At 47.2% G+C, this 258698-nt stretch overlaps 9 protein-coding genes and 1 long non-coding RNA gene across 21 annotated transcripts; 4 read left to right on the forward strand and 6 right to left on the reverse strand.

Moving 5' to 3' along the window:
• Positions 1–35584: 35584 nt before the first annotated feature.
• CYSRT1 (cysteine rich tail 1) lies at positions 35585–151024 on the reverse strand. 7 transcript variants are annotated; one of them, XM_044268873.1, is made up of 2 exons: positions 151002–151024; positions 35585–37810 (listed from the first exon to the last, which is right to left on the reverse strand). In XM_044268873.1, exon 2 carries the CDS (start codon positions 37737–37739, stop codon positions 37311–37313), a length of 429 nt encoding a protein of 142 aa, XP_044124808.1. In that variant the 5' UTR covers positions 37740–37810; positions 151002–151024; the 3' UTR covers positions 35585–37310. The 7 variants fall into 7 exon arrangements, with proteins under 7 accessions (XP_044124808.1, XP_044124803.1, XP_044124807.1 ...); XM_044268868.1 differs by lacking the exon at positions 151002–151024 and adding an exon at positions 63761–63820; XM_044268872.1 differs by lacking the exon at positions 151002–151024 and adding an exon at positions 57023–57126.
• RNF208 (ring finger protein 208) lies at positions 64026–88673 on the forward strand. 4 transcript variants are annotated; one of them, XM_044268865.1, is made up of 2 exons: positions 64026–64053; positions 86262–88673. In XM_044268865.1, the coding sequence occupies exon 2, from the start codon at positions 86957–86959 to the stop codon at positions 87752–87754; it is 798 nt and encodes a 265-aa protein (XP_044124800.1). In that variant the 5' UTR covers positions 64026–64053; positions 86262–86956; the 3' UTR covers positions 87755–88673. The 4 variants fall into 4 exon arrangements, with proteins under 4 accessions (XP_044124800.1, XP_044124797.1, XP_044124798.1 ...); XM_044268862.1 differs by lacking the exon at positions 64026–64053 and adding an exon at positions 79743–79894; XM_044268863.1 differs by lacking the exon at positions 64026–64053 and adding an exon at positions 80030–80240.
• On the reverse strand, positions 91241–96736 carry LOC122919685. Its single transcript, XM_044268859.1, has 2 exons — positions 94884–96736; positions 91241–91788 (listed from the first exon to the last, which is right to left on the reverse strand). The coding sequence occupies exons 1-2, from the start codon at positions 96247–96249 to the stop codon at positions 91784–91786; spliced, it is 1371 nt and encodes a 456-aa protein (XP_044124794.1). The 5' UTR covers positions 96250–96736; the 3' UTR covers positions 91241–91783.
• LOC122919688 (P2Y purinoceptor 4-like) lies at positions 127873–131997 on the forward strand. Its single transcript, XM_044268866.1, has 2 exons — positions 127873–128318; positions 131244–131997. The coding sequence occupies exons 1-2, from the start codon at positions 128281–128283 to the stop codon at positions 131854–131856; spliced, it is 651 nt and encodes a 216-aa protein (XP_044124801.1). The 5' UTR covers positions 127873–128280; the 3' UTR covers positions 131857–131997.
• LOC122919686 (lysophosphatidic acid receptor 6-like) lies at positions 138679–142639 on the forward strand. The gene is made up of 2 exons (XM_044268860.1): positions 138679–138822; positions 140898–142639. Exon 2 carries the CDS (start codon positions 140916–140918, stop codon positions 141978–141980), a length of 1065 nt encoding a protein of 354 aa, XP_044124795.1. The 5' UTR covers positions 138679–138822; positions 140898–140915; the 3' UTR covers positions 141981–142639.
• A 14055-nt stretch (positions 151025–165079) lies between the features above and the next one.
• Positions 165080–167506, reverse strand: LOC122919632. Its single transcript, XM_044268769.1, has 2 exons — positions 167392–167506; positions 165080–166838 (listed from the first exon to the last, which is right to left on the reverse strand). The coding sequence occupies exon 2, from the start codon at positions 166778–166780 to the stop codon at positions 165728–165730; it is 1053 nt and encodes a 350-aa protein (XP_044124704.1). The 5' UTR covers positions 166781–166838; positions 167392–167506; the 3' UTR covers positions 165080–165727.
• A 2729-nt stretch (positions 167507–170235) lies between these two features.
• On the reverse strand, positions 170236–185594 carry NDOR1 (NADPH dependent diflavin oxidoreductase 1). The gene is made up of 15 exons (XM_044306156.1): positions 185535–185594; positions 183331–183465; positions 179344–179421; positions 178001–178098; positions 175946–176044; positions 175680–175781; positions 175112–175312; positions 174839–174960; positions 174426–174646; positions 174100–174207; positions 173897–174011; positions 173652–173795; positions 173452–173570; positions 170921–171015; positions 170236–170831 (listed from the first exon to the last, which is right to left on the reverse strand). The coding sequence occupies exons 1-15, from the start codon at positions 185550–185552 to the stop codon at positions 170687–170689; spliced, it is 1800 nt and encodes a 599-aa protein (XP_044162091.1). The 5' UTR covers positions 185553–185594; the 3' UTR covers positions 170236–170686.
• Positions 185595–185626: 32 nt separating this feature from the next.
• TMEM203 (transmembrane protein 203) lies at positions 185627–198892 on the forward strand. Of its 3 annotated transcripts, none has more exons than XM_044306649.1 (3): positions 185627–185690; positions 195232–195241; positions 198377–198892. In XM_044306649.1, the coding sequence occupies exon 3, from the start codon at positions 198432–198434 to the stop codon at positions 198840–198842; it is 411 nt and encodes a 136-aa protein (XP_044162584.1). In that variant the 5' UTR covers positions 185627–185690; positions 195232–195241; positions 198377–198431; the 3' UTR covers positions 198843–198892. The 3 variants fall into 3 exon arrangements, with proteins under 3 accessions (XP_044162584.1, XP_044162583.1, XP_044162582.1); XM_044306648.1 differs by having other exon boundaries at positions 185640–185690; positions 195232–195276; XM_044306647.1 differs by lacking the exon at positions 185627–185690 and having other exon boundaries at positions 195226–195303.
• LOC122946807 lies at positions 191333–193373 on the reverse strand. Its single transcript, XR_006391265.1, has 3 exons — positions 193311–193373; positions 191584–191724; positions 191333–191392 (listed from the first exon to the last, which is right to left on the reverse strand). It is a non-coding gene; the product is annotated as an uncharacterized LOC122946807 (long non-coding RNA).
• Positions 198893–212442: 13550 nt separating the features above from the next.
• On the reverse strand, positions 212443–242087 carry TPRN (taperin). The gene is made up of 4 exons (XM_044305771.1): positions 239539–242087; positions 221068–221269; positions 215414–215523; positions 212443–214624 (listed from the first exon to the last, which is right to left on the reverse strand). The coding sequence occupies exons 1-4, from the start codon at positions 242005–242007 to the stop codon at positions 214562–214564; spliced, it is 2844 nt and encodes a 947-aa protein (XP_044161706.1). The 5' UTR covers positions 242008–242087; the 3' UTR covers positions 212443–214561.
• Positions 242088–258698: the final 16611 nt, after the last annotated feature.

The following is a 258698-nucleotide window of genomic DNA, read 5'->3' on the forward strand; positions in this document are numbered from 1 at the left end:
TTGTGACACTTGAACATGCATCAGTGTGAGGGTGCTGGCGGGGTGTCATGAAACTGTCCCAGGCCTTGGACAGTGTTGCCCTGCCTCTGTTGGAACTGCTTTGTGTTCGTCCAAGGAACTACGGACTCTGCCGCCAGCGTTGTCACCGTTTTGGAGCAATTTTTCCACAAGGACCTTCTGGTATTGCACTATTTTGCTCGTCCTCGCCACCAAAGGAATGAGAGATGAGAAGTTCTCTTTGTAGTGGGGGTCGAGAAGGGTGAACAACCAGTAATCGGTGTTGGCCAAAATGCGTATAATGCGAGGGTCATGGGAAAGGCAGCCTAACATAAAGTCAGCCATGTGTGCCAGAGTCTCAGCAGACAAGACTTCGCTGTCCTCATCAGGAGGATGACTCTCAATCTCCTCATCCTCTTCGGCCCATCCACGCTGAACAGATGGAATAAACCTGCTGTGGATACTACCCTCTGTAGCGGAGGCAACCGTCTCCTGCTCCTCCTCATCATCATCCAATTCGCGCTGAGAAGACGGTCGGAAGGTGGTCTGGCTATCGCCCTGTGTAATGTCTTCCCCCATTTCCACCTCTTCCACATGCAAAGCGTCCGCCTTCATTGTGAGCAGCGAATGTTTCTGTAGACACAGAAGTGGGATGGTGACGCTGATAATAGCGGCATCGCCGCTCACCATCTGTGTTGATTCCTCAAAGTTGTGTGAAACCTCACAGAGGTCAGACATCCATGCCCACTCCTCGCCTGTGAATAGCGGAAGCTGACTGGAAAGGTGATGACCATGTTGCAGCTGGTATTCCACTACTGCCCTCTGCTGCTCACAAAGCCTGGCCAACATGTGGAACGTGGAGTTCCAGAGCGTGCTCACGTCGCACAACAGTCGGTGAGCTGACAATTTCAAGCGCTGCTGCAGCGTTGACAGACCGGCGGCAGCTGTAGATGACTTTCGGAAATGGGCACACACGTGGCACACCTTCACCAGTAGCTCAGGCAAATTGGGGTAGGTTTTAAGAAACCGCTGAACCACTAAGTTGAAGACGTGGGCTAGGCATAGTATTTGTGTGAGCTTCCCGAGCTCCAAAGCCGCCACCAAGTTACGGCCATTATCAGACACAACCATGTCTGATTGTAGGTTGAGTGTCAAGAGCCACAGCTCAGTCTGGTCCCTTATACCCTGCCACAGCTATGCGGCAGTGTGCTGTTTGTCACTTAAGCAAAAACTGACTGATGGCTGACTGGTGCTGCAAAATGAGAATTTAGATGTGGAAGTGGAGGAGGAGAACGGGGGGGGGCCTGATGGAAGTTGGGGCCTGCGGGCCTGTTTGGTGTGGCCCGCCTTCTCCCTTTTGCCACCCCACTGCCTTTTAGAGCCTGTTGCGGAGCTCTCACCCTGTGTACTGCTGTCCTCGCTTCCCAGGTTGGGTCAGTGATTTCATCCTCCACCACCTCCTCTTCCACTTCTTCACTCTGGTCATCCTCCTGACTTGTTCACCTACCAACAACCTCACTTATTGACAACCGCGTCTCATCCTCATCATCAACCTCTTGAGACACTAATTGCCGATGACTTATTGGCAACTGTGTCTCATCATCCACCTCGTTAAACGCTAATTGCCATTCCCCACCGTCATCTTCTTTTGACTGTGGATGCTCAAGAGTTTGGGCATCAGTGCACACGTTCTCCTCATGTTCCTCTTCAAGCGGGCTTAGCGAGAGGCCCAAATAAAGGAATGGCGATGAAAAGAGCTCCTCGGAATATGCGAGTGTGGGATCACTCGTTTGGCAAGGCTCTCCATGGTGGGAGGAAGGAGGATCAGGGTGAGGATTCTGTTGACCAGACTCTTGGCTACTGAGACTGGACTTGGTGGAAGACAGGGTGGTGCTGGAAGCATTATCTGCTGAAATCCAACCGACCACCTGGTCGCACTGGTCTGACTTCGAGAGTGGTGTCCTGCGCCGCCCTGCAAACTGGGACATGAAGCTAGGTATCGTGGATGAGTGTGTTTCTTGTGCTCTGGCAGCAGGCACAGTTTCACCGCGCCCAGGGCCACGGCCTCTGCGTGCATCATCAGCAGCACGGCCACTTCCCTGTTCCTTACTGCTCTGCTCGCTTTCTGCATATTAAATGATATATATGCTTAAAAAGCAGGGCTTTTTTTTGGGCGGAACGCACCGGAACGGCGTTCCGCCACCTTTTGACATCGCAGCCTGCCATGCTTCAGCATTGCAGCCTGCGATGTATCAGCGGGGAGGGACTGGGAGGAGGAGCTGGGGGCCGGTGTGGATGGCACTGTTATAGGATGGGGGATCTCTGGATGCCATCCACAGATCCCCCATAATAGTGCCATCCACAGATCCTGCACCCCATAACAGTGCCATCCCCAGATCCCCCATTAACAGTACCATCCCCATCTGGGGGGTTTCTTTGCTGGGCTGGACTTTTATAGCCCCCCCCCCAAAATTTTACTTGCATCCCTGTTCTCTAAAGGGGCGGTTTTAGGGGGCGGTCCTAGGGGTGGGTAGGGGTGTGGCCAGGGGAGGGGGGGTGAGTTCCACCACCTTTTCTCTGAGAAAAAAAAGCCCTGTTAAAAAGTATGTCTTACGTACAGTAGTGCAGGTTTTGTAAGTGATATTTAGGATGTGCAAACGTTATACAGGAGATGTAGCGCAGGTAATGTCGCTGCTGTCACCAGTGGCTAGCGTTATACAGGAGATGTAGCGCAGGTAATGTCACTGTCCGCAGCGGACACCGTCTACGGAAAAAGTACACTGGATGTCACTGATATTTTTAGTATGCGCACGCGTTAAACAGGAGATGTAGCACAGATAATGTCGCTGTCCGCAGCGTCTACGGAAAGAGTACACTTGATGTCACAGATATTTTAAGAATGCGCAAACGTTATACAGAAGATGTAGCGCAGGTAATGTAACTGTCCGCAGCGGACACGGTCTACGGAAAAAGTACACTGGATGTCACAGATATTTTTAGGCTGTGCACACGTTACACAGGAGATGTAGCAGAGGTTGTGTCACTGTCTGCAGCGGGCAGCGGCCAAACAATTGCAAGCTATTTAGCGCAGGTTGCGCTAGAAATATATATTGCTTCCAGACACAACAATAGTGACTCTCAGAATACCGATTTGAGTAGATTGTTTGGGGACCATTATGGAGATAGATCAGTGGTGAGCTGGATCTCCTCCTTTAAGTGAGGGCACGCTTACTGTAGTCACCAGTAGAGGGCGGTATTAGCTTGGGAGCTTGGTCATGCCTACCACAGTAAAGGTCCTACTCATAGGAACACAGCAAATTGGGGGGGAGGGTAAAAATAAAGTTAACAAAAGTAAAAGTTTTTGATTAAAAATCTAAAAATTAAACATTCAAATCACCCTCTTTCCCCCATTTTACATATAAAAATAAGCAAAAAATAAAACATTGGTATCGCTGCTTCTGAAAATGGGCAATATAAAATGTCCCATATCTTGAACATTATAAAAATTGCCATTTTTGGATGCTTCTCCCCAAAAAAAATTGAACAGTCATACAATCCTTAAAATGGTACCAGTACCTTCAAAAATAGAGCCCTCATACAGCTCCATAGATGGAAAGACAAAAAGTTATCGGTGTCACAATATGGCAATGAAAATAAATGTATTTAGTTTTTTTAAATATTGAAACATAAAAAACTACTATAAATGTGGCATTGCTGTAATCGCACAATACAGGTAATGTGTCATCTTTACTGCACAGTGAACAACGTAAAAAACAAACCAGTAAAACAATGGCGCCATTGCATTTTTGTTTCCAATTCCACCCGATTTACTAATTTTATTCCATCTTCCCAACACATAGTATGTAAATAGACATCATTGTACCTAGCTACATAATACAGACATAGTTACAAAAGGTTGCAAAATTTAGGCAACCGGGTCTATCTAATTGTACCTCATATCTCTTTACAACTGAGAGTTTTAAATTTCCTTGTTCTTTTTTCAATTTATGTTGTGAGTTTATACCATTGATAATAAAAGTTATATTTTAACTGTTAATAGTGATCCCTAAAGGGATTTTTTTGGTCTCAGTGACCAAGTAAGTATTTGGAATAGTACATGGCGCCGTTAGAAAGTACAACTTGTCTCGCAAAAACCAAGCCCTTCTACAGCTATGTGAACGGAAATGTCAGAAAGTTATGACTCGTGTACGGTGGCGAGGGAAGAAAACGGGAGAATGGGGCTATGCTGAACAACTCCTCACCACTAGAGGGCAGCGGCATGTCATAGATTCACACTGGTGATTCACACCCCTTCTTATATAGAAGTCATTGGAATTGGAAGCTTGACGTTTTTGGGGTTGAATTGAAGAAGTATGGGCAAGTGATATATATCATTTATAGATTTTTTTTCTTTTCTGAAAAGCCTGTATTAATTGGTTTAGTTACCTGTATCACTGGGCATTGGTGACAACCCTATAATGGTGGCCATGTGGAATGCCACCCAGCTGTCCCAGAAACAAATCAACAAATGAAAATAACTGAACTGCATATAGTTACTGCTGATACCGGAGGGGGCACACGCTGCAAAGAATATTTTACATAGGGACTAATTACTGATACATTGACTGTCGCTGTTGTGGGGACACGGGCTGTCGCTGTTGTGAGGACACGGACTGTCGCTGTTGTGGGGACACGGACTGTCGCTGTTGTGAGGACACGGACTGTCGCTGTTGTGAGGACACGGACTGTCGCTGCTGTGGGGACACGGACTGTCGCGAGGACACGGGCTGTCGCTGTTGTGAGGACACGGGCTGTCGCTGTTGTGGGGACACGGGCTGTCGCTGTTGTGGGGACACGGGCTGTCGCTGTTGTGGGGACACGGGCTGTCGCTGTTGTGAGGACACGGACTGTCGCGAGGACACGGACTGTCGCTGTTGTGGGGACACGGGCTGTCGCTGTTGTGAGGACACGGACTGTCGCTGTTGTGGGGACACGGACTGTCGCTGTTGTGAGGACACGGACTGTCGCTGTTGTGAGGACACGGACTGTCGCTGCTGTGGGGACACGGACTGTCGCGAGGACACGGGCTGTCGCTGTTGTGAGGACACGGGCTGTCGCTGTTGTGGGGACACGGGCTGTCGCTGTTGTGGGGACACGGGCTGTCGCTGTTGTGGGGACACGGGCTGTCGCTGTTGTGAGGACACGGGCTGTCGCTGTTGTGAGGACACGGGCTGTCGCTGTTGTGAGGACACGGGCTGTCGCTGTTGTGAGGACACGGACTGTCGCTGTTGTGAGGACACGGGCTGTCGCTGTTGTGGGGACACGGGCTGTCGCTGTTGTGGGGACACGGGCTGTCGCTGTTGTGAGGACACGGGCTGTCGCTGTTGTGAGGACACGGGCTGTCGCTGTTGTGAGGACACGGGCTGTCGCTGTTGTGAGGACACGGACTGTCGCTGTTGTGAGGACACGGACTGTCGCTGTTGTGAGGACACGGACTGTCGCTGTTGTGAGGACACGGACTGTCGCTGTTGTGAGGACACGGACTGTCGCTGTTGTGAGGACACGGACTGTCGCTGTCAATGTGATGTCCATGTTGCATCCGTTTTTTTTGCAGACCCATTGTAACAATACCTATCCTTGTATGCAAAATAGACAATAATAGGACATGTCTGCATTTTTCGGGTCCGCATACTATCCGCAAACAATATGGATCGGATGCAGACCAAAAAAACGGTCGTGTGAATGGGGCCTTAATCTCATGGACTGCAATATATACATAGACTAAGGAAGTTTAAAAAAAAAAATGTCCTCATTTCCCTTGTTCTTCTCTGGCCCTTTTGTTGACATGCAGTTGCAGAGCTGTGGGGGCGTGTAACAACAATCTCTGAGGTTTTCCTCATGAATATTTGTGGGTGTCAACAAAAACTACCTTTCCCCTCCCCCAGATCGGCATTGTAGGGGGCATGACCAGAAGACTGGGCAGTGCAGGGGGTGTGGCCAGCAGACCGACAGTGCAGGGGGCATGGCCAATAGATCAAGCCGTGCAGGGGGCGTGGTCAGCAGAACGCAGGTGTAACGTTACATTATCCTACTTCATGAGATTTCCCTACCTTCTAACTTCCTGTTGCACTGGAAATGACGTGTGGAGGCGTTCCTTAGTTTTGACGATCTGCGCATGCGCAAAAGGACAGTTTAGGGAAAATCTCACTGCTGAGTTCAACAGCACACTGGGACATTGCGCATGTGCCGGAGAGCCGAAGTAGGGAAATATTATGGCCCATTGCACAAGCGCGGTTAACTCCTGAAAATCCATCCGATCTCCGCGCCTGCGCAGTGTGGGGGTAGGGAAAAATTACGTCCCCGTGCGCAAGCGCCGAGGGTAGTATAAATATCCATTTTGCAAGCGCTGCTAACCCTTTGCGGAGATCGAATTGATTTCCAGGAGTTAACCGCGCTTGCGCAATGGGCCATAATATTTCCCTACTTCGGCTCTCCGGCGCATGTGCAGTGTCCCGGTGTGCTGCTGAACTCCGCAGTGAGATTTTCCCCATACTGTCCTTTTGCGCATGCGCAGATCGTCAAAACTAAGGAACGCCTCCACATGTCATTTCCGGTGCGACAGGAAGTTAGGAGGTAGGGAGAACAGGGCCACTGTGGACGAAGTTAGTGAATAACGTGACCTGAACTGAGCTTCCCCTGGCAAACCCAACCGGAGGAAGCTGTGAGGAAGAGCACTATGTGGATTTCCCTTCCCAGGACAATGCAGCATAACGCCAGTAGGGGGCACCATTTATAATATCGCTATGGGGTCTCAATGTATAACTAAGTCGTTAACTTTTTTCGCCCAATTCACTGGCCAACTCCAAATACATAGGGCGGCACATTTGGGGTGATTAAAGTGTGCTGACTAATGGAGTCTAGTCCTAATCCCTGTTAAGGTCAATGAATGTCACACACAGTTCTTTGTTTAACCACTTCAGCCCCGCTAGGTGAAACCCCCTTCATGACCAGAGCACTTTTTACACTTCGGCACTACACTACTTTCACCGTTTATCGCTCGGTCATGCAACTTACCACCCAAATGAATTTTACCTCCTTTTCTTCTCACTAATGGAGCTTTCATTTGGTGGTATTTCATTGCTGCTGGCATTTTTACTTTTTTTGTTATTAATCAAAATGTAACGATTTTTTTGCAAAAAAATGACATTTTTCACTTTCAGCTGTAAAATTTTGCAAAAAAAACGACATCCATATATAAATTTTTCGCCAAATTTATTGTTCTACATGTCTTTGATAAAAAAAAAATGTTTGGGCAAAAAAAAAAATGGTTTGGGTAAAAGTTATAGCATTTACAAACTATGGTACAAAAATGTGAATTTCCGCTTTTTGAAACAGCTCTGACTTTCTGAGCACCTGTCATGTTTCCTGAGGTTCTACAATGCCCAAACAGTAGAAAAACCCCACAAATGACCCCATTTCGGAAAGTAGACACCCTAAGGTATTCGCTGATGGGCATAGTGAGTTCATAGAACTTTTTATTTTTTGTCACAAGTTAGCGGAAAATGATGATGATTTTTTTTTTTTTTTTTTTCTTACAAAGTCTCATATTCCACTAACTTGCGACAAAAAATAAAAAATTCTAGGAACTCACCATGCCCCTCACAGAATACCTTGGGGTGTCTTCTTTCCAAAATGGGGTCACTTGTGGCGTAGTTATACTGCCCTGGCAATTTAGGGGCCCAAATGTGTGAGAAGAACTTTGCAATCAAAATGTGTAAAAAATGCCCTGCAAAATCCGAAAGGTGCACTTTGGAATATGTGCCCCTTTGCCCACCTTGGCAGCAAAAAAGTGTGACACATCTGGTATCGCCGTACTCAGGAGAAGTTGGGCAATGTGTTTTGGGGTGTCATTTTACATATACCCATGCTGGGTGAGAAAAATATCTTGGTCAAATGCCAACTTTGTATAAAAAAATGGGAAAAGTTGTCTTTTGCCAAGATATTTATCTCACCCAGCATGGTTATATGTAAAATGACCCCCCAAAACACATTCCCCAACTTCTCCTGAGTACGGCGATACCAGATGTGTCACACTTTTTTGCTGCCAAGGTGGGCAAAGGGGCACATATTCCAAAGTGCACCTTTCGGATTTTGCAGGCCATTTTTTACACATTTTGATTGCAAGGTACTTCTCACACATTTGGGCCCCTAAATTGCCAGGGCAGTATAACTACCCCACAAGTGACCCCATTTTGGAAAGAAGACACCCCAAGGTATTCGCTGATGGGCATAGTGAGTTCATAGAATTTTTTATTTTTTGTCACAAGTTAGCGGAAAATGATGATTTTTTTTTTTTTCTCTTTTTTCCTTACAAAGTCTCATATTCCACTAACTTGCGACAAAAAATAAAAAATTCTAGGAACTCGCCATGCCCCTCACGGAATACCTTGGGGTGTCTTCTTTCCAAAATGGGGTCACTTGTGGCGTAGTTATACTGCCCTGGCAATTTAGGGGCCCAAATGTGTGAGAAGTACTTTGCAATCAAAATCTGTAAAAAATGACCGGTGAAATCCGAAAGGTGCACTTTGGAATATGTGCCCCTTTGCCCACCTTGGCATCAAAAAAGTGTCACACATCTGGTATCGCCGTACTCAGGAGAAGTTGGGGAATGTGATTTGGGGTGTCATTTTACATATACCCATGCTGGGTGAGAGAAATATCTTGGCAAAAGACAACTTTTCCCATTTTTTTATACAAAGTTGGCATTTGACCAAGATATTTTTCTCACCCAGCATGGGTATATGTAAAATGACACCCCAAAACACATTGCCCAACTTCTCCTGAGTACGGCGATACCAGATGTGTCACACTTTATTGCTGCCAAGGTGGGCAAAGGGGCACATATTCCAAAGTGCACCTTTCGGATTTTGCAGGGCATTTTTTACACATTTTGATTGCAAAGTTCTTCTCACACATTTGGGCCCCTAAATTGCCAGGGCAGTATAACTACCCCACAAGTGACCCCATTTTGGAAAGAAGACACCCCAAGGTATTCCGTGAGGGGCATGGCGAGTTCCTAGAATTTTTTATTTTTTGTCGCAAGTTAGTGGAATATGAGACTTTGTAAGGAAAAAAGAAAAAAAAAGAAAAATCATCATTTTCCGCTAAATTGTGACAAAAAATAAAAAATTCTAGGAACTCGCCGTGCCCCCCACGGAATACCTTGGGGTGTCTTCTTTCCAAAATGGGGTCACTTGTGGCGTAGTTATACTGCCCTGGCAATTTAGGGGCCCAAATGTGTAAGAAGTACCTTGCAATCAAAATGTGTAAAAAATGGCCTGCGAAATCCGAAAGGTGCCCCTTTGCCCACCTTGGCTGCAAAAAAGTGTCACACATCTGGTATCGCCGTACTCAGGAGAAGTTGGGCAATGTGTTTTGGGGGGTCATTTTACATATACCCATGCTGGGTGAGAGAAATATCTTGGCAAAAGACAACTTTTCCCATTTTTTTATACAAAGTTGGCATTTGACCAAGATATTTCTCTCACCCAGCATGGGTATATGTGAAATGACACCCCAAAACACATTCCCCAACTTCTCCTGAGTACGGCGATACCACATGTGTGACACTTTTTTGCAGCCTAGATGCGCAAAGGGGCCCAAATTCCTTTTAGGAGGGCATTTTTAGACATTTGGATCCCAGACTTCTTCTCACACTTTCGGGCCCCTAAAAAGCCAGGGCAGTATAAATACCCCACATGTGACCCCACTTTGGAAAGAAGACACTCCAAGGTATTCAATGAGGGGCCTGGCGAGTTCCTAGAATTTTTTTTTTTTTGCATAAGTTAGCGGATATTGATTTTTTTTTGTTTTTTTCTCACAAAGTCTCACTTTCCGCTAACTTAGGACAAAAATTTCAATCTTTCATGGACTCAATATGCCTCTCACGGAATACCTTGGGGTGTCTTCTTTCCGAAATGGGGTCACATGTGGGGTATTTATACTGCCCTGGCTTTTTAGGGGCCCTAAAGCGTGAGAAGAAGTCTGGAATATAAATGTCTAAAAATGTTTACGCATTTGGATTCCGTGAGGGGTATGGTGCGTCCATGTGAGATTTTATTTTTTGACACAAGTTAGTGGAATATGAGACTTTGTAAGAAAAAACAAAAACAAAAACAAACAAAAAATTTCCGCTAACTTGTGCCAAAAAAAATGTCTGAATGGAGCCTTACCGGGGGGGGGGGGGGGGGGGGGTGATCAATGACAGGGGGGTGATCAATGACAGGGGGGTGATCACCCATATAGACTCCCTGATCACCCCCCTGTCACTGATCACCCCCCCTGTAAGGCTCCATTCAGACATCCGCATGATTTTTTACGGATCCATGGATCGGATCCACAGAACGCATGCGGACGTCTGAATGGAGCCTTACAGGGGGGTTATCAATGACAGGGGTGATCAGGGTAATCAGGGTGATCACCCCCCTGTCACTGATCACCCCCCCTGTAAGGCTCCATTCAGACGTCCGCATGATTTTTTACGGATCCATGGATACATGGATCGGATCCACAGAACGCATGCGGACGTCTGAATGGAGCCTTACAGGGGGGTTATCAATGACAGGGGGTGATCAGGGTAATCAGGGTGATCACCCCCCTGTCACTGATCACCCCCCCTGTAAGGCTCCATTCAGACATCCGCATGATTTTTTACGGATCCATGGATACATGGATCGGATCCACAGAACGCATGCGGACGTCTGAATGGAGCCTTACAGGGGGGTTATCAATGACAGGGGGTGATCAGGGTAATCAGGGTGATCACCCCCCTGTCACTGATCACCCCCCCTGTAAGGCTCCATTCAGACGTCCGCATGATTTTTACGGATCCATGGATACATGGATCGGATCCGTAAAAATCATGCGGACGTCTGAATGGAGCCTTACAGGGGGGTGATCAATGACAGGGGGGTGATCAATGACAGGGGGTGATCAGGGAGTGGATATGGGTGATCACCCGCCTGTCATTGATCACCCCCCTGTAAGGCTCCAGTCAGACGTCCGTATGCTTTTTGGGGATCCGATCCATGTATCCGTGGATCCGTAAAAATCATACGGACGTCTGAACGGAGCCTGACAGGGGGGTGATCAATGACAGGGCGGTGATCAATGACAGGGGGGTGATCAGGGAGTTTATATGGGGTGATCATGGGTGATCAGGGGTTTATAAGGGGTTAATAAGTGACGGGGGGGGGGGGGGTGTAGTGTAGTGTAGTGTTTGGTGGGACTGTACTGACCTACCTGAGTCCTCTGGTGGTCGATCCTAACAAAAGTGACCACCAGAGGACCAGGTAGGAGGTATATTAGACGCTGTTATGAAAACAGCGTCTAATATACCTGTTAGGGGTTAAAAAATTCGGATCTCCAGCCTGCCAGCGAACGATCGCCGCTGGCAGGCTGGAGATCCACTCGCTTACCTTCCGTTCCTGTGAGCGCGCGCGCCTGTGCGCGCGCGTTCACAGGAAATCTCGCGTCTCGCGAGAAGACGCGTATATGCGTCCAGGAGGAATAAAGCAACCACCTCCCGGACGCATATACGCGTACAGCGGTCGGGAGGTGGTTAAAGGGAACAGTCACGGAGCATGACTTCCAGAGCGCAGGGTTTAATTCTGTCACAATGACTCCCCAGCAGCTCCGCACCTACTGGTGGCGCCACAAGCCTCAAAAAGCACTGTTATATAGCATAGAATATAGCTTTATAGTAATTTAGTTATATTCTTGTACATAGGAGCAGTATTATAGTAGTTATATTCTTGTACATAGGAGCAGTATTATAGTAGTTATATTCTTGTATATAGGAGGCAGTATTATAGTAGTTATATTCTTGTACATAGGAGCAGTATTATAGCAGTTATATTCTTGTACATAGGAGGCAGTATTATAGTAGTTATATTCTTGTACATAGGAGCAGTATTATAGTAGTTATATTCTTGTACATAGGAGCAGTATTATAGTAGTTATATGCTTGTACATAGGAGGCAGTATTATAGTAGTTATATTCTTGTACATAGGAGCAGTATTATAGTAGTTATATTCTTGTACATAGGAGGCAGTATTATAGTAGTTATATTCTTGTACATAGGAGCAGTATTATAGTAGTTATATTCTTTGTCAATTGTCTTTTTATTGAAAAGCATCAAGAAAAGCATAACGTACAATGATGTATACATCCAGATTCTTGCAAACGATCATATCCGCAAATGACAAATGCATAGACATTATGCTTAAGACATATGAAAAGCATCAAGAAAAGCACAGCATACAGTGATGTATATGTCAAGATTGTTGCGAACAATCGTATCCGCAATTGACATATGCAAAGACATATAAAAGGTGCATTTTCCATGTCAAGGTCAGGAAATATTGGCAATTGACAATCAAAGTATAACCTGAGGTAGGTAAGGTCAACATAAACTAATAAGGGGGGGGGGGATACAAAATGTCCCTAGAACTGGACAGATACGGTCCAGGCAGTTGAGGTGCATGTGATGGATCCAAAGAGAGGAAGATGGTTGGCTTCTTCCTTTCCCGCTAATGTGTCTGTCACGACTATGAGGCTATCATAAGGTTGTTATCTGCTAAAAAACCCTAAGATGCTGAAGTACCATTCACTCGCCTATACTCAACCCATGGGGCCCATAACTTCTTATGTTTCTCGTGTGTCCTAAGTTCCCACCCTGCCAGTTCTTCCATACGGTGTATATGATCTAGTTTGTTTAACCATTGAGAGACTGTAGGGGGGTCTTCACTCAGCCACTTTTGGGGGATGAGTAAGCGTGCAGCTTGAATCAGGTGTGTAGGAAGCTTGTTCTTTGATGGCAAAAGGTCCTTTGTTGGGAGCCATAAAAGGACCAGTTGAGGGGATAATGTCAGTTTAATGTTTAGAATTTCGTTAATGATCCGGGAGACGTTATCCCAGTATCCTCTTATTTTAGGACAGGACCAGAAAATGTGAAGAAGAGTGCCACCCTCCTCTCCACATCTCCAGCACCTGTCGTGGTCACTCAAGCCACTAAGAAATAGTTGTTTGGGGGTAAGGTACCACTGCGTGAGAACCTTATATGAATGTTCCTGGATCTTCACACAACGGGAGAAGCCATGCGAGTGAGCGTGCATGCGGAGAATATCCGTCTCTGAGAAAGTGGTCTGAAGGTCGTTGGCCCAGGTGTGAACATATTGTGGGGTTATGCGGCGCTGAGGCGTATTCAAGGCCGTATATATGTTAGATATCAATTTGCGTTGAGGGGAGGGGGGGCTCGCTAACTTCTCGAACCATGTCGAGGTCAGTACACATGGTTTCTGGGTGAGTAGCTGTTTCCCAGCAGCTGTTATAGATATGAGGTCTAGGAAGTTAGCTGCCTTCCAAATCAGACTGAGTGGGTGTTGTTCCGGTAGGGTGCCGCGTACTTTCCCTATAAAATCGGCTGCGGAAAAACTTCTGAATCTGTGCCAGATCTGTGAGACCTGAGTACCTGAAGATTGGATAGTGTGTGGTATAAGGTCTGCTGGCATCGCACCGGGAGGGTTCTGTAGGAGCCCGTGAGCCTTATTGAGCTGTTTAATGACCAAACTGGTGCCCTTTAGGAGCACGTAGGAGTGCAGTGATGCATTGGATTGACCCCATAAAGCCGCTTTTTGCTGTTGGGTAAGCTGCACTAGTTCCAATTCCGTGCCCAATGTGTGATAGGCAGGGGAGTGGAGCTGCAACCACCTCTTCAGGTGTATGGCCCTGTAGTATGTTTGGACATCTGGCAGTGCTATACCTCCATGACCACGCCCCAGTACAAGCCTCTGGTGAGGAGCCCTAGCCTTCTTCCCACCCCACAAGTAAGTCGCAAATAGCCTACGGAGCTTTGTAAAGTACGAGTTAGGTAGGAATATTGGCAACATCTGTAGTATATACATAATTTTTGGAAGGACAAACGCTTTTAAGATATTTTTCCTTCCCATCCAAGAGGAATAGGGGAGGCGTAGTGATTGAAGCAGTTTTTGGACCTCTGTTAATAGGGGAGCATAATTGAGCCGAAATAGATCGTCCGTGGACGCGGAGATCTTAACCCCCAGATAGGAAACACATGTGGGTTGCCATTTGAAGGGCGTAGTGGTTTTTAAAATGGCTATAGAGCTCGCCGGGGCAGTAATATTTAAAGCTTCTGACTTGGAATAATTCATTTTGTAGTTCGATAGCCTACCATACTCCTCAAATAGCTTCAGAAGATGCGGGAAGGCCTCGACCGGGTTGGAGACCATGATCAGTAAATCGTCGGCATAAGCCACATTAATATATTCTGCACCGTTATCTCCTGTTTTCACCCCCCGAATATCCACATGCTCCCTAATAGCCTGAAGGAGAGTCTCCATGACCAGTATATACAAGGCGGGAGATAGGGGGCAGCCCTGACGCGTCCCATTACAGATGGGGAAGGACGGAGACAATGTACCGTTGACCCTGATTTTTGCGCTCGGGCCTTTATATAGGGACATGACAGCTTCCTGAAATCTTGTCGGGATTCCAAACCTCGACATTGTCCTTCTCATGAAATCCCAGCTCACCCGGTCGAAGGCCTTCTCCGCATCTACACTAAGAAGCGCTAAAGGGAGATTTTTCTTCTTGGCCCACTGTATTGCAGTGATCAGTCTACAGGAATTGTGGTTCCCTTCCCTCCCAGGAACAAAGCCAGATTGGTCGGGGTGAATGAGTTTGGGGAGCAGGCGACTCAGCCGTGTTGCTAGTAGTTTGGCCCAAATTTTTATATCTACGTTAAGTAGTGAGATTGGCCTATAGCTACCGCAGAGAAGGGGATCTTTCCCAGGCTTAGGGAGTATGGTGACTGTGGCCTCCAGAGATTGCTTATGTAGGGTTTCCCCGTTCAGGAGTGCATTGCACCACGTTACTAGATGTGGGATCAATATATCTGGGAATTTTTTATAATAGCCCACCGGGAATCCATCCGGGCCGGGGCATTTGCCCATGGGCATAGAGGTTAGCAGGGTTTTTACTTCGAGTTCAGTGACCGGCTCTAATAAGGTATCACCTTCTTGTGGAGATATCTGGGGTAAACTAAGGCCTCTCAGAAACAAGTCTGTTGCTTCTTGTAATGAAGGGTCTGGGTGGTCTGGGTCCGATAGGCCATAAAGTTGTTTGTAGAATTCCTGGAATTCCTCTGCAATATCAGCTGTTTTATGCAGCATACTACCATTTCTGGATTTGATGTTGGGAATAAACATGGAATCTCTCTTTTGTTTCTATAGTAGTTATATTCTTGTACATAGGAGCAGTATTATAGTAGTTATATTCTTGTACATAGGAGGCAGTATTATAGTAGTTATATTCTTGTACATAGGAGCAGTATTATAGTAGTTATATTCTTGTACATAGGAGCAGTATTATAGTAGTTATATTCTTGTACATAGGAGGCAGTATTATAGTAGTTATAATCTTGTACATAGGAGGCAGTATTATAGTAGTTATATTCTTGTACATAGGAGCAGTATTATAGTAGTTATATTCTTGTACATAGGAGGCAGTATTATAGTAGTTATATTCTTGTACATAGGAGCAGTATTATAGTAGCTATATTCTTGTACATAGGAGGCAGTATTATAGTAGTTATATTCTTGTACATAGGAGGCAGTATTATAGTAGTTATATTCTTGTACATAGGAGCAGTATTATAGTAGCTATATTCTTGTACATAGGAGGCAGTATTATAGTAGTTATATTCTTGTACATAGGAGGCAGTATTATAGTAGTTATATTCCTGTACATAGGAGCAGTATTATAGTAGTTATATTCTTGTACATAGGAGCAGTATTATAGTAGTTATATTCTTGTACATAGGAGCAGTATTATAGTAGTTATATTCTGGTACATAGGAGCAGTATTATAGTAGTTATATTCTGGTACATAGGAGGCAGTATTATAGTAGTTATATTCCTGTACATAGGAGGCAGTATTATAGTAGTTATATCCTTGTACATAGGAACAGTATTATAGTAGTTATATTCTTGTACACAGGAGCGGTATTATAGTAGTTATATTCTTGTACATAGGAGGCAGTATTATAGTAGTTATATTCTTGTACATAGGAGCAGTATTATAGTAGGTATATTCTTGTACATAGGAGCAGTATTATAGTAGTTATATTCTGGTACATAGGAGCAGTATTATAGTAGTTATATTCTGGTACATAGGAGCAGTATTATAGTAGTTATATCCTTGTACATAGGAGGCAGTATTATAGTAGTTATATTCCTGTACATAGGAGCAGTATTATAGTAGTTATATTCTTGTACATAGGAGCAGTATTATAGTAGTTATATTCTTGTACACAGGAGCAGTATTATAGTAGTTATATTCTTGTACACAGGAGCAGTATTATAGTAGTTATATTCTTGTACATAGGAGCAGTATTATAGTAGTTATATTATTGTACATAGGAGCAGTATTATAGTAGTTATATTCTTGTACATAGGAGCAGTATTATAGTAGTTATATCCCTGTACATAGGAGCAGTATTATAGTAGTTATATTCTTGTACATAGGAGCAGTATTATAGTAGTTATATTCTTGTACATAGGAGCAGTATTATAGTAGTTATATTCTGGTACATAGGAGCAGTATTATAGTAGTTATATTCTGGTACATAGGAGCAGTATTATAGTAGTTATATCCTTGTACATAGGAACAGTATTATAGTAGTTATATTCTTGTACACAGGAGCAGTATTATAGTAGTTATATTCTTGTACATAGGAGCAGTATTATAGTAGTTATATTCTTGTACATAGGAGCAGTATTATAGTAGTTATATTCTTGTACACAGGAGCAGTATTATAGTAGTTATATTCTTGTACATAGGAGCAGTATTATAGTAGTTATATTCTTTGTCAATTGTCTTTTTATTGAAAAGCAGCAAAGAAAGAGCATCACATACATTGATGTATAAGTCAGGATAGTGACATACATTCAAATTTGCAATTGACAGGCACATAGACATTATACATAAGGCATAAGTAAGGTGCATTTTACATAACTAGATCAGCCAATGACAGCAATTGACAATTAAAGTGTAACCTGAGGTAGGTAAGTCAAGAACGAACCGGTAAGGTGGGGGGGGAAAAGGGGTGGGGATTAGGGGGGGGCTTGAGGAGGGAGGAGGGGAAGTGGGAGGGGCGGGGGAGGGGGGGGTGTAGCATGTCCTTAGAACTGGACAAATACGGTCTGAGGCTGTTGAGATATCTCTGATGATTCCAAAGGGAGGAAGACAGTTATCCTCATCCAATCTCGCTAATGTGTCGGTCACCACCCTAAACCTTTCTCAAGGTCGTTGTCAGTCAAAAATCGCTAAGATGCAAAGTACCATTCACCTGCCTATATGTACACCAGGGGCCCCACAACTTCTTGTGCTTCTCGTGAGACCTAAGTTCCCAACCCGCCAGCTCCTCCATACGGTGTATATGGTCCAATTTGCCTAACCACTGAGATACAGTGGGGGGGTCTGAGCTCAGCCACTTTTGGGGGATGAGTAAACGTGCAGCCTGGATCAGGTGTGTACTCAGCTTGTTCCTTGACGGCGATAGGTCCTTCGTTGGGAGCCATAAAAGAACAAGCTGAGGGGTCAGCGTCAGGTTAGTGTTTAGAATTTCGTTAATGATCTGGGAGACTTTATCCCAATATCCTCTTATTTTGGGGCAGGACCAGAAAATGTGAAGAAGAGTGCCGCCTTCCTCCCCACATCTCCAACACTTGTCGTGATCACTCAGGCCACTAAGAAATAGTTGTTTGGGGGTAAGGTACCACTGCGTGAGAACCTTGTATGAATGCTCTTGGATCTTCACACAGCGGGAGAAGCCATGCGAGTGTGCGTGCATGCGGAGAATATCAGTCTCCGAAAAAGTAGTCTTGAGGTCGTTGGCCCAGGTGTGTACATATTGTGGGGTTATGCGGCGCTGAGGTGAGGTCAAGGCCATATATATGTTAGATATCAATTTGCGTTGAGGGGAGGGGGGGTTTGCTAACTTCTCAAACCAAGTCTGAGTCACTACACATGGTTTCTGGGCGAGTAGTTGTTTCCCGGCAGAATTGATAGATATTAGGTCAAGGAAGTTTGTTGCCTTCCAAGCCTGGCTAAGTGGGTGCTGCTCCGGCAGGGTGCCGTTCATTTTCCCAATAAATTCGGCTGTGGAGAAGCTTAATCTGTGCCAGATCTGTGAGACCTGAGCATTTGAAGGTTGGATAGAGTGTGGTATAAGATCTGCTGGCATCGCACCGGGAGGGTTCTGTAGGAGCCCATGAGCCTTGTTGAGCTGTTTAATGACTAAACTGGTGCCCTTTAGGAGTACGTGGGAATGAAGTGACGTATTTGATTGACCCCATAAAGCCGCTTTCTGCTGTTGGGTAAGCTGCACTAGCTCCAATTCCGTGCCCAATGTGTGGTAGGCAGGGGAGTGGAGCTGCAACCACCTCTTCAGGTGTATGGCCCTGTAATACGTCTGGACATCTGGCAGTGCTATACCTCCATGACCACGCCCCAGTACCAGCCTCTGGTGAGGGGCCCTAGCCTTCTTACCACCCCACAGGTAAGTCGCAAAAAGTCTACGGATCTTTGTAAAGTACGAGTTAGGTAAAAATATTGGCAACATCTGTAATATGTACATAATTTTTGGAAGGACAAATGCTTTTAGGATATTTTTCCTTCCCATCCAAGAGGAATAAGGGAGGCGTAACGACTGGAGCTGTTTCTGGACCTCTGCTATAAGGGGAGTATAGTTAAGCCGAAATAGGTCGTCAGTGGACGCGGAGATCTTAACCCCCAGAAAGGAGACACATGAGGATTGCCATTTAAAGGGTGTAGTGGTTTTCAAAATGGCTATGGAGCTCGCCGGAGCACTAACATTTAAGGCTTCTGACTTGGTATAGTTCATTTTGTAGTTTGACAGCCTACCATACTCTTCAAACAATTTCAAAAGATGCGGGAAGGCCTCGATCGGGTTGGAGACCATGATCAGTAGATCATCGGCGTAAGCCACATTGATGTATTCTACCCCGTTAATTCCTGTTTTCACTCCACGTATATCTACGTGTTCTCTAATGGCCTGAAGAAGTGTCTCCATGACCAGTATATATAAGGCAGGAGATAGGGGGCAGCCCTGACGTGTCCCGTTGCAAATAGGGAAGGATGGAGACAATGTGCCATTAACCCTAATTCTTGCACTCGGGCCCTTGTATAATGACATGACTGCCTCCTGGAATCTTGTCGGGATTCCAAACCTCAACAGTGTCCTCCTCATAAAGTCCCAGCTCACCCGATCGAAGGCCTTCTCCGCATCTACGCTGAGAAGCGCTAAGGGGAGGTTTTTCATTTTGGCCCACTGAATTGCAGCAATCAACCTACAGGAATTGTGGTTTCCCTCCCTCCCCGGGACAAAGCCAGATTGGTCAGGGTGGATAAGTTTGGGGAGCAAGCGGCCCAGCCGCGTCGCTAGAAGTTTGGCCCATATTTTAATATCCACGTTAAGTAACGAGATTGGCCTATAGCTTCCGCAGAGAAGGGGATCTTTCCCCGGTTTTGGGAGTATGGTCACCGTGGCCTCCAATGATTGCTTGTGTAGGGTTTCCCCATTCAGTAGCGCATTGCACCACGTTACCAGATGGGGTATCAATACATCTGAGAATTTTTTATAATAGCCCGCCGGAAATCCATCCGGGCCAGGGCTTTTACCCATGGGCATAGAGGTTAGTAGCGATTTCACCTCAAGTTCCGTGACTGGCTCTAATAAGGTGTCGCCTTCTTGGGAGGTTATCCGGGGTAAGTTCAGGCCACTCAGAAACAAGTCTGTTGCCTCTGGTATTGAAAGATCTGGGTGGTCGGGGTCCGATAGGCCATAGAGTTGCTTATAGAATTCCTGGAATTCCTCCGCAATATCAGCTGTTTTGTGCAGTATACTTCCATTGCTGGATTTAATATTGGGTATGAACATGGACTCTCTCTTTTGTTTCGTGAGGGAGGACGTCAACTTAGACCCCTTGTCGCCATGGGAATAATGTTTATATTGGGCGTATTGATAGGCTTTTGCATTTTGAATGTTTAAGTGATCTTTTAATTGTGATCTCAGCTGGTTCAGTTCGGTCTGAACTTCTATTGCTTTAGACCGTTTATGGACCGCTTCTTTGTCTGCTATCTGAACCAAGAGATCATGTAGGATCTTTTGTTTCTCTTTCTTGACTCTACTGCCTAAGGCTATTAACTCTCCCCGGATAACCACCTTGTGCGTCTCCCAGAGTGTCGTCTGGGGCATACCCGGTGTCGCATTGGTCACAAAGAAGTCCCTTAATTTTTGTTCTAGGGTTGAGGTGTCTGCTTGTCTATCCAGCAGCGTCTCGTTTAAACGCCACTGTCTAACTGAGGCTGGTAAGCTGGAGAATATGAGGGCAGCAGAGACTGGGGCGTGGTCAGAAACGGACACAACACCTATGTCGGCCGAGTCCACCATATCCACGGCGTTGCTGGACAGTAAGATGTAGTCCAACCGTTTGTGCGATTTATGCGGTGCTGAGAAGAAGGTAAAGTCCCTAGTATCTGGGTGGGCTAGTCGCCAGACGTCTAACAGGTTCATATCTGAGATATATCTGTTGATACATCCTAGTGCTGACTGGGTCAATTGGGAGGAGCCATCAGAGGCATCAATGATGGGGTTCAAAGTGACATTGAGGTCTCCCCCAATTAACCTAATCCCTTCTGCGAATAACTCTAGTTTATTCAGAGTGATCTTGATCCATCGTTTCTGACCACGGTTAGGGCTGTATAAACTGGCAAGCGTAACCTTTTGTGTGCCAATGAGGCCTTTCACGAATATGAAGCGGCCCTCAGGGTCCGTCAGGTTAGATATCAATGTGAATGGTACTCTCTTAGAAATAGCAATACCCACCCCTCTCTTTGCTTTTTCAAAGGCACTAAAATACCAGTGCTGAAAGTATGGGTTCTGTATTTTTGGTATATGAGCCTCTTTAAAATGCAGCTCCTGAAAGAAGCAGATATCCGTATTATTCTTTTTTAGCAGACGGATGACCTGAGAGCGCTTTTGTGGGGTGTTAAAGCCCCTGACATTGTACGTTGTACATTTAATTGACGACATCATTGCGAGAATAGGGTATCCTTGGAACCGGAGAACTCCAGTCATACATATCGACCGCATCTAGGGAGTGAACTAAGAACATCACAACTAAAAGTTCTGTCAACATGACAAATAGAACAGTACATTGGCTCCTATGCCAGCAACACTGCAGCAGGCCACTTAGCTGCAGTGAAGCGGGCGTGAACAGCCATGCAACCAGGCACATGTACCAGGTTTGTGCCATTGTAACCCTGGTAGGTAGGGGGGATGCAATATGGAACCACATTACTCAATGGTGTCCACAGTGCACCACCTGCTGGACTGGTGCTGAATAGCACCTTACAGATATTGGTCTAAGTGAATGCAGAGAAGTGGCACTGCAGGGTAAAGTATCTACCCTGCGGAGTACAACAAGAACAGGAACTCATCAATACTTTTGACAGACAGGTATACTTGCAGCCTCATGGTATTGCAAAGATCAGCATAAACCTGTCCTTTCCTGGAATCTGTGGGAAGTCACTCTTGTAAATTAGGTAGAACTACTGGACAGTCTCTAGGACTTCAGGTGTCCCTTGATCTGTGCTGCGTCTTCTTCTTATGTGAAGCTTTAAGCCAATCTGCGGCCTCTGGTAGTTCTGGCAGCTGTGTCCCGATGTCGGCAGATGGCAGCCAGGATGGCACATCAAGCGGATCCGTCTGTAACAGCTCCCAGGCAGCCTGGAGGTCTTGAGGCAGGCGAATGGTACAGCGCTTCCCATCTACAGCGAATGTAAGGCCGAAGGGGAATAGCCATTTATACGGCACCTTGTGATGGCGCAGATGCTCTGTGAGGGGCCGCAGCGCCCTCCGTTTATTCAAGGTAGAGGACGCCAGATCCTGGTAGATGGAGATTTTGGCACCTTCATACAGGATTTCTCTCCTGTTTCTAGCGGCCTGCATTAGCACAGCGGTATCCACATACCTCAATAGACCGCACACCACGTCTCTGGGGTTCTCCTTCTCCTTTGGCTTCGGCCTGAGCGCCCTGTGGATGCGCTCAATCTGGATCTCGGCTGTGCTGGAGCTTCCCAGGAGTAGGGAGAAGATGGCGCCTGCAGCTTCTGGTAAGCCCTCGTGTGCGATGCTTTCAGGCAGGCCACGGATGCAGAGGTTCTTCCTCCTATTCCGATTCTCCTGGTCTTCAATAAGGGAGTATGCTGTGTCCAGGGAGGCTGCTAAAGCCATGGTGTTGTCGCTTGCAGCTCTTACATATTTCGTGATGGACGCCTGTTTGTCCTCCAGCGTTTCCACCCTCCCGCAGATATGCTTCAGGTCAGCTTTGATTTCCTGCAGCTCCTGTACAACTGGGGTGAGGGCCGCCGATAACGCCTGCTGCAGGAACTTCTTTGATATCGGAGCAGCACTTTGTGAAGCGGGGCATGCTTCCCGGTCATTTATGGCCTCTTCATCATCCTCCGATTCTCTGCCCCAGTCATCAGTTTCCGGCGGCGCCATCTTAGGGCCGGCCGGCGCTGGAGCTGGAGACTTCTTATTCAGGTATTTCTCCATGTCGGATACCCCGCGCTCTGGTTTGCTGGCTTCAGTTTTCTCTCTGGGTATGTATCTACCCACTTTTCCCATTCTTGAGCGATTTAGACCGCAAAATTTACCAGTTAGCAGAGTGGTGAGGAGGAGAGCTCTCCTACATACGTCCGGCCAGATCTGCAGCCAGGCCCCCTATAGTAGTTATATTCTTATACATAGGAGCAGTATTATAGTAGTTATATTCTTGTACATAGGAGCAGTATTATAGTAGTTATATTATTGTATATAGGAGCAGTATTATAGTAGTTATATTCTTGTACATAGGAGGCAGTATTATAGTAGTTATATTCTTGTACATAGGAGCAGTATAATAGTAGTTATATTCTTATACATAGGAGCAGTATTATAGTAGTTATATTCTTGTATATAGGAGCAGTATTATAGTAGTTATATTCTTGTACATAGGAGCAGTATTATAGTAGTTATATTCTTATACATAGGAGCAGTATTATAGTAGTTATATTCTTGTACATAGGAGCAGTATTATAGTAGTTATATTCTTGTACATAGGAGCAGTATTATAGTAGTTATATTCTTGTACATAGGAGGCAGTATTATAGTAGTTATATTCTTGTACATAGGAGGCAGTATTATAGTAGTTATATTCCTGTACATAGGGGCAGTATTATAGTAGTTATATTCTTGTACATAGGAGCAGTATTATAGTAGTTATATTCTTGTATATAGGAGCAGTATTATAGTAGTTATATTCTTGTACATAGGAGGCAGTATTATAGTAGTTATATTCTTGTACATAGGAGCAGTATTATAGCAATTATATTCTTGTACATAGGAGTCAGTATTATAGTAGTTATATTCTTGTACACAGGAGCAGTATTATAGTTGTTATATTCTTGTATATAGGAGCAGTATTATAGTAGTTATATTCTTGTACATAGGGGCAGTATTATAGTAGTTATATTCTTGTACATAGGAGCAGTATTATAGTAGTTATATTCTTGTACATAGGAGGCAGTATTATAGTAGTTATATTCTTGTACATAGGAGCAGTATTATAGTAGTTATATTCTTGTACATAGGAGGCAGTATTATAGTAGTTATATCCTTGTACATAGGAGGCAGTATTATCGTAGTTATATTCTTGTACATAGGAGCAGTATTATAGTAGTTATATTCTTGTACATAGGAGGCAGTATTATAGTAGTTATATTCTTGTACATAGGAGGCAGTATTATAGTAGTTATATTCTTGTACATAGGAGGCAGTATTATAGTAGTTATATTCTTGTACATAGGAGCAGTATTATAGTAGTTATATTCTTGTACATAGGAGGCAGTATTATAGTAGTTATATCCTTGTACATAGGAGGCAGTATTATCGTAGTTATATTCTTGTACATAGGAGCAGTATTATAGTAGTTATATTCTTGTACATAGGAGGCAGTATTATAGTAGTTATATTCTTGTACATAGGAGGCAGTATTATCGTAGTTATATTCTTGTACATAGGAGCGGTATTATAGTAGTTATACTCTTCTACATAGGAGCAGTATTATAGTAGTTATATTCCTGTACATAGGAGGCAGTATTATATTCTTGTACATAAGAGCAGTATTATAGTAGTTATATCCTTGTACATAGGAGGCAGTATTATCGTAGTTATATTCTTGTACATAGGAGCAGTATTATAGTAGTTATATCCTTGTACATAGGAGGCAGTATTATCGTAGTTATATTCTTGTACATAGGAGCAGTATTATAGTAGTTATATTCTTGTACATAGGAGCAGTATTATAGTAGTTATATTCTTGTACATAGGAGCAGTTTTATAGAGGATATATTCTTGTACATAGAGCAGTATAGTAATAGTAGTGTTGGTTGTAGGAAGTATTACCGTACATTATTGTTCCAGGCAGTAATTATTTCACTTGCTCGGTACCCCGTGAATCTCTGGTACAGCTTTGCCCTGAGGCTGAGTTATTATGGAGTTGCCATCTGTTTCCTCTGTACTAGAACAAAGGTGATGAGCGTCTCGGTTTTTATAGTACACACAGGTTCATACATTTTTTGTGATCCAGGTTATTACATTTGTCTCTCTATATAATATTATGCTTTACACTAGGTTTAAAGTTAGTAGACTGATTAACGCTTAGTGGCGTTTCTTGAAACAAATTACATTCTAGGAGGGAACATTTTTTATGGCTTTTTCGTGGTTACTGTTAAATATGGCTATAGGAAAATGTAACGGGTTAATTTGGAAATGATGCCCAATTAGTTATTTGCATCGACATTTCATACCGGTATTTATAACCAGTTTTTCTCTGATACGGGCAACTGGCTTCACCATGATGCAGTATTTTCCACAATTACTTGGTCGGTCCCTAAACCAGCTGAGCAGTTGTATGTTAAATGTAAACGCCCTGCTCTTATCATACGTACATATTTTTTTTTATTTGGCTATTCCAGGGCCGTCTTTAATATTGATTGGACTCTGGGCAACCCCACAGATCACCCCCCCCAACCACCTTGTACACTACTACAGAGCGGAACAAGTACAAGGGGGGTGGGGAGATGATCTGTGTGGTTGCCCAGGATCCGACTCCAAACAATATTAAAGACAGCCCTGGTGCTATTCCACTCTTTCCCTGACGGTGGTGGGGGTTCCTACTGCTGAGGCACGTTTGTATGGCTGCCTGCCTTCTTACTCAGCCACCCTGCACGGTTGAATAGCTGCCAGCCCTTCCACCCAGCCATATTGTATGGCCGCCCGGCCAGCCGCATGTTTGTATGCCCGCCAAGCTGCAGCTTTGAATTGCCACCCACCACCCACCTCTGAGAACAGCTGCTGCCGGCCTGCAAGCCAAGCAACCCTCCTGCTTCAGACTCCCTGCCAGCTTTGGTGAGTCTGATACCCCTGGACTGTGCCCCCTAAACATACATTGTTGGTGGCACAGTACAAGGGTATGAGGGGATACACCTGTACTGTGCCTCCTAACCTCTACTATGCCCCCTTATACCCTATAATGTGCCTCCTACCCTGTAATATGCCCTCTTATACCCTCCATTGTGCCCCCTTACCATCCCCTGTACTGTGCCCTCTAATACGCTGTACTGTGCCCCCTTATACCCTATATCCAATCACTGTATGGTGTCATCATTCAGTCACTGTATAGAGGCATTATCCAGTAACTGTATGGAGGTGTTATCCAGTAACTGTATGGAGGTGTTATCCAGTCACTGTATGTCAGTGTTATTATTTGGTTGGAGGGCTAATATACTTACAGTGTACACTGTAGATTCCAGTATATTATGCTGTAGTGTGGCCTGTATATTAAGCTGGGTTCACATCACCTTTTTGCCATGCGTTTAACATATACAAAAATGTATACCTTAACAGATGACTGGGATTGATGTCATACAGCGGCATATATAGGATTCTATTGTAAAACAAAGTACACTTTTAATTGCCGGACTCTGCAGGATACAAAAGCTCGGTGTGCTGCGTTTTTGTATACCTTTTTTCCAATGTATACATCAAACAGATGGTATAAAGGGGATGTGAACCCCCTTACACATGCAATGCCAGGATGGTCATGAAGAGGGGGCCCGTGCAAAAATTTGCTGTAGGGCCCAGTCAGTTCTGGCTACGCCTCTGGCTCCAGTGAATGACTGCAATTTGTATCGCACACATTACAATGCATCTGTTATTTACTGTGTCCATTATTTCAGCAGGTTCATTGTGATTTTCAGTCTTGACATTTGATATCCGCTCCTCTGCAGCATCGCAGGAGCCATACTTATAGAACAGACTATTCTTCCGTTTCATCCACTTTTCCTCTTTATTGAACATGAATGCCGCCATACATACCTAGGATAGACTTGCTTCTCAGGACAAAGGCGGCATTCATCTCACAATAGCCAAACAACAAGGTCTGCCATTGTCCTAGACGGGGCTCGCGAAAGACACGCCGGTTCTGCTTTGTGACCGCCAGACAATCCGCAATCTGTCACAGTCTCCTTGGACCTGTCATTGCGCAGTAAATACCTGCAGTCGGAGCCGTCCCTCTCATGACCATGTCTGCAGGTTCAGTAGTAAAACTTGCTGGCCATATGCTTGGTATATAATTTAGTCTCATGGGAGGCATGTGCGGTTACGTGGTCAATCCTCCGTCTTTCTGGTCTAGATCATGGGGGTAATGGAGAATAGTCTGGGTGTACTCTACATGACCAGGCGACCATAGATAGTTCTCCATAATGACTTACAATGGTTGTAGCTTCTTGTCTTTGCTTGTAGAAGAATGACAGCCATGGAGCACAAAATGCTGCTTTACCAAGAGACCTATTATGAAGAGAAATATTAATGTGCCGGTAGATGGAGAGGAGCTAGCAGTTCTGCAATCATCCATGGGCTCGAGTCCGCAGTCACATCCAGAGATATGTTCAAAGATCTGCTGCGTTCCTGTTAGCCCTTAAAGGGGTGCTCTGGGCTTTCTAGAAGATCCTGCTGTCTGCTGACCTGTGGAGGCAGGATAGTCTGCTAAGTACTTACCGTGACCCCCCAGGACTGGATGCACGTTCTTCTGCTCACATTCCCACCCGATGTGCTCCTGTTAAGCTGCATATTCTGTACATGTAGCTGAACAGGAATACATCCATGTAAGTGGAGGAGCCGGCAGCCGGTCTGAGTGCTGCGGAGACAGCGGCATCGGAGGGGTAAGGCCCCTTTCACACAAGCGAGTTTTCTGTGCAGGTGCAATGGGTGACGTGAACGCATTAGCACCCACACTGAATCCGGACCCATTCACTTCAATGGGGCTGTTTAGATGAGCGGTGATTTTCACGCATCACTTGTGCGTTGCGTGAAAATCGCAGCATGTTCTATATTCTGTGTTTTTCACGTAACGCAGGCCCCGTAGAAGTGAATGGGGCTGCGTGAAAATCGCAAGCATCCGCAAGCAAGTGTGGATGCGGTGCGATTTTCACGCACGGTTGCTAGGAGATGATAGGGACGAGCAACCCCGGACCCCATTAAAGTAAATTTACTGTATTATTTTCCCTTATAACATGGTTATAAGGGAAAATAATAGCATTCTTAATACAGAATGCATAGTAAAATGCCAATTGAGGGGTTAAAAAAAAATATATATTAACTCGCCTCATCCACTTGATCGCGTAGCCGGCATCGTCTTCTTTCTTCTTCTTTCAGGACCTGCAAAAGGACCTTTGATGATGTAATCTTCTATCTTCATTCAGCAGGACCTGCGCTGACGTCACCAAGTGGTGAGCGTGATTACGTCATCAAAGGTCCTTTAGCAGGTCCTGAAAGAAGAAGAAAGAAGACAATGCCGGCTGCGCGATCAAGTGGATGAGGGGAGTTAATATATATATTTTTTTTAACCCCTCAATCGGCATTTTATTAGGCATTCTGTATTAAGAGTGATAAAATCTACACAACACCGATCCCAAACCCGAACTTCTGTGAAGAAGTCTGGGTTCGGGTCTGCGTACCACATTCAGTTTTTTATCACGTGCGTGCAAAACGCATTGCACCAGCGCGATAAAAACTGAACAATGCAATTGCAGTCAAAACTGACTGAAATTGTGTGCGCACTCGCGCGGGTTTCCTGCAATGCACACGCGACGCATCCGGATCAAATCCGGGACGCCTGTGTGAAAGAGGCCTTTAAGTTCCAGGACTTCAAGGGGGTTTTCGAAGACTTCTGTGGATAGGTCATCAGTATCTGATTAATGGGGGTCTAACACCTGGGACCCCCGCTGATCAGCTGTTCGAGAAGGCAGCAGCGCTCGCCTTCTCACAGCTTTCCCTAGGCCAGAGATGTGACATTCATCTGTTAGAAGTGAAGTGAATGAAGCTGAGCTGCGATACCACGCACGGCCACTATACAATGTGCGGCGCTGTGCTTGGTGACCACGGAGAAGGCCACGGTGCTACTACGCGTACCAGCTGACCGGCAGAGGTCCCAGGTGTCGAACCCCAACCGATCACTAAAAAGATATCTGAAATTGCTTTTAAATAGAACTGCCATGTCCACTGATTCAGAACCTAAACACATTAACCCACGTTCAGCCGGCAGCTGCCTGAAACAGCTAATGGGTGCGGAGTCTGACCCCCACAGATCTGACATTGATTACCTATCCTGGGGATTGGTCATCAATATCTAAGTCCTAGAAAAACCATATACGGTTACCCCACCTATGGGATATCTGCCCCATCATCCTCTGCTGTGTTGCATTGCATGGCGGTTTGTGACTTCACGGAGGCCGCGGCCTCTTCAGTTTTTCGTTTATGTTAATGAAGTGTTTTCTGGTAATGACCTCCGCTCCGTGTCACTGATGCGTGGCCTTTAGATGGGATCCTGTATTGCTGCCAGGAGATTTTTCCGCCTGGAGTGTAGGTACTCTGCGAGCACTTATGGGTAATAATTAACACTGATTACATTACCGTTCACCCACCTGGAAGACTGTGCCAGTCACGGACAGTCACCAGCAGCTCAATCAGCTGAATCTTCCTAGAGGCACAGGTCATACGGCAAGTCCATGCTACAAAGAAGCTGGGTGACAGGCGCCAACAGGGGTCGTCACCCAGCTTTCCCACACTCCTGAATGGCAGTTCTTCCCGTCATTACCTGACTGGGTAGGTTTGTTGCTCAGGAATCCAGAGAAGCTGGGAACACATACTGGCTGGTAATTTTATAAAACATACCTGTAATAGGCGAGGTCTAGTGGAATACCGCAAAGTGTGCACACAGACACCACTAGGGGGAGCTTGCTGCATACGTTTCTATGTGACGGCCATTGACTTCCATAAGTCTGTATGAGGAGAACCCCCCTAGTGGCAGCTGCAGGCAGACTGGATTTTATTATTACATTCTTTAGCTATTTGGGGGACATTTTATACTGATTCATGCAACTTCATGTCGCCATGTAGTGAACGATCACTGCACCTCCAGTTACCTCTCCTCTGGACTTCGTCACCAATTATCTTCTTTGTGTCCAAGGTGATTTTTATTGTTATTTTTCTGTTTGCACTTCCTCAAAGGGATAAGATTCTGCCCTGGGTTATACCTGCGCACAGGAAGCGTCAGATAGATTCTGCAAATCACTGCATTCCTTCTCTGGGCGTAGAATAAAAAGGTCATGTATGTGTACGGAGTGACAGCGATGGCCGGTCTGTCAGCTGCTTCTCCTAGTGTCTACTATGTGCTAGTGATATCTCGTCAGGAGGTCACGCAATAAACTGGTGACTGGTAGACTATACCCAGGAATCTACTATAGGGAAAACGGCTATTATTTTCCTCAAGAGAAGCGACATCATAAGGGGGTTGGTGGCTGCTTATCCTGCCTATTTCTATACCTACAGTAAGACATAGGCACTTGGGGTACAGGGTAATGACACTCGGGGTACAGGACAATGACACTGACACTCGGGGTGCAGGATAATGACGCTGACACTCGGGGTGCAGGATAATGACGCTGACACTCGGGGTGCAGGATAATGACGCTGACACTCGGGGTACAGGATAATGACGCTGACACTCGGGGTACAGGATAATGACGCTGACACTCGGGGTACAGGATAATGACGCTGACACTCGGGGTACAGGATAATGACACTGACACTCGGGGTACAGGATAATGACGCTGACACTCTGGGTACAGGATAATAACGCTGACACTCGGGGTACAGGATAATGACGCTGACACTGTGGGTACAGGACAATGACAGTGACACTCGGGGTACAGGACAGTGACACTCGGGGTACAGGATAATGACGCTGACACTCGGGGTACAGGATAATGACGCTGACACTGGGGGTACAGGATAATGACGCTGACACTCGGGGTACAGGATACTGATATTGTGGCAGTGTAGGACGCGTGGTTTTCCTCGCTCACTATGTGCTAGTGATATCTCGTCAGGAGGTCACGCAATAAACTGGTGACTGGTAGACTATACCCAGGAATCTACTATAGGGAAAACGGCTATTATTTTCCTCAAGAGAAGCGACATCATAAGGGGGTTGGTGGCTGCTTATCCTGCCTATTTCTATACCTACAGTAAGACATAGGCACTTGGGGTACAGGGTAATGACACTCGGGGTACAGGACAATGACACTGACACTCGGGGTACAGGATAATGATGCTGACACTCGGGGTACAGGATAATGACGCTGACACTCGGGGTACAGGATAATGACACTGACACTCGGGGTACAGGATAATGACACTGACACTCGGGTACAGGATAATGACACTGACACTCGGGGTACAGGATAATGACACTGACACTCGGGGTACAGGATAATGACGCTGATTCTCGGTGTACAGGATAATGACGCTGACACTCGGGGTACAGGATAATGACGCTGACACTCGGGGTGCAGGATAATGACGCTGACACTCGGGGTGCAGGATAATGACGCTGACACTCGGGGTACAGGATAATGACGCTGACACTGGGGGTACAGGATAATGACACTGACACTCGGGGTACAGGATAATGACGCTGACACTGGGGGTACAGGATAATGACACTGACACTCGGGGTACAGGATAATGACGCTGACACTCGGGGTACAGGATAATGACGCTGACACTCGGGGTGCAGGATAATGACGCTGATTCTCGGTGTACAGGATAATGACGCTGACACTGGGGGTACAGGATAATGACGCTGACACTGGGGGTACAGGATAATGACGCTGACACTGGGGGTACAGGATAATGACGCTGATTCTCGGTGTACAGGATACTGATATTGTGGCAGTGTAGGACGCGTGGTTTTCCTCGCTCAGGCTCCGTACGGTCAGGGACTTTCTGCTCAGGATTACTGGAATTTGTTACCAGGACGACATTCTCAATCCTTAGTCATTATCTTTGGGGTTTATAATTCTCGGAGCGATGTGACCTTTGCCCCTGTAGCTTTTTATTGCTTGAGTCGCCCCTGTAAATACGATGTGGAGACCAGTCCTCCTCATACATCTGATCCTTTGCTGCACCCCGATCATAGCGCTACATTTGGGGTCTCACGTTGATTCTCCTCCCTCACTCCTATGTGACCTTTTATATCTGCATCACCTATTATTCATTATAATCATAGCACTTACAAGTGACGAGAAGAAGAGCCACCTCAGTTATTCCCATTGTCGCTATATTTACCTCCTAGAGAATAGAACTGAGGATACTTCACAGCTGCAGGGACAATGGAGATCCCTTCCCTCTGCCGTCAGTTCCCCTCCAGATCCTGTAAATATATGTGGTCTAGCAAAGCACATGGTGGTCCACACACTATAGGATCCCGGCTGTGAACCCTTCCTAAAGCTGGTTGAGGAATATGAGGTTCAGCAGCAGTCTTGATATTGAGCCGGTCATGCACCCCTAATAATTGCTATGGTGTCACACCCAGAGGGGTGTATGAGACAAAGTGACCGGACAATGGGGGTCAGCAGCTTCTATGATGGATATACAACATAAGGAACAGCTCGTTATAGCTTATTCCAATACAAACTAAGCCATGTTGACCCTTTTCCCAAATGTGACACGACACTCTTGTATCTGACAGCAAAATATGCAAATCATTGCTTCATTTGATTTTCAAGACAGCATGACCAGTACAGAGGCTTGAATCCCAGAAAAGGGAACTATGTCCCCCTTAAAGAAGTAGTCTCCCGAGGACAACCCCTCTCCATATACCTATTAATGCCTGTGCCCCACACAGACCTTTTCTGTAGTCAGAACCAGATAGAATCACTTCATCCACCTCATGCTGCATTTCCCCTGATGGGGGCGCCGATCACAACTTCCCCTGGTGTCCACTTGGGTCCGGTTACAGATTTTGCATTGGGCCCAGGAGCCTTAAGTTACGTCTCTGCTCATCCAGGAGTTTTGTATCCTACATGTTGAAGGGTGCTGCAGTCACATATAACACAAGATCACGGTAACTATGGGTGGCATGGCAGTTCATGACCTGATCGGAGATAACTCTTATAGCTTAGTAACGCAGTGCCCTGCGAGATTACACGAAGGAGTGCCCAGCTCCAATAGCAGATATTTGCCGATGGCGGATATTCACGTCCTAGCTGAGTCATCCGGCCTCTATACGATATGAAGCATCTAATCTGTAGTTACATATAGTGTAAGGAGTGTATGCATGGACTGCGTCTAGGAGAGTGCACCTATGAAGAGGGGGGCTAAAAAAAATGGCCATGCACCCCAAGCCTGGGTTAGAAATGTCTAATGCTTGCAGGGAAATAAGGCCAGAATGGCCCCCTATGTTTACTGGCCTATGGAGTATCCACAGGGGTTGTACAAAAAGGAGAGGGAATCCTATAGTAAAAATCTAAATACTGGGAATGAAGGGTCCAATGTGTTCTTGTCCTTTTTATTGTATTGGAGGAGTTTTAGGTTTCTTGGATTTGTCCTCCTCCAATGCCAAAAATGGAGAATGGGCCAAAATGAGAAGAGGCAAATTTGTCAACAGGGGACTGGATCATATCTAGTAGTGGTCATACATGGTTGAGTCCCATTATTCTGACCACCAGCTAATATCCAGAGTAACCGCCATGTGCAGCATCGACAGCAGCTAGATGGGCCAGGAGTGACTCAGTAAGGTTCTGGTAGGTTGTCACAGGTATGTGGAGCCATGTTGACTGCGGTGCATCCTACACAGCTGCTGGAGCGGGTGTGGGAAAGGATCCATAGAGCGAACACGACCATCGAGGTGGTCCCACAGATACTCAATTGGGTTCAAGTCTAGGGAATTAGTTTTCCAGGGTAGTACTTGTAAGCAGTGCTGGTCAGTTCGCAGTGTTCGCCAGCGAACAGATGCGGGCTGCCATCTTTAGTAAGGTAGACTCACCCATCCGGCGATGCACAGGTAAGCCCTTACCTGTGCCGGGAGCCGGTCTGAAATCAGATGCAGTCACCGGAGCAGGCAGTTCCAAGAACAGCCGCCGGGGGGCCTTCATCGGGCTGTTCTCGGAACTGCCTGTCCTCGGTGACTGCATTTGATTTCAGACCAGCTCCCGGCACCGGTAAGGGCCCACCTGTGCATCGCAGGACGGGTGAGCCTACCTTACTAAAGATGGCAGCCCGCATGTGTTCGCTGGCAAACACTGCGAACTGACCATCACTGCTTTTAAGTCTTGGTCATGCATTTCCAACCAATTTCCGACATTTCTAGATGTATGACATGTCGCACTGTCGTGCTGGAAGTAAGATCCCATCCTCTCCAGGGAAGACAATCCGCATGCACGGGTGTATGTGATCTGCAAGAATGGATTCATACCCAGATTGGTGGAGACTCATGAGTGGCGCAGTCAATGCCACAAAAACCTTCCCCAGACCAGAGCGCTGCCCCCGCCAGCTTGTGTTCTTCCAGCAATGGCTGCAGGGTGTTTGTTCTCTGATGTTTCTCGCCTGACACACCAACGTCTATCCGTTCCATGACTCATCGAAGAAGACGACGACCCTTTACCAATTAGCAGAGGTCTAATTCCAATACGGCCATGAAAATTGTAGCCTTTTCTGCAGATGCTGCTTGGTTATCAGATGTGCAGTGACCGTCCATCTGCTTCGGAGCCCCATACACAGTAGGGTTTCTATCCCCCCTTATATACCCACCGAAGGATATGTGTGCAGACAGCCTTTGACAGATTATATATCCACTGAGCCAGCTCAGCACACGTGTCTTCCACCATGAGCCACACGCTGCCGACAGTGAAACTAGGGAGTGGTCGGAATAATAGGACTTGACCGTGTATAACCATCACATAGAGGAGCCACTACCAATGTTGCATGATCCTTCAAGGCCATAACAGAGCTCCTAAGGAAACCTTGAAGGCTCAGCCAACCAGAAGGTGTAGACTTGATGCTTTTCAACCTCAAAACCAGAAGGAGACCTTACAGACATGTAATAGATACTGTATGTACAGTAAATACCGCCCTATAACTCCTCTGTAGATCAGGTTTCCTCCATAAACACCAAGATGTCACCTGTTCACATTCTTCCTTCATCGTTTAGTAAAATCCTTCTATAGCAGTGACTAGATATTTGCATATTGTATAATCCTCTCCCACAAGCCCAGGGCATCGTCAGTGTCGTTAGCCAGGCCGCAAACACCAGTGACCTCATCGCCAGCTGGGAGCGTTTATGAGTGGTAAAATACCTCCTACCTGGGTGTACATCTAGACCGGAAGGTTTAGATCGTTAGCTCTTTGGCTTTTGCCCACAAGTAGCTGCCTTAATGGAATGTATTAAAAAATACATATATGCATGTATTATATAAAAAAAAAAATATGTTATCTGTAAAGAGTGGCGTACTACCTGAGAAACCATGAAACGGTGAGAAGTTTGTGTTTGACTGCATGACTGTGCAAACAAAGGGAAAAGTCAACAGGGCGAGAGATGAGAAACCTTCCCGTCAGCCCCACCTCAGAGTGGCGCGGCCATGCACATTAGATGCAGATCATCTGATCCTGCAGATTTCCCTCAGCTAATCTGTATGGGGGTCTCCTGACGGCAGGTGTCAGCTGTGATAAGGATTGGGCTGGTGGAGTTCAACATGCCCATTGTGTCTGTTCTCTGGGAAATAAGCCGCTACCAGAGGTATCTGGCAATGGATCTCTCATGTTCAGGAATAAATGGGCTATCTGGCCGGCTGTCAATTATTATTTTTTTCGTTAAGCCCCTAGAAATAGTTTCTTCTGAGCTAATGGGGCCCAAGGAACTCCAATCAGACACCGGATACACAAGCCCACCCCTCGTCAAGAAACAACGACCTGTTGTCTTTTCAGTGAAGACCCTTTGTAATAAAGAGAAGGCATCTACTAGGAAACCCCACATCGTTATTTTACCGTATCATTTTAATTACAATTATATATAAAAGGTAATGGCATTGCACACTTGAGAGCTGGCTTCTTTACATCGGCCATATATGAACGCCTCGTAGTCCTGAGAAGCTCTGAGGAACCATTGACATTTCCGCAAAGAGTCCTTTCGATTGATCAAGAACCAAAGTCTTTGACATACTTCACTAGGTCAGGACACTTGACGTCCACTGTCTTGGTACGTTATGCAGCATTCTAGACCAGCCATGTTGTCCTCCCACCCATCAAACCCTAGTCTCGAGAGATTCTGGGAAGGAGATGTGGCTTCAGACTGGTTCTTTCATTATACCAAATATCAAAGTTCAAAAACTCCTCGCCGAGTACCTGACTCCCTTACAATATAACAGAAAAGTCTGGATATACATAATCACTTTCTGTATCTACATAAAACGAGGCATCAAAATCCAATATTTCTTTCAACTTAGAGAATAAACTTTCATCTTTTCAATGAAGGTTTTAATTGTGTTAAAAATATTGTTCCTTCAACTTGCAGATTTAAGCCAGATATTTCCATCTGATCTGCTACCGGAGTGCTGCATTCTTAATGTGAACAAAATACTGTGAGCATAAACTAACTTTAAGGGGATGTTCACTTTTAGCCTTGTTTACCAAACTCAAGCCGTATGGGCTCCTCTATTAGATATGTTCATAAAGCCTCGTTCACACTTCAGTGTTTAGTCAGTGATTTCCATCAGTGATTTGTGAGCCAAAACCAGGTGCGGCTCTAAACACAGAACAGGAGCAGATCTTTCCCTTCTACCTCATGTCTGTGGAGGCTCCACTTCTGGTTTTGGCTCACAAATCACTGACCAAACACTGAAGTGTGAACGAGGCCTTAAAGGGATCGGCCCATCTGGGACACTGATGGCATATTGCTAATGACAGGTAGTCGATGTCTGGGACCCGCTCATATCTAGAAAACAGGGCACCAGAAGCAAAGGCATGAACAACACACCTGCGCAGCACACTCTCTAATTTTAGCTATGGGTTCCGAAAAAGCCAAATGAGCGTGCTCAGCTGTTTTCAGAAGTCTATAGTGATGAATGGAGAGTCTCTGTTCACTGCCTCAGAAATGGTCGAGCCAGAGTTTTTGGAACTCCCATAGTAGTGAACAGAGGGAGGTTGCACTTGTGCGGCTGCAATCTGTGCACTTTGGAGAAAGGAGCGGGGCCCACACATATCTGACATTGATGGCATATCCTAGTGTCCCAGATGGGAATACCCCTTTAACTGTATCAGGGACTACCTGCATATAATAAAACAGTAGAAAGGATTCTAGATGGATCTAAAGGACATATTTTGGGCAGGATTGGCTAAATGTGAGCATCCCCTTTAATTAAACAACTAGGACAAAGAGTGTCCTCAATACAGGTAACGTCTTCATAGGACTGGATGGCTGGAGTCCATATTTCTCAAAATTTCTTGACACATGTTGGCATTATGAATACTATATCATTACAATGAACGATCCACTGGACGACTTGTTTTCGGAAGTCACCACCAGCTTAATTTGGCCACTGAATCTACACCTTAGCATTAGACCAGTTCCTCGTCATTGCTTTGACTCTTTGGTAGACGAGTAAAAGGTCCAAAGTTCGTACCCAACGTGACCAGACGGAACAGTTTCCCCCTGGATTTGCTCAGTCGTTTTGGTTTTGTGGCTCGGGTAAGTGTCAGCGTGTATTAGGAGACAACGCAGCAGGACTTCCGACAGCACGGACAACATTTACAATACGGATAGCAGCAGCAGGCGTTCTGATCGGCGCCCGTATCTTTGTAGCGTTTGTCCAGGTCGATGGTGTACATGTTATCGCTGTGGCCTCCATTTTGAGGTCTATTGCTGGCGTACGGGTTGTAAGGTCCTCTCCACGACTCCTGCGTGCGGATTCTGTTGCCGTTGGGCGAGTTAGGGTTTGGGTTGTTGCTGCTGCTGCTGCTGCTGATGTCATCCGGCTTGATGTACGGAGGGTAAGTTGGCACAGTGGAGGGGTTGGTAATCACTACCCCATCAAGATCGCTGCCGAGAGTGTCACGGGTGAAGCTGCTCTTCAGCTGTGCTCGAGGGATGGCAACGCTGGCGTAAGGATTCTGGACGCTGACCCCTTTATCCATCTTGGATCTCGAAGCCTCGAGGTTGTGTTTTCAGTTAAACAGCCGATGGCTCTTTATGGACAGCAATACCTCTGCAAGAGTAAAACAGCGCATGAATGGAAGATCATCCCACAATCAGAGACTACTGACTATCCTACAAGAAGGAATCCTTCAGCAGGCTTCCTATGGTGGATCATGAAGATCACAAAGGGACAGTTTTATCTGTCATACCTCACCCCCCTGCTCCATTCTGACTCCTTCACTGGTCTTCCAGACTCCATCCTGTAAATCTTCGGATAGACGGGGTCAAGTTCAGTGCTGCAGCCAAAGACGGGCCTCAGTGGAGATGCGTCTCTAAGAACCTCATCACTGCCAAGACCGATGACTGGCTGCAGCGGCATATGTGACCCCACCTGTCTGAAAGGTTACAGGACAGGGACCAGCGGAGTATGCCCACAGGTAAAAATGTCCCAGAGCTGGACAACCCCTTTAAGCATTTTTTTTTAACCGATTTCTGCTTTTGTTTTGTTTTCCTTTTAGCTAAATATAGACAAGTGGTAAGACAGGAGCCATTTTCTATATTTAAACCAGAATTACTTGACAGCCTCTCATGTCCCGTCGCACATTCCAGCCGAGTGACGAAGGAGAAGAAAGTGCTTCACTCGGTTCATTGTTCCATATACGTAAGCGAGAAGCACTCAACCCCTGGCTGACTGGTAGACCTGGCCTGCTCAAGTGCGCTGTGTTTGAAGATGGAAGCTTGTTTTTAAAGGGCTTGGCCCATCTCACACACTGGTGGTATACCGCTAGCACCCGCAGCGCTCTCTAAAACGGGACCCCCAAAGCGAAGGAGAGCGCAGCATGCATATGTGGCGTCCTCTCCATTCACTTCTATGGGAGTTCCGAAAAGAGCCGAGGGAGCGAGCTCAGCTATTGCCAAAACCCCCATAGAAGTAAATGGAGAGCACACTGCGCAAGCGCAACCTTCTCTCCATTCACCTCTATGGGAGTAATGGAAATAGCCAAGCAGTTACTTGGCTATTTTCAGCACTCCCATAGAAGTGAATAGAGGGTGGCTGCCCTTGCGCACAAATAGGTTGGGGTTCCACCACAGGGATCCTCTCCTCTCTTTAATGACAGAAGGAGTGTGCAGTGAAAGAGGAAACAATCACTTATGATTCTGCAGATTAACCATAAACGCTGGCAACACTATCCAGGCCAATTAACTACAACAATGCACATGTCGTCACTCACATTCCCCGAAATACATGACGAGGACGTCCGCCGCACGGCGTAGAGGATTGTTACTGGCACAAAAATAATACTAACGTTTCATGAGTTTACCTTCTCGCCCCTGACGAAGCTTCAGACCCGATGCAAATATAGCATAAGAGCCTTCCCATAATGCACCCGTCACAAGGCTAGCCTGCGTCCGATTTATACTGAAAGTACGCCTGCACAATCTTCCTCTTGCCCCCCCCCCCCCCACCCGTCTCGTGTCTCCTCAGGCAGGGATGAGATTAGGATGCACATGTTGTGTATATTCCTCATCCTCAGCCACTCCTATGAAACTCGCCACCTACTCCCCTCAAGATAACATGAGAATATTCCGTGTCTCCTTGAGTCAGAGGGGTGTGCCAGGCAGGGAATAAGGTCATCAAGTGAATTATTGGCACGTGCATTCTTCCCTCCACTGCCCAGTGGTGCCAGCTTTACCAGATCACTACCAGCTTATGGATTGCCCATATCTTGCCTCTGACCGTGTGCCCTGACACAGAGGGGGACGTCTCTTCGCCCGGCATGTTCTTCCCTATGTGCTCGGCTTGGTCTGTTTACTAGGTTTTACGCGAACCAATGAACCTGAATACGAAGCCGGAGCCTGCAAACTGTGCAAGCGCTCAGTGCAAAGCCAGCACGTGAGGCCAGGCTCCCAGAGCTCCAGAGTTTCCCTTTAACATTGTGCTTTTCAATCTATAGTGTCTACTGAGCTGGTGTATCTAAGCCCGTCATGTGTGATACTGTTTGCTGAGCTCTTGTATCCAAGCCTATCAAGTGTGATACTGTTTGCTTAGCCGTTGTATCTAATCCTATTGTGTCACACTGTCTGCTGAGCCACTGTATCTAAGCCTATAATATATGATACAGACGAGCCTGTATATCTTACCTATAATGTGTGACACTGTTGAGCTGGTGTATCTAAGCCTATAACACGGGATACTGTCTGCTGAGCTGGTGTATCTAATCCCATCGTGTAATATCATGCTGCTGATCCAGTGTATCTGATCCCATCATGTGTAATAGGTTTCCACGATCAGATATCGGTTCTCCATGGCAGACTCCTCTGTAAGACCTGCCATCAGAAGAAACCAGCATTTCACAGAATCTGTCCAGTCTGATCCCGTCTCCTCTAAGGATAAGCGGCGCCAGAGTGACCAAGACCAGTCGGCATCTACAGGTGGGAATCAGTGCCAGTATCATCCCACAAGCGCCCAGTCCAGCCATAAATACATACATCTGATTTCAACAGGGGGATGGGACAAGCAGCTTCAGAACCCCTGTGCAAACGCCCCACCTGACAGACCCCCCCGGGTAACGGCGAGATGGTTGGTGGCAGTACCTCACTTGATGTCGGTGTAGTTTTAGTCCCCAATAACGATCCATTATACAGCCGACCCCCCGAGACGTGTATGTCAGGAGACGCAGCATCTGTCCTCCGGGCCTCCCCCTGCTGAATGACACTGTATGCAGATTACTACTGTAACCCAGAAGATGGGGCAGTGCCAAGACAATCAGGACAAACAGGCCGGGCAGGATTGCAGGGACCAACAATCACAACCGGATACCTGCTGACACTCAGCTGCCCAAACTGGTTGTAAATACCAGTCCTGAGGGCGACGTATACAGGACCTGTCCACCGACCACACTGCACCCCGGGCAACCAATCACATTTCTGCGTTTATTATGTTTCTGAGCGACTGGTCGCTCAGAAACATAATAACGAGCAGAAAAACATCTCCTCAGATCAGCCGGACACATGGATGGTACGAATGACAGCAACCATATGTCCTATTAATAACCTCACATAATGGTGCCATACAGTGGCCCACATACAACCATGCCTGCCCCATCCATGTTCCTGATGAGTGTCTTCCCTATGTATACCCCTCATCCGCCCCATCCATCACCACCTGCTTCATCTATGCCAAACCACCCGCCCCATCAATCACCACCTGCTTCATCCATGCCAAAGCACCCGCCCCATCCATCACCACCTGCTTCATCCATGCCAAAGCACCCGCCCCATCCATCACCACCTGCTTCATCCATGCCAAAGCACCCGCCCCATCCATCACCACCTGCTTCATCCATGCCAAAGCACCCGCCCCATCCATCACCACCTGCTTCATCCATGCCAAAGCACCCGCCCCATCCATCACCACCTGCTTCATCCATGCCAAAGCACCTGCCCCATCCATCACCACCTGCTTCATCCATGCCAAAGCACCCGCCCCATCCATCACCACCTGCTCCATCCATGCCAAAGCACCCGCCCCATCCATCACCACCTGCTTCATCCATGCCAAAGCACCTTCCCCATCCATCACCACCTGCTCCACCCATGCCAATACACCTGCTTCTGTGCCTGCATGATATCACCTGCTCCCACCTATCATAGCATTTGCTTCTTCCATGCCCCCATTACTGCACCTGCCCCTTCTATAATGCCTGCCACTTATCAGTGATGAACTTCTGAGTTACACATCAGACACGGCGGCCATCTTGGCTATGACCCCCGAGTCACTGCCTACATTGACGGCTGAGCTGCCAGCAGTACGTAGTGTGACCTCATAATCATAAATCTGTGGAATCATTAGCAGCTATTCCAGCGCAGCACAAGATGCTCCGAGTTATGTAATGGATCCGGGCAGCGAGGGACACTCATCCTAAAACACAACTCGAAGACATGACACAGTGGGAGAAGAGAGGCGTTATACTGGGGTGTGTGCGGCCGACAGGGGGGCAAATGATCTACAGGCATGTGCCCATCACCCCACAACAGTGCCAGCTATGCTGCTGCCACCCAGTGCCACTTACCCTTCCGCACTGCAGTGGATGAAAGTGGGATCACTGTGCTATTGTCCCCTGTTATCAGCCATTTCAGGCAGGAACCTCCAGGGACCTTTACACCCGCAGACCTGGATTATATTCGCAGCTCCTGCACTTTACAATATAATTCACGGAGAGCGACCCATCCGCCACCCCCGACAATCCGATTACCTCATTACACGGTAACTAGATCGCCCTCCAGATAAATAATGCACCGGGACTGGTCTCGTCTTCCCTTTCCCCTCCAGTAAGACACTGGGCAGCGCAACTGCACTGGTCAGGCCTGGTTCTCGGAGGATCTGCCCTGCACCACTACCCTTCCTTGTGTGAACCCTTCGAGGGGTTTTCCATTTTGCATATGACATTTTGCGTAAAATGTAACTGTCAATCTTTTTTTTTTATTTGTGTAATGTGTAGGGGCAGGGATACTGACCATTTTTGTAATATACTTTAATTACTGAAATCATACATTTCTGTTAGAAAAATGGCTCTAAAGTGGCCCAATTTGAGCCTTAGCAACGCTCCTCTGTCTTCTGTTTACATAACACAGTCAATGTTGAGCAAGTCTCCATAGTTATGTAAACAGAAGACAGAGGAGCGTTGCCAAGGCTCAAATTGGGCCACTTTCGAGCCATTTTTCTAACAGAAATGTATGATTTCAGTAATTAAAGTATATTACAAAAATGGTCAGTATCACTGCCCCTACACATTACACAAATAAAAAAAAGAATGACCATTACACTTTAAAAGGGTCCTCTAACCACATTAGTCACCCACCTCCAGTAACCTCCCTTCCAACCTTCATATTGCTTCCAGCTGGGGCTACATGTGATGGCAAGTTTCGCTAAAGATGTGCGACCAAAATATTTCCTTGTGGCCTGTGATGGCAAAATCACGGGGGATCCACAACCAGATATCACTTCTGATAATGGAAGTGCTATTCATGCGATTTCCCATTGTGCAGCTGAAAAAGTCGAAAGAGGAGCACATCCGGTCCCGACATTGGGCGGTCACATGATCCTAGCTGGCATCACAGAATGAAATTGGGGGCCATTTACAAAGACCAGTGTTTTCCCCTGTCCTGGCTGCGAAAGCGTCATAAGTTAGGTGCACCTCCGGCGGTCTGTGCACCTGGAGTGAAAGCTACCCCCAATTCTGACTGCAGTAGTTTTTACTCTTCTTTTACGCCTGGAAGATCGAAAAATTTGTCAGGGCCGATGTCCTGGCCGGCACAAAAAAAATGGGTGCAGGCTTTAAAGCTGCAAAAAAGGGTAAATGACCCCCCTTTTTCTCCACAGGTTAGCTGGAACAGCCATTGTAGGCACAGGCCCGGTAGCCAGGAACAGGTTAAACAATCACAGGCATTGCGTCACTAGTACATACTGGTGGCTGGACCTCACAGGGCACAGAAGCAGCAGCACCCCCCTCCCCTCCCGAGCTCACAGAGGGGCCTTCCCCTTTAAATATCCATCCAGATTAAATGTCTAAATATTCAATCAAATCTGCCCTAATTTGCATTTAACTCTTTCCTACCCAGAGCGGATGATCTTAGTGTAGTTGTCAAACTGTATACAAAAAAAATAAAAAAACAACAGCCAGTGGTTTCCAATCTGCGGCTTTCCAGCTGTTGCAAAACTACAACTCTCAGCATGGGAGTTGTAGTTGTGCAGTAGCTGGAGAGCGGCAGGCTCCAGACCACTGGTATTATATACAGTACACCCCTAGCGATAGGAAGGTAAACCCAGCTGTATACAGGAGGGGAGGAACATCTCGTGTACCCGATCAAAACGTCGGCCATTGCAAGCCCAGCCTGGAAGGATTAATTCCCTCCGAGCCAAGAATCGGCGCAGATCATAGTGCACAGAGATAAAAGCAGCGTCAGGGTAAAGGTCATATAATCTCTGTACATATATAATGGCATATCCTGTGGGGGGCAGACACCCCCCTCCCCTAGGTTGTCACCCCTCGTCAATTGGGTCGCGTTACGTAAAGTCTGAACTTCAAATCTAAAACTTTAGCAAACTTTACAGCAAAAGAAGTCAGTTCGTTAACCCTCTAACCGCCAGGGGAGGAGTAGAGGGGGTCAGTGAGGTCTCACCTGTGCTGCTGTCATTCCACGGCCAGCGTGATATTCGGGGTAGGGGGCTTCTGTCCCCCAGGAGGCAGCAGGACCATAGGGAGCGGAGTGTTCCCGGGGAAGACCAGCTCAGCATTGAAACTGTTCCACCTGCTGCTGACTTTTCCCTGGGAGGGGGAGGGGAGGAGGTGAGTTTCTGCAGCAGGAGGGTGTGCCCAGGTTTCATGTCACTCTGTATAGGGAGCCATAGGAGCTGACTGACTGCAGGGCGGGGGCTCCGTATAGGCGGCCGTACACCGGAGGGGGATACACAATCGCTTTTCCCCCATTGTGGCCGATAATATTACAGACAAACATGGCCGTTTGCTGACCGCTGCCAAAATGGACAATCGTCAAATAAATGTGAATTAAATCCAACATGGCCGACCAGTCTTCCGACAGATTATTTGACAGCCGAAAAATGTAACTTATTAAAAGGGAATGTTTGTAATCGGGAAGCCCGTCCACATGTCCTATTACCGTGTATAGATGCCTTTTAGTGGAGAATTCAGGGGGCACCATGCTCTGGGTCACCCCCGGCTGATGGCTGGGATTGGCCGGCTTTTGGGGTACATGGCGAATCCTAGAGGCGAAAGAGCTATTCATGTGGCTTTGGGGTGACGCGGTTGTACCGGTCTCTTAGGGTACGTTCACATGTAATGGGTGAGGTTTGGCTAAACTGGCATCAAAACCTCATTGGAAATACTGCTACGTGTTTTTTTGACGCGTCCCCCACGATCTGCAAGATACGGGGAAGGATAGGACATGTTCTATCGTTTGTGGCACGTAAGGACTGCCGCGTGCTTCTGAGTCCATGTGACCACAAAAGGTAGGACTTGTCCTATCTTTGCCCAGATCCTGCAGATCGTGGACCATTGTGGGTCTGCACAGCGATGCTGGGTGCGCGCGGCTGGTGTTCGTGTTTTGCGCTCTGTAAACCAGACGCGGCCGTGTGAATACACCAGCAATGGTTTCACAAGTAAAAAAACTCAAATTTATCTAAAACCACAGTGTTTTTTTCTGATACAGCTTTAACTGAACGCCAACCGCTAGGTGTGAACATGTCTGTATTTTTTTTTTTACAAGGATTTTAAAAGGGAACCTGTCACTGGGATTTTGTGTATAGAGCTGAGGACATGGGTTGCTAGATGGCCGCTAGCACATCCGCAATACCCAGTCCCCATAGCTCTGTGTGCTTTTATTGTGTAAAAAAACGATTTGATACATATGCAAATTAACCTGAGATGAGTCCTGAAAGTGAGATGAGTCAGGGACAGGATTCATCTCAGGGTAATTTGCATATGTATCAAATCGTTTTTTTTACACAATAAAAGCACACAGAGCTATGGGGACTGGGAATTGCGGATGTGCTAGCGGCCATCTAGCAACCCATGTCCTCAGCTCTATACACAAAATCCCGGTGACAGGTTCCCTTTAATGTCACTGCACAACTCTGACCAACGGCAACCAATCACAGCGCAGCGTTCATTATTAAGTAATGAAAGATGAGTTCTGATTGGCTGATTCGCTCATATCTGTCGGTCTCTCACTTCTGTAGCTTTATGTGAATAGGACACAGCTGGAGAGATTTTCTTAGTACATTCAGGTCGCTGTATTGTATAGAGCAGGAATTTTAATCCTATTCACATTGCTCACACACCTAGACCCGGGCCGCGCGGTGGTAAGTCTGGTCTTTATTCTGTTACTGCTTTGTTATTTTGTTACTTTTGTTCCATGAACTTGTGTTTCCTTCTGTTCTCCTCAGTGCACCGCACCAAGCAATCCTTCTAGAAAATAAAGGCGCAGCCAGCACATTGCAGGGGCGCAGCCAGCACATTGCAGAGGCGCAGCCAGCACATTGCAGTGGCGCAGCCAGCACATTGCAGGGGCGCAGCCAGCGCATTGCAGGGGCGCAGCCAGCACATTGCAGGGGCGCAGCCAGCGCATTGCAGGGGCGCAGCCAGCGCATTGCAGGGGCGCAGCCAGCGCATTGCAGGGGCGCAGCCAGCGCATTGCAGGGGCGCAGCCAGCGCATTGCAGGGGCGCAGTCAGCGCATTGCAGGGGCGCAGCCAGCGCATTGCAGGGGCGCAGCCAGCGCATTGCAGGGGCGCAGCCAGCACATTGCAGGGGCGCAATGAGTGCCTTCCGTCCGGGTTACAGTTTTTGAATAATCGCAGGCGATGCCTTTGAAGGGTTAGAAAAGTTTCTTGAATCTGCGCAGTAATGGTGAACGCCAGTACCCCCTGAAGCCCATTCCCTGCCGCAGCAGGACCTCCAGGATATTAATGTGTAATATCCTCGGACAATGAGGTGATGGGTAATTCGTTTCCTTCATCCTACTCATTGTTGGCTCACAAATCGTCATTATAAGTTAGAGGAACGGAGAGGCAAAGCCTCGTTATACAGGCGATCAGGAGTCACGTTCATCAAAAATAGCCAAAAAATACCCTTAGGCCTGAAAATTGGTGCAAACCCCATTCAGTGTTGCTCTGCCTGTTCAGATATACAAACAAACTGAAAATAATGTTGCAGTGTTACACAGGCAGGAAGTGCTCAACCCCATATGCAGTTGTGCATGTGTATACAGGGGACCAAATCCTGCACTTGTGGCCCGTTGCTAATGGCGAAAATGCATACAGTGGAGGATGGCCGCAGCGGACCACAAGTACCACAATAGACAATCTACACAAGATAGCGATTATGTGGATGTGATAACCAATATAACAATATAATAATAGCAAAGACGGGTGCACTCTGCGGTCTTACTAAACCCACAAACTGATGTTAAAATTGAGAGATTAGCCAACATGTCCTACTATGGAGGACATGTCTCAGCCCGGGCACCGCGCCAAGGTTTCTCAAGTAGCTTGGGACCTAACGCTCACCTACCTGGGCAAATTATAGGAGCGTGAGGTCCGACTCCCAGACAACTCACCAGTTACCTCCAGCATGAAGCCATGCTAGCAATGGGAGGAGGGAGGAGTCTGCGAGTCCCCCTGAAGACTGGCTGATATAGCCCGGGCCTCGCAGGTGCACCTAAATGTAGCCTGTGGATGGAAAACAGGCACATTTAAATTGGAGTTTATACACCTCCAGGCATCTCTATATACAAACAAACTGAAAAAAAATTGCGTGGTGTTAGGCTACTTTCACATTAGCGTTCGGGGCTCCGCTTGTGAGTTCCGTTTGAAGGCTCTCACAAGCGGCCCCGAACGGATCCGTACGGCCCCAATGCATTCTGAGTGGATGCGGATCCGCTCAGAATGCATCAGTCTGGCAGCATTTGGCCTCCGCTCCGCTCAGCAGGCGGACACCCGAACGCAGCTTGCAGCGTTTTCGTGTCCGCCTGGCCGTGCGGAGCCAAACGGATCCGTCCAGACTTACAATGCAAGTCAATGGGGACGGATCCATTTGACGTTGACACAATATGGTGCAATTTCAAACGGATCCGTCCCCCATTGACTTTCAATGTGAAGTCAGGAGTCCCTATTAATATACCATCAGATCGGAGTTTTCTCCGATCCGATGGTATATTTTAACTTGAAGCGTCCCCATCACCATGGGAACGCCTCTATGTTAGAATATACCATCGGATTTGAGCTACATCGTAAAACTCAGATCCGACTATATATTCTAACACAGGCGTTCCCATGGTGATGGGGACGCTTCATGTTAGAATATACTGAGAACTGTGTACATGACTGCCCCATGCTGCCAGACCCCCCCCCCCCCCCCTCCTGTATTTAACTTATTGGTGGCCAGTGCGGCCCCCCCCCCCCTCCCTCCCCAGTATTAATTGTAACCAGTGCGGCCCCCCTCCCTCTATATTCATCGGTGGCCGGCCAGTGCGGATTCCCAGTATTAAATATGACCAGTGCGGCCTCCCCCTCCCTCCCTCCCCAGTAGTATTAAATATGACCAGTGCGGCGCCCCCCCCCCCCCATCATTGGTGGCAGCGGAGAGTACCGATCGGAGTCCCCGTTTAAATCGATGGGGCTCCGATCGGTTACCATGGCAGCCAAGACGCTATTGCAGTCTTGGCTGCCATGGTTACTTAGCAATAAATACAAGCATTATACTTACCTGAAGAGCTGCGATGTCTGACCGGCCAGGCGCTCCTCCTACTGGTAAGTGACAGGTCTGTGCTATAGGCAATGCGCCGCACAGACCTTTCACTTACCAGTAGGAGGAGCGCCCGGCCGGTCAGACATCGCAGCTCTTCAGGTAAGTATAATGCTTGTATTTATTGCCAAGTAACCATGGCAGCCAAGACTGCAATAGCGTCTTGGCTACCATGGTAACCGATCGGAGCCCCAGCGATTTAAACTGGGACTCCGATCGGTACTCTCCGCTGCCACCAATGATGGGGGGGGGGGGGGGGTGATTTTAATTAGGTGGGGGAGAGGGGAGGCCGCACTGGTCATAATACTTGGAATCCGCACTGGCCACCAATAAATATATAGGAAGGCGGAGGCCGCACTGGTCATATTTAATACTGGGAATCCGCACTGGCCGGCCACCGATGAATATAGAGGGAGGGAGGCCGCACTGGTTACAATTAATACTGGGGAGGGAGGGGGGGCCGCACTGGCCACCAATAAGTTAAATACAGGAGGGGGGGGGTCTGCCCCCTGCTGCCTGGCAGCATCTGCCAGGCAGCAGGGGGCATTCATGTACACAGTTCTCAGTATATTCTAACTTGAAGCGTCCCCATCACCATGGGAACGCTTCTGTGTTTAGAATATACTGTCGGATCTGAGTTTTCCGAAGTGAACAATCAGATCTGAAATAAACAGTTATGCAAACGGATCCGTTCTGAACTGATGCAAGCGTTTGCATTATAGGAGCGGATCCGTCTGTGCAGACACCAGACGGATCCGCTCCTAACGCAAGTGTGAAAGTAGCCTTAAACAGGCAGGAAGTTCTCAAACCCATATGCAGTTGTGCATGTGTATACAAGGGAGCAAATCCTGCACTTGTGCCCGTTGCTAATGGCGATCCCCAGCAAAAATGAATACAGTGGACCTCCCATTGCAAGCATGGCTACATGCTGGAGGTAACCGGTGAGTTGGCTATAAGTCGGACCTTACACGCCTGTAATTTGCCCACTGGTGCCTGGTATTGCCCATACGGCACAGGTAGGTGAGTGTTAGGTCCCGAGCTACTAGAGAAACCTTGGCGCGGTGCTCGGGCTGAGACATGTCCTCCATAGTTGGACATGTTGGCTAATCTCTAAATTTTAACATCAGTTTGAGGGTTTAGTACGACCGCAGAGTGCTCCCGTCTTTGCTATTATTATATCTGCCTGTGCTGACCATCTCTGCAGAAGCTATATCACCCAGCTTTCCCAGAAACATCATTTTTCAGTCTAAAGGACTTCGACTTACTGGAGATTTCTTTACTAAAATACTAAATGTTCCTGGCTTGCCTCCCTCTACACCCTTCTAGGTAGGACCGTCACTCTGCATTCCTTGTGAAGACGTCACTCATGAAGACACCTGTACAGAAATCCGGCAGCATCGCCAACCACAACCCCGTCCTGACGCTGCAGGAATGTGGTCCAACGTCTTCGATCATTCCTTAAATTCCTGTCACCATAAGACTTGGGGATATGAAAAGGTGACCTGCTAATAAAATGGCAGAACGTGGTGACACAGGAGATGTCAGAACCTCGCTCCACCCGCAGTCCACGTGATCCGATGGGATGTTTTTATATTCCAGGTTTGTTATTTTGTGGTGACCTGACGTTCCCAGTGTGCATTCCTTAGGCGCTCCCATTGTCCCAGTGGCACTACTATAAGGGGTGCAGAGGCTGCAGTCATACTGGGGCCTGGTGCCCAGAGGGGCCCAATGACCCTCTTCTACTCAGGGCAGCTATGTATGATGTAATGCCACATTTATCCTCTAGAGGCCGCTCACAGCTGCCTCAGGATCACCAGAGGCACCACACTTAGAAAAAGGGGTTCCCCATTTATATATAAAGGCATACGGGGCAGGGGAGATGCCCTCACCCCTTAGGCCCCTTTCACACGGGCGAGTTTTCCACGCGGGTGCAATGAGTGAGTTGAACGCATTGCACCCGCACTGAATCAGGACCCATTCATTTCTATGGGGCTGTTCACATGAGCGGTGATTTTCACGCAGCAAGCTCTATATTGTGCGTTTTTCACGCAACGCAGGCCCCATAGAAGTGAATGGGGCTGTGTGAAAATCGCAAGCGGATGCGGTGCGATTTTCACGCACGGTTGCTAGAAGACGATTGGGATGGGGACCCGATTTTTATTATTTTCCCTTATAACATGGTTATAAGGGAAAATAATAGCATTCTGGATACAGAATGCATAGTACAACAGGGCTGGAGGGGTTAAAAAATAATAAAAAATAATTTAACTCACCTTAATCCACTTGCTAGCGCAGCCCGGCTTCTCTTCTGTGCTGTGTACAGGAAAAGGACCTGTGGTGAAATCACTCCAGTCATCACATGGTCCATCACATGATCTTTTACCATGGTGATGGATCATGTGATGACCGGAGTGGATCATGTGATGACCGGAGTGACATCACCACAGGTCCTGTTCCTGTACATAGCACAGAAGAGAAGCCGGGCTGCGCAAGCAAGTGGATTAAAGTATAACTGTCATATATTTTTTATTTTTTTTGGAGTATTGGATTGTGGTGATTAATATCTCCTTGGTGGCCCCTTTTCACTGTGTATTCAATTACCCCTTAATTCCACAGTTTTATTCCCTGTACTGCCTACTTTTACCTCTGCTTAAAATCAGGTTGCTAGGCAGGGTCCGTCTATGTGTTGAAGGACGGAGGACGCAGAAGCCGCAGCCTGCAAGGTCAGATTACTGACAGCCAGGGACTGTAAGTAAATGATTAAAGCCAGGTCCTCCTCAGCAGCTGATAACAGTGCCTGGGCTGTGTGCACTTCTCCCTGTCCCTGCACTTGGCAGACGCTCCCTCACTCAGCAGAGCTGGAGAATGCAGAGTTGAAGCAGCGCAGAGAAGGGAGATCTGCCGTCTGCTCAGTGTAGAAATGAAAGCAACATGTGGTAAGAGGTCCCCTTTGTGCTGCAGATTAAACTTTTAGGGGGGAGGGCTCTGGTTACTGACACTTTTGGGGGGCTATTGTTACTGGCTAGTGAGAGCAGGCGGGATAAGCCTCAGGGGGAGGGCAGTGGCGGCCATCTTAACTGAATAGTGAGATTGCAGTTTTATGCAGACTGGTTGCTAAGGGCTGAATCTTATTAAATATGGGGTAAGTCAGTGTAATAGTAACTGATTCTGGAATATCATGTTATTAGTTACTACATATATGAACATTGGAATTATGGTCTAAGTGTGACGGTTATCCTTTAAGGTGAGTTTAAAAAAAAAACTGTTGTACTATGCATTCTGTATTCAGAATGCTATTATTTTCCCTTATAACCATGTTATAGGGGAAAATAATACAACACCTGTTTGGGTACCAAACATGCCGATTTTTCTCACGTGCGTGCAAAACGCATAACAATGTTTTGTACTCGCACGGAAAAATCCCGCAATGCCCGAAAGAGGCCTTAATCACTGGGCCCACCCTGTGCCCAGGTCAGTGGAGCCCCATATATATACACACACACACATACCTACAAACACACACACAGGAGCTCATTTCAGCCAATCATATAGCTAATCTCCGATGGTTACACACACACAATCCTCCGCCTCCATCCGCAGCACATAAAAAATAACCAGATGAGTGGCGGCATAAAAAGTAATCTGCTGATAGACGGGAATTCAGTTCATGTAAATGTCCCTAATGTTATATAAATGGTGTATTACTAACCATCCATGAGACAAAGTCCTCACTGTTATGTAATATATAGCGCACTAAACGTACATCTTTTCTTTATTTATATTCACCTGGACAGTAGGAGCAGCATTATAGTAGTTATATTCTTGTACATAGGAGGCAGTATTATAGTAGTTATATTCTTGTACATAGGAGGCAGTATTATAGTAGTTATATTCTTGTACATAAGAGCAGTATTATAGTAGTTATATTCTTGTACATAGGAGCAGTATTATAGTAGTTATATTCTTGTACATAGGAGGCAGTATTATAGTAGTTATATTCTTGTACATAGGAGCAGTATTATAGTAGTTATATTCTTGTACATAGGAGGCAGTATTATAGTAGTTATATTCTTGTATATAGGAGCAGTATTATAGTAGTTATATTCTTGTACATAGGAGCAGTATTATAGTAGTTATATTCTTGTACATAGGAGGCAGTATTATAGTAGTTATATTCTTGTACATAGGAGCAGTATTATAGTAGTTATATTCTTGTACATAGGAGCAGTATTATAGCAGTTATATTCTTGTACATAGGAGCAGTATTATAGCAGTTATATTCTTGTATATAGGAGCAGTATTATAGTAGTTATATTCTTGTACATAGGAGTCAGTATTATAGTAGTTATATTCTTGTACATAGGAGGCAGTATTATAGTAGTTATATTCTTGTACATAGGAGCAGTATTATAGTAGTTATATTCTTGTACATAGGAGCAGTATTATAGTAGTTATATTCTTGTACATAGGAGCAGTATTATAGCAGTTATATTCTTGTATATAGGAGCAGTATTATAGTAGTTATATTCTTGTACATAGGAGCAGTATTATAGTAGTTATATTCTTGTACATAGGAGCAGTATTATAGTAGTTATAGTCTTGTACATAGGAGCAGTATTATAGTAGTTATATTCTTGTACATAGGGGCAGTATTATAGTAGTTATATTATTGTACATAGGAGCAGTATTATAGTAGTTATATTCTTGTACATAGGAGCAGTATTATAGTAGTTATATTCTTGTACATAAGGGGAAGGATTATGTATTATTTTAGAGGAGTCAGTCGGTTTTCGTAATGGTGCTATCGTTCCGCCTATGGTGGTCTATATCAATGTTGCTGAGTGCAACTAAAGCTTTGCTGTAGAGCATCAAGTATTCAATACAGTGAAGTAGTGCATCATTCTCCAGCCTGTAAGATGTTTGGAGGTACTTTCATTGGATACACTGCCTGTTTAGCAGGATACAGATTTGCTGTAACTCTCGTTATTTTCTATTGTGGCTCCGGGGCTGATATATAACATTATGTTTCCCTCTGTGTACACAGAAAACATTCTTTATTATGAAAATAAGATTTGTTATATCTTATGTCAGATTCATAAATAATAATGAAGATAAACTGTTGTTATCCCTCAAGGTACTAACATTCCTGTCACATGACACAGAACTGGAAGATCTCTTTATTAGAGGCTGAAGAAAGAGGTCACTTCATAACTAACATCAAGGAAACAATCCTGACGTATAAAATATAGTATTAGTCCATATTATCTATATAATGGGAGGAGAACAAGAATATAACTACTATAATACTGCTCCTATGTACAAGAATATAACTACTATAATACTGCCTCCTATGTACAAGAATATAACTACTATAATACTGCCTCCTATGTACAAGAATATAACTACTATAATACTGCCTCCTATGTACAAGAATATAACTACTATAATACTGCTCCTATGTACAAGAATATAACTACTATAATACTGCTCCTATGTACAAGAATATAACTACTATAATACTGCTCCTATGTACAAGAATATAACTACTATAATACTACCTCCTATGTACAAGAATATAACTACTATAATACTGCTCCTATGTACAAGAATATAACTCCTATAATACTGCCTCCTATGTACAAGACTATAACTACTATAATACTGCTCCTATGTACAAGAATATAACTCCTATAATACTGCTCCTATGTACAAGAATATAACTACTATAATACTGCCTCCTATGTACAAGAATATAACTACTATAATACTGCTCCTATGTACAAGAATATAACTACTATAATACTGCTCCTATGTACAAGAATATAACTACTATAATACTGCTCCTATGTACAAGAATATAACTAGTATAATACTGCCTCCTATGTACAAGAATATAACTACTATAATACTGCTCCTATGTACAAGAATATAAATACTATAATACTGCTCCTATGTACAGGAATATAACTACTATAATACTGCCTCCTATGTACAAGAATATAACTACTATAATACTGCTCCTATGTACAAGAATATAACTACTATAATACTGCTCCTATGTACAAGAATATAACTACTATAATACTGCTCCTATGTACAAGAATATAACTACTATAATACTGCCTCCTATGTACAAGAATATAACTACTATAATACTGCCTTCTATTTACAGGAATATAACTACTATAATACTGCCTCTATACACAGGAATACATAGGCAGTATTCTAGTATTCTGCTACCCCTGTCCTTTATTAGTCAGTTTCAAATAATCTGTACTTTATGGTAATGTCACCAGTGAGGTGAGGATGATGGGAGTCTTGCGGTGTATTGCAGGTGAGGTATGTGGTCGGTGCAGATTATCTGGTCGTTATGTGACACTGAGCATCTTCCTGACGCGCCCGCATTGTACAAGGCTCCATTGTTTTTACACTTCTATAGTGTGACAATATCCTTTATCTACATGCAGGACGTATATACAGGGCAGCGGCAGAGCTTGGTGGAAAGAACAATGTACAGCAGCCTCGGAGGGGGGAAAGCAAATACTATACATGCCCTGCGTCAGCGCCAACTACGGTGCCCGACATCAGCGGCAACTACGGTGCCCGACATCAGCGGCAACTACAGTGCCCCACATCAGCGGCAACTACGGTGCCCCACATCAGCGGCAACTACGGTGCCCCACATCAGCGGCAACTACGGTGCCCCACATCAGCGGCAACTACAGTGCCCGACATCAGCGGCAACTACAGTGCCCGACATCAGCGGCAACTACAGTGCCCGACATCAGCGGCAACTACAGTGCCCGACATCAGATTTGTAGAAATCACTGGTTTCAGCTTACTGTCTTGTAGTCACAATTACCACACACTGTAATAAGGATATGGTTGTTATTTGCACCACCTTGTGGTCATACCTGGCAGTGCACCAATCAGAACGCTGCTATTAAGGAACAATGCTGCATCCTGTATATTACCGTCGGGAGACCGATGTGGTGCGGACAGCACCAGGACTAAGCTCTGCTAACTTTCCTGCAGGGATTATTGTGTGATTATATATATATATATATATATATATATATATATAGTGGAGTCTCTGCACCTGGAATCTGTCTAAAAGGAGACAATTATTGATAACTGTGATAAACGTGGTGCAGGTCCAGACCGCCTGCTGCTTCCGCCATCTATAGGATTAGTACATCGACCCCGTTGTCTGAGGCTCTGGAGCTGCAGGTATCAACCATGTCAGAGCAGTCAGCCTGGAGTCTAGGGCACCAGTAGGATTGCTGCTCCTGTTACTTCATTTTGGAATCTTTCCAACACATTGTAACAAACCTTCAGCTGTGAGTAGATACATAGCAGTCTCTTCTGTCCTTGCTTTTATGACAAGCACTTGCAGCTTTATGATATTGCCATTAGATGGCGCTGATTGATAAAGAAAAGGCCTGGGCCCTCACTGAAGATTGCTTGTGATTTACTTTTTTATTATGTTTGTTTTAATATAAACCATATATTTACTTTTCATGCTTTGGTTGGGGCAATTTTATGTTTTTTGACATTTAGGAAAGAATTCTGTGGATTTTTGTTTTGTCTTGGTTAGCCTTTCACCTTGCACTTTCTAAATATCACCACTAGATGGTGCTGCATGTCATAGGATACTGGTGTGGAAATTATCATTGAAATTATCATTTCCAACCCCTTATCCTAAAGCTCGGGGGGGACACCCTGTATATACCAGCTCTGGGGGGGATCAGCTTGTATACGCCAGCTCCATAGAAGACCCTGAAACTGATACAATATGATAATATTTATATCACAGTGGTCACAAATAATCCAGCAATTATTAAAGGGGGACTCCAGCAATGTTCTTGTACCTCTGGATGCTACAAGGTGACCAGTGCTCAGACTGGTTGTCACTCCCCTCTTCCATTACAGCAGTGAAAGGCGAGGTGATGCCCCCTGGACTGCAAAGCATCATGGTCCTGAATGTCTCCTGTGTGAACAGAGAGTGGGCGGAATTGCTCTTTAAGCGTTACATCACCTAACCACACACTTACCCAACCCGTGATGTCATACTCTGCACTTCCTGTACTAGGTGAGAGCGCCATTATCATTTCTGGGTTGTCAGCAGATGGGCAAGAAGAGACGACCAGCAGGTAATGCCACATTAGTGGGGGCACTGCGGTAAAGAACACCGAAAACTGCCCCCACTGCTGCCGCTCTGTTTTCAGCATTTTCATTGGTGTTCCCCTTTAATATATACATCATATTTACTTCTCACAGCTGAGAGTTTGTTACAATTATATCTAGTCTAGGGCTCTAGGCAATCAAACCTGGACTTCCGATTGATACATTTTACCTGCACTAATGCATTGTAGCCAACTGTCAGAACTGTTTGGCAAATTGATGCCTAGTGCAGGTCCTGAGGGGGCGGAGCATGACAGGTTCTCTCTGTTGTTTTTTGGACTCCAGTGTCATGCTCCACCCCCTCAGGATCTGCACTACACAACACACTTGTCAGCTTTGCTTTGCTGGAGTGTTCCTTTAAGCCCTCTTTCACACGAGCGAGTTTTCCGCACGGGTGCAACGCGTGACGTGAACTCATAGCACCCGCACTGAATCCTGACCCATTCATTTCAATGGGTCTGTGTCTGTGTACATGAGCGGTTTTTTTCATGCATCAGTTCTGCGTTCTGCATGTTCTATATTCTGCATTTTTCACGCAGCCCTGGCCCCATAGAAGTGCGGATGCGATGCGTTTTTCACGGATGGTTGCTAAGAGATGTTGTTTGTAAAAGCACGTGAAAAACACATCAAAACGCATTGCACCCGCGTGTAAAAAACTGAACACAATCGCAGACAAAACTGACTGAACTTGCTTGCAAAATGGTGCGAGTTTCCCTGAACGCATCCGAAGCCAATCCGTGACGCTCGTGTGAAAGAGGCCTAAGTGTTACTGACCTCAGACTGGACGAGCCCTTTCTGATCAGTTTTGCTGGAGTGTTCCTTTAAGCCTTCAGACTGGCGGAGCCCTTCGAGGCGTCGGTGCATCGCTCCTGACCCTTCCGTTGTGATCCCGCCATGGACTGTACCTACAATCTGTCGGCAGCTCTTAATTAAGTTCAGGCGTCTGCGGAGCGAATCGAGATCCTTCTCTCCCACGTCTTCCTCCCAATTATTCTTCCTCCTGGCAGACTGTGAGCGCAGCGCCCCCTTCTCCCGTCAGGCTCCCAGTCCAGACTAATTGCTCTCCAAACGCCTAATTAGACCCGTTCCAAAGTGGACAATAAAATTAGACATGGACGGCTCGGAGAAATAATGCGAGGGGAGCGTTATAGCATTCCGTTTACACCAGAGCAGGTTTAATGGGGCCTTGGAAGAGTCCAGGAGGCGCCGTGGACAGCGGCCCAGAGTTCTAAAATGTTCCATGTACTGTGCCGCTAGCTATTGAGGACCTGGAGTAATGCTCATCCTGAGCGGCCTGGTTCATGAATAGAACACCAAAACTACAGTGGACACTGACACACGTGCAGCTGAGTAGATACAAGGTATTGGGGGTTAGAAATCTAATTACCGTAATAATGCAGATTTAGAAGTCATTCAGGGTTTGGGGAAAGCTGGGTTGCGCTTATGTTTGGAGTCTGTCACAACCCGGGGGTTCAAATGGGCAGACAGTGTAGGGTGGCCGGGGTGAGCGGACCTGTGGATGAGCATTGTTTCGGGGCTGGACTCCTGGGGGGCGGCTTCCTGATCACGATGTAGAATAAATAAGCAGTGAAAGGCTTCCTGCTGGATATGAAGAGAATTCTTATGGGATGGTGGGGGTAGTGGTCACGTAAGACAGTATTGTATAAATGAGATCAAAGGAGCTGTATGAGGTTACTGGGGAGGGTCTCGTCCACAGACAGCACCACTCCTGTCTATAGGCCGTGCCTGGTATTGCAGCTCACCCCCTTATTTCTTATCTCACACATCCCCCTTTGAAGGAGTTGGACAGAATAAAAAAAAAAAAACATGGCTTCTTTCTTCCAGAAACAGCACCACACTTGTCTACAGGTTGTGTGCGGTACTGCAGTTCAGCCTTGTTCACATCAGTGGAGTTGAGCTTTAATACCAGATGCATCCCATGGACGGGGGTGGCGCTGTTTGGGAAAGACAGCAGCCATGTTTCTTTAACTGCTAACCCACCCCAGACCCCTGGGGATCCTAGGAATTATTCCCATTAGCCCCTTCCCCTCCAGGGCACCATAGATATCGCTGCTAACTCCCTCACCACCCTAGACCACCAGGGGTATTATAACAGGAATACTCCCAGTAGACGACCACCCTGTACAGAACCGTGTGAGAAGCTGGTGACGCCCATATAATGGGGGGTATGTTGCCATGTGTACCATTAATTTAGGAGCCCCTTATTTTTTTTTGTAATGCAGAGCTCTGCACTGGGAGCACAAGGACATTACTGCAGGTGCAGATTAATAATTTGTGCTTTACCCAGGGATGAAGAGGTTAATGCCAACCTGCGCTGCCAGCTATTTCTACCCCTGCTGCATCTTGTGGTAGGACACAGCTGCCGCGCTCGGTGTCTGCCCAGCAGACGGTCCCTCTCCACACAGGCCGTCTGTGTACGCTGCTCCAGGCCCCGACTCAAAAGAGCTCTTGTTCCCCTGCGCCACGTGCCAGTCGCAGATACAGTGCCCTGACAGCAGCGGGCATTGTGCAGACCCTGCCACAGAGCAGCTGGAAGCCCTGGACCCGAGTGCATGAGCCTTACCTGGTGGCCACAGCTCGCTGCCATGTATGATGATGTCACCGTGTGATTACATCACTGGGCAGTTATCACAGCGCCTCTTACATGCTGTGTAGGGCCCCACGGTCACTCCAGCTTCTCATGCTATACCAATGATTTGTGGCATTGCCCCTACGCTGCTCTTTTTTCTCAAAGGGTTATTCAGGGTACAAGTCATCCCTTATCCACCGGACAGGGGGTAACTGTTAGATCTGTGGGGGTCCAGCCGCTGGGGCCCCCACCAATCACAGGAACCGAGCAGTGGTCGCTCATTTCCATTAAAACTGCTGGAAGATGGCGGAGCGCTGCTTTCTGGCATCTTTGGCGGACGTGCCTGACCATACACTATTCAAATGGGGTGCAGGGGGCCCCTGTTCTTGTGTCCAGTGGGGGTCCCAGCAGTTAGACCCCCACCTGTCTGATAGCAAAGATCTTAAATATCCCTTTAAAGAGATTTCCAAGACTTAGGCCTCTGAGCCGCATCGTTTGCTCTGTTCCATGGCCCCGCAAAAAAAAAACCGGTTTGCGGACCGCAAAAAACGGAATGGCCGTGTGGATGAGGCCTTAAAGGGGATGTAATTTACGATATATTGATAGGATATGCCATAAAAGCCTCCTATCTGAAGAAGGGGGGGGGGGGGGGGCATCGTGCATGGCGTCCTCCCCATTCACTGCTATAGGACTTCGAAAGTAGCTGAGCCAGCGCCCGGCCATTATCAGATGCCCCATAGTGGTGAATGGAGAGTTGCTGTGCATGGTGGGGCCCCTAGTAATCAGACAGGAGCGGGTCCCGCTCAATATACCGTAAATATCCCAGATGGGAATACTACACTTACTGAGGTCCAGCAAGCTGAGATATGGGGGGGGGGGGGGAGACTAAAGACCCCACTGTCCTACATCACAGGTAGGTCCATGTGATAAGCTGGCAAACAGCGCCTCATGTCTCAGCTTCCTGGAGAAATGGGAAGCAGGACGCTGGGGTTAATGCAGTCAGATGTTAAAGCTCTCTGGAGGGGGAGGGGTGTGGCCCTTCACGGTCTGTCTATGGAACTACTATTCCCAATGTGTCCTGAGACAGTCTGAATGACGCAGGTGGAGTCTAATCATCCACAATACCTTCCTGCCCCCTCCCCCGGCAGAAGAAACAAGGAGCTTCTGTCCCGTCAGATGTTCGGGGTCCCTCCCTCTCAGACTATGACATAAGGGCACTGAACGTTCTGCTATTTTGGGATCGCTCCTCTGTCTGTTCCCAGAGTAAATTGTCCCAAAAAAATTGTTCCAGAAATTCCCGCTGACTTCTGCTCCTCACCGCCCGGCGGCCCCTTGTTCCGGGCCCCGCATCAGTGGCTGCAGCCGGAGGTTTGGAGGGGCCTCGTATGAGCAGAAGTCGGGGTTCACATGTGATTCAGACCAGAGGAAACCACGGCACTGTGATTGGCCGGCAGGGGGTTCATAGATACAAGGGAGGGATGCTGATTGGCTGCTGGGCCCATAATGAGCCGGAGGTGGTTGTCATAGCGATAGTAGTGAATAGTAAGCAGAGGCTCCATAGTAACACCTCCGCAGGCCTCCGAAAAAACGAGGACGAGCCTCCACATAGCACCGCTGTGACAGATGCAAAATAGGCATTAACCCTTTATATACAGGGGAGACGCCGTGAATCATGTGCACTGCAGAAACAATAATCCTCATCATCCCCATTGTGGGCGTGATCAGTGAACGGACATTGATACATTCAGTGAATTCTGCTGTGTTCAGTGCCCTCATGTACACTGATCATGTCCTCCATAGTGCTCCTCCTATAGACAGATGGGCCCCATAACCAAAGCAGAAGGGGCCCCCAGTCTAACCACAGTGCCATCCACAGCACCCCCATGACAAGCCCAACCACAACAGTCCATCCTGCACAGCGCCATATTACTGACGGGCTCCATACTGTACTTGGCTGTACTCAGAATCCATAAGACATAGGTGCCCGCTCCGGGGGGCGCTGGTATTCTTCCCAATATGTATGGTTTGTAGGGGAGACTATGGGACCATACAGAGTGCCTCATACTGGCCCCTGGGGCTCCTCAGGTGTGACAATGCATGAGGGCCCCTGTGTGTACAGATACACTGTAGGCGACTGCTGGATTTCATCCTCCTGAGACACTTGTCACATCCTGGACCATCAGACGGACATTTCAGGAGATCACATCTGACAATTCTCTATTTTTATCTTCTTTTACCCGAAGCCACAAACCAAGCAGAAATCCAGCAGCGCCCGTCAGTGTGCTCGCCCGTCCCCGTAGTCACCGCCACTTCTCCTCCGCAGCCATCTGTACGCGAGAGCCAGGCAGGGCCACGCTGTATCTAATCTAGTCATGTGCGATACTTCCTGCTGGTCACTGTATCTAAGCCTATCGTGTGTAATAAGAGTCTGCCGAGCCGATTATTTGTGTAAGGGCTCATGCACACGACCGTTGCCCGGCTATGGCCGTATTGTGGCCTGCAATACATGGGCACCAGCCGTGTAGCCCACGGAAGCCCTACAGAGTGCTTCTGTGGGTTTACTGTACGTGCCTCCCCACTGCAAACTAGTAATGCATGCGGACCCCATTCAAGTAAATGGGTCCGTGATCCACATGCGGCTGCCCCACAGTCGGTGCCCGTGATCGGGCATGGAGCCATTACGTTTGTGGGCATGAGCCCTAAAACTTCTGAGCTGGAGTATCTAAGACATCTGTGATACTGTCTTATAAGGCGCCATAAATGTATAAAACAGGTCTTCTGAGGTGCCGTATCTAAGCCTATCATGTGTGCTGCTGCCTGCTGAGCTGGAGTATCCAAGCCCATCATGTGTGATACTGTCTGCTGAGCTGTGTATCTAATCCTATCCTGTGTGATACTGTCTGCTGAGCTGTGTATCTAATTCTATCCTGTGATACTGTCTGCTGAGCTGTGTATCTAATCCTATCCTGTGTGATACTGTCTGCTGAGCTGTGTATCTAATCCTATCCTGTGTGATACAGTCTGCTGAGCTGTGTATCTAATCCTATCCTGTGTGATACTGTCTGCCGAGCTGTGTATCTAATCCTATCCTGTGTGATACTGTCTGCTGAGCTGTGTATCTAATCCTCTCCTGTGTGATACTGTCTGCTGAGCTGTGTATCTAATCCTATCCTGTGTGATACTGTCTGCTGAGCTGTGTATCTAATCCTATCCTGTGTGATACAGTCTGCTGCGCTGTGTATCTAATCCTATCCTGTGTGATACTGTCTGCTGAGCTGTGTATATAATTCTATCCCGTGATACTGTCTGCTGAGCTGTGTATCTAATCCTATCCTGTGTGATACTGTCTGCTGAGCTGTGTATCTAATCCTGTCATGAGATACTGTCTGCTGAGCTGTGTATCTAATCCTATCCTGTGTGATACTGTCTGCTGAGCTGTGTATCTAATCCTCTCCTGTGTGATACTGTCTGCTGAGCTGTGTATCTAATCCTATCCTGTGTGATACTGTCTGCTGAGCTGTGTATCTAATCCTATCCTGTGTGATACAGTCTGCTGCGCTGTGTATCTAATCCTATCCTGTGTGATACTGTCTGCTGAGCTGTGTATATAATTCTATCCCGTGATACTGTCTGCTGAGCTGTGTATCTAATCCTATCCTGTGTGATACTGTCTGCTGAGCTGTGTATCTAATCCTGTCATGAGATACTGTCTGCTGAGCTGTGTATCTAATCCTATCCTGTGTAATACTGTCTGCTGAGCTGTGTATCTAATCCTATCCTGTGTGATACTGCCTGCTGGGCTGTGTATCTAATCCTATCCTGTGTGATACTGTCTGCTGAGCTATGTATCTAATCCTATGCTGTGTGATACTGCTTGCTGAGCTGTGTATCTAATCCTATCATGTGTGATACTGCTTGTTGAGCTGTGTATCTAATCCTATCCTGTGTGATACTGCTTGCTGAGCTGTGTATCTAATCCTATCATGTGTGATACTGCTTGTTGAGCTGTGTATCTAATCCTCTCCTGTGTGATACTGTCTGCTGAGCTGTGTATCTAGTCCTATCCTGTGTGATACTGTCTGCTGAGCTGTGTATCTAATCCTATCCTGTGTGATACTGTCTGCTGAGCTGTGTATCTAATCCTCTCATGTGTGATACTGTCTGCTGAGCTGTGTATCTAATCATATCCTGTGTGATGCTGTCTGCTGAGCTGTGTATCTAATCCTATCCTGTGTGATACTGTCTGCTGAGCTGTGTATCTAATCCTATCTAGGGTTGTTGCGGGTATCGAAATTTCGATACCCAATCGATACTTTTGTCCCGGTATCGATACGATACCGGGATTTCCGTTTTTTCGATACTGGGCTGCGCTTCTGCGCAGTCTAGTATCTCTGAACATGAGCGCGCTGCTATCGGCGCGCTCATGTTCTCTCTCAGCAGCACGGGGAGAAGGAAGCTGTCCTCCCTCCCCCTGTGCTGCTGCTGCCGCTGCCACCAATGAGAAGCGAGGGGCGGAGGAGGGGCGGCAATGAGAAGCGAGGGGCGGAGGAGGGGCAGCGCCGGCAATGAGAAGCGAGGGGCGGAGGAGGGGCAGCGCCGGCAATGAGAAGCGAGGGGCGGAGGAGGGGCAGCGCCGGCAATGAGAAGCGAGGGGCGGAGGAGGGGCGGCGCCGGCAATGAGAAGAGAGGGGCGGAGGAGGGGCAGCGCCGGCAATGAGAAGCGAGGGGCGGAGGAGGGGCAGCGCCGGCAATGAGAAGCGAGGGGCGGAGGAGGGGCAGCGCCGGCAATGAGAAGCGAGGGGCGGAGGAGGGGCGGCGCCGGCAATGAGAAGAGAGGGGCGGAGGAGGGGCGGGCGCACTGCGCCACCAATGATAGGATTATTTCAACACAGAGCTGCGCCCAGCGATGCCCCAGCACTCACCATTAGTCCTGGGCGCCGCTCCGTTCGCCTGCAGTGCCCCATTACTGTCTCCTCTCCTGCTCCACATGCTGCTGATTACTATCGGAGCGATGGGAGGAGACATCAGCTTCACTAGTAGGCGTTCCTTCTCCCTGCGCTGCGATTGGACAGCGCTACAGCCAGGGAGAAGGAACGCCCACTAGTGAATCTGATGTCTCCTCCCATCGCTCCGATAGTAATCAGCAGCATGTGGAGCAGGACAGGAGACAGTAATGGAGCACTGCAGGCGAACGGAGCGGCGCCCAGGACTAATGGTGAGTGCTGGGACATTGCTGGGCGCCGCTCTGTGTGGCCTGATAGTGAAAGTCTGGACTCATATACAGTAGTCAGTCTTTAACACATACAGGAGGCGGGTGCCGGCAGCAGAATCGCATTGCCGGCACCCTGCCCCTGACAGGGAGCTGCGATCAGCGGCAGTTAACTGCCGCTGATCTGCCAGTACCCGCCTCCTGTATAAAGAGGTAGTTATCATTGCCCCCCCCCCCCCTCAACCCACCCATCCCATTAAAATCATTGGTGGCACAGTGTGCCGGCCCCTCTCAACCCCCCAGTATTAAAATCATTGGTGGCAGTGGCCACAGGGACCTCTTCCCCCCCCCCCCCCTCATTGGTGGTGCAGTGGCAGCTTCTGATCGGAGCCCCAGCTGTGTAAGCCTGGGGCTCCGATCGGTTACCATGGCAGCCAGGACGCTACAGAAGCCCTGGTTGCCATGGTAACATCCCTGATGCTGTGTGCACAGAGCAGCAGGGACAGTGTGGAGTCCTATTCACCCTAATAGAGATCTATCAGGCTGAATAGGAAAAGGGATGAAAGATCCCAGGTTCTAGCCCCTAAGGGGGAAAATAGTCATTAAATAAAAAGTGTAAAAAAACAAACAAAAAACACTAAAATATGAAGTATAAATCACCCCCTTTTCCCAATTTCACATATAAAATATTTAAATAATAAACATATTACATCGCCACGTCAGAAAAGTCCAAACTATTAAAATATATTAAAAAAAATCTAGGTGGTGAATGCCGGAACAGAAAAAATAAAATAAAAACTGCGCGATTCGCCATTTTTAAAAATGAGGAATGCACGTGGCTTTTTTTGTTTATTTTTTTCGCGTGGTATCGAATGGTATCGAGTATCGCAATACTTTTTCATGGTATCGAAACCGAATCAAAAAATTGGTATCGCAACAACTCTAATCCTATCATGTGTGATACTGTCTGCTGAGCTGTGTATCTAATCCTATCCTGTGTGATACAGTCTGCTGAGCTGTGTATCTAATCCTATCCTGTGTGATACTGTCTGCTGAGCTGTGTATCTAATCCTCTCCTGTGTGATACTGACTGCTGAGCTGTGTATCTAATCCTATCCTGTGTGATACTGTCTGCTGAGCTGTGTATCTAATCCTATCCTGTGTGATACTGCCTGCTGAGCTGTGTATCTAATCCTATCCTGTGTTATACTGTCTGCAGAGCTGTGTATCTAATCCTATCCTGTGTGATACTGTCTGCTGAGCTGTGTATCTAATCCTATCCTGTGTGATACTGCCTGCTGAGCTGTGTATCCAAATATATTGTGTGATACTGCCTCAGATTATCGCACAGCCCCCCCTGATGGTGTCACATTCTGGCACTTGTAGTCCTCCGCAGCATCTCCTCCTCTCTGGACGGAGCTTTTACATTTTAGAAATGTTACTAAAAATACCTGAACGTCTTACTTATGTCTTTCAAGGAAGTGGGTGGAGTCTCGAGTGTTATTTTTTCCTCTATATGTTCATCCATGGTGTGGGTGGAGCTAGTGCTGGGGGCGTGGCCTGTTGGGTCTCTTTGCTATTTACATCATCCTCTCCTTCTGGGCGGCAGGCTGGCACCTAACAACTGAGCCGAGCAGCCTGGCATGAAGTGACGTCACCAGCCCAGCTGCCAGCAGTCAGGCTGGTGGACGCCCAGCTTCAGAAGTTCCCTTATTTTTTACTTCCTCTATATTCTCTGCTTGTTGTCAGTGAATGGGAACACTCATTTATAGCTAGAGGCTAAAACGCCATCCTGACCTATTCCTTCTCACAGCTGAGGGCTTGTTACAGTCGCATCCAGTCTGGACAATCCTGTGGGAGCTGAACAGTTTGGACTCCAGGTTCATACATGTTACCTGCACTGATACACTGTAACAAACTGTCAGGGCGGGAGAGATGCGGGCGGCTGCTGTACTCAGATTACAGAGGTGGTCTAGATTGGACACAGTGTAACAAACCCTCAGCTGTGAGAAGTTTTCAGAATCTGAACGGATGATTCCATTCATTGGCAGCAAGCACATATAAAACTGATGAGGAGTGGGAATACAAGTGGGGTCTTCTCCGTGATGTGACGGGCTGTACTGGTCGGGGGGCTGCCCTCGTCAGGCTGTCTGTGCACAGGCCTCCTTTGTTGCTGTAGAGTAACAGACAATACACTGATCCAGCTCTGCTGCTCCGCTGATCCGACTCATTTACACACATGCTGACGCTTCATTTTGTTTCCGAAACAACTCCCCTCATCATCCGTCTGCAGTGTCCGGATAAACAGTCCTGAAGAGCCCACTGCCTGGCGGGTATACTGCCCCAGGGCATTGTGGGTGGACTGTGCATGTCTCTCTGAGGCTGTATCACACATGACAGGCTTAGATACATCATCTCAACACACTATTACAAACAGCAGGATTAGATACACACCTCAGCAGACAGGTTCGCACACGATAGACTTCGATACATATGTTCAGCAGGTCGCATCACCATAACAGACTTTGATACATGCTTCGGGGCAACTGTCAGCAGTTTTGCACCTATGACACTGACCTGTTACATGTGCACTTGGCAGCTGAAGGCGTCTGTGTTGGTCCCATGTTCATATGTGCCCGCATTGCTGAGATAGATGATGTTTTATTATATGCAAATGAGCCTCTAGGAGCAACGGGGGCGTTACCATTACACCTAGAGGCTCTGCTCTCTCTGAAACTGCTGCACCCTCTGCACTTTGATTGACAGATCCAAGCAGTGTTAGGCCTCATGCACACGACAGTATTTTTTCACAGTCCGCAAAACGGGGTTCCGTGATCCGTTTCCGTGTATCTTCCTTGATTTTTGGAGGATCACCAGACATGAAGGAAAGTGAAAAAAAAGTCAAGTTTGCCTTGCAAATGATAGGAAAAAAAACGGACACGGATCACGGACACAGATGAAAATCTTGTGTGCATCCGTGTTTTTTCACGGACCCATTGACTTTAATGGGTCCGCGAACCGTTGTCCGTGAAAAAAATAGGACAGGTCCTATTTTTTTGACGGACAGGAAACACAGATCACGGACGCGGATGAACAACAGTGCATTTTCCGAGTTGTCAATGGGTCCGCAGAAAATCACGGAAAACGTAACAACAGACACTGATGCACACAACGGTCGTGTGCATGAGGCCTAAAAGTGATTACTTTTACACTGCTTGGCCCTGCCAATAAAGTGCAGAGGGCGCAGCAGTTTCAGAGAGAGCAGAGCCTCTAGGTGTAATGGTAACGCCCCCGTTGCTCCTAGAGGCTCATTTGCATACAATAAAACATCCTTTTTCTCAGCAATGCGGGCACATAAGAACATGGGACCAACACAGATGCCTTCAGCTGCCAAGTGCACATGTAACAGGTCAGTGTCATAGGTGCAAAACTGCTGACAGATGCCCTTTAAGAGACCGTATCACAGATGATAGGCTTAGAAGATACATTGGCTCAGCAGATAGCAGCACACGAGAGGATTAGATACATCAGCTCAGCAGACAGTATCACACAGGATAGGATTAGATACACAGCTCAGCAGATAGCAGCACACGAGAGGATTAGATACATCAGCTCAGCAGACAGTATCACACAGGATAGGATTAGATACACAGCTCAGCAGACAGTATCACACAGGATAGGATTAAATACACAGCTCAGCAGACGGTATCACACAGGATAGGATTAGGTACACAGCTCAGCAGTCAGTATCACACAGGATAGGATTAGATACACAGCTCAGCAGACAGTATCACACAGGATAGGATTAGATACACAGCTCAGCAGACAGTATCACACAGGATAGGATTAGATACACAGCTCAGCAGACAGTATCACACAGGATAGGATTAGATACACAGCTCAGCAGACAGTATCACACAGGATAGGATTAGATACACAGCTCAGCAGACAGTATCACACAGGATAGGATTAGATACTCAGCTCAGCAGACGGTATCACACAGGATAGGATTAAATACACAGCTCAGCATACAGTATCACACAGGATAGGATTAGATACACAGCTCAGCAGACAGTATCACACAGGATAGGATTAGATACACAGCTCAGCAGACTGTATCACACAGGATAGGATTAGATACACAGCTCAGCAGACAGTATCACACAGGATAGGATTAGATACACAGCTCAGCAGACAGTATCACACAGGATAGGATTAGATACACAGCTCAGCAGACAGTATCACACAGGATAGGATTAGATACACAGCTCAGCAGACAGTATCGCACAGGATAGGATTAGATACACAGCTCAGCAGACAGTATCGCACAGGATAGGATTAGATACACAGCTCAGCAGACAGTATCACACAGGATAGGATTAGATACACAGCTCAGCAGACAGTATCGCACAGGATAGGTTTAGATACACAGCTCAGCAGACAGTATCACACAGGATAGTATTAGATACACAGCTCAGCAGGCTGTATCACACAGGATAGGATTAGATACACAGCTCAGCAGACAGTATCGCACAGGATAGGTTTAGATACACAGCTCAGCAGACAGTATCACACATCATAGGTTTAGATACAGTAGATTCATGGACATTATCTCAGATGATACACCTGGCTTTTTTCTGGGGGGGGGGTCACTCTCAGTATCAGGATTCATCAATAGCTGATGCCCTCTGCCCCATGATACTGGTTATACTGGTTTCCTAGAGATACCAGTGTTCTTCACACTGACTCTCCTGTATAGAGGAGACTGGGCTGAGGAGCTTACTATCTAATACTATACATCTCTGTATATATCCCTCATCATCTCTACTATAGTTATAGATGTTTCTGGGAAAGCTTGGTGACGATCAGCATGGTCATCACTACAGCGGTCACCCAGCTTTTCCTGGACCCTGAACTGATTTACTAATCTGGATAGGTAAAGGTCCCTGTGGTGGCCATATTGCTTGTCTCCTAGCTTGCCCGGGGACAGACAGAACATTCTTATAAAGCAGCTAGTTATCAGAAGCGCCAGCTAGTGGACAGGTAAGAGAAACGCAATGTGGAAAGTAAAGGAACAGCAGAGACAGATGTTCTGTGGCGGTCCATGGCAGTATACACAAGGGTGAGATGTTCTGCAGAGCTCCTGCTCTGTCTGTACAGTAGTAAGATGCTCAGCAGCACCCTTGCTCAGTACACCCAGTGACAGTGGATGTAGCAGTGCTGTGCGCGGTTATGACACAGGAGTTAGTATATGCTCTGCCTTGTACACCCAGTGACAGTGGATGTAGCAGTGCTGTGCGCGGTTATCACACAGGAGTTAGTATATGCTCTGCCTTGTACACCCAGTGACAGTGGATGTAGCAGTGCTGTGCGCGGTTATCACACAGGAGTTAGTATATGCTCTGCCTTGTACACCCAGTGACAGTGGATGTAGCAGTGTTGTGCGCGGTTATCACACAGGAGTTAGTATATGCTCTGCCTTGTACACCCAGTGACAGTGGATGTAGCAGTGCTGTGCGCGGTTATGACACAGGAGTTAGTATATGCTCTGCCTTGTACACCCAGTGACAGTGGATGTAGCAGTGCTGTGCGCGGTTATCACACAGGAGTTAGTATATGCTCTGCCTTGTACACCCAGTGACAGTGGATGTAGCAGTGCTGTGCGCGGTTATGACACAGGAGTTAGTATATGCTCTGCCTTGTACACCCAGTGACAGTGGATGTAGCAGTGCTGTGCGCGGTTATCACACAGGAGTTAGTATATGCTCTGCCTTGTACACCCAGTGACAGTGGATGTAGCAGTGCTGTGCGCGGTTATCACACAGGAGTTAGTGTAGCGCTCGCACGGTGACTTCATGCTGCGCTATTCCAGGCGTTCCAGCTTCCACTCATTCTTAAATTACCTCCCTTGACCTCACAGCCAGCGGTGGTCCCCGCCCTTAAACAAAACAGCTGTGAAAGACGAGGGGCTCTGACGCCTTACACTTTCTATTTTTAGGCAAAAACAATAATTTCATACAAAAAAAATCTTTTTTTTCTAAAAATTCTCCAGATTTATTTCCATCATGCCTCCAGAAATAAAGGTGAAGCTAAGCTATTAGGGAAAGCTGGAACGGTGAGCGCGTCAAATCTCTGAGCAGTGTCCGAGGAGCGCAGAACATCTCACCCTTGTGTATACTGGCATGGACCGCCACAGAACATCTCACCCCTGTATATACTGAGCAAGAGTGCTGCAGAACATCTCAACACTGTATATTCTGACTAGGAGCTCTGCAGTACATCTCATATTTGTATATACTGAGCAAAAGTGCTCTGCAGAACATCTCACTACTGTACAGACAGTTCAGGAGCACTGCAGAACATCTCACCACTCTATACACTGTTCAGAAGCCCCACAGATCATCGCACCCCTGTATAGACTGACGAGGAGCTCTGCAGAACATCTCAGCACTGTGTAGACTGAACATCTTTCCATCTGAACAGTGTCCGAGGGGCGCGTCAGGTCTCTGAGCAGTGTCCGAGGGGCGCGTCAGGTCTCTGAGCAGTGTCCGAGGGGCGCGTCAGGTCTCTGAGCAGTGTCCGAGGGGCGCGTCAGGTCTCTGAGCAGTGTCCGAGGGGCGCGTCAGGTCTCTGAGCAGTGTCCGAGGGGCGCGTCAGGTCTCTGAGCAGTGTCCGAGGGGCGCGTCAGGTCTCTGAGCAGTGTCCGAGGGGCGCGTCAGGTCTCTGAGCAGTGTCCGAGGGGCGCGTCAGGTCTCTGAGCAGTGTCCGAGGAGCGCGTCAGGTCTCTGAGCAGTGTCCCGAGGGGCGCGTCAGGTCTCTGAGCAGTGTTCGAGGAGCGCGGTCAGGTCTCTGAGCAGTGTCCAAGGAGCGCGTCAGGTCTCTGAGCAGTGTCCAAGGATGCGCGTCAGGTCTCTGAGCAGTGTTCGAGGAGCGCGTCAGGTCTCTGAGCAGTGTCCAAGGAGCGCGTCAGGTCTCTGAGCAGTGTCCGAGGGGCGCGTCAGGTCTCTGAGCAGTGTCCGAGGAGCGCGTCAGGTCTCTGAGCAGTGTCCGAGGAGCGCGTCAGGTCTCTGAGCAGTGTCCGAGGAGCGCGTCAGGTCTCTGAGCAGTGTCCGAGGGGCGAGTCAGGTCCTCTGAGCAGTGTCCGAGGGGCGCGTCAGGTCTCTGAGCAGTGTCCGAGGAGCGCGTCAGGTCTCTGAGCAGTGTCCGAGGAGCGCGTCAGGTCTCTGAGCAGTGTCAGAGGAGCGCGTCAGGTCTCTGAGCAGTGACCGAGGAGCGCGTCAGGTCTCTGAGCAGTGACCGAGGGGCGCGTCAGGTCTCTGAGCAGTGTCCGAGGGGTCTGAGCTCAATATCAATTCCTGCTGATCTTGGACCACCGCAACTGCCGGCATGGTGAGAGTAGAGTGCAGACCCCTTTGACATGGCTTGGAGGTTTCTGTTCCTAGAAATCTGACAGTCGTCCGTTATACCGTGAGCGTCTCTTTACACCAGGCATTAAACAGATGGCGGCTCCTGTGCGGCGCTATATAAATCCTCGGGCTCCGGCGGATCTTCTGCGCAGTAATCAATAAGAGCCCGAGAGGTAACGAGTTATGTGCAATTAATGTAATTGCCTGATGAATTAGTAATCATGGAGCGAAGCCTTCAGCTACCAGCATCACCAAAGCATGGATTGTAAGCTCCACGGACAAGTCCCTATATTGTATGGACGTTGTATACTGATCCCTATAACCATCTTAAAGGGGTTGTTCACTTCCCCAAGTGGCTGGACCTGTGGAGGGAAGGTTACCTGGGTCCAGCTCCTCGGCCCCCCACCACCGCAGCTCTCTGATCTCCCCACATTAGCATTCTAGGGGGGGATGGGGGGGCGCATGTCACCGCTCCACTCAGTGCTGGAGCCCCGCGGCTGGGAGCAGGTAAGTAGGATTCCCTCCACATGGACGGGTCTGTCCGAAAGAACTCTGGTGGTGAACAAATCCTTTAGGACTTCATATTTCCTGATCCAATGCTGCTTAGATACACATCTCAGCAGAGTGCATCACGCAATATAGGATTAGATACAGTATATCACAGAGTGTATCACGCAATATAGGATTAGATACAGTATATCAGCAGAGTATCACGCAATATAGGATTAGATACAGTATATCAGCAGGCGGTATCGCGCAGCATAGGATTAGATACAGTATATCACAGAGTGTATCATGCAATATAGGATTAGATACAGTATATCACAGAGTGTATCACGCAATATAGGATTAGATACAGTATATCACAGAGTGTATCACGCAATATAGGATTAGATACAGTATATCAGTAGAGTGTATCATGCAATATAGGATTAGATACAGTATATCACAGAGTGTATCACGCAATATAGGATTAGATACAGTATATCAGCAGGCGGTATCGCACAGCATAGGATTAGATACAGTGTATCAGCAGGCGGTATCGCACAGCATAGGATTAGATACAGTATATCAGCAGGCGGTATCGCGCAGCATAGGATTAGATACAGCGTATCAGCAGGCGGTATCGCACAGCATAGGATTAGATACAGCGTATCAGCAGGCGGTATCGCACAGCATAGGATTAGATACAGTATATCAGCAGGCGGTATCACACAGCATAGGAGTAGATACAGTGTCAGCAGGCGGTATCGCGCAGCATAGGATTAGATACAGTGTATCAGCAGGCGGTATCGCACAGCATAGGATTAGATACAGTGTATCAGCAGGCGGTATCGCACAGCATAGGATTAGATACAGTGTATCAGCAGGCGGTATCGCGCAGCATAGGATTAGATACAGTGTATCAGCAGGCGGTATCGCGCAGCATAGGATTAGATACAGTATATCACAGAGTGTATCACGCAATATAGGATTAGATACAGTATATCAGCAGAGTGTATCACGCAATATAGGATTAGATACAGTGTATCAGCAGGCGGTATCGCGCAGCATAGGATTAGATACAGTGTATCAGCAGGCGGTATCGCACAGCATAGGATTAGATACAGCGTATCAGCAGGCGGTATCGCACAGCATAGGATTAGATACCGTGTATCAGCAGGCGGTATCGCACAGCATAGGATTAGATACAGTATATCAGCAGGCTGTCTGTTTCATAACCCTTTTCAGGAGTCAGGCAGATTCCGGCGGCGCACTCCTCCTCACGGAGCAGCAGTAAGGTGTCTGTGTCTTGCATGTTTTCTTATTTACAGGCTCAGATATTAATAAGAAGAGGAATGTTTTAAGATGTGGGAGGACGATGAGCGCGGGCCAGGAATGTGCTGATAACAGAGAACATAGCGGGCAGGTAGAGGATATAGCCCCCGCCATTACACCACTGCCTCGTATCCATGATGGGGGGTTTAGTACTGTGCGAGCCTCTAAGACTATAGGTTTAGATACACCAAATCAGGACAAAGCATTGCACAGTATGCTTAGATACAGTGCTTAGACAATATCACACATAACAGGCTTAGATACAGGGGTTCAGCAGAATATATCACACATGATAGGATCAGATACAATGGATAAGCAGACCGTATCATACATGACAGGCTTAGATACAGTGGCTCAGCAGACGGTATCACACAGTGGGCTTGGATACACCTTTTCATTGTGCTCAGTTAGTTATAAAAGCTTCTGTTGGGAGTATCACATGACTGCAGGACGAGACTACACAAGGTGGCTTTGTAGTCTGTAACCATGGAAACACATAGGTCTGCATAGGAGCTGTATAATCAAAACTCTAGGAGAGTTAATCAATTCTTTGCAAATTTGGACACCCCCTTTAATTAGTGGGCGCAGATACAGGTCGGCCTCAGTCTGTTGCTAAGAGGCAGCGCGTTCCATATTACGTACATGCGGAGGTTCCCTTTGCGTGCAGAATGTTTTCTCAGACAATAGTCATCTGCCATAAGGACTGATGACATAGATTACACAGAGGATGAAATATTTATAAGCCAGAACAAAGCCCTGGATTCCTCGAAAAACACTGTCACGTGCGCTACCTTGCGCTACCCCTCTCCAGTGCCAGCGTTATAGCACCACAACCACAGTACCAGCTCCTGCCCCATCTGTAAGAACGCCGGGACATGATGGAGGGGCGAACTGATAACTGGTCACTCACTAAACATTATACTGAATGTCCTCTGATTTTTAAAATGTAGTGTCAGAGAAGAGATCAGGCTGGACAGAGATTTCTATCAAATATCTCACATCTAAATGAGTACCCACTGACACCGGGTTTACCCCAAATATTAGCGTCATTATCCTGTACCCCGAGTGTCAGTGTCATTATCCTGTACCCCAAGTGTCAGCATCATTATCCTGTACCCCGAGTGTCAGTGTCATTATCCTGTACCCCGAGTGTCAGCGTCATTATCCTGCACCCCAAGTGTCAGCGTCATTATCCTGTACCCCAAGTGTCAGCGTCATTATCCTGTACCCCGAGTGTCAGCGTCATTATCCTGTACCCCGAGTGTCAGCGTCATTATCCTGCACCCCGAGTGTCAGCGTCATTATCCTGCACCCCGAGTGTCAGCGTCATTATCCTGCACCCCGAGTGTCAGCGTCATTATCCTGTACCCCGAGTGTCAGCGTCATTATCCTGTACCCCGAGTGTCAGCGTCATTATCCTGTACCCCGAGTGTCAGCGTCATTATCCTGTACCCCGAGTGTCAGCGTCATTATCCTGTACCCCGAGTGTCAGCGTCATTATCCTGTACCCCGAGTGTCAGCGTCATTATCCTGTACCCCGAGTGTCAGCGTCATTATCCTGTACCCCGAGTGTCAGCGTCATTATCCTGTACCCCGAGTGTCAGCGTCATTATCCTGTACCCCGAGTGTCAGCGTCATTATCCTGTACCCCGAGTGTCAGCGTCATTATCCTGTACCCCGAGTGTCAGCGTCATTATCCTGTACCCCGAGTGTCAGCGTCATTATCCTGTACCCCGAGTGTCAGCGTCATTATCCTGTACCCCGAGTGTCAGCGTCATTATCCTGTACCCCGAGTGTCAGCGTCATTATCCTGTACCCCGAGTGTCAGCGTCATTATCCTGTACCCCGAGTGTCAGCGTCATTATCCTGTACCCCGAGTGTCAGCGTCATTATCCTGTACCCCGAGTGTCAGCGTCATTATCCTGTACCCCGAGTGTCAGCGTCATTATCCTGTACCCCGAGTGTCAGCGTCATTATCCTGTACCCCGAGTGTCAGCGTCATTATCCTGTACCCCGAGTGTCAGCGTCATTATCCTGTACCCCGAGTGTCAGCGTCATTATCCTGTACCCCGAGTGTCAGCGTCATTATCCTGTACCCCGAGTGTCAGCGTCATTATCCTGTACCCCGAGTGTCAGCGTCATTATCCTGTACCCCGAGTGTCAGCGTCATTATCCTGTACCCCGAGTGTCAGCGTCATTATCCTGTACCCCGAGTGTCAGCGTCATTATCCTGTACCCCGAGTGTCAGCGTCATTATCCTGTACCCAGAGTGTCAGCGTCATTATCCTGTACCCCAAGTGTCAGCGTCATTATCCTGTACCCCGAGTGTCAGCGTCATTATCCTGTACCCCGAGTGTCAGCGTCATTATCCTGCACCCCAAGTGTCAGCGTCATTATCCTGTACCCCAAGTGTCAGTGTCATTATCCTGTACCCCCAGTGTCAGTGTCATTATCCTGTACCCCCAGTGTCAGCGTCATTATCCTGTACCCGAGTGTCAGCGTCATTATCCTGTACCCCGAGTGTCAGCGTCATTATCCTGTACCCCGAGTGTCAGCGTCATTATCCTGTACCCCAAGTGTCAGTGTCATTATCCTGTACCCCCAGTGTCAGCGTCATTATCCTGCACCCCGAGTGTCAGCGTCATTATCCTGTACCCCGAGTGTCAGCGTCATTATCCTGTACCCCGAGTGTCAGCGTCATTATCCTGTACCCCGAGTGTCAGCGTCATTATCCTGTACCCCGAGTGTCAGCGTCATTATCCTGTACCCCGTGTGTCAGTGTCATTATCCTGTACCCCGAGTGTCAGTGTCATTATCCTGTACCCCGAGTGTCAGTGTCATTGTCCTGTACCCCGAGTGTCAGTGTCATTGTCCTGTACCCCGAGTGTCAGCATCATTATCCTGTACCTCGAGTGTCAGTGTCATTATCCTGTACCCAGAGTGTCAGCGTCATTATCCTGTACCCCGTGTGTCAGTGTCATTATCCTGTACCCCAAGTGTCAGTGTCATTGTCCTGTACCCCGAGTGTCAGCATCATTATCCTGTACCCCGAGTGTCAGTGTCATTATCCTGTACCCCGAGTGTCAGTGTCATTGTGCTGTACCCCGAGTGTCAGCGTCATTATCCTGTACCCCGAGTGTCAGTGTCATTATCCTGTACCCCGTGTGTCGGTGTCATTATCCTGTACCCCAAGTGTTAGCGTCATTACCCTGTACCCCGAGTGTCATTATCATTATCCTGTACCCCTAGTGTCAGCGTCATTATCCGGTACCCCGAGTGTCAGTGTCATTATCCTGTACCCCGTGTGTCGGTGTCATTATCCTGTACCCCGAGTGTCAGCGTGTCATTATCCTGTACCCCTAGTGTCGGTGTCATTATCCTGTACCCCAAGTGTCAATGTCATTATCCTGTACCCCGTGTGTCGGTGTCATTATCCTGTACCCCGTGTGTCGGTGTCATTATCCTGTACCCCGTGTGTCGGCGTCCTTATCCTGTACCCCAAGTGTCGGTGTCATTATCCTGTACCCCAAGTGTCAATGTCATTATCCTGTACCCCGTGTGTCGGTGTCATTATCCTGTACCCCGTGTGTCGGTGTCATTATCCTAACATGATATTGTACTTTCAGTTCCATGTATGGGTAAGACACATTGTAGAATATATTGCAACTTTAATTTCAACTGTTTCCCCTTCCTGTACACATCATGAGCAGTCATTACCTACATGCTTTAAAAATTAACAGGAAATTGTGATGCTCTGAGTCTTGAATCCTCGTCTGTCTTAGGCTACTTTCACACTAGCGTTCGGGCGGATCCGTTCTGAACGGATCCGCTCATAATAATGCAGACGGAGGCTCCGTTCAGAACGGATCCGTCTGCATTATATTAGCAAAAAAAAGCTAAGTGTGAAAATAGCCTGGGACGGATCCGTCCAGACTTTCAATGTAAAGTCAATGGGGGACGGATCCGCTTGAAGATTGAGCCACATTGTGGCATCTTCAAACGGATCCGTCCCCATTGACTTACATTGAAAGTCTGGACGGATCCGCACGGATCCGCACGCCTCCGAACGGCCAGGCGGACACCCGAACGCTGCAAGCAGCGTTCAGCTGTCCGCCGGTCCGTGCGGAGGCGAGCGGAGCGGAGGCTGAACGCCGCCAGACTGATGCAGTCTGAGCGGATCCGCCTCCATTCAGACTGCATCAGGGCTGGACGGCTGCGTTCGGGTCCGCTCGTGAGCTCCTTCAAACGGAGCTCACGAACGGAAACCCGAACGCTAGTGTGAAAGTAGCCTTACTCATTGTCAGATCTGTGGGAATTAGTAGCTTTTCGTCCCCATCCCCTCTCTGTGATAGTTACCAGTCTATCTCGTATCTGCCTGCATCTTTCCCTCAATCTATATCACTGTGTCTCTCCCTCCATCGGTCTCATATCTATACACAACGCATTCGGAAAGTCTTCAGACCCATTCACTTTTTGCACATTTTGTTGTTTCATAGTTCCCATAATAAGAAAGTGAGAACAGAAAATTCAAAGTCTTTGCCAACTCATTGAAAAGGAAAAACTTAAATCTTGCAACCCCTTCAGGACATAAGTCTTCACATCCTTTCCTCAGGACGTCGGTGAAGCCCCTTTGGCAGTGATTCCAGCCTCCGGTCTTCTTGGAGATGATGCCACAAGGTTTTCACACCTGGATTTGGGGATTTTCTGGCGTTCTCCTCTGCAGATCCTCTCACGCTCTGTCAGGTTGGATGGCGCCGTCGGTGGACAGCCATCTTCAGGTTCTATTAGGTTTATTGCTTTGGCTGGGCCACTCAGGGACAATTACAGAGTTGTCCTGGCCGTGGTCTTAGGGTCATTGTCTTGTTGGAAGGTGAACCTTCGGCCCAGTCTGAGGTCCAGAGCTCTGGATCAGGTTCTCATTAAGAATATCTCTATAATTTGCTCCATTCAGCTTTCCCTCCACCCTGACCAGTCTCCCTGTCCCCCCCAGCATGACGCTGCCGCCACCCTGCTTCACTGTAGGGTGGTATTGGGCAGGTGATGAGCAGCGCCCGGTTCCCCCAGACATTTTAATTATTTTTTTTTACAAACTCCAGGCGGCTTTCCTGTGTCTTTTACTGCGGAGAGGCTTCTTTCTGGCCGCTCTGCCATAAAGCCCAGATTGGTGGAGGCTGCAGTGATGGTCCACCTTCCGGAAGTTTCTCCCATCTACACACAGGATCTTTGGAGCTCCTCCAGAATGACCATTGGGTTCTTGGTCACCTCTCTTGACAAGGTCCTTCTCCCTAATTACTCCCCAAACAGTTTAGAGGGGTGACCAGCTCTAGGAAGAGTCCTGGTTGTTCTTAATTTTCCATGTAAGAATTATGGAGGTCCCTGTGGTCCTAGGAACCTTCAGTGCCGCAGACATTTTTTGCCCCCTTCTCCAGATCTGAGCCTCCACACAATCCTGTCTCTGAGCTCCACAGGCAGTTCTCTCCTCCTCATGGCTCGGTTTCTGCTCTGATCTGCATTGTCAGATCTTATATAGGACAGGGCTGTGTTTTTCCAAATCATGTCCAATCCGCTGAATTTACCACAGGTGACTCCAAACAAGGTGTAGAAACATCTCAGAGATGATCCAGAGAAATGGGAGCGAAATGTCAACTGTTATAACACTTTTAATCAATTTGCAAACATTACTAAAATTCAGTTTTTCACTTTCTCATTATGGTGTACTGGGTGCAGATTGATGCAAGATTTTTTTTTTTTTTTTTTTTTTTTTTTAACACAAGGAGCAACATAACAAAAATATGGAAAAACGTGAAAGGGTCGGAAGACTCTGAACGTACTGTATCCATCTCTCTCCCCCTCTCCCTCCATCTATCCGTCAGTCTCATCTCTATCCCGCTCACACATCTATCTATGTATCACATATATCAGCTTTGATTGTTTCTGCGATGTCTTTGTACAGACTGGTATCGGTCAGTGGGGGGATGTTATATGGATGTATTATTAGGCGAGTGCTGTCCCCTGTGCCCGGAGTCTCTTCCAGTCATTGACTTTTATTTGGAACATTATCCAAGTAATATCCAGGCCGCCCTTATAACAATATATCATAGGACACACTGCACCGCTCTGTGTGCTGTTATGCAAATCTAGCAGAGCTGAATTTGTCCGTTCACCATTCTATATGCTTTCACACAGGACTGCACTGTACAGTGGACAAAATAAGCTCTGCTACATCTGTAAATGTATTATACGGCTATGAATCCTGTGCACTGTAATACAGCACTGTGCTTGTTCCTGAAGGGGGTGCATATATAAAGACCCAGTGTCTACGTATCCCCCCCCCCCCCCCTATTAGTCATTAACCAGCAGCTGTAAGCAGTCTAGGCAGAGCGGTATATACGGTAGCATGTTCATATAGGTAGAAGATGAATGAGAAGGGGGTATGGCCTGGGGAGGAGGCTGAGGACTGACAGCTTTGCCTTGCACAGAGGGTGGACCCTGAGCTACTGCAACCCACTGGGCTTGTGCTAAGCGATTGAGAGAAACAGGAGCAGCCTGCATCACTGCAGAGCCCACTGCAGACAGGGAGGGCACCAGGCACACTGCAAGGAGGAGGACGGAGCTGACAGCTGGTAAGTTTATCTTGGCATTTGCTGGGCATACAGGGTGAAGGTACACAGGGGATGTGACGGGCACCGACTCCTCGTTGCATCCGTCTTGCATCAGGGATGAGGTCTTCTTTGTGCAATGACATTCCCAGTTTTCTATATGACCACCCATCTTGGATTTATCGTCTCCCCCCTCCCCCTGAGAGGCTTTCCTTATATGACATCCCTTATAAATACAATGTTCCTCTTTGGAAATCTCCCATTTTTGCAATCGGATTACTACGGGATAAGAGAAGGATCCTGGCTGACATCCTGGACAAGCCGCTAATTCCTTCTCCTCCCCGGCAGCTCCATCCTCATCCAAATGGAGGTGAATGACATCCGCTATTTTATAGCATTTATTTTGGGAAATCTCATTTAAATGCAGGTAGGGTGACCCCTATGGGGGGGTATATGGGATTGTATGCGGAGAGCGAGCAGAAGGTGGGGGGCTGGGGAGCAGTGACAGAGCAATGTGCATCTAATCTGCCTTTCAGATAACCTTTGCAGAATGTGGCCTCCCAAAATGCACTGACAAAGCCTGCACCTAGGGGGGCGAGGAGCCGTCCACCAACTACCCTCATGGTGCACATCCCGGAGGGTGGGGGGGTCCGGGTTACATTGCAGGGAATGGGAAGGAGGTGTGTGCCCCGTATTGTAAGGTGCATGCACGTAGCCGCAGATCCTTCCAATATGGACGTTCCCTTCATGTTTGCTGGTTTGTTGATGGCTCATATTCAATAGATGAGGAGAATTTCAGTGACTCTCATTATTTATGTGGACTGGAGTAAAAGACCCTCCCCCAGTACGGAAAATACACTGGGATTCTAGGCGAACCAGCATACCAAGGGGTCCAGGATATCGGATGTCAGAACCAAAGACCAGGGTGTTGAATGCGGCCGGTGGTGAAATATCGGTAACGGTGCGGCAGGATTTCATGATGTTTTTGTGAATTGTGGCTACTGACGTATCGGTGGATCTGTACTGGTCTGCAGAGCTTACAGTCTAAATTCCCCACAGACACAGACTGAGGCTGGTCAGATCTTGCTGGGATCTGCCAAAAATTAAAGCGGTCTCATGATCTGTCCAAAATCTGTATTCAGCTGTTTGGATTTTGCCTTTCTGGAGATAAGCAGTGCCACAAAGTTAGTAGGCCGCTCATCCCCCATGGAGATAACAGTGCAAGTGTGGCCAAGCTGAGCAGGCATTCCTTGGAGGAGAGGAGGCTGAGAGTTGATGGTTGAGTCGGCCCAGGCTATCCCATCCCTGTGGACAGAGGATAGCCGCTGGACCATAGCAGGTGAGGAAACGTTTTGCCCGGTCCTCTCCTCCATCAGTCTTCTTCAGGGTCTCCTATGAGGACATATTCCTGGAGCCTTGATCCCTTGCAGGCCCATTGTGCTGGTCTTATCCTGTTACTTATATGGCACTGACATATCCCGCAGCGCTGCACTGTAATCACATCAGTCCCCGATCCCGGCGGTCCTCACAATCTAAACTCCCACTGACCTACCATAGTATAGGAAAAATCCAGGATCCCAGTGCAAGAGGGGTGTCCATGCCACAAGGAGACTGGGTCTTCACAGGAGGTGGGCACGCTAACACTAAGGGGTCCGGGGCCGGTAAGACTAATAGGGGTGGAGGGGCCACATACAGTCCTATGTCGTGTACCACGGTTATGCCCAGAGGGATCGTTTTGGCTTGTCTGCTATAGCTGCTGGTGATGGCGGTCGAGCTACAGATCCCGGAAAATATTATTTACTGAAAATTCTCCACCAAATAGTGACAAACAAGGCCATTCACAGATTGTCGCGAAATCCTGGAGCGAGGGAAGGTGCAAAATAATACAATCTGGAGAAGGTGGGAATAGCGGTGCGATACGCAAACTGCCAAGACGTGGGACGATGAAGGCAATCTGACGTTTACAGCTATTTTACCCGTTTCAAAGGAATCTTCGCTTTGTATTTTATAGATAAAGTTGATTGAAATGGGCACAAAAAAAAAACATGTGGCCAATCAGAATTCAGCATTCATTCTACCAGTGCAAGTTAGAAAATGAAAGCTGGACAGTGATTGGCTGCTGGGGCCAACAAGGCCCGGGGCTGAATGCATGAGGACTAATCCAGCGCCGATTTCAATAAACTTTATTTATAATTAAAAAACAAAAAACAAAAAAGAATTCTTATATTTTGGTAATGAAAGCTGGAATGTAAGCGGCTCCTATGATGGAGTGCACTAGGCGATACATCTCTGCACTTTGATAGAAGACAAAAAGGGAGAAGTTGAGGTGAGAAGACGGCGTGAAGCGAGCAGGAAACGTAGTTTCTAAATACAAGGTGGCGACAGCGTCTCTGATGAAATCAAGTAATGGTGGTTAAGATGGCGCTGTCTGTGCTGTAACCCATAGCAACCAACCAGGTATTTGTGTACAGTAAGGGTTGGCACGATTGCTTCGCCCGCCAACCGTCGGGGTGTCAATGATGTCACACCTGCGGTTTCACGTGTGTCGCCATTAACCCCGCATGCGATGAATGTGCATCGCTCGTATGTTCGCCATCTGATTATGTTAGCGCTGACCGCCTTCTATATGTGTTCCTTTCCGCCATGATGTTTGCAGACGCCAATCTTTACCCCCGAAACCCGTGTGAACATATTTCTGTTTCAAATCCGGGAAGAATTAATCATTGGCGTCTAATAGATTGATCTACGGGAAAATGACAAGCTGCGATCCGATTGGCTGATGAGTTTTACCAAATAAGCCCTTAAGCGCGGAGAAAGGAGGTCGATTAGTCACTTTCTTTCCTGTCGTACGCCTTATTGTCCGAGCCGTAATGTGGAGGGCGACACAAGACGTATTTCCAGTAAAAGAAGAACATGTTTGTTGCTGTCGCTGCCCCCCCCCTCCCCCATTACAGCTGTGTAATCCATTGTTTCCTCGTCGCTCTATTGTCTGGGTAAATAAGGGGGGGAGGGGGGGCTGATGTATATACGCTGGCAGAGGTTGTCATAGGAGACCGTGAAACGCACCGCGCAATACTTGGATTTGGCGGATTGTAATACCGTAAATCTGTATTCGCGGCCACGTGCTGGGGCACAAAGAGCGTAAAATCCCAATTCACTGAGTAACTGCGGCTGATCAGGCATGTACAGTCGTCGATCCCGTCCCCTCTGGTAAACGCCGCGCCATTCTACATCCCTTTCTGTGTGGAATTCATATAATTTCCACACATTTACTCCGCTCCGGTGGACGCTACGATCACAATCCCGGGGCATGGATGGTCATAAGCTGTCCTAGCACTACAACTCTCAGCATTACACAAGGTCGCCCAGGATTATTCACCATCTTCAGCTGCCAGCTCTGATATTTATTACTTGTATTCTGATGGAAAGGTAGAATAACATCCCCATAAATTGTAATGGTAGTTCCCAGATTTAAAGGGCCGGTAGCCCTACCATGGTCAGATTAGAACAGTACGGCAGCGTTGCAAGAGGCCGGGTCACATGTATGGATGTGGAGGGTCTCAGCACTGGACATAAAGCAGTGGTCACAGGGGCAGGGACTTATCTGATAACACAGCGCAGTATTAGAGATGCTGCTGACCTAGTCACTATAGATGGCGGCACACGTAAATGATTTCCTCTGGTCGTATACCGTTCACTGGCCATTAGTTTTCCCTTCTGCTGCCCCCAGCGTCGCCCCCTCCGCAGTGTATTCCAGTAACTCGCCACATATCATGGGTGGAAGGCACCGGGCGACTGAGCCATTATTGATTTTTCTTGCAACTTTTTGGATTCTCTGGGTTTTGTTGTCGGAGTAGAAATCCGTAGTGAAGCTGTGAGCCCCCGCCCGGAGGGTCCTGTGCCCCCTGCACTGCCCCTTAGTAAGCTTTAGTGGCAGTGATGTGGATGAGGGGTGATGACTGAACTGCAGGACAGGGAGAGTTGTCATGGGGGTGAGAGCTGAAGGGCTGCAGGCTCCACGGCCCTCTATTGTGGGGGCACCACGGCCCTCTATTGTGGGGGGCGCCACGGCCCTCTATTGTGGGGGCGCCACGGCCCTCTATTGTGGGGGGCGCCACGGCCCTCTATTGTGGGGGCGCCACGGCCCTCTATTGTGGGGGGCGCCACGGCCCTCTATTGTGGGGGCGCCACGGCCCTCTATTGTGGGGGCGCCACGGCCCTCTATTGTGGGGGCACCACGGCCCTCTATTGTGGGGGCGCCACGGCCCTCTATTGTGGGGGCGCCACGGCCCTCTATTGTGGGGGGGCGCCACGGCCCTCTTTGTGGGGGGCGCCACGGCCCTCTATTGTGGGGGGCGCCACGGCCCTCTATTGTGGGGGGCGCCACGGCCCTCTATTGTGGGGGCACCACGGCCCTCTATTGTGGGGGCACCACGGCCCTCTATTGTGGGGGCACCACGGCCCTCTATTGTGGGGGCACCACGGCCCTCTATTGTGGGGGCGCCACGGCCCTCTATTGTGGGGGCGCCACGGCCCTCTATTGTGGGGGCGCCACGGCCCTCTATTGTGGGGGGCCACTGCCCTCTATTGTGGGGGCACCACGGACGTCTATTGTGGGGGCAACACGGCCGTCTATCATGGGGGCCTCTACGGACGTCTATCATGGGGGCCTCTACGGACGTCTATCATGGGGGCCTCTACGGACGTATATTATGGGGACACTATGGCGCTGAGGGCGCAGTGGAAGTGCTGAGAGGTAATGAGACATAAGCAGACATGTTCAGTGTCATGGGGGGACAGCTGCCTATTCTACATTTCAGAATAGTGTGGGGTACGATGTAGCAGAGCTACATGTGTCGTTTCTTTTGTGCACTGCGCTGATATAATGAAGTCTGTTTACCCCTGTCCACTGATAACACAAAGTGATACCAACAGGGGCTGACCAGTGAGAAACTCGGCTCTGCTGCATCTGTCTGTGAAGGTGTAAGAAAAGGCAAAAACGACACCGTCCTAAATGGTAAAAGACTTGAGTTATTGTCCTCAGGACTGGTTCTCCTTACAGATGGTTCCTCCAGCTTCTTATTACTGAGCATGTCCTGCAGCAGGTGGGGTCCCTGTACCGTACGGGGGGGGGCGAGGTTACCATAGCAATGCTTGGAACATGTTTATGGGCGACAACAACCCAACAAATGTGTTTCCTCTATAGTCATGTGACTATTATTCCTGAACTGGGAGCAGGCGGCTATATTTCCGGCAACATTCCAGAAAGATCGGAACGTTCCCATTGTGACACGGTGAATGTACGTTCCGTTCTGTCTGATCCCCCCCCCCCCCCGGTCCAGGTTTCCTCAGCCGCCATCTTTACTGCGAAACAACCGCAAAAGCACAAAAGAAACGGGAACTGAAAGTGTTTATTCATGTAAATGACCCAACCGATCAAACCTTATAATCCAGAGTACCCGAGTAATAAGAATACCGCCACATACTGTATGCTAAGAACAGAATTTATAACCATATTATAGTAGTTATATTCTTGTACATAGGAGCAGTATTATAGTAGTTATATTGTTGTACATAGGAGGCAGTATTATAGTAGTTATATTCTTGTACATAGGAGCAGTATTATAGTAGTTATATTCTTGTACATAGGAGCAGTATTATAGTAGTTATATTCTTATACATAGGAGCAGTATTATAGTAGTTATATTCATGTACATAGGAGCAGTATTATAGCAGTTATATTTCTGAACATAGGAGCAGTATTATAGTAGTTATATTCTTGTACATAGGAGTAGTATTATAGTAGTTATATTCTTGTACATAGGAGTAGTATTATAGTAGTTATATTCTTGTACATAGGAGCAGTATTATAGTAGTTATATTTTTGGACATAGGAGCAGTATTATAGTAGTTATATTCTTGTACATAGGAGCAGTATTATAGTAGTTATATTCTTGTACATAGGAGCAGTATTATAGTAGTTATATTTCTGTACATAGGAGCAGTATTATAGTAGTTATATTCTTGTACATAGGAGCAGTATTATAGTAGTTATATTCTTGTACATAGGAGCAGTATTATAGTGGTTATATTTTTGGACATAGGAGCAGTATTATAGTAGTTATATTTTTGGACAGAGGAGCAGTATTATAGTAGTTATATTTTTGGACATAGGAGCAGTATTATAGTAGTTATATTTGTGGACATAGGAGGCAGTATTATAACAGTGATAGTCTTGTTTTTAGGGACCATTATTATAGCAGTTATCTTTGTGAATCCGGTTTGTGGGTCTTTTCCATCAGCAGAACCATGAACAATGTTGATTTGAACCATTTTACTTTTCTCCTTGAAGTTTCTAACCTTCTCCCCTCCTCCTTTATTTTGTACACAGGTACGCAGGAAACTAGACAGTGTATTACGTGAGGACTCTGCAGTATCAGAGGTAATGATTGATCTACATAAACTCGGCTCCCTCATCTCCTAAAGTCAACCACGTTCCAGCTCCAGGACTCCTCCTCCACCTTCATTAGGAGGCCTCATTAAAGCAGTCTGGATGTAGGTCTGACCTAGGCCAGCCCTGTACAGTGATCATCAGTCTCCTGGAATGCAACTGACCTGTTAGTGGGAGCGAGAGAGAAGTCAGGAGAAAGGAATTTGTGCGCCGTCCTACAACCTCGCTCCAGCCTCCTGCAACAATAACAAGGAACAAGGTGGAACACCTGTTCTCAAGGTACACAATGCCCTTGATGTGGAGTTACTGTAACCCTCAGCCTGTCTGCACGGATTATACTGTGTTCCTGTGAAATTGCGGCATACTCCGCGGCCGCTTCGCTCTACCTCTGAGGGAATCTCGCTGAGGTCTGCATTAGACTGTACAAATTTCAAGGCTTCCGCATCTGGAGATTGCATTTGGGCCCCACTTCTTGGATATTATACACTGGTTTATGTAAAATCTCCTTCTGGATTGTGTCATCCTGCAGGAGATGATGGACATTGGCACTGGAGTCCAGCTTTCACTCCTCCAGAATTAAGTCTCTGCCAAATCAATCTTTTTAATCGTAAGCGTTTGCATCTTCCTCAAGCCACATGCAGGGGGCTCTAGGAGAAAACAAAGTTGCGGACAGTAATGTGAAAAAAATTCTTATGTCGTGTCTGAAAGGGCAGCAGGTCATTATCAAAATGGAGGCCATGAAGATCATCCAGGCTGAGAAGTTCTCGGAATGCCAGAACTCTCAGCCGAGGTACGGTCCTCCGTCAAGGAGGGAGCCTCCTCTAGTTGCCAAACGTGCCTGGCCCTCGGACTCGGAAATTATAGTCAACCAGGCCTGCGGGGAGATGCCCACTCTGGAGAACTCTCCGAGCACCTTGGGTCTTCCAAGAACGCCTCCACCGCCGAGACGGGAGAAAATCTACCCTGGTCAACGGAAAGCGAGCAGCGAAATCTGTTACCATCGTAAGACTCCTTCCGATGAAGTTATCGTAAACCAATACGTGCTGCACCCCTCAACCCCCTGTGAACCCTTAGAATGTCCGACCTGTGGCCACATGTACAATTTTACAAACAAGAGGCCTCGGATCTTATCTTGCCTCCATTCGGTTTGCGAGGAGTGCCTGCAGATTCTCTACGAGTCGTGTCCCAAGTACAAATTCATTTCATGCCCGACCTGCAAGAGGGAAACTGTGCTGTTTACGGACTATGGCTTGGCAGCCCTCGCCGTGAACACCAGCATTCTTAACCGGCTGCCAACCGAGGCCCTGTCGGCCAACCCCGTGCAATGGAACACCGAAGCAGACCGCAGTTGCTACCAGACCTTTCGCCAGTACTGCGGTGCAGCTTGCAACTGTCAAATCCGCAATCCACTGTCTTCCTGTACCATCATGTAGCCTTGGGGCCGGGAGTGCCCCGGAGGACGCTTATTACTTGTGCAGTATTATCTCGAATGTTGGCAGAAGCGGGATTGGGGGAGGGCAGCTTATCTCCGATTCGGCCACTTCTATATCCTGACTGTGTTCAATATCAGTGAAACAGACTTTTGTGAATCGAGCGACCATCGTTTACATCTTCCTTCCATCCGTCTTGGTGACTTCTTGCATCCCTCTGTCGCTTTGTCTGCCCCTAGACTTGACCGTCCTCCTCCTCCTTTGTGTCTCTCTTTTCTTACCGACCTTTTTCTAAGTGGTGATGTAAATATGCATGAACGGACGGGTACAGGAACAGACTGGGGGGCACGGCGGTGGGCCCTTTGCTCCGTTACACAACCAGCTGTGCCACGTAAGGAAGGCACCAAGCACAACTCAACCTCTGACCATAAATGGTGGATGGCAAAGCCACGGGTTGTTGGCGGAAGCTGCTGGTCACTCTGGATCTAACCTACCCCAATAGTCGGGGGGAGCGGGCATCATCTGACGCCCATTGTCTAAATTGTTTTGCCAAAGCTATTATTAATATTTGAGTTGCTGAACAGAAATGATATATTTTAAATTATTGTATGTATTTGAAAAATGTTAAAAAAATAATAATGTGACTCCGTTAACCACTTTGCAGGTCCCTCTTGCATCAGTTTAACCCCTCCTCTGCCGGCGAGGTCTGCAGTGCGTTGCGGTGCGATGTACTGAGGATGTTGTGGGCAGAGGGGCAGGTTATTTAACTACGCGTTGTCCTGATGAGAGAATCATGGTGGGAGACGTCTGTGTATTGATCCGCTATTCAATAGCTTGCTGACCAGGGACGTTGTTGCTGTAGCTAAGCTTCCTCTTCAGCTGAAATAACCATCAACTACATAAATGGCTACAACACACTCGGCTCTGCTGTCCTGTTTCAGTTACTTACAGTTTCATTATTTTATATGATTTTTGTCTAATAGGAGAAGGTTCACCCTTAAAGCTCTGGCATCAGACATGTCCATAGACGGCAGGTTTACGTATCCCCAACTGCCTTAGGTTGCGGCTGGGTGCAGGTTTTTTCCCCCTTCAATCTGAATATAGAAAGTACTGTACGTACTTTCTATATTCAGATTGAAGGGGGGGGAAACCGGCACCCAGCCACACTGTCTGAATATACTCCTATGGGCACCATATAGACCGAACACAATCATATACAGTATGCAAATAGTCACGCCTGATAACTACCACCACACATGCAGAATAGACAGCGGTCTACACAAAGATGGCCATACCGTCTCTCTCCCAGCCCCTCCATACACCTGCAGGCTCGGCTCAGTCAAGTATGCATGTGTCCCGGACAGGGAGGAAGCCGCTGCTTCTGTCCCTGACAACAAGAAAGATTTGGCAGCTGAAATCCAACATGTCCGATCCTAATCTCCCCCAACATCTGCTGTTGAGGATGAGACAGGACGCCACTATACACACGAGGTGGTCGCCTATTCCTGCCGAAATCAGTGAGTTCAAGCCAATAATGTGTATCGCTGGCTTCATACTGTGCAGTCCGCAATCTAGAATCTAGACACTATGGGGGTAATTTATTAATAACCCCATGCGCTGGCAGTGGAGCCGCTAGAGTTATGAAGAGGCACCGGCCGCTGGCGAATGTCTGATAGTAAATGACCCCCTATATGTTTGGAACCAAATAGGATGTGAGATGGAAGCTCTGACACTGCCCACTCCATTGGGGTGGTGCCCTCTTGTTTAATGAGGCTATCCCCGCTTCTAGGGACGAGTGGGGGGGGGGGGGGGGGGGTTGTCAGAGAACCTGACCAATAACATCTTCTGACAGGCTTAAAGGGCATCTGTCAGCAGTTTTGTCCCTATGACACTGGCTGACCGGTTACATGTGCACTTGGCAGTTGAAGGCGTCTGTGTTGGTCCCATGTTCATATGTGCCCGCATCGCTGAGAACAATCATGTTTATTATATGCAAATGAGCCTGTAGGAGCAACTGGGGCGTTACCATTGCACCTAGAGGCTCTGATGGATTTATTATAACTTATGCCTGAAACTAGCATAATTATAGGTGAAATCTGTACATGAAAGGTGCACCAAATTTCTTGAGACCTTTGCCTCTGAATACATTTGTCGCATCTTACTCCACCACACTTTCTACGGACGCTCCACATATGGCAGAATAACGCTCCTTCCCGCTGTCAGTCTCAGGAGCACAAGTGAGTATTTTGCAGGTCTTCTTGCAGTCTATCATTTAAAGTTTTTTTTTTACACTTGACGGCCAATTAAAAATGTCAGACGCATGACTTTGGGGAGGAGGGGAATCACTGCTGAGACCCCGTCCTGTCCCCATTCTCCGCAATGTACCGCACCCATACCAATCACATTTTTATGGCGTTTAGAAAGCCTCAAATAAAAGTCATATAAAATCACTATATGGTGCACAAGTGAAGACACGCGTCTAAGTCCTTGTAAACATGTTTTTCTGCGATGAGGCGTTTACTATACTCAGACGCTCAGTTTCTGGCCGGTTTGAGGGTAATTTTTGCCCCCACTTGTTTTAGGGGGGGAATGACCCAGAATTGTCCTATTTGGTCGATATATGATCATTAGAAGAGACTATAGGCGGCCCGAAATGGCTGATAATAGGGAGCAATAGGTGTAGCCCTGATGTCCTACGACCCCCATCATCACACAGATATTTATTACTACACCTAAGCTGAGCTCACCCTTAGTCACGACTAATAATTGCGGACTTTCTGTAACCAGTGAGAAATATTAACAGACTGGGAATACAAGGTCTCGGAGGTGCTGGTTCTACAACCATTGTGGTCGGCGCGCAGACGTGGGCGAGCATTTCCTGTCTTCATGTGCAGACCTTGTGCGAAACAATATGGTGCAGGAAACCGTATGTGAACAGGCGGCAGGTGCTAAGGTTTACACTATTAGTCAGCTATGTAACTGCGACCCCGGGGGCGGTCTGGAGAAAATGGGTCACAGGGCCAAAAACAAACGTAATACCCACACCCCATCTGAGTGTGATCGATAGAAAATATTTTATTGTAATTTTTTTTATTCATGTAGAAACACACATACATCTGCATATTACCAGTGCCAAATAATTCCGCCACATAGTATCCAAATATTGCCATATAGTGCTCACTATACCATGTTTGATGCTATTACAGGGTTTTTTGTACTGATGATCTACCCTCTGAATGGGTCATCTGTATCTGATTGGGGGGGGTCCGACACCCGGACGGTTTGAGAAGGCACCGGCGCTCACAGGAGCGCTGCGGCCTTCTCTCAGCTTTGCCTTATCCATGTGACATCACGATCATCAGTCACGTGGCCTAGGACCAGCTCAGCCCCATTGAAGTGACTACTAAGAGCGGCCATTATACAACGCATGGCGCTGTGCTCGGTGAGCGGAGAGAAGGCTGCAGTGCTCACAGCTGATCGGCGGGGGTCCCGGGTGTTGGACCCCATCAGTCAGATACTGAAGACAGATCCAAAGCATGGGTGATCAGTATAAAAATAAAAAAATAAATGTAAATTTCAGAAACCTCCATTAAACCCCAGAATGCTCATAGCACAGGCCACCGGTTGTGATGAGGACGGACAATTTCATGATTTTACTATTTCATGACGTAAAGTCATGATTTTATAAAGGACACGGAGGCGAGTATTGCTGTCTCTCTCTTTACTGAGATTCCATAGCAGCAAAGAAAAAACTTTAAACATGCAGTAACCATGGCAACAAGCCCCACCCTGTCACTCCCAGTGTCCATATAACCCCTGGTCACACTGGAGCAGTCCTCTTTCTTTGATGGTCCACCCACTGCAAACCGATGGACGCCTGACGAACAGACTTCAGGTCTCTTGAACTAGAACAGACCAACTGGAACGAAGGCTTGGATCCGACATGCCCACGAAACTGTGCACACTCCGGACAACCCGCCAGGAACCTTGAGCAACGAAGCCGCGAAAATTCCGGACATCTTGGCTGGAACATTAGCCTAGGAAAAAAACCCAAACAAACACATATGGTAGTATACAATTCCGACTCCGGAAAACACATATCAAGCGATTCATATAACTGAACCAAATCAACACATCCTTATGACATATAAAACAACTGATATTCCAGGGAGGGGAAAAACGGGAGGGCAATACTCGCCTCCGTGTCCTTTATAAAATCATGACTTTACGTCATGAAATAGTAAAATCATGAAATTTTATCCCAGGACACGGAGGCTCATATTGCAAGTTTAAAGCTGGGCCACCACAGACGAGAAAGCATGAGATGGTGGCCTAAAATAAAATTCACGAAAGGTAGAAGCCCTAGACCAATCTGCTAACCTCATAACATCCTCTAAACGGGCACCAGAAACCGTCATAGAGGTGGCCGAGGCACTGCGAACCGAATGAGCCGTAAATATGGAGGTGTCGATACCCGCCAGAGATAGGACCCATTTGACCCAACGCGAAAGGGTAACACTGGTCACCGGGTGAAAAGGTCTACGGAAGGAGATAAAAAGATGAGGGAACTCAGGAACACGCAACCGACCGGTACGACGTTCGTATTCCTGCAGACAAGTGCCAGGACAAAGCTGCGGAGACTCCGGAAAATACGGATAGGAAACCGAGCGAATGTTTGTCTTCGTACGCCGGGAGATGTTGAACGTCACGCCCACCGGCGAGAAAGAGCGGGCGTCATGGTCCAATGCCCGGACGTCAGAAACCCTCTTGCAGGAGATCAAGCACAAGAGGGTGACCAGCTTCGCCGAGAGCTGCCTTAACGACAGGACGTCATTAGAGGGCCAATCCTGCAGGAAGGACAAAACGATGGAAACATCCCAAGTAGCGGAAAACCGCGGCCTCGGAGGACGAGAAAGGCGCGAACCGCGCAACAATCTACAGACCAGGGGATGCTGGCCCGCCGGACGACCGTCAAACCCCAAGTGCCTAGACGAGATGGCAGACCTATACAGATTGATAGTCCGATATGCCTTGCCCTCATCGAACAAGGCCGACAAGAAAGATAAGATAGCCGTTACAGGAGCTTCAGTGGGATCCAGATTCCCTGAGAGGCACCAACGAGCCCAGGAATCCCAAGCCGAGCGATAAGCTCGTCTGGTTCCGGGTGCCCAAGCGCTTGCCAGCAAGAAGCGAGCCGTCTCCGAAACTCCTGAGACCTCCCAGGGACCCCCGACACTCGGCACGCGAGGAGGTGTAGAGTGCCGTCGACGAGTAGAGGGTGAAACCGACCCGCCGGATCCTGGAGCAGGTGGGGAAACGCGGGGAGCAAGACTGGCTCGGCGATGAGAAGATCCAGAAGGTGGGGAAACCACGACTGGGACTTCCACAGAGGCAAAACGAGGACCAGCTCCGCCGACTGGCGGCGGATATGGAGAAGAACCCTCGGGATTAGAGCAAAAGGAGGGAATGCGTATAGGACCGGAGTCGACCACTCCTGGAGGAAAGCGTCCACCGCTTCCGCCTCCGGATCCGGCCGCCAGCTGAAGAATCTGGGCAGCTGAGCGTTGAGGCGCGATGCAAAGAGGTCGATGGAGAATGGACCCCATATGGATGACACGGCATCGAAAACCCCTGAATCCAATCTCCAGTCGCTGGCATCCGAAAGATACCGCGAACTCCAATCTGCTCTCACATTGTGGAGCCCCGGAAGGTATTCCGCGACAACCATGATCCCCCTGGAGAAACATTGGTCCCAAAAATCCATGGCCAAATGAGTGAGCACTGAAGAGCGCGTTCCACCCATAAAGTTGATGTACCGGACCGCCGACACGTTGTCCATGCGGAGTCGGACACAAACCTTGACCGTGTTGTTGACAAAGCTGCGGATCGCCAGAGATCCCGCCAGCAGTTCCAAGGAATTGATGTGGAGCCGTGATTCGCTCCGGGACCAAGGACCACCGGTGGAGACGCCGTTGCAATGAGCGCCCCACCCGTGGAGACTGGCGTCCGACTCGATGACAAGGTCCGGCTGAGGGCCAAAAATTGCTCTGCCGTTCCACATTGAGAGGTTGTGGATCCACCAGCTCAACTCGTGCCTGGTCTCCGTATCCAGCACGATGGTATCGGCATAAGATGCACCCTCCCGAAGGTGGGCAATTTTGAGGCGCTGCAGCGCCCTGTAATGGAGGGGCGCAGGAAAGATTGCCTGGATGGAAGAAGCCAGCAGCCCGATTATCCGGGCCAGATGTCTCAGGGATAAATGAGGTAACGCCAGAGCGTGCCTCAACTCCTTCCGAATACTCAGAACCTTGGACTGCGGTAGACTGAGGGATTGTGCTACCGAGTCGATCTGGAAGCCCAGAAACTCCATAGTGGTGGACGGTATCAGACAAGATTTCTCCTGATTGATGACGAACCCCAGTCCGGAGATGAGGGAGGTGGCCAACTGAAGGTGCGACAGAAGCGTGGCCGGACTGGACGCCATGAACAGAATGTCGTCCAGGTAAACTATCAGACGCACCCCCCGACTGCGCAACCAGGCTACCACAGGACGTAATAGCTTGGTGAAGCACCAGGGGGCGGAGGAGAGGCCAAAGGGAAGGCACGTAAAGCGCCACACCTGATCTCTCCAGGCAAAGCGTAACAAATCCCTCGACTCCGGTGCCACCGGCACCGTGAGGTAGGCGTCTTTCAAATCTACCTTCGCCATCCAATCTCCCGGAAGGAGCATGTCCCTCAAAAGATGAATCCCTTCCATCTTGAAATGGCGGTACCTGACAAAACTGTTCAGAGCCTTCAGATTGATGACGGGGCGCAGCTGACCCCCTTTTTTCTGCACTAAAAAGATGCTGCTCAAGACCCCCAAGGTGTCTTCGGGAGCCAACTCTATCGCCCCTTTGTCCCAAAGAGCCGAGAGCTCCGACTCTATGAGGGTGCGGGCGGGCCCGGACGGCATGCGGGTACAAGGGGGGGCAAGCCCCACGGGATTTGACACCAACTCGATCACAAAACCCCTGATCGTGGAAAGAATCCACGGGTCGGAAGTAACTTTTCTCCACGCATGGGAAAAGAGCCGGAGTCTTCCCCCCACAGGACAATTGGACCTCGGAGGGACATTGAACAATTGACTCACCGTATGGTTTCCTGGATCCAGGGTGTCCACGGAATCCTCTGCCGCGGTTATAGCCTCCCCGGGTAGGAAAAAAGGAAGGCTGATGTTGCTGGTCCTGCAACGAGGATCTGTGGCCAAAGGAGCCTCTGCCCGAACCACGGGCATAGGAGGAGGAGCGGCCGGGCAGACGGCCCCTGAAACTGCCGGCCCTGGCTGAAAAACGGTTTGGGAAAACCTTACGCATGGACGCTTGCGCCTTATCAAGGGCAGTAAAAGCCCCAACGTATTTCCCAAGCTCCTTAATAAAAGGCTCTCCAAAGAGGAGCCCCTGGGCATCCTTGCCCGCCTCAGAAATGGCCAAATTAGCCAGTTTCGGCTCAATTTTCATAAGAAGCGCTTTGCGCCGTTCTATTGCTAACGAGGTGTTAGCGTTGCCCGTAAGGCAAACTGCCCTCTGAGCCCATCCAGTTAACTCCTCAGGGTCGACCTGACTACCAGCCGCCCTGGCCGCTTCGGCCATATCCAGAATTTTGGCCAGTGGCCCCATAATGTCCAGCACTTTATCCTGGCATGCCCTAAGGGCGGAATCCAGGCCTTTACGGGGATTAAACCCTGTCTTAGTCAAAAACTGGACCATCTTCGGGTCCACCACCGGCGTCTCGCAAACCTTATGCGGGATCAGGGGTCTAGGGCATTCAGCCCGCAGCTTTGTACGTGCCTCCTTTGTGAGAGGCTTACGGGCCATAGATTCAATGTATTGGGCCACATGCGTGGCAGGGAGCCACTCAGAAGACCGCGGGTGGTGTAAGGCATTGGGATCAAACATAGGATCCCCCAACGGATCCAAAAGAGGATCCGCGGACCCAGACGGGGCGTCCGGGAATGCCGCAGTAGGGGGCGGCGGCAAATCTACATCCACCGGATCAACCGCGACCCCGGTCAAATCCTCCTCTGAGCCATGCAGGGAGTAGCGCTGTGCCTCCTCATCAGACTCTCTATCAGAGTCAGAAACACGTTCGGGCTGTGACCGCGCCGACTTCCAACCTCGCGCACGTTCTGCCTGGCGCGGACAGGCTCTTTTACGCGACCTTAGCGCGTTGTCAGTGGATGGAACATTGCCATCATTCTCCGTTGTTCTGGAGGCATGAGGGGGCTGAACAGCTAGGGCTTGAGTCACAGACTGTGAAATTGCCGTGGACATTGACCCCATGGCAGACATGATAGCGCTTGAAATCGAGCGCTGAATGACCAAGCTCTGGGCATCCACAATAGGGGGTTCCCTGGTAGGGAGACTAGACCTCCTAGCTGAGGGGGAAACGTGGGCCCTGGCCTCCAGGTCCTGAGAGGGACCGACATTGGGGGAGCGGGAGCGGGAATGGCGCGACATAACTAGGGTTAATCACCCTGTGAAGGCAGGAGGAGAAAAGGAAGGAAATAGGCGGACAGAAAAGCAGCAGACCGTAAAACAGCAGGACCGGCGCTGCAGGAGGCTCCGTTGAGGCAGGAGAAACCGCTCCGGACAGCACACCACACGAAATCCCGCGAGACCTCGGCCGCAGCTAGCGCCCGAGATCTCGCGAGACTGAGGAGGAAGGAGAAGAAGAGAAGAAGCGCGCGAAATGGCGCCGCCTCCCCCTGAAGTGCGGACTAGCAGCGCAGGTCTGGAAGATGAGGGGTAAGAGGTAATACCCCCGCACTTGAAAATAGGTAGAACGGAGTGCCCGCTCCTCCCCAGCCGCAGCAGAGAACGCCGCAACGGCGGGGAGCGGCGACGGAGGGGTAAATGGAAATAATAATACCCTACAAATAAGCGAAAAAACGCACTAATACGGGCGAAAAACCCCAGAAACCAAACTGTAGGTCACAGAATATACTAACAATATATATATATATACAATACGATATGATATGATGCCCCAAGGGATGCCAAGTGGGAACCCCTCAGGGCATAACAACTGCTATGGAAGTGTATACTTAACTGGAGCAGCAAAGAAAGAGGACTGCTCCAGTGTGACCAGGGGTTATATGGACACTGGGAGTGACAGGGTGGGGCTTGTTGCCATGGTTACTGCATGTTTAAAGTTTTTTCTTTGCTGCTATGGAATCTCAGTAAAGAGAGAGACAGCAATATGAGCCTCCGTGTCCTGGGATAAAATCCCGCTGAACGTCTCCTTTAAATATACAAGACGCCCTGATCGTTCAAGTATGAAAAACTGGCAGGAAGTTTACTTACAGCAGAGAAATAAACCTGTAGGTGTATGAAATACAAGCCTGAGTTATTTCCTGCGTTTCCTCACTGCGGGTAATCATACGTTACCGCTCTATAGTTATCCCACACCTACAGTGGAGTCCTGTATGTCACAACTTAAAGGGGAACTCCTGTCACATAGTGCTAAAGATAATGTATCTCTGTCTGGAGCATCACTCCCATCATGTCCCAGGACAAAACACAGAAACCATCCCTCTGCGGAGGAAGAAAAGAGACAAGTGGTCTGAGTGCAATATTGTGGCAAAACAGGAGGGAGGGGGGGTCATTTATTATGCAGAAGTACATCTATATTAGGCATATTTCTGGCACAGATTGCGGTGCAAAGCCACGGCCACTTTTTCTTTTAAGACCTGGAGTCAGCGGGGAAGGGGATGAGCCGCCAAGACTGTCTCACTCATCATTTTCTACGCCTGATAGGCATAGAAAATAGTCTGAATGTAAGACAGCAAGGAAGCCATGTTACGTTTAGAATGACGCTGGATGCGCTGAAGTTATTTGGAGGCCGGCGCCACCTCATTACTACAGCGGATCCACCCCCAGATATAGGGGATATTAAGAGCGGTGTCTAAAATGCTGGTCTTAATAAATAACCCCCTGGATGTCACTTTCCTGTTTATACTAATCCCACCTACAAGAATATAACTACTATAATACTGCCTTCTATGTACAAGAATATAACTACTATAATACAGCCCCTATGTACAAGAATATAACTACTATAATACTTCTCCTATGTACAAGAATATAACTACTATAATACTGCTCCTATGTACAAGAATATAACTACTATAATACTGCCTCCTATGTACAGGAATATACCTACTATAATACTGCTCCTAAGTACAAGAATATAACTACTATAATACTGCTCCTATGTACAAGAATATAACTACTATAATACTTCTCCTATGTACAAGAATATAACTACTATAATACTGCTCCTATGTACAAGAATATAACTACTATAATACTGCCTCCTATGTACAGGAATATACCTACTATAATACTGCTCCTATGTACAAGAATATAACTACTATAATACTGCCTCCTATGTACAGGAATATAACTACTATAATACTGCTCCTATGTACAAGAATATAACGACTATAATACTGCTCCTATGTGCAAGAATATAACTACTATAATACTGCCCCCTATGTACAAGAATATAACTACTATAATACTGCTCCTATGTACAAGAATATAACTACTATAATACAGCCCCTATGTACAGGAATATAACTACTATAATACTGCCTCCTATGTACAAGAATATAACTACTATAATACTGCTCCTATGTACAAGACTATAACTACTATTATACTGCTCCTTTATACAAGAATATAACTACTATAATACTGCTATGTACAAGAATATAACTAATACAAAACTGCCTCTTATGTACAAGAATATAACTACTATAATACTGCTCCTATGTACAAGAATATAACTACTATAATACTGCTCCTATGTATAAGAATATAACTACTATAATACTGCCTCCTATGTACAAGAATATAACTACTATAATACTGCTCCTATGTACAAGAATATAACTAGAATAATACTGCCCCTATGTACAAGAATATAACTACTATATAATACTGCTCCTATGTACAAGAATATAACTACTATAATACTGCCTCCTATGTACAAGAATATAACTACTATAATACTGCTATGTACAAGAATATAACTACTATAATACTGCTATGTACAAGAATATAACCAATACAATACTGCCTCTTATGTACAAGAATATAACTACTATAATACTGCCTCCTATGTACAAGAATATAACTACTATAATACTGCTCCTATGTACAAGAATATAACTACTATAATACTGCCCCTATGTACAAGAATATAACTACTACTATAATACTGCTCCTATGTACAAGAATATAACTACTATAATACTGCCTCCTATGTACAAGAATATAACTACTATAATACTGCTATGTACAAGAATATAACTACTATAATACTGCCTCTATGTACAAGAATTAACTACTATAATACTGCCTCCTATGTACAAGAATATAACTACTATAATACTGCTCCTATGTACAAGAATATAACTACTATAATACTGCCCCTATGTACAAGAATATAACTACTATAATACTGCCTCCTATGTACAAGAATATAACTACTATAATACTGCCTCCTATGTACAAGAATATAACTACTATAATACTGCTCCTATGACCAAGAATATAACTACTATAATACTGCCTCCTATGTACAAGAATATAACTACTATAATACTGCCTCCTATGTACAAGAATATAACTACTATAATACTGCCTCCTATGTACAAGAATATAACTACTATAATACTGCCCCCTATGTACAAGAATATAACTACTATAATACTGCCTCCTATGTACAAGAATATAACTACTATAATACTGCCTCCTATGACCAAGAATATAACTACTATAATACTGCCTCCTATGTACAAGAATATAACTACTATAATACTGCCCCCTATGTACAAGAATATAACTACTATAATACTGCTCCTATGTACAAGAATATAACTACTATAATACTGCTCCTATGTACAAGAATATAACTACTATAATACTGCCCCTATGTACAAGACTATAAGTACTATAATACTGCCTCCTATGTACAAGAATATAACTACTATAATACTGCTCCTATGACCAAGAATATAACTACTATAATACTGCTCCTATGACCAAGAATATAACTACTATAATACTGCTCCTATGACCAAGAATATAACTACTATAATACTGCCTCCTATGTACAAGAATATAACTACTATAATACTGCTCCTATGACCAAGAATATAACTACTATAATACTGCCTCCTATGTACAAGAATATAACTACTATAATACTGCCTCCTATGTACAAGAATATAACTACTATAATACTGCTATGTACAAGAATATAACTACTATAATACTGCCTCTTATGTACAAAATTTTAACTACTATAATACTGCCTCCTATGTACAAGAATATAACTACTATAATACTGCTCCTATGTACAAGAATATAACTACTATAATACTGCCCCCTATGTACAAGAATATAACTACTATAATACTGCTCCTATGTACAAGAATATAACTACTATAATACTGCCCTATGTACAAGAATATAACTACTATAATACTGCTCCTATGTACAAGAATATAACTACTATAATATTGCTCCTATGTATAAGAATATAACTACTATAATACTGCTCTATGTACAAGAATATAACTACTATAATACTGCTCCTATAGTACAAGAATATAACTACTATAATACTGCTCCTATGTACAAGAATATAACTGCTATAATACTGCTCCTATGTACAAGAATATAACTACTATAATACTGCTCCTATGTACAAGAATATAACTACTATAATACTGCCTCCTATGTACAAGAATATAACTACTATAATACTGCTCCTATGTACAAGAATATAACTACTATAATACTGCTCCTATGTACAAGAATATAACTACTATAATACTGCTCCTATATACAAGAATATAACTGCTATAATACTGCTCCTATGTACAAGAATATAACTACTATAATACTGCTCTATGTACAAGAATATAACTACTATAATACAGCCTCCTATGTACAAGAATATAACTACTATAATACTGCTCCTATGTACAAGAATATAACTACTATAATACTGCTCCTATGTACAAGAATATAACTCTATAATCTGCTCTATATATACTTACTGCTCCTGTGTACAAGAATATAACTACTATAATACTGCTCCTATGTACAAGAATATAACTACTATAATACTGCTCCTATATACAAGAATATAACTACTATAATACTGCTCCTGTGTACAAGAATATAACTACTATAATACTGCTCCTATGTACAGGAATATAACTACTATAATACTGCTCCTATGTACAAGAATATAACTACTATAATACTGCTCCTATGTACAAGGATATAACTACTATAATACTGCCTCCTATGTACAAGAATATAACTACTATAATACTGCTCCTATGTACACGTATATAAATACAATATTACTGCCCCTGAGGGTATATATGATGGCTTATACTCTCATTCTCTGGCGTGCCTTGCATTGCTTTCCCGTGCTGTCCGTGTAGAGGTGGTAGCGGTCAGTCAGGTATGTGGAGCACTCGCAGTAATCGCCTCCTGTGTTGACCCTCGGTACAGAATGTGTTTGGTGTCGTGTGTACAAGACATTCCCGTCACTGACCCCTTTGTCCCTCTGTAAATCTGGCTGTGTGACCGGCTGAGCTGTGACCATGTCTGGGACCACACAGGCGTTTGTCATGATGTTCTGAAATGTCTCATGTATGTAGCAGGACTCACATGGATGATGAATCTGTTCCTGGAAGTCCTCCCACCCCAGCAGTGGAATATTATCTGACCTATAGGACCTGCCTGCTGTATACTGCACTATATACACCATCTACCGCCGTATCTACGGGCGCACAGGGCAGCGCTCTGATTCTATCCTGTCACTCATACTGTTACTGAGGACTGCCCTGGATTGCCCAACATAGTCACAGCCATATCATAAAATTCTGTCCTTCTGTAGCAACTGCTAGGTGGAGCTTGAGTTCTATGTATAACCTGTATGCAGTGAGCTCCCTCTAGTGGTGACTGCAGGCAGACAGAATTGTATCATGTACATCCATGGCTATGCAGAGGAGATGAAGCTCTGAAGGTTCAGTATATCAAGAAGTTCTACAACACAATTTTTTTTATCTATTTGGATTGCAAAAAATAACATAAAAAATATTATACACTTAACCCTTTACTACTTGTACCATGAGAAAGTTTCATAACCAGCCTATGGTTATGAAACTACAACTCCCAATATGCTGGAGATCCCCAGTGTAGATCATGCTGTACATGGACCTGTCAGGTTTACTTCTCGGAAAGTTGGGTGACAACCAATATGGCCACCATAACAAGCTCCTAAGGGTTGTCTCCTGAAAGGTAATTCTTACCCACCCTTCTACCATTCAGGGGTGTAGGAAAGGTGGGTGACAAACCCTCTGTGGGCGGCCATACTGGTTGTCACCCAGGAATACAGTCTTGGGTTTGGGCATTTTCAGGGGACATTGTCTAGAACTAAGAGGCTGGTACTGTTATTAGGAGCCTGGCGCAGGACGCGGGCAGCCAACGCCTCGGGTCTGGGTACAGCTCCAGTAATTCCTGCCTTATCTGCTTTACAAGCTGCAAGGGAACGGCTTTAAAAATATTTCCTATCAGCACGTGAAATTCATATGAGGAGGACAGACGAGGTCCTTATCTCTCACCTACTGACCTGATCAGGGGGGCACATGAGGCAGAGGGTGTTATGGATTTAACCCCCCTCACCCTGGAGCTGCAATGCATTATGGTCACAAACCCCATAAAAAACTCAGAATATGTAAGCTTGGTCTTTTCAATGCAACATCTTTCAAGTGCAACTCTTTAAGTGCACATACCGAATTATACCAGAATGTAATATTATGGATATGGAACCCACTTTGTCATCACTGCTTACTGACCATCACCCAATTCTCTCCTCTCCAGGTATGTCTACATTGAAGCTAACTGCTGCACCCAGCTTTTCCACAGTCTGATATTGTCCACACCCCTCATCTTTCCTTCTCATTCCCTGGGATGTCTACAGTTTCCCTGCTGGATTTATGGAGTATTTGTTTACATTGACTATTCCACCCTGTATCTGGTCCTCCCTTGATTAGGCCATATGTAGCCCCCTCCCCTCTTGGTCACACCTGATTGAACTCTGAGTGGTATAAATCTAAGTCCTTGGGTCTTTTCAGTGCAACTCTTTAAGTGCACATACCAAATTAAACCAGAATTGAACCAGAAGGGGACCACAGGTGATTACAGAAATAGTTAATGCAAACAATGTTTCACTTTTTCATCTTACTCTTCCCACTTTTCCACAACCTCATGAAATACCCCAACATCCATTCACCCAGCAAGGAACTATTCATCTCTCCCTCCATCTTACCTTCTCATCTGACGCTTGCACAAACCTGTTTGGCAATGTAAAACACTTCCTTCCCAAACACACACAGATACCTCCTGCCCTCTCTTATTCTCATTTATTAACACTTTCTCTGCTTCTCCTTATTGCTGGTGATATCTCTCCAAATCCAGGCCCCCCTCAGCAAATACCCGCTATCACCTCCATGTCCCAGTACAAATCTCCGTCTACAAATTTCTGCAACCCCTTAAACCTAATAACCATCCCTCTGCCCCCTGCTCCTTTGGTTCCTCTTGCAGAAGCATTATGGAATGCACGCTCTGTCTGTAACAAACTGTCCAACATTCATGATCTTTTCATCTCTCAAAAACTTTCCTTTCTGGGTCTCACAGAAACATGGCTGACACCCTCCCACACCTCCTCCCCTACTGCATTCTCCTATAGCAGATTTCATTTCACTCACACCCCCTGCCCCGGCTGCAAATATGGTGGAGGAGTTGGTCTTCTCCTATCAGACACCTGCTCTTACAGCCCAACTCCACTGCCACCCTCCATTACACTCACTTCATTTGAAGTACACTCTGTTTGTATCTACTCTGCCCTCCAACCTTCAAGTAGCCGTCATTTACCGCCCTCCAGGCCCAGCCACCATCTTTCTTGACCACTTTAACACCTGGCTCCTACACTTTCTGCCGACATCCCCACTATCATCATGGGTGACTTCAACATCCCTATTGACACCTGCCACTCAGTCGCCTCTAAACTCCTATCGCTCTCTTCCTCCTTCGGCCTCTCACAGTGGTCCTCCGCTCCCACCCACACTCTGGATCTTATCTTTACCCGCCTCTGCTCTCTATCTAACCTTTCTCATGAACCTCTCCCCCTATCTGACCACAACCTACTCACCTTCTCTTCACTGGTCTCCTCTGCAGCTCCCCCGGTCCACACACTAGCACACCCCCGCAGGAACCTTAAACATCTCGACTTTCGCTTGCTTTCTGACTCTCTTCTGCCACTCTCTACCATCTGTTCCCTCCAAGACCCAGATTCTTCCACCACCCTATATAACACCACAATAAGTACAGCTCTGGACACTGTTGCCCCCCTCACACAACAAAACCCGAAAAATCAACAGACAACCCTGGCACACCAACCTGACCAAAATAACTCAGACAAGCTTCCAGGGCTGCTGAGCGGCGATGGAAGAAATCCCATTTACACGTCCGTGGTGTATTGCGGATCCGCAATACACCTGGCCTGCACCCACATAGAACTGCCTATTCTTGTCCGCAATTGCAGACAAGAATAGGACATGTTCTATTTTTTTCCAGAGCTGCAGACCGGGAGATCGGGCCGCGCTCTGGAAATGCGGATGCGGATAGCACACTGTGTGCTCTCCGCTTCCATTCCTGCACCATTGAGAAAGAATGGGTCCGCACCTGTTCCGGAAATTGCGGAACGGATGCGGACCCATTCCACGGACGTGTGAATAGAGCCTTAGGATCACTTCACCGCATACAAGCAACCCCTCCTCATTTTCAAATCCTCACTCAATAAAGCAAAACAGGCGACTTCTCATCTCTCATATCTTCCCTGTCCCACAGCCCTAAACAACTTCTCCGTCCCCCAGCGCCCCCACCCTCTCCTCTCATCTCAGCTGAGGACTTTGCCACATACTTCAAACAAAAGATGATCAACATCAGAGAAAGCTTCACTACACAGTCCCCACAGACCCTCTACACAACTGCTCGGTCCTCTTCTCCCAAAACCCGCTTCTCCGCCATTACAGAAGAAAAACTCTCCACCCTACTCTCCAGATCACATCTGACCACCTGTGCACTTGACCCAATCCCATCCCACCTCATCCCTAACCTCACCACAGTGTTTATCCCAGCCCTAACTCATCTCTTCAACCTATCACTAACCTCTGGTGTCTTCCTCTCTGGTTTTAAACATGCCTCCATTACACCCATCCTCAAAAAGCCTTCACTTGACCCATCTTCTTTGTCCAGTTATGGCCCCATATCACTTCTTCCATTTGCCTCAAAGCTACTTGAACTTGTCCATTCTGAACTGTCCTCTCACCTCTCCTCATGCTCCCTCTTTGACCGCCTACAATCTGGCTTCTAACCCCGCCATTTGACTGAGACTGCCCTTACCAAAGTCACCAATGACCTACTAACAGCCAAAACCAAGAAACAATACTCTGTCCTCCTCCTCCTTGACCTGTCCTCTGCCTTCGACACTGTCGACTACTCCCTTCTGTTGCAAACTCTCATCTCTTGGCATCACTGTCCTGGCCCTCTCCTGGATCACATCATACCTCACAGACTGGACGTTTAGCGTCTCCCACTCCCTCACCACCTCCTCGTCTCAGTCCCTCTCTGTTGGTGTCCCACAAGGCTCTGTCCTAGGACCTCTGCTCTTCTCTATCTACACTTTCGGCCTGGGACAGCTGATAGAGTCCCATGGCTTTCAGTATCACTCTTATGCTGACGACACACAAATCTACCTCTCTGGTCCAGACATCACCACCTTACTATCCAGAATCCCACAATGTCTATCTTCCATATCATCCTCCTTCCCCTCTCGCTTTCCAAAACTTAACATGGATAAAACAGAATTCATCATCTTTCCCCCATCTTGCTCAACCCCCCTAACAGACCTATTTATCACAATCAATGGCTGCACACTCTCCCCGGTCAACCAAGCCCACTGCCTTGGAGCGACCTTGGATTCTGCCCTCTCCTTCAGACCGCACATCCAAGCCCTTTCCACCACCTGCCGCCTCCAACTTAACCACTTACCGCTACTCTAACGCCGAAAGGCGTCATCTCTGCGGCGCTCCCAGGCTACGCTAACGCCGATTGGCGTCATCTCGCGTGAGCCGAGATTTCCTGTGAACGCGCGCACACAGGCGCGCGCGCTCACAGGAACGGAAGGTAAGCGAGTGGATCTCCAGCCTGCCAGCGGCGATCGCTCGCTGGCAGGCTGGAGATCCGAATTTTTTAACCCCTAACAGGTATATTAGACGCTGTTTTCATAACAGCGTCTAATATACCTCCTACCTGGTCCTCTGGTGGTCCCTTTTGTTAGGATCGACCACCAGAGGACTCAGGTAGGTCAGTACAGTCGCACCAAACACTACACTACACCCCCCCCCCCCGTCACTTATTAACCCCTTATAAACCCCTGATCACCCCATATAAACTCCCTGATCACCCCCCTGTCATTGATCACCGCCCTGTCATTGATCACCCCCCCTGTCAGGCTCCGTTCAGACGTCCGCATGATTTTTACGGATCCACGGATACATGGATCGGATCCGCAAAAAGCATACGGACGTCTGAATGGAGCCTTACAGGGGGGTGATCAATGACAGGCGGGTGATCACCCATATACACTCCCTGATCACCCCCTGTCATTGATCACCGCCCTGTCATTGATCACCCCCCCTGTCAGGCTCCGTTCAGACGTCCGTATGATTTTTACGGATCCACGGATACATGGATCGGATCCGCAAAAAGCATACGGACGTCTGAATGGAGCCTTACAGGGGGGTGATCAATGACAGGCGGGTGATCACCCATATACACTCCCTGATCACCCCCTGTCATTGATCACTTCTCTGTAAGGCTCCATTCAGACGTCCGCATGATTTTTACGGATCCATGGATACATGGATCGGATCCGCAAAACACATGCGGACGTCTGAATGGAGCCTTACAGGGGGTGATCAATGACAGGCGGGTGATCACCCATATACACTCCCTGATCACCCCCCTGTCATTGATAACCCCCCTGTAAGGCTCCATTCAGACGTCCGCATGCGTTTTGTGGATCCGATCCATGGATCCGTAAAAAATCATGCGGATGTCTGAATGGAGCCTTACAGGGGGGGTGATCAGTGACAGGGGGGTGATCACCCTGATTACCCTGATCACCCCCTGTCATTGATAACCCCCCTGTAAGGCTCCATTCAGACGTCAGCATGCGTTTTGTGGATCCGATCCATGTATCCATGGATCCGTAAAAAATCATGCGGATGTCTGAATGGAGCCTTACAGGGGGGGTGATTAGTGACAGGGGGGTGATCACCCTGATTACCCTGATCACCCCCTGTCATTGATAACCCCCCTGTAAGGCTCCATTCAGACGTCAGCATGCGTTTTGTGGATCCGATCCATGGATCCGTAAAAAATCATGCGGATGTCTGAATGGAGCCTTACAGGGGGGTGATCAATGACAGGGGGGTGATCAATGACAGGCGGGTGATCACCCATATACACTCCCTGATCACCCCCTGTCATTGATCACCCCCCCTGTAAGGCTCCATTCAGACATCCGCATGATTTTTTACGGATCCATGGATACATGGATCGGATCCACAAAACACATGCGGATGTCTGAATGGAGCCTTACAGGGGGGGTGATCAGTGACAGGGGGGTGATCACCCTGATTACCCTGATCACCCCCTGTCATTGATAACCCCCCTGTAAGGCTCCATTCAGACGTTCGCATGCGTTCTGTGGATCCGATACATGTATCCATGGATCCGTAAAAAATCATGCGGATGTCTGAATGGAGCCTTACAGGGGGGGTGATCAGTGACAGGGGGGTGATCACCCTGATTACCCTGATCACCCCCTGTCATTGATAACCCCCCTGTAAGGCTCCATTCAGACGTCCGCATGCGTTCTGTGGATCCGATACATGTATCCATGGATCCGTAAAAAATCATGCGGATGTCTGAATGGAGCCTTACAGGGGGGGTGATCAGTGACAGGGGGGTGATCAGGGAGTCTATATGGGTGATCACCCCCCTGTCATTGATCACCCCCCTGTCATTGATCACCCCCCCCCCCCCCTGGTAAGGCTCCATTCAGACATTTTTTTTGGCACAAGTTAGCGGAAATTTTTTTTTTGTTTTTGTTTTTTCTTACAAAGTCTCATATTCCACTAACTTGTGTCAAAAAATAAAATCTCACATGAACTCACCATACCCCTCACGGAATCCAAATGCGTAAACATTTTTAGACATTTATATTCCAGACTTCTTCTCACGCTTTAGGGCCCCTAAAAAGCCAGGGCAGTATAAATACCCCACATGTGACCCCATTTCGGAAAGAAGACACCCCAAGGTATTCCGTGAGGGGCATATTGAGTCCATGAAAGATTGAAATTTTTGTCCTAAGTTAGCGGAAAGTGAGACTTTGTGAGGAAAAAAACAAAAAAAAATCAATATCCGCTAACTTATGCAAAAAAAAAAAAATTCTAGGAACTCGCCATGCCCCTCATTGAATACCTTGGGGTGTCTTCTTTCCAAAGTGGGGTCACATGTGGGGTATTTATACTGCCCTGGCTTTTTAGGGGCCCGAAAGTGTGAGAAGAAGTCTGGGATCCAAATGTCTAAAAATGCCCTCCTAAAAGGAATTTGGGCACCTTTGCGCATCTAGGCTGCAAAAAAGTGTCACACATCTGGTATCGCCGTACTCAGGAGAAGTTGGGGAATGTGTTTTGGGGTGTCATTTTACATATACCCATGCTGGGTGAGAAAAATATCTTGGTCAAATGCCAACTTTGTATAAAAAAATGGGAAAAGTTGTCTTTTGCCAAGATATTTCTCTCACCCAGCATGGGTATATGTAAAATGACACCCCAAAACACATTCCCCAACTTCTCCTGAGTACGGCGATACCACATGTGTGACACTTTTTTGCTGCCAAGGTGGGCAAAGGGGCACATATTGCAAAGTGCACCTTTCGGATTTCACCGGCCATTTTTTACAGATTTTGATTGCAAGGTACTTCTTACACATTTGGGCCCCTAAATTGCCAGGGCAGTATAACTACGCCACAAGTGACCCCATTTTGGAAAGAAGACACCCCAAGGTATTCCGTGAGGGGCACGGCGAGTTCCTAGAATTTTTTATTTTTTGTCACAAGTTAGCGGAAAATGATGATTTTTCTTTTTTTTTCTTTTTTCCTTACAAAGTCTCATATTCCACTAACTTGCGACAAAAAATAAAAAATTCTAGGAACTCGCCATGCCCCTAACGGAATACCTTGGGGTGTCTTCTTTCCAAAATGGGGTCACTTGTGGGGTAGTTATACTGCCCTGGCAATTTAGGGGCCCAAATGTGTGAGAAGAACTTTGCAATCAAAATGTGTAAAAAATGCCCTGCAAAATCCGAAAGGTGCACTTTGGAATATGTGCCCCTTTGCCCACCTTGGCAGCAAAAAAGTGTGACACATCTGGTATCGCCGTACTCAGGAGAAGTTGGGGAATGTGTTTTGGGGTGTCATTTTACATATACCCATGCTGGGTGACAAAAATATCTTGGTCAAATGCCAACTTTGTATAAAAAAATGGGAAAAGTTGTCTTTTGCCAAGATATTTCTCTCACCCAGCATGGGTATATGTAAAATGATACCCCAAAACACATTCCCCAACTTCTCCTGAGTACGGCGATACCAGATGTGTGACACTTTTTTGATGCCAAGGTGGGCAAAGGGGCACATATTCCAAAGTGCACCTTTCGGATTTCACCGGCCATTTTTTACACATTTTGATTGCAAAGTACTTCTCACACATTTGGGCCCCTAAATTGCCAGGGCAGTATAACTACGCCACAAGTGACCCCATTTTGGAAAGAAGACACCCCAAGGTATTCCGTGAGGGGCATGGCGAGTTCCTAGAATTTTTTATTTTTTGTCGCAAGTTAGTGGAATATGAGACTTTGTAAGGAAAAAAGATAAAAAATAAAAAATCATCATTTTCCGCTAACTTGTGACAAAAAATAAAAAATTCTAGGAACTCGCCATGCCCCTCACGGAATACCTTGGGGTGTCTTCTTTCCAAAATGGGGTCACTTGTGGCGTAGTTATACTGCCCTGGCAATTTAGGGGCCCAAATGTGTGAGAAGTACCTTGCAATCAAAATGTGTAAAAAATGGCCTGCAAAATCTGAAAGGTGCACTTTGGAATATGTGCCCCTTTGCCCACCTTGGCAGCAAAAAAGTGTCACACATGTGGTATCGCCGTACTCAGGAGAAGTTGGGGAATGTGTTTTGGGGTGTCATTTTACATATACCCATGCTGGGTGAGAGAAATATCTTGGCAAAAGACAACTTTTCCCATTTTTTTATACAAAGTTGGCATTTGACCAAGATATTTTTCTCACCCAGCATGGGTATATGTAAAATGACACCCCAAAACACATTCCCCAACTTCTCCTGAGTACGGCGATACCAGATGTGTGACACTTTTTTGCAGCCAAGGTGGGCAAAGGGGCACATATTCCAAAGTGCACCTTTTGGATTTCACCGGTCATTTTTTACACATTTTGATTGCAAAGTTCTTCTCACACATTTGGGCCCCTAAATTGCCAGGGCAGTATAACTACCCCACAAGTGACCCCATTTTGGAAAGAAGACACCCCAAGGTATTCCGTGAGGGGCATGGCAAGTTTTTAGAATTTTTTATTTTTTGTCGCAAGTTAGTGGAATATGAGACTTTGTAAGAAAAAAAAATAAAAATAAAATCATCATCATTTTCCGCTAACTTGTGACAAAAAATAAAAAGTTCTATGAACTCACTATGCCCATCAGCGAATACCTTAGGGTGTCTACTTTCCAAAATGGGGTCATTTGTGGGGTTTTTCTACTGTTTGGGCATTGTAGAACCTCAGGAAACATGACAGGTGCTCAGAAAGTCAGAGCTGTTTCAAAAAGCGGAAATTCACATTTTTGTACCATAGTTTGCAAATGCTATAACTTTTACCCAAACCATTTTTTTTTTGCCCAAACATTTTTTTTTTTATCAAAGACATGTAGAACAATAAATTTGGCGAAAAATGTATATATGGATGTCGTTTTTTTTTGCAAAATTTTACAGCTGAAAGTGAAAAATGTCATTTTTTTGCAAAAAAATCGTTAAATTTCGATTAATAACAAAAAAAGTAAAAATGTCAGCGGCAATAAAATACCACCAAATGAAAGCTCCATTAGTGAGAAGAAAAGGAGGTAAAATTCATTTGGGTGGTAAGTTGCATGACCGAGCAATAAACCGCTAAAGTTGTGGAGTGCCGATTTGTAAAAAAGGGCCTGGTCACTAGGGGGGTATAAACCTGTGGTCCTTAAGTGGTTAAAAACATCTCCCACATCCGCGCTTTCCTCAACTTTGAATCTGCGAAAATGCTTGTACATGCCCTCATCATCACCCGCCTAGACTACTGCAACATTCTCCTCTGTGGCCTTCCATCTAGCACTCTCGCACCCCTCCAATCTATCCTCAACTCTGCTGCCCGACTGATCCACCTCTCACCCTGTTACTCCTCTGCCTCTCCCCTCTGCCAATCCCTTCCCTGGCTCCCCATTGCCCAGCGAATTCAGTTAAAAGTACTAACAAATACATACAAGGCCGTCCATAACCTGTCCCCTCCCTACATCTCTGAGCTACTTTCCCGATACATCCCCACACGCACTCTCCGATCCTCACAAGACCTCCTTCTCTCCTCTCCTCTTATCGCCTCTTCCCACAATCGCCTCCAAGATTTCTCACGTGCATCCTCCATACTCTGGAACTCGCTACCCCAACATATCAGACTCTCACCGACAGTGGAATTCTTCAAAAGAAACCTGAAAACCCACCTCTTCAGACAAGCCTCCAACCAGTGACCCTGCTGCCTCTATACCGCCATGACCAGCTTCACCCGCACATACTGTGTCCTTCTCCCATACCATGTAGATGGTAAGCCCTCACGGGCAGGGCCCTCTCTCCTTCTGTACCAGTCTGTAACTCGTCTTGTTTATGATTAGTGCAATTGTCTGGATTATGTATGTGCACCACTTATCATATGTGCAGCGCTATGGAATGAATGGCGCTTTAATAATAAATAATATTATTATTATTATTATTATTAAGTAAATTCCACCTTCACAGGCTCAGTTATGGTCTGTGTATTGAGGGCCTTAGGGCCACACTGACCCAACATTGGGTTGTCCGGGGGCTCGGTATCATTACATGCAGTGGGGTCCTTACTGAAATGGGTTAAATCCCATACAACCTATGAATCATTCTGATTGCCTGCCATCTACTGGCCACAAGGGGTACTGTAGAAGTACCATTTCACAGGGTTCCTGGATAATTAGCAAGTGGAATGCCTGCCCCTCGCTTATAATCTTTACTCTCAGGTTGTCCCATACGCTCTCTCAGGCCCTGTAGACTGTATTCTCCCCCGCATGGTACTGTATGCCCTCACAACGCAGCTTGTTCTCCCTCGTATGGAACTGTATACTATCCTGGTGCAGTGTATTCTCCCTGTAAAGCATTATAATCCCCAAAAGCCGGAATCTTCCAGTTATCTCCACTTGTTATCACCAGGTTCTTCTTAGATCTAATCCAATAATGATAGATCTAAAAGACGTTTCCCTCCATTACAAGCACCCAAAAGAAGTCAATCTCACCCTAAAAGAGGTGGCACCGGGATAATGAAATAACCTTACAGTAATCTGGTTGATGTGAGCTGAGCCGACCCCCGGACACGTGAATTCGACCACGCTTTACCACATTATATTTTAACCAGCCCTGACCACTACACGACGTACGGCGCCAGGAGTGGCGGAAGACAGACTGCTGCCGATCTGATATTGATGACCTGTCCTAGGTAAAACCCAGACAACCACTCTAAATCATACCATTCTGTACACCGGCAGCCGCCACTAGGGGGAGCTCTGGAGCTTACTCTGGACTGCATTACTAAGTATACGGTAAGCTCATTAGCTCCCCCTAGAGGTGACTGTAAATAGACATGCTTTAGGTCTATGCAGGGCATTTGGAGCTGTGTATCAGAAAAGTTGAGCTCCGACCCCTATAAAGATATAACGAGATATTAATATGCAGGACTTAAAGGGGGTTTCCTGGAAAACATAATTATGACTTATCCTAAGGATAGGTTATCATTATCACATCCGCGGGGGTCCAAGTCCCGGAACCCCTGCCGATTAGCTGTTTCAGGGCACCCCTGTGCCCACCGAAGCTCTGGTGAGCGATGCAAGCTCCTGTCAACTTTCCAAGCACAGCGCCGCATATCATATAGTGGCAGTGCTTGGTATTGCAGCTCATTGACTTAAAGTGGCTCTCCAGGAACTAAGAAAATGAAAATACTTAAATATTACGTTATTATAAATATATTCTCAAATACCTTTCATTAGTTATAATGGCTTGTTTTGTCTGGGGAGCAATCATTAGGAGAAATAAAATTATTAGTACACACAAAACCTGTCCTATCATACTTCACAACACTGAGCTAAAGAGCTGCCTCTTCCTCCTCTCTGCTCGTCAGGGATTATGATCCTGATTCTACAGCTGAATCTCTGTAGGAATGGAGTTCATGAGGAGACATGAAGTACAGAGGATGGACAGGACTGTGGTAATGGAGACAGCAGACATGTGCTGCTGCTCATTATCCACATCCCCACCTCCTCTCTGTACTCAATGTCTCCTCATGAACTCCATTCCTACAGAGATTCAACTGAAGATCATATCACCCGTATTCAGGATCATAACCCCTGACAAGCAGAGCAGAGAGGAGGATGAGGCAGCTCTTTAGCTCAGTGCTCTGAAGTAAGTTGTCCTGCTGTGGGACAGGTTCTGTGTGTACGAATAGGGCGGCAGCCATTTTATTTCTCCTAATGATTGCTCCCCCGGCAAAACAAGCCATTATAACTGATTAAAGATATTTGGGAATATATTTATAATAAAGTAACATTTAATTATTTTAATTTTCTTAATTCCCGGAGAACCCTTTAAAATAGGGCTGAGCTGCAAATAGGCCATGTGACCGATGTGCGGTGAGGTCACTGGACAAGGAAGAGGCTGCAGTGCTCAAAGCCTCTTCTAAAGGAGGGGCCCCCGTGTGTCACACCCCCGCAGATCTGATACTGGGGGGGTTTGCAAAAGAGGCAGCTGCCATCTTCTCCCTGCCTGCTCCCTATGGCAGTGACTTCAGGATGACGGCTCCTGCAGCTTCATGCCCTCCTCCCCCCCTCGCACTGGTCTTCAGGCTGACCCCCTAGGCTTGTAACCTTCAGCTGTCCCTGACGTCTTGTGACCTCCAGGCATTAATATCTCGTCTCGCGGCTCGGGATGCCTCTTGGCCCTCTTCCCGCAGATGATACGGCAGCGAGATGACAGGACTCGGCCTTTTCTATCTGTCGGTTTGTTAAAGCGGCTCATTTTGAGGACAAAGATCAAACGCTTACAAGAGACTTTTTCCTCTCTCACCGTTTGCCAAACCACTTAGCGAGCGAGGGCCGTAAGTGACATCATGTATAATTTATCCTGACTGATGAGTGCTGCTGGGAAGGAGAGCTGAACACTTCAGTAAGGGAGGACTGAAATACTCTGTGCTGCTGCCGGCCCTACGCCGTCCACTGGCCTGCCTCCCTCAAAATGAACGCCACTGAAATACTCTGAGCTGCTGTGGTCAATTCCCATACACTTCACATGAGGTTAACAAGCAAAGCTCAAAAGGTTGCAAACTAATTATTGGTAAAAAGTCAAATGTTAAAAAAAATCCTGAAATGCTCTGTGCTGCTCTGGGATCCTGCTCCTTCCAATACCAGTTTTTCAACCCCTCCCTTATCTACATTCCCTCCTCACCTCCTGTCATGTGCAGCCCTGTCCTCATTATCTCCGACAAGCTAAGTATTACTCCTCTCCTGAAATACTCTGCGCTGCTCTGGGACCCTGCTCCTTCCACTACCAGTGTTACAATCCCTCATTTGTCTCTATTTCCTCCTCACCTCCTGTCCCCCCATCCTCACATCAGTAGGCAGATCAGAACCCCCTACAAGCTGGGCACATGCTTTTCCTGAAATACTCTGCGCGGCTCTGGGACCCTGCTCCTTCCACTACCAGTTTTGCAACCCCTCACTCGTTCCCAATTCCATTTCACCTCCTGTCCTGTGCCCCCATCTTTACATCAGTAGGCAGATCAGTACCCCCTACAAGCTGGGCACACACCTTTCCTGAAATACTCTGCGCTGCTGTGGGGCTCTGCTCCTTCTGCTGTCACTCTATGATCTCCCACTTGTCTACATCCCCCTCCTCCCATCACTGTTTGATAGTTATATCTGTTTCTGGGAAAGCTGGGTGACAATCAGCTCCCACCCACTTCCCTATAATAATGAAGAGCGCATACAGGGCGATACTATGACCTGGGAGTTGTAGTAGTCGTCACCCAGCTTTCCCAGAAACAAGCTCACTTTCGGTTTTTCTTCTGCGGCTCGCCCGGACCGACCACCCCATGTCCCGGCACTGCGGCACTTTCCATTTCCCCGGTGAGCCATACTTTCCCTGACGTCTCTGCTCCCCGGCGAATAAAATGGCGCCGCAGTGATAAATGTGCAGTTTCCACCGCGGTGAACGGGACGGCGGTTGCCTAGCGACCGCCCAATCTCCCTCCTGACATGAACCCGAGATCTGTCTTTCTCTGCTGAAATATTTATGCGCTGATGAAATCCGTCGTGGAACGTGCCTGCGATGTCCTCGTCAAATGCCAGACAATTAACAGCACAAAGACGTCACAGCCGGACTAATTAGCGACCTTGGCAGCAAAAAAGTGTGACACATCTGGTATCGCCGTACTCAGGAGAAGTTGGGGAATGTGTTTTGGGGTGTCATTTTACATATACCCATGCTGGGTGACAAAAATATCTTGGTCAAATGCCAACTTTGTATAAAAAAATGGGAAAAGTTGTCTTTTGCCAAGATATTTCTCTCACCCAGCATGGGTATATGTAAAATGATACCCCAAAACACATTCCCCAACTTCTCCTGAGTACGGCGATACCAGATGTGTGACACTTTTTTGATGCCAAGGTGGGCAAAGGGGCACATATTCCAAAGTGCACCTTTCGGATTTCACCGGCCATTTTTTACACATTTTGATTGCAAAGTACTTCTCACACATTTGGGCCCCTAAATTGCCAGGGCAGTATAACTACGCCACAAGTGACCCCATTTTGGAAAGAAGACACCCCAAGGTATTCCGTGAGGGGCATGGCGAGTTCCTAGAATTTTTTATTTTTTGTCGCAAGTTAGTGGAATATGAGACTTTGTAAGGAAAAAAGATAAAAAATAAAAAATCATCATTTTCCGCTAACTTGTGACAAAAAATAAAAAATTCTAGGAACTCGCCATGCCCCTCACGGAATACCTTGGGGTGTCTTCTTTCCAAAATGGGGTCACTTGTGGCGTAGTTATACTGCCCTGGCAATTTAGGGGCCCAAATGTGTGAGAAGTACCTTGCAATCAAAATGTGTAAAAAATGGCCTGCAAAATCTGAAAGGTGCACTTTGGAATATGTGCCCCTTTGCCCACCTTGGCAGCAAAAAAGTGTCACACATGTGGTATCGCCGTACTCAGGAGAAGTTGGGGAATGTGTTTTGGGGTGTCATTTTACATATACCCATGCTGGGTGAGAGAAATATCTTGGCAAAAGACAACTTTTCCCATTTTTTTATACAAAGTTGGCATTTGACCAAGATATTTTTCTCACCCAGCATGGGTATATGTAAAATGACACCCCAAAACACATTCCCCAACTTCTCCTGAGTACGGCGATACCAGATGTGTGACACTTTTTTGCAGCCAAGGTGGGCAAAGGGGCACATATTCCAAAGTGCACCTTTTGGATTTCACCGGTCATTTTTTACACATTTTGATTGCAAAGTTCTTCTCACACATTTGGGCCCCTAAATTGCCAGGGCAGTATAACTACCCCACAAGTGACCCCATTTTGGAAAGAAGACACCCCAAGGTATTCCGTGAGGGGCATGGCAAGTTTTTAGAATTTTTTATTTTTTGTCGCAAGTTAGTGGAATATGAGACTTTGTAAGAAAAAAAAATAAAAATAAAATCATCATCATTTTCCGCTAACTTGTGACAAAAAATAAAAAGTTCTATGAACTCACTATGCCCATCAGCGAATACCTTAGGGTGTCTACTTTCCAAAATGGGGTCATTTGTGGGGTTTTTCTACTGTTTGGGCATTGTAGAACCTCAGGAAACATGACAGGTGCTCAGAAAGTCAGAGCTGTTTCAAAAAGCGGAAATTCACATTTTTGTACCATAGTTTGCAAATGCTATAACTTTTACCCAAACCATTTTTTTTTGCCCAAACATTTTTTTTTTTATCAAAGACATGTAGAACAATAAATTTGGCGAAAAATGTATATATGGATGTCGTTTTTTTTGCAAAATTTTACAGCTGAAAGTGAAAAATGTCATTTTTTTGCAAAAAAAATCGTTAAATTTCGATTAATAACAAAAAAAGTAAAAATGTCAGCGGCAATAAAATACCACCAAATGAAAGCTCCATTAGTGAGAAGAAAAGGAGGTAAAATTCATTTGGGTGGTAAGTTGCATGACCGAGCAATAAACCGCTAAAGTTGTGGAGTGCCGATTTGTAAAAAAGGGCCTGGTCACTAGGGGGGTATAAACCTGTGGTCCTTAAGTGGTTAAAAACATCTCCCACATCCGCGCTTTCCTCAACTTTGAATCTGCGAAAATGCTTGTACATGCCCTCATCATCACCCGCCTAGACTACTGCAACATTCTCCTCTGTGGCCTTCCATCTAGCACTCTCGCACCCCTCCAATCTATCCTCAACTCTGCTGCCCGACTGATCCACCTCTCACCCTGTTACTCCTCTGCCTCTCCCCTCTGCCAATCCCTTCCCTGGCTCCCCATTGCCCAGCGAATTCAGTTAAAAGTACTAACAAATACATACAAGGCCGTCCATAACCTGTCCCCTCCCTACATCTCTGAGCTACTTTCCCGATACATCCCCACACGCACTCTCCGATCCTCACAAGACCTCCTTCTCTCCTCTCCTCTTATCGCCTCTTCCCACAATCGCCTCCAAGATTTCTCACGTGCATCCTCCATACTCTGGAACTCGCTACCCCAACATATCAGACTCTCACCGACAGTGGAATTCTTCAAAAGAAACCTGAAAACCCACCTCTTCAGACAAGCCTCCAACCAGTGACCCTGCTGCCTCTATACCGCCATGACCAGCTTCACCCGCACATACTGTGTCCTTCTCCCATACCATGTAGATGGTAAGCCCTCACGGGCAGGGCCCTCTCTCCTTCTGTACCAGTCTGTAACTCGTCTTGTTTATGATTAGTGCAATTGTCTGGATTATGTATGTGCACCACTTATCATATGTGCAGCGCTATGGAATGAATGGCGCTTTAATAATAAATAATATTATTATTATTATTATTATTAAGTAAATTCCACCTTCACAGGCTCAGTTATGGTCTGTGTATTGAGGGCCTTAGGGCCACACTGACCCAACATTGGGTTGTCCGGGGGCTCGGTATCATTACATGCAGTGGGGTCCTTACTGAAATGGGTTAAATCCCATACAACCTATGAATCATTCTGATTGCCTGCCATCTACTGGCCACAAGGGGTACTGTAGAAGTACCATTTCACAGGGTTCCTGGATAATTAGCAAGTGGAATGCCTGCCCCTCGCTTATAATCTTTACTCTCAGGTTGTCCCATACGCTCTCTCAGGCCCTGTAGACTGTATTCTCCCCCGCATGGTACTGTATGCCCTCACAACGCAGCTTGTTCTCCCTCGTATGGAACTGTATACTATCCTGGTGCAGTGTATTCTCCCTGTAAAGCATTATAATCCCCAAAAGCCGGAATCTTCCAGTTATCTCCACTTGTTATCACCAGGTTCTTCTTAGATCTAATCCAATAATGATAGATCTAAAAGACGTTTCCCTCCATTACAAGCACCCAAAAGAAGTCAATCTCACCCTAAAAGAGGTGGCACCGGGATAATGAAATAACCTTACAGTAATCTGGTTGATGTGAGCTGAGCCGACCCCCGGACACGTGAATTCGACCACGCTTTACCACATTATATTTTAACCAGCCCTGACCACTACACGACGTACGGCGCCAGGAGTGGCGGAAGACAGACTGCTGCCGATCTGATATTGATGACCTGTCCTAGGTAAAACCCAGACAACCACTCTAAATCATACCATTCTGTACACCGGCAGCCGCCACTAGGGGGAGCTCTGGAGCTTACTCTGGACTGCATTACTAAGTATACGGTAAGCTCATTAGCTCCCCCTAGAGGTGACTGTAAATAGACATGCTTTAGGTCTATGCAGGGCATTTGGAGCTGTGTATCAGAAAAGTTGAGCTCCGACCCCTATAAAGATATAACGAGATATTAATATGCAGGACTTAAAGGGGGTTTCCTGGAAAACATAATTATGACTTATCCTAAGGATAGGTTATCATTATCACATCCGCGGGGGTCCAAGTCCCGGAACCCCTGCCGATTAGCTGTTTCAGGGCACCCCTGTGCCCACCGAAGCTCTGGTGAGCGATGCAAGCTCCTGTCAACTTTCCAAGCACAGCGCCGCATATCATATAGTGGCAGTGCTTGGTATTGCAGCTCATTGACTTAAAGTGGCTCTCCAGGAACTAAGAAAATGAAAATACTTAAATATTACGTTATTATAAATATATTCTCAAATACCTTTCATTAGTTATAATGGCTTGTTTTGTCTGGGGAGCAATCATTAGGAGAAATAAAATTATTAGTACACACAAAACCTGTCCTATCATACTTCACAACACTGAGCTAAAGAGCTGCCTCTTCCTCCTCTCTGCTCGTCAGGGATTATGATCCTGATTCTACAGCTGAATCTCTGTAGGAATGGAGTTCATGAGGAGACATGAAGTACAGAGGATGGACAGGACTGTGGTAATGGAGACAGCAGACATGTGCTGCTGCTCATTATCCACATCCCCACCTCCTCTCTGTACTCAATGTCTCCTCATGAACTCCATTCCTACAGAGATTCAACTGAAGATCATATCACCCGTATTCAGGATCATAACCCCTGACAAGCAGAGCAGAGAGGAGGATGAGGCAGCTCTTTAGCTCAGTGCTCTGAAGTAAGTTGTCCTGCTGTGGGACAGGTTCTGTGTGTACGAATAGGGCGGCAGCCATTTTATTTCTCCTAATGATTGCTCCCCCGGCAAAACAAGCCATTATAACTGATTAAAGATATTTGGGAATATATTTATAATAAAGTAACATTTAATTATTTTAATTTTCTTAATTCCCGGAGAACCCTTTAAAATAGGGCTGAGCTGCAAATAGGCCATGTGACCGATGTGCGGTGAGGTCACTGGACAAGGAAGAGGCTGCAGTGCTCAAAGCCTCTTCTAAAGGAGGGGCCCCCGTGTGTCACACCCCCGCAGATCTGATACTGGGGGGGTTTGCAAAAGAGGCAGCTGCCATCTTCTCCCTGCCTGCTCCCTATGGCAGTGACTTCAGGATGACGGCTCCTGCAGCTTCATGCCCTCCTCCCCCCCTCGCACTGGTCTTCAGGCTGACCCCCTAGGCTTGTAACCTTCAGCTGTCCCTGACGTCTTGTGACCTCCAGGCATTAATATCTCGTCTCGCGGCTCGGGATGCCTCTTGGCCCTCTTCCCGCAGATGATACGGCAGCGAGATGACAGGACTCGGCCTTTTCTATCTGTCGGTTTGTTAAAGCGGCTCATTTTGAGGACAAAGATCAAACGCTTACAAGAGACTTTTTCCTCTCTCACCGTTTGCCAAACCACTTAGCGAGCGAGGGCCGTAAGTGACATCATGTATAATTTATCCTGACTGATGAGTGCTGCTGGGAAGGAGAGCTGAACACTTCAGTAAGGGAGGACTGAAATACTCTGTGCTGCTGCCGGCCCTACGCCGTCCACTGGCCTGCCTCCCTCAAAATGAACGCCACTGAAATACTCTGAGCTGCTGTGGTCAATTCCCATACACTTCACATGAGGTTAACAAGCAAAGCTCAAAAGGTTGCAAACTAATTATTGGTAAAAAGTCAAATGTTAAAAAAAATCCTGAAATGCTCTGTGCTGCTCTGGGATCCTGCTCCTTCCAATACCAGTTTTTCAACCCCTCCCTTATCTACATTCCCTCCTCACCTCCTGTCATGTGCAGCCCTGTCCTCATTATCTCCGACAAGCTAAGTATTACTCCTCTCCTGAAATACTCTGCGCTGCTCTGGGACCCTGCTCCTTCCACTACCAGTGTTACAATCCCTCATTTGTCTCTATTTCCTCCTCACCTCCTGTCCCCCCATCCTCACATCAGTAGGCAGATCAGAACCCCCTACAAGCTGGGCACATGCTTTTCCTGAAATACTCTGCGCGGCTCTGGGACCCTGCTCCTTCCACTACCAGTTTTGCAACCCCTCACTCGTTCCCAATTCCATTTCACCTCCTGTCCTGTGCCCCCATCTTTACATCAGTAGGCAGATCAGTACCCCCTACAAGCTGGGCACACACCTTTCCTGAAATACTCTGCGCTGCTGTGGGGCTCTGCTCCTTCTGCTGTCACTCTATGATCTCCCACTTGTCTACATCCCCCTCCTCCCATCACTGTTTGATAGTTATATCTGTTTCTGGGAAAGCTGGGTGACAATCAGCTCCCACCCACTTCCCTATAATAATGAAGAGCGCATACAGGGCGATACTATGACCTGGGAGTTGTAGTAGTCGTCACCCAGCTTTCCCAGAAACAAGCTCACTTTCGGTTTTTCTTCTGCGGCTCGCCCGGACCGACCACCCCATGTCCCGGCACTGCGGCACTTTCCATTTCCCCGGTGAGCCATACTTTCCCTGACGTCTCTGCTCCCCGGCGAATAAAATGGCGCCGCAGTGATAAATGTGCAGTTTCCACCGCGGTGAACGGGACGGCGGTTGCCTAGCGACCGCCCAATCTCCCTCCTGACATGAACCCGAGATCTGTCTTTCTCTGCTGAAATATTTATGCGCTGATGAAATCCGTCGTGGAACGTGCCTGCGATGTCCTCGTCAAATGCCAGACAATTAACAGCACAAAGACGTCACAGCCGGACTAATTAGCGACCTTTGCACGCCCCGGCGTCTTCTGCCGAGCAAAGGATAACGGGGGACACCCCAAAACATTAGTGTAGAGTTGTCATCGAAGCGAAATTGTCACCAAAACGCGTCATTCCTAATCACAACGCGCTGCGTCGGGGATCATTTTCCCACGGTCGTATTCATTTACCGGTTCATTGGTTACTTCATTATTCATTAAATACTAAATTAATTATTTTGTTTTTTGCAAAATGATAAAAAATAATAATAAAGAACATGAATTTTAGCGAAAGTATCTCCAAACTGTTGATACGGTGTATGATTCATGAGATACTGCCCCCTGCTGTCGGGGGAAAGGGAAACCGTGGGGGCTTTCTTCCTTAGAGAGAGATTAGCTCCAAATCCCCTGCTGCCCTTCACACAGCCCATAGAGTTAAATGACAAAATAATGGTTCCCTGCAGCCACCACTAGGGGGCGCTCACTGTATATAGATGTATACATCTCTAATTATAAAGTAGGTGATAACAGTATGCTCACTAGGGGAAGATGGGGGGGGTGTCGGGACCCCCACCCGTCACAAGAGCAGCAGTCCCTGAGTTGCCTGTGTAAATGGAGCGGGGTAGCACGCATGCCCAGCACTGCATTCACTTCTATGGGACTGACGGAGGTATACGAACGCTGCACTCATCATGCGCACCACCGCTCCATTCTCACAGAGCAATCGGGGACCTCTGTTCTAGTGGGGGTCCCGGCGATGGTACATCTGTCACCTATCCTGTAGGGGGAACAGGTGAGTATAAGGTTTTTATGTTTTTTTTTTTTTTTTTTTTACCACATTCTCTGCTTTTAGTAATTTTAAAGTCCCTTTAACGGGAGCCTTATAAAAGTATGTGCAGTGATCGCCCCCTAGTGGTTCAGTCACAACAATGGAGCACTGATCACCTCTCACCGCAGGATCCATAGACGCGGCATGGTCTGTCTCTATTGACTTTGGCGCATATAAATTGTTACTTAGGCCTCCTGCACACGACCGTATCCCTTTTACAGTCCGCAAAACACTGATGTGGTCCATGTCCCACCCGCATCTTTTTTTCAGACCCGTGGTCAGCATTTTACGGACATAGTCAGACACTTATTATGAATTATACGCCACTTTTGCAGTATTAATGTCGCAGATTTTGTCGCAATGGTTATTTGCGATGTTTTGCCACTTTTACGACTCCTGAAAAAAGTCACGGGCGGGGAAGAGGGCGGCCAGTCTCATTTATCATTTTCCATGCCAATTATTGTCGTGGAAAATGACGCAAATCTATCTAACGAACCGGCGTCTAAATCAACGGTCTTAATAAATGTCTTAAGACTCCCTGTCCCCCATGACCACTATTTAAAGGGGTGGTCTCATCTCGACAACCAGTTTTTGAAATCAAGCTAGCAGGTCCTGGGTCTGACGCCGCCGGCTATATCGGCTTGGAGGGGAAATGCAGTATTAAATGGCGTCGAGGGAAACATTGGGCCTCATGATTTTTTACGGAGTAGGGTATATAGACAGGAGACTATCCCTTTAATATCATATCCCCACTAACGTAGCACTGCTCACCTTGATCTTTAGCGTCAAGGAACCGAATTCCATATCTACAGTAAAGACTGACACCCAGGCAGAGCAGTTGGAGGATAATGCTGCACTGCTCTATAGTCTTCCACATACAAGAGGCCACTATCTGCCGCCCAGCCATGATATGGTTAATCATGAGATGGAAGATTTTGGGCTTTTATTCTTGTGGTCAGTGCTGTGGAGTGGGGATTTCCTACAGATGATGTCATCACATCATCGTCCCCATATGTCACCGGCCGCAGCTCGAAGGCGAGTAGATCACAGATTACTCTATTGTTTCCTTAATCGAATTTTCTTTATTTCCTAGAAAAACAAAAACGGAGACGCAAATCTAATTGTGCATCCTCAATGAACGTCACCAGCCCCAATACTCCCCCAAAACATGGATAGTTGCCCTTATACCTCCTGGCAGTGCGTGGGGGTCGTGCTGGACGGAGGGAGTGATGAAAAAAATAAAATTCAGGACTTTTGTGTTGGGGCTCAGGGACGCTGAGGTTCAGCCCTTGGACCCCACTGAAGGGGTGCGATCAGCCTCAACCTGAAGCAGATGATGAAGCAGAGTTTAATAATTCCCTGATGCCCCAACTCCAAATATTAAAGGGGTATTATCTCACATCGATGCCATAAATGTCCGCTTGGTGCACGGTTTGCTGTCCACTCTCTTCATGACCCCATTTCTTGAGATAAGGGCAGGTCCCAGATTTGGAACCCACGCCTATCAGACATTAATGGCATATCCTACCACTATCCCATCAACCCCTTTAATAGAGGGGGTTCCCTGTTCTGTGGAGGGAGGCTACAGAAGCAACGCTCCTGGAGGACCCGGCACGTCCACAGCCGTGTAATGCTCCGGTTTTTCCAGAGGTGACGCTGCAGGGGAACGGACTTGCCATCAGGTCCCCCCCGCAGTTCTCAGCTGATCCAAGAAAAAAAACTCCCTGAAATCAGCTATAATAGGGGCCCCTAATTAAAGATTATTCACATCCCCTTTATCCCCGTACTGAAAGGGAATGTATCTTCACAAAGATGTCACCCAGAACGGGAAAGGAAATCACTTCCCCCATATTCTCCTCATACACAGATCCAACATGTGCAAGTAAAAGAAAGAAAATGTCTTCTTCATGCCCTGAAATTAGGGTCATAATCAATTCCAGGACATCAATTTGCATTAAAAGGGTATTCCGGTAGGTACAAGCTATCAGATCGGTGGGGGGCCCCTTACTGCTCCCCTAAAATGACCGGAGGGACTGATCGCACATTAACGCGGCCGCTCTATTCACTTCTATGGGAGTTCCGGAGACAGACAAGTACACCGCTCACCTATCTACGGAACTCCCATAGAAGTTAAGAGAAATATGCGATCAGCCCCTCCGGTCATTTTAGGGGAGCGATAAGGGGCCTGCAGGGGGTATGGGACCCACTTTCTCATGATCCTACCGCTGAGACCCCCACTGATCTGATTGTTATTCCCTATCCTGTGGAATACCCCTTTAAAGGACTGCACAAGGCTACGGGCTCATGTACACGACCGTATGTATTTTGATCCGAAAAGAATACGGATGACGTCCGTGTGCATTCCGTATTTTGCGGAACGGAACAGCCGGCCCCTAATAGAACCGTCCTATACTAATAATAGGGCATGTTCTATTTTTTTTGCAGAACGGAAATACAGACAGACATACGGAAACTGAATGCACACGGAGTAACTTCCGTTTTTTTTTTTTCTGTGGACCAATTGAAATGAATGGTTCCGCATACGGTCCGTAAAAAAAACAAAAACTGAACGGACACGGAAAGAAAATACGCTCGTGTGCATGAGCCCGTAGTGTAGTGCCGGCCGGAGGCGGTGGAGCACCACGCGAGGATCCTCTTCGGCATCCTACGCCTCCATGTGTTATGCTCGGCCGCACTACACAGACATAACCCCGTATAACGGTTTTACCTTGCGTCCACCCCTTAATGACCCATGACAAAAATGTACGTCCTAGGTCAGTGTTCCTCAGCTCCGATCCTCGGGGCCCCACCTGCCGGTCAGGATTTGAGACTATCCCACAGAATGAATACCTGACGCACTGACACCAATTATATCCTTGCTGATCAGCTGTGTGAAGAGGCTGCGGCGCCGTCTACACTTTAGTGCTGGCGCAGTGTCCCCTTCAGGTGTAATTACCCTGCAGCACCGCTACAGGAACATTGACGAGAACTCCGCTCTAGCGCCACAGCCCCTTCAAAAAAATGCCGAGATTCGGACCCCCGCCAATCTGATATTGATGACCTAACCTGACAGGTCATAAAGATCACAAAACAAGAATGCCCCTTTAAGGGGTTACATCTAACGCCTTTGCCGGTCGTCCACCCCGTCGGTTTCCAGTCACTGACATGTGGAGAGAGGAAGTGACAACCACTGGCAGCACATTTCGAGTACAGTTTGTCACTATTGCAGCTTCCTGGCTGTAACTTGCGGATCCCAGTTTTACGGTTCAAACCTCCATTACAAGGACTGATCCTGATGCGGTAATTTATTTTTTGGGGGGGGGAGAGTGCAGATGAAAATGGGGCTCTGGCCCCTGACTGAGGGCGAGCAGTGAACCGCACTGGGGCCACTTTCCTCCCATATAACACTTACTGTAAATTCACTTTCAGGAAGTAACAAGACTTTCTCGTTTCCCTTTGCAAACTGCGGAGTTTTCTGAGAAGTTGTGGTTCTTCTAAAAAGCATCTCGTGCCCTAATCTAATGTAAGCCCAAACCTAGCCATGGTCCAACGGAAAGTTCTATCATATCCTGGGCTTCAATGCCTAATCATTTTCAAGATCTCTGCTTGCTGTACAGGAAGGTTCTTAGCCACATACGATGTAGACTTCAGACTGATACATTGCAACCAATCAGAACAAGAATGAGATTTAGGATTTTGTAGACTGTAGCAAACCCTCAGCTACGAGCACCGCTAGGTCTGTACAGTTTTTCAACTGCTGGATATAAGCAAATTCATTTACAGCAAGCAGAGATCAAGATAAAAAGTGCAGATTTGAAACAGAAAAAGGGGAAGATCTCCCCAAAAGAAGAAAAGTGGAGGAGCCTTCAGGAATTCTGGGTAAACCCTCCATTTTTAATTCATTCCCGCTATATACAAGGATTGGGCTTTAACTGTATAAAACTGGAAACCCCCTTTAACAGTCAAGCCCCTCCCTAATGTCCCCAAGCCACGCCCCTTGCTGTCCCCTGGGCTCACAGATCCACTGTTGATCTTCAGGAAACCTTGCCTATGACCTGGAGAACCTCACAGAGTCCCCGCTGAGGTCAGCAAAAGTTTTCAAAATGTGGAAATATCTAAACTTCCCGAGCTCTGAGACTCGGTAATTAACCCTACACTGCCGTGCAGTAATTTCTCGTGACCCGATAACTTCACGTTGCAGATATCTGGAGGTTTTGTAGTAAAATTTGGGTCAATGGGATGATTTTGGGTCGTTTTCTTCCCACACCTAGACTAAGTCCAGGTCTCGGACAGAATACATGTAGGGGGCAGCACATTATTCTTTTGAAGTAGGGAAATGGAATAATAACGCCCCAATTGCAGCATCACATACTGCCATATAGTGCCCACAAAACAGTGGCACACAGAGACCACACAATGCTGCGGGTGCTTGGTGAGCAACCATTAGAAACCGCCTGCCCTTTTCCTACCTGGAAGTTTCATCCCAGCTCTTGTCCACAGAGGCGTCATAGTTGCCAGGGCAACGGCGCCAAAAGAGGACGCCGCCTGACCGGTAAACCGCTAGACGGCACACGGTGGATTCGCCAAAGTTATGAAGAGGCGCCGGCCATGGCGGATCCACCGACACTTCTAAAGTAAGATTGCTGTCTTACATTTAGACCATTTTCTATACCTAAACCAGGCATAGAATATGGTAAATCAGACCCCTTTCCTGCCCATGCACCATTTTTAGACCTAGCGTGAGCAGGGAAAAGTAATATAGGCGTATTTATAATACAAGACCCCCATAGTGTCTACATACCGTAATAGTGCCATAACCTGCCCACACAATACTGCCTTAGAAAACCCACATAAGACTGCAATGTAGTTAGCATGTAACTGTCCCATACAATACTAACCTAACACTCAACATAGAGTACCTACATAATACTGCCATATAATAACACACCATCAATACCGCCATACATGTTCTACTAAAGAGTGCCAATCAGTTACCATATGCATTGCCATATAATACTACCGCAGTGTCTACACTCCATCCCTGTATGCTGAGCAGTGCCATACAGCTGTCACTTACTACCGCCATATACTGCCCTGCAATCGCCAGATCCACAGTTTCATACAAGCAGTGACTCATCATTGTACAACGAGACAAATTGGGGGTTTCAGCGAGGAATCCCCAGTTTGTGGCTAGCATTTTATGTTTTTTCACACCTGACCTTTCTCAGTGGAAAAACCCTTTAATCACAACTAAGTTTTCCCCAGTAATCTGTTATATTCAGGGACGACTGCAGGCAGCCGCGCTATAGGACATGTAGAGGATTTTCTGTGAAGACAGCAGAGCACCGAGCGGTCTCAATCTATGATCTTTTCCTCGCCTTTGGATCCAAATGTGAACAGGTACGTGACTGATCTCAGTCGTTCTGCCTTCTGCATCACACGTACTTTCATTTTCATCAGTCTCCTTCCTCACAATATACATGCTGATGGTTAGGCAGGAAGATGGGCAGCAGCAGCAGTCGGCTGCTTGTTCAGTGGAGGTGATCGCTGTATTTACCTGCGGTGATCTCCTTCACAGTATGAGGACGAGCGGTCGCTATTGATACCCCTCGTCCTCATACAGCTGCATTGTTTCGGGGCAGCGGATCGCTGTTTGGACCGCACGATGACTGATGTGTCTGCACGAACGACAGTATCATCCGATGAGTGTTCGCTTGTTCATCAGGTGATCTGCGCCACATGTCGATAGGTAGATTGTTGGGAATAAGCATTCGCAGGAATGTTCGTTCACGATAATCTGCCCAATTATCTAGGCGTCTAAATCAACCTTAAAGGGATTCTGTCACCTCCCCTCAGCCAGAAAACGATTTAAAAGCAGCCATGCAGCACAGCTTACCTGGATTAAGCTGTGCTCTTTTATCTTGAAATCCGTCCAGCAGTTAGTGCAAAAAACGACTTTGATCGATAAGGAAATGTGTCCTGAAGGTGCCCAGAGGGGCGTTTTTTTCTTCTTAGTGAGCCCAGTACCGCCCCTCTTTCAGTGCCCAGCCCGCCTTCCTTGTACTGTCTAACCGCCGCCCCCAGCCTGCCACAGCCTCCCCTCCCTCTCCTCCCCCTCCCTCACGCCGAACGAAGTCTCGCACAGGCGCAGTACCCACTGAGGGCTGCGCCTGTGCGATCATCAGGAGACTGAGGGCGGCAGCTTCATCTTCGTCACTGGGCATGCGCCGAGCCCAGTGACGTCCGATGCTCGCTCTTCCCTCAGTCAGCCTGGTAGGATGCGCAGAGGATTGCCGATCGGCTGCTGCACCCTGCGCTTTCTCCAGTCTGCCTGCCACAGTGAAGACGGCCAGCGATTTCTTTCCCCACCCTCCCTTCAGGAAAGAAATAAGTATTTGTTGGGGTGAATTAGGTATTATTATATTAAGTAAAGGCAGGCAGACTGGAGAAAGCGCAGGGTGCAGCAGCCGATCGGCAATCCTCTGCGCTTCCTACCAGGCTGACTGAGGGAAAGAGCTAACATCGGACGTCACTGGGCTCGGCGCATGCCCAGTGACGAAGATGAAGCTGCCGCCCTCAGTCTCCTGATGATCGCACAGGCGCAGCCCTCAGTGGGTACTGCGCCTGTGCGAGACTTCGTTCGGCGTGAGGGAGGGGGAGGAGAGGCAGGAGAGGCTGTGGCAGGCTGGGGGCGGCGGTTAGAAAGTACAAGGAAGGCGGGCTGGGCACTGAAAGAGGGGCGGTACTGGGCTCACTAGGAAGAAAAAAACGCCCCTCTGGGCACCTTCAGGACACATTTACATATCGATCAAAGTCCTTTTTTGCACTAACTGCTGGACGGATTTCAAGATAAAAGAGCACAGCTTAATCCAGGTAAGCTGTGCTGCATGGCTGCTTTTAAATCGTTTTTTGGCTGAGGGGAGGTGACAGAATCCCTTTAAAGCTGGTGGTCAAGCAATTTTGTAAATCTTAAAGGGGTAAGTACACCTCCAATCACTAGTTTATAAACTTAATCTACATAAGAAGCTGAATCACTGTGTACATACATTACATTACTTATCCTGTACTGATCCTGATTTACATCCTGTATTATACTCCAGAGCTGCACTCACTATTCTGCTGGTGCAGTCACTGTGTACATACATCACTTATCCTGTACTGATCCTGAGTTACATCCTGTATTATACTCCAGAGCTGCACTCACTATTCTGCTGGTGCAGTCACTGTGTACATACATTACTTATCCTGTACTGATCCTGAGTTACATCCTGTATTATACTACAGAGCTGCACTCACTATTCTGCTGGTGCAGTCACTGTGTACATACATTACTTATCCTGTACTGATCCTGAGTTACATCCTGTATTATACTCCAGAGCTGCACTCACTATTCTGCTGGTGCAGTCACTGTGTACATACATTACTTATCCTGTACTGATCCTGAGTTACATCCTGTATTATACTCCAGAGCTGCACTCACTATTCTGCTGGTGCAGTCACTGTGTACATACATCACTTATCCTGTACTGATCCTGAGTTACATCCTGTATTATACTCCAGAGCTGCACTCACTATTCTGCTGGTGCAGTCACTGTGCACATACATCACTTATCCTGTACTGATCCTGAGTTACATCCTGTATTAGACTCCAGAGCTGCACTCACTATTCTGCTGGTGCAGTCACTGTGCACATACATCACTTATCCTGTACTGATCCTGAGTTACATCCTGTATTATACTCCAGTGCTGCACTCACTATTCTGCTGGTGCAGTCACTGTGTACATACATTACATCACTTATCCTGTACTGATCCTGAGTTACATCCTGTATTATACTCCAGTGCTGCACTCACTATTCTGCTGGTGCAGTCACTGTGTACATACATTACATTACTTATCCTGTACTGATCCTGAGTTACATCCTGTATTATACTCCAGAGCTGCACTCACTATTCTGCTGGTGCAGTCACTGTGTACATACATTACTTATCCTGTACTGATCCTGAGTTACATCCTGTATTATACTCCAGAGCTGCACTCACTATTCTGCTGGTGCAGTCACTGTGTACATTACATTACTTATCCTGTACCGATTCTGAGTTACATCCTGTATTATACTCCAGAGCTGCACTCACTATTCTATCAATGTCAGAGCTGGTATCTTCCAGTATTCCCTGCTTGTTCTGTGTCTGCTCAGAGCTTTACCCAGTTCAAACCCATACCTTCTGTTGAGGAGAACGTGGTGGACCTGTTTTTAAAACCATTCTTGAAATGTAATTGATGTCATTTGTACCAAAATCTTCTCTTCTTTTTATCCTCATTTAGAATGGTGAACACATCCGGGAACTTCACCGGGTGTCAGCCTCAACCCATCAGCATCTTCATCCCGATCTTCCTGAGCGTCATCTTCTTCCTCGGGTTTGTGTTGAACTGTATAAGTCTGTGGATATTCTGGTTCCGGATAAAACAATGGAATTCGACGGTCATTCTCCAGTTCAACTTGGCTATCTCCGATGCCATCATCACCCCAGCTGCTCCTCTCATCATCATCTACTCCTTGACCGACCACTGGACCTTCGGTACCTTCTTCTGCCAGTTTAAGGTCTTCCTCCTCAGCACCCACATGTATGGAAGTATATATTTTCTCACTCTAATCAGTATTCACAGATTTTTCACTGTTGCCCACAATGTTAAAAGAATGGCCTTGACCAGAAAGACCTTCACCACGAGACTCTGCCTTATTGTCTGGGGTTTTCTTGGTTTACAAGGCTTTCCTTTCTTTTTTGTGCTGAAGACATCTGAAGTCCACGGAGTCACAAAATGTCTTAGTATCCATCAAGACAATCAAGCAGTTTTATTTTTTATTTGGAACTGGGTCGTCTCTTCTCGGGTCTTCTCATTCCTTTCACCACAACCTTGGTCTGCTACAGTCTCCTGAGTCGATATATTCTCAAGGTGAACCCAATGAACACCCTTACGAATGTCATGGTCTCCAAATCTGTCCAGACCATATTTGTCTCCCTAATCATCTTCATCATCTGCTATATCCCAGTACATATCACCAGAACCATGGGGGTCACCATCATCTTGTTTTTCCCAACCATGTGTTCATTACTGGAAAAAGTTGAGGTGGCCTACTACATCACATGGATGCTATCAGGGACCAACTGCTGTATGGATCCTATAATATACTGTTTTGCCTCAGATAGGTATAGCTTACGGCAAAGTCATAGACAAAATGGCAGAGATAAAACAGACGTTAGCTTCAGAAGATCGTCACCATGGTCATCCCTAGAGAATGACAAAAACAGGTTGTCCCTGGCATAAAAAAAAAAATCCTACTAGAAAAGGTCATCACAAACTTGAACTTGACTAAACCTTTGTATTGGATGAAATCCTGTGATTTTGAGATATTATCCCTCCAGCCGTGGTACAAATGTGGCCTTCAACTGTATGATTTACACATAGTTGAGCCTTTTGGTTGTTCTTGAAAAGATTTGTGTTAAACTTGGAGGAACTGTAGTGGACTACTGAAAGTTTGCAGATCTTTCTGCATATAGTGGGGGCATTATATCATAGAGTTGTCCCAGAAGAGGGCAGGCTAGAACAAATAAAGGGGGGAGGTCTACTTGGTGAAGAAACAAGGGAACAATATAATTTGAAGCAGACTGAGACGGGTTATGGCATGATGTGACGTCCACCTGCTCTAGTCTAGCCTACTCTAGTCTGCTAAGAACGGACTTTAATAAACACAGTTTTGCACTCTAAACAAAATTCTTTGTGGTTTTTAATTGGAAGTTATATATCTGTACAAGCATTCAAGGTCAATCAACACTACTGGTGACCATCACTATATGTATAGACAGTGGGGTCGCCAATACAGGAAAATCATTGACAACTGAAGAAAAAAAGGCAAAAATCATAGAGAAGAGGGATCGTCTGAATGAAGATTATCAGGTATTGTACTAAAAGTGGTTTTGCAATCAGAATAAGATTTACCGATATAATCCAATAAACATATGTCCTTTATAAGGAGCAGTGTAACAGCGGCTGCTGTGCACCGCTGTTCCCCTGCTTACCGCCGCGGTCCCGGGCGCCGTGTTCAGCGGTGATCTGCGGCCGGTGCTTCCCATTCACCGCTGCAGTCCTGGGCTCTGTCTGTGTGGGTGCGGTTGTTCTGGGATCCGCTCCACAGTTTCCTCTCAACCCTGACCACAGCATGCTTGCCGCTTGTTCCTGCAGCACTTTAAGGGGCGGCGCATGTCACTTCCTGGGCTTTATGGGCTTGGTCATATGACCTATCCTAGCCCTCTTGTAGAAGTGGCTCAGCCCCCCTTCCCAGATGCCTCAGTGTCAAGGTCCTTGTGTCCTGCTAAGGTTCCTGTTTTCAGCTTGTGTTCCCAACTCGTATCTGTATTCCTTGACTCTGCTACCTATTATATCCCTACCTGCTTGCCTTGACTCTCCTGCTACCGATCCGGATTGCTTGACCTGTGCCTTTGTCGCCTGCCCTGACCTTTTACCAGTCTGACTACGCCTCTGCCTCATCCTTCGGTCCTGCACCTCTGGTACCTTTCTCAGGTACCTCCTGGTCCGCCTGGACCAGCTGCCTTGTGCTTGGGCAAATCCTATTTGGGAACATGGAGGTCCAGAGACCACCAATGTGCAGTCTTTCCTGGCTACCTTCTGGCTGGTCTTTGAAGAGCTCGGCCGCACGTCCTCCACTGCATCAGCTCTGCTGAGTCTACAACACAGTTCCTCTACTGTGGGTCAGTACGCCATCCAGTTTTGTAACCTGGAACAATGGGGCTCAACTGGCGGTGTTCTGGGAGGGCCTTTCTGACCAGATTAAGGATGAATTAGCTGGTCGTGACCGTCCGTCTACTCTGAATGACCTGATCACCTTAGCCACAAGGATAGATATGCATTTCAGGGAACGTTCTAAGGAGTTCGCATGCACCAGAAGACCAGCTCGTTTGGCTCCATTCTTCCAGAAGCCAGTTCTTCCTCTAGTGTCCACCCCATCTGAAGAGCTCATGCAAATAGAGCGCCTTCGAATGTCTGATCAGGAACGTTTGCGCCACAAAGCAGAGAATATGTGTCTGTATTGTGAAGGCAAGGCCCACTTTGTGCGTAATTGTCCTCAAAAGCCGGTAAACGTCAATGTCTAGGGTCAGTTGGAGAGGCGGTCCTAGACAAGGAGAAGTCCTCTCCAAGACTTTCAGTCCCGGTGACTCTCTCTCCCAAGGTAGTCACATTGTCTGTGCCTGCATTCTTGGACTCTGGGTCAGCCGGTAACTTTATTCAGCAAGCTCTGGTCTATCAGTACTGGCTTCCTAACAACTGTCTAGAAAGGCCTGTCAGTGGCTTCCGTAAATGGACTGCCACTCCCCGAACCTGTACTTTCTGTTACTATGCCCCTTAAGTTAAAAATAGGGGTTCTGCATTCAGAGATGATTTCCTTCTATGTGCTACCAGCGTCCGTGAATCCGGTTATCCTTGTCTTCCCCGGCTGCGTCAGCACACTCTAGTTCTAGACTGGCACTCCGGTCATAAATGGATCCTCTCCGTTCTTTGTCATTTACACCCTCGTACTCCTCTCCCTGTTCCTACATATTCTGGGGTACCAGCTGTGGATTCCTCTTGTAGGAATTTTTTGAAGATATGCCGTGACACCAAGGACCACATCAACAAAGCGGTGACCCGCATGAAAGTGAATGCAGACAAGAGAAGAAAACCGCCTCAGTTCTAGTCTGGAGATAAGGTATGGCCCTCTTCTAAAAACATCCGCTTAAGGGTTTCCAGTTTCGAGTCTGCTCCTAGGTTCCTTGGACCCTTTGAAGTATTGAGGAGGATCAACGAAGTGACATATAAGTTACGTCTGCTTCTCTCTCTGCGTATTCCTAATGCCTTCCACGTGTCCTTGCTAAAACCAGTAGTCCCTAATCGCTTCTCGACGCCTCCTTCTAACCAACTCCGGTATCTGAAGATTCTGACGAGACATTTGAGGTCAAAGACATCCTGGATTCCGGAAGACTACCATCCTCTATTGCCTCAGTGAATACCTTCAGGAGACGGGGAAAAAACAACCTCCCTATATTTACAATAGAATTCATATGGGAATCCATCAGATCGTGGAGAAGAGTTTCCCGCTCAAGCTTTTAAAGCAGCCACTAGCTCTTGCAAAGAGAGGTCCACATCAAGGGATTCTCTTTGAATATCTGTAAGGACTGGAAAAGAGATAGAATTCAAATAGGAATCAATCGCTTCGTCTGAAACACTATCTTCTGATTTATACAGTTCAAGAAAGTACTTCACAAATGCCTATTTAATACATTCCTGATCTTGAATGATTGTGCCTTCAGAGGAACGAATACTATGTATTTTTTTGGATCCTGATTAGAGATCACCCTAGCCAACATTTTCCCTGGACGACCCGATTCGGAAAAATATGTTTGTCCCCTAAAAAAAAGCCTTTGCTGGGCCTTATCCAGAAGAACGTCAGAAAGAGCCTGACTTGTCCTCTGCATAATTTCCCTAGTTTGTTCTGTGTTTTTACTGGAAAACTCATCCATATCGGCAACCGCTGCTTCTTGCAAGTCTCTCTCTTTCTTAGCATAGCTTTTTTTTTTTTTGGAGAGGTTACTAATAAATACCTCAAAAAGGCCTTAAATGTATCCAATACCAAATGGATCCTTGCTGAATTATAATTGGTAACCAAGACCCCGAACATTCCAGGTTAGAATTCTAACCAACATCAATCAGCAAAAAAAAGAAGGGGGGGGGGAACTATTTCCACTTCTTCACCCCACAACCTGAGAGACGCATCGTAACCCACCCCCAAAAAGGTCTGACTATTTAAGATTATCTGCAATTTGGCCGGATAAACAAATTATTTTTGATGTTTTTCTCACAAAGTAGGGACCTCGGAGTAACTACTCCTCTTCCCTTGAATGTCTTTGGAGGAATCAGGGAAAAAAAGACATTCTATTTCCATTATACAGAATAGGGGAGGACTCTCTTGTCCTTCTCAAAACCATGTCCCAAAAGTATCTGTGGGTACCTTCCAGGAGTTGGTTTACCCCCTGGAACTCGATGGTCCCTTTCCACAAGAAATAATGAAGAAAAGTGTTCCCTTCCAAACCTCTCCAGAATTACATTCTGTATCATGTCAGCAGGATTGTCTAATTTTAACGTTACATCGCCAAGACCTGTCTTCCAAATCAACCTTTTTTTTTTTTTTTTTTTAAGATGTTGCCCTCAGATCTCAGGATGGGGATTTCCATTTTAAACACTTTGACTTCTTTCTCCAGGACCTTTACAGTTTTTTATATGGCAGTTACTCTGTCCCATATTTTAGAGACGTCATCTCTTATCAGAACCACATCGGTTTGGATTTCCCCAAGTTGAGTTGAGATATCTTTTATTAAGGCCTCATGCACACGACCGTTGTGTGCATCCATGTCCGTTGTTCCATTTTCCGTGATTTTCTGCGGACCCATTGACTTTCCATGATCCGTGTTTCCTGTCCGTCAAAAAAATATGACCTGTCCTATTTTTTTGACGGACAACGGTTTGCGGACCCATTCAAGTCAATGGGTCCGTGAAAAAACACGGAGGCACACAAGATTGTCATCCGTGTCCGTGATCCGTGTCCGTTTTTTTCCCATCATTTTTAAGGCAAACTTTTTTTTTCACTTTTCTGGTCTGGTGATCCTCCAAAAATCAAGGAAGACACACGGAAGAAAAAACGGACACGGATCACGGAACAACGGAACCCCGTTTTGCAGACCGTGAAAAAATACTGTCGTGCGCATGAGGCCTAACTCTCCATTTTTTCTAACCGCACCCCCTGGATGTAATGATCCAATACTACTTCCATTCTAGATCCGCCTTTTTTTTTGGGCATCCAAATCATGCGACCATTTTTGTCCTGCTCTTGTAGTTACAACCTTTGGGGACTTCAAGAATTGCTAAATTTTAGCCGATTCCGCCAATTTCTTGCCTGTTTTAGCAGACGTATATCCAGCAGAATGCTTATTTTGCTTATCCTTTTTTTCTTTCTTTCTCCCTTCTTTCCTTTTTCTTCCCCTTTTTTCCCCTTCTTTCTCTTCTCTTTCCCTCCTTTCTTATTCTTCTCCTCTCCTCCTCTTCCTTTTTTTATTTTTCCTCTCTTCTCCACCTTCTCCTGTCTCTTCTTTTTTTCCCTCTTCCTTTCTTTCCCTTGTCTTTTTTTCCCTTCCTTCCCTTCCCTTCTCTCTCTCCTTCTTCCTCTTCCTCCCCCTCCCCTCTTTACCCTCTGATAATAAATTACCAAGGGGTGAACTGCCATAAAAAAAGTTAATGAAAAAATGCAAAAATAGAAAGTAAAAAAAAAAAAGCAAAAAAATAAAAAAATAAAAGGGGGGGGGGGTAAAATAAGTTTGTCCAGGTAATTCATGGAGCAATTCTAGTCCGATAGCACAGTCAAAGAAATACCGAATAAGACACCCCTTAGTTGGTCACTTAGTTAGTGATGAAACAAACAGGAGGGTCGGAGAACACACACAAGAAAACAGGAGGGAGGATGGATCGAGACGAACAAGCCAGGGAGGACACAGAACAGCATCTCTTCAAACCTCAATGCTGGGAGCGCCGGAAGGCGGAGGAACAGGGAGCGAAGAGGCAACGGCAAACAGGCAAAGACCGGGGACAGGAGCCCTCCATGGAGCACCGGATGGAAGCGGGCAGTCACTGCACAGAGGTAGGGAAGATCCGAAAGGTCGCAAAGGAGTGTGACTACGTCACCGGGTCATCTGCATTGAGGAGGGTTCAAAGACATCCTGGACATCAAGTAGTGTGGCAAGAAGACCTACTATCTTGTGGACTGGAAGGACTTTGGTCCTGAGGAGAGGTCTTGGGAACCATAGGAGAACATTCTCGTCGTGGACTCAAGAAGAGGGGGTGTAAGGGGAGGGTGAGGTACTGTAACAGCAGATACTGTGCGCCACTGTTCCCCTGCTTACCGCTGCGGTCCCGGGCGTCTTGTTCAGCGGTGATCTGCGGCCGGTGCTTCCCATTCACCGCTGCAGTCCTGGGCTCTGTCTGTGTGGGTGCTGTTGTTCTGGGATCCGCTCTACAGTTTCCGCTCAGCCTTGGCCACAGCATGCTTGCTGTTTGTTTCCTGCAGCACTTCCTCAAGGGTCGGTGCATGTCACTTCCTGGGATTTATGGGTTTAGTCATGTGACCTCGCTGACCTATCCTAGCCCTCCTGTATAAGTGGCTCAGCCCCTTTCCAAGATGCCTCAGTGTTAAGGTCCTGGTGTCCTGCTAAGGTTCCTGGTCTCAGCTTGTGTTCTTGTGTTCCTGACTCGTATCTGTATTCCTGGACTCTGCTACCTGTTATATCCCTACCTACTTGCCTTGACTCTCCTGTTGCTGATCCAGATTGCCTGACCTGTACCTGTGCCCTGACCTTTTGCCTGTCTGACTACACCTCTGCCTCATCCTTCGTTTCTGCACCTCTGGTACCTTTCTCAGGTACCTCCTGGTCCGCCTGGACCAGCTGCCTCGTGTGCCTATCCTCCTCAAGAGGTAGCGACCTGGTGTTCCCCTCGGGTAAGTCTATCCCCACCCTTAGGAATACTGTGAAAATCCAGGGGTTCACTTAGACCACGCCCTCAGAGGAGGTAAGACACGTGGCACAGTGGGTACACACCCGCTGGTTTATGACAAGCAGGACTTCTCACTTCCCCTAAGAGGATAGGGGATGTGCACTATTACTATAAATTCTTGGCCAATATCTTCAATTACCAAAAACAGGAAGATCCAACGGATGCCACTTACTGTACATTAGATATAACTCTATACAGATCACTTTCTACAGTGGTGGTTGTCGGACACTTGTGGCAGAGCTGTGGACAGGTCAGTGTCTTACTTCTTCTATGTATCACTCCAAATTATTTTTTGACCATATTTGATAGACAAATAACATTTGACATATTGGATGACATTATCCTGTATGTGATCAAGATTCCAACTCCTCAGTCACTTTCTTTAAGGTCATGTCACAATTGCACTGGCATCCAGGAGGGAACCCAATGTACCTCCTTATAAGTCAATGGAGTTTGTTGGGCACCGGTGGTATCCATTGTGCAGTAGATTCAGCATTGTGCTGTGGTTTCAGTTATAAGTGGGAACTGCCACCATGCCAAGGCTACAAGGGGACTGTTGTGGGGGTGGTCACCATGACATGTAAAAGGCTACAAGGGAACTGCAATGGGGGCTGCCACCATGCCATGTAAAAGGCTACAAGGGAACTGCAATGGGGGCTGCCACCATGCCATGTAAAAGGCTACAAGGGAACTGCAATGGGGGCTGCCACCATGCCATGTAAAAGGCTACAAGGGGAACTGCTGTGGGGGCTGACACCATGCCTTGTAAAAGGCTACCAAGGGAACTGCTGTGGGGCTTGCCAATATGCTATGCCATGTAAAATGCTACCAAGGGAACTGCTATGGGGGCTGCCACCATGCCATGTAGAAGGCTACAGGGGACTCTAGTGGGAGCTGCCACAATGCCATGTAAAAGGATACAAGGGAACTGCTGTGGGGGCTGCCACCATGCCATGTAAAAGGCTACAGGGGACTGTAGTGGGGGCTGCCACCATGCAATGTAAAAGGCTACAGGGGACTGTAGTGGGGGCTGCCACCATGCAATGTAAAAGGCTACAGAGGACTGTAGTGGGGGCTGCCACCATGCAATGTAAAAGGCTACAGGGGACTGTAGTGGGGGCTGCCACCATGCAATGTAAAAGTATACAAGAGAATTGCTGTGGGGGCTGCCACCATATCATGTAAAAGGCTAAAGGGGGCTGTTATGGGGGCAGATGCCATGTCATTGTTAAGGCTATAAGGGACGTGCAATGAGGGTTTCTCCGTCAGATACCCCATTTCTCTCACTTGCCAAAAACATTACATACGCAGTGACTGAAACCTGCAATATTGTGAGCTTTCTTGCACAACATCCACCTCCTACAAACTAATTACAGTTGCGTCTACAATTTGAACCATTTGCTTTTGTTACGCTGCACTTTTGCAACCAGAAGATTGTCATTCAAAAGAGTTTTTATTGAAGAGCCACAAAGACACTAAACTTTAGCTTGGAAAGGGTCAATAACCTCATAAATAGGGACAATGCGCTAAAAAAAAAAAAAAAATTAAAAACAAAATGGGAGATTTTTAAAAACATTCTAAACTTTGTGACGGGTACATACCATGGGAATATAAGGGCTAGCACCAGGAAAAAAAATAATATGGATGAATAAAAACACAAAAGGGGCAATATTTAACAAAATAAAAGCATTTCAATGACTAAAGCAGGAATGTAGTGAAGAAGCACTAAAAACCACAAGTTATGTAAAAGCAGATAAAGACAGCCAAGCTGGAAACAGAGAGGCTTAAAGAGAGTAAATCTACCCAAAAAAAGGTTCTTTATTTATAGGAACGATAAAAAGGTTTAAAACCAAAAGCGTTGGCCCTTTAAAGAGTGATGAGGGAGAGGTTGTAGAGGTCAATGAGGAAGAAGTGAATTTATTAAATATTTTCTTCTCTCCTGTATTCATATAGGAAGGTGAAGTGTCCAAGTAAATTCCCCATTACATGTGGCCTTTCTGACCCAGGAAGAAGTGCAATACGGTCTTAAAAATATTAATATAGATAAATTACCGCATTTGTATGGATTATACCCCTGTATCCTGAGGGAAATAAGTGCCGTTATAGACAGACCCCTATTTTTCAGCTTTACGATCTATGTTACTTCCTGGCAATTTCATCTTTCTAGAATAGGAAATTGTAAAAGTAAATAAAACTGAACTAAAAATATTAATGCTTGCGTTACTACACGATTTAAAGGGACAGCAACTCCAGCGCTACTTGTGCTTCCTCACAGATTGTTTAACGTGCAGTTGTTTGCATCGTCTAATGCTTTTTATTTTTCAGCTCAGAGAAACATTTGGGATGGTGAACACTTCTACAAACTTCACCGGGTGTCAGCCTCAAAGAATCAATCCCTTCATCCCGATCTTCCTGAGCGTCATCTTCTTCGTCGGGTTTGTGTTGAACTGTATAAGTCTGTGGATATTCTGGTTCCGGGTAAAACAATGGAATTCGACGGTCATTCTCCAGTTCAACTTGGCCATCTCCGATGCCATCATCACCCCAGCTGCTCCTCTCATCATCATCTACTCCTTAACCGACCACTGGACCTTCGGTACCTTCTTCTGCCAGTTTAAGGTCTTCCTCCTCAGCACCCACATGTATGGAAGTATATATTTTCTCACTCTAATCAGTATTCACAGATATTTCACTGTTGCCCGCAATGCTAAAAGAATGGCTTTGACCACGAAGCCGTTCATCACGAAGCTCTGCATCGCTGTCTGGGTTTGTCTCCTCGTACAAGGTATTCCATTTTTCTTTGTTCTTCAAATCTCTGACGTTCACGGAGTCACAAAATGTCTCAGTTTTCATCAAACTGAACAAGCGGTTTTATTTTTCGTTTGGAACTGGATCATCATGTTCTCGGGTCTCCTCATCCCGTTCATCACAACCTTGGTCTGCTACAGTCTCCTGAGTCGATATATTCTCAAGGTGAACCCAATGAACACCCTTACGAATGTCATGGTCTCCAAATCTGTCCAGACCATATTTGTCTCCCTAATCATCTTCATCATCTGCTATATCCCAGTACATATCACCAGAACCATGGGGGTCACCATCACCTTGTTTTTCTCATCCATGTGCTCCTTACTGGAAAATGTTGAGGTGGCCTACTACATCACATGGATGCTATCGGGGACCAACTGCTGTATGGACCCCATACTGTACTGTTATGCCTCGGACAGGTTTAAGCAGACATTCACAAGCTGGTGCACCTGTCTTACCAGGCAAGGAAAAGATGATAAAATCACATTGGAAAATTCCCAAAGTAACCAGATAGAGTCCGCTTCAGAAAAGCATGGACCTCTCCCGACTGCGAGCACCACCGACACGGGTTTCTCATTGTCGACTGGGGGTGAGAAATAATTTACAAAAAACTTGATTCTTTCCCTGTGAGATTTGAAGGTTGGACTTTCGGAAATGTTGGACTACTGGATGCCAGATTACAAAAATTCTATGTTTTAACTCATTGGAGCAGATTTACTAATCCGGTGTAATATTTAGACAGCCTAAATATGTGCAAGATTTATCAAAGTGCTTTATAAATTTGCTGCATCTTCAGATACTTTTGTTTAACTTTACACCATATATCGGTTGGCTTACTTTATGGCAAAAATGTACACCAAAATTTCTGTGCATTTTTTTTTTTCCCTGTTATGCCGAATTATGTACTGTAGGTCAAGTTTCCATTTTCGTTTCTTTTTTCTGGGACATTGGAGAAAAGCTTTGCTTCTGAGGGTGCAGCCACACACGACGGCAGTGCAGCATTTTGGTAGCGGGGAAAAAAAAAAAAACACGTCAACAAACGCACACGGTTTTTGCAACAACATATGAGACACCACAAAACTGAATGACAATGAAATTTTTGCAAAAACTGAATTTTTTGTGTGTTTTTTGCTATATCCAAAACATAGCACGGCCACGGTATGTGGCAGCACCCTAACCATGACCGTCGCTCTGTGGTCTCACTGATAATATACCATATGATGTATGTGCTGTGTATAATAAAAAACCTTTATGACATATATTCTGTGTCCAGATCCATGGTCAGTGAGGTGGGCAGAAAAATAAAGTAACGAACAAACAGCAGGTGGCGCTATACTTACTATGTTGAGGAGACTAAACTACGTGCTAATAACTAAGTACTCTGTGCCTTTAATTAAGAAATGCTGTAGAGCAGTTCACATACATAATAGACGCCACAAGGGAGCACCATGTAGTGGGCACTGACCTAATATAGGGAGTCAGTCACCACAAAAACAGCCTTTCATGCAATAGTCTTAGGCCCCTTTCACACAGGCGAGAATTCCGCGCAGGTGCAATGCGTGAGGTGAACATTGCACCGGCACTGAATCCGGACCCATTCACTTCAATGGGGCTGTGCACATGAGCGGTGATTTTCATACATCACTGGTGCGTTGCGTGAAAATTGCAGCAAGCCCTATATTGTGCGTTTTTCGCGCAACACAGGCCCCATAAAAGTGGGATGCGGTGCAATTTTCATGCATGGTTGCTAGGAGATGATCAGGATGGGGACCCGATCTTTATTATTTTCCCTTATAACATGGTTATAAGGGAAAATAATAGCATTCTTAATACAGAATGCTTAGTAAAATAGTGATGGAGGGGTTAAAAAATAAAAAACTATTAATAAACTCACCTTAATCCACTTAAACGCTCAGCCTGGCATGTCTTCTTTCTTTTTTTATGAAAAGGACCTGTGGTGATGTCACTGCGCTCATCACATGGTCAATCACCATGGTGATGGACCATGTGATGAGTGCAGTGACGTCATCAAAGGTCCTTTAGCCAGGTCCTGAAGAAAGTAGAAAGAAGAGGAGCTCCGCTACGTGATCAAGTGGATGGGGTGAGTTAAATTTGTTTATTATTTTTAACCCCTCAATGAACATTTTGCTAAGCATTCTGTATTATGAATGCTATTATTTTCCCTTTTTACCATGTTATAAGGGAAAATAATAAAATCTACACAACACCTAACCCAAACCCGAACTTCCCTGAAGAAGTCCGGGTTCGGGTCTGGGTACCAAACATGCCGATTTTTCTCACATGCGTGCAAAACGCATTAAAAAAAATCGTGCATTTTCCTGCAACGCACCCGCATCTTGTCCGGCCCTCACACGCGACGACCGTGTGAAAGAGGCCTTAGTATTAAAAATACTGGTGGAAGATACGATCGATTTATTACGAGGCGCACACCTCCTAATAAACCTGTCACAGCTGCCGTCCAGGCTCCAGAATAGAAATGGTTCTGGTGTAACGTGCACCAGTTTTCTAGCGCACATCTTGTGTCTACCGCCCCTACATAAGGGTGCCAGTCCGCACATAACATCGCCATACAATGCCACACAGTGTCCTCATGTCATACAATGAGCAAATAACAGTGCCCACATAATACTGCCACATACTGCCCATCTAATCATGCCCAGCAGTGAGCAGTTTCACAGACATGTGAATGAAGCAGCGACTCGCTGTACCGTGAGGATAAAGGGGCTTTCAGTGAGTAATGTTTGTGACTACCAGTTTATGCTTTCTATCCCAGACCTTTCCCAGTGGAAACCCCCTTTAATCACATGAGAAAATCTGCAGCACTGCAGCTGGAAATCTGAAGCAGAAAAAAATATATATATATTTAAAAAAGTACCAAATGGTGTACTTTTCCCTGCCTAGATTTGATGAATATTTAACTTTTTGCATTGCAAAGTGTGAAATCCAAAATACAAATCTGCAACATAAATCGACAAGCTGCGCATTTAACATCTACACCAAAGGCCAATTTTCGCAGCATGTGGATGAGAAATGACACTTTGCATTGATAAGGGTGAGAGCATGAATTCACATACCATATGTGTCACCCTATAAGATGCATCTAGGTCTTAGAGAAGGAAAATAAGAAAAAAATGTTTTTCATTAGACCTCGGCTCAGAGCCCAATCAGACCCTCATTGTTAACCAGACCTCAGATCAGACCCCCAATGTTATTAAGACCCCCATGTTAATCAGACCTCAGATCAGACCCCTAATGTTATTAAGACCGTCATGTTAACCAGACCTCAGATCAGACCCCTAATTTGATTACGACCCCCATGTTAATCAGACCTCAGATCAGACCCCCAATGTTTATAAGAACCACTATCTGACAAGATTCAATGCTAATCAGACCTCAGATAAGAGGGGGGGGGGAAACTTATTTTTTGTAAATTTTTTTTTTTTTGCACCTATCCCGCTTTGTAAGCAGGAGATACGAATGGAATACGAGTACCTCAGTCAGGTACTTTTTTTTATATAGTTGAACGCCATTATAAGTCAATATCTGTAGTTGTGCATGGATTAGGCGGTACAAATCGGAACTAACACCATGCAATAAATGCTTCAGTGCAAATGCATTACAGACTCCCACTATGTCATATAAAAGCCTACAGGGGGACTGCTGTGGGGCTGATCCCATGCCATATAAAAGACTACAGGGGGACTGCTGTGGGGCTGATCCCATGCCATATAAAAGACTACAGGGGGTCTGCTGTGGGGCTGATCCCATGTCATATAAAAGACTACAGGGGGACTGCTGTGGGGCTGATCCCATGTCATATAAAAGCCTACAGGGGGACTGCTGTGGGGCTGATCCCATGTCATATAAAAGACTACAGGGGGACTGCTGTGGGGCTGATCCCATGTCATATAAAAGACTACAGGGGGACTGCTGTGGGGCTGATCCCATGTCATATAAAAGACTACAGGGGGTCTGCTGTGGGGCTGATCCCATGCCATATAAAAGACTACAGGGGGACTGCTGTGGGGCTGATCCCATGTCATATAAAAGCCTACAGGGGGACTGCTGTGGGGCTGATCCCATGTCATATAAAAGACTACAGGGGGACTGCTGTGGGGCTGATCCCATGTCATATAAAAGACTACAGGGGGACTGCTGTGGGGCTGATCCCATGTCATATAAAAGACTACAGGGGGACTGCTGTGGGGCTGATCCCATGTCATATAAAAGACTACAGGGGGACTGCTGTGGGGCTGATCCCATGTCATATAAAAGACTACAGGGGGACTGCTGTGGGGCTGATCCCATGTCATATAAAAGACTACAGGGGGACTGCTGTGGGGCTGATCCCATGTCATATAAAAGACTACAGGGGGACTGCTGTGGGGCTGATCCCATGCCATATAAAAGACTACAGGGGGACTGCTGTGGGGCTGATCCCATGCCATATAAAAGACTACAGGGGGACTGCTGTGGGGCTGATCCCATGCCATATAAAAGACTACAGGGGGACTGCTGTGGGGCTGATCCCATGTCATATAAAAGACTACAGGGGGACTGCTGTGGGGCTGATCCCATGTCCATATTAAAAGACTACAGGGGGACTGCTGTGGGGCTGATCCCATGTCATATAAAGACTACAGGGGGACTGCTGTGGGGCTGATCCCATGTCATATAAAAGACTACAGGGGGACTGCTGTGGGGCTGATCCCATGTCATATAAAAGACTACAGGGGGACTGCTGTGGGGCTGATCCCATGTCATATAAAAGACTACAGGGGGACTGCTGTGGGGCTGATCCCATGTCATATAAAAGACTACAGGGGGACTGCTGTGGGGCTGATCCCATGTCATATAAAAGACTACAGGGGGACTGCTGTGGGGCTGATCCCATGTCATATAAAAGACTACAGGGGGACTGCTGTGGGGCTGATCCCATGTCATATAAAAGACTACAGGGGGACTGCTGTGGGGCTGATCCCATGTCATATAAAAGACTACAGGGGGACTGCTGTGGGGCTGATCCCATGCCATATAAAAGACTACAGGGGGACTGCTGTGGGGCTGATCCCATGTCATATAAAAGACTACAGGGGGACTGCTGTGGGGCTGATCCCATGTCATATAAAAGACTACAGGGGGACTGCTGTGGGGCTGATCCCATGTCATATAAAAGACTACAGGGGGACTGCTGTGGGGCTGATCCCATGTCATATAAAAGACTACAGGGGGACTGCTGTGGGGCTGATCCCATGTCATATAAAAGACTACAGGGGGACTGCTGTGGGGCTGATCCCATGCCATGTCATATAAAGACTACAGGGGGACTGCTGTGGGGCTGATCCCATGTCATATAAAAGACTACAGGGGGACTGCTGTGGGGCTGATCCCATGCCATATAAAAGACTACAGGGGGACTGCTGTGGGGCTGATCCCATGCCATATAAAAGACTACAGGGGGACTGCTGTGGGGCTGATCCCATGCCATATAAAAGACTACAGGGGGACTGCTGTGGGGCTGATCCCATGCCATATAAAAGACTACAGGGGGACTGCTGTGGGGCTGATCCCATGCCATATAAAAGACTACAGGGGGACTGCTGTGGGGCTGATCCCATGCCATATAAAAGACTACAGGGGGACTGCTGTGGGGCTGATCCCATGTCATATTAAAGACTACAGGGGGACTGCTGTGGGGCTGATCCCATGCCATATAAAAGACTACAGGGGGAATGCTGTGGGGCTGATCCCATGTCATATAAAAGACTACAGGGGGACTTCTGTGGGGCTGATCCCATGTCATATAAAAGACTACAGGGGGACTGCTGTGGGGCTGATCCCATGTCATATAAAAGACTACAGGGGGACTGCTGTGGGGCTGATCCCATGCCATATAAAAGACTACAGGGGGACTGCTGTGGGGCTGATCCCATGTCATATAAAAGACTACAGGGGGACTGCTGTGGGGCTGATCCCATGTCATATAAAAGACTACAGGGGGACTGCTGTGGGGCTGATCCCATGTCATATAAAAGACTACAGGGGGACTGCTGTGGGGCTGATTCCATGTCATATAAAAGACTACAGGGGGACTGCTGTGGGGCTGATTCCATGTCATATAAAAGACTACAGGGGGACTGCTGTGGGGCCGATTCCAGGGCATATAAAAGACTACAGGGGGACTGCTGTGGGGCTGATTCCATGCCATATAAAAGACTACAGGGGGACTGCTGTGGGGCTGATCCCATGTCATATAAAAGACTACAGGGGGACTGCTGTGGGGCTGATCCCATGTCATATAAAAGACTACAGGGGGACTGCTGTGGGGCTGATCCCATGTCATATAAAAGACTACAGGGGGACTGCTGTGGGGCTGATCCCATGTCATATAAAAGACTACAGGGGGACTGCTGTGGGGCTGATCCCATGTCATATAAAAGACTACAGGGGGACTGCTGTGGGGCTGATCCCATGTCATATAAAAGACTACAGGGGGACTGCTGTGGGGCCGATTCCAGGGCATATAAAAGACTACAGGGGGACTGCTGTGGGGCTGATTCCAGGGCATATAAAAGACTACAGGGGGAATGCTGTGGGGCTGATTCTACGCCATGTAAAAGACTACAGGGGGAATGCTGTGGGGCTGATTCTACGCCATGTAAAAGGCTACAGGGGGACTGCTGTGGAAGCTGATACCATGCCATGTAAAAGGGTATAGGCAAACAGCTGTGTGAACTGCTTCTATGCCATCTAAAGGGTTACAAAGGAACTGCAGTGGGAGTTCTCCATGTTGGGTCTTCTCTAAATTGTTAAACATAGTATGGCTGAAACCTTGAACATATTGTTAGTTACACAACATCCGCATCTTACACACAATTGCAGTTGCATCTTGCAATACTTCTCCAACCAGAAGAATCATCTGAAGCAAAGTGGGAGAATGCAAGCTGAGTAGCCAGTGTGGGAGCTCGAGAGTGTGATTTATTCTAAAGTGTGTTTTGTCTTAAGCGTGTGACTCAAGAGATTCAGGGAAATCAGCTGCATTTGTTTATCGCTTGGATTGCATCTATATAAATTTACCTTGTTTCTTGTGTAATCCCCATTAGTAAATATGTGCTCCATAATTAACAATGCCCTCCAGTGCATATATTGCAGTGTACGCAGTCTTTGAACAGCATCTGAGGGTGCATATTGCTGTGGAGGATGTGTGCACATTGCACATTTGGAAACCCAGATCCTGCAATTAAATTAATCACTGAGATCCATTGATAATAAGGAATGGGGCCTGCTGCTCACTCTGCAGGTACGTGCTAGGGCAGACGCGGGAGAGGATGGCAGCATGGAGGTGTAGGAATATCAGGCAGCTAGCTGGGTGACAGACGGAGGAGTGAGAGGCAGAAAGGCTAGTCATGACCTAGTACACCCCAAGAAGTTTGCCAAGTTGGGGGATGAGGAGGGTGTTGGTTCAGAGGAGGGGAATGTCTAGTCCAGTAAGGAAGGGACTATGAGAGCAGAGCAGGCCAAGGCCACACAAATATACATATCAGGGGTCAGATTGATAGAATACTGAAATGGGCTGTCGAGGACCCAAGGGTGCACACTGGCACTAATGACAAAGTTAGGCTTCATGCACACAACCGTAGTTTTGGTCCGCATGCAATCCACATTTTTTTGCGGATCGGATGCAGACCTTTTCATTTCAATGGGGCCGCAAAAGATGTGGACAACACACCTTGCACTGTCTACATCCATATGTCTGTTCCGCTGCTCCGCAAAAAACAAAGTAGAACAGGTCTTATTCTTGTCTGTTTTACGGATAGGTATTTCTAACAAGAGGAGGACGTGCCGAGCCGCAAAATGTGGAACCTACACGCTGGTATCCATGTTTGGCGGACTATTCGATGAAAAAACAAGGGCAAAAGAGAACATAAACAGCTTTTCCACCAAAATAGATTTTTAGAAAAATCTGATTAAAGGGGTATTCCCATCAGCAGTTTTCATACTTACCTGCGGCGAGCGCGACGTTCACTTCCTGGATTCAGCTGGGCGGGCTCAGTCAGCTTGATTGACGTCTTCTCCTGGCCAGGCCGCGTGCTGTCTTCAACACGCACGCCGCCGCGCATGGTGACTTATTCCTGGCCTGTATAGTACAGAGCCGGCGTGCGCGTTCTATACTGGCCAGGAAGAAGTCATCATGGCGCATGCGCGTTCAGGACATTTCGCGGCCCGGCCGGGAGAAAATCTTCAGTCTTCCGCATGGCCACAGGATTCGACAGACGAGAGGTGGCCGTAACCAGGGGAGACGAAAGACAACAATCAGGTAAGAGGGGACTTATTTTCTCAAAAAGGGTGGGAATTTGGTAATAAAATGTATTTACAAAAATGATCACTGTCAAATAATCAACAGATTTAACAGTGATCATTGTGATGGGAATACCCCTTTAATAAAGCAGGTCGAGATGGGTTATGGCATGACGCAACTGGGGTCCAGCTGTGCTTGCCTAATGAAAATCCCCCTGAATAAAGACGGTTTCAGTCTCTAAACAAAATTAGTTGGTTCCTGAATTGATAATTGTATACCTGTACACACAGATAAGGTCCAACCCCACTTCCAGTGACCGGAGATATTGTGAATGTATAGACAGTGGGGTCACCAATACAGGAAATCAGTGACCACTGGAGAGAAAGAGGCATAAGCATGGAGAAGGGGGGTGATCTGAATGAAGCTTAGGCTATTTTACTGATATTATAAAAGTTAGTTTTTGCAATCAGAATAAGGTTTACCCATATACCGCCATAAATGTACGTCCTCTACAAGCAGCAGGACTTCTCACTTTCCTTACCTACAGAGGATAAGGGACCTATTAGATTACACGATTTTCAGGCTAATTATCGGGAGCATGCATTCATATGAACACTCAATCCCTATAATTGACCCGTATAATCGAGCAGCCGATTAAAGAGAAAAACATTAGTTTGTCGTCTGATGGACATCAGGATGTAAGATACTGATTACCGGCAGCGCATCTCCCTGTGTAATCAAGAACGTGCTGCCGATAATCAATAGAACTGAATAATGGAGGAGCGACTGCGGATACCAATTGTTCCTGCCACATTCACGGTGTAAACGGGCGCTTATGGATGTGTCGTCATTAATCGGCGCTCGCACTGTCCAAACATCAAGCTGTATAAGGCTACTTTCACACTAGCGTTTTTGCTGGATCCGGTTTTGAACGGATCCAGTTGTATTATCTTTAACATTGCCAAGACGGATCCGTCATGAACTCCACTGAAAGTCAATGGGGGACGGATCCGCATCCCAGGACGGAAAGCAAACCGCAGCATGCTGCTGTTTGCTCTCCAGTGTGAGGACAAGTGCATTTTAGAGCGCTCCGTTCTATTCAGTTACGTTTTGTCCCCATTGACATTGAATGTGGACAAAACGGAAAAAAAATAATAATTCCGGTATTGAGACCCTATGACGGATCTCAATACCGGAAAATATTAACGCTAGTGTGAAAATAGCCTAATACAGCCGTAAGGTGCGTCACTAAACCTTCCCAGCCAGAAACAGGAAAATCCATCGGATGTCACTTACCGTACCTCAGGTGACACCCTGCAGCGGCGGTGGTCGGACACTTGTGGTGGAGCTGTGGGCAGGTCAGTGTATTAGTCCTTCTGCCATTTTCTGTATCCCTCCAAATTATTTTCTCTCTTACACAAAGTACTAAATTAAAAAAAGAAACCAATGATGAATAAGGATACATTTTAACATTTTCTCCATTCATATTTGTACCAAATCCACGTATTTCCCTATTATTACAATGATCTGCAAGTAACTTCATTATAATTATTACTTCTGACCACATTTATTTGACAAAAGACATCTGACATTCTGGATGACTTTATCCTTTATGTACAAGATCACAAGGTCCCATTCACATCTGGACAAGGGTGCACCTAGATTTTCTGCTGCTTGAGGTGAAATTGAAATGTCAATAACCTCCTTTATTGCCAAGCCCGGCGATGCAGAGGTAAGTCCTTACCTGTGCCTGCGCCGCGAGCCACTCTGAAACACATGCGGTCACCGGGAGCAGGCAGTTCCGAGAACAGCCCGATGAAGGCTGTTCTCGGAACTGCCTGCTCCCGGTGACCGCATGTGTTTCAGAGCGGCTCGCGGCGCAGGCACAGGTAAGGACTTACCTCTGCATCACCGGGCTTGGGAATAAAGATGGCATATCGCATGTGTTCGTCGGCGAACACTGCGTACTGGCCATCACTGCTCCGCACTCCAACCCGGCCGTCATCGGATCCCAAAGAGAACCGGGATTCATCACTAAAGACAGTTCGGTTCCAGTCCATAGCAGGCCAGCTTTTTCAATCACGACACCACTGCAAACAAGACTGTGTCTGGCTGTCAACGGCAGGACATGTACTGGGCGCCATCTCACTAAATGTTCTTCTGGTCCGGGCAGAGACAGAGAGGTAATGAAGGGGCCGCCTGTGTCTGGATGGTGGGCAACAAAACGGTGGGAGCTGCTCGAGCTTACTGATGGATCAAACGATCCTCTGTACTGGGGTCAGTCTGTGTCCGTCCGCAGCCGGTTCACCGCGTTTGCCCTCACGTAACCACTGCTCCCAACATCTCCTAACAACCACGATAGAACGGGGTAGGTTGCGGTCAAAATGACCATCCCGCTTTTCAGTCCAGTGATGCTCCTCCTCTCAAAGTCTGTCAACTGGCTGAAATGTTTTCCAGTGTATCATAGAGGCACGTCCAGTCGTCAGCAATCTCTCGCCAAGAGGTATACTACCCAAAAGTGGCCTCTGAGAGCTCTGTTTTTTTTAATAGGGGAGGCACTTTTACTCCCTCTTGTGGCAAGATGCTTTGTCAAATCAGACCACACCTGTAATATCAGCAATCTGTGCGGTATTTTCTTAGTGTATTATCATCTGATGTATGTGCTGTATATAATAATAATAAACCTTTCTGACTTATATTCTGTGTCCAGAACCTCACCAACAAAAACACAGTCATGAGAAAAGGGGTCCTCCGGGATTTACATATTGATGACCCGACTGTCAGGACCCCCGTCGATCAGCTGAGAGGCCGTGGAGCTCCATTGAGTGCCGCTGCTTCCTCAATAAGCTGATCATGGGGGGCGGTCACTGCACTCCATACCGATGCCGATTTCATATTGATGACCTATCCTGAGGACAGACCATCAATACTAAACTCCCAGAAAACCCCTTTAAACTACATGCTACTAACCAAATACCCCATCCCTTTAATTACATAGGGATGCTATAGAGCAGTTCACCTATGTTGATTTTCTGTAAGTGGGGAGACAGCACCATCTAGTGGGCACTTCTGTATCTACACAAGACTGGTGCAGCCAGAATAAGGTATTAAAGGGGTTTCCGGGGATTTATACGTTGATGACCGATCCGCAACAACCACTATGGTCTCTTCATATTATGCCAAGCATAGCGCCCTCTAGTGTATAGTGGCTGTGCTTGGTATCACAGCTCACACCCACTGGTTTGAATGGGACAGGGACCCAGGAAGGTCATGTGACCAATGGACGTGACATCACAGCCTGAGGAGGGGGATGCTCAATGGAGAAGCCAGGAGTCGGACCCCCACCGTTTAGATAGTGATGACCTCTACTGAGGACAGACCATCAATATTACAGTCCCGGACAACCCCCTTAAGTCACTACCTGCTATATATAGTTTTATAACCACTATCTGGAGTCATCTCTCATCCACCTCCTGTCATCACTGGCTCATGCTGCTCTGAACTCCTCCCTGCTTTACACTGCAGCTCTATCTCCACAGATTGGCTGCTGTGTATAACCACTCACTCAACAGCGCAAAAATGCTGCAGTTTTGCTGCAGTGAAGATTTCTTTCCTTTTATCAGCTCTTCCTTTATTTTTAACAAACATCGCCATGCTCGTCCGTTGGTTGTACCTGGTACTGCAGCTCAGCCCTAGTCACTTAGGTAGTACCTGACCCAGCCCATATATATGTATGTAATGAACTCCCCCTATTGGTGGCTGTGTATATATGTATATATATAGAACTCCCCCTATTGGTGGCTGTGTATATATGTATATATAGAACTCCCCCTAGTGGTGGCTGTGTATATATGTATATAATGAACTCCCCCTAGTGGTGGCTGTGTATATATGTATATAATGAACTCCCCCTAGTGGTGGTAGTGTGTATATATGTGTGTGTGTGTGTGTGTGTGTGTGTGTGTGTGTAATGAACTCCCCCTAGTGGAGTGGAGTGGTGTGGTGTGTGTGTATATATATGTATGTAATGAACTCCCCTAGTGGTGGCTGTGTGTATATATATGTATATAACGAACTCCCCCTAGTGGTGGCTGTGTATATATGTATATAATGAACTCCCCCTAGTGGTGGTAGTGTGTATATATGTGTGTGTGTAATGAATTCCCCCGAGTGGAGTGGAGTGGTGTGGTGTGTGTGTGTGTGTATATATATATATGTATGTAATGAACTCCCCTAGTGGTGGCTGTGTGTGTATATATATATATGTATGTAAAGAACTCCCCTATTTGTGGCTGTATATATATATATATGTATGTAAAGAACTCCCCTATTTGTGGCTGTATATATATATATATATATATATATATGTATGTAAAGAACTCCCCTATTTGTGGCTGTATATATATATATATATATATATATATATATATATATATATATGAACTCCCCTAGTGGTGGCTGTGTATATATGTATGTAATGAACTCCCCCTAGTGGTAGTTGTTTATATGTGTGTGTAATGAATTATGTCTAGTGGTGGCTGTGTATACAGTACAGACCAAAAGTTTGGACACACCTTCTCATTCAAAGAGTTTTCTTTATTTTCATGACTATGAAAATTGTAGATTCACACTGAAGGCATCAAAACTGTGAATTAACACATGTGGAATTATATACATAACAAAAAAGTGTGAAACAACTGAAAATATGTCATATTCTAGGTTCTTCAAAGTAGCCACCTTTTGCTTTGATTACTGCTTTGCACACTCTTGGCATTCTCTTGATGAGCTTTAAGAGGTAGTCACCTGAAATGGTCTTCACTTCACAGGTGTGCCCTGTCAGGTTTAATAAGTGGGATTTCTTGCCTTATAAATGGGGTTGGGACCATCAGTTGCGTTGTGGAGAAGTCAGGTGGATACACAGCTGATAGTCCTACTGAATAGACTGTTAGAATTTGTATTATTGCAAGAAAAAAGCAGCTAAGTAAAGAAATCGAGTGGCCATCATTACTTTAAGAAATGAAGGTCAGTCAGTCCGAAAAATTGGGAAAACTTTGAAAGTGTCCCCAAGTGCAGTCACAAAAACCATCAAGCGCTACAAAGAAACTGGCTCACATGCGGACCGCCCCAGGAAAGGAAGACCAAGAGTCACCTCTGCTGCGGAGGATAAGTTCATCCGAGTCACCAGCCTCAGAAATCGCAGGTTAACAGCAGCTCAGATTAGAGACCAGGTCAATGCCACACAGAGTTCTAGCAGCAGACACATCTCTAGAACAACTGTTAAGAGGAGACTGTGTGAATCAGGCCTTCATGGTAGAATATCTGCTAGGAAACCACTGCTAAGGACAGGCAACAAGCAGAAGAGACTTGTTTGGGCTAAAGAACACAAGGAATGGACATTAGACCAGTGGAAATCTGTGCTTTGGTCTGATGAGTTCAAATTTGAGATCTTTGGTTCCAACCACCGTGTCTTTGTGCGACGCAGAAAAGGTGAACGGATGGACTCTACATGCCTGGTTCCCACCGTGAAGCATGGAGGAGGAGGTGTGATGGTGTGGGGGGCTTTGCTGGTGACACTGTTGGGGATTTATTCAAAATTGAAGGCATACTGAACCAGCATGGCTACCACAGCATCTTGCAGCGGCATGCTATTCCATCCGGTTTGCGTTTAGTTATTTATTTTTCAACAGGACAATGACCCCAAACACACCTCCAGGCTGTGTAAGGGCTATTTGACCATGAAGGAGAGTGATGGGGTGCTGCGCCAGATGACCTGGCCTCCACAGTCACCCGACCTGAACCCAATCGAGATGGTTTGGGGTGAGCTGGACCGCAGAGTGAAGGCAAAAGGGCCAACAAGTGCTAAGCATCTCTGGGAACTCCTTCAAGACTGTTGGAAGACCATTTCAGGTGACTACCTCTTGAAGCTCATCAAGAGAATGCCAAGAGTGTGCAAAGCAGTAATCAAAGCAAAAGGTGGCTACTTTGAAGAACCTAGAATATGACATATTTTCAGTTGTTTCACACTTTTTTGTTATGTATATAATTCCACATGTGTTAATTCATAGTTTTGATGCCTTCAGTGTGAATCTACAATTTTCATAGTCATGAAAATAAAGAAAACTCTTTGAATGAGAAGGTGTGTCCAAACTTTTGGTCTGTACTGTATATATATGTATATAATGAACTCCCCCTAGTGGTGGTTGTATATATGTATGTAATGAACTATGCCTAGTGGTGGCTGTGTATATATGTACGTAATGAACTCCCCCTAGTGGTGGCTGTGTATATATGTACGTAATGAACTCCCCCTAGTGGTGGCTGTGTGTATATGTATGTAATGAACTCCCCCTAGTGGTGGCTGTGTGTATATGTATGTAATGAACTCCCCTAGTGGTGGCTGTGTATATATGTACGTAATGAACTCCCCCTAGTGGTGGCTGTGTATATATGTACGTAATGAACTCCCCCTAGTGGTGGCTGTGTATATATGTACGTAATGAACTCCCCCTAGTGGTGGTTGTGTATATGTGTGTAATGAACTATGTCTAGTGGTGGCTGTGTATATATGTACGTAATGAACTCCCCCTAGTGGTGGCTGTGTATATATGTATGTAATGAACTCCCCCTAGTGGTGGTTGTGTATATGTATGTAATGAAATATGCCTAGTGGTGGCTGTGTATACAGTGGCGATAAAAATTAGAGAACACCACACAATTTACAAAATGTCAAGGTCATAGTGTAGTCCTATGTGAATATATCCTAACATGAGTAAAATAGCAGTATTTTAAGATTATTTCATAAATTGTATTGATTCTAAAGCACAGAATAAAATGTAAATGAGATAATTGAAAAAGAACACTGATCAAAATTAGAGAACACTTTCAGATACCTTCAAGTTATTGGTGTTAATCTGGCAACTGGTGCTAATTTCCGATCTGATAAACCCTATTTAGGGTACTTTCACACTAGCATTTTTCTTTTCTGGCACTGAGTTCCATCAAAAGGGCTCAATGCCGGAAATGAACTGATCAGTTTTATCCCCATACATTCTGAATGGAGAGTAATCCGTTCAGGATGCATCAGGACGTCATCAGTTCAGTCCTTCTAACTGATCAGGCGAAAGAGAAAACCACAGCATGCTACGGTTTTATCTCCGGCCCAAAAAACGGAACACTTGCCTGAATGCCGGATCCGCCATTTTTTTTCCATAGGAATGTATTAGTGCCGGATCTGGCATTCAAAATACTGGAATGCCAGATCCATCCTTGCGCAGACCGAAAAAAAAGGTGAAAAAAATAAATGCCGGATCCATTTTGCCAAATGACACCGGAAAGACTGACTGATCAGGCGTTTTTAAGACTGATCAGGATCCTGATCAGTCTTACCAATGCCATCAGTTGGCATACGTTTTGCCGGATCACTCTGCCGCAAGTGTGAAAGTAGCCTTAACTGGCAGCCTAACTTTCTAGTTTTCACTGACTTTGCCAAAATGGTGTGCCGTTCCAAAGTGACTGAAACCCTCCGGCAGCAGTTTGTCCAGATGAAGGCCAAAGGGGTGACCCTATCAGCCATAGCAAGAGAAGTTGGTCGTTCCAAGTCTGCGATTTCTAGAATATTGCATCTTTACAACATCTCAAACTCATTCAAGCCCCCCAGGAAGGCTGGTCGCCCTCGAAAGACAAATGCAAGAGAGGACGGGATAATGCGGAGAGTCTCCATGGGTCATCGTTTCAACACTGCAGCTGGAATTGCTCGTGGGTTCAGCACTGAACTGGGTAAGGGTCTGCCTCGTCATACAGGGTCTCGACGTTTAAGAGCATTCGGACTGAAAGCCCACCCTGCAGGGACCAAACCTCTCATTAGCATAAAGAATCAAAAGGCTAGGCTCCCCTTTGCTGAGGAGCATGTTGTGTGGACAGAGAAGTGTCCAGAGATCATTTTAGTGATGAAAGCAAGTTTCATTTATTAGGGTCTGATGGGACTTCACTGCACTCATCACATGGTCCATCACCGTGGCTGGTGATAGACCATGTGATGACCGCAGTGACGTCAAAGGTCCTTTTCTCCCAGGTCCTCAAAGAAGAAGAAAGAAGAGAAGCCAGGCTGCGCGAACAAGTGGATGAGGTGAGTTTAATTTTATTTATTTGTTAACCCCTCCAGCGCTATTGTACTATGCATTCTGTATTAGGAATGCTATTATTTCCCCTTATAACCAGGTTATAAGGGAAAATAATAAAGATCGGGTCCCCGTCCCGATCGTCACCTAGCAACCATGCGTGAAAAATCGCACCGCATCCGCACTTGCTTGCGATTTTCACGCAGCTACATTCACTTCTATGGGGCCTGCGTTGTGTGAAAAATGCACAATATAGAGCTTGCTGCGATTTTCACGCAACGCACTAGTGATGCGTGAAAATCAGTGCTCATGTGCACAGCCCCATAGACATGAATGGGTCTGGATTCAGCGCGGGTGCAATGCGTTCACCTCATGCATTTGCACCCGCACGGAAAACTCGCTCATGTGAAGGGGCAAAAGTGTGTAAAGAAGTCAGTGAAAGGTGGAGGAGGAAGTGTCTGGTTTGGGGGATGTTTTCTGCAGCCGGAGTTGGACCTCTCCTACAGCTACATGGCAGAGAGAATGCAAGTCTGTATCAGAACCTTCTTCAACAGCACATGGTTCCTTCCCTGCGTTCATCACTCAATCAGCCGGCAATCTTCATGCAGGACGATGCCCATCCTTGGTGACAAATTTATGGTCAAGAAACCCACACCGGGGGGGGCTATAGGGGGTGCAGAGGTAGACACCTGTTTTATAGAAGGTGCATGCTGGTGGTTACACCTCTGGCTGGAGGGAAGGTGTTAGGTCAAGAATTTGGCATGGTGGGGGTGCAGTTGAAATTTTTGCCTCAGGCAGCAGGAAGGCTACGTGCTCCCCTGCCCCTGGCCACAAAGCAATAATGGAAGAGGGTCCCAAGGTGAACTCTTGCACCAGAGCCCATGAACCTTTAGCTACGCCCCTGAACCCACAACAGTCACAGAACTGCTGAGGAGACTGGAAGAAGAGTGGAGCAAAGTCCCACCGGAGCAGCGTGCGAGACGAGTGATGTCCTGTGGCCGCAGGTGTGCTGAAGTCCTACTGATCGCTGACTGATCCTCTGCGCTGCAGTCATTGCTCTTCTCTCATCATCATCAGGGTTTTTGTTGATGTACTTTGGTTATTTAGGAAAACACCGTTCTAATGGCGCGGCCACACCGCATGACTGCACCCCTTACAGAAACCCTTCAAATGATGATCCATGTAGATTACGTTATTGCTGGAAAAGTCAAGTGTTCATAAATTGTTCTCTAATTTTGATCAGCAGTGTATGTGTATGTAATGAACTCCCCCCTACATTTTTTTTGGGGGGGGGGGGTACGGTCTATGGGGGCACTCGGCCCGCGGTACGGTCTATGGGGGCACTCGGCCCGCGGTACGGTCTATGGGGGCACTCGGCCCGCGGTACGGTCTATGGGGGCACTCGGCCCGCGGTACGGTCTATGGGGGCACTCGGCCCGTAGTATGGTATGGTCTATGGGGGCACTCGGCCCGCGGTATGGTTTATGGGGGGCACTCGGCCCGCGGTACGGTCTATGGGGGCACTCGGCCCGCGGTACGGTCTATGGGGGCACTCGGCCCGCGGTACGGTCTATGGGGGCACTCGGCCCGCGGTACGGTCTATGGGGGCACTCGGCCCGCGGTACGGTCTATGGGGGCACTCGGCCCGCGGTACGGTCTATGGGGGCACTCGGCCCGCAGTACGGTCTATGGGGGCACTCGGCCCGCAGTACGGTCTATGGGGGCACTCGGCCCGCGGTACGGTCTATGGGGGGCACTCGGCCCGCAGTACGGTCTATGGGGGCACTCTGCCCGCAGTACGGTCTATGGGGGCACTCTGCCCGCAGTACGGTCTATGGGGGCACTCTGCCGCAGTACGGTCTATGGGGGCACTCTGCCCGCAGTACGGTCTATGGGGGCACTCTGCCCGCAGTACGGTCTATGGGGACACTCTGCCGCAGTATGGTTTATGGGGGCACTCTTTTGACCACATTTCCCTCCACTCTGAGAGGTTTTGTGTGAGGGAACAGGAAAAGCTGGGTAGTTTTTACTTGCAGTAATGGCGGCCCCTGCGTCTCCCGCTCATAGTCTGAGGCAGCCGTGTCCGTCACTCACATTATCACCCAGCTGTCCCAGAAATGGCGGCAGAATCCTTACAACCCGTCTGAAGGCCTCCATGTGAGGACACGCTCCCTATGTCCAGCACTGGGCAGGGGCCACCCTCCTCTCACCTCTTCTCCTCAGTCCCAGCTTCTTTCCCCTCACTACAGGCGGGTCTCCGCTGCTGAGCCGAAAATCACCTTAGCAACCAATCAGAATCCTTGTCTCATGCTCTCCGTGCAGGGCAGAGAATAAAAGCTCCACTCTGATTGGATGATGTGAGATATGGCAGAACCAATGGCAGCTGTGTAAATTATTCATCCCGCCCCCTGATCTAACTAAGCCCCTCCTTCTCTGTTTATTGGTCTAATCCCCTGTCAATCATTCAACCCGACGTCTGCTGCACTACTGCGCCCAGCAGAACCAGTGTATTATATCTCCAGGTTATATAGGTTCTCACCATCAGCTTGTGTTCCAGGGAATGAGGTGAGGAGTATAGTGCTAAAGTATCACACATGACAGGCTTAGATACACAGCTCTGAACACAGTATCACACATGACAGGCTTAGATACACAGCTCAGCAAATAATATGACATGCCTGGATTAGATACACAGCTCAGCAGGCAGTATCACACATTATAGGATTAGATACATAAGCAGAATATGACTGAATAGGCTTAGATATATCAGTATCACAGTATGTAGGCTCAGATGCAGACGCTGTGCAGACTGTATCACACAATAGGATTAGATACACAGCTCAGTAGACTGTATCACACAGGATAGGATTAGATACACAGCTCAGCAGACAGTATCACACAGGATAGGATTAGATACACAGCTCAGCAGACAGTATCACACAGGAGAGGATTAGATACACAGCTCAGCAGACAGTATCACACAGGATAGGATTAGATACACAGCTCAGCAGACAGTATCACACAGGATAGGATTTAGATACACAGCTCAGCAGACAGTATCACACAGGATAGGATTAGATACACGGCTCAGCAGACAGTATCACACAGGATAGGATTAGATACACAGCTCAGCAGACAGTATCACACAGGATAGGATTAGATACACAGCTCAGCACTCAGTATCACACAGGAGAGGATTAGATACACAGCTCAGCACTCAGTATCACACAGGAGAGGATTAGATACACAGCTCAGCAGACAGTATCACACATGATGGGATTAGATACACAGCTCAGCAGACAGTATCACACAGGATAGGATTAGATACACAGCTCAGCAGACAGTATCACACAGGAGAGGATTAGATACACAGCTCAGCAGACAGTATCACACAGGATAGGATTAGATACACAGCTCAGCAGACAGTATCACACAGGATAGGATTTAGATACACAGCTCAGCAGACAGTATCACACAGGATAGGATTAGATACACAGCTCAGCAGACAGTATCACACAGGATAGGATTAGATACACAGCTCAGCAGACAGTATCACACAGGATAGGATTAGATACACAGTTCAGCAGACAGTATCACACAGGATAGGATTAGATACACAGCTCAGCAGACAGTATCACACAGGATAGGATTAGATACACAGCTCAGCAGTCAGTATCACACAGGATAGGATTAGATACACAGATCAGCAGACAGTATCACACAGAATAGGATTAGATACACAGCTCAGCAGACAGTATCACACAGGTTAGGATTAGATACACAGCTCAGCAGGCAGTATCATAATGATAAGATTAGATACACAGCTCAGCAGACAGTATCACACAGGATAGGATAAGATACACAGCTCAGCAGACAGTATCACACAGGATAGGATTAGATACACGGCTCAGCAGACAGTATCACACAGGATAGCATTAGATACACAGCTCAGCAGTCAGTATCACACAGGATAGGATTAGATACACAGCTCAGCAGACAGCATCACACAGGATAGGATTAGATACACAGCTCAGCAGACAGTATCACACAGGATAGGATTAGATACACAACTCAGCAGACAGTATCACACAGGATAGGATTAGATACACAGCTCAGCAGGCAGTATCACACAGGATAGGATTAGATACACAGCTCAGCAGACAGTATCACACAGGATAGGATTAGATACACAACTCAGCAGACAGTATCACACAGGATATGATTAGATACACAGTTCAGCAGACAGTATCACACAGGATAGGATTAGATACACAGCTCAGCAGGCAGTATCACACAGGATAGGATTAGATACACAGCTCAGCAGACAGTATCACACAGGATAGGATTAGATACACAGCTCAGCAGACAGTATCACAATGATAAGATTAGATACACAGCTCAGCAGACAGTATCACACAGGAGAGGATTAGATACACAGCTCAGCAGACAGTATCACACAGGAGAGGATTAGATACACAGCCCAGTAGACAGTATCACACAGGATAGGATTAGATACACAGCTCAGCAGACAGTATCACACAAGATAGGATTAGATACACAGCTCAGCAGCACATTTTTATGATGTTGTTGTTACACGATGGGGGTTGTAGTCGCAGTCAGGATGGTGACAGGTGCTCATACCACATATAATATTCATCTAGTCAGACCTAAGGGATCGGACGACAGCGGCTTCCAGCGCGGGGTTAATCTGTATACAATGACAATGACATGTGATCTCCTGTTACATTGTTAATGATCAGTAACGATAGAAGATCTGGAGGATGACAGCGCACCCGCCACAGTGCCACCGAGCCGCCTGTCAGGGTGTCCACGCCTGGCTTCTCCAGATAGTCCCTGTGTCCGGTGGATGAGGTCTTCTCCACAGGTTGTCCCCATGGTGGGAGTCCTTCATCTATAACCATCGGTCTCCGCGGTCTTCTTCGGCACCATGTCGGTGGATGGAGAGACGTCTCCAGATGTCCTGCGCTGCACGGTCTGCCTGGAGGACTACAGACCCTATGGGCCCCTCAAGCCTCGGATCTTGCCCGTGTGTCTCCACACATTTTGCGAAGGCTGCTTGGAAAGACTCGGGGTGGACAACGCTTACAGCATCTCCTGCCCCATCTGCCGAGTGTTCAATGATGTCTTCGGAAAAGATGGCATCCAGGTGCTGCCCATCAACAGCAGGGTGCCCTACTTCGAGACCGTAGAAGAAGAAGAGACAGAAGAATCGGACATCTTGGCCTTCATCGACCCATCCATCCCATCCTGCCCGATGTGCGGCGGTATAACCCTCTTCGCCCCTTTCGGTTTGGATGCTGATATTACCCAGTGCCATACTTGTCAGTGGGTGAGCGTGGAGGTCATGGAGTTGGAGAAGACTACCCTGCCGGTGACGGGCAGCGTGGAGGTCCACATCGAGAGAACAGTGCCAAGGGGTGACACCAAGGGGTCTGCACCCCAGGATTGTAGAGTGTGGCCACAGAAGAGGAAGACACTGGTGGGAAGACTCGTCAGCTACTTGAGGTGGGTGATGGCGAGGTGATGGGTTAGGTAGCCCTGGCCAATTTATCATCTGGTAGATGGTGAACCCAACATAGGAATGGACTGTCCTTATACCCTGACCCGGTCCCTAGCTGTAGCAATGGACATGGGCTTCATAATCCAACACGTTTCAGCCATGGACCAGTCAACCTAAAGCATTGTAGATTGAGACAGCCCCACCCCACCCCTTGTCTTTATAACGGCAACATAACAATTGATTACAACCCTTTATTTATTTTTTTAAAGGGATTGTCCAGGATTACAAAAACATGGCCGCTTTCTTCCAAAACCGGTGCCGTCTCTGTCCATTAGTCGCGTCGGGTATTGCAGCTCAGCTTCAAACTGTGGACAGGTGTCCTGCTAGAAGAAAACAGCCATGTTTTTCTAATTCTGGACAATCCCTTTAAATTTGAAAAGTTTGGTAAAATTTTTCTCTGTCTAGAGGGCTTCTAGACGGAGAAAAATTTTACCAAAATTTTCAAATGACGGTAGACTTTAATAGTCCCAAAATACAGTAAATATTAGGGGTTATACTTTTCTCGACAACTGACAGATATTTTATCGTTCAGGAAACGTTTCTCCTCCCGCTGAGAGGCACTCCGCAGGATGAAGATGGAAATGCGGCGGAAAACAAAAAATTGCAAGAATTTACCTTCTGGCTCATATGTCCATGTATCTGGGTGATAAAAACAAAAAACAAAGTGAATCCTGCAAAATACTGCCACCCTAAGCCCCGCCCCCATCTACTAGCCACGCCTTTATTTCTTTTCTCAAAAAAATCCTCTAAATGTTGGTCCTTAAAGGGGAACTCCACCCAACATTCGACACCCCTCACATTCTTAGTATCAGTTGTGTAAGGTGACATCCTCCAGCCTACAGTGGTGACAGACGCTCTCCTTTCTCATTCAGATGCATGAGAGGTTGTCACAGCCCTGCCTTCTTTTTACCAATATTACTGGAGTAGAAAATGGACTTGATTTGTAATCATCTATAAATAATTAAAAGATAAACTTTAAACATTTTTAAATATCTTTATTATTCTTTCTCGACAGCGGAGGCGCTGGGTGACAACCACGAAAACGTGAATACACGAGGACACGTATGGGACCACGTAGATGTTATTCTAAGACTACAAGGGAACGGCGTGGCAGGGGTGACCTTGGGTGACGCGGAGACACAATGCTGATAGCTTATCGACTAAATGCTTTCTACTCGATAAGCTTGTAATATTCCAAGGCGGAATTAGCGTTGTGTGCAAGAAGCCCAGGTGTGACTTAAAGGGTAACTCCACCTCGGTGGAGCATAATCAGTCTCATACACATCCCCTTCAAATCCCAAATCCAGGTATTGGCCGTGTAGGGAACCTGCACTGCAGCCCCTATAGTTTCAGAATCGGTTGGGGTCCCAGACTGTCGGACCCTCATGGATCATGAAGTGATGTCATACCCTACCTGACGGGGATAACCCTTTAAACCGCACCATGATCAATTAGTAGAACTCTACACGCTCAGATGAATATATCCTGAAATTGGTGAAAATGTTGTACGGTGGTGCACAGGATAAAGTTGAACCCCCTTGTTATCTTGCAGACTACAGTTTTCTGTTATAATTAAAGGGCATCTGTCAGCAGTTTTGTACCTATGAAACTGGCTGACCTGTTGGCAGCTGAAGACATCTGTGTTGGTCCTATGTTCATATGTGCCCGCATTGCTGAGAAAAATTATGTTTTAATATATGCAAATGAGCCTCTAGGAGCAACGGGGGCGTTACCATTACACCTAGAGGCTCTGCTCTCTCTGAAACTGCTGCGCCCTCTGCACAGGGCTTGGTGTTATGACTTGTTTACTGCCTGGTCCTGTCAGTGAAAGTGCAGAGAGATCGGAGCCGCTAGGTGTAACGGCCACACCCCCATTGCTCCTAGAGGCTTATTTGCATACATTAAAACATAATTTTTCTTAGAAATGAAGGCACATACGAACACGGGACCAACACAGATGTCTTCAGCTGCCAACAGGTCAGCCAGTTGCATAGGTACAAAACTGCTGACAGATGCCCTTTAAGTCCAGTGGACATAGGAACAAGGCTGGCCACACACTTTCACTCCCAGCTCCCTCCATACACATACACCCTAGGCTCGGCTGAGCATGCATGTGTCCTGAATGAAGAGAGGGAAGAAAGCCAATGCCAGACACTTCTGGCAGCAGGTTATCTCCGTGAGAACAAAAGGGTCAGGCGGCAATTAGCTCGTTGGTCAACCGATTGCGCCTAAATGGGCGGGTTTGGCAGACATCAGCCTGAAGGTATGGTTCCGTCTCAACCAGGGTAAGCGGTGACTAGAAAGCGATATCCAACGTGGCTTTATTGTCTCACTTGCCAAAAAGAATCATCAAAATAAACACCAGAATCGGCAGAAACAGGAAAAGAAAGCAGAAAAACTCAGCAAAGAGCAAAAACATCAAAGCAAAAAGGTACAAGCAGCGGCAGCGATGCTCCAGCCTGGTCAGCCGGGTCATTAACCCCTGCGGATTCCGGAGACAGGGCGGGAAGAGGAAAAGACGTCCACTTCGGAAGCGTTTGTGGAACCTGTACTCCAGAGCTCCGCACAGTCCAGGTCTTCTGACCAGCGCCTGCGCAGGCACATAGTCCGGCACAATGCAGACACCTCCACTTTCCATCATCTGCTCCTGCATCTTATGGACCTCCCATTCCAACATGGGAGTAGTCTGCCGACAGATCGGGCATATCACCCGGCAGAGGTTGGTGCGATTAGCGGTGTTGACCATGGTTCTGATACAGTCGTCACAAAAGACATGGTTGCAGTGGAGCAAGGACTGCTTGTGCTTGGTGGTATCATATAGCTCTGTGCATATGGGACATTCCTCCTGCTCATGGTCGTCCTCCTCTAGTAAAAGTTTGGAGGACTCTACCGGCTCCTTTGTCTCATTTCCTTCAAGATTTTTCTCAAGATCATCATCGTCCTCAACCTGAGATTCGCCAGAACCAGACGAAGCCCTTGGCAAACCATAAAGCGAGTCAACCCTATCTATCAGATGAGATGGTCCAGGTTCAACATGGCCACTAGCAGCTACATTCTCTTCAGCGATGGTCACACACAAGTCCATACTATGGTTGGAGATGCAAAGGTCGGCCTTTAGAGTCTCTATGTCTATCTCATAAGGATCATTAAGAACTTCTTGCCCCTTCGCCTTCACGGGTCCATCTTGAGAAGTTTTATCATGCAGATAGCCCTCTTCGTGGAGGTTTTCTATGAGTTCGGAGCTTTGATCTTCTTGTCTCTTGCTTCGCTTGGCATCATGGACGTCACAGGTCACTACCGGGCGAGTCATTTTAGCAAACGCTAGAGGAGAAGATCCAGGTTCCTCTGCTATCGGGTCTACACCAGCTCTTGGCTCATCCATTCCTTAGAAGGGCGAAGCTGTTTTGAGGAATCTTGCCTGGTTCTTCATGATTAGGAACCTGCATACAAAACCTCAATTAGATAAATTGTACATAAATCTGTTCAGTTATATCTAAAGCTTGACTAAGGTGGGCCAAACCTGCAACAGAAACCCATCAGCCAGCCGAAATCTAGTCCGACTAGAACGTCCGGCCAATGTCGGGGAAAATTGCTTCGGAGATGTTGGATTTTGTCATGCCCAATGCTGTGTTCTCAGAGGAGACGTGTTCCCCTTGCCTTATTCAGAACACATGCATGCTGTAGTCTCATTTGCCCTTCAGGGGTCTGGAGAAGCTGGGTGACAGCCATGTTGGATGTCTGCAGAATAAACTGCTAGAAAACTGTATTAGGTGCTAAATGGCGATTATGCCGGTTTCCACCCAGCTTTTCCAGAAGCAGATATAGCTATGAATCAGTTCTGTAGCTTCTTCAGTTTAACCCCGTTCATTCCTTATCTCACTCGACTAAACTGATCCCCGAGCCCCTCCACCCCCAACAAGCCATAAGTATATGCACCGTATGCAGACATTTGCAAAGGGGTTATTAAAAAATCACCTGCCCCCCCACCCTTACCTTTTTGCAACTTTTCCAGAACACCCCCGTCCCCCCTGGGTCTGTGACTTCACATCCATGCGGCACCTCCGGGCTCCTCTTCATGAAGTAGTCCCAGTCCCAACTCTGCTCTTCTCATTCCCAGTACTTGCAGCAGACTGGAGGAACTGGTCTGTCCGGATTTATCCCCTGGGTGTCCAGCCAATAGCAGCGGAGAACAAATCCTGAGATAAGGTACAGCCGGGACATGTCCGACGGGTGTAGGGCGGCCCGGAATGTCAATTACCCTGGAAGAAGGCGGTCTACAGCAGGGGACCCCCGACTACTGACTGCCGATAGTTATGTGCTGTTTGTGGGGTTGTCAGTATGCCGTTGTCAGGGATCTCCCCAATTTTTATCATCAAGGCAATCATATTTACTCTTTAAAGAGGGTTTTTCACTGAATCTGCTGATCACAAAGCGTCCTCTTGCTGGGACTTCCATCAATCGGCGGTGATCTGCAGTAAGTGTTCGGCTTCCCTGCAGCGCCACCACAGGAGAAACAAAGCATTACACCGTGTCCGTTCCCATCACGGGTTGTCTGTGTAATGCAGGGCAGGTCCTCCAGAGACGCTCGTTGTGACCCTCTCATCACTCTGGCTAAGAGATGAGGGTCCTGAAGAGAGGACCACCCCCCGATATCATTCCCTAATAGGTTGCCCCTTCAATTCTTGGAGACAAAAGACCCTCCCAATGGTTGAAGACCCCATGCTGAAATTTAGGGCATATTTTTTGCCCTGAAATCTGACTACCTGCCAGCCAGGCATCTCCTGTGCCTCTAGACCAGGGATGGCCAACCTGAGGCTCTCCAGCTGTTGCTAAACTACAACTCCCAGCATGCCCACGCTGCCTACAGCTATTAGCCTACAGCAGGGCATGGTGGGAGTTGTAGTTTTACAGCAGCTGGAGAGCCGCAGGTTGGCCATCCCTACTCTAGACCCAGGGAAGGGGATGCACTGGGAGGGGGTCTTTATTTTCCTGCCTCATAGGGATGTACAGAGGAAATGTTTAACGATATTGGACCATTGCAGCAACAGAAACTACTCCCCAATACACACCCTCAGGATGCAGCATCGACATACACCGGACAATGAGACGGACGCCCTCATCTCCATTTAACCCCCGCCCCCCTATAGATACCTATATGCATCTCACATTGCAGGGCCAGTATTGTACCGTGTTCACTACCTGCCTATTGTCTCTGGAGACATGTAAATTAAAGGTACACACACACACCCCCTGTCCACGCGGACACAGAGAGGCAACAAGCTGAGAGCAGTGAAAACAGCACGCCCTCAGCCCGGGTAACTGCCACCAGTTCTCGTTTGATATAAGCCCGGTCCGCTAAAGGTACAGAAATGGAAAACTGACGCACCCTTCATTGTGGTATCTATTACCCACCTTCAGCGTATACTCCAATGGGTGCACTGTCCCTTTAAGAAGCCATTTACGATATTAGAAGATTCGCAGCTACGGTCAGTTTCCCAGCACTGGAGATATGTGACATAAAGGGGGGGCAGAAACTTTCTAGAACCCCACAGTCGGCCTCTGCCCAGCCTCAAGTGGCTGATAACTGAGGACAATAGACGGTACTTACCTGCACTTTCTACAGAGAAGGCGCAGGCGAGAACAGGTTTACCTGCAGTGAGACTGAACCAGGCGGGTGAGGCCAGAGCTGGTTCTCGCCTGTGACTTGAGGGCGGATTCCTCCGACCAAACAGAAACGTAAGCGCTTTGCTCTACACGCATTATAAGTAAAGGAGGCTACAAGTAATCTCAGGGAGAACCTGCAGGCGGCGATAATGAGCGCTTTCTTCCAGATACTAGGACTGGAGCCAATATTATATTACTAAAAGGAGAACCCCAACCCTAGTGACCTCCCCATATCTCAACGTCTAGGACCTTTAAAGGGGTTTTCAGAGAATTTGATAGTGATGAGCTATCCTCAGGATAGGTCATCAGTTCTGATCGCTGGGGGTCCGACATCCAGGACCCCCGCCGATCAGCTGTTTGAGAAGGCACCTTCAATGAGACTGAGCGCGATACCAAGCACGGCCACTATACAATGGATGGCGCTGTGCTTGGTAAGCTGCGAGAAGGCCACGGCGCTCACAGGAGCATCGGTGCCTTCTCAAACAGCTGATCGGCGGGGGTCCCGGGTGTCGGACCCTAACCAATCAGATAGTGATCAAAATCCCAGAAAAATTAGAAGTTGGGATATGGGGAGCTGTTTGTAGCGTCCTCACACAATACAGTGGTCACTAGGGTTAGGGTTCTCCTTTTAGTATAATATTGGCTCCACAGGTCGGGGGTCCAGTCCTAGTACATTCAGAGAATAGGGCATAAGTGGGTTCTGACCGCTGCGACCCGCACCAATCATGAGAATGGGGGTCCTGTATTTGAATGGAGCGGTGGTCGAGCGCGTGCACTGATGCTCCGTATATCTCCGTGGGACTGTCGAGCACTGCGCGCAGCCATCTTTGGCATTTCCACAGAGAGTGGATAAAGCGGCAGCTGCCACTGCATTACAATCGGGCCCCCACTCTCACGGTCGGTAGGGATCCCAGTGGTTCCACCCCTAAAATGATCAGACACTTATCTTTAGGATAGAGGGTAATATAAGACTCTATCTTGGTGCCACCCCTTTAAAAGCGTTAAATGGGTAAATATAGCGCCATACCTGTTTGCAGGTTGTGTGCAGTATCGCAGTTCAGCCCCATTCACTTCAATGGAGCCAAGCTGCAATACCTGACACAACCCATGGACAGGTGTGGCGCTGATTTTCAAAAAAGTGGCCATGTTTTTCTAAAGAAAATCTTCAACACATCCAAATCAATAATTTATTAATATATCTTTTTAGCAGTCGGAATGTCGTTTTCCTGATACAGAGCTCCAAATCCTCTCCATGGACAGAAGTAAATTGTAAAATTCAGGGTTCTCACAGCCACCACTAGGGGGAGCTTACTGCATATGTGACTTCAAAGAGAACTGTCCTGAGAAAGTTCCTGTGCTCCCCCTAGTGGTGACTGCATGTAACTACAGTTTTTATCAGGTTTGGAGCCTCAAGATTCCTCACCGCTGTCCTGGCTCGACTTGGTGGCGCCAGCATACCACAATATTACCCACCCAAATGTAGCATAGAGAGGTACAACCCCAGCACCTTCTCTTCAGCAGGATGTAAGCAGTGTGGGTCACTACTGCAGTGGTCAGAATTAGGTAAGAGTCATAGGTCTCAGAGTCCTCAGCTCCGGGGGTCCACCTCCGGGGTGTTAGTAGATTAAGACCAGGTCTCACTCTGGAACCGGCCACATTTCTCCAGCATGACCAGGTACTGCTCGGCCTCCAGGGCGGACATCTGACCCTCAGATTGGAAGGCGGATTTCAAGGCATCGGTCACTTGGGCTGGCATCGATTTTGCATTTCTACGGACAAGAAGGTAAAGATTAGAACGGACAAATACCTGTGAATGAAGGGTCCACTGAGCGCCGATGTACTACAAGTGGAGGCCTACCCGGCTATGTAGACGTAGGCTTGCTTATTGCTGATCAGTTCCCACAGACAGGCGCCATTCTCCTTTATCCGATGCTGAACGTAAATTTTATCCTCCTGTGGAATAAGAAAACGAGACCTGAATGAGTCCGCTGACAGCGGCCATGTTCTCTATGTCCTGCGCTGATCACTGTGGACAGGGTAGCAGTAGAAAATGACACATGATGCCCTAGCAGTAAAACAGCTGGTATTCAATGGGGGGGGCAGAGGTTGGAACTTTTGAGGGGGGCTATGACAAACTCACAGGGGGAGCTATGACTAGAACTTATAGGGAGCACTGTGGCTGTTACTTGGAGGGGCACCGTGACTGGAACTCGTGGGGGGCACCGTGACTGGAACTCGTGGGGGGCACCGTGACTGGAACTCGTGGGGGGCACCGTGACTGGAACTCGTGGGGGGCACCGTGACTGGAACTCGTGGGGGGCACCGTGACTGGAACTCGTGGGGGGCACCGTGACTGGAACTCGTGGGGGGCACCGTGACTGGAACTCGTGGGGGGCACCGTGACTGGAACTCGTGGGGGGCACCGTGACTGGAACTCGTGGGGGGCACCGTGACTGGAACTCGTGGGGGGCACCGTGACTGGAACTCGTGGGGGGCACCGTGACTGGAACTCGTGGGGGGCACCGTGACTGGAACTCGTGGGGGGCACCGTGACTGGAACTCGTGGGGGGCACCGTGACTGGAACTCGTGGGGGGCACCGTGACTGGAACTCGTGGGGGGCACCGTGACTGGAACTCGTGGGGGGGCACCGTGACTGGAACTCGTGGGGGGGCACCGTGACTGGAACTCGTGGGGGGGGCACCGTGACTGGAACTCGTGGGGGGCACCGTGACTGGAACTCGTGGGGGGCACCGTGACTGGAACTCGTGGGGGGCACCGTGACTGGAACTCGTGGGGGGCACCGTGACTTGACTGGAACTCATGAGGGGCACTGTGACTGGAACTCATGGAGGGTACTGTGGGGAGCCATTGTGTTTGAAAGACATGGAAGTAATACCGCTGGCATCCATAGTTGGCATTGTGACTGGAACCCGTGGGGGGCACTGTGACTGGAACCCGTGGGGGGCACTGTGACTGGAACCCGTGGGGGGCACTGTGACTGGAACGCGTGGGGGGCACCGTGACTGGAACTCGTGGGGGGCACCGCGACTGGAACTCGTGGGGGGCACCGTGACTGGAACTCGTGGGGGGCACCGTGACTGGAACTCGTGGGGGGCACCGTGACTGGAACTCGTGGGGGGCACCGTGACTGGAACTCGTGGGGGGCACCGTGACTGGAACTCGTGGGGGGCACCGTGACTGGAACTCGTGGGGGGCACCGTGACTGGAACTCGTGGGGGGCACCGTGACTGGAACTCGTGGGGGGCACCGTGACTGGAACTCGTGGGGGGCACCGTGACTGGAACTCGTGGGGGGGCACCGTGACTGGAACTCGTGGGGGGCACCGTGACTGGAACTCGTGGGGGGCACCGTGACTGGAACTCGTGGGGGGCACCGTGACTGGAACTCGTGGGGGGCACAGTGACTTGACTGGAACTCATGAGGGGCACTGTGACTGGAACTCATGGAGGGTACTGTGGGGAGCCATTGTGTTTGAAAGACATGGAAGTAATACCGCTGGCATCCATAGTTGGCATTGTGACTGGAACCCGTGGGGGGCACTGTGACTGGAACCCGTGGGGGGCACTGTGACTGGAACCCGTGGGGGGCACTGTGACTGGAACCCGTGGGGGGCACTGTGACTGGAACCCGTGGGGGGCACTGTGACTGGAACTCATAGAGGTCAATGTGGGGAGCCATTGTGTTTGAAAGACATGGGAGTAATCACGGTGACTGGAACTCGTGGGGGGCACGGTGGCTGGAACTCGTGGGGGGCACGGTGGCTGGAACTCGTGGGGGGCACGGTGGCTGGAACTCGTGGGGGGCACGGTGGCTGGAACTCGTGGGGGGCACGGTGGCTGGAACTCGTGGGGGGCACGGTGGGGAGCCATTGTGTTTGGAAGAGATAAGTGTAATACTGCTGGCATCCATAGTTGGCATTTTAGCTGGAACGCATGGGGGAGACGCTGAGGATGGAGCACAAGGACTGGACGCTCACATTATGGAGGCACTTTAACTTGTTTTCCTTACAGCCTAAAGAACCTGATCCTGAGGAGAATTACTTAACATGAACAAGCCTCTTTCGGTCAGCTCCGGCCAATGCCCAGTAGTGGATCTCTGAATTATTGCTCATTCAGTCAACAACTGTTGCTCCTGGCTCCCTCATGTACATGCATGCTTGGCAGGCAAGCATGCATGTGTTTTCAGGGACTAAAGGGGAACAAGTCACTGCCAGACATCTCTAGTGGCAGCTTATCTCTTGCAGGAACATACGGTATATAGACCCCTTTACATGGATATTTCCTTGCTGAACCTGCATGACCTTGTGAATCATATATATCTTAAACCCAAATCACATCCAATAAATATGCAATAGTCCCGACACAGACCTGATCCTGGCTGAAAGCCGTGAATAACCTGAGGAGCCCCCTCTTCTCCAGATCCCCCCACTCTTCCTCGTAATAGAAATCTTTGTTTTTTCCTCTGCAGCCAAAAAACAAATTGCTTCCTAAGGATAAAGGAGACAGGGTGTCATATGCATTTCCTCCAGCAGGGGTCATTGTGGTAGCTAAAGCTCAGTATTACGTACCGGGTTTACCAAGTGCCGCTCTCTCCTGTATGGCGGAATGGAACGGGGCCACTCCAGTGCCTGGTCCCACCATAACCAGTGGGGTATCGGGGTCACTGGGGAACTTCAGACTCCCCTTTTTCACCCACAGTGGAACCCGCGTACCTGTAGAAGGGAACAATGCAATGGAATAAAGTGCAATTCTGCTTAGAAGTCAGAATGGCTGCAGGTAGGCGACGCCCTAAAGATGGCGGCAGAATAGTTACCATCCTCCGGACTGATGGATGCCAGCCATGATGAGCACAGACCTCGGCGGACCTCGTGCAGCTTTGTTTTGTACTGTACCACGGCCATGAGGATCTGCAGTCTGTTGGGGTGTGCCTTGAAAATAAGGTGGGGGAGACTTTAAGACAACCTCTAGGCGGAGTCCTCATTTACAGCAAATTACAGTCAGCTCTAGGGCACTTACCTGCATGGATGAGGCGATGGAGAACGCTCGGGGACGGATGCGAGGAATAAGTTCCAGGAGATAATCTGCGGGGATGCTTGAGGTTGTGTGAGGAAAATCAATGAGAACCTGGAAGAACCAAAAAACACCTTGTTCATCACTGATACCTCACAGAGGCAAGAGGCACATGATGCCTCCCGTTTAATAACCTGATAACCTTTAGATATTTCCATTCAGCCATGAGACAATCTTCCTGCAGCCGCCACTAGGGGGAGCTTAGGAGCTCCTGGCGTCTGCAGTAAGCTCCCCCTAGTGGTGGCAGGTGCCTGTATTTACTGAGACATCACCTCCAGGGTAGTCCGCCGGGGCCGGTTGCAGTACGTGTACAGCTCCTCCTGACCAGCGGCTGAGCTGAACTCCTGCAGCTTCTCTCTCTCCTGTTCATCTGGAGAGAAGTAGGCGAGGAGCTGGAACAGGGAGCGGCGAGGGACACAGTGGATATCTAGATATCTCTCTACCAGATGCTGCACCGAGCAAGGCCGAGGAAGATGTGAGGGAACCACGGTGTCTGGAATAAATGTAAAGAACGCATCAGACCCGGGCCGGGCCGACGACATTATCCAATGTCACCCAGCTTTCCAAGACCAACTGTATCATACACCCTATAAAGACTCTAGGAAAGCTGGGGGACAACCCTTAGGGTAGCGAGAAAGGCAGGCAAGTGAGCTGGAAGACTATAGCCATAGAAATATCTACTCACCTGGATCATGGGGCTCCAAGACAAAGACACTGCCTGGGTCCAGACGGAGAAGGGAACAGAACGTCTGAATGTCCTCGGGGGAATTCTGAGGCTGGATCATCACTACATCACCGGGGGAGTATCTGTGCGGATAGATAGATCAGATTGATATAGATAAATGGATACACAGATAAAGATAGATAGATAGATAGATGTATTTCAGGTTTCAGCCCCCTCCCCTTGTATTCGGATACACAATGGCCTCCTGTCTATCGGCTGCTGAACTGAACTCACTGAATGCCGGATCCGGAGATATCAAACTCGATGAGCCGCACATCCTGGAAATGCTCCTGTGCGGTCACACGCATGTTGGTTACCAGTGGAGCGGGGTGCGGCTGCCGCTCTGTCGGGGGGTCCCCGCTGCCCTCTCTCTCTGCAGTGTCACACGTAGTCTCCTGTTTATCCAGGAACCGGAGAGAGAACTTTGGAGGTAACCTGAAAATATTAATGGAAAAGAGATTTCCCAAATTCCAGATTTACAGGAGGAGCAGGAAGAAACACTGGAAGGAGCTCACATCCTAAAGTGAATCTGCCATCCTGCATGGCAGCCAGCAGTGCAAATAACAGCGACTGTACCACTTTCTGCCACTAGAGGGCAATCTATATACAGGCTATTCAGATTAATAGGAGCCATATAAAGCTGTATACAAGTCGCCCTCTAGTGGTAAAAAGAATAATGGCGCTCTGTGCTAAAGAAATGGAGCCTTATTAAGCGTATTGGGCAAACACTCACTGCTGTATGTGCTGACAGTAGGTGCACATTAAAGCTTCCTAATAAAGGAATAAAAGGCAATGTACTTACATGATGAGGTCACTGATGACGCTGAGACCAGGAGGGAGCGGATATAAGGAGAGGACCTTATCCCACAGGTTGTTCAGCCATGGATCCACCACGGCGTCAGGGCTACAAGAAGAAGAAGAATCTCACGGTGTATCTAACATGGCAATACAGAGCACAATAACCGATCTGTGACCTTGATATCACCGGTGAACGGTGAGGGTTGTTGTCCAGCAAGAAGGAGACCACAGGACCAGACTAAACCACAAAGACACAAGAATGGTCGTTACCCCAGATCGTGCTGGTCGTCCCCCAGGGCCGGAGACTGGAGAGGATTCGCTCCGAGATGCAGCAGGCGCTTGTGCAGTTTTTTAGCGATAAAGTTAAACCTGGTGAAAAAAAATGGGATCCTGGGTAATGATATCACATGACGGCCTAGAATGATGTCATAGGTGAAGACCTCCAACATAGACAACCCGAAATGACGTTCCACCACACTCCAAGAACCCACAATGTCTGTGTCCGACTAATTAGTCACCACCACATCTCCCACAATGCAACGCAGCAGGTCATTATCTACACCCTCGGAGCTCAACTTGCGGAACATGTAGCCAGGGGGTGTCTCTAGCAGACAGCTCAGTATGATAGCTCTGGGGGCACTTGATGCAATTTGTTTGACTTGGGGGGATATGGGGGGGAGTGGATTGCGATACACTGCTCTATACCCCAAGAGCTAACAAGAAAGCAGAAGCCTGAGAGCTAGCAGCAAAGCAGAATTCTGAATGCAGCTCCGGATGTGACTAGAGTACAACACAGGACGTAATTCAATATCAGTAGTAGGCAAAAAATAAAAGTGTTTGCAAAGTTACTAAATGCAGATTTTAATGATTAAATGGTTATCCTATGACAGATGTAAAATCAGACCTCATATAGGACATGACAATCTCTTTCCGACAAAGCTAGAACCGGCCCTGTACCTCACATGGATCCGGTGGTCTCCATATTCATTGCTCCAATCACTCTGCTAGATTTATTTCAGGCTGGCAGCTCAGGGTGTGTGTCCTTTCTCATGAAGTGTGTCCTTTCTGCTGCAGCTCTCTCACTATTGCAGCTAAGGGGCATGTCCTTTCTGCTGCAGCTCTCTCTCTATCCCAGCCCAGGGGCATGTCCTTTCTGCTGCAGCTCTCTCTCTATCCCAGCCCAGGGGCATGTCCTTTCTGCTGCAGCTCTCTCTCTATCCCAGCCCAGGGGCATGTCCTTTTTGCTGCAGCTCTCTCCCTATCCCAGCCCAGGGGCATGCCCTTTCTGTTGCTGCACTCTGCCTATCACAGCTTAGGGGGGTGTCCTTTCTCAGGGAGGGTGTCCTTCTCCATATCACAGCTTTCGGGACAAGTACTTCCAGCTGCAGCCCTCTCACTATCACAGCTCGGGGGGTGTCCTTTCTCAGAGACTATATGTTTTTTGCTGCAGCTCTACCTATCGCAGCTCAGGGGGCATGTCCTTTCTGCTACAGCTCTCTCCCTATCGCAATCCTTTCTGCTGCAGCTCTCAACCCCATCACAGCTCAGGGGTGTCCGTTCTCAGGGAGTGTGACCTTTCTCTCCATATCACAGCTCAGGGGGCATGTCCTTTGAGGTAGAGCTCTCTCCCTATTGCAGCTCAGGGGGGAGGTTGGCCTTTCGGCTACAGCTCTCCCTATCACTGCTCGACGGTGTGTCATTACTGCTGCAGGTCTCTTCCTATCACAGCTCAGGGGTTGTCCTTTCAGCTACAGCTTTCTCCCTATGACAGCTCACTGGCATGTCCTTTCAGCTGCAGCTCTCTCCCTATTACAGCTCAGGAGTGTGTCCTTTCAGCCACAGCTTTCTCCCTATGACAGCTCACTGGCATATCCTTTCAGCTGCAGCTCTCTCCCTATGGCAGCTCAGGGTGTGTGTTTTTTCAGCTGCAGCTTTCTCCCTATCACAGCTCAGGGTGTGTCCTTTCAGCTGCAGCTTTCTCCCTATCACAGCTCAGGGTTTGTGTTATTAATGCTGCAGCCCTGTAGCTGCCACAGCTTCTAACAGAAGATATGGCTGGTGGCAGTGGAGGATATTAGCATGTGCGACCACCTCAGTGAGGTGGACAAGAAATAAGGAAAAAAATAAACAGCAGGTGGTGCTATACAGATGTATATAAGTGAATACCTCAGTGGCTATATTACATTTTTAATTGCATGCAATTGCAAGAGTATTCAGATCCAGGGGCTGGTTTGAAAAATGTAGAATATTTTTCGTGACCCAACCCCTTTAACCCTGTCCATGCCACCACATCTGTAAATTCCACGCTGTCGCTGCTTCTCTTACTTTGGATAAGAAGAGTCTCCCAGACCTAGAACAGCGTACTCCATCAGACACAAGGAATTATGGGGCAGATTCCTGCGGAAGATGAACCTCCAAAAGTTCTGGGGAAAAAAAAGAAGAAAAAAATATAAGTTTTTGTGATTCCATTCTTCGCCATTTTCAAGATCCCAGCTTGCTGTCAGTGAATGGGAAGACACTTGACTATATAGTAGAACCTATAATATATATACACTAGACCCTAAAAACGTGTCCTGACCTAATAATTCTCACCGCTGAGGGTTTGTTACAGTGGTACCCGGTCTAGACAATCCTCTGCTGAGTCCCCGCTGACACATGTCATCTGCACTGACGCACTGTAACAAACCATCAGGACAGAAGAAAAAGTTATGCTGCTCAGGTGTCCAATTCATAGAGAAGTATGTAGACTGGGCACAGCTGTGAGAAGTGTTCTGAATTGGTTTTAAAAGGGTATTCCCACCATATACAATGTGGGCATATCGCTGGGATATGCCCCCATTGTCTGATAGGTGTGGGTCCCACCTCTGGGACCTGCACCTACAAGAAGATCAGAGCGGGAAGAGCTGTGGTTGGAGGACCCTGGGGTCCATCCACCACCAAGCGCTGCTCCAATATAAGTGAATGGCAGCGCACCGCGCATGCGCGGCCCCTGCTCCTGTTCAATTCTATGGCGCAAATCGCTCTCCGTTCATTTTCCAGCACCGTTCTTGTTGTAGGTGCGGATCTCAGAGGTGGGACCCGCACCTATCAGACAATGGGGGCATATCCTAGTGATATGCCCCCATTGTATGTGATGGTAAAACCCCTTTGAGCTGCTGGATGTAAACACAAATGTTCCCGTTCACCGACAGCAAACAGAGATCCAAAAACTGGTAAGCAGGAGGAGATGGAGGATGGACGCAGTGCTGGCGTACTGTGCGGATGAAGCAGAGGCTAGGCTGAGAAGAGGGCGATCCATGGCAGCAGCACTGAAAAGGTATGTTAAAGGGGTATTATTCAGTGAATAGGTGTTACGTAACTGGGACCACCACCCATTACCAGTCCCCCGGAGTGGAGATCGAGCATGCAAAGTCTATGGCACTGACATAAACCGTGGTCGGAATACCCCTTTAACAGTACTAGACGTGCTGTAAGTCCCCACAGGGAACACAACTGCTCTGCCCGTCCCTCCATCAGACCCTTTCTAAAAACACATACACACCGATTAATCTGACCCCACCAAGCCAGGCCAAGTTGTTTCTCCCCACCTATGGGTAAGCACATACAATCCTGACAACCGCATTTCTCATTCTCATCACCAGGAGGCGCTGTGTAGCCATCAGATTTACCTTCATGTTATCCGGGGGGTCTCCTTGTCCGGTTGTAGCGCAGACAAACATCACCAGGGGTTCATGGACGAGACCGGCCTGGAGAACAAGAACAGGAGGCGTTACACCGATCCCAACATTGACCACCTCCTGGTGCCGTCTTCAGGGCTCGGTCTGAGGTCGTCCTAATAATAATACCTCCTATTACAGGGTTAGAGCAAGAGAACACTGAAAAAAGGAATATACACAGAGCGCGTAGAAAGTGTGGCGGTGCCAAAGAAAGGCCAATCCGAGGGGCGTCAGTGAAGAATTACAAAGTAAAAGATAAAAAAAGCGACATAGATCTGAGTGAGGTAGATACTGGTTTTGAAACGGTATATTAACCACTTACTTTACCAGGGAGGGGAGTACGTGATAAACTCCGTACACTCGTACCCTCACCTCCCTCGCCGAGATCGCTTGACAGATGCAACGGATTCCTTACCCCAGAGTGGTGAAACAGCGACCTCACAGGACGGAGCGTCAGAAGGTTCCACCTAAAATGAGCTTGACGCGTTTCGGGGAAGTGAATAAATCCCCTTCCTCAGGAGCAAGATGTACAAGCATACGTGTAAATAGGCAATTGCTTAGGAAGAGGTCGGCTTAGACTCGTGAGGTCACTTCACGTGGCATATGCTGGCCGGAGGCAGCTACTTTCACATTAGTGTTTTTTGCGGATTCGTCATGGATCTGCAAAAACGCTTCCGTTACAATAATACAACCGCATGCATCCGTCATGAATGGATCCGGTTGTATTAGGTCTTCTATAGCCATGACGGATCCGTCATGAACACCATTGAAAGTCAATGGGGGACGGATCGGTTTTCTATTGTGCCAGATTGTGTCAGTGAAAACGGATCCGTCCGCATTGACTTACATTGTGTATCAGGACGGATCCGTTTGGCTCCGCTTCGTCAGGCGGACAGAAAAACGCCGCAAGCAGCCTCCAGAGCGGAATGGAGACTGAACGGAGGCAAACTGACGCATTCTGAGCGGATCCTTTTCCATTCAGAATGCATTAGGGAAAAACTGATCCGTTTTGGACGCCTGTGAGAGCCCTGAACGGATCTCACAAGCGGAAAGCCAAATGCCAGTGTGAAAGTAGTCTTAGTTGGGGGGAAAAAATTAGAAGAAAAATAAATAAATATATATATGGTAATCTGGACTGGAAGGCAGTAGAATAAAAAACAGTATATCAATAAGATATAGTCATCAATAGATATTTCGGAATAAATACGTATAAGAGGATATACAGGTCCTTCTCAAATAATTAGCATATTGTGATAAAGTTCATTATTTTCTGTAATGTACTGATAAACATTAGACTTTCATATATTTTAGATTCATTACACACAACTGAAGTAGTTCAAGCCTTTTATTGTTGTAATATTGATGATTTTGGCCACAGCTCATGAAAACCCCAAATTCCTATCTAAAAAAATTAGCATATCATGAAAAGGTTCTCTAAACGAGCTATTAACCTAATCATCTGAATCAGCTAATTAACTCTAAACACCTGCAAAAGATTCCTGAGGCTTTTAGAAACTCCCAGCCTGGTTCATTACTCCAAACCGCAATCATGGGTAAGACTGCCGACCTGACTGCTGTCCAGAAGGCCATCATTGACCCCTCAAGCAAGAGGGTAAGACACAGAAAGACATGTCTGAAGGAATAGGCTGTTCCCAGAGTGCTGTATCAAGGCCCCTCAGTGGGAAGTCTGTGGGAAGGAAAAAGTGTGGCAGAAAACGCTGCACAACGAGAAGAGGTGACCGGACCCTGAGGAAGATTGTGGAGAAGGACCGATTCCAGACCTTGGGGGACCTGCGGAAGCAGTGGACTGAGTCTGGAGTAGAAACATCCAGAGCCCCCGTGTACAGGCGTGTGCAGGAAATGGGCTACAGGTGCCGCATTCCCCAGAAACAGCGGCAGAAGCGCCTGACCTGGGCTACAGAGAAGCAGCACTGGACTGTTGCATGTCATTCGGAAATCAAGGTGCCAGAGTCTGGAGGAAGACTGGGGAGAGGGAAATGCCAAAATGCCTGAAGTCCAGTGTCCAGTCCCCACAGTCAGTGATGGTCTGGGGTGCCATGTCAGCTGCTGGTGTTGGTCCACTGTGTTTTATCAAGGGCAGGGGCAATGCAGCCGCTATCAGGAGATTGTGGAGCACTTCATGCTTCCATCTGCTGAAAAGCTTTATGGAGATGAAGATGTCATTTTTCAGCACGACCTGGCACCTGCTCACAGCGCCAACACCACTGGTAACTGGTTTACTGACCATGGTATTACTGGGCTCAACTGGCCTGCCAACTCTCCTGACCTGAACCCCATAGAGAATCTGTGGGATATTGGGAAGAGAAAGTTGAGAGACGCAAGACCCAACACTCTGGATGAGCTTAAGGCCGCTATCGAAGCATCCTGGGCCTCCATAACACCTCAGCAGTGCCACAGGCTGATTGCCTCCATGCCACGCCGCATTGAAGCATCCTGGGCCTCCATAACACCTCAGCAGTGCCACAGGCTGATTGCCTCCATGCCACGCCGCATTGAAGCCTCCTGGGCCTCCATAACACCTCAGCAGTGCCACAGGCTGATTGCCTCCATGCCACGCCGCATTGAAGCCTCCTGGGCCTCCATAACACCTCAGCAGTGCCACAGGCTGATTGCCTCCATGCCACGCCGCATTGAAGCCTCCTGGGCCTCCATAACACCTCAGCAGTGCCACAGGCTGATTGCCTCCATGCCACGCCGCATTGAAGCCTCCTGGGCCTCCATAACACCTCAGCAGTGCCACAGGCTGATTGCCTCCATGCCACGCCGCATTGAAGCATCCTGGGCCTCCATAACACCTCAGCAGTGCCACAGGCTGATTGCCTCCATGCCACGCCGCATTGAAGCCTCCTGGGCCTCCATAACACCTCAGCAGTGCCACAGGCTGATTGCCTCCATGCCACGCCGCATTGAAGCCTCCTGGGCCTCCATAACACCTCAGCAGTGCCACAGGCTGATTGCCTCCATGCCACGCCGCATTGAAGCCTCCTGGGCCTCCATAACACCTCAGCAGTGCCACAGGCTGATTGCCTCCATGCCACGCCGCATTGAAGCCTCCTGGGCCTCCATAACACCTCAGCAGTGCCACAGGCTGATTGCCTCCATGCCACGCCGCATTGAAGCATCCTGGGCCTCCATAACACCTCAGCAGTGCCACAGGCTGATTGCCTCCATGCCACGCCGCATTGAAGCAGTCATTTCTGCAAAAGGATTCCCGACCAAGTATTGAGTGCAGAACTGAACATAATTATTTGAAGGTTGACTTTTTTTGTATTAAAAACACTTTTCTTTTATTGTTCTGATGAAATATGCTAATTTTTTTTAGATAGGAATTTTGGGTTTTCATGAGCTGTGGCCAAAATCATCAATATTAAAACAATAAAAGGCTTGAACTACTTCAGTTGTGTGTAATGAATCTAAAATATATGAAAGTCTAATGTTTATCAGTACATTACAGAAAATAATGAACTTTATCACAATATGCTAATTTTTTTAGAAGGACCTGTATGCAGTTCACTCGTTTGTATTGAATACGTCGGGCGCCGCCTTAGTGTCCAACTCCACACCGCTCCATCGCTCAGAGCAAGGATGCTCAACCTGCGGCCCTCCAGCTATTGTAAAACTACAACTCCCACCATGCCCTTCTGTAGGCTGTCCAGGAATGATGGGAGTTGTAGTTTTGCAGCAGCTGGAGGGCCGCAGGTTAAGCATGCCTGGCTTAGAGTATTCCCCTGGCCCTTTGTAATCCTCTATCCCTCTTATCCCTTTTCCCCTTCTTCCTACCCGAATTCTGGTTACATTTTACAACTCCATTTTTTTTGTTTACTCAACTATTACAGGCTTAGGCTGCTGTGCTATCCCCCATGCTTTATACTGCAGCTCGGACACCATGGGCTTCAAGGAACACCCTGTGAGACTCACAATATTGTAGCTGTCTAAGGAGTCCACCCTGCAGGTGAAGTGCCTGCGGCGGGCGTCTCTCGCCAGTCTCTCTGCCATGTCCTCCGCCGTCCCCGTCTGACTGCCATACAGAATCAGGATCTTTCTCGAGGCCGTCTGGAGAAAAACAAGAATAGAAGAATAAATATCCTCTGCAGTGATCTATGTCCTATATCACCCCCAAATTCTATACCAGATGACCCCCACTTTATCCTATACCACCCCCAAATTCTATACCAGATGACCCTCACTTTATCCTATACCACCCCCAAATTCTATACCAGATGACCCCCACTTTATCCTATACCACCCCCAAATTCTATACCAGATGACCCCCACTTTATCCTATACCACCCCCAAATTCTATAACAGCTGACCCCCACTTTATCCTATATCACCCCTATATTTATACCCACTGACCCCCACTTTATCCTACAACACCCCCAAATTCTATACCAGCTGACCCCCACCTCATCCTACAACACCCCCAAATTCTATACCAGCTGACCCCCACTTTATCCTATATCACCCCCAAATTCTATACCAGATGACCCCCACTTTATCCTATAACACCCCTATATTTATAACCACTGACCCCCAATTATATATTACACTCTTCAACATTGAAATTGCAGCACCGGGAAGTACAAGCCGTAAGGTTATGTAAATTGAGAGAGCGTCACTAAGATCTGCAGATGGTGACATTTTCCAGCACCTAGCTCCAATCTGTGACATGTGGGAGGGGCATAAAAAACCCGATTACAAGCAAAGTCTTTTAGCCACATGAAACCTCAGAAATTGGATGATTGTGCAATGCCTCCTGTTCGACGTGCCAGTGATCGCCCCTCGCCCGAACTGAGGGCGACAGAATCCTTGAGCTGAGAGGCCTTGGTCTATCACACCAGCAGATTGCTACACGCCTAGGCCGAGATGTCAGCGCTGTGCTAAGCTGCGTGTCCCGGTGGTTGGGAGAACAATGACGAACTGGAATAACAGCAAGAGGTGCAGAGAGGAGAACCTCTGCCCGGACGGATCGTCTGATTAGAAGAATGGCTCGTAGTGATCCATTCTGTACTGCAAGCGAAACTGTCACATCCTAAGCCTAGGGCGGCAAACAGCATCTACACAAATCATCAGAAGGCATCTGTACAACATTGGGCTACGAGCCTGAGGTCCAACTACAGGTGACTGACCAGTGCTCGCGATGCTAGGGAGGCTCGTTCCCATTGCGGTCGACTCTGCCCCCCGAACCCCCTCCCCCCTGACGCCGGATGTTTTCATCCGTGCAGCGGTGAGATGTGGGTGCCGGGAAGCAAGGTAAGTCCAACCTCTGTGAGGTGCCCAGGCTTATGGGGAGGCAATATCAGTGTTGAGGAGTGTATACGTAACACCCACTGATGTCCACTTATACTACATAGCACCCCAAAAATAATACCCACCAGCCCTCACTAACATGCCGATGCTCACGCACACACTATAGCACCCCCATAATAAATTAGGGGGGGGGGGGGTCAGAGAATATAAGCCTGTGGATATCCTCATGGCAATGGACTTCACAGCAAATAAAGGGGCGAGTATCAGTATAGGGGGGGGGGGTATGGAATAAAGTGGGGGTCAGTGGGCGCAGAACATAAAGGGGTGCTATGTTATTCGTGTCATATGAATCAAGGCGGTATACTTCATTACGGGGGTGTTATAGTAACGTATATATCACAGCATCTAAATGGGGGGCAGGAGGGATGAATCTCAGGGGGCTCCACAGTATAAAGTGGTGGCGGCGGGTAGAAGTATTGGGGTCAGTGAAGAAAACCCCTCAATGTTTACTTGATTAATACCCTGGAACCCCCCCCCCCCCTATAATTGTTATACCCACTGTGACTCCCCAGTATATACTGGTCTACATTATTCCTTAGGGTACCCCAATATTCATCCCATAGCCTGCAGCCAGACATTTTATATAGCACCCCTATACCCCCCAGACCCCTGTATTCCATACATTGCCCCCTATGCTCCAGCACACCACAATAGTTATACCCCCCAGTTTCACAAGTCATAGGTTCCACACCCCCATATACACAACACCTCAGTCTCCATGACAACCCCATTCATTCTGTGGGACACCCCCAGTTCACGGTCACAGCTGGCCACACTCCGGACCCCCAACAACCCATGACCCCTCCGGTCACCTGCGTGTCCCCCTCCATTCCTTCCCAGAGCTGAGAGACAGTAACACCCGGTGACCTCGCCCCGCCCCTTGCCCACTGACGTCACCGCGCAGCGCCGCGCCTCCTCATGACGTCAAAGGCCAGTGATGGCGGAAGTGAGAGCGGAGGGAGAAGAGGCCGGTGACGCGTTATACTACCCTACCTCGTGAGATTTCCCTACCCTCTGACTTCCTGTCGCATGAGCGATGACGTCGGGGGGCGTGTCTCACTTTTCTCCATCTGCGCATGCCCAAAAGGACACTCTAGTGAAAAGCTCAAGGCTGAACTTAGCAGCACGCCGGGAACCTGCGCATGCGTCTGGGAGCCAAGGTAGGGAAAAATCACGGGTCAGTGCGCAAGCGCAGTTAACTCATTAAAATCCACCCGATATACGCGCCTGCGCAATGTGATGGTAGGGGAAAATTACGTCCCAGTGCGCAAGCGCCGAGGGTATGCATGAATATCCATGCCAAAAGCACTTTTAACCCTTTGCAGGAGCTATTCTCATATTGGTTCTTGACTGATTGTCCTCCTATATATAGGTTCTATTATATAGGGGGTCTGTCTGCACAGTATATGGGGGGGGGGTCTGTCTGCACAGTATATGGGGGGGTCTGTCTGCACAGTATATGGGGGGGGGGGGTCTGTCTGCACAGTATATTTGGGGGGCTGTCTGCACAGTATATTTGGGGGGCTGCCTGCACAGTATATTTGGGGGGCTGTCTGCACAGTATATGGGGGGCTGTCTGCACAGTATATTTGGGGGGCTGCCTGCGCAGTATATTTGGGGGGCTGTCTGCACAGTATATTTGGGAGTCTGTCTGCGCAGTATATAGGGGGCTGTCTGCACATTAAATGGGGGGGCTGTCTGCACATTAAATGGGGGGGCTGTCTGCGCATTAAATGGGGGGGCTGTCTGCGCATTAAATGGGGGGGCTGTCTGCGCAGTATATGGGGGGGGCTGTCTGCGCAGTATATGGGGGGGCTGTCTGCACAGTATATGGGGGGTCTGTCTGCGCATTAAATGGGGGGGGCTGTCTGCGCAGTATATGGGGGGCTGTCTGCGCAGTGTATTGGGGGGCTGTCTGCGCAGTGTATTGGGGGGCTGTCTGCGCAGTGTATTGGGGGGCTGTCTGCGCAGTGTATTTGGGGGCTGTCTGCGCAGTGTATTGGGGGGCTGTCGCACAGTATATGGGGGGGCTGTCTGCGCATTAAATGGGGGGGCTGTCTGCGCATTAAATGGGGGGGCTGTCTGCGCAGTATATGGGGGGGCTGTCTGCGCAGTATATGGGGGGGCTGTCTGCGCAGTATATGTGGCGCTGTCTGCGCATTATATGGGGGGCTGTCTGCGCATTATATGGGGGGGCTGTCTGCACATTATATGGAGGGGCTGTCTGCACAGTATATGGGGGGGCTGTCTGCACAGTATATGGGGGGGCTGTCTGCGCAGTATATGTGGCGCTGTCTGCGCAGTATATGTGGCGCTGTCTGCGCAGTATATGGGGGGGCTGTCTGCGCATTATATGGGGGGGCTGTCTGCGTAGTATATGGGGGGGCTGTCTGCTCAGTATATGGGGGGCTGTCTGCGCAGTATATGGGGGGCTGTCTGTGCAGTATATGGGGGGGTGTCTGCTCATTATATAGGGAGGTCTGTGCAGTATATGGGGGGGGGGGCTGTCTGTGCAGTATATGGGGGGGGGGCTGTCTGTGTGGTACGGTATATTGGGGGATGTATGTGCAGCATATTTGGGGGGGGGCAGTGTATTATATTTGTGGCCTGTGTGTTAGATGTGTACAACCCTATTTTAACAAAAAAATAAATAAAAATTCCCTATATCTCCTATGCCATGGCATGTTTTTTGCTACGAAACTGCAGTCATCTCGTCACTTGGAGAAGGATGAGAAGCGGCCCCCATCCAGAAGGACACACCTGCCACCAGATCCGTCTCTCACTGGATTCTGTAATCCCCGTCTGCTGCACTGCGTCTGTTCTGCCATTTGCTCTAACCATTTTAATAAAAAAAAATGGTGTCACATCTCTGACCAGCATGTTCTCCTATGGAACACGAAGTACCTGAAGTGGAATGAAGAAGCCCATGTTTGAGGCCTGCGCCCTGGCGGGAGCATTGAAGGGGCATCTGACAGGTGACGAGCTGCTCCTGTGTACTGTGATCACCGCGAGTTCAGAGGTCGGCAACCATAGGCCGTCCACATGCTGTGAATTACATCTCCCATCATGCTGGTAAAGTATTATGGGAGGTGTAGTCCAAAACATCTGGAATACCAAATGCGTATGAATGAAAAGCATGGTGTGTGACTGGTCAGTAACAAGGGTTGAAGCCTTGACGTGGCGTTACTGCTCACATGTGTATCCATGTGCCAATTCAACCAATGTGAGTGACTGTAACTAATACTGATTAGGTAACTATAAATACTGTGACAATGGAGAATTAAACGACCGTATCTCCTACACACTGCTTACACTGTGACCGTATCGCCTACACACTGCTTACACTGTGACCGTATCTCCTACACACCACTTACACCGTGACCGTATCTCCTACACACTGCTTACACTGTGACCGTATCTCCTACACACTGCTTACACCGTGACCGTATCTCCTACACACCGCTTACACCGTGACCGTATCTCCTACACACCACTTACACCGTGACCGTATCTCCTACACACTGCTTACACTGTGACCGTATCTCCTACACACTGCTTACACCGTGACCGTATCTCCTACACACCGCTTACACCGTGACCGTATCTCCTACACACCGCTTACACCGTGACTGTATCTCCTACACACCGCTTACACCGTGACTGTATCTCCTACACACTGCTTACACTGTGACCGTATCTCCTACACACTGCTTACAACTGTGACCGTATCTCCTACACACAGCTTACACTGTGACCGTATCTCCTACACACTGCTTACACTGTGACCGTATCTCCTACACACTGCTTACACCGTGACCGTATCTCCTACACACCGCTTACACCGTGACCGTATCTCCTACACACCACTTACACCGTGACCGTATCTCCTACACACCGCTTACACTGTGACCGTATCTCCTACACACTGCTTACACCGTGACCGTATCTCCTACACACCGCTTACACCGTGACCGTATCTCCTACACACCGCTTACACCGTGACTGTATCTCCTACACACCGCTTACACCGTGACGTATCTCCTACACACCGCTTACACCGTGACTGTATCTCCTACACACTGCTTACACTGTGACCGTATCTCCTACACACTGCTTACACCGTGACCGTATCTCCTACACACCGCTTACACCGTGACCGTATCTCCTACACACTGCTTACACCGTGACCGTATCTCCTACACACTGCTTACACTGTGACCGTATCTCCTACACACTGCTTACACTGTGACTGTATCTCCTACACACTGCTTACACCGTGACCGTATCTCCTACACACTGCTTACACCGTGACCGTATCACCTACACACTGCTTACACCGTGACCGTATCTCCTACACACTGCTTACACCGTGACCGTATCTCCTACACACCGCTTACACCGTGACCGTATCTCCTACACACTGCTTACACCGTGACCGTATCTCCTACACACTGCTTACACTGTGACCGTATCTCCTACACACTGCTTACACTGTGACTGTATCTCCTACACACTGCTTACACCGTGACCGTATCTCCTACACACTGCTTACACCGTGACCGTATCACCTACACACTGCTTACACCGTGACCGTATCTCCTACACACTGCTTACACCGTGACCGTATCTCCTACACACCGCTTACACCGTGACCGTATCTCCTACACACTGCTTACACTGTGACCGTATCTCCTACACACCGCTTACACTGTGACCGTATCACCTACACACCGCTTACACCGTGACTGTATCTCACCTTTTGGACTCTTGTACACGACTATATGCACTAAAACATGTATAGTGATAGTTAACGGGCGATATTGATCGTGCGTACAGGAGCACATGGCATCTTGATGTTGTTCATGTTGTGCCTCACAATGGGCTATTGTCCCGCATTCATATGATCTATTCTCTATTCGTGCTAAACAATAGTCCCACCTGAAGCTCGACTTGCGCAGCATCAGTGTAATCTAGGATTGTGTGTACTCCTGTTGGCATGATCAATGCCAGTGCGGGACATATGGCCCTCTTGTAGGGAATACAGTCGTGTGAAAGAGGCCTTAAAATGAGTTTTCTCATCTCAGACAATAGGGGCATATCGCTTGGATATGCCATTGTCTTATAGCTGCTGTTCCCCGCACCTATATTGAGAACTGGTCCCCGAAATTGGAGTATGGCGCAATGCGCATGCTCTGCCGTCCTCCACTCTTCTCTATGTGAGAGTTGTGGATTAGCAAACAGTGGTCGACGGACCCCATTAAATCTGGTGTCCTCCAGCCACAGCGCTACCTGCTCCGTTCTCAATATAGGTGCGTGTCCCATCGGTGGTACCCACACCTATCAGACAATGGTTGCATATTCAAGCAATATGCCACCATTGATTGGGATACCCCTTTAACAGCAGTTAGTCCCTTGCGTGTCCCTTGTGGTAATCACACTAGTTATGTCATAGCGTCATAGGGAAATCATTAATCAAACTGTTAAATTACAATTTATTAATGAATTCCTGATGATGCTGATGGACCGTGACTCCCACAAGGGCTCAAATGAAAAGGGGCAAGATTGAACGACGAACAAGCCTTTGCTGTTCATGTGGCAATCATAGGGTCTACGATCAATAAAGAGCCAAAACATAGCTCATTACTGATGGTATTGTTCATGGTTCACCTTTGGCAATAATGTCGTTTAGGGAAAAAAAAAATACCAAGGGCTTTTCAATAAACGTACAGTAGTGACCCTATGGTAGTTGTAATGTCACCACAGCGGTAGTGCCAAAGGTTACTGTTACCCTGTACCGGCCAATGAAAACACAAATACATCGAAGTTAACTATACATTTTTTTATTTTTTTATAAATTACAATATATCCATAAAAAAAAATATATATATATATATATATATATATATATATATATACATACTATACAAAAAAATAAATTTTTTTAGTGGAGTAGGACTGTCGTGTAGGTGGTTTGAGGTTGGCAATGGTAGCCCCCCTGTCCTCTTTATTCTCTGAGCTAAAAATACAGTCCACAGGAAAGGATGCAGGTTGAAATTGTGGGTTGTATAAGGGTCTGAGGAGGAGGGTACCCGAGCATGTGTAGAGGTGGTGGGGAAAATGGTGGGACGGAGAAGTAGAATAAGAGACAGAAGGGAACACTTGCCCGGGGGCTGGGAATGGGAAGGTTGTCGGTAATGGTCACTGGTGTGGGATGGGGTTGTGGGGGCCGTGGCCAATTTCTGTGACACATTCTCTAAGCATGATATTAAACTCATGCAACTGCTCGGGCGTCATTGAGTCCACCAAATTGATTATGCTTACCCCATAATGGTAGTTAGGGCTGCATTGGATCGCCGACTCTGCTCCCTCCCAGCGGCGAATCAAGGCAGCACTAAACTCCTTCTGATGTTCGTCCAAACCTTCTACAGTGTTGGAAACAACCTCTACACGGGCCACATAATCATTTTGCTTTGGCCTACCGGATCTCTGCCTGCTCAGCAGGGCTCTTAAATTTTGATGTCAACCTAAGAGCCTCTGTTGAGCAGAGGGATCCGGTAGGGGACCCGGATTCTCCCGAGCAGATGCATGAGGGACAGGAGGTCTGGCGTTGGCGATCCATTCATTTTCCGCATCAGGAGGTTGTTCAGTCTCCAGAGCGCTGCTCTTAGTTCTGTATGAAAAAAATGAAATAAAAATTTACCTTTAAAAACACCATCCATGTCCGATGCTACGTCTACATTACACCATAAGTTGGCTGTCCAAAACAGGGTAGCCAAACGCTCTGCTGTTACAGACAGTCCCTTAAATTACATTTCTTTTTACATTTCATTTACATTTCTTTAAAAAATATATATAATTTACCTTCTTTGTGCCATTGTGCGTCGTCGTAAACCAAGGCCGCTGTATATGTACTCCCTGAGGGTGCGCCGGACCCAATCGGGACTGAACCTCCTTCTTATAGTCCATCCTGAAGCCGTCCTGGATAGATCAGCGTTGTGTAACCTGTTTAAATGTTGGAAAAAAAAAACATAACATGATGTAAGGTTAAGAACAATATGAATGTTTAAAAAAAAAAATTGCTGTTCTTACAACATATCTTCTGAGACACCGCATTTAAATCCCCCCAGGTCTCAGAAAGGTCAGAACATATGTCCCTCTATGGCCGTGTAAGCAGTGTGTAGGTGATACGGTCACAGTGTAAGCTGTGTGTAGGAGATACGGTCACAGTGTAAGCAGTGTGTAGGAGATACGGTCACAGTGTAAGCAGTGTGTAGGAGATACGGTCACGGTGTAAGCGGTGTGTAGGAGATACGGTCACGGTGTAAGCGGTGTGTAGGAGATACGGTCACAGTGTAAGCAGTGTGTAGGAGATACGGTCACGGTGTAAGCTGTGTGTAGGAGATACGGTCACAGTGTAAGCGGTGTGTAGGAGATACGGTCACGGTGTAAGCAGTGTGTAGGAGATACGGTCACGGTGTAAGCAGTGTGTAGGTGATACGGTCACAGTGTAAGCTGTGTGTAGGAGATACGGTCACAGTGTAAGCAGTGTGTAGGAGATACGGTCACAGTGTAAGCAGTGTGTAGGAGATACGGTCACGGTGTAAGCGGTGTGTAGGAGATACGGTCACAGTGTAAGCTGTGTGTAGGAGATACGGTCACAGTGTAAGCAGTGTGTAGGAGATACGGTCACGGTGTAAGCGGTGTGTAGGAGATACGGTCACGGTGTAAGCGGTGTGTAGGAGATACGGTCACGGTGTAAGCAGTGTGTAGGAGATACGGTCACGGTGTAAGCAGTGTGTAGGAGATACGGTCACGGTGTAAGCAGTGTGTAGGAGATACGGTCACGGTGTAAGCGGTGTGTAGGAGATACGGTCACGGTGTAAGCGGTGTGTAGGAGAGACGGTCACGGTGTAAGCGGTGTGTAGGAGAGACGGTCACGGTGTAAGCGGTGTGTAGGAGATACGGTCACGGTGTAAGCAGTGTGTAGGAGATACGGTCACGGTGTAAGCGGTGTGTAGGAGATACAGTCACGGTGTAAGCGGTGTGTAGGAGATACGGTCACAGTGTAAGCAGTGTGTAGGAGATACGGTCACAGTGTAAGCAGTGTGTAGGAGATACGGTCACAGTGTAAGCAGTGTGTAGGAGATACGGTCACAGTGTAAGCAGTGTGTAGGAGATACGGTCACGGTGTAAGCAGTGTGTAGGAGATACGGTCACAGTGTAAGCGGTGTGTAGGAGATACAGTCGCAGTGTAAGCAGTGTGTAGGAGATACAGTCGTTTAATTCTCCATTGTCACAGTATTTATAGTTACCTAATCAGTATTAGTTACAGTCACTCACATTGGTTGAATTGGCACATGGATACACATGTGAGCAGTAACGCCACGTCAAGGCTTCAACCCTTGTTACTGACCAGTCACACACCATGCTTTTCATTCATACGCATTTGGTATTCCAGATGTTTTGGACTACACCTCCCATAATACTTTACCAGCATGATGGGAGATGTAATTCACAGCATGTGGACGGCCTATGGTTGCCGACCTCTGAACTCGCGGTGATCACAGTACACAGGAGCAGCTCGTCACCTGTCAGATGCCCCTTCAATGCTCCCGCCAGGGCGCGGGCCTCACACATGGGCTTCTTCATTCCACTTCAGGTACTTCGTGTTCCATAGGAGAACATGCTGGTCAGAGATGTGACACAAAAAAAAAAATTAAAATTGTTAGAGCAAATGGCAGAACAGACGCAGTGCAGCAGACTGACAGTGCACATATACACAGCAGACGGACGGTGCACACATACACAGCAGACGGACGGTGCACACATACACAGCAGACTGACGGTGCACACATACACAGCAGACGGACGGTGCGCATATACACAGCAGACGGACGGTGCGCACATACACAGCAGACGGACGGTGCGCACATACACAGCAGACGGACGGTGCGCACATACACAGCAGACGGACGGTGCGCACATACACAGCAGACGGACGGTGCGCACATACACAGCAGACGGACGGTGCGCACATACACAGCAGACGGACGGTGCGCACATACACAGCAGACGGACGGTGCACACATACACAGCAGACTGACGGTGCACACATACACAGCAGACTGACGGTGCACACATACACAGCAGACTGACGGTGCACACATACACAGCAGACTGACGGTGCACACATACACAGCAGACTGACGGTGCACACATACACAGCAGACGGACGGTGCACACATACACAGCAGACTGACGGTGCACACATACACAGCAGACGGACGGTGCGCACATACACAGCAGACGGACGGTGCACATATACACAGCAGACGGACGGTGCACACATACACAGCAGACGTTGATTACAGAATCCAGTGAGCGACGGATCTGGTGGCAGATGTGTGCCTCTGGATGGGGGCCGCTTCTCATCCTTCTCCAAGTGACGAGATGGCTGCAGTTTCGTAGTATTTATTAAATTAGGGTTGTACACATCTAACACACAGGCCACAAATATAATACACTGCCCCCCAAAATATGCTGCACATACATCCCCCAATATACTGTACCGCACAGACAGCCCCCCATATACTGCGCAGACAGCCCCCCCATATACTGCGCAGACAGCCCCCCAATACACTGCGCATACAGCCCCCCCATATACTGCGCAGACAGCCCCCCCATATACTGCGCAGACAGACCCCAATATACTGCGCAGACAGATTCCCCCATATACTGCGCAGACAGCCCCCCCCATTTAATGCGCAGACAGACCCCCAAATATACTGTGCAGACAGCCCCCCCCCATATACTGAGCAGACAGCCCCCTATATACTGTGCAGACAGCCCCCTATATACTGCGCTGACAGCCCCCCCATATACTGCGCAGACAGCCCCCCTATATACTGTGCAGACAGCCCCCCAAATATACTGTGCAGACAGACCCCCCCCCCCCCCCATATACTGTGCAGGCAGCCCCCCAAATATACTGTGCAGGCAGACCCCCAAATATACTGTGCAGACAGACCCCCAAATATACTGTGCAGACAGACCCCCCCCCCCCCCCCCCCCCCATATACTGTGCAGACAGACCCCCTATATAATAGAACCTATATATAGGAGGACAATCAGTCAAGAACCAATATGAGAATAGCTCCTGCAAAGGGTTAAAAGTGCTTTTGGCATGGATATTCATGCTTACCCTCGGCGCTTGCGCACTGGGACGTAATTTTCCCCTACCATCACATTGCGCAGGCGCGTATATCGGGTGGATTTTAATGAGTTAACTGCGCTTGCGCACTGACCCGTGATTTTTCCCTACCTTGGCTCCCAGACGCATGCGCAGGTTCCCGGCGTGCTGCTAAGTTCAGCCTTGAGCTTTTCACTAGAGTGTCCTTTTGGGCATGCGCAGATGGAGAAAAGTGAGACACGCCCCCCGACGTCATCGCTCATGCGACAGGAAGTCAGAGGGTAGGGAAATCTCACGAGGTAGGGTAGTATAACGCGTCACCGGAGCTCGGTGAGAACTGAAGGGAGGATGGTGACAATGTAACGGTGAGGTCTCCGGCTGTTCTCACACAGGTGCGGAGCTGTCAGTGGACTAGATACAAGACCCTCCTGCCCCCCACCTTATGAAGAAAGGGAGTGAACCCCCAAATGTCCCCTGCTAAATCTAATATAACAACACCACAGACCCCCAAGTGCCCCTCTTTGCTCCTTATATGTGTCTATATACCACCGTATACTACAACTGTACAGCAAACATATAATATTGCAGTACCGCACCCATATACCACCATACTGTGCCCATATAATACTGCACCCATATACCACCATACTGTGCCCATATAATACCACCACCCAGTGCCTGTATAATACTGCCATGTAGCACCCATATACCACCATACTGTGCCCATATAATACTGCACCAATATACCACCATACTGTGCCCATATAATACCACCACCCAGTGCCTGTATAATACTGCCATGTAGCACCCATATACCACCATACTGTGCCCATTTAATACCGCACCCATATACCACCATACTGTGCCCATATAATCCCGCTATACTGCAACCATATACCACAATACTGCATCCATATAATACCCCCACCCAGTGCCTGTATAATACTGCCATGTAGCACCCATATAATACCGCTATACTGTGCCCAAACTGCCCATATAATACCACCACCCAGTGCCTGTATAATACTGCCATGTAGCACCCATATACCACCATACTGTGCCCATATAATACCACCACCCAGTGCCTGTATAATACTGCCATGTAGCACCCATATACCACCATACTGTGCCCATATAATACCACCACCCAGTGCCTGTATAATACTGCCATGTAGCACCCATATACCACCATACTGTGCCCATATAATACCACCACCCAGTGCCTGTATAATACTGCCATGTAGCACCCATATACCACCATACTGTGCCCATATAATACCGCACCCATATACCACCATACTGTGCCCATATAATCCCGCTATACTGCAACCATATACCACAATACTGCATCCATATAATACCCCCACCCAGTGCCTGTATAATACTGCCATGTAGCACCCATATAATACCGCTATACTGTGCCCAAACTGCCCATATAATACCACCACCCAGTGCCTGTATAATACTGCCATGTAGCACCCATGTACCACCATACTGTGCCCATATAATACCACCACCCAGTGCCTGTATAATACTGCCATGTAGCACCCATATACCACCATACTGTGCCCATATAATACCACCACCCAGTGCCTGTATAATACTGCCATGTAGCACCCATATACCACCATACTGTGCCCATATAATACCACCACCCAGTGCCTGTATAATACTGCCATGTATCACCCATATACCACCATACTGTGCCCATATAATACCGCACCAATATACCACCATACTGCAACCATATAAGACCACCACCCAGTTCCTGTATAATACTGCCATGTATCACCTATATACCGCTATACTGTGCCCAAACTGACCATATAATACCACCACCCAGTTCCTGTATAATACTGCCATGTATCACCCATATAATACCACCATACTGTGCCCATATAATACCGCTATACTGTGCCCATATAATACCACCACCCAGTGCCCCTATAATACTGCCATGTATCACCCATATAATACCATGCCCATATACCACCATACTGTGCCTATATAATGGTTCTATACTGTGCTCATATATTACTGTTTTGCTGTGTTCATATAATGCCGCCATACATCACCCATATTATACCTGTACCATGGCCATATCGTACCATTGTATTGTCGCCATGTAGCAGAAGTAATCCTGCCATAGTATCGTGATAATAACAACACCAAGCTGTGCCTACATAACAGTGCCACACAGTGCCCGAATAATGGCCCCGTAGTGACTAGATGATACCGACCATACTGCACCCAGTGTTACCGTCTAGTCCTGCCGGACAGTATGCCTATTGTACCCCCGCCAGACACAGGCATGTCACTGCGGTTAATGTCACTTTACTAATGAAAACAACCCGAGAAGAGCAGGTCAGGGAGGAGGTGACCGTACGCGGCTCCAGGTGGACGGCTCGGAGAAGTCTTCCCTCCGTAAAAAAAAAAAAAAAAAAGGATGGCAAACCGCGCCGGCGGGGGAACGCATGGAGAAAAGGTTCTCCGCTGATACGTGCTCCGGGACGCGACTCATATTGATATGAGATATCACAAAATACGGATGTAATAAAGTGAAATGATATATTTAACCCTCATCAGATGATGGAATTAAGACAAAAAAAATAATCCTAGAAAAGTGACTTACTAATGAGGATTCATGGGGGGGGGGGGGAGGAATATGGGTTAATGGGCGACGTATGGATATCGTCCACCAGTAACAAACCCACGTGCGGATAATCGTAAATATGAACCAATCGCAGTCCGGTAAAAGCAGGTCCCATAATGACCCCATGAAGACCCCATTGTACGTGTAAAGGAGAAGGAAGAAACATTATTCTAATGAGAAAGATCATCAAATAAAAGGGACTCGCCGCCTTGGTGACGGGTTTATAATTATCATCTCATTGACCGCAGAGCGTTAGTCTCCTCCGTGGTATTCTGCAATTTCAAGCGTCCCCCGATTCCTCCTGACCCTTAGGTGCTGTCCCTTGGGGCAGGTGCTCTGCTTGTAGGCAGGGAAAGCCTCTGGGACGCAACAGGGCGACGGCCTCATCTGGGCCGTAACCCGGAGTAAAAAGAACCGCACAGTATGGGGACTGTTTCCGGTGTGGCCTTAGGACTGACCTCATGCTGATATGCTGACATTATTGGCGGTATTCTTTCTAATCACATCTGCACTTCTTGCGGTTGTTGTTTTTTTTTGCTTTTTAAAAAATTAAAGTGATATAAAAAGTTCCGTTTTACCTGCAGCGATATGTTGAATATTATCCTATTCTTTGCTATTTGACCACCAGACAGAGGCCCAGTATTATCCGCTGTGTGATACCGCCATACAGTGCGCATACGGCAGTCACCCAGCTTTCCTGGGGTCCTGAATCGCTCGTTACCCAGCATTACATGCAGGACGGTGCACGCCCAGGGATCACCCCCATCGTTGTATGTGCAGTTACTGATCTCCATGTTTTCCTGTCTCCACAGTGTGAACCTCGCCCGATGCTGACCCCGGCACCCTGAGACGCCCCCCTCTGCCGCCATGCTGTTCTCCTTGCGGGAGCTGGTCCAGTGGCTGGGCTTTGCCCAGTTTGAGATCTTCATCCACATCTTGGCGCTGCTGATCTTCACCATTCTCGTGGCCATCAAGGTGGACGACCTGGTGACGGGCCTGGGCTGGTGGAGCGTCTTCATCCCGTTCTTTGCGGCAGACGGACTGAGCACTTACTTCACGGCCATCGTGACGGTGCGGCTCTTCCAGGACGGGGAGAAGCGGCAGGCGGTGCTGCGCCTCTTCTGGATCCTCACCATCCTCAGCCTGAAGTTTGTCTTTGAGATGCTGCTGTGCCAGAAGCTGGAGGAGCAGACCAAGGGGCTGTGGTTCGGACTCATCATGTCGCCCATCTTCATCCTGCTGCAGCTGCTGATGATCAGGGCCTGCAGAGTGAACTAGGAGGCGGCCATGATGGCGAGCATATCTATTTATTAAAGCTTTATATGGGAGGTCAACCAAGTCTTCTGTTCAGGGAAAGCTGGGTAATCGCCAATATGGCCGCCATTACTGATCTCACAGGTTGTGTTCTACATCTTCCCCAACTTCTGGAGGGAAAAACTGCCTTCTGTATGTAGTGAGTCACCGCAATCCCCATATACTGCATCAGGCCGAATGCACACGGCCGTGAGCGGTCCGTGGTAACACGGCCTGGATTCCGGCTGACAGCAAGAGCGCAAGGCGTCATTGGTTGTTATGACGCCGTGCGCTTCATGCCGCCGCTGCACTACAGTAATACACTCGTATGACGCCGTGCGCTCCTGCTCTCAGCTGGAATCCAGTCTGTGCATTCGGCCTAACAGGGGAGCTTTATCATTCAGAATCCTGGAAAAGCTGGGTTATCGCCAGACCGCCATCTATAGAAATCATAGACGTTTCTGCTGGTTGTGACTGGAAACAGTGAGCAGAATAGTGAGTGCAGCTCTGGAGTATAATACAGGATGTAATTTAGGATCAGTACAGGATAAGTAATGTATGTACACAGGGACTGCACCAGCAGAATAGTGAGTGCAGCTCTGGAATATAATACTGGATGTAACTCAGGATCAGTACAGGATAAGTAATGTATGTACACAGTGACTGCACCAGCAGAATAGTGAGTGCAGCTCTGGAATATAATACTGGATGTAACTCAGGATCAGTACAGGATAAGTAATGTATGTACACTGTGACTGCACCAGCAGAATAGTGAGTGCAGCTCTGGAGTATAATACAGGATGTAATTCAGGATCAGTACAGGATAAGTAATGTATGTACACTGTGACTGCACCAGCAGAATAGTGAGTGCAGCTCTGGAGTGTAATACAGGATGTAACTCAGGATCAGTATAAGTAATGTATGTACACAGTGACTGCACCAGCAGAATAGTGAGTGCAGCTCTGGAGTATAATACAGGATGTAACTCAGGATCAGTACAGGATAAGTAATGTATGTGCACAGTGACTCCACCAGCAGAATAGTGAGTGCAGCTCTGGAGTATAATACAGGATGTAACTCGGGATCAGTACAGGATAAGTAATGTATGTACACAGGGACTGCACCAGCAGAATAGTGAGTGCAGCTCTGGAGTATAGAACAGGATGTAACTCAGGATCAGTACAGGATACGTAATGTATGTACACAGTGACTGCACCAGCAGAATAGGGAGTGCAGCTCTGGAGTATAATACAGGATGTAACTCGGGATCAGTACAGGATAAGTAATGTATGTACACAGTGACTGCACCAGCAGAATAGTGAGTGCAGCTCTGGAGTATAGAACAGGATGTAACTCAGGATCAGTACAGGATACGTAATGTATGTACACAGTGACTGCACCAGCAGAATAGTGAGTGCAGCTCTGGAGTATAATACAGGATGTAACTCAGGATCAGTACAGGATAAGTAATGTATGTACACAGTGACTGCACCAGCAGAATAGTGAGTGCAGCTCTGGAGTATAATACAGGATGTAACTCAGGATCAGTACAGGATAAGTAATGTATGTACACAGTGACTGCACCAGCAGAACAGTGAGTGCAGCTCTGGAGTATAATACAGGATGTAACTCAGGATCAGTACAGGATACGTAATGTATGTACATAGTGACTGCACCAGCAGAATAGTGAGTGCAGCTCTGGAGTAGGATGTAACTCAGGATCAGTACAGGATAAGTAATGTATGTACACAGTGACTGCACCAGCAGAACAGTGAGTGCAGCTCTGGAGTATAATACAGGATGTAACTCAGGATCAGTACAGGATAAGTAATGCAGTGGGTCATGTGTTCCTTTATAATCCTGGGTGACGTGTAAGCTGTAGGAGCGGTGGATGTACACCAGGGGGAGCTCCGTCCACAGTTTATTACATTGGAGAATACATTAGAAATAACAGGAAACAGAATTGTGGGAATTCCTATTTTCTCAAAAGTATTAAATTCCGGAGGTGACACCTGAGCACAAAGGGTTTGGTTTACAAGTCACAGAAGAATGTATTAACCATTTCTATGGAAGGGATTCCCACCACAGATGTTTACGGCCTATCCATTGGATTAAAGGGGTTTTTCATATAGCACAGTCCCTCCTTGTTAGAGGGGTCCCTTAAAGAGAATCCACTGCCAGGTCCTCCCGCCTGCAATCAGTTGTGATCTGTAATGAAACCTTGCATTAAGTGCTCACTTTTGCTGTAGCGCCCCCACAGGGGAAATTAAGCATTACACAGTTCCTATTGGGCTGACCATGTCATGGGTCCTCCAGAGACAGAGACGCTCTTTCTCAGCTCTGGGTCATAGGTGAGGGTCCTAAAAATGTTCTGGTCCAACATTAAAGGGGTTTTCCCATCTCCGACAAATGCCCCCATTGTCTGATAGGGGTGGGTCCCACATCTACAATGAGAATGGAGCTGGGAAATGAAAGGAGGGTGCACTGCGCATGCGCAGCCGCCCTTAATTCATTTCTATGGGGCCGCCGAAAATAGCCGAGTGCTGGCTCGGCTATTTCCATCTGCCCTATAGAAATGAATGGGAGCAGGGGCCGCGCGTGCGCAGTGCGCTCCTGTTCACTTCTGTGGGAGCAGCGCTTGGTGGTGGACGGACACCAGGAAATTCGGGGTCCTCCAACCACAGCTCTTCCCGCTCCGTCCTCCCAGCGGTGGGACCCGCACCTATCGGACAATGGGGCATACCCCTTTAAACCACGGTCTATGAAGTGCCATATACTGTACGGCCAGCAGATGTCACTCTTGTCCCTTGCCGTCCGATATCACGTGTCATGGTTTACAGGGCAGGTGCGTCTCCGTGTTTTGTATATTGGCCGCTGTGTGACATCATCACGTCCTATTATACACCGCCAGCCCCAGGCTGTATACATGTATACATGACATTCTATTGAGCGAGATGCTGCAGGGGGCACATAACTAAGGTGTGAGCCATCTATACTGCGCAGCACCGATCATACCTTCCCCAGAAGCTTGGACAAAACACACAGAGACAGGGTGTGCTGTAGGGTGCAGCTTTGGAGGTGACCGGAGTATAAAAACATGACTTAATTCAAGAACATTTCGACCTTACACTGCTTAATCAGCCACAACACTGGCATCTCACAACGCGTTTTATGGCCGGGTCACATTCTTACGTGATTTCCGCGATGCGACCTTTGTGGCGTTCCAGGAAATGCTGAAGTCTAATGCAGCAGATTTTTATGGTTGTGTAAACAGCGCCCATAACTGAGGGGGCGAGATATCACAGGGGCGTGACCTTGTGACTGATACAGTTGATGTGAATCATATCAACTGTATCAGACCTGTATGTAACTTACCGCTTGTGTCCTGAAATGCTCTGTGCTGCTGGGGGGGCCCTTCAGCTTCCCTTCCATCCATCAGTCTTTATTAGCCATGTTGTAACCACAGACACATCATGGCATAAGTGGACAGGTCGCTGACCTCCCCACACAGTGGGCACACTCCTCTCCTGAAATACTCTGTGCTGCAGGGACCCCACTCCTTGAACATCAGTCTGTGATTTACGGCTTATCACCGTCCCCTTGCTAAACAGATCCCATATCTTGTCCTTCATCAAGCAATTGTAGAAGCAGACAGGTCACTGCCCCCCACAAGATCAAAACACTCCTGAAATACTCTGTGCTGCAGGGACCCCACTCCTTGAACATCAGTCTGTGATTTACAGCTTATCACCGTCCCCTTGTTAAACAGATCCCATATCTTGTCCTTCATCAAGCAATCGTAGAAGCAGACAGGTCACTGCCCCCCACAAGATCAAAACACTCCTCCCCTGAAATACTCTGTGCTGCAGGGACCCTACTCCTTTAACCACTTCAGCCCCGCTAGGTGAAACCCCCTTCATGACCAGAGCACTTTTTACACTTCGGCACTACACTCCTTTCACCGTTTATCGCTCGGTCATGCAACTTACCACCCAAATGAATTTTACCTACTTTTCTTCTCACTAATAGAGCTTTCATTTGGTGGTATTTCATTGCTGCTGACATTTTTACTTTTTTTGTTATTAATCAAAATGTAACGATTTTTTTGCAAAAAAATGAAATTTTTCACTTTCAGCTGTAAAATTTTGCAAAAAAAACGACATCCATATATAAATTTTTCGCCAAATTTATTGTTCTACATGTCTTTGATAAAAAAAAAATGTTTGGGCAAAAAAAAAATGGTTTGGGTAAAAGTTATAGCATTTACAAACTATGGTACAAAAATGTGAATTTCCGCTTTTTGAAACAGCTCTGACTTTCTGAGCACCTGTCATGATTCCTGAGGTTCTACAATGCCCAAACAGTAGAAAAACCCCACAAATGACCCCATTTCGGAAAGTAGACACCCTAAGGTATTCGCTGATGGGCATAGTGAGTTCATAGAACTTTTTATTTTTTGTCACAAGTTAGCGGAAAATGATGATGATTTTATTTTTTTTATTTTTTCTTACAAAGTCTCATATTCCACTAACTTGCGACAAAAAATAAAAAATTCTAGGAACTCGCCGTGCCCCTCACGGAATACCTTGGGGTGTCTTCTTTCCAAAATGGGGTCACTTGTGGGGTAGTTATACTGCCCTGGCAATTTAGGGGCCCAAATGTGTGAGAAGAACTTTGCAATCAAAATGTTTAAAAAATGACCGGTGAAATCCAAAAGGTGCACTTTGGAATATGTGCCCCTTTGCCCACCTTGGCAGCAAAAAAGTGTGACACATCTGGTATCGCCGTACTCAGGAGAAGTTGGGGAATGTGTTTTGGGGTGTCATTTTACATATACCCATGCTGGGTGAGAAAAATATCTTGGTCAAATGCCAACTTTGTATAAAAAAATGGGAAAAGTTGTCTTTTGCCAAGATATTTCTCTCACCCAGCATGGGTATATGTAAAATGACACCCCAAAACACATTCCCCAACTTCTCCTGAGTACGGCGATACCAGATGTGTCACACTTTTTTGCTGCCAAGGTGGGCAAAGGGGCACATATTCCAAAGTGCACCTTTCAGATTTTGCAGGCCATTTTTTACACATTTTGATTGCAAGGTACTTCTCACACATTTGGGCCCCTAAATTGCCAGGGCAGTATAACTACCCCACAAGTGACCCCATTTTGGAAAGAAGACACCCCAAGGTATTCCGTGAGGGGCACTGCGAGTTCCTCGAATTTTTTATTTTTTGTCACAAGTTAGCGGAAAATGATGATTTTTTTTTTTTTCTCTTTTTTCCTTACAAAGTCTCATATTCCACTAACTTGCGACAAAAAATAAAAAATTCTAGGAACTCGCCATGCCCCTCACGGAATACCTTGGGGTGTCTTCTTTCCAAAATGGGGTCACTTGTGGCGTAGTTATACTGCCCTGGCAATTTAGGGGCCCAAATGTGTGAGAAGAACTTTGCAATCAAAATCTGTAAAAAAATGACCGGTGAAATCCGAAAGGTGCACTTTGGAATATGTGCCCCTTTGCCCACCTTGGCATCCAAAAAGTGTCACACATCTGGTATCGCCGTACTCAGGAGAAGTTGGGGAATGTGTTTTGGGGTGTCATTTTACATATACCCATGCTGGGTGAGAGAAATATCTTGGCAAAAGACAACTTTTCCCATTTTTTTATACAAAGTTGGCATTTGACCAAGATATTTTTCTCACCCAGCATGGGTATATGTAAAATGACACCCCAAAACACATTCCCCAACTTCTCCTGAGTACGGCGATACCAGATGTGTGACACTTTTTTGCAGCCTAGATGCGCAAAGGGCCCAAATTCCTTTTAGGAGGGCATTTTTAGACATTTGGATCCCAGACTTCTTCTCACGCTTTAGGGCCCCTAAAAAGCCAGGGCAGTATAAATACCCCACATGTGACCCCACTTTGGAAAGAAGACACCCCAAGGTATCCAATGAGGGGCCTGGCAAGTTCATAGAATATTTTTTTTTTTTGCATAAGTTAGCGGAAATTGATTATTTATTTTTTTTTCTCACAAAGTCTCACTTTCCGCTAACTTAGGACAAAAATTTAAATCTTTCATGGACTCAATATGCCCCTCAGCAAATACCTTGGGGTGTCTTCTTTCCAAAATGGGGTCAGTTGTGGGGTGTTTGTACTGCCCTGGCATTTGAGGGTCTCCGCAATCATTACATGTATGGCCAGCATTAGGAGTTTCTGCTATTCTCCTTATATTGAGCATACAGGTAATGAGATTTTTTTTTCCGTTCAGCCTCTGGGCTGAAAGAAAAAAATGAACGGCACAGATTTCTTCATTCGCATCGATCAATGTGGATGAAAAAATCTCTGCCAAAAAAAAAAAAATGGAGGGGAAAGGCGTCTGCCAGGACATAGGAGCTCCGCCCAACATCCATACCCACTTAGCTCGTATGCCCTGGCAAACCAGATTTCTCCATTCACATCAATCGATCATTGCCGGGATTTTTTTTATTTTTTTTTATATATATATATACAAAGTGCTTGCCAAAGCATAGGAACGCCGCCTCCTCCTCAGCTCGTATGCCTCGGCAAACGTATCTGTCACTGCAGAGGAGAAAATCCCGTCTTGCAGCGCCGCATACACCGACTTGCGTGTAATCTGACAGCAGCGCAATGCTTCTGTCAGAATGCACATCGGTGCTGCAGCTGGTCGATCGGTTGGTCCATCTGGAAGGTAAAAAGACAAAAAAAAAAAAAAAGAAAAAACCAGGCCGCAACGCAATAATTTTATTAACTTTGCAACAGAACATGTAACTTAAACTTTTTGAACTGAACATTAACGTGTTTGCTTACTGGTGTGTTTTTTTTTTTTTTTTTGTTTTTTTACCTTTATAGAACAAACCTCTCCTTCCCCATGGGTCAATGTGCAAAGCGCAAATCGCCCAAAGATGTGGCGAAGTGCGTTATGCACTTTGTCCCATGTGAAAGGAGACGTTTGCAGCAGCAGTGAGTGAATGGGCCCTAATAGCCCTGTGTGCCTGTCCTGGTGAGATGATCCCTATGCTAATAGTGTACCTGTGAGTGGTACTTCCGGAAACACTCTCCAAAGCATAGGGCAGGGTGGTCCGGACAGTCAGGACAGAAATAGCGGGTGTCACGCCTTATTCCACTCCTGCTACAGACACGACATCTTTTTCGGGGTGACTGTTGGGTTGAGGTACCAGGAACGACATTGGGGAAATGTCGCTCGTGTAGACGGCTAACTACACTGGTGGTTGGGGCCACGGAACCTCCTGGATACAGGAGGTTCTCGATGATCTCTTCCTGAAATTTGAGGAAGGATCCAGTTCTCCCAGCCTTACTGTAGAGAACAAAACTATTGTACAGAGCCAATTGAATTAAATATACAGACACCTTCTTATACCAGCGTCTGGTGCGTCGGGAAACTAAATACGGAGACAACATCTGGTCATTGAAGTCGACCCCTCCCATGTGGAGGTTATAGTCGTGGACTGAGAGGGGCTTTTCAATGACACGGGTTGCTCGCTCAATTAGTATTGTCGTGTCTGCGTGAATGGAGGAGAGCATGTAAACGTCACGCTTGTCTCTCCATTTCACCGCGAGCAGTTCTTCGTTACACAGTGCGGCCCTCTGCCCCCTTGCAAGACGGGTGCTAACGAGCCGTTGGGGGAAGCCCGCGCGACTAGTTCGCGCGGTACCACAGGCGCCAATCCGTTCTAGAAACAAATGCCTAAAGAGGGCCACACTTGTGTAAAAATTGTCCACATAAAGATGGTACCCCTTGCCGAATAAGGGTGACACCAAGTCCCAAACTGTCTTCCCACTGCTCCCCAGGTAGTCAGGGCAACCGACCGGCTCCAGGGTCTGATCTTTTCCCTCATAGACCCGAAATTTGTGGGTATAGCCTGTGGCCCTTTCACAGAGCTTATACAATTTGACCCCATACCGGGCGCGCTTGCTTGGGATGTATTGTTTGAAGCCAAGGCGCCCGGTAAAATGTATCAGGGACTCGTCTATGCAGATGTTTTGCTCTGGGGTATAAATATCTGCAAATTTCTGGTTGAAATGGTCTATGAGGGGCCGAATTTTGTGGAGCCGGTCAAAAGCAGGGTGGCCCCTGGGACGGGAGGCGGTGTTGTCACTAAAGTGCAGGAACCGCAGGATGGCCTCAAAACGTGCCCTGGACATGGCAGCAGAGAACATGGGCATGTGATGAATCGGGTTCGTGGACCAATATGACCGCAATTCATGCTTTTTTGTCAGGCCCATGTTGAGGAGGAGGCCCAGAAAAGTTTTAAGTTCGGAAACTTGGACTGGTTTCCACCGGAAAGGCTGGGCATAATAGCTTCCCGGGTTAGCGGTGATAAATTGTGTGGCATACCTGTTTGTTTCGGCCACAACTATGTCTAAAAGCTCCGCAGTCAAGAACAGCTCAAAAAATCCCAGGGCCGAACCGATCTGAGCCGTCTCAACCCGAACTCCAGACTGGGCAGTGAAAGGGAAAACTACAGGTGCGGCTGAAGTTGGGGACTGCCAATCAGGGTTTGCCAGCACCTCTGGGATTCTAGGGGCTCTACGGGCACGTCTTTGCGGTGGCTGCGACGGGGTCACTACTGCACGTGCCACCGTACCAGCTTCAACTGCCCTTCTGGTGCTCGCTACTTCACCAGGTTGTACGGCAGTGCTGGTACTAGGTCCAGGGAGGGCTGGGCTGCTGGTGTATGCCTCACCACGTAATCCGACAGCACCAGCCCCACTCTGCTGCTCTTGAAGCGGATCCTGCGCAACCTGCGGTCTAGCGACACGGGGCCGGGTACGCCTGGTGGTATCAGGGACCTCAGCCTCCTCGTCCGAACTTTGGGTCAGAGAGCCACTGCTTTCTACAGGTTCGTATTCTGACCCGCTGGATTCATCAGATGAGGGCTCCCACTCCTCATCCGACTGGGTCAGAAGCCTGTAGGCCTCTTCAGAGGAATACCCCCTGTTAGACATGTGGGCAACTAAATTTAGGGGTATTCCCTGAGACTACCCAAGAAAAAAAAAGCAAGCCTGCCTTACAAAGGGGAGCCTAGCGAAGTACCGGAGGCCGCTGCGGTTGATAAAAAATATCAAAACTGATTTTTTTATCGCCGCAGTGCGTGTAAAGTGAATGTGCAGTGATCAAAAAAAAATTTTTTTTTTGTCACTGCGGTGGGGCGGGTGTGGGCGAACGCACGTGTGGGCGACCGATCAGGCCTGATCGGACAAACACTGCGTTTTGGGTGGAGGGCGAACTAAAGTGACACTAATACAATTATAGATCTGACCGTGATCAGTTTTGATCACTTCCAGATACTATAAAAGTACAAATGCTGATTAGCGATACGCTAATCAGCGAATAACGGACTGCGGTGCGGTGGGCTGGGCGCTAACTGATCCCTAACTACCTAACCAAGGGACCTAAACTATACCTAAAACCTAACGGTCAATAACAGTGAAAAAAAAAGTGACAGTTTGCACTGATCACTTTTTTCTTTTCACTTGTGATTGACAGGGGTGATCAAAGGGGTGATCAAAGGGTTAATTGGGGTTCAGGGGGGTGATCAGGGGCTATAGTGTAATGTTTGGTGTACTCACTGTGAAGCCTGCTCCTCTGCTGGATCCAACCGACGAAAAGAACCAGCAGAGGAGCAGGCAGCCATATAACAGATCATATTTACAAATATGATCTGCTATCTGGCACTTTGATTGGCTTTTTTAAAAATCAGCAACCTGCCAGCCACGATCATTGGCTGGCAGGTTGCTGACGAAATACTTCTCGATTAAATGCCGGCGCGAACTGCGCACGCGCGGGCGCATACTCGCGTCATCTCGCGTCTCGCGAGATGACGCGTATATGCGTGACTGTGCGCAGCGCTGCCACCTCCAGAACGCACATGTGCGTTAGGCGGTCCGGAGGTGGTTAAACTAGCAGTCTGTGATATACGACTTATCGCCGTTCTCCACCCCAGATTATTAAACAGCCCCCCCATTACATGCGTCTTGTATTTATAGAAGCAGACAGGTCACTGCCCCCCACAAAATCAACACACTCTTCCACTGAAATACTCTGTGCTGCAAGGACCCGCTCCTTCTACCATCAGTCTGTGATTTCCCACTTATCATTAAATAGCCCCCACTACATGTGTCTTGTCCTCCATAACCTGATTGTAGAAGCAGACAGGTAATGGATGGCGCTATGCTTGGTGAGCTAGGTGCCTTCTCAAGCATCTGATGGGCGGGGGTCCCGGGTGTCAGACCCCACCGATCAGATACTGGTGACCTATCCAGAGGACAGCTCATCAATAAAACCCCTTTAAATTGTCCCTAACACAACCCTGTCCTCAGTACAATCATCCTATGGGGGGGGGGGGGCAGTTTACTACCTCCCACAAGATCAGCCTGCATATCTCCTGAAATACTCTGTGCTGCTGCTCCCCCTTCCACTAGCAGTCTGTGAGGGAGCACGACCAGAGATTCTCTTTGGTGTCACGACGTGTCTCCTCCAGCGCTCTTCTGGATGTGACCTCTGCAGGGAGTTCTAATCGGACACTGACAACAGCTCCAGGTTCTGACAACCAGAGGAGGGAAATACAAGGCAAGCTTCATCTAATGGTCATAAATAATACCGCCAAAGTACAAGAAGATAACTACCTCTATAATGAGGTCAGTGGAAACAATGCAGGGGAGGGGTCCGCACCACACGCTCCATCAGAATGAGGAACAGAGAGCGACAACTCCCATCATTATACAAATGTGAAACCCCATACAGGAGTAATGACTGCCTGCCCCATATAACCAGTATACACTCACCTAAAGAATTATTAGGAGCACCTGTTCCATTTCTCATTAATGCGATTATCTAGTCCAGGCATGCTCAACCTGCGGCCCTCCAGCTGTTGCAAAACTACAACTCCCAGCATGCCTGAACAGCCTAAGGCAGGGCATGGTGGGAGTTGTAGTTTTGCAACAGCTGGAGGGCCGCAGGTTGAGCATCCCTGGTCTAGTCAACCAATCACATGGCAGTTGCTCCGATGCATGTCGGGTTGTGGTCCTGGTCAAGACAATCTCCTGAACTCCAAACTGAATGTCAGGATGGGAAAGAAAGGTGGGCTACAGCAGCAGAAGACCCCACCGGGTACCACTCATCTCCACTACAAATAGGAAAAAGAGGCTACAATTTGCACGAGCTCACCAACACTGGACTGTTGAAGACTGGAAAAATGTTGCCTGGTCTGATGAGTCCCGATTTCTGTTGAGACATTCAAACGGTAGAGTCTGAATTTGGGGTAAACAGAATGAGGACATGTATCCATCATGCCTTCTTACCACTGTGCCGGCTGGTGGTGTAATGGTGTGGGGGTGTTTTCTGGGCACACTTTAGGCCCCTTAGTGCCAATTGGCCATCGCTTAAACGCCACGGGCTACCTGAGCATTGTTTCTGACCATGTCCATCCCTTCAGGACCACCATGTACCCATCCTCTGGTGGCTACTTCCAGCAGGATAATGCACCATGTCACAAAGCTCAAATCATTTCCAATTGGTTTCTTGAACATGACAATGAGTTCACTGTCCGAAAATGGCCCCACAGTCACCAGATCTCAACCCAATAGAGCATCTCTGGGATGTGGTGGAACGGGAGCTTCGTGCCCTGGATGTGCATCCCTCAAATCTCCATCAACTGCAAGATGCCATCCTATCAGTATGGGCCAACATTTCTAAAGATGCCATCAGCACCTTGTGGAATCAATGCCACGTAGAATTAAGGCAAAAGGGGGTCCAACACCGTATTAGTATGGGGGTCCTAATAATTCTTTAGGTGAGTGTATGTCCAGCGGAGTAGTATAGTAGTTATATTCTTGTACATAGGAGCAGTATTATAGTGGTTATATTCTTGTACATAGGAGCAGTATTATAGTAGTTATATTCTTGTACATAGGAGCAGTATTATAGTAGTTATATTCTTGTACATAGGAGGCAGTATTATAGTAGTTATATTCCTGTACATAGGAGCAGTATTATAGTTGCTATATTCTTGTACATAGGAGGCAGTATTATAGTAGTTATATTCTTGTACATAGGAGCAGTATTATAGCAGTTATATTCTTGTACATAGGAGCAGTATTATAGTAGTTATATTCTTGTACATAGGAGGCAGTATTATAGTAGTTATATTCTTGTACATAGGAGCAGTATTATAGTAGTTATATTCTTGTACATAGGAGCAGTATTATAGTAGTTATATTCTTGTACATAGGAGCAGTATTTTAGTAGTTATAGTCTTGTACATAGGAGCAGTATTATAGTAGTTATATTCTTGTACATAGGAGCAGTATTATAGTAGTTATATTCTTGTACATAGGAGCAGTATTAAAGTAGTTATATTCTTGTACATAGGAGCAGTATTATAGTAGTTATATTCCTGTACATTGGAGGCAGTATTATAGTAGTTATATTCTTGTACACAGGAGCAGTATTATAGTAGTTATATTCCTGTACATTGGAGGCAGTATTATAGTAGTTATATTCCTGTACATAGGAACAGTATTATAGTAGTTCTATTCCTGTACATAGGAGCAGTATTATAGTAGATATATTCCTGTACATAGGAGCAGTATTATAGTAGATATATTCCTGTACATTGGAGGCAGTATTATAGTAGGTATATACTTGTACATAGGAGGCAGTATTATAGTAGTTATATTCTTGTACATAGGAACAGTATTATAGTAGTTATATTCCTGTACATTGGAGGCAGTATTATAGTAGTTCTATTCTTGTACATAGGAGCAGTATTATAGTAGATATATTCTTGTACATAGGAGCAGTATTATAGTAGATATATTCTTGTACATAGGAGCAGTATTATAGTAGTTATATTCTTGTACATAGGAGCAGTATTATAGTAGTTATATTCCTGTACATTGGAGGCAGTATTATAGTAGTTATATTCCTGTACATAGGAACAGTATTATAGTAGTTCTATTCCTGTACATAGGAGCAGTATTATAGTAGATATATTCCTGTACATAGGAGCAGTATTATAGTAGATATATTCCTGTACATTGGAGGCAGTATTATAGTAGGTATATTCTTGTACATAGGAACAGTATTATAGTAGTTATATTCCTGTACATTGGAGGCAGTATTATAGTAGTTCTATTCTTGTACATAGGAGCAGTATTATAGTAGATATATTCTTGTACATAGGAGCAGTATTATAGTAGATATATTCTTGTACATAGGAGCAGTATTATAGTAGTTATATTCTTGTACATAGGAGGCAGTATTATAGTAGTAATATTCTTGTACATAGGAGCAGTATTATAGTAGTTATATTCTTGTACATAGGAGCAGTATTATAGTAGTTATATTCCTGTACATAGGAGCAGTATTATAGTGGTTATATTCTTGTACATAGGAGCAGTATTATAGTAGTTATAGTCTTGTACATAGGAGCAGTATTATAGTAGTTATATTCTTGTACATAGGAGCAGTATTATAGTAGTTATATTCTTGTACATAGGAGGCAGTATTATAGCAGTTCTTAATAAATGAGACGAGTCTTTATTCCAGTGAAAATATTTATTCAATCAGCTCGGTTCTTGGATATTTCATCAGGTAAAGTCCTGGGATGAATCTACAATCATTACAAAACGTAATAATAATATTATCCATAGTCAGGAATTAAATCCAACTTTACAGAAGACGACTGGACAGACACGGAGACTTTGGCCACGGTGAGCACTCCTGACTGTGACAGGAACATCTGAAGATTATTATATATTCATTATATCTTATAAACTTTACGAAAATCAAGTGCAAAGACTCATCTTGTGACTTCTTACATTTCATATATACATGACAGGACGGACGGACACAAAAACAACACAATGGAGGAGCGGACTGGATACCGTAGTGTGTGAATGCACCACAGATCATGGAGGACACAGTGGGGTAAGTGGTAAGAACTACAAGTCTCAGAACACTCTACCATTGGCTGGCAAAGCATGCTGGGACTTGTAGTCTCACCTCAGCGACACTGGAGCGTCACCGATCTTGCATAGCAGTGGAGCATGTATCACGTCTTCTGGTTCCTAGATTTGCGGACAGAACCAAAATCGATAAAGGGGCGTTACCTCATGCAAATCATCAGATGAAACCGCGTGCAGGGATGGAGTCACGGTTTTTCTGTCTCAGTTAAGAGGCCGAGGCCACAAATTAAAGGGCATGTCTGCTGGGGAGTACTAAAAACTGCCACCGACAAAGCAAATAAGGGAACACCCCTTCTGAGAGGATATTTAAAGGGGATGTCCACTTGTACAAAAATGTGACTTTCCACCTATGGAAAAAAAAATTTTTATGGAATGTCCCACACTGGATCATCAATGATGTGTCTTATTAACCCCCCTCCCCTTTAAAGTGGACAATCCCTTTAAGAGATCATCTTTTCTTAGGCCAAATTACAGGTATGACCAAAACAAAGTGCAAATAACAAGGGAAGCGGTATGTACATCCGTCAGTGAGCTGCCGGGACGAGCGCTTACAAAGTGCGTGACTCCGCCCCTGTGACATCACGGTATGCAAATGTGCGTCATTAATCATAATTGCAGCATTTCTCAGACGGGCAGGTGCGCCGTGTTTACATACCTGCCATCATCACCTCCCTGCAGGTCCCCGAGTGGAATGTGACAACTAAGAACATGACTGACAAAAGGGGGCGGGGCTTGACAAGCACGGCTTTAAACATCCAATCCTTTGACCAATCAGATGGCTGCGTGTGACTCGAAGCAGATATCCACCCCGACCCAAAATAAACAACCAGTGCATATAAGCCCTTGAGGCTGTAATATCCATCTATGGGAAAGCTGGGTGACTACCAAAATGACCATGGCCGTGGCTGTTCCCCTTCTATGGGAGCTGCAATGGCGGCCATATTGGTTGTCACCCACCTTTCCCAGAAACAGATACGAAGATAATAAACAGTTGGGAAAAAAATATATATTGTTTCTGGACTGTAAAGGACTGTTGAATTTATTAAGGTGGATTTTTTTTAATTTTTTTTAAGGTGGAAATACTGATTAAACCTGATCGATAAAGTTTTCGTCACCCGCCAATTTTAGCCTTTGAACCCCAGAATCTACACCGAACTCTCCCCCAAAAATTCATAAAGTTCACCAGTCATCATTTTCAATCACACTGTGGCTCTCCAGCAGATGTAAAACCACAACTCCCAGCAGGCGCCGACAGCTTGCTGTTGTCGGGGCATGCTGGGAGTTGTAGTTTTCCAGCCACTGCCCTAAGGCATGGGTTACTTACATACGCAGACAACTAAGACGTCTTCAAGACACACCCCACGGTCATTCCCCCCCCCCCCCCCCTCCACCCACCTTAAGAGGTGCGGGGACACAGGATTAATCACTTGGAGGGCTCTTTAATTAATATAATTAACAGAGCGCCCCCCGCAGGCAGCACACAAGCTGCTACACTTACGTATTACGTATATGGCGTATTTCATAGATCAGCCAATATTGTAAGCGCGCAATTTTTTTATTTTATTATTTTGGTAGCCCCACAGCGAGACTGAAGTCCGTTCCCAGGATGCTTTGCGGCACGGGCGCCATTGCTGAGGACAGACGTCAGGGCAGTGACCACAGTCCGGTTATATCTGACCGTCCTCCGTGGTTAGAAGTAGAGCGCCGGCTCGCTTCGGAAGTCCGTATGAGCGTTGCTGTCGGCTGGCGTGAGCTGTGGGAGAGAGGAGATTGTCACGGATCTTCAGCAGTTGGCCCCCTACATCTGCGACAGCATGGTACCTCCAAATATTAAAGGAGAACTCCATCCCTTAGATGTAGCTAATCGGGACTGACAGGCCCCTGTGTATTAAACAATAGGCTAATTGGGTGCCATATAAGATGCCGTAGTATATAGGAGACCCTTTACAGCACGTTCCAAATATGAAAACAGTTTTTTATTATCTTACTTGTAGGCCGAGATATGATCACTTGAAGTTAAAGACCCAAAGCCTGAGGCTGCACTACTGAGGAGTCTAATAACATCATCACCTCTGCTGATTTGTTAGCTACAGTGCTGTCATGGAAACCACCATATCTACACCCTGACAAGGTCTCCACGACAACAGCGCTAAAAATCAAAAATAAACTCTCAGTAGTGCAGCCTCAGGCTTTGGGCCTGTAACTTCAAAGGCTGATATCTTAGAACAGAAAACAGATATCAGAAAACCGTTTTCACATTTTTAATGGACAGCGGCCTCCGTCCCTCTGCAGGCCGATCAGAAGGGGGTCTGCTGTAGTCACCCGCTTCCTCCTGGCCCTGGTTGCTAGGAAACAGCCTAAACTTATCCAAGAAATAATCCAATATCAGAGGACAAGTTAAACCATTAGAAGAAACTGAAGGAGGAACTTAAAAAGAAAAAGGAAACTTTGTGCTTTTTTGCTGAAGATCCCCTCGAAGACACTGGGCGGAGCTTAGAAAAATAAAATTGCACAATAAGATTGGAATTGTCTTGGGGCTCACCATGTCTTGGCTCGGTGTGTTGAGGTCTTCAGTTGTGGAGTCCCCCTGAGACGTCTCGTCCTGCCATGTGCTGTACCCCACCGAGTGCTTCGGGGTGTAATTAGAGAGACCTAAAGAAAAAAGATGAAAATCGGTTGGCCAGTCCAGTAATCCGGAATATTTGAAAAATTTGGCATTTTAAGGGCGACATTGAGACTGTGATAGGGTGGAACCTACAGCGTCCAATCAAACGCCGGCTTTCATTTTTAACGGTCATGTGATGCATGACAACTGCGATCTGATTAGCTGCCAGTCTCCATGTGTTTACATACGTGACCCTGCCTGGGTGTGAATACTCTCATCCTCCTCGCTATTCACTGACGTCACTGGTCTGGACTTTCCCCACATGTCACCCATAGAACAGATCAATAAAGAACATTCCATTCAAAGTCTATGGAGATAAGGAGGGGCCGGACCACAAGACATCTGGAAGAGGGGGGAAAGTACCGACACACAGACCGCAGAGGAAAACACAGGGTTCGTTAAAGACGCACTGGATTACACGTAGGATTAACAGAACTGAGCTTCAGAGCTGAAATCTCCCAGCCTGTTTAATGTCTACACAGTGCTTACTCTGGTGATTTGCAGTCAGTTCTGATACTGAAAACTATCTGCCCCTGTGTGTTAAGCTGCAAGGGTTGTCTCTAGCTTACTGACTGTTTCCAATAACAAGCAGAATAGTGAGTGCAGCTCTGGAGTATAATACAGGGTGTAACTCAGGATCAGAACAGGATAAGTAATGTATGTACACAGTGACTGCACCAGCAGAATAGTGAGTGCAGCTCTGGAGTATAATACAGGATGTAACTCAGGATCAGTACAGGATAAGTAATGTATGTACACAGTTACTGCACCAGCAGAATAGTGAGTGCAGCTCTGGAGTATAATACAGGATGTAACTCAGGATCAGTACAGGATAAGTAATGTATGTACACAGTGACTGCCCCAGCAGAATAGTGAGTGCAGCTCTGGAGTATAATACAGGATGTAACTCAGGATCAGAACAGGATAAGTAATGTATGTACACAGTGACTGCACCAGCAGAATAGTGAGTGCAGCTCTGGAGTATAATACAGGATGTAACTCAGGATTAGTACAGGATAGTAATGTACACAGTGACTTCGCTATCCATGTACATTATTTCTATATATTCATTGTAAACTACCATTCACTGTTGTCAGACACTTCAGGATAGGTAGAGTCTGCCTGTCGTCAGGAAGTTCAGAAAACGTCTTTCCTCAAGGTTTCCTCCATTATAATACATATCTCCTGTACTGTGACCCTCATCATCCATACATGTCACAGCTGCTCCTATGACAATATTTCTGGACGGAGCAATGAAGATATGAGTGGATCCGGTGGGGGTCACACTTCCTCTTAGGCCTCGTCTTAAGGAACACCGCAGTCATGTCAACACATGAAAACGTCAGGTGTACTGTCCCTTTAAGAAGTGACTGCTGGTGATAAAAGTGCCTGATATTCACGCCACTGCCCCTCCGCCATGACTCACAGCCCCAAGGACAATAATAAATATGGGTGACTAAGGGTTCCCGACACGTGAGCCGTCTGCAGCGCCACGGTGTAGAAATGCGACCAAACATGTCACAACCGGTTATATAATATTTTATTTAACATCTACAGTGATCGGAAAGTCCACGCCCTTCTAGGAAACATGCACAGGCACCATGCATAGTGATGCGGCCCACTCCAGGAGACTCCGGTGGAAGGGGTCATGGCTGAAATCGCTCTGGAGCAAGAGTCTCCAACCAGTGGCTGCAGGACCACAATTCCCAGCATGCCCTGACAGCCACAGGCGGCGCACTAGGAGTCCTCTTCTGCGGCCATCTCTCTTTGGGAAGGCTTTGCCATTCAGAAAACCAGGAAAGCTGGGTGATAACCCACGTGGAAGCAGCAAAGGAAGTCATACAGGTTAGAAACTGAGAAGCAAACTCTGTCCGGCAGAGCAAAGACACTGATATTTAAAAAGGCTAATTTCCCTGGGTGGAGGGCAGCATTTCAGGGCATAGACTGGGAGCAGCTACCGTCACATATTAATACTGAGGACAAATGGGAGAGCTTCAAAGCCACATTTTTTTATCCCTTTAGGTAACAAGTATAAACGGGTAAAATTAAACCCCCCATGGCTTACAGCTACTGTAAAAGGGCAATAAAAGACAAAAAGAGGGCATTTAAAAGATACAAATCTGAGGGGTCAGCTGGAGCGTTTAAAGATTACAAAGGGCTTAAATAAAATACAAAACAAACGGCAGGTGGCAAAAGAGAGCAAAACAAATCCCCAAAAATTATTTAACTATATAAATGCAAAAAAACTAAAGTCTGAGCAGGTAGGTCCCCTAAATAATGGTAAAGGGGGGGGGGGGGGTAGTCACTGAAGATAAGGAAAAGGCAGAGTTACCCCAAATTTTTTTTTAGTTCTGTTTATACAAAACAAGAGAAAGGAGCTGATACCTGTGGTGCTGGGACTGTTAGTACATCTAGTGATATACTCAATTGGCTGTAGATATGGTCCAAGAGAAGTTAAATTGGGTAAATGTGAACAAGGCTCCGGGTCCAGATGGATAACTAACAAGAGTGCTTACAGAGCTCAGTTCAGTCATTGCTGTGCCCCTGTTTATAATATTTAAAGATTCTCTAGGTACTGGTACAGGGCCACGTGATTGGCGCAAGGTAAACGTGGTGCCCATATTCAAAAAGGGGTCTTGGTCCTCTACATGTAATTATAGACCAGTTAGTTTAACTTCTGTTGTGGGAACAATGTTTGAAGGACTCTTAAAGGACTATATACAGGAGTATGTGACTATAAAAACCCAAGGACAGAAGTTGTCAGACTAACCTGATTTGCTTTTTTGAGGACGTGAGTAGAAGCCTGAACAGGGGGGAGGGTGTGGATGTAGTGAGGTGAGTAGTAGCCCGGACAGAGGGGCGGCTGTGGATGTAGTGAGGTGAGTAGTAGCCCGGACAGAGGGGCGGCTGTGGATGTGGTGAGGTGAGTAGAAGCCTGGACAGAGGGGCGGCTGTGGATGTAGTGAGGAGAGTAGTAGCCTGGACAGAGGGGCGGCTGTGGATGTAGTGAGGCGAGTAGAAGCCTGGACAGAGGGGCGGCTGTGGATGTAGTGAGGTGAGTAGAAGCCTGGACAGAGGGGCGGCTGTGGATGTAGTGAGGCGAGTAGTAGCCTGGACAGAGGGGCGGCTGTGGATGTAGTGAGGTGAGTAGTAGCCTGCACAGAGGGGCGGCTGTGGATGTAGTGAGGTAAGTAGTAGCCTGGACAGAGGGGCGGCTGTGGCTGTAGTGAGGCGAGTAGAAGCCTGGACAGAGGGGCGGCTGTAGTGAGGGGAGTAGAAGCCTGGACAGAGGGGCAGCTGTAGTGAGGCGAGTAGAAGCCTGGACAGAGGGGTGGCTGTGGCTGTAGTGAGGCGAGTAGAAGCCTGGACAGAGGGGCGGCTGTAGTGAGGCGAGTAGAAGCCTGGACAGAGGGGCGGCTGTGGCTGTAGTGAGGCGAGTAGAAGCCTGGACAGAGGGGCGGCTGTGGATGTAGTGAGGTGAGTAGTAGCCTGGACAGAGGGGCAGCTGTGGATGTAGTGAGGCGAGTAGAAGCCTGGACAGAGGGGTGGCTGTGGCTGTAGTGAGGCGAGTAGTAGCCTGGACAGAGGGGCGGCTGTAGTGAGGCGAGTAGAAGCCTGGACAGAGGGGCGGCTGTGGCTGTAGTGAGGCGAGTAGAAGCCTGGACAGAGGGGCGGCTGTGGATGTAGTGAGGTGAGTAGTAGCCTGGACAGAGGGGCAGCTGTGGATGTAGTGAGGTGAGTAGAGGCCTGGACAGAGGGGCGGCTGTGGATGTAGTGAGGTGAGTAGTAGCCTGGACAGAGGGGCGGCTGTGAATGTAGTGAGGTGAGTAGTAGCCTGGACAGAGGGGCAGCTGTGGATGTAGTGAGGCGAGTAGTAGTCTGGACAGAGGGGCGGCTGTGGATGTAGTGAGGTGAGTAGTAGCCTGGACAGAGGGGCGGCTGTAGATCTAGTCTTTCTAGATTTTGCTAAGGCTTTTGATCCTGTCCCTTATAGACGTTTAATAGGTAAGGTCTATAGGCTTGGAAAGTACAGTGGTCCCTCAAGTTACAAAATTAATTGGTTCCAGGACAACAATTGTATGTTGAAACCATTGTAACTTGAGTAATGCCATTCAAGATAAGAGAAAATGAAGATTTAAGAAAAATAAGCAGATAACTAAGACAGATAAAACTAGTCCTTACATATAACAATCAGGACTAGCTGCTAACTAGCAACTAATCCAGCTATTTTACCAAAGAAGTGGCCATGATAGGTTGGATCTGAGTCTGAGACATTGTATGTTGAGTCTAGTTTAAACCTATGATGGGTCAGAAAAGACCACTGTATGCTGGAAATATTATATCCTGAGGCCATTAAATCTCGAGGGATCACTGTACAGTCTGTAATTGGATTGAGAACTGGCTGAAGGACCGTGTCCAGAGAGTTGTGGTCAGTGATTCCTATTCAGAATGGTCCCGGGTTATAAGTGGTGACCCCGAGGTTCAGTCCTGGGCCCTCTGTTATTTAATTTATTTATTAATGATATGGAGGACGGGATTAATAGCACCATCTCTATTTCTGCAGATGACACTGAGCTGTGTAGTACTGTACGGTCTATGGAAGATGTCCATATCCTACAAGCTGACGGGAACACTGAGTGATTGGGCATCAACTTGGCAAATTAGGTTCAATGTGGACAAATGTAAAGTTCTGCATCTTGGTAGTAATAATCTCTGTGCTTTATATGTCCTAGGGGATGTAACACTGGGAGAGTCACTTCTAGAGAAGGATTTGGGTGTATATTACAGCACACAATGTCAATTAGCTGCTTCTAAGGCCACCAACATATTGTCATGCATTAGACGAGGCACGGACTCGCGGGGCAGGGATGTAATCTCACCACTTTACAAAGTGCTGGTGCGGCCTCATCTGGAATACGCAGTTCAGTTCTGGGCACCAGTCCATGGAAAGGATGCCCTGGAGCTGGAAAGCGCGCAGAGGAGAGCGACTAAACTGATAAGGGGCATAGTTATAGGGAAAGATTAAAAGACTTACATTTATTTAGTCTTGAGAAGAGACGTCTAAGGGGGACATGATTAACCTGTACAGGTATATAAATATGGCGAAAAGCTGTTCCATGTAAAATGCCCTCAAAAGACAAGGGGGCGCTGCCTCCGACTGGAGAAGAAGAAGTTCAGTCTCCGGAAGCGTCAAAGCTTCTTTACTGTTAGAACTGTGAATCCGTGGAATAGACTCCTCAGGACGTGGTCACAGCAGGAACAGTGGACGGATTCAAAAAGGGTTTAGACAAATTCTAAAAAAGTAAATGACATTAATTCTTATGAAAACGTGTAGAAATCTGAGTCTCACTTCCTTCTGGGATTCACGTCCCCACCAATCCCTTGGTTGAACTTGATGGACGTACTCTATGTCTTTTTTTCAACCATATCAACTATGTAACTATATGTAACCCAGCTTTCCCAGAAAAAGATGAAACCAAATGATAACTAATATTAAATCTGAGGCAGAACCTCCTCATCCGGGGCGTTACCTGAGTTTGCAGAGTTGCTGGCTGCACCGGAGCTCACAAACTTTGCCCGAGGGAGAAACAGACCAGAAGGTTTATCGTCTTCCTCAGATTCTGAGCCGGACGCGTCATTGACCTCGACACCTCCCATCTCCTCAGCCACCGAGGTCTCAGACGGGTACTCAAACATGGTGTGGATGTTCTGCTCATTGAAGGAGATCTTCATCTGCAGGAGAAAGAGAAGAGAGTCAACTACACGACTGAGACAACATGACTGACAGCTACACATAGGAGCAGTATTATAGTAGTTATATTCTTGTACATAGGAGGCAGTATTATAGTAGTTATATTCTTGTACATAGGAGCAGTATTATAGTAGTTATATTCTTGTACATAGGAGGCAGTATTATAGTAGTTATATTCTTGTACATAGGAGCAGTATTATAGTAGTTATATTCTTGTACATAGGAGGCAGTATTATAGTAGTTATATTCTCGTACATAGGAGCAGTATTATAGTAGTTATATTCTTGTACATAGGAGCAGTATTATAGTAGTTATATTCCTGTACATAGGAGCAGTATTATAGTAGTTATATTCTTGTACATAGGAGGCAGTATTATAGTAGTTATATTCTTGTACATAGGAGCAGTATTATAGTAGTTATATTCTTGTACATAGGAGGCAGTATTATAGTAGTTATATTCCTGTACATAGGAGCAGTATTATAGTAGTTATATTCTTGTACATAGGAGCAGTATTATAGTAGTTATATTCTTGTACATAGGAGGCAGTATTATAGTAGTTATATTCCTGTACATAGGAGCAGTATTATAGTAGTTATATTCTTGTACATAGGAGCAGTATTATAGTAGTTATATTCTTGTACATAGGGGCAGTATTATAGTAGTTATATTCTTGTACATAGGAGGCAGTATTATAGTAGTTATATTCTTGTACATAGGAGGCAGTATTATAGTAGTTATATCCTTGTACATAGGAGGCAGTATTATAGCAGTTATAGTCTTGTACATAGGAGCAATATTATAGTAGTTATATTCTTGTACATAGGAGGCAGTATTATAGTAGTTTTATTCCTGTACATAGGAGCAGTATTATAGTAGTTATATTCTTGTACATAGGAGCAGTATTATAGTAGTTAAAGTTATATATAAGAACTTTGAAGATTTCATGTAAAGTGCTGTGGATGATGTCAGGTCTATACAAGTAAAAATAATAAATGTACCGTATATTCTGAGAAGCTCACAGGTCATTTGTTTTAACATGCGAATTGTAAATGCACACCTAGCAGCCGTCACGGCATGCTGGGAGTTGTAGTTTTCCAGGTAAACACTAGAATAGACATTGCAGTAATGATTTCCCGCGGCGGACGCTCTATACGATTAATCAGAGCTGGCTTCGGTGGCCGCCTCTATCTCCCAGGTGCAGGGCTGTTCCTGGTACTGTACACAGCAGATAATCTACGGGCCAGGGCTTTTCTTTGCAGAGTGTTTTATCGGGCAGCCACAGAGCCTTCTTAAAACGAAGGACAGAGATTTAGGAGCCTGTGATCTGCTGCAGGGGACATCGATCCAAAACCACACAATGATGAGAATATAGAGTAACATGGAATACGACCATGAACACAACGTCCCATTGATTAGACTACCTATCATGTAATGGCCAGGCAATGCAGAAAGCGGGTGACAACTCTGGAGGGTACTGCTCCTGTGGGACTGGTGTTGTCGGCATCCAGATTGCTGAAGAGCGACTGGTGCCTAATGAAAAGCAATGGTCAGGGCTTCCCCGATACTGTAGCCCAGAAACAACCACCCCTTTATAAAGGCCATGAAATCCAGTGAAAACGGAGATCAAAAGCAGCTTCTTTAACTTGACGCATAATACAAAAAAAACTGCAGGATCTTCCATTTTTGTAGATCTCCTGGCTTCTTTTTCAGCTGCAGTGTAAAGCATGCGGGAAAATGGCAGGCTTAGCCTATGGCGAGACTGTTTCGGTTTCCAATGCTGCTAAGCTGGCGTCACTGATTGCGTTTTTCAGATTTCTTAATATAAAAGGCTGGAATTGAATTTTCTTACCAGCTCCCCTGCACACGCATTGAGGGGAACCATCCTAATTTGTCTGCCTGCAGCCACCACTAGGGGGAGCTTACTGCAGCCATCTTATACATAGAGCTGAATAATATCACTGTATGCAGTGAGCTTCCCCTAGTGGTGGCTGCAGACAGAATCTTAGCACGGACCTCTATGGATATGCAGAGGATGTGGAGCTCTGCGTCAGTGAAACAAATATTAATCAATCAAAAAAATAATAATATCTATACATAGATTAAGGCAGAGCACAGAATCTCCAGCATTAGGGCTCGTTCACACGACCGTGACGTTTTTTGCGGTCCGCAAATTGAAGATCCGCATAAAACAGATGCGGCCCGGGTGCCTTCCGCAATTTACGGAACGGAACAGTAGGCCCATTATAGAAATGCCTATTCTTGTCTGCAAAACTGACAAGAATAGGATAATTTTTGTGGGGCCTCGGAACGGAGCAACGGATGCGGACAGCACACAGAGTGCTGTCCACATCTTTTGCGGACCCATTGAAATGAATGGTTCCGTATACGGACCATACGCGGAACGCAAAATACGTTCGTGTGAACGAGCCCTTAGGGACAGGGTCATGATCACTGGTTACCTTCTGCAGTCACGTCAGGACCTGGCCACGGATTACAGCCGACTTCCAACTTTTAATAGACCCAATTACTGGTTCTTCTGCAAATAGCAGCGATTAGGGGGATTAGAATGGGCACCGTCTCTACCGAGCCGCGGCTCAAACAGAACGCGAGCTCTTAGGGATTGGAGATGAATTGAAGATGTCCCGGAACTACCTCAAGGACACGGCGCTCGGCTCGGGGGGGCGCCATGCTGGACTAGAAATGGACGATATTCAAAGAGAGTGCCACAAATAATATTCTACATTTTTTCAAACCAGACCCTGGATCCGAATACTTTAATAATTGTGTAATTAAAAATTTTGTACAGCCACTGAGTTAGGGCTCATGCACACAACCGTTGTTTTGCGGTCCGTTTTTCACTGATCCGTTGTTCCGCAGCAGAGAGTTTTTTTTCTCTCTGATTTAAGTCCTCTTACAATACATATCCGTATGGTTTCCGTATTTGATCCGTTTTTTTGCAGATCGAAAACTGAAACAGTAACCTATTAATCACCAAACACGTGAGCAATATGGGCTGGGCATAGCATTTCTACAGTATGGATCCGCAAAATACGGATGACATACGGATGTGTTCCATGTGTCCGTTCCATATTTTTTGCGGACCCAGTGACTTGAATGGGGCCTCGGACCGTGATTTAAGGACAATAATAGGACATGCACTACTTTTTTGCGGAACGGAAATACGGAAACGGAATGCACACCGAGTAACTTCAGTTTTTTTTTTTTTTTTTTTTTAAGTGAATGGTTCCGCATACGGTCTGCAAAAAAAACGGAGCGGACGCGGCAAGAAAATACGTTCGTGTGCATGAGCCCTTATTCAATAAAATGTATCTGAATAGCGCCACCAGCTGTTTGTTCTTCTCCTTCTCTGTCAACATCACTAAGGTGGTCGCATATACTCAGTCCCATTCCTTTAACGAGGGTTGTATCATCTTGGACATTGGGGGCATACAGCTAGGATATGCTCTCAATATCCGATAGCTGCGGGTCCCATCTTTGGCACCTACAGCTATCCCACAAAGTGCAGGAGGGCGCACGTGCATGCGTGGCCCCCTCCATTCATTTCTATGGGATTGACGAAAATAACTGGTGCTGGGTCAGCTATTTCTGTAAGGCCTCATGCACACGACCGTTGTTGTGTTCCGTGTCCGTTGTTCCAGTTTTCCGTGATTTTCTGCGGACCCAGTGACTTTCAATAGGTCCGTTGAAAACTCGGATAATGCACTGTTTGTCATCCGCATCAGTGATCCGTGTTTTCAGTCCGTCCAAAAAATATGACCTGTCCTATTTTTTTCACGGACAACGGTTCGCGGACCCATTCAAGTCAATGGGTCCGTGAAAAAACACGGATGCACACGAGATTGTCATCCGCGTCCGTGATTCCGTGTCCGTTTTTTCCCTATCATTTGCAAGGTAAACTTGACTTAGATTTTTTTTTTCACTTTCCTTCATGTCTGGTGATCCTCCAAAAATCAAGGAAGACATACGGAAACAAAAACGGATCACGGAACCCCGTTTTGCGGACCGTAAAAAAATACTGTCGTGTGCATGAGGCCTAAGCCTCATAGAAGTGAATGGAGCGGAGGCCGCGCTTCCCATTCATTTCAATCGGACTTCCAAAAGTAGCCAAGTGCTCCGCTGCTCAGCTTTTTTCAGCAGTCCCATAGAAATTAATGGAGGGACCCCGCAGCGCGGTGTACCCTCCTCACTTTGCGGGATAGGTGCAGGTGCCAGAGGTGGGACCCGCAGCTATCAGATATTGAGAGCATATCCTAGCGATATGCCCCCAATGTCCAAGGTGATGCAACCCCTTTAAATGCCACTAGCCATAACTATTGTTAGAAGCTGTGACAGTTACAGGGAGAGAATTGCAGCGGAAAGGACATGTCCCTGAGGTGCAGCAGAAAGGGCACACCACTTTACTTGGCAGAACCCCTTTAAGCTATTGCTCTCCGTCATCAGCACAACATTGGGTTTCCTCCGAATCGCCCTATTCTGGCAAGCTAATGTTGTCATTTACTCAGTGATACATTGTTGCAAAGCTTGATTGCAACACTATAGCCAAATGTTGCGCTCTCTCCGTCCCTGTTCTCTGGAAACCAACGTTGCACAATAGGATGATAATAATAGGGTTTAATTCTAGTGATCACACCCAGGCGCTGCCCAACCCAGAGCCGTGAAAGGCTTACGAGACTGCGCCGGGTGTTACATAAGCGAGTGGGTGTAATATCACAGGTCTCCAGACGCCTGTAGGAGGTGTCAACAGGTGTAGTAAGTAGCAAATGATCTTTGAACGTAGACAGTTGCGAACAGCTTCATTCCAATTTGGGGTAAAGTTTAATTCAAAAGTCATCCGATTTTAAAAATCTACACTGGGGCCTGAAAAACGGTGGCGCTTTTGCATTGAAGTCCATGTAAGAGACCGTGGTGGAAAGCGGTACTGCAGAAACGTGTATGACAATGGTGCGCTATCAATGGTGCGTTTCTAAGGTTCACAAAAGATTATTTATTTATTTTTTTACAGAAGTGATGCTTCTCCTTTAAAACCTTATGACAATCAGACGCGTTTATAGACATGGGCCGAGCAGTGCGGCCATTCTTCTAAGTTTAGCTGCACACCTGTGTGACCTTTATAAAAGGCAACGCAGCTTTTGTCCGCCGTTCCGCCTGTTTGGAGGTATAAAGGGCTGTCACTGACCATACACATGTCTGACATCACTCCACACATTGTTTAAAGGGGCAGGGACACGGGACACAATGCTGGTACCAGGGCACCTGCACGCATAGACGGCCTCTTTGGGGAAGGGGGGGGGCTGAGTCACGGTGCACAATGGCCGCAGCCTTCGTCATACGTGCATTATTGGAAAACCGCCTCTTCCTTCTCTCACTCGATATCTGCTGTTGGGACACCCCCATAGAGGGTTGGCTGGTCCCACTGAAATCAGAGAGTTCGGCAAGGAATCTAATGGGTATGGCTACAAGCTCAAGGAGCCCCACCACAGTCTGCACATTTAGGAGCAATCCCCCTTCGAGGAGCCTCGGCACCCATTTTTCTACATCTCAAGGCTTAGCACACCTTGCAGAAGGGATCATGATGTTCTCAAGGTGGCCAACCCCTCAGACATACGCCAGTTAAGCCCGCCGACCGCCTAATGTGTATGAGGGGGTGTCCCGACCGACTCTTCCTAGTGGGAGCAAACGCATGCACGCGATCTAAGGTGTATTGGCGGATCCGAAATTTGCAGACCACAAAACATCCAACGGTCATGTGCATGAGCCCTAAGGAAGAGGAACAGTGGTTGTTGGAGGTGGGTAGTAGCAGTCACAGCAGCAATGAGGCGGAGGAGGAGTAGTTGTTGGAGGTGGGTGGTAGTAGTAGTAGTAGTAGTAGTAGTAGAAGAACACAATTTCCATTCCCATGGCGAAGAAACAGGGACGCTATACTAAGGGGCTCCTAGATTTTTGGGCCCCTCTCTCTTCATATTTGCGTACTGACCTGGTAAAGTCTACAAGCCCCTGGACCTACACAAAGCATATTGCAGAAGTCTGCACGCCTCGTCAGTACTTATCCTGCATTGTTTACTACAGGAAATGACCAATCTGTAGCCGGGAAAATGACTATTTCCATCCCCGCGGCTCCACCTTTAGCAAACTTTCCAGTGGTGATAAGGGCAGAGCGCGGGGAAGTGCGGCGGCCAGGTCAGCATGTTCCATACACCCAGAGGTTACTGCAGCTGGGGGCTGATCCCTAGGACCATTGTTCATCCTGATCCTCCTGGTGCATGAGCGTGCTGTTCGAATCACAGACGACCTCCGCCCGTCCGCTGCCATTGCAAAACCAGTTGAGGGTTTAGTAAACACAAGGCAGAACTTTCCAATCGCAACTTCCCCAAAAGTGGCGATTATTCATCTCCTGCTTTAGCAACAAACAATGCAGCCATGGTAACGGCAGCCATAACCGCAGGCTACAAGACCGCCAGCACAAACCAGCGGTGACACATTGTAAAACACAAAGAGATTAGTGTCAAACCGGCTGCGATCAGAGAGGAGCGGCAATAAATTCTGCTGCAGGTAACAACATGGAGCGCCGCTGACAGGTGAGAGGGCCACACCCCTTTAAAGGGGCCCTGAACCTAACAGACAGTGGATTACAGGGTCCTTTCAACAAGACTCCGCCCTCCTCCTTTAAGGGAATCTGTCTTCAGGTTATTCTTCCTTAGGGACTTATTTCCCTATCAGAGGAGACAAAGCGGGCACACTAACGTCTCTTACTTCACCTTAAAGGGCCAATCAGAAGGCCAGAAACCGTGAAGCTCCGCCCTCCTGACTCCATGACACTTCCTGGGAGTCATGTGATCTGTTACAGCTCTACTGAATGGCAAAGGGGGCACCCACAGGGGAAGACTACCAATATGGCCTCTATTACAACCAGACAGTGGAACGGATGAACCCAGCTTTCTCAGGGTCCTGATCGGCATCTATGAGGCACCACAGAAGGAGGGTTATCATTGCACAACTACCGAGGAATAGAAACCGCTGTCTGGAAAAGCTGGGTGACAACCCATTTGACATCTCAGCTCCTCAGTCACCCAGCTTTCCCATAGTCCAGAATAGAAAATCTACCTGCATTACAGAAGCAGGTGAATGCATCATTGGGCAGAGAGGTCTGGGAAAGCTGGGTGATCGCCCCCGTGAGAGCCGTTAGGGCGTCACCCAGCTTTCCCACAGGTGACTGTCATCCAGTATGAATGTGATCACCTACGGGCACACAGCGCCCAAGACGCCACGTAGGCCCAGTGACGTTCACACCCGTGGGACTGACAGGAGGCTTAGTGCTATGAAGACAAAGGTGATTCACAGCAGGACAATGCACCGACACCGCTGCTGCGATCCCTGGCCTCTTAAAGGGACACTAACCCTGCATCCCATCTACAGTTCTCTGTTATCAGCCATTAGAGGCTTCCGGTTCAACGGGGAAGAAACCCCCACCACGATCAGGACATTCCTGACCGACCCCAAGGTGAAGGGTCAGTGGCCCTTTAACATCAGCAACATGAGCCAGTCACAGGGTGACGTCACATGACAGGCTTAGATACACAGATCAGCAGACAGTATCACACAGGATAGGATTAGATACACAGATCAGCAGACAGTATCACACAGGATAGGATTAGATACACAGCTCAGCAGACAGTATCACACAGGATAGGATTAGATACACAGCTCAGCAGTCAGTATCACACAGGATAGGATTAGATACACAGCTCATCAGACAGTATCACACAGGATAGGATTAGATACACAGCTCAGCAGACAGTATCACACAGGATAGGATTAGATACACAGCTCAGCAGACAGTATCACACAGGATAGGATTAGATACACAGCTCAGCAAGCAGTATCACACATGATAGGGTTAGATACACCAGTGTCACACAGGCTTAGATACTCAGACGGGATCACACAGCTTACAAAATAGGCTTAGACACAGTGCTCAGCCGACAGTATCACAAATGTTAGGCTGAGATAATCACCCATGACAAGCTTAGATACACAGAGCTCATGAGACCATATCCCACAGCAAGCTCAGCAGGCAGTAGGACAAACAAAAGGCTTAGATACAGAGCTCAGCAGACGGTATCACATGTTTAGCTCAGATACAGTTCTCAGCTGCTCCTATGGTCTAGGTCCTAGGACAATCATGTCCCAGAACACCGGCCTGTGATGGCTCATGGCTGACAGGTTCCTCTTGGGCACAGGTCAATTATATGTCAGGGTCTGGGTGAGGACCCTCATGGGCACTACCGGGGCAGCCAATAGTGGTCGTCACACAAATACAAGGGCCCTTTTTTTTATTATTTCTGGGGTATCCACCATTTTGTGCCCCCCCCTCCTTCCCGGCTCTACGTGCTGAATTATTGAGCAGGAATCACATCTCACCGGGGCCGTGTCTGGCAATGGTGACCTTTCACCCCAGCTTATCAATTATTGCTGGTTGGTCTGCAAATGAAACCCGCGTGAGCCACATTATCCGCCCGCCGCAAGATACTGAAAGTGAGAGCAGCGCAGGATTCACACCGGCGGCTCCGCATCACCATTCAGATATGCAAATGAGTTACCTCCTGTATTATACTCCAGAGCTGTACTCACTATTCTGGCGGAGGAGTCACTGTGTACATACAGGATGTAACTCAGGATCAGTACAGGATAAGTAATGTATGTACACAGTGACTGCACCAGCAGAATAGTGAGTGCAGCTCTGGAGTATAATACAGGATGTAACTCAGGATCAGTACAGGATAAGTAATGTATGTACACAGTGACTGCACCAGCAGAATAGTGAGTGCAGCTCTGGAGTATTATACAGGATGTAACTCAGGATCAGTACAGGATAAGTAATGTATGTACACAGTGACTGCACCAGCAGAATAGTGAGTGCAGCTCTGGAGTATAATACAGGATGTAACTCAGGATCAGTACAGGATAAGTAATGTATGTACACAGTGACTGCACCAGCAGAATAGTGAGTGCAGCTCTGGAGTATAATACAGGATGTAACTCAGGATCAGTACAGGATAAGTAATGTATGTACACAGTGACTGCACCAGCAGAATAGTGAGTGCAGCTCTGGAGTATAATACAGGATGTAACTCAGGATCAGTACAGGATAAGTAATGTATGTACACAGTGACTGCACCAGCAGAATAGTGAGTGCAGCTCTGGAGTAAAATACGTTACTTATCCTGTACTGATCCTCAGTTACATCCTGTATTATTCTCTAGAGCTGCACTTTCTAAACTGCTGCCCCCCTGCTGGCACATTCTGTAAAGGCACCCCCTTTCTCTAACAAGCGTCCTTCCGTCTTCTTCACAATAAGCTCTTTCGTTGTGTTCAAGCAAGCGTGTCTCCCTATTTTCCAGCTAACGGTCTGTCACAGCCAGCAAGCAGAGGACTGGGAATACTCACGCACCACTTTCTGCACTTCCCAAGAACCTGAGCTTCCAGACTTCCAAACCCGACAACAGCAGAAAGACTCCTGCACAGGTCTGCAGGAAAGGTGGGCGCCGTGCCCTTCGGGACCTGCAGGAAAGGTGGGCGCCGTGCCCTTCGGGACCTGCAGGAAAGGTGGGCGCCGTGCCCTTAAGGACCTGCAGGAAAGGTGGGCGCCGTGCCCATCAGGACCTGCAGGAAAGGTGGGCGCCGTGCCCATCAGGACTGCAGGAAAGGTGGGCGCCGTGTCCTTCAGGACTGCAGGAAAGGTGGGGAACTCACCAGCACATAACTAGTCAGTATGACAATCCAAGCATTTGGAAAAGCTGGGTGACAACCGCTGTAACGGTGGTTGTACTGGAGTTGTCACCCAGCTTTACCAGGAGCAGATAACTAGGAAACAGCTCCGGCTTCAGGGCCCCATTCATATTAATTATGCACCGGCCTCACGCTGAGTTTCCTGACCCATTTAATGGAAACTCAGTGGAATGAGAGGAATGTGCCAGCTGCGCCATGTTCCCATGACCTGGATGCCAGGCAACCACAGCCAAGCTCACAGAAACTGAGGGGGAGGGGCAGTGACCACACAAAGGGGGGCAACATCCCATCCCCCATGGGTCACAGCTGGCTGGGGGGCTGTCAATATCATATCCAGTATAAACCATTACAGCCCAGTGCTCAGACCATTCCAGGTCTAGTTATAACTGTGCCCGGGAAAGCTGAGTGACCACCAATATGGCCGCCCTCAGAGCACCTGTATGTGCCAGCTGAGACTCTTCAGCAATTTAGGGAGACACATGGCACCCTCTGTAGACCCAGTAACGGCAGCCATATTGACAGTCACCCAGCTTTCCCTGGAACAGATATGGACAGAAGTGATCTTTCCTGAGGTCGAGGTTACTCTTTAAACCTAAATCTTCCTGGGCATGAAAAGAATTCAGGTTAATTACGGAGCGGCGCCCCTGTTGCCCCGGCAGACCCCACGTGCCCGGTCGGCATGTCCCACTTACCAGTCTAAATCCCTCAACAGGAAAATCCAGCGGATTACGTCCCGAGGAAGGTTCTCAAGGGGCTTATCCTGGAAGGAGGTCACATGTTTAGGGGGCAGGAAGGCGTCGGATTTTTGGGATTACCGGTTGGGAGGGGGTGATCGATCTATAAGGAAACCTATTTCACATTCTTGCTATGTGTCAGTCATCACTGATGTTGTCATTCTGTTCATGAAACAGGCTGCTCAGGATAAACACTCACTCTTTGCCTCAAGCCTCACAGTAATTACCTGAAGTCGAGGATTTGCCACCGGCTCCGATCAGAGAATTTTTAATTTGCCGGCATACAGGTTCTTAAAAAGGTACAGATAGGTAAATTAAAAAATCTAGAATCAGCTGCAAAGTATGCCGCATTTTACGAATTCTGTCGCTTCCGATTATCTGGCACCAAAATTCCAGATTAAGAAAATTTTACTAGAATTCATCCTTGGAGCCGGGCCCCTGATGTCTCTGCCGCACAGGCCCCGGGATTGACAGTGGCTGCAGGCGCCTCCGCCTAATTGTTTCCTTAGTGACATGGGATTGCAGCCATTGTAAAGGGATTAAGTAATTTGGCGTGTGTCACCCCCGCCTCTGCAGCAAATGCCTCTCCTCCCGTCACTGCGGCCTCGCCTGAGGCACCGGCAACCTCCAGGAACAAATACCTGCGCCTCTCAGAGAGAACCTCACAAATAAATCTAGTGTTTTATGTTCACACTCTTAGGCCTCATGCACACGACTGTTGTTTCATTCCGTGTCCGTTATTCCGTTTTTCGTGATTTTCTGCGGACCCATTGATTTTCAATGGGTCAGTTGAAAACTGGGCTAATGCACCGTTTGTCATCTGCGTCCGTGATTCCAGTCCGTCCAAAAAATATAACCGGTCCTATTTTTTTTTCACGGAAAACGGTTTGCGGACCCATTCAAGTCAATGGGTCCGTGAAAAAACGCGGAGGCACACAAGATTGTCATCCGCGTCCGCTTTTTTCCTATCATTTGCATGGCAAACTTGACTTTTTTTTTTTTACTTTCCCTCATGTCTGGTGATCCTCCAAAAATAAAGGAAGACACACGGAAACAGAAACGGAAACTGATCATGGAACAACGGAACCCCATTTTGCGGAACGGAACACAACAACGGTCGCGTGCATGCGGCCTTACACAGCTGTTCAGTTCTGCAAAATACGAAATGCACACGGATTTCAGCCTTCATTTTTGCGGATCCGTTTTTTGCGGACTTTAGAATACATACAGTCGTGTGCCTGAGCCCTTACTATCGGAGCCTTAAATTTCGCGACAGCAAACAGAAATGGTAGCATGAAAAAACAAAACACAAAAGGGTATATATTTGTATGCCACAAGTAGAGGCATATTAAGAATCGCTGATTTTGTCACACGCCATTTTTGCAGCGAAATCTGCAACTTTTCCGAAATGGCGAGCCCAGGGGGCACAGCATGGGTAGGCCTCTACACAACTTTGGCGCTTCCTCCGGCAGTCTTAGTAAATGACCCCCAAAGTACATTACAAAAAAAAAAATACAAAAAAAAACAAACATTCTTCAGTGTCACCTAGCAACAGACAGAGCTGGAAGTTGGTGACCACCTTGGAGCGCCTTATTCCGGTGTGAAAGAAGTGGGCACCAGTCAGTCCAAAGAGGACGTAAAGATGGCGGCATGGGGGGAGACGGGTGCTGCTGGGATTGGTCTTTTACCCACTACCCTCTATACTCTGTGCCTTCGGGGTCAGTATCGGTGACTACTTTATAGCTTCTATATATAGAGGTTGTAATCCGCGTGGTTTATGACGAGTTTGTAAAAAAGAAAAAAAACTTGTAATTCCGGAACTAGGCTGGCACTGGACTCCTGCCCTGCTTGGTACGAGCCGATTAAAGGCTTTGTCTTGTCTAAGTGGCTAATTCCAAAAATATCGCCTGGTCAGTGAGACGGGCAACGAAAGGTTAAAGGGCAACAGACAAGATAAACATGGGGGGGTCATTATCAAAGGTCTGGTCAGCAAAAATGGCTCATGGGTGTTATCACCCAGATGTAATGTTGAGTTAGCCCCTGGCCTACTAGTCTTCTGCCTATACATATGTCAGTCTATACTGCTATTCTGGCATGCTATTCATAAACAGAAGACAGAAATGACTGACCCTGCACAGTACGGCTCTGTCTGTCCATTGTGGGTAACAGACGTGTAAGTATGTGACCCCCTCTACCGCAGGCACCCCGCTCTGCAGCAGCAGCACACTTCTTGCCTCAGGATCTGCTTTCACGGTCAGATTCTTATCTGGAGTGAAAATATTGTGTGCTGCAGGCGCTGACAACACCAGATCCGGTTTCTCTGATCCCTGCTGAGGGGGTGAGGCTGCGAGAAGTCACCAGTGAAAGGAGGAAGGGGAACCAGCTGTTCTGAGACTACAACTCCCAGCATGCTCTGCAAATCCAATGGCGCTTGTGTGCAGGTGACAGCTGGCGAGCGACGTTTTCCTAGAGTTTCCCTTTCACTAGGTCTACCGAGCAGCCTGCAGAGCAGGAAGACTAGAAATGAGTTACGTTAAAGGAGAACTCCGCCTGCTGCAGTCCTGGACGCCATCTTGTTCTCTCTGACCAGGAAGGCTGTAGGAGATTGGAAAAACATGGCTGCCTTTCTCCTGAATCAGCATCAACCTTGGTCAATGGCTGTCTCTGGTATTGTAGCTCCAAGCTGCAATACCAAAAACTGTCTTCAGGACAAGAGTGGCGCTGTTTATGGAAGACATATCAGTATAGGAAGCCATATTGTTCATGCAGCAGTATTTGTTTACTTGGATCTTGGTATGTAGTCTGCGACTAAAATCCGTGCCCCATTGTGGATAAAGGGAATCTGCGGCGGCATTGCGCAACAAGAAGTAACCGTTCCAGAAACCACGACGGGTTGAATGGAAGGTTAATGGCGGCCGTCAAACGAATGGTGGCATGAGCGGTTGTCCGCCACTTGCGGCTGTTCGTTTCCATTGCTGTCGACAGCGCGCTAACACTGGGGTTCACACTGCATTCACAAATGTGCCCGATACAATTTACATCACAAAATGGCCGCCTCCCCATCACTTTTAACCCAGGAGCCTCTCACCCTAACCCTAACTAGGCCTCGTCACTCATGGCAACCAATCAAAAATCTGCTATTATTTTCAAGGCCTTGTGAACCAGAGCAAGAGCCTTACCACTAGGCCTCATCACCCATGGCAACCAATCAAAAATAAGCTCTCATTTGCTAACCTGCACTGGACAGATAACAGGAGGCAGCTGATTGGTTGCTATGGGCGACGAGGCCTACTTGTTCTCTGAAAGCCTACGTAAAACGACGGAAGCGGTACATTCTGTCAGTCAATCATCCCCATCTTGTCAGCATTAACCTCCTGGGCCTAAACCATCGCTTTAATAACAAACTGGTGTATTACAGATTCTGACCACTCAGCTTTCCCAGTCTCCTCAATGGGTTATTTCCCCAAATTTACTTATCTCCAGCGATGGAAACCTCCAGAGACATCCCTTTCTTATATCAGCCCCTTATAACGCTATGGGACGTAATAAGGCCTGGTTTTAGTGTGCACGTCCCTTTAAGAAGAGCTTTATAACATGCCGTTCATTATAAGGGCCCTGTCTTGTGGTTTCCACGGTGGTTACTGTAAGATGAAGACTCTGAGGCTCGCAGTACCGCTCCCACACAATCACTGGCGCTGTATCTGATGAGAACGTCTATTAATATCCGACAGTGGTTGTACTCCTGGGCGTGCACCATATTTTCCTAGCTGTTCAAATATTTGTGACAGGTTGCACCTCTGGGTGCTGTCGTTGCCCCACAACAATGAAGGCCATACCAGAGGTCTGCAATCTACAGAAACTACGACTCCCAACATGCCCCGCTGTCAGGGCATGCTGGGAATTGTAGTTTCACCACAGGTTGCATACAACTGCACAGCAGAAGAGGTCAGTGCTGTATAATGACCAGTTATAATAGATCAAAGCCGGACCATCATTTCTCTGCTTGTTACACTAACATGATCTTCACCTGCGTCCGCTGGAGGTCATCAGAGTGGGTTGTCGGCTGAAAGAATGTGTCCATTCACTGACAGCAAGCAGGGTGAGGATTTATTAGGTTTTTTTATGTTAGTTTTTTTTAAATAAAGCTTTATTGATAGGAGACTAGTGCTGCTGGAAACCCAATGATCTCCATACCTTGCACTGCACATGTGTCGGCCATATTGGAGACAGGGGTCCCAAGTGGTGAAACCCCTCTGAATTCTACAGGGAATATGGACAGTCCTTTTAAAGGCCACATATTTCCATTATTAGTGTACAAAAAATAAACACCTCACCGCCCCTCCCCTATTTTTAGCATAGCTAATTAATAGGAGCCTGGCTTTTGGTGAACACTTATTGTTCAAGGGAATTGCACTATGAGCAATTCCCTTGCTATTGTTGGCAGCCTGTATCCTAAGAATGGCCTTTTTCACAAGAAATGCTTCATCTGGATTAACCAGAATTTTAAAACCATCACTCCCTTGTGAAGGGTGGAGATGGAGATGCGGAGTGTCTGCAGGAGATGGTCAGGAAGCGGAAGAGGGGGGGGGGGGGGGCAGGTCCTTTTATATCGCTTAATCTGTCACGAAGCAGTAAAACGGAGGCGGCCAACCTGTCCGACCGGAAAGATTCATTATTTCCCTTTTAAGTAAGGCCAATATTACGCAAGTCTCACTCATGTGACGTCACGTGGTCTATGCAGATCACCTGCACGGCCTAGCAATCGCTGTCCAATAATTTCTTCGGCTGAGTTTAACCCTTTCATGCCAGGGCATTTCCCCCCTTCCCCATGATGAGACAATGCTGGTAGCAATAATTACAGAACAGGTTGTGATCGGCAACAGAACATGCAGTGCTAGAACGGCGGGACCTGCTGTACAACTCCATAATTCATCATCCCCAGGGCTGTGAACGCTAAAAGCCAAGCTGGAGCCCGCCTGCTGCCTGCCAGGACCTGCCGGCGCTACAGGCAAGGAGGCGGGCAGGCAGTCTAGGGTTTTTTCATTTTTTTTCCCCATGGAATTACTAAATTTTTTCATTTTGGGAGGGCACTGCCAGTGCTATGTTTCGGGCATCCAGAGTTGTATCACACGCTTCTATGGACGTTTAAAGACCCAAGAGTGTATGTACACAGTGACTCCACCAGCAGAATAGTGAGTGCAGCTCTGGAGTATAATACAGGATGTAACTCAGGATCAGTACAGGATAAGTAATGTATGTACACAGTGACTGCACCAGCAGAACAGTGAGTACAGCTCTGGAGTATAATACAGGATGTAACTCAGGATCAGTACAGGATAAGCAATGCATGTACACAGTGACTGCACCAGCAGAATAGTGAGTGCAGCTCTGGAGTATAATACAGGATGTATCTCAGGATCAGTACAGGATAAGTAATGTATGTACACAGCGACTGCACCAGCAGAATAGTGAGTGCAGCTCTGGAGTATAATACAGGATGTAACTCAGGATCAGTACAGGATAAGCAATGCATGCACACAGAGTCCCGTCCTCTCTAGTGTCACATGCACAGTTGTTTGCACGTTTTTTTTACAGGGATTATTAAAATCACTATTTACAAGGCAGCAGTAAATTTCCATTTCTCATAACACACAGTAATGACAGGGTTTAAAACTGAGTGGAAATAACCCCGAGCTCCGTCCTGTGCCAGTCTGGCTGCATCTGAGCCATGGAGAGTAAATACAACAGACATGGCGTCAAATCATAAAAGACCATGTCCTGGGATATCCGTAGAGGAGTCTGTCATTCTAAGGCTACTTTCACACTCGCGTTTGGTACGACCATCTGCATCTGATCAGAACGGATCAGTTTGTATTATCTTTAACATTGCCAAGACGGATCCGTTTTCTATTGTGCCAGATTGTGTCATAGAAAACGGATCCGTCCCAATTGACTTACATTGTGTGTCAGGACGGACCCGTTTGGCTCAGTTTCGTCAGACGGACACCAAAACGCTGTAAGCAGCCTCCAAAGCGGAATGGAGACGCAGGCAAACTGATCTATTCTGAGCGGATCCTTTTCCCTTCAGAATGCACTGATCCGTTTTGGACCGCTTGTGAGAGCCCTGGATGGATCTCACAAACGGAAAGCCAAAACGCCAGTAGCCTTAGATACTCCTGACTAAATGTAACCATTTCCACTAATCCAGCGCAGACGCCGCGTTTCGTCTTGTTACTTTTCTGAACTTTGCAACATGTTGGAAGTTAATAGTTAAACCAGAAGTTCACCTTCATGCTGAGGAAGCTGAAACCCAATTACTCCCAGTAAAAATACATTAATGGATAAACTGAACTCTCGGGTTGACAGAACACGTGCCTAAAAGGTCAAGAATCAAAACTTATCTAACAAGACGTCTTATAAGGAAGCCAACACACAAACCCCTGAAATACTGCAAATAAAAAACACAATAAAATTAAGAAAATAAAAAACAAGGAAAAGTTCTAAGGCCTCATTCACATGTCCGTGTCCATGATGACAAAAGGATCCCCGCGTTATCTATATTCCACGGACACTGCTAGGCTGAAAATTAATTTCCAGAGCATCTCCTGCCACAATCCATTAAAACCACGGACCCAACACGGATGGCGCCAGCGTTGCATTTGTGGTTTTCACGAACCCATAGAGTATTATGTGCGAGAGGGACCCGTAATCACGCACAAAAATACAGCAAGCTTCCGTGGTGTCACCATGGACTCATGGTTCGTGAAAGATCACGGATGTGTGGATACGTAAACGGTCGGTGGACACTACAGACAGCATACGTCCACAATTCACAGGCTTAAAGGGGTTGTCTCATCATGGACAATGGGGGCAATATCGCTAGGATATGCCCCCATTGGCTTATAGGTGCGGGTCCCTATGCTGGGACCCACACCTATATCAAGAACGAGCCCCGCAAGGTAGTGGCTGGAGGACTCCGGTCCGGCCACCACCAAGCCGGCTCCCCACAGAAGTGATTGGGAGAGTACCGCGCATGCGCGGCCCCCTCTCCCATTCATTTCTATGGGGCTGACGGAAATAGCAGAGACAGCGCTCGGCTATTTTCGTCAACCCCATAGAAAATGAATGGAGGGAGGCTCCTTCACTTGCGGGGCCCCGTGATATACCACCATTGTCCATGATGAGACAACCCGTTTAAGAACAAAAAAGAAAGAAAAACACAGAAAAAAAAAAAGAAACAAAATTAAAATACAAAAAAAATAGAATGTTATAACTATTAGAAAATGAAAAAAGGAGTAAGAAAAAAAAAATTTAAAAATAAATAAAAAAATTGTTATAAAAAAAAAGTGTTATAACTAATAATCAGATGGAAAAATAAAAATGAGAAAAGAATAAAATGGAAAAAGTAGGAACAGAAAAAAATATACAAAATAAAACCAATAGATAATAAAATAAAAACAAGTATTAGAACAAAAATAGATACACGGTAAAATAGAAATTATTCTGAATAAAACCGACAAATTATATAAACATTAAAAAAACGCAAAACAAAGTGGTACTCGGCCTATAAAGTACCTGATGGAAGTGGCCGGGGTCAGGATACATTGCGCTTGGACAATATTTGGCTTTGTGTAATAATCATTGATCGGAGGGGTTGATAGCTCAGCGCTGGTGTTGTGTTTTACGAGACAGTTATCAATCATTTACCTTTTTCCTCGTGGAGCCAATCTTGGACAGACAGGACTTGGACAGCGACTGATATCCACCAATGACCTGGATTTCGTCCGCAGTCGGATAGCGTTTTTTCAGCAAAGCTCCCAGTTCCGAGTAAGGAGCCTCAGATCCATCTGAAGACTTTCTTTTAGACCTAGGGTCATCCTCCTCATCTTCCTCCACCACAGGGGTCCGGAAAGCCTCCTGCTCTGTGACCGGTTTCCTCTTAGGTACCACCGTGAAGGTATTGCCTCCTTTACTGCGGATGGAGGACACAGCGGAATGTGGCGGCCTATAGGGAGGCTCCTCTACTTTCAAGGACGGTTTGGTCTCTTTGTTGACCTCCTTGTCTTCTACAGTGACTACATCATCTATGTTGGTGACCGGTATGTCATGTTTCGCCGCGTCCTCGTGTATTTTTGTAACCGGGACTTCGGGCGATACACCCACCCCATGTCCTTCCTGCACACTACTTAAATATTCAAGCTCAGCCCCCAGATCAGTAAACGACTGACATTCGGTGGACGATCGGGGCGGCAAAAGTCCACTTTTCCAGTCAAAATCTGGGGGTACACTGGAGGCTTTAAAGGTCTCTGAACTGACGGTCTTACCTAAACTGGCATCCCCATTCATCCTAACTTCTTGGGGCACTGCCGGAACGTGGACATCATTTGACCAGATGCCATGTTTTCTAGGAGAGTCCATGACATCTAATTTGGGGCCATTAAGGGCAAAAGTGCCGTTTTGCACTTTTGGCTTATCGTTGGACTGGACCATACCATCTTGATGGGTTACAGAAGGGACCTGCCTCTTCTTTGGGATAAAGACAAAAGAATTTTTGGACTGCATTCGAATGTTCGCCAGCGCCTTTGCCTGAACGTCATCGTCTGGGATGCTGCCGAGATCCGGCTTTGGAGCAGGTCTAATCTCGAAAGAGTCATTACCGCTGGTGGAAGAGGACACTTTCAGCTGCTGGCTTGGAGTGGCACTGGTGAAGACCTGGTCACAGTGGTGGTTGATGGATGGGTGCTCCGAGTAAGTGGCACTGGATTTGGGAGGGATGCTATTAGATTTTGGTGGGTCCACCTCAAATTTTGGCCTCCAAGCGTTAGCGCCGTTGGGAATCTCATTAATGGAATCATTGGATGGCACTGGACCACTTCCCCCGGGTGCCCTCTGAGCAGCGGTACCTTTGGGCCGTTTGGTCTTGGACAGGAGATCTTGAATACTGATAGAACTAGACGTCTTTCTGGTTTTCTCCAAGTGGTCAACATGGCCGTTGGTAAGCGGTGGACAGTCAATCATAGGCTCTGCAGTGGGACACTTCACCTTATCAGTGGGCACAGCTTTGGGATTGACCAGGATGGTATTGTTGCCAACCTTTTGGGTAACATTGACCGCTTTTGGTAATGGAGGAACGTTGTTTGTCGTATGCCCGTCTTCGAATTTCTCCCTGACTGTGGCCACGATGGGCGACAGAGGCTTGTCACCGTAAGGGGACAGAGGTGAGGAAGGAGACAGAGGGGTGACCGTCACAGGAGAGGTCATGGGACTTGAGGGTCTTTTATGAAACAGGTCGGGGTCGGGTAGATTATGGGAAGTGGGCACCTTGGAAGGTAGCCAAGATGGGTTGTTGAGTGGAAACCTCTTACTGTCTTCCTCGAAGATGGAGGCGGATGACGGGGAGACCTCTCCAGACCTCTTAGGTGACCTGTTTCGGGAGGCTTGACCTGGACGCTGAAGGATCGGAGGCTTTGGCAATATGGTGGGTTTGTTGTCTCGATCCAATAAGTTCTCCAAGCTCCTGGACCTCACGGGTCTACTATGGCCATGGTCAAACTTCTCCAGCAACCGGCTCACCCTCCCGGCTTCTTCCAGGACCTCGGAGTGCTCCAGCGGCTCCTTTTTGGGGGCTTCCTTGACTTTCTTGGATGGTTCCTTGTTGGGGACCTCCGGCTCGTAGATGACCACCTCTGATGCCCGGATCTCGGCCACCTTGCTGCCCCTCTTGGCCAGCAGCTCCTCCACAGGGTCGCCCTGACTGCTGGAGTGGGTGAAGTAGCCGGGATCGGACTCGATGATGATGATGTTCTCAGCTCGGATGGTCCTCATGCCCGGGACGTGGCTGTACATGTCCAGCAGGTGCCGGATGGGGGAGGCGGCTCTGCCCTGGGAGCGCTGCTCCTGCCGCCGCCGCCGCCGCTCCTTCTCCTGCTTGATGAACGGGTTCTCATGGAGCGGCCCCAGGCTGTCCTGCAGCACCAGGCGCTCCGGGCTGCCGCCCTGCCGCGACAGGGAGCGGGTCTTGCGGTTAGGAGACGAGTCCTTCCCCCGGGACAGGGCAGCGCTCGCCATCTTCGCCCGCTTCCTCTCCAGCACCTCCAGCTTCCATGCCGGTATCTTGTGGGAGTGCGGCTCCAGCCGAGCCCAGCTCTTCGCGCTGCCGCCGCCGCTCACCGCCATTTCCGGTGCGGTGGGGGAAACCTCCTGATGAACGACCGCGCAGCCCCGCAGCAAGTGACTGACTGACCAGAGCCGGCATCCGGGAGCTGGTCCTGTCACCGAGAACCCCGCCCCTCCTCCCTGACGTCATCACACCAAACACTCCAGCAGGTGTCCGGGGCGGGGAAAGTCACAACGAATCACGCCTCCTCTTTGTACGTCATTAAATAAGATATTCCCATTGGATGGCTATAGAACTCCTGCGCTAAAGTCCCGCCCCTACGCGGCCGTCGCGAAAAGACACGCCCCCTGTCACCCTGTTAGGACTTCCCCTCTGGATCGGGACCATTTGCATGTGTATACCTGGGACACGCCCCTTACGACGAACAGGTACACAAGGTTCATGTTCACGGGGCACGCCCCTTAAAGGAACATCCCATATAATACATCATACTAGTCACATCCCCAGAGAGTATCACACCTACTTAGATTTATAGCAGGCTTAGATACATAACTCATGATAGGATTAGATACACAGCACCATGTATGGACTTAGATGACGGACTTAGATACAGAACTCAGCAGACACATGTGGCTCTCAGTAATATTAATGCCCCCATTAGTTCCCCCAGTAAGAACAATGCCCTATTAGTGCCCTCCAGTAATAGTAATGCCCCCGTTAGTGCTCCCAGTAGTGCCCCCCAGTAAGAATAATGCCCCATTAGTACCCTCCAGTAATAGTAATGCCCCCATTAGTGCCCCCCAGTAATAGTAATGCCCCCATTAGTGCTCCCCAGTGAGAATAATGCCCCATTAGTGCCCTCCAGTAATAGTAATGCCCCCGTTAGTGCTCCCAGTAGTGCCCTCCAGTAAGAATAATGCCCCATTAGTGCCCTGCAGTAATAGTAATGCTCTCGTTAGTGGTCCCAGCAGTGCCCCCTAGTAAGAATAATGCCCCATTAGTAACCTCCAGTAATAGTAATGCCCCCGTTAGTGCTCCCAGTAGTGCCCCCCAGTAAGAGTAATGCCCCATTAGTGCCCTCCAGTAATAGTAATGCCCCATTAGTGCTCCCAGTAGTGCCCCCAAGTAAGAATAATGCCCCATTAGTGCCCTCCATTAATAGTAGTGCTCCCAGTAGTGCCCCCAGTAAGAATAATGCCCCATTAGTGCCCTCCAGTAATAGTAATGCCCCCGTTAGTGCTCCCAGTAAGAATAATGCCCCATTAGTGCCCTCCAGTAATAGTAATGCCCCTGTTAGTGCTCCCAGTAAGAATAATGCCCCATTAGTGCCCTCCAGTAATAGTAATGCCCCCGTTAGTGCTCCCAGTACTGCCCCCCCCTCAGGACAGGACCTGCGCTCCAGCGTGATGGAGGAGGTGAGTGTTTTTTGTGTGGGGGTCTGCACTAATGAGCGCCCCACAATTAGTAACAGGCCTTGTAGAAAACCGTATGTGGTATCAGAACGATCGGCCTGATGAAATATACATTACTAAAGCATTTCGGGGCCCGAACATCCATTAGGGCTCATGCACACAAACGTATTTTCTTTCCGTTCCGGATTTTTTTGCGGACCGTATGCGGAACCATTCTTTTCAATGGGTCTGCAAAAAAAAACGTAAGTTACTCCGTGTGCATTCCATTTCCGTATGTCCATTCTGCAAAAAAATAGAACACGCCCTATTATTGTCCGCAGAGGACCGTTCTATTAGGGGACGGCTGTTCCATTCTGCAAAATACGAAATGCACACGGACGTCAACCGTAATTTTTGCGGATCAGTTTTTTGCAGACCACAAAATACTTACAGTCGTGTGCATGAGCCCTTAGTGGACGGGCAGCCATGTTTTATTAATATTTCATGTCTGCTAGCCAGAGTCAGAGCGGTGGAGCCGCGCAGGTAATGAGGCCGGGACTGAACCGGAGGGAGACTCCGCCCAGCTCCGCCCTCCGCCAAACGGGGGGAAACAGGACCGATGGGGAACCTTTCATTTGCACAATTTGGGGATCCGATCATCAGGGTTACACAGTATTAGTATCACAAAGAAGAGGATTAGATACACAGCTCAGCAGACGGTATCACACAGGAGCGGATTAGATACACAGCTCAGCAGACGGTATCACACAGGAGAGGATTAGATACACAGCTCAGCAGACAGTATCACACAGGATAGGATTAGATACACAGCTCAGCAGACAGTATCACACAGGATAGGATTAGATACACAGCTCAGCAGACTGTATCACACATAATGGGATTAGATACACAGCTCAGCAGACAGTATCACACAGGATAGGATTAGATACTCAGCTCAGCAGACGGTATCACACAGGATAGGATTAGATACACAGCTCAGCAGACAGTATCACACAGGATAGGATTAGATACACAGCTCAGCAGACAGTATCCCACAGGATAGGATTAGATACACAGCTCAGCAGACAGTATCACACAGGATAGGATTAGATACATAGCTCAGCAGACAGTATCCCACAGGATAGGATTAGATACATAGCTCAGCAGACAGTATCACACAGGATAGGATTAGATACACAGCTCAGCAGACAGTATCCCACAGGATAGGATTAGATACACAGCTCAGCAGACAGTATCACACAGGACAGGATTAGATACACAGCTCAGCAGGCAGTATCACACAGGATAGGATTAGATACACAGCTCAGCAGACAGTATCACACAGGAGAGGATTAGATACACAGCACAGCAGACAGTATCACACAGGACAGGATTAGATACACAGCTCAGCAGCAGTATCACACAGGATAGGATTAGATACACAGCTCAGCAGACAGTATCACACAGGATAGGATTAGATACACAGCTCAGCAGACAGTATCACACAGGATAGGATTAGATACACAGCTCAGCAGACAGTATCACACAGTGATAGGATTAGATACACAGCTCAGCAGACAGTATCACACAGGATAGGATTAGATACACAGCTCAGCAGACAGTATCACACAGGATAGGATTAGATACACAGCTCAGCAGACAGTATCACACAGGATAGGATTAGATACACAGCTCAGCAGGCAGTATCACACAGGATAGGATTAGATACACAGCTCAGCAGACAGTATCACACAGGAGAGGATTAGATACACAGCTCAGCAGACAGTATCACACAGGATAGGATTAGATACACAGCTCAGCAGACAGTATCAACAGGATAGGATTAGATACACAGCTCAGCAGACAGTATCACACAGGATAGGATTAGATACACAGCTCAGCAGACAGTATCACACAGGATAGGATTAGATACACAGCTCAGCAGACAGTATCACACAGGATAGGATTAGATACACAGCTCAGCAGACAGTATCACACAGGATAGGATTAGATACACAGCTCAGCAGACAGTATCACACAGGATAGGATTAGATACACAGCTCAGCAGACAGTATCACACAGGATAGGATTAGATACACAGCTCAGCAGACAGTATCACACAGGATAGGATTAGATACACAGCTCAGCAGACAGTATCACACAGGATAGGATTAGATACACAGCTCAGCAGACAGTATCACACAGGATAGGATTAGATACACAGCTCAGCAGACAGTATCACACAGGATAGGATTAGATACACAGCTCAGCAGACAGTATCACACAGGATAGGATTAGATACACAGCTCAGCAGACAGTATCACACAGGATAGGATTAGGATACACAGCTCAGCAGACAGTATCACACAGGATAGGATTAGATACACAGCTCAGCAGACAGTATCACACAGGATAGGATTAGATACACAGCTCAGCAGACAGTATCACACAGGATAGGATTAGATACACAGCTCAGCAGACAGTATCACACAGGATAGGATTAGATACACAGCTCAGCAGACAGTATCACACAGGATAGGATTAGATACACAGCTCAGCAGAACGTATCACACAGGATAGGATTAGATACACAGCTCAGCAGACAGTATCACACAGGATAGGATTAGATACACAGCTCAGCAGACAGTATCACACAGGATAGGATTAGATACACAGCTCAGCAGACAGTATCACACATGATAGGATTAGATACACAGCTCAGCAGACAGTATCACACAGGATAGGATTAGATACACAGCTCAGCAGACAGTATCACACAGGATAGGATGAGATACACAGCTCAGCAGACAGTAATCACACAGGATAGGGATTAGATACACAGCTCAGCAGACAGTATCACCACAGGATAGGATTAGATACACAGCTCAAGGCAGATCACACAGGTAGGATTAGATACACAGTTCTCAGACAGTATCACACAGGATAGGATTAGATAACAGCTCAGCAGACAGTATCACACATGATGGGATTAGATACACAGCTCAGCAGACAGTATCACACAGGATAGGATTAGATACACAGCTCAGCAGACAGTATCACACAGGAGAGGATTAGATACACAGCTCAGCAGACAGTATCACACAGGAGAGGATTAGATACACAGCTCAGCAGACAGTATCACACAGGATGAGGATTAGATACACAGCTCAGCAGACAGTATCACACAGGATAGGATTAGATACACAGCTCAGCAGACAGTATCACACAGGATAGGATTAGATACACAGCTCAGCAGACAGTATCACACAGGATAGGATTAGATACACAGCTCAGCAGACAGTATCACACAGGAGAGGATTAGATACACAGCTCAGCAGACAGTATCACACAGGATAGGATTAGATACACAGCTCAGCAGACAGTATCACACAGGATAGGATTGGATACACAGCTCAGCAGAAAGTATCACACAGGATAGGATTAGATACACAGCTCAGCAGACAGTATCACAGCATACCGTATCAAGATAGGATTAGATACACAGCTCAGCAGACAGTATCACACATGATAGGATTAGATACACAGCTCAGCAGACAGTATCACACAGGATAGGATTAGATACACAGCTCAGCAGACAGTATCATACATGATGGGATTAGATAACACAGCTCAGCAGACAGTATCACACATGATGGGATTAGATACACAGCTCAGCAGACAGTATCACATGAGGAGAGGATTAGATACACAGCTCAGCAGACAGTATCACACAGGATAGGATTAGATACACAGCTCAGCAGACAGTATCACACAGGAGAGGATTAGATACACAGCTCAGCAGACAGTATCACACAGGAGAGGATTAGATACACAGGTCAGCAGACAGTATCACACAGGATAGGATTAGATACACAGCTCAGCAGACAGTATCACACAGGATAGGATTAGATACACAGCTCAGCAGACAGTATCACACAGGATAGGATTAGATACACAGCCTCAGCAGACAGTATCACACAGGATAGGATTAGATACACAGCTCAGCAGACAGTATCACACAGGATAGGATTAGATACACAGCTCAGCAGACAGTATCACACAGGATAGGATTAGATACACAGCTCAGCAGACAGTATCACACAGGATAGGATTGGATACACAGCTTAGCAGACAGTATCACACAGGATAGGATTGGATACACAGTTTAGCAGACAGTATCACACAGGATAGGATTGGATACACAGCTCAGCAGACAGTATCACCCAGGATGGGATTAGATACACATCTCAGAATACAGTATCTCACAGGATAGGATTAGATACACAGCTCAGCAGACAGTTGTTCCCATCATCTTACACATCATACACACTGTACTCTGGTAGTAGTACTGGACCTACGGACAGCATGTTGAGGAGCCTGGAAATGAGATAGTCAGGTGACTCGCGTCCCATGTGTACAGTAGATGAGTACAGGGAGTCATTGCCCCAGGACACCACATGAATCCAGGATGGACCATGAGATATTTTTTGCCATAGATCCCCAGTGAGTCCCTCAGGAACCCCTCACCTTTTCCTTCCCACCACTGATCCTGTAGCAGAGACTTCAGCTTCTCTACAAGCAGTGACCCCTAGTGGTAGAAGATGTGCAGAGTAAGGCGCCACCTGGAGGCCACTTTTGACTGTTTCCCTCATATAGGTGATAAGAATGGTCTCCTAGAGCTGCACTGCCTCTGGGTGTATACATATATCGGGTGTCAGTAGGTGTGGTGGTCCTCCTCCACTAGTCCTGTCATGTGCCCATAATGAGAGCCAGTGTCCCAATCAGTCCATTAATACCACGGGGCACCCACCCCATGTCAGCACCACAGTGCCCCCATCATTACTTCAATACCACATTGTCTCTATCGCTACATCAGTACAATAGTGCCCGTATTATTACCTCAGTATGACAGATACCCCATTACCCTCAGTACCATAGGTACTCCATCGTTACCTCAGTACCACAGATACACCATCATTACCTCAGTACCATCGTGCCCTCATCATCACTTCAGTACCACGTTCCCCTATCATTCCCTCAGCATCATAGTGCCCTCATCATGACCTTAGTTCGACAGATACCCCATCGTTACCTCAGTACCATAGGTACTCTATCATTACTTCAGTACCACAGATACACCATCATTATCTCACTTCCAGAGGTACCCCATCGTTACCTCAGTACCATAGTGCCCTTATCATTACCTTAGTACCACAGATACCCCATAGTGCCCTCATCAATACATCAGTACCAGAGGTTCTTCATCATTACCTCAGTACCATAGTGCCCTCATCATTACCTCAGTACCACGTTCCACTAGCATTACCTCAGTACCACAGATACTCGATCATTACCTCAGTACCACAGATACCCCATCATTACCTCAGTACAAGAGGTACCCCATCATTACCTCAGTACCATAGTGCCCTCATCATTAGCTGAGTACCATAGTGTCCCCATCATTAGCTCAGTACCATAGTGCCCCCATCATTACCTCAGTACCATCGTTCCCCTATTATTACCTCAGTACCATAGTGTCCCCATCATTACCTCAGTACCATAGTGTCCCCATCATTACCTCAGTACCATAGTGTCCCCTTCATTACCTTAGTACCATAGTGCCTTCATCATTACCTCAGTACCATAGTGCCTTCATCCTTACCTCAGTACCATAGTGTCCCCATCATTACCTCAGTACCATAGTGTCTCTATCATTACCTCAGTACCATAGTGTCCCCATCATTACCTCAGTACCATAGTGTCCCCATCATTACCTCAGTACCATAGTGCCCCCATCATTACCTCAGTACCATAGTGCCCCCATATTACCTCAGTACCATAGTGCCCCCATCATTACCTCAGTACCATAGTGCCCCCATCATTACCTCAGTACCATAGTGCCCTCATCATTACCTCAGTACCATAGTGCCCCCATCATTACCTCGGTACCATAGTGCCCCCATCATTACCTCGGTACCATAGTGCCCTCATCATTACCTCAGTACTATAGTGTCCCCATCATTACCTCAGTACCATAGTGCCCCCCATCATTACCTCAGTACCATAGTGCCCCCATCATTACCTCGGTACCATAGTGCCGCTATCATTACCTCAGTACCATAGTGCCCCCATCATTACCTCAGTACTATAGTGTCCCCATCATTACCTCAGTACTATAGTGTCCCCATCATTACCTCAGTACCATAGTGCCCTCATCATTACCTCGGTACCATAGTGCCCCCATCATTACCTCGGTACCATAGTGCCCTCATCATTACCTCAGTACTATAGTGTCCCCATCATTACCTCAGTACCATAGTGCCCCCCATCATTACCTCAGTACCATAGTGCCCCCATCATTACCTCGGTACCATAGTGCCGCTATCATTACCTCAGTACCATAGTGCCCCCATCATTACCTCAGTACTATAGTGTCCCCATCATTACCTCGGTACCATAGTGCCCCCATCATTACCTCGGTACCATAGTGCCCCCATCATTACCTCAGTACCATAGTGCCCCCATCATTACCTCAGTACCATAGTGCCCCCATCATTACCTCAGTACCATAGTGTCCCCATCATTACCTCAGTACCATAGTGCCCCCATCATTACCTCAGTACCATAGTGTCCCCATCATTACCTCAGTACCATAGTGCCGCTATCACTGCCCCAGTGTCATTAGAACCTGAGCTTGGGTAAAATAGTATAACCCCCACCATCCCCCAAGCAGTTGCTCCTCGGTAGGTTTATGGGTAAACACTTCCATGCTGTATACAGATACCCCTGTACAGGAGCACTACAACCCCCATCTCCAGGGATGAGCTGATGATGGTGGTTCTTAATTGCAACAGTTCTCCTCTCTGGTCTCCATGACATCCTCATAGATCATTACAATGTATCCATCTGGAGCTCCACATGATTGTCCACACTGGCTACATTGTAGCAAACCATCAGCTGTGAGGACAGTAGATGTAAACAAGTATGTTCCCTGCCATTGACAGCAAGCAGAGATTTGGAAATGGTGAGGAACTAAAAGATAGAAAAAATATGAGATCCCTGTGAACAGTGAGATTCCCAGGCGTCTGCGTTGCTCAGAGACGTCCCCGACTCCCCGCAGGACCAGACGAGGAGATAATGACTCTTCCAAGACGCTCTAAGCGACAGCGAACCTTCAAGGAGATATAAGAGGAAGGCAAGCCTCCGAGAGGGCGGCACAGGTATTACTGGTATCCACTGGGATTAGACTGGATTATTGGAATCTTATCTATTGCTGCCAAATTTATGATCTGTCCTGATCTAAACTGTTTAAATGGGGTTTTTCTGATACAGTGAAGCATGGAGTCGTCAGCTCCCCACTTCACCATTCACCTGATGGCGCTGTCCCCCACAGCAGGTGCAATGCCCTGAAGTCAGTGCACCTGCAGAGCTCAGCTGGAAAGCACAGGGGCCGAGGGAATCGGCTTGTGTGCTCTTCAGCTCAGCAGGCGAGATGACATCACCGCATTGTGTCTGCTGCAAAGGAATGGGGCATGGTGAGGGTTAATTTTTTTTTTTTAACACTGTAACTACTGTATGGAGGCACTAAGGGGGTATAACTACTGTGCGGGGGCATTAAAGGGCATCTGTCAGCTGTCAGACCTGTTACATGTGCACTTGGCAGCTGAAGTCATCTGTGTTGGTCCCATGTTCATATGTGCCCGCATTGCTGAGAAAAAGGATGTTTTAATATATGCAAATGAGCCTCTAGGAGCAACGGGGGCGTTACCATTACACCTAGAGGCTCTGCTCTCTCTGCAGCTGCCGCACTATCGGCAATTTGATTGACAGGACCAGGCGTGATGATATTTTCACTGCCTGGCTCTGTCATAGTGCAGAGAGAGCAGAGCCTCTAGGTGTAATGGTAACTCCCCCATTGCTCCTAGAGGCTCATTTGCATATATTAAAACACTGTTTGCGGGCACATGAACATGGGACCAACACAGATGTCTTCAGCTGCCAAGTGCACATGTAACAGGTCAGCCAGTGTCATAGGGACAAATCTGCTATCTACTGTGTGGGGCACTAAGGATGGGGGAGGGTTGCCCTCCCCTACCGCTGGCAGTAGGTGCGGGGAGGGTTGCCCTCCCCATATACTGGTCCCTTAGGCAGATTCAGAGGAGCAGTGACTTGCTTTCTTCAGATATGTGCCCCCTCACAATAATTATGCCCAGATATGTACCCCTTTACAGTAATTATGCCCAGATATGTGCCCCCTCACAGTGGTTATTTCAGATATGTGCCCCCTTCAGAGGAAGTAAAAAAACAAAGAGTAAATACTCGCCTAGTTCCTCCGATGCTCCCAGCTCGGATGCCGGCGCTCCCCAGCAGCACGGTGTCACACGTCGCACCGCTGGTCTGTGGAGGAGGGGCACGGAGGCTGATACCACCGCTCCTCCTACACAGACCAGCGGTGCCAGGGCATGGTGCCGCTGCTGTGGAGTGCCGGCGGCTGAGCTGCATGAAGTAGACGGCGCCTGTTTCACAATTACAATCAGCGGTCTCTGCATCGCTGACAGCGGGACATACCTCAGCCATTCCAGGACTGTCCCGCCGGATCCGGGATGGTTGGGAGGTATTATAATGTAGGAGGCTGGACAGTTCGGTCTCCTGGCTCCCGCTCCTCCATCCACTGCAAGGCCTGGATGGACCCCTGGGAGTCATCCATTTCTCTGGCTCTTCTAGGGCCCCTATTTAGTCGCAGCTGAGCCAATCCAGCGGTGAGTGAATAGACTGCACCATCACCCAGCCAGTCACCGAGCGGGATGTCACTAGTGACTGTCTGAGCACCAGAGAAGCGGCCTATGAGTCAGGGGGGTGGCTGCTCTATTTCTAAGCCCTCTCCATCTTTCAGGAGCCCTCCGGCATCTCCATTTTATCCAGGAGCCAGGAAACAGAAGCAGCGAGTGGTGAAGGAAAGTCCTGTGACTGTGAGTACCAGCGTGTAAGGACGAGGTGGGATGTGGTCACCCTCTTGTGGCTGCAAGTAGGAAATACCAGAGCATAAACAGTCAGTAAGGACCGTCTTGTGCCCGTGCTGCGGACCGCAAATAGCTGTTCGCAATGTACTGGCACTGGTCGTCGTGTGCCATTAACTTTAATGGGTCCGCGATCCACAAGATTCAGTCCGCACCGCAAAAAATAGATCATGTACTAATTTCTTGCAGTGTGGAGGCACGGACCGAAATCCCACGGAAGCTATCCGTAGTGCTCCCGCTCCGTATCTTGCGTATTGCGGACCCATTCAAATGACCAGGTCCGCATGCATCCGTAATACTGAGCGCACACAGCCGGTGCCGTATATTACGGTCCTGTTGTTTGCAGGCCACCTGCAATGTATTCAGAAAGTCTTCACACCCTTTCACTTGTTTCACATTTTATTTTGCTGCTCCTTGTGCTAAAATGAAAAAAACAAACAAAAAAAAAAATACATGTTTTCCCATCAATCCCATATAATGAGAAAGTGAAAACAGAATTTTAGAAAAATTTTTAAAAAATTGATTAAAATAGAATAGCTATAATTTTGCACGCACATAAGTATTCAGCCCCTTTGCTTTGACACTTGACATTTCACTATGGGGCCTCCCATATCTTTGAGATGTTTCTCCACCTTGATAGGAGTCACCTGTGGTAAATTCAGTGGATTGGACATGATATGGAAAGACACATCTGACAATGCAGATCAGAGCAAAAAAAACAAGCTATGAGGAGGAGAGAACTGCCTGTGGAGCTCAGAGACAGGATTGTGTGGAGGCACAGACCTGGAGAATGAGACAAAAAACGTCTGCTGCACTGAAAGCTCCCAGGAGCACAGTGGTCTCCATAATTCTTACAGAACAACCAGGACTCTTCCTAGAGCCGACCGACCCGCCAAACTAAGTAATTGGTGTAGCTGGCCAGCTAAGACCTGTCCTAGGTTGCTAATATAGCTTATATGTGTATACAGCTAAACCTGCCAATAACCTTAATACAGTTTCTATGTTTGTATGTTAAAGACAAAAGCAGAGTTATTTGCAGTGACTTCATGTTTGGATGTCATATAACTGTTATATATTGTGTTCACAGAAGCAGAAAAGATAATGTTCAATGACACAGCAGAAACAACAGAAAGCATAGAGTTAAACTGTTGTTGCTAAGCAGGAGTCTTAACCAATCCTAGCTAGCCTCACACAGCCCAGGAGTTTTGACCAATCACAGCCAGCCTCACACACAGCCTGTGTGGGAAATTCCCCTAGCAGGAGCTGCTGGAATCATTATTCACCAGAGAGAGGAGCTGAAAAGACATTCACTCCACTAAGAGCTGTGTTTTATGGAAGCAGAGAGGCCAAAATAGGTATTTAAAACAGTTATATAATGTTCCTATTGTTAATGTAGTGATTAGAACTGTACACTGAAATAGTTATGTGTGTGTTTACTTACCGTTCCGCCAATTGCAAACTACAAAGTTCACAATCCAAATTCCAATTGCAATCCAAATTGCATACAAACTGTGAACTGCTCATACCAGATCATAAGCAATTGCATGATAACAGTGACACAATCTGGCACAATAGAAAACTGATCCGTCTTGGCAATGTTAAAGATAATACAAACGGATCCGTTCTGAACGGATGCAGACGTTTGTATTATCTGAACGGATCCGTCTGTGCAGATCCATGACGGATCCGCACCAAACGTGAGTGTGAAAGTAGCCGTAGCTGCAGATAGCAATAATGTGGGTAGATTGTGTTTACGAGGCGTGAAGGAAGAGGTTGGGCACCACAGGAGGACCGGTTGTGGAGTTAATGTGAACACACATCATTTATGCTGTTGTCTATTGCTTTCCAATAATTTTATAAGGGGGCAGTACCACCAAAGGTGAGATAAGGCGCCTCTATCAGACCCGCACCTCCAACAGGCATCTGGGATCTCTGGATTAATTGTATGAAGGAAAACCGGAGTTTTGTACCAACGTGTTAGTAATTTAAAGCAGTTCTCTTGGAGCGTTACACATCGCGAAAAGCCATGTGATCTGGAGAGTATAAATTGCAATTCCGAATCAGAAAGGGTCATATTCAATTCTTCTTCCCATTTAAACACGTACTGGGGGTTAAGTTGAGAGTCGTTAGATAAAAGCCAGTTATATAGGAAAGAAAGCTCTTTGGCGTGGGGCGAATGTTTCGGTAAGTGCAATTCTAGCCATGGATCCTGACGTGTGGAAGGCAGTTCCTTGTAGGCAATTTTACAGATAGAGTCAAAGTCATGTCGCTGTATAAAGTTGGGGGGGTTTGTATTTTGGTCTTTTGTAGTAAAATATCTGATGTGGGAGCAGTATCTGTGCAGAATATGTCCCCTACCGTAATGTTAGAAAGAGGGAATGTTTGTACCCGGATGACATAATTAGGTAAGAGGTTCAGAGGCGTTACAGGTGATGGGGAGGAGATCAGGGCTGTCCGTTTATTGAGCTTTTGCTATACATCTGCAATGCCTCTGAGAAGGATATGGGGGTGATAATTAGCAGGTTTAGGGATGCCCCACCAACAACGGTCTGCCAAGGTGAAAGATGATGGGTTTAACGTGATTGTGATCCATCTACTAAGCTGGTTCCCTTTATAATAGGTGAGGAGGTCTGGCAGCCCAAAACCACCAAACCTTTGTTTGCGTTTCAGAAATCTAAAAGGAAGCCTAGAAATTAATTAAATATGGACTGTACTTTGGAGAAAAAGGAGACATGGAGCCAGGTAGGAAGTGTTTGTAGCAGGTAAAGTAATTTGGGCACAATATAAGCTTTAGGGAAGTTTTTCAGTCATGTCTTGCAGTGACGGTAGATAGTTGGCTTTATACAGGTCAGCTGGATCTCGTGGTAAATTAAGACCCAGATACTTAATAGAATCTGCTGGCCAAGTGTACTTAGATTGATGTTGGAGTTGGTGAGTCTGATGTAGCGGAAGCGTTATATTCAGAATTTCTGATTTGCTGAAGTTAACTGAAATTCGACAGGCTTCCACATTGTTCCAGCAGAGCAGAGATACGTGGAAGAGACTGTAGAGATATTAGCAAATCATCTGCGAAAGCTGCAGTGGTGTGTGTGAAAGATCCCACCCGATATCCCTGTATCAGAGGGTCCTGTCTAATTCTCTGGATTTAGGTTTCCATTACTAGTACATAGAGGGGGACAATGGACAACCCTGTCTGGTACCATTTTTTATATGGAAATCCGAAGAATAAATTCTCTTTACTTTTATCTTCGCTTTGGGTTTGTCGTATAGTGTAAGTATAGCGGCAATGAAAACATCAATGAATTGGAACAGCTGTAGGGTTGCAATCATATACGGCCAACTAACCCTACCGTCACCAATGATCCTGGGCAGTATAGGACTCAGTCTGTATGCTAAAGCTTTAGCCCGCCATTTCAGGTCCGTGTTGAGAAGAGATATTGGCCTATAGCTGCTGCAGAGAGTTGGATCTTTGCCTTCCTTAGGTAATATAGTTATATGGGCTTCTAGAGATTGCGGTGGCCGAGTATCTCCTCCCAAGAGTGCATTACAGACTTTAGTGAAACGCGGTAGTAAAAGGGATTTAAACTTTTTATAATAGTTGATAGAAAAGCCATCTGGACCTGGTGACTTACCCGATGGGATAGACTGTAGTACTTTACCCAGTTCTGAAGGAGTAAAGGGTTGCGTCAAGGCACTTTTATCTTTATCTGAGATGGAATGGAGATTAAGTGAGTCCAGGAACTGGTCAATAGCTCCCGGGGAGGGTGTCGACACTAGCGAGGCTGGATTAGAATGTAGATCATACAAATTAGAATAGAAATCTTGAAATGCCTGGGCAATTGATTTGGAATCAGTAGATAGAGTTCCCTGTGGCATGCGAATTTTGGTGATATATGATTTTTCTTTTTGTTGTTTTACCAGGACCGACATAATCTTATTACACTTATCTCCGTGGGCATAGAATTTAAACTTGGACATGTGGAAAAACTTAGCCGTGCGAATATTAAGAATGTTTTTAATCTTAGTTCTGATTTCAGAGAGCTCCTGTTTAACGGCTTGGGCTCTAGATTTTTTATGAGAGTTTTCTAGTTTAGAGGCTTGTGACAATAGTGAGTCAAGAAGGACAGATCTTTTGACTTCCAATGGATATAAACTCTCCCCGTATGACGGCCTTGTGTGCCTCCCAGATAATAGGTTGTGGTGTCTGAGGGATATCGTTAGTTTCAAAGTAACCAGTGAGACATTCCTGTATTGACTTTGATACCACTGGTTCCTCTAATAAAGGCTTCTTCAATCTCCAACACCAAGCCCCTTTTGGTAGATCTGGAGAGGTTAAGGTAATTGATACGGGGGCGTGATCGGAGAGTAGAATGTCACCGATATCTGCTTTGCGAATATGAGGCATATAGGATTGTGATAGGAAGATGTAATCTAATCTGTGATAAGTGTCATTGGCATCTGAGTAAAAGGTGTAATCATTTGTGGTGGGGAATAACAATCTCCAGACATCCACCAAATGTAAGTCTTGCAGAATTCTGATAAGACGTCTCAGGGACCGGTAGGAGATATGGGAGGTACCAGTGGAATCAATGATTGGGTTAATTGGGAGATTAAAGTCACCACCGACTATCTTCATGCCTTCTGCGAATTGCCCAAATGTTTGCAATGTCTGCGTAAGCCATGTTACTTGGTGTGTGTTTGGGGCATAAAGGTTTGCAATAGAATATACTGAGTTACCTATTTTCCCCTTGATTAAGAGGTATCTGCAACTTCTGTGAAAGGAATATTACCGTTAATAGCAATAGAACCTCCCCTAGATGCTGTAGTGCACACGCTATGGTACTATTTAGAGAAGCGCTTGTGGGGAAGAGCAGGTATTTTGGACATCTTAAAGTGTGTCTCCTGTAACAGTGCAATAGAAACTTTATAAGTACGAAGATAATGGAGGATTTGACTTCTTTTCTGTGGTATATTAAGTCCCTTAACATTAAAGGACATTACCTTGAATTCAGCCATAGGAGGAAACCCAAGTAAGATGCCCAATATTCTGTGAGAACCAGTGCAAAATAATTGTATGGGTAGAGCAATATGGAGGATGAGGAAAAGGAAGAGGAAGAGGGGCAAAACAGAATAAGAAGGTGTTGTAACACCAAAATATTGATGTCAACATCAGCAGCAAGGCCAATCGAGGGCCAATATCATGTAACAGGGCCCGTAATGGAAAATGATAGCTGAAGAAAACCTTATAGAACATAAACTGAACTAAAGTGAACATTATTATGGTCACTGAATAGGGTTAACCCCAACCAACGAGCAGTTTGAAAAAGTAAACCTAGAAATGTTAGAGAGATCTGTTACCAACATTCTATAAAACAATGATAACTCTTGAAGAATAAACTCATACATAACCATAGTGGGTGGATTAAAGATGTATTATGGCTAATAAAGTCCCTTTTGAAGAAGAACAAAAAAAAGGATATCAGAATCAAGAAGATGTTTCTTCAGGAGAGTTCAAGTGTTGTCCAGTGGCAAGTGTCTTGAAGTATATTTCTCAGTTTTCTTCTTTGGTCTTGTAGAATGATCAACTACTTCCCATGGGGTAGGTGGAGCAACCAAAGTACGGTAAATGTGAGGAGGTCTTGACACATGGCCCAGTCAAGTATGCAGGGGTGAGATGCTTCTAAGACAACAAGAAGCGGTGGTAGTTCTGCGTGATCTAGGATAGTGAATCTTTTACCATCTATGGACAAAGTGAACCCGAACGGGAATAACCACCTATAAGGAATTCTTCTTTCACGTAGCAGATCTGTCAAAGGTTTGGAAGACTTTCTTTTGTTGAGAGTAGTGGGAGCGAGATCTTGGAAAAGGGAAATATCACTGCCTTCAAAAGAGATAGCTCTACTGCCCCTTGCACATTGGAGAATAGCTTCTTTGATCTAAAGTCTACATATGATGTCACGAGGGGTTTCAGTAAGTTTAGGTCTCGTGCGCAAAGACCTGTGGGCACTTTCTATAATGATTTGTTACGGGTAGTCATCTCCAAGTAGAGACATGAAGAAGCGTTTCACAGTATCCTTTATTGATTCCGGTGGAATTGTTTTGGGTAGACCTCGAACTCTCAAGTTGTTTCTGTGGCCTCTGTTCTCTTGATCTTCTAAGTGATCAAATGCAACATTAAGGTATTTCTGGCAAGATTTAAAGTGGTTAGCGACTTCCACTGTGTGCTCACAAATAGCCTGTTAAGTGTTTTCCAAAGTGTCCACTCTCGCCCAAGTTTACCTCATTTCTTGTTTAATGTCACTAAGGTCTTCGGCTAGAGTTTCCAAGGCTTTGGCTAGGGCT

This window comes from Bufo gargarizans, chromosome 9, assembly GCF_014858855.1.
Source record: "Bufo gargarizans isolate SCDJY-AF-19 chromosome 9, ASM1485885v1, whole genome shotgun sequence".
NCBI lineage: Eukaryota > Metazoa > Chordata > Amphibia > Anura > Bufonidae > Bufo > Bufo gargarizans.

Coding starts and splice junctions, on each gene's coding strand:
- TMEM203 (XM_044306649.1), top strand. CDS start 198,432: ATGCTGTTCTCCTTGCGGGAGCTGGTCCAGTGGCTGGGCTTTGCCCAG.
- LOC122919686 (XM_044268860.1), top strand. CDS start 140,916: ATGGTGAACACTTCTACAAACTTCACCGGGTGTCAGCCTCAAAGAATC.
- CYSRT1 (XM_044268873.1), bottom strand. CDS start 37,739: ATGGATAAAGGGGTCAGCGTCCAGAATCCTTACGCCAGCGTTGCCATC.
- LOC122919688 (XM_044268866.1), top strand. CDS start 128,281: ATGATCTTTTCCTCGCCTTTGGATCCAAATGTGAACAG. Junction 128,319..131,243: donor TTGGATCCAAATGTGAACAG/GTACGTGACTGA, acceptor ATCCTCATTTAG/AATGGTGAACACATCCGGGA.
- LOC122919685 (XM_044268859.1), bottom strand. CDS start 96,249: ATGTCGCGCCATTCCCGCTCCCGCTCCCCCAATGTCGGTCCCTCTCAG.
- NDOR1 (XM_044306156.1), bottom strand. Junction 175,313..175,679: donor GTCATCAGTGACCTCATCAT/GTAAGTACATTG, acceptor TAATATTTTCAG/GTTACCTCCAAAGTTCTCTC. Junction 174,961..175,111: donor ATCTCCGGATCCGGCATTCA/GTGAGTTCAGTT, acceptor CTATCCGCACAG/ATACTCCCCCGGTGATGTAG.
- TPRN (XM_044305771.1), bottom strand. CDS start 242,007: ATGGCGGTGAGCGGCGGCGGCAGCGCGAAGAGCTGGGCTCGGCTGGAG. Junction 221,270..239,538: donor TTGGCTCCACGAGGAAAAAG/GTAAATGATTGA, acceptor TTTCTCCTGCAG/ATGAAGATCTCCTTCAATGA. Junction 214,625..215,413: donor ACACACCGAGCCAAGACATG/GTGAGCCCCAAG, acceptor TCTCTCCCACAG/CTCACGCCAGCCGACAGCAA.
- RNF208 (XM_044268865.1), top strand. CDS start 86,957: ATGCAGGGGGCTCTAGGAGAAAACAAAGTTGCGGACAGTAATGTGAAA.
- LOC122919632 (XM_044268769.1), bottom strand. CDS start 166,780: ATGGATGAGCCAAGAGCTGGTGTAGACCCGATAGCAGAGGAACCTGGA.